General features: G+C 43.4%; 30 protein-coding genes and 1 long non-coding RNA gene across 68 annotated transcripts; 17 read left to right on the top strand and 14 right to left on the bottom strand.

Annotated features, from left to right (window-relative positions):
- The first annotated feature begins 2,653 nt into the window (after positions 1-2,653).
- On the top strand, positions 2,654-5,241 carry LOC131673889 (kelch-like protein 17). Its single transcript, XM_058952252.1, has 4 exons — positions 2,654-2,998; positions 3,104-3,969; positions 4,037-4,293; positions 4,458-5,241. Exons 2-4 carry the CDS (start codon positions 3,116-3,118, stop codon positions 4,838-4,840), a joined length of 1,494 nt encoding a protein of 497 aa, XP_058808235.1. The 5' UTR covers positions 2,654-2,998; positions 3,104-3,115; the 3' UTR covers positions 4,841-5,241.
- Positions 5,242-6,752: 1,511 nt separating this feature from the next.
- Positions 6,753-11,688, top strand: LOC131673882 (transcription elongation factor SPT5). 2 transcript variants are annotated; one of them, XM_058952237.1, is made up of 11 exons: positions 6,753-6,937; positions 7,106-7,372; positions 7,445-7,515; positions 7,588-7,837; positions 7,905-8,137; positions 8,206-9,056; positions 9,259-9,851; positions 9,941-10,299; positions 10,375-10,776; positions 10,855-11,024; positions 11,142-11,688. In XM_058952237.1, exons 2-11 carry the CDS (start codon positions 7,116-7,118, stop codon positions 11,376-11,378), a joined length of 3,423 nt encoding a protein of 1,140 aa, XP_058808220.1. In that variant the 5' UTR covers positions 6,753-6,937; positions 7,106-7,115; the 3' UTR covers positions 11,379-11,688. The 2 variants fall into 2 exon arrangements, with proteins under 2 accessions (XP_058808220.1, XP_058808221.1); XM_058952238.1 differs by having other exon boundaries at positions 6,753-7,033.
- An 18,676-nt stretch (positions 11,689-30,364) lies between these two features.
- LOC131673892 (peroxisomal leader peptide-processing protease-like) lies at positions 30,365-54,315 on the top strand. Of its 4 annotated transcripts, none has more exons than XM_058952254.1 (8): positions 30,365-30,669; positions 35,091-35,328; positions 50,203-50,395; positions 50,449-50,844; positions 50,929-51,205; positions 51,434-51,707; positions 51,887-52,177; positions 52,333-54,315. In XM_058952254.1, exons 3-8 carry the CDS (start codon positions 50,217-50,219, stop codon positions 52,419-52,421), a joined length of 1,506 nt encoding a protein of 501 aa, XP_058808237.1. In that variant the 5' UTR covers positions 30,365-30,669; positions 35,091-35,328; positions 50,203-50,216; the 3' UTR covers positions 52,422-54,315. The 4 variants fall into 4 exon arrangements, with proteins under 4 accessions (XP_058808237.1, XP_058808238.1, XP_058808239.1 ...); XM_058952256.1 differs by having other exon boundaries at positions 30,366-30,669; positions 50,458-50,844; XM_058952257.1 differs by having other exon boundaries at positions 30,367-30,669; positions 51,548-51,707.
- On the bottom strand, positions 31,704-45,110 carry LOC131673894 (ion transport peptide-like). 6 transcript variants are annotated; one of them, XR_009302757.1, is made up of 5 exons: positions 43,163-43,481; positions 35,828-36,126; positions 34,771-35,316; positions 32,845-34,355; positions 31,704-32,733 (listed from the first exon to the last, which is right to left on the bottom strand). XR_009302757.1 is itself a non-coding variant. In XM_058952260.1 (4 exons), the coding sequence occupies exons 1-3, from the start codon at positions 43,253-43,255 to the stop codon at positions 35,196-35,198; spliced, it is 513 nt and encodes a 170-aa protein (XP_058808243.1). In that variant the 5' UTR covers positions 43,256-43,481; the 3' UTR covers positions 31,704-34,355. The 6 variants fall into 6 exon arrangements, 2 of the variants coding, with proteins under 2 accessions (XP_058808243.1, XP_058808244.1); XR_009302758.1 differs by lacking the exon at positions 43,163-43,481 and adding an exon at positions 45,001-45,110 and having other exon boundaries at positions 31,704-34,355; XR_009302756.1 differs by having other exon boundaries at positions 31,704-34,355.
- Positions 54,316-54,337: 22 nt separating the features above from the next.
- Positions 54,338-58,653, bottom strand: LOC131673893 (transmembrane protein adipocyte-associated 1 homolog). 2 transcript variants are annotated; one of them, XM_058952259.1, is made up of 7 exons: positions 57,408-58,653; positions 57,033-57,328; positions 56,760-56,956; positions 56,621-56,681; positions 56,352-56,538; positions 55,801-55,930; positions 54,338-54,545 (listed from the first exon to the last, which is right to left on the bottom strand). In XM_058952259.1, exons 1-7 carry the CDS (start codon positions 57,554-57,556, stop codon positions 54,354-54,356), a joined length of 1,212 nt encoding a protein of 403 aa, XP_058808242.1. In that variant the 5' UTR covers positions 57,557-58,653; the 3' UTR covers positions 54,338-54,353. The 2 variants fall into 2 exon arrangements, with proteins under 2 accessions (XP_058808242.1, XP_058808241.1); XM_058952258.1 differs by lacking the exon at positions 54,338-54,545 and having other exon boundaries at positions 54,579-55,930.
- Positions 58,654-59,368: 715 nt separating this feature from the next.
- Positions 59,369-60,843, top strand: LOC131673904 (WD repeat domain-containing protein 83). The gene has a single exon (XM_058952275.1). The coding sequence runs from the start codon at positions 59,795-59,797 to the stop codon at positions 60,779-60,781; it is 987 nt and encodes a 328-aa protein (XP_058808258.1). The 5' UTR covers positions 59,369-59,794; the 3' UTR covers positions 60,782-60,843.
- Positions 60,799-62,053, bottom strand: LOC131673908 (uncharacterized). Of its 3 annotated transcripts, XM_058952286.1 has the most exons (3): positions 61,998-62,048; positions 61,538-61,912; positions 60,799-61,458 (listed from the first exon to the last, which is right to left on the bottom strand). In XM_058952286.1, exon 3 carries the CDS (start codon positions 61,434-61,436, stop codon positions 60,924-60,926), a length of 513 nt encoding a protein of 170 aa, XP_058808269.1. In that variant the 5' UTR covers positions 61,437-61,458; positions 61,538-61,912; positions 61,998-62,048; the 3' UTR covers positions 60,799-60,923. The 3 variants fall into 3 exon arrangements, with proteins under 3 accessions (XP_058808269.1, XP_058808268.1, XP_058808267.1); XM_058952285.1 differs by having other exon boundaries at positions 60,801-61,673; positions 61,937-62,053; XM_058952284.1 differs by having other exon boundaries at positions 60,801-61,836; positions 61,937-62,027.
- A 115-nt stretch (positions 62,054-62,168) lies between these two features.
- LOC131673902 (persulfide dioxygenase ETHE1, mitochondrial) lies at positions 62,169-66,830 on the top strand. 3 transcript variants are annotated; one of them, XM_058952273.1, is made up of 6 exons: positions 63,975-64,966; positions 65,610-65,754; positions 65,826-66,011; positions 66,254-66,342; positions 66,427-66,637; positions 66,699-66,830. In XM_058952273.1, exons 1-6 carry the CDS (start codon positions 64,862-64,864, stop codon positions 66,755-66,757), a joined length of 795 nt encoding a protein of 264 aa, XP_058808256.1. In that variant the 5' UTR covers positions 63,975-64,861; the 3' UTR covers positions 66,758-66,830. The 3 variants fall into 3 exon arrangements, 1 of the variants encoding a protein (XP_058808256.1); XR_009302761.1 differs by lacking the exons at positions 66,254-66,342; positions 66,427-66,637; positions 66,699-66,830 and adding exons at positions 62,169-62,557; positions 62,638-63,017; positions 63,090-63,808 and having other exon boundaries at positions 63,879-64,830; positions 65,610-65,967; XR_009302760.1 differs by lacking the exons at positions 66,254-66,342; positions 66,427-66,637; positions 66,699-66,830 and adding exons at positions 62,169-62,557; positions 62,638-63,017; positions 63,090-63,808 and having other exon boundaries at positions 63,879-64,966; positions 65,610-65,967.
- A 1,375-nt stretch (positions 66,831-68,205) lies between these two features.
- On the bottom strand, positions 68,206-72,739 carry LOC131673906 (activating transcription factor 3). Of its 6 annotated transcripts, none has more exons than XM_058952282.1 (5): positions 72,566-72,739; positions 69,750-70,088; positions 69,324-69,460; positions 68,617-68,856; positions 68,206-68,459 (listed from the first exon to the last, which is right to left on the bottom strand). In XM_058952282.1, exons 2-5 carry the CDS (start codon positions 70,039-70,041, stop codon positions 68,223-68,225), a joined length of 906 nt encoding a protein of 301 aa, XP_058808265.1. In that variant the 5' UTR covers positions 70,042-70,088; positions 72,566-72,739; the 3' UTR covers positions 68,206-68,222. The 6 variants fall into 6 exon arrangements, with proteins under 6 accessions (XP_058808265.1, XP_058808260.1, XP_058808263.1 ...); XM_058952277.1 differs by having other exon boundaries at positions 68,617-68,859; positions 72,566-72,738; XM_058952280.1 differs by lacking the exon at positions 72,566-72,739 and adding an exon at positions 72,097-72,531 and having other exon boundaries at positions 68,617-68,859.
- Positions 72,740-75,342: 2,603 nt separating this feature from the next.
- LOC131673905 (nucleic acid dioxygenase ALKBH1) lies at positions 75,343-76,568 on the top strand. The gene is made up of 4 exons (XM_058952276.1): positions 75,343-75,438; positions 75,513-75,618; positions 75,699-75,852; positions 75,930-76,568. The coding sequence occupies exons 1-4, from the start codon at positions 75,346-75,348 to the stop codon at positions 76,489-76,491; spliced, it is 915 nt and encodes a 304-aa protein (XP_058808259.1). The 5' UTR covers positions 75,343-75,345; the 3' UTR covers positions 76,492-76,568.
- Positions 76,569-76,683: 115 nt separating this feature from the next.
- On the top strand, positions 76,684-78,756 carry LOC131673907 (V-type proton ATPase subunit D). Its single transcript, XM_058952283.1, has 4 exons — positions 76,684-76,838; positions 77,216-77,333; positions 77,417-77,902; positions 78,075-78,756. The coding sequence occupies exons 1-4, from the start codon at positions 76,798-76,800 to the stop codon at positions 78,168-78,170; spliced, it is 741 nt and encodes a 246-aa protein (XP_058808266.1). The 5' UTR covers positions 76,684-76,797; the 3' UTR covers positions 78,171-78,756.
- Positions 78,757-79,058: 302 nt separating this feature from the next.
- On the top strand, positions 79,059-84,436 carry LOC131673901 (transcription factor Sox-11). 3 transcript variants are annotated; one of them, XM_058952271.1, is made up of 8 exons: positions 79,059-79,350; positions 80,488-80,688; positions 80,908-81,324; positions 81,404-81,561; positions 81,635-81,754; positions 81,832-81,930; positions 82,005-82,300; positions 82,379-84,436. In XM_058952271.1, exons 1-8 carry the CDS (start codon positions 79,324-79,326, stop codon positions 82,459-82,461), a joined length of 1,401 nt encoding a protein of 466 aa, XP_058808254.1. In that variant the 5' UTR covers positions 79,059-79,323; the 3' UTR covers positions 82,462-84,436. The 3 variants fall into 3 exon arrangements, with proteins under 3 accessions (XP_058808254.1, XP_058808253.1, XP_058808255.1); XM_058952270.1 differs by lacking the exon at positions 79,059-79,350 and adding an exon at positions 79,590-79,726; XM_058952272.1 differs by lacking the exon at positions 79,059-79,350 and adding an exon at positions 79,941-80,097.
- A 2,023-nt stretch (positions 84,437-86,459) lies between these two features.
- LOC131673899 (filamin-A) lies at positions 86,460-105,815 on the top strand. The gene is made up of 31 exons (XM_058952266.1): positions 86,460-87,072; positions 87,402-87,526; positions 87,603-87,733; positions 87,992-88,205; positions 88,291-88,408; positions 88,512-88,699; positions 88,780-89,077; positions 89,153-90,244; positions 90,327-90,884; positions 90,950-91,085; positions 91,159-91,238; positions 91,320-91,487; positions 93,208-93,354; positions 93,835-94,062; positions 94,551-95,405; positions 96,570-96,791; positions 97,073-97,260; positions 97,554-97,749; positions 97,829-97,966; positions 98,038-98,519; positions 98,589-98,946; positions 99,025-99,240; positions 99,312-99,488; positions 99,555-99,794; positions 99,864-100,007; positions 100,392-100,886; positions 101,200-101,462; positions 101,598-101,991; positions 104,539-104,735; positions 105,054-105,356; positions 105,611-105,815. Exons 1-31 carry the CDS (start codon positions 86,697-86,699, stop codon positions 105,677-105,679), a joined length of 8,796 nt encoding a protein of 2,931 aa, XP_058808249.1. The 5' UTR covers positions 86,460-86,696; the 3' UTR covers positions 105,680-105,815.
- A 3,786-nt stretch (positions 105,816-109,601) lies between these two features.
- LOC131673903 (hairy/enhancer-of-split related with YRPW motif protein-like) lies at positions 109,602-114,859 on the top strand. Its single transcript, XM_058952274.1, has 3 exons — positions 109,602-110,131; positions 110,563-110,777; positions 113,884-114,859. Exons 1-3 carry the CDS (start codon positions 109,743-109,745, stop codon positions 114,276-114,278), a joined length of 999 nt encoding a protein of 332 aa, XP_058808257.1. The 5' UTR covers positions 109,602-109,742; the 3' UTR covers positions 114,279-114,859.
- A 935-nt stretch (positions 114,860-115,794) lies between these two features.
- LOC131673909 (uncharacterized) lies at positions 115,795-128,771 on the bottom strand. Of its 3 annotated transcripts, none has more exons than XM_058952287.1 (3): positions 128,544-128,771; positions 116,699-117,123; positions 115,795-116,603 (listed from the first exon to the last, which is right to left on the bottom strand). In XM_058952287.1, exons 2-3 carry the CDS (start codon positions 116,744-116,746, stop codon positions 116,352-116,354), a joined length of 300 nt encoding a protein of 99 aa, XP_058808270.1. In that variant the 5' UTR covers positions 116,747-117,123; positions 128,544-128,771; the 3' UTR covers positions 115,795-116,351. The 3 variants fall into 3 exon arrangements, with proteins under 3 accessions (XP_058808270.1, XP_058808272.1, XP_058808271.1); XM_058952289.1 differs by having other exon boundaries at positions 116,699-117,082; XM_058952288.1 differs by having other exon boundaries at positions 116,699-117,043.
- LOC131673900 (uncharacterized) lies at positions 123,010-126,483 on the top strand. Of its 3 annotated transcripts, XM_058952269.1 has the most exons (18): positions 123,012-123,174; positions 123,249-123,337; positions 123,405-123,545; positions 123,619-123,702; positions 123,793-123,971; positions 124,042-124,227; positions 124,295-124,396; positions 124,459-124,597; positions 124,663-124,747; positions 124,803-124,887; positions 124,957-125,139; positions 125,219-125,310; positions 125,373-125,425; positions 125,502-125,553; positions 125,637-125,716; positions 125,780-125,874; positions 125,947-126,108; positions 126,179-126,483. In XM_058952269.1, exons 1-18 carry the CDS (start codon positions 123,122-123,124, stop codon positions 126,314-126,316), a joined length of 1,998 nt encoding a protein of 665 aa, XP_058808252.1. In that variant the 5' UTR covers positions 123,012-123,121; the 3' UTR covers positions 126,317-126,483. The 3 variants fall into 3 exon arrangements, with proteins under 3 accessions (XP_058808250.1, XP_058808251.1, XP_058808252.1); XM_058952268.1 differs by having other exon boundaries at positions 123,011-123,174; positions 123,405-123,549; positions 124,295-124,597; XM_058952267.1 differs by having other exon boundaries at positions 123,010-123,174; positions 123,793-124,227; positions 124,295-124,597.
- Positions 128,772-130,922: 2,151 nt separating the features above from the next.
- On the top strand, positions 130,923-146,441 carry LOC131673896 (intermembrane lipid transfer protein VPS13B). Its single transcript, XM_058952262.1, has 49 exons — positions 130,923-131,073; positions 131,339-131,549; positions 131,622-131,799; positions 131,874-131,955; positions 132,049-132,224; positions 132,304-132,407; positions 132,486-132,738; positions 132,818-133,002; positions 133,084-133,293; positions 133,352-133,608; positions 133,677-133,819; positions 133,887-134,059; positions 134,136-134,312; positions 134,380-134,668; positions 134,727-134,889; positions 134,961-135,315; positions 135,434-135,572; positions 135,630-135,797; positions 135,857-136,080; positions 136,143-136,356; positions 136,426-136,630; positions 136,699-136,876; positions 136,934-137,257; positions 137,326-137,529; positions 137,594-137,709; positions 137,773-138,121; positions 138,197-138,313; positions 138,390-138,506; positions 138,569-138,838; positions 138,897-139,511; positions 139,579-139,674; positions 139,735-140,995; positions 141,052-141,134; positions 141,210-141,388; positions 141,463-141,832; positions 141,903-142,064; positions 142,129-142,328; positions 142,405-142,555; positions 142,634-142,784; positions 142,845-143,033; positions 143,092-143,240; positions 143,306-143,434; positions 143,510-144,023; positions 144,083-144,487; positions 144,551-144,727; positions 144,794-144,964; positions 145,033-145,226; positions 145,290-145,643; positions 146,211-146,441. The coding sequence occupies exons 2-49, from the start codon at positions 131,463-131,465 to the stop codon at positions 146,439-146,441; spliced, it is 11,238 nt and encodes a 3,745-aa protein (XP_058808245.1). The 5' UTR covers positions 130,923-131,073; positions 131,339-131,462.
- Positions 146,442-146,464: 23 nt separating this feature from the next.
- LOC131673898 (aurora kinase C-like) lies at positions 146,465-148,393 on the bottom strand. The gene is made up of 5 exons (XM_058952265.1): positions 148,193-148,393; positions 147,584-148,109; positions 147,376-147,510; positions 146,904-147,294; positions 146,465-146,825 (listed from the first exon to the last, which is right to left on the bottom strand). The coding sequence occupies exons 2-5, from the start codon at positions 148,084-148,086 to the stop codon at positions 146,697-146,699; spliced, it is 1,158 nt and encodes a 385-aa protein (XP_058808248.1). The 5' UTR covers positions 148,087-148,109; positions 148,193-148,393; the 3' UTR covers positions 146,465-146,696.
- A 6,049-nt stretch (positions 148,394-154,442) lies between these two features.
- On the top strand, positions 154,443-161,241 carry LOC131673897 (ATP-binding cassette sub-family C member 4-like). Of its 2 annotated transcripts, XM_058952263.1 has the most exons (14): positions 154,443-154,688; positions 154,782-154,892; positions 154,961-155,092; positions 155,532-155,736; positions 156,498-156,723; positions 156,797-157,203; positions 157,280-157,480; positions 157,557-157,843; positions 157,924-158,107; positions 158,169-158,503; positions 158,580-158,848; positions 158,949-159,179; positions 159,266-159,798; positions 159,874-161,241. In XM_058952263.1, the coding sequence occupies exons 1-14, from the start codon at positions 154,618-154,620 to the stop codon at positions 160,480-160,482; spliced, it is 3,801 nt and encodes a 1,266-aa protein (XP_058808246.1). In that variant the 5' UTR covers positions 154,443-154,617; the 3' UTR covers positions 160,483-161,241. The 2 variants fall into 2 exon arrangements, with proteins under 2 accessions (XP_058808246.1, XP_058808247.1); XM_058952264.1 differs by lacking the exon at positions 155,532-155,736 and having other exon boundaries at positions 154,657-154,688; positions 159,874-161,239.
- Positions 161,242-162,824: 1,583 nt separating this feature from the next.
- Positions 162,825-168,182, bottom strand: LOC131673913 (ras-like protein 1). 2 transcript variants are annotated; one of them, XM_058952296.1, is made up of 5 exons: positions 167,808-168,182; positions 166,519-166,701; positions 166,245-166,388; positions 165,954-166,160; positions 162,825-165,406 (listed from the first exon to the last, which is right to left on the bottom strand). In XM_058952296.1, exons 2-5 carry the CDS (start codon positions 166,645-166,647, stop codon positions 165,302-165,304), a joined length of 585 nt encoding a protein of 194 aa, XP_058808279.1. In that variant the 5' UTR covers positions 166,648-166,701; positions 167,808-168,182; the 3' UTR covers positions 162,825-165,301. The 2 variants fall into 2 exon arrangements, with proteins under 2 accessions (XP_058808279.1, XP_058808280.1); XM_058952297.1 differs by lacking the exon at positions 167,808-168,182 and adding an exon at positions 167,712-167,778.
- Positions 168,183-170,653: 2,471 nt separating this feature from the next.
- On the bottom strand, positions 170,654-172,919 carry LOC131673886 (nucleoside hydrolase-like). 2 transcript variants are annotated; one of them, XM_058952249.1, is made up of 3 exons: positions 172,018-172,919; positions 171,707-171,945; positions 170,654-171,639 (listed from the first exon to the last, which is right to left on the bottom strand). In XM_058952249.1, exons 1-3 carry the CDS (start codon positions 172,610-172,612, stop codon positions 171,316-171,318), a joined length of 1,158 nt encoding a protein of 385 aa, XP_058808232.1. In that variant the 5' UTR covers positions 172,613-172,919; the 3' UTR covers positions 170,654-171,315. The 2 variants fall into 2 exon arrangements, with proteins under 2 accessions (XP_058808232.1, XP_058808231.1); XM_058952248.1 differs by having other exon boundaries at positions 171,707-172,919.
- Positions 172,920-173,097: 178 nt separating this feature from the next.
- Positions 173,098-174,914, bottom strand: LOC131673887 (uncharacterized). Its single transcript, XM_058952250.1, has 5 exons — positions 174,787-174,914; positions 174,495-174,714; positions 174,256-174,427; positions 173,926-174,185; positions 173,098-173,855 (listed from the first exon to the last, which is right to left on the bottom strand). Exons 1-5 carry the CDS (start codon positions 174,882-174,884, stop codon positions 173,556-173,558), a joined length of 1,050 nt encoding a protein of 349 aa, XP_058808233.1. The 5' UTR covers positions 174,885-174,914; the 3' UTR covers positions 173,098-173,555.
- Positions 174,915-175,937: 1,023 nt separating this feature from the next.
- On the bottom strand, positions 175,938-187,431 carry LOC131673884 (integrator complex subunit 6). Its single transcript, XM_058952240.1, has 9 exons — positions 186,362-187,431; positions 185,591-185,668; positions 183,845-184,084; positions 183,083-183,463; positions 182,026-182,577; positions 181,693-181,950; positions 181,279-181,603; positions 180,324-181,196; positions 175,938-179,576 (listed from the first exon to the last, which is right to left on the bottom strand). The coding sequence occupies exons 1-9, from the start codon at positions 186,476-186,478 to the stop codon at positions 179,359-179,361; spliced, it is 3,042 nt and encodes a 1,013-aa protein (XP_058808223.1). The 5' UTR covers positions 186,479-187,431; the 3' UTR covers positions 175,938-179,358.
- Positions 187,432-187,455: 24 nt separating this feature from the next.
- On the top strand, positions 187,456-191,723 carry LOC131673885 (uncharacterized). Of its 7 annotated transcripts, none has more exons than XM_058952245.1 (6): positions 187,458-187,681; positions 188,562-189,534; positions 189,602-189,680; positions 189,747-189,838; positions 189,941-190,040; positions 190,105-190,297. In XM_058952245.1, the coding sequence occupies exons 2-6, from the start codon at positions 189,481-189,483 to the stop codon at positions 190,185-190,187; spliced, it is 408 nt and encodes a 135-aa protein (XP_058808228.1). In that variant the 5' UTR covers positions 187,458-187,681; positions 188,562-189,480; the 3' UTR covers positions 190,188-190,297. The 7 variants fall into 7 exon arrangements, with proteins under 7 accessions (XP_058808229.1, XP_058808230.1, XP_058808228.1 ...); XM_058952244.1 differs by having other exon boundaries at positions 188,453-189,534; XM_058952243.1 differs by having other exon boundaries at positions 188,202-189,534.
- Positions 191,724-195,061: 3,338 nt separating this feature from the next.
- Positions 195,062-195,495, top strand: LOC131673891 (uncharacterized). Its single transcript, XR_009302755.1, has 3 exons — positions 195,062-195,145; positions 195,216-195,315; positions 195,394-195,495. It is a non-coding gene; the product is annotated as an uncharacterized LOC131673891 (long non-coding RNA).
- A 1,255-nt stretch (positions 195,496-196,750) lies between these two features.
- Positions 196,751-200,737, bottom strand: LOC131673883 (G-protein-signaling modulator 2). Its single transcript, XM_058952239.1, has 2 exons — positions 200,543-200,737; positions 196,751-200,195 (listed from the first exon to the last, which is right to left on the bottom strand). The coding sequence occupies exon 2, from the start codon at positions 199,783-199,785 to the stop codon at positions 197,995-197,997; it is 1,791 nt and encodes a 596-aa protein (XP_058808222.1). The 5' UTR covers positions 199,786-200,195; positions 200,543-200,737; the 3' UTR covers positions 196,751-197,994.
- Positions 200,738-201,166: 429 nt separating this feature from the next.
- Positions 201,167-205,315, bottom strand: LOC131673888 (4'-phosphopantetheine phosphatase). The gene is made up of 12 exons (XM_058952251.1): positions 205,063-205,315; positions 204,472-204,766; positions 204,212-204,395; positions 204,048-204,140; positions 203,820-203,982; positions 203,556-203,746; positions 203,209-203,486; positions 202,969-203,121; positions 202,823-202,910; positions 202,548-202,752; positions 202,150-202,477; positions 201,167-202,081 (listed from the first exon to the last, which is right to left on the bottom strand). Exons 1-12 carry the CDS (start codon positions 205,169-205,171, stop codon positions 201,742-201,744), a joined length of 2,427 nt encoding a protein of 808 aa, XP_058808234.1. The 5' UTR covers positions 205,172-205,315; the 3' UTR covers positions 201,167-201,741.
- A 10,427-nt stretch (positions 205,316-215,742) lies between these two features.
- On the bottom strand, positions 215,743-218,225 carry LOC131673911 (pre-mRNA-splicing factor 38B). Of its 2 annotated transcripts, none has more exons than XM_058952292.1 (6): positions 217,933-218,225; positions 217,412-217,695; positions 217,063-217,226; positions 216,616-216,996; positions 216,172-216,405; positions 215,743-216,097 (listed from the first exon to the last, which is right to left on the bottom strand). In XM_058952292.1, exons 1-6 carry the CDS (start codon positions 217,946-217,948, stop codon positions 216,031-216,033), a joined length of 1,146 nt encoding a protein of 381 aa, XP_058808275.1. In that variant the 5' UTR covers positions 217,949-218,225; the 3' UTR covers positions 215,743-216,030. The 2 variants fall into 2 exon arrangements, with proteins under 2 accessions (XP_058808275.1, XP_058808276.1); XM_058952293.1 differs by having other exon boundaries at positions 217,063-217,214.
- Positions 218,226-218,474: 249 nt separating this feature from the next.
- On the bottom strand, positions 218,475-220,572 carry LOC131673912 (E3 ubiquitin-protein ligase RNF146-like). 2 transcript variants are annotated; one of them, XM_058952295.1, is made up of 6 exons: positions 220,277-220,572; positions 220,082-220,180; positions 219,728-220,000; positions 219,351-219,653; positions 219,111-219,270; positions 218,475-219,039 (listed from the first exon to the last, which is right to left on the bottom strand). In XM_058952295.1, the coding sequence occupies exons 2-6, from the start codon at positions 220,170-220,172 to the stop codon at positions 218,976-218,978; spliced, it is 891 nt and encodes a 296-aa protein (XP_058808278.1). In that variant the 5' UTR covers positions 220,173-220,180; positions 220,277-220,572; the 3' UTR covers positions 218,475-218,975. The 2 variants fall into 2 exon arrangements, with proteins under 2 accessions (XP_058808278.1, XP_058808277.1); XM_058952294.1 differs by having other exon boundaries at positions 219,137-219,270; positions 220,277-220,571.
- Positions 220,573-220,670: 98 nt separating this feature from the next.
- Positions 220,671-224,233, top strand: LOC131673910 (alpha-1,2-mannosyltransferase ALG9). 2 transcript variants are annotated; one of them, XM_058952290.1, is made up of 12 exons: positions 220,671-220,919; positions 221,107-221,266; positions 221,339-221,544; positions 221,617-221,730; positions 221,813-221,923; positions 222,207-222,489; positions 222,570-222,686; positions 222,800-223,013; positions 223,090-223,231; positions 223,294-223,423; positions 223,493-223,623; positions 223,704-224,233. In XM_058952290.1, the coding sequence occupies exons 1-12, from the start codon at positions 220,843-220,845 to the stop codon at positions 223,828-223,830; spliced, it is 1,812 nt and encodes a 603-aa protein (XP_058808273.1). In that variant the 5' UTR covers positions 220,671-220,842; the 3' UTR covers positions 223,831-224,233. The 2 variants fall into 2 exon arrangements, with proteins under 2 accessions (XP_058808273.1, XP_058808274.1); XM_058952291.1 differs by having other exon boundaries at positions 221,049-221,266.
- A 1,587-nt stretch (positions 224,234-225,820) lies between these two features.
- Positions 225,821-232,102, top strand: LOC131673890 (nuclear factor related to kappa-B-binding protein; the record flags this gene model as incomplete). Its single annotated transcript, XM_058952253.1, is given in 19 exon segments — positions 225,821-226,002; positions 226,417-226,668; positions 226,707-226,939; positions 227,000-227,265; positions 227,343-227,619; positions 227,680-227,839; positions 227,919-228,571; positions 228,646-228,927; positions 229,014-229,238; positions 229,304-229,519; positions 229,658-230,022; positions 230,104-230,424; positions 230,506-230,680; positions 230,765-231,025; positions 231,076-231,191; positions 231,267-231,295; positions 231,297-231,668; positions 231,670-231,685; positions 231,770-232,102. Coding segments are annotated over 19 exon segments (4,558 nt in total), but the record flags the coding sequence as incomplete, so codon positions are not given.
- Positions 232,103-232,108: the final 6 nt, after the last annotated feature.

Raw genomic sequence — 232,108 nt, 5'->3', positions numbered from 1 at the left:
CGACAAAAAGATGAAAAAAGGGAAAAATATTGAAATTTCGACAAAATCACGAAAAATGTGAAAAATCTAGAAATTTCGTCAAATTTACGAAAAATGTGAAAAATCTTGAAATTTCGTCAAAATTACAAAAAATGGGAAAAACTTGAAATTTCCACAAAATTACGAAAAATGTGAAAAATCGTGAAATTTCGACAAATTCACGAAAAATGTGAAAAAAGTGAAAATGTGAAATATCATGAAATCCGACAAAATAATGAAAAATGTGAAAAATGTGAAAAATCTTGAAATTTCGACAGAATGTTGAAAAATGTGAAAAATCTTGAAATTTCGACAAAAAGATGAAAAATGATGAAAAAAGTAAAAAATGTGAAAAATCTTGAAGATTCGACGAAATGATGAAAAATGATGAAAAATGAGAAAAATGTGAAAATCTTGAAATTTCATCAAATTTACGAAAAATGTAAAAAAATCTTAAAATTTCATCATATTTACGAAAAATGTGAAAAATCTGGAAATTTCGACGAAATGATGAAAAATATGAAAAATCTGAAAATTCCGAATAAATGATGAAAAAAGTGAAAATCTTGAAATTTCATTAAATATACGAAAAATGTGAAAAATCTGGAAATTTCGACGAAATGATGAAAAATATGAAAAATCTTAAAATTCCGAAAAAATGGTGAAAAAAGTGAAAATCTTGAAATTTCATTAAATATACGAAAAATGTGAAAAATCTTGAAATTTCGACAAACAGACGAAAAATGATGAAAAAAGTAAGAAATGTGAAAATTCTTGAAGAGTCGACAAAATGAAGAATGTGAAAAATCTTGACATTTCGTCAAATTTACGAAAAATGTGAAAAATCTGGAAATTTCGACGAAATGATGAAAAATATGAAAAATCTTAAAATTCCGAAAAAATGTAAAAAAAAGTGAAAATCAGGAAATTTCATCAAATATACGAAAAATCTTGAAATTTCGTCAAATTTACGAAAAATGTGAAAATTCTTGAAATTTTGACGAAATTATGAAAAAAGTGAAAATTCATGAAATTTCGACGAAATAATGAAAAAAATGGAAATTCATGAAATTTCGAAAAAAGGAAAAAATCTTGAAATTTCGTGAAATTGCCGAAGATGATCAAAGTCCATGCGCATTGCTTGTGTGAGGTTCAAAAATAATTTTTGTTTTCTTTTCATTCATTTCCCTTGTCTTTTTACGTTCTATCTTAATTTTATATATATATATATACAACTAAATAAAATCAACTTTAATTAGTTGGGTATCGATGCCACCTAAAGCATGATACCCTTGAATCAATTCAGGGGCCTAAAGGTTCTTCGATTCGGCCCAACACAGTGGTCACACTGGTCAAACTTCCAAGCAATAGGTGGACACCAGGTGGACATTGGACGGTCGACGATAGGTAACTGTTGACAATTTTAAAAAGTTTTTTTCTCGCACAGGGTGCGCAAAGTTCGATTTTGCGCACGCTTTTCCGTGTGCAAAACCCTTGATTCCCGCACGCTTATCGTAACACGGAACTGCGCATGCGCAAACCCATTCCCGCACGGGGAAATACTTTGTGCACGCTAACTGCGTGGGGGAAATACTTTGCGCACGGAAATAATGCGTCAATGCCTACAAAGTTTAACGAGGGAATACTGGGGAAGATACATTTTTCCCGATTACTGTAATTGGCGAAGACAAATTTTCGCCAGTTACTGTAATTAAGGAAGATAAATTTTCTTCTATGAAAAAAATCTAGGAAAAATCAATTTTATTTTTTATCTCCAGACATATTTATGATTACATTACAGTTATAAAAATTTAATGTAATTTAAATGTTTTTAAATTTAATGTTTATTCAAATCTATTGTATTTGCCAAATTTATTTCTGTAGCACCTTTTGTTTAGACATTTTTGTTGAATTGAAAGGAACTAGAAAGGACAAACGCGAAAGGACAACTGCCAAATTTGTACTGGCAGAATATTTTCCGTCGGACCTCAAGAACATAGTTTTTGAATTTTCATTTTTAAAAATGAGTTGCGTGGAGTGGGAAAGGACTTCGTTTTCCCAATATTTTTCGCCATCTACATTGTCAATGGGGAAAAAAATGTATTGCGTGTTTTTACACATTTATTCCTTAATTATAAAACCTTCTTTTTCCACCCATCTCACAAATTCAAAGTATAATCGAACTTTTCGCATCTCGTACGAGAAAATAGTATTCGATACGCGTGCGAAAAGTAGGCGATCATGCACGCGCGTTACCGACCTCGCTTCGCTCGGTCGGTAACCCTCGCGCGTGCGGGAATCGCCTACTTTGCGCACTTGTGTCGTAATGTACTATTAAATTTTATTACTTGAGTTTGCATATAGTTGTAAATTTGCTTATTAGATCGCTTTACTTGTCAATTTCACAAATAAACTCCAATCAAATAACAGCCTCGCGCGAAAACATCGCTACAATGTTACAATGTTACCAGTTGCAATGTATGCCGTATAATTCTCTCATGTGATGATACCATAAAGAAAGAAAACATGTGGAGGCATCTAAGCCTCCACGAGTTGACACCACGCGGCAGCACAAACGCAAGCAGCTCCTCGAGCCGCGGAGCTGGCTTCCACACTCTCTCGCTAGCAAGTTGGCCGCAGCGCACTCAAGCCTGCTTTCTTGCACTACCTAAGTTATAAGTTACTTTTAGTTTTGGTCTGTACAGTACGAATAAATACATTATTACTGGACTTCGTGTTAAGCCATAAAACACCTTCATCCACCTCACGTTCCGCAAAAACATAAACCGATTGTCATAACCTTTTCGCAATGTGGTTGCGTTTACAGTGTCGCTTGCGTGAATGTTTGAATAACTTGTTTAGTATTTGATAAATAGTGTGCTTTTTCTTTTGCCAATATTCAATCTTACGAATTTTGATTAATGCAATTTTGTAATGTTACAGAAAGTATCTTTATCGCCGTTAATTTATCTCTACTTAGGCAAGTCGATTACTACTACTGAAAATCACAAATATTAGCAAATATTATTTAAGTTGGCCCCTCCATTGATAGATGAGTTCCTAAAGTACAATTTTTAATCAACAGTTTTGTAAGATAATGGGAACTAGAGCAGTGCCTGTAACATCAGCAGCAAGTGCAGTCGTGGTACCAGGTGAATCTAATTTTGCTGCAGTCATGAGGCTTTTAGAAGACTTAGCTAGGCTCTCGGAAGACAAGGAGTCTGCCGATGTGGTATTTCTTCTTGGCAGAGAAGAAACTCCGGTTTACGCTCACAGAATAATCATGCAAGCCAGGTGTAAGAACTTTTCTGTGGGAAAGCGTACTGGATCAGCTGGTAATCCTACTCCCATAAGAATGCCACACGCACACCCGGAAACTTTCAGACGGTTTATTCATTATATTTACACGGGCAAGATAATACTGGAGGACAGTGGAATATTTGAGATGCTAGGTCTTGCACAGGAAATGGGTGTAGAGGAGTTATGGCAAAGTTGCGAAGAACATGTCTCGATGACTCTGAGTCCTGGCAATGCTTGTACGCTGCTAAGTGCTGCACTCGATGCTCAAGAAAGAGTTCTTGGAGGAACAGGAGCATGCTCGTCTTTTATTGAAAAGTGTTTTGCGTATATTGGAGAGAATGCCATAGATACCGTCAAGACCAATGCATTTTGCAATTTGCCAAAGGATGCAGTAATCAAACTCATCTCGTCGGACTATTTAGGTTTGGAAGAAGAAGATGTATGGAGAGCTGTACTCAACTGGGCAAAATATCAAGCAGGTGTTACTCAACCTACGCAACACTGGACTGAAGAGGAAAGAGCCAGAGTTTGTCAATACTTGGCTGGCGTGATAAATCACGTTAGGCTGTTACTGATAGACAGCCAAGTTTTTGCAGAGGAAGTTGAACCTACCGGAGCTGTGCCCATTGAGTTATCCTTGGAGAGATACAGGTATGTATTAGCTGAGAAAAATTAATTCGTTTCCAACTGTACTGATTATAATAAACACTGGTGGCAGGATTGCAGCGTTGCCTAAGAAACATGCAGACAACTGTTCGGACAAGCGACTCCAGCCACGAGTTGGTCCATTCTTGTTTCCTGGCTCGCAGATTCTCTCGAAAGATAAAATAGGATTCCAAAGACTACTAAACCAGTGGTACGGTGTTCCCAAGCAGTCATGGAGACTGCAGTATCGAGCCTCGAGTCATGGATACACGGCTTCGACTTTTCATAAGTACTGCGATGGGGTGTCACCAACCTATGTTATATGTCTTGGTAAGCGGAGATAAATAAGTTGAATTGGGAATATTTCTCTATCTAAAGTTTATGTTTTTAAGAATATCAAAGTTTGAAATATAAAATGCTGATTCAGAAATAATTTGTAGCTGTAAAGGATAATCGATTAAAAAAAAATTGTTTTTCACTGCAAAATTCTGTAGGACCAAGAGGACAGATCTGCGGTGGCTTCAGTGATATTCCATGGGGCAAAACAAGCACCAAGGTACATCATTATATTCCCTCGGATAGAGCCTTTCTCTTCACGCTCATCAATGATCAAGATGTGGCACCAACGAAATTTGATGTTGTGAAAAAACCATTCGCAATTTGCTACCATCCGGATATAGGGCCTATCTTTGGTGCTGGAGCTGATTTATTAATTTCCAGCAATTGCAATATGAATATGGACAGCTATAGTAACTTGCCTCATAGCTACGAGGGCGAGAATGCTTCGAATGCAATTTTAATGGGTGATTATTATTTTTCCGTCGTTGATTATGAAGTGTTTACTTTGAGTAACGTTTCGGGAAAATCAAGTCATTGATATTTTCTATGTATGTTATACATATTTAATATTTTTTTCTCCTACACCATTTCAAAAAATGGCAGGGAAGATGGGTCTACATACACTCATGACTAATGCGTTCAAGTACCTATAATGTACTTTTGCAGCGTTCTACATGGACGTAATTCTTGAAGTCATAATAACAATAATAATAACAATATTGTTATTCCAAGTAATAAGTCATAGTTTTGTAAGCTATCATTTTCTGTATGGCCATATCAATCGTTGTACTTTTTATTTTATCTACGAGTTTTTAAAATGTTACGTGGGCCTCGGGAACAGTATTATATCGAAACGTCCATCGCACTTATGTTAAAATACTCAATTTTTTAATCAAATGTCACTGAAATTTTTATATACAACTTTTATAATACGATATATAATTTTGATAGTATAATTATAATAATAAAATATTTTATACATTTTTTAACAGTTTTCTGCTATTTATATTTTCTTATTGATAAACCTGCACAGTGATTTTTCAATAACAACACTTTTTTGCATTGCTGATTCGCGCAAATGAAAATGACAGAATAAAATAAATCATTCAGTTGTAGCTTTGTACTGAGATTACATTATTTCGTTGCTCTATCTAGATAATGAAGGCGTACATATTTTTCTGTAATATAAATTTTACGTTCAAACTTCAATGCTCTTCGCTAATAAAAACATTTGATCGGCATTTCATAAACAAAAATGGTCGTCATTGCGCTTAAATAGCGGCCAAGTGACGTTCCATTTGCATTGCCAATTACATTGCCCTAGTTGTACATAAGAATTGACAGTTGGTCTTCTAAACATTTTATTTGATGTACGTTATTTCATTCTGCAAAGATTGCGAAGATTGATTATTCGTAGAATATTGATAAATATAAATAGTAGTATGACTTCAATTTTCTTCTTATTATCGCGTGGAGCGATCGCACTCGAGAAATTGACGCATTTTCACCAAATTAATAAGCTCTATCGAAATATCAATTGATCACCCGTTATTCATCGATGTCGATTGAAATTTGTCATTGCACGCGATGCGTACAGCTTTTGGAAACGAGCGCGACGCTTTAACTCGAATATAGAGGCACTTGGCGAGGTTGGAGCCCGTTCTCCTGGAACACATGTCACGTATGCCATATACGGAAAGGAATTTCACTCTTTCCAATCTCGTTGCGGACAACTTCCACCGATCCCTTCGCATTCGCTTTCAGCAATTGTATAACAGCGGCACTCTTACTTTTATTTTTTTTTAAATCTCGATCGCCTACTGTCCAGGAAGCTCGATATTTTTTCCAGGCGGAGACCTCCTTCATCGATTTCAGTCAACTTGTATGCAGCCCCCACATGCTCGGTGGAATCCTTCGGTGGTTCGAATCCGTCACCGACGCGCGCGTATCCTATTTTATTTTCTTCCTATCGGACGGATCATCGCTGACTCTTCGATTGAAGGAAACACGTAGCAGCGCTGTAACGAACGTAAAGATTGTTCCTGAAACGCGCGCGTTTTAATGAAGATCAGCAGCCAATCATGAGACAGCAGAGCCGCGTGCTCACAGCTGTATCACAAACGAATTCAGCAACCAGTCTGCTTTAATTGAAACTCGCGTAACTTACGCGAACGTACCTCTGACGCAAATAAAAATTTCGTAATTGACGTTGGCCACCGACGGTCAATTTTCTTCTTATTACCAAAATACCCGCAAATCTGCATTTATAAATGACGATTTAGAACGAATGTTCTATTTTCATCTAGCTTCATCCCTCGCTGCGGTGTTTGTAAACAATGTAAACACTGCGCAAGCTCGTATGCATAGCTTATTGGTGGCACTGCGGACGGCGGGAGCAGCAATAGCGCCTACTCCGCAGTCAAAACAAGCGCCACGCCAAAAGTGCTCAGTAATCTGACGGGAGTCACGTGACCTGACGCGACTCCGGGAAGTGATCAGAATTAGAAGTGGTAAAGAGTGTATAGTGGTTCTGGTCTGATTTAAACTCTAACAGTGCACACAGTGAAAAGCAAGGGTATTCCTTGACTTGCCGCGGCCACGCGACGCTGGGACTGCACTGCACGAACTCATCCATGTAAGTTGTTTCCGGTTTTTGACTTTTACGTAAAGGTCGATCCATGCTACGCTTGCGATTCTCTCGTAGTTCTGTTAGCGATAGCAGTATTTTGAGGTTAGGTTCTGCATGATTTCTGCGATATTTTCACTGATAGAATGTATTTTTCTGACGATTCACGACTTGCAGCTAACTAAAAATGTCGGACTCTGAGGAGGGAAGTGTCTATTCGGACAATGAGAGTGAGAGAGGAGGAAGACGAGGTGGTGGCAGTGAAAGTGGCCACTCTGTTAGGTCTGGCAATGTCAGTGAAGCTGGTAGTCCAGCAAGGTCAAGATCCAGGTCGCACAGCATTTCCAGGAGCAGGAGTCGTTCGGTCTCCAGATCCAGAAGTAGATCTGGCTATAGGTCTGGCTCCAGATCCAGATCAAGATCGAGATCTGGTTCACGTTCAGGGTTAATACTCATCGTATGTTATATACAGGAGTCGGAGAATCTATGATCACTCATGAGATCGTAATATTTCAGGTCAGCGAGAGATGATGAGGCAGAGGAAGCTAATTCTGAAGAGGAACCTGAGCCCGAGGAAGAGCCCGAAGGCAAGTACTTCGTTCCGTTTATATCTTGTGTGCCACTAAGTTGACAGTCACTAGTTTGTTAATGTATTATAGGAGAGGACCTGGACGAATATGACGAGGAGGAAGATGAAGAAGACGATGACAAGCCTAGAAAGAAAAAGAGGAAACATGGTGTACAGGATTTCATTCTTGCGGAAGCTGAAGTAGACGACGAGGTTGAAGACGATGAAGAATGGGAAGAGGGTGCCCAAGAAATTGGTATCGTTGGTAATGAAGTTGACGAGAGTGGTCTTACAGCCAGAGAAATTGAAGGTCGTAGAAGAAGAGGAACTAGTCTGTGGGAGTAAGTAATGCGATCAAATTTTTAAATATTTTAAAAAACTGAATTGTATAGGTGATTATTTTTTTAGCTCGCAGAAAGAGGATGAAATTGAAGAGTATCTCAGAAATAAGTATGCGAATGAGTCATCGGCTGCACACCGTTTTGGTGATGGTGGTGAGGAGATGAGCGATGAAATCACACAACAAACTCTGCTTCCTGGTGTAAAAGATCCAAATTTATGGATGGTTAAATGTCGAATCGGGGAGGAAAAGTCTACTGTCTTGTTGCTTATGAGGAAATTTCTTACCTATCAATTTTCTGGTGAGAAAAAGATATATTTATCGCGAATGAAAAACATTTATTTATCAACTTATTTGTTTATAAAACAGGGGAGCCTCTGCAAATAAAATCGGTAGTCGTACCAGAAGGCGTTAAAGGTTACATCTACATTGAGGCATATAAGCAACCGCACGTAAAATCGGCGATTGAGAATGTGGGCAACTTGAAAATGGGAATCTGGAAACAGCAGATGGTGCCGATCAAAGAGATGACAGACGTTCTCCGTGTAGTTAAAGAACAAACCGGATTGAAAGCAAAGCAGTGGGTCCGGCTAAAAAGAGGATTGTACAAAGATGACATAGCCCAGGTGGACTATGTAGATTTAGCTCAGAATCAAGTGCATTTAAAATTATTGCCAAGGATTGACTATACGAGACCTCGAGGTGCATTGAGAACAGCACAAAGTGAATCGGAAGCAGCTAAGAGAAAGAAGAAGAGGAGGCCACCAGCTAAACCTTTCGACCCTGAAGCTATAAGAGCCATTGGTGGCGAGGTAGCAAGTGATGGTGACTTTTTGATTTTCGAGGCTAATAGATATAGCAGAAAAGGATTTTTGTATAAGAACTTTACAACCAACGCTATTATATCTGAAGGCGTAAAGCCTACACTTTCTGAACTTGAAAAATTTGAAGAAGCCCCGGAAGGGGTTGATCTTGAACTCAGTGGTGCACCAGTGACTGGAGTTTCAACCGGCAAAGACGATGCCACTGTAACGCATACTTTCAGTACTGGTGATAATGTAGAGGTTGCTGAGGGTGAATTGATGAATCTTCAGGGTAAAATTGTGTCCATAGATGGTAATATGATTATGGTGATGCCCAAACACGAAGAGTTGAAAGAGGCACTCGAGTTCCAGTCTACTGAATTAAGAAAATATTTTACAATGGGTGACCATGTTAAGGTAATTTTATTTTTCTTCAATTTTCTAAAAGTTATACAAGTTTAAAATAGGCAATGTCTTTTAATCAATTGATATTTGTTAGGTATTTTAAAAATAAATACAATTTTTCTCATCGTATTTATTAGCCCCCCCCCCCTCCCCCCATATCTATCAACCTCTACCAATGACTTTTAGATATTAGAAAACTATTTAACTTTTGCAGGTGGTAGCAGGCAGATACGAAGGCGATACAGGTTTGATCGTGCGAGTCGAGCCAAATCGAGTGGTCCTCTTTTCCGATTTGTCGATGCACGAGTTGGAAGTTCTACCTCGTGACTTGCAACTCTGTTCGGATATGGCCACAGGTGTTGACAGTCTTGGTCAATTTCAGTGGGGTGATCTTGTGCAACTTGATCCGCAGACTGTTGGTGTAATTGTGCGTCTCGAGCGCGAAAACTTCCACGTACTGTCGATGCACGGCAAAGTCGTCGAAGCCAGACCACAGGGTTTGACAAAACGACGGGAGAATAGAAACACAGTGGCGTTGGATTCACAACAAAACACCATACAGAAGAAAGATATAGTAAAAGTCGTTGACGGACCTCATTCCGGACGTGGAGGCGAGATCAAACATTTATATAGGAGTTTTGCATTTTTACACTCGAGGATGTTCATCGATAACGGCGGTATTTTTGTGTGCAAGACGAGGCATTTACAACTCGCTGGAGGTAACAAAGCTAGCACGGGCTCGGCCATTTCGCCAATTGTTAGTGGATTTATGTCGCCGAGAATAGCTTCACCAGCTCATCCCAGCGGGTAAGTCTTGAAAGTTGTTTATCAAAACTAAACGCACTATTCAAAATCATTCGTTGAACAATGTTTTGTTGACTTTCTTCCTACAACAGTGGTGGTTTCGGTCGAGGCGGTGGCGGCGGAGGAGGCGGCAGAGGTCGAGGTCGTGGAGGTGGTGCGCGTCGTGATCGCGATCTAATTGGCACGACGATCAAAATCACAGGAGGACCTTACAAAGGCAATGTTGGTATCGTAAAAGACGCTACGGAAACAACAGCTCGCGTCGAATTGCACTCCACGTGTCAGACGATTTCCGTCGATCGTTCGCATATTGCCAATGTTGGCGTACCGACAAAAGACGGTGGATTCAGCAGCTACAGTCGCACACCTGCCTATGGTGGTGGTAGTCAGACGCCCATGTACTCTGGTGGAAAGACACCCATGCATGGCTCTCAGACACCTATGTATGAAAGTGAGTTCGTTTGATTGCTTTTGAAAAATGAGTCCAAATGGTTCGTTTTTATCTATTCGACAATATCTATTTCAGCTGGTTCACGTACACCTCACTACGGCTCGATGACGCCATCGCACGACGCTGGCTCCAGAACACCCGGACAGTCCGGAGCTTGGGATCCAACGGTAACAAACACACCGGCACGTAACAACGACTTTGGTGATTACAATATCGAGGATGGAGGTTCACCGAGCTACGCTCCAGGTGGCTATCCTCCAGGTCCATTCACGCCGCAAACTCCAGGAACTATGTATGGTTCCGAACAGAGTTTTGGCCCTTATCAAACGAGTCCTAGTCCAGTGGCTAGTGCAACTGCCAGTCCAAGTCCTGCTGCTTATGGCAGCACACCTTCGCCGGCCGGCACTGGTTACACAACGAGTCCACACGGAGCGTTTGCTTCACCTTCGCCAATGGGATACAGTCCTATGACCCCAGGTTAGTATTTTACTTTTTTGATGACATTTAATTCAGTGTTTTGTTATGAATCGAGTGATTATTAATTGTATTGTGCAGGAGGTGCTGGTAGTCCGTATAATCCACAGACTCCGGGTTCTGCCATTGACACGCATTCTTCTGGTATGATGGGCATTGACTGGCATACGACAGATATTGAAGTTAGAATTAAGGATTCTAATCAAGACAGCGATTTAGCTGGACAGCAAGGATACATAACAACTGTTTCGGTTGGTGGTTTTATTACTCACTTGATACGTCGATAAGATTTTTTTTAACATAATTTCCATAAAGTCATCGCCTTAATTACAATTAAAATGCATTAAAAACGTTGCATTTTTTTACAGGGTGGAATGTGCACAGTTTTCTTACCCCGCGAAGATCGTTCAGTCAACATAATATGTGATCAGCTAGAACCTGTCGTTCCATCTCAAAACGATAGAGTAAAAGTGATTATTGGAGAAGATCGTGAATCGGTCGGTACTCTTTTGTCTATTGACAATCAAGAGGGTGTCTTCAAATCTAATGCAGGGGAAGTGAAAATGTTGCAGTTGAGATTTTTATGCAAGATGAGATCATCTTAATCAATTATTGATGACATATAATCTTATTGTTTTTTTTAGTTTTATTCCTTTTATTGTAACATAGTAATAATTGTACATTTAAAAGTTTGAATATCGCAAATTTGCGTGTAAGTCAAATGAAATTCGATTGTTTAGTGATTTCAACCGACGCTCGATTTTTGAGCATCTTTTAACAACTGCGCTATGAAAAATTTTTACTTAGGAATTCCAATTTACTTTACAAGTATGTAAAACAGATTAATTGACTGTCAATTTTAAATTATTTTGTGTCTATTTTTATCAGACTTATTAAAAGCATTTTTAAATGAGAAGAGAAGATTTACGTTGCTTGTTATTTCATACTGTAACTCCATATCCACTTCGCGATTCCTCGGTGGGATAGCGTCAGAGCGCACTGCGCAACTATGACTGGAAATATTTTGCCAACGTGTGAAGTAATAACAAAGTGCTTGACGACGATAATATAACCGTGAAAGTAGTGCATTGGTTGAGTGTCACATGGGACGTATTGGGTTGGGTTATTCTATTATTGCCAATTTCACAAAAAAAGTACGTTGATTAGGCATGGGTCTACCAAACATTCATATTATCGTTAAAAATAATAATAATACGAAACTAAATTACGCCCTCAAGTTTCTGATTTTATCAATAGATGATATTAATATAATGCAAGAATATTTATGGCCATCACCGCGCCATATTGTGACACTCTTACTTTATGTGCTCTTATTTTATAATCGGCCGACCACAAGTACACGAGTTTTTTTCGGGAGTGGATAGAAAACGCGGATTTAAAAAAACAAAGTGCTATAACCTATATAACTTTTGGAGTTGATATGAACAATTTTTAGTAATTTATATAAATGTATGAAAAAATGCGATAGTTTTCATGAAGTTTTAACTTTTGCAAGGAAAACTTTATCATTCAAAATACTCAGTTAATTCTAATTTATATTTCGCTTCTAAGTTAAAAATTTACATGAATTTTTAAAAAATATTTGAAGAACTTTTCAAAAGAATTTTTTATTTTTTTAGAAATGATCATAACATCAAAAAATGTCCCGAATACTTCTTCACAAATTTACACGTAATTAATCCTACTAATACTAAGCATTTCATACAGTATAAATTTTTTATGTAAAGCTGATAACATAAATATCTTTGAATAAAATTTGATTAATATTTATATCACAGTGTGATCAAGAAAACGTCATTTTGTAAAAATGCAGGCAAATTAGTTATTACTTTCTGATTTTTATGTAATTTCAAATACTCCAAGAAACCCATAAAAGCAAACTTTATTTTACGATAAAAGATTTCTCATCCCAATTTCACGCGGTGAGTTATTTTCTGTGTCTCGAAGGAGAAAAATATAATATACATTTCCAGCATTGTCTGTCGAAAATAATAAGAATTATAAAGAATTATAAATTAGTTTCTTTTTATTTGATATTGAAGATATTTTTACGTCATCGTGCACTTTTAGCCCGCATTCAAGAACGTTTTTACAAATCCGCAGCTTTGTGAAAGTCTTGAGCAGAGGCAATCTTTTATTGCATCTTCTTACGTAAGAATTTACCTTTGATAGTGATTGTAAAACCATTGACGATAAGTTCTTACGTAAGAGATATCTTACGTTAGTTTTTACGCAAGTTTTTAGGGTAAGTTCTTCCAAAAGAACTTACTCTCATTTTTTTACGAGGGTAGATTCGTACATTCGAGATCTGTGCTTAACTCAATCGCATGGACGATAACTGAGACAATTTCCACGCTGGCAATTATTGGCGAATTTCACTTTGTCCTGGTGTCAGTCGGATTAGGAAGGTAAAAACGCGTCATAGTTAGCTACATGACCTGATTTCTTCGAGGTGAGATGGGAAAACAATAATGACCTCCGAATTTTTTTATTGCCGCTCCGAACTTACAGATGGTTAGGTACGGAGGAACGTAACTGTCCATCGACCCGAAACGTCTGGGGTTGAGCATGCGTCCCGTCAACTAATCACAGCCCATTGATCGTACGCTAGTTGCTTTGTCTGCCTTTGAAAACCCTCTCCCACTATAATTCTTCAATGATTCTGAATAGAAACGAATAAAGTGATACAATGGTACGAGCAGAATGATTCCTTTACAAAACATTCCGCATAGCAAACGCGATAGGGAAAAGACTCTAAGGATGTAATTAACCAAACTTACATGAATCGAAAATTACTAAACCGTCAAAGCTGCAAAATTAAACGCAACAACTGTTTATTTTATCAACAATATTAACATATTTTAGATCATTTAAATAATTCATTGCCTAGATCAACTTGAACGCGAGTATATTAGTGGGAAAAGTACGTATGCGTTCAGCGATGCAAGTGCTTAAACCGTGAGATACAAGACAAAACCTTTCTTTTCGCGCCAACAGAATTCAGAATTACAACCACGCTTATTTCGAAAAACTGGAGAGAACAATAATTACTGAAACAACCCAACCCCATCCATAAACATATTCAGCTCGTTCTTAGTGGCATAGGGCGATAATTTCTTCTCCGAAAGGTTCTGTTTTCGAGCACCGCTGAAAACTGGACTCCAAAGTTCATTGTGCTGTATGCTAATTTACAATAATAGTAGTGCTAATTGAACAATAATAGAGTAACTCACAAACGAAACCTGGAATAATTGCTGCCGATAGTTTTGGCAAATGCATACTCAGCCTAATAATCTCGCGCTGAATCTATATTTGCGTCATTGAGCTGCAGTTCGAGTTACAGTGAAAATTGGTGTTGGCCGACTATGTTGGAAGTAAAATTATCTGGAACAATTGCTTGTACCGACCATCTGATGTGTACCAGTTGCCGTCGTCCTACAAAACACCTCCAATTGTCATCGATGACATTCCATTCGACCTATCACTTCCTCGCTTAAGCAGCAATAAAACTACTTGTACGTCTGCAGTAAAGTTATAACAATGCTCATGAATTTGAAAGGCGTCGCTGTCAGACTTGATCGTGTTCGCAAGGACTGTTACAACCTGTATCAACAGCCCAAACTTTACAACAAATGCAAGTGCCTTATCGCGTTTGTCTTGAGAATCTTTGATTTATCGATGTAGCGAATCAAATATTACTTTTTCCACAGTTGTAAGCTCAGAGTCGTATTCGGCTTGCCCGTAATTCTATAATCCTATTTTGACGACTGCCTGACCTGGCAGCTTACCAACGATGTCGCAAAAGACCGACGACCTGGATGAACGAAGTTGAATTCGAGGATGCCGATCGCCAGCCTCGATTGTCTTTCGTACTTTTGCTTTTATTCAAATGACACCAACGAGGCCAAAGATTGACTCGTCTTCAAGAGCTTGCCGGGGTAATATCCACGGGAGACCCTGACGCGAGCCGCTTGCCTGCATTCGTAAATCAGTGTCGCACTGCTCATTGTTATCGCTGCATTGGTTTGTGAATTTCGCACGCTCGAATGGACGACCGTGCACGCGCGTGTAACAACTATATCGCCAGACTTTACACAGGTCTACGAAAATCCGCCGACGTCTTATCCAACCTCAAATAAATAAAGGTATGCGCGTTATCGCGTTGCCGGGCGTGACGAGCGCGTCGCGTTTTTTTCCGACGCGCGCACGTGCGATCTTCACTGATCGACGTTCCGCTTGATCGGCGCTCCTTGTCACCGCGACGCGAAGCGTTGCACTGCAATTGTGTACGAGTGCGCTAAGGTGCTCGCAAGTGAAATCGTAATTACTCTTGTTCTCGAATCGCGTGTGATCGTGCGAACCGTTATCGCCGAATCCTGATATTTTGTACGCAGGTAAGCGGCATTTCATTGACATCTTGCATCAAAATTTTATTTAAAATAATAGAGATATTAATTGAAAAGAATGAAAAAAACGCCTTTCGTCTATATCTATTTCAAGAACTGAATACATCTACCTCCATCGGATGAACGAAATAACAACTGATTTTAAGGAGATTTTAGATTCTTACTTTTTACATAGCTCCACTGACCCTACGCTATTTATCTGCCTTTGAAAACCCTCTTTTAGCGTACTTCTCCAACGACTCTTTGGCATATAATAATACTTGTATTAGAGGTGGCGACGGAATTCTACGGTGCATTATCCGCCACGTTCATTTGATGATTTTGGTTACATCACAGCAAATTGCCACTCAAGTCGGCACGTAGTCAGGACGATTTCTGACCGTACGCGGTCAATGTAATCTGGGCGACGACCGATGAGCGGGGCTTTTTGGGTTTGCAGATCACACCCTGATCACTCCCTAAGCGCTCATTTTCGAAATTTAAAACGACAGATACACTAGGTGCGGCAAATTGTTTAAAATATTACAGTTTCAAAAAAATAAAAAGATAAATGTCTTATCAAAAAAATCGACTAAGTATTTACCATGAAACAACAGTTTTCTTGGACAATTTGTAATTATGATCAATTACTCATTGATTTGAAAAACAAAATCAGTTCATACAAACCCTCTAGATACATTCGTTATCATTATTTTTTCAAGTAAGTACCATTAAATTTCAGAAAGAGAGAAAATTACCAAAGGTTCCGGAGGCGAAGAAACAAAAATTCGAATCCAGATTTAAAGACGCATTTTGCGTGTACAGCCTCGAAATACGCGCAACTACATGATATACTTTTAGGATTCACCTATTTTAAATTAAATGAAGTTTCTTCAATAAAAATACCGAAAATTTAAATGCGTATGCGCAATTCCCATCTCGGCTGCGTATGCTGCGCGTCAAAATGTCACGTAATTCAACATGTAAAAGTACAAACTAATTTTATTCTTCTTCGTGGTCACCGTTTCTGATAAAAAGATTCATATTAAATATGCTTTTAATTTTGTTAATGTTCTCATAGAAGATACTAGAAAACAATTGATACTGAGCATTGCTTTTGCTAGCAGTTCTGCGACTGTTACATTATTCTTCATGTAGAGTACCATAAAACTCGAAATATATTCTGCTATTGTAGGATATAAAAAGTGCATTCTTTTGGATTTACTAACATAGTCTAACAGAATCAACGATGTAATCGCTTTAGTTGGGTTGTTAGCGCCGTGATCCCTTCGTCGTTATTAAGTAGCAGCCACGGTATTATTTATTTATTTATTTATTGAACTATTTTCGATATCTCGCATGGTACGTCCTTACAAAAGTTAAACAACGAAATTTTTAAGTTCAGAAAAAGATTTCATCGAACAAAAATATCTTAGAATTGGTAAAAGAACCCAACCCAACAAAACCCAACCCATCAATCCATCAATTGTTCCGGATTTTTTTCGACAAAATTTTATATATTTCAAAAAATCACGTTTCTTTACAATTGTCGCTCTTTAGCTATTGTTATTGATCCTATTTTATTAGTACTGTGATTTACATTCTACCTTTATAATATCTCGCCTTTCACAATTTCCTTTTTGTTATTTTTATACGTACCAACGCACACACGCTTGCGGTTACGCACACTTACACCTTTATTTTTACCTACAAAATCACACTTACAAATACTACATTTATATAATATTTACATAAAATTCAGACTCTGGATCTTCATTTATTTACATGTATTGCTCACTTTTTACCTTTTCTCCTCTTTTACCCAATTTCCATTAGTTTACTTGTCAACAGTTTTCTGATAGATGCTATAATGTATATCCTCTTTTGTTCGCGTATATTTCGTATATTCTTATTTCCTAACAGTAATGAGAAACGTAGGTTTTTGGGACGTTATTTGTATTCAATCAATCATATTAACAGAAAAAAACACGTTTTATATCCGAAAAAAATGAAACAGTTTTCATTATTTTTGTGTACTAAAACCATCACATTAAATTTTACATTCAACAGTTCTCAATTATGAGCACAAGTTTGAATTTGTACACCTATAAACTTTAGAAATGGTACCTTCATTTGAACTACGTTCCGTTATACACATAATTTTGGTCGTCAATGTGTTGAAACAAAGTTTCGTAATTGCTAAATCGATCATAACAATATTAATATAAATAACCTATTCATAATGAGTTAAGAAACATCAGCTTTCAGTGTTGTTTTCTATTTTCAGATCTCTGTACCAGCGGACGGATCACCGGCTCTGACGACAATTAGAACAAGATCACTGATCCATTGTCGAGCGGATGAAATTGCATATCCGCTTGCATCCAATGACACTCAAGATAGAACGATTCGAAGAGTGCCTATGCTAAAAATCTTACAAAGCTGCGGATTTCATAAAAGCATTCTTGAACGGATTCAAGATAGGTTGACTTTTTTGCGCTTAGACGACTATGTTGAATCTTTTGAGATCTGCGACATATCTAGCTTCTGAAAGGTAACCACAAATCGTAACTGTTGGGTGATTATTAGGACAAGATAGAAGGACGAAATGCACCATAGAGGATGCCACGGACACCAAAATCGTCGTACAAGACCACGGAGATTGCCTATACAGTCTGCGTGTACAAGACTCGAAAATTTATATTCTTGATTCATTTAAGTAAATTCAGATGGCGAGAAGGTCGATTTCAGAGTTGATTCTCCGATGAAATCAATCAGCAAAAATTTGTAAAAACGCCAGAAATGCTTCTAACAGGAAAACAAAAAGTACTAATGTGTATTTATTATTTTATATGTATTAAGTATAAGTTTTAGACCCGCTAATATCATGTCCATAAGTCGTATACTATTTTTTTTCCCAACAAAGCTGAAATTAGGATGCTCTCTATCGACCAAAAAAATTGTATACGCACGACAGCGGGAAATAGCAATTAGAATGTCCATCCAGGTGAATTAAGCCAAAAGTTGGTTTCGCCGCGATTGTCAATTCCCGTGTACTATGGAGTTACCAATGTTTTCCTGTACTGGATATGTAATCGACTATTTTTAATCACATTCAAATAACACTTGAAGCAAATGTGGAATTTACGATAGCGCAACTGTCATGTTTATAGCGAACACTTTTGAATTTTGTGTCAAACAGCCGTTCTACGAAGTATTAATATGACTTCCAATCAAAACATCTTTTATTCAATGACTAATTGTTTCATAACTAACATTGTTGTGTGGTTTTTTGAATGCTATAAAGAAAAAAATGTCATTGCGTAATTTGTCTGTTCTTTGTAAATAATATTTCAAAGTTGTGTCCATGCAAATAGCTAATATTCATATTGCAAACATTTTTAATGTTTTATTTTTCTTCCCGTTGAATTTTCGTCAAACAAATTCGATGGATTTTTATAACGAAAATTCCACTTTTAACTTTAAAGGCTTATTATACCGCACTAACATCGCTAGAACCAACGATGAAATGTATTTATTGTAGATTCTAAGTATTCTTTTAATTTGTATGAACTACTGATAAGATTCCGACAAACGTGGAAAAGTTTTTCCGTAACGGGCGATGTTCTCTGAAAATAAATTAAAATAGGTCATTTATCTGTATTTTGAAAACAATTGGTTTCGATATTAATACATCTTTGAACAATGGAAACCATACCCATGATTGCCAATAAAGCATTACTATCGACACCTTGTGATACTTGTAATGAAATTTTTCGCATTTATTGTTAATATTTATTGTAAAAAGATCTGTAATATCAAATAACAAGAAACTGATTTATAATTTTATGTTATTATTTTCAATATACAATATTGTATATTATATTTTTTCACTCGAGATGTATACAAAAGTGATTCACCGCGTGAAATCGGTATGAAATTTATAAAGAAATCATCTCGAATAGAAGTATGAGAAGAGCTTCACCGTAAAACATAAAGTTTACTTTTACAGATTTTTTTTATTGTTTAAAATTACATAAAAATCAAAAATTAATAAATAATTTGTCTGCATTTATACAAAATGACGTTTTCATGATTACAGTGTGATATAAATATTCATCAGTATTTTATTCCAAGATATTTATTTTACCAACTCTATATAAAAAATGTATACTGTAATATTTAGTATTGGTAGGATTGCATGTGAATTTTCATAGTAGTATTCAGGACATTTTGTAATTTTGACGATTTTATCTAAAATATGAAATTCGCTGTAAAAGTTCTGAAAATATTCTATAGAAATGTATGTAAATTTTCTTTTTAATAAATAATATAAATTAAAATTATTTAAGCTTTGGTTATAAAGTTTCTTTTGCAGAAGTTGATATTTATCAAAATATTGCATCTTTTCATACTTTCATATAAATTACTGAAAATAGTTTATCTATCAATTCTAAAAGTTAACCATTATCATTTTTCATTTTTCATAAAAATCCGCCTCCTCCTCGTGATTAATCACAAACAAGAACAAAAAAAACGAAAACTCATGTATTTGTTATCGAGCGATTGCAACATACCTAAGTGCAAAATAGTAGTGTCACGTGGTAATGACCACAAATATCCTAAGGTTATATTATCATCGATTGTTAAAATCGAAAACATGAGGGCACACGCTCATGTTCGAAAATTTGGCAAAATCAACACCGAATTAACGTACTTTTTTCGTGAAACTGACAATAAGCCAATACATTCTATTATATTTCCATATTATACTTAAAAGTTGTAAGATATTATCAGTGTTACTTGCATTAAAAGTTACCTACATTATTACAAAATATTATATGATTTGGTCGATATTTTATAAAGAATTTCATTTCGCTTTGTCTTACGTAAAAAAGTGACGGATCGTACATGCATTTTGAGATTTCTCGTTTGAAGTTTTCATGTTTCAATGGACGATCACGTCGAAATAGTACCTTCATTGTTTTAAATTTCAAGTATAGTTCTTGACACTTAAAAAATACCACCATTGAGATAGATAATTATCTTTTGGAACTGTTCAATGTCTTCGGACTTCGTGAGCGCGTCTATGCAATATCGGAAAACATGGTTAGCGAAGCAGTTGGATCTGCAAAAAGAAACGAGGTGAGTTTCCGCTACGGTTGCTCGAGAAACCGTTGGACACGACCCGGCAAGAGACGAGTGCATACCTGCACCTGGAGTAGACTGCAGTCTCTCTGAAGAGAGATAAGCAGTCCTCGCAGATGCGATCAAGGGTGGCGATAACGCTTAAATTTTTTATCCTGCATTCATCCGGAGCAACAATCGTGGCTTTGCCATTGTCGAACTGACATAACGTCAATAAGACAGTAGACAGGCAAGTGAGCACCGAGATGCTCATGATCTGTAAGCGCGCGTCCCTGGAGAGCATTTAAAAGTGAACGATCGCCCGACTTTATCGACTCGTCTAGAATGAGTGGCGTAGAGACGAATGGCTCAACTGAATGCTATCAATTGGGATTCACGGTATTTTATAAGGCGGCGCTGCGAATCGAAGGCGGCCAAACGAACAATTTTTCCAGGCGATTTCACTATCGCTAATTGTCAACGACCGACCATTTTTTATACAAGACGTTACTTCAAATCGTGAATAATGTCGTATTTACTAGGTAATTATTTGGCAAGCGCGTATTATGATAATTATCAGCGGTAATAGTAACGCCTTTCAGTTGTAAATAATCCTGTTCTATTTTCGACATTGCTATCTGACATTTGAAAACTATGAAAGTATAAAATTATTTGTGCTAGCGGTTACTTTACTCTTCAACATAATTTCAAGCCATCTAAGATTAGCACGAGTGACATCCAATATCAAAACATATCTCGATAAATAGATTTCAAAATTTAGTTTCAATATTTGTACGTCAAATCTGGTAAACGAATATTAAACGTTGAATCGCCAAAATATGTTCTACGGCGTTTTTGTCTTAAAATGTAACGTAAATTCAACATTATTCGACTGTGTACTTTGTGACGTCGGGGTCACTCTCAGGTACGCTTGGAGCAAGCGTAAACTCAGGGTTGCTCTGATTTGGCTATCGTGTAACACACAAGCCGGGACGAGCAATATTGTTGCGTTGAGAAAACTGTATGCTAACGGGGAATGTAATAACCAAATGTTATTACGAACACACCAGACTCACGCTTAATGTGTTCTTAAGGGACTTTAATGGAAATTCACCAGACTCACGCTTAATGAATTTCCAAAAGAAAGGCGGATTACTTAAAGAAAGAAAAGGATAGCCAGGTTTAAGATTTTACTTACTTTTATTTTATCAATTTAGTTATTATTAATGTTGCGTTCTCTCTCTGCTCTTTGGCCTCTTTCTCTCTCTATATGTTCTGAATATAGTTGGGTGATTTGATGCTTGCTCCGGGACTCGCTCACTAGTAAAAACTTCTTATTACGGACTTCCTGGTGCTCACTCCGCACTTACTCTATCTGAACTTGACTTCCTCTAACTTAACTGACTGAACTGAGCTTAACTTCACTTAACTTCCTCTCCAGCCTTGTACAGAGCTTTTTATAAGCCGTGGGTGGTTGGGTGGAAATCCCTTTCCTCAGGCCCATGAAGCGATAACGGCTAAATTTTGTATTGGTCGGAAATTTTCTAATCATATTCAGAATTTCTTTATTGGTCTGTGGGCGTGAATTTTCAGAGAGAGAAAGGGCGGTCCCTTTTTAACTTGGGCCCTTTTCTCCAGAGATGGCTCTCGGAGTGCCACTTTTAAGAGCAAGAGTAACGCTATAGCTTATAATTACTTATACATAATTGTACTAAACTTAATTAATTATGACGATACATAGTGACTATTATGAACATTCAGAAAAATTCAAACCTTTTACGATTTATTATAAAATACATTATTGTTCTATTTATTGGTTATTCGGTGACAAAAAGGTGCGCATTATAATGGCTTACAAAATTGATGAAAATCTATTTAATATTACGGATATTTTCTTAAAAATCGGTGGGAAAAAAAAAGATAGATTGCATTTTTATGGTCCCCTTCCATTATCGGCGTGATAACACTTCACGATGTATACGCGATGATCGTAGGCCCCTGTCAACACATACGTGTGGGACAAAGCAGGATAGAGCGTTGATTGTAAGCTTGAGTACGCAGGCTCGGGCCACTATCAAAGTTTATATTTCGAATGCGTTTTCATCGTGGGAAATCAGGAAGGTTCCCACTCCGTTCGTCATATTTAATAATTAAATATAAAAAAAACTAAGTTATGGCTAGCCGTCACAACTTAATTTACCATAACAATTACGATATTTTTCGATAAATAGTGATATACAGTCATACAAAGCCTATCGAATTCAATTTATTTTTTGATCGCATTATTTCCTACATGTGCTTCTGATGCCCCGCTCGACCACCAAGGGTGCGCTGCTGCAGGTCACAAAAGTTCAGTCGAGTGCGAAGCAGCAACCGACAGCACAATTTTCAGTAAAAGCGTGCATTATTTTACTTAGTTCCGGTTAATTTGCAAGAAAAATAGTATAAGATACTCGGTAGATTGTAGAATACTCCGGCCAGCGTCTGTCAACCCTGCCATCCAAGAGATCCAATCCACTTTCGGCCTTGCTGAATAATAAAAAAATAGTATGCGACTCATGGCCACGCGTTTGGCGCCCTCAGCTTCATCTCAATATACGCAAGCTGTGGACTTTAGCGACCTAGGGCGACCTTGGGTTGTAATTTACTATTTTGTATGCGCTCCTAAACATTCGGCGAACGCCGGCTCGCGAAAAGGAAAATCTTTAAAGAATCAAATTACCACATTTGCGTGCCAAGATCAAGTCACTCATTGAATTCAAATGACTTTTTAACAACAGACCCGTATATAAATAGTTTCCAGCTATTAAAGAAAGAAGATTAATTTTTCTGCTTGCAAAGTTACGTGACGGAGTTCTGTTATTTGCCGTAAATCAACTACAAACACCGAGGTTAAGTCACTTTTTTGGCTTTCTTCGATTTACGTTTTTTCGACACACCCAAGGTTTCAGAAGATTCGTTAAGCTATACGGTGCACCAGTGAATGAGCCAACGCGCCAACGGAGAAGCTTTCTTTCCCTTCTCCAGATCAGAGGAAATATGCATACTTCGTTCATATGTCGCGCTATCTTTTCAATATTCGAACATAATGACTCACTTCTCGGTAAATCGCAGCATTTCTCGGCGTGCACAGTTCGATTATTATCCTATGCTTTTGTGCGCTCAAGAATCGAAGAACACACCTCAGCGGGATCAGCAAAGTACTGCTGACGGGGCGTACCCTTGATCCAATTGAACATTCTTGCAGTTTATCTGTCAATTGCATCCAAAGACACGTGACACTGCAGACTTTTCTTTTTTTTTTTCTTCAATTTTTCAGCGGGTTCGAGTGCATTTCACTTTTCGGGCCAAGGCTTCAAATAATTATGTTCTCGGTATTCAAGAAGGCTGAATGGCTCAGTGCCGTGTCTAATTCACGGTTCCAATATTGATACAAGGTTAACGATTTCGGTTAAAACACTTCGATTTGTCGGAATGATTTTTCTTTGAATGCACAAAATCACTTTTTCAAGCTAAATCAACAATTGAGATATAAATTAGGTACGCCAGCGATAACGCGTTATTCCCCCCCCCCCCCCCTCCTACTGTTTACCGCACTAACAATGCGAACGGACTGTGGCTGTATCAACCTTAATTTCAAATATGCAAAAGACACACGTTAAAGGTTTACCGCTTCAAATGTCGATAACTCATTACTTTCTTCGTCGACCTTGGATTTTTTTTTGTGGTTTTATGCAATTCGAAATTCGGTAGGGATAAGTATAAACGTATCTAATTCTGAAAAAAGTAGAAAATTTTATGAAAAATTATCGAAAAGTATCGTGAGTGACGCTCGCCAAAATTGTTCGGTGGATAAAAAAAGAACATTACGACAATCACAAAGACATTATATTTGAAGAAACTACGAATGTCAAAGAAAGGATGAGACACAGACGTCGTCGACGTGAATGCTTAGTACAACTATTATGAAACCATATTCGAATGATAATTATTAAACAGCGCTACGTGTCTCAAAGGTAATGTGAAGTTCATTGAACAATTATGAACAGCATATGTTCGCAGTCACATAATGTTTTCCATAGAAATACATTATTCCTGACTCAACAGTCGAGTAAGAAATTTGCATCACTGGACATTGATGCACGACGAACGCACCTTAATTTAAAGATTACATACGCCCGCAAACGTCACAGTGTGGTTCTAGATTTGCCGCCGGCGATGTAAATATACACTCGAACGTTTCGAGGATTCACAGAACGAGGCGAAGGTGCAAGGTAGAGACCTCAACCCGTTGTAAAACATTGCTTTAGAATAACTGTAAAGCCAACCAACGAGTCATAGCGAGGAAAACACTGGGTGGTGCTTATCAGCTCTCGAGCTGATTTATTGCACAACTGTATCGCAAGTGTGTCACACTCATCGAGCCTCGATGCATTGCAAATTGAGGAAGTGCGAATGGATGATTGACAGTAGGTACGTGCGCAACAGACTTCTGTCGTTCGCAATAGATAGTCAAACCGACTTACGAGTTCATAGTAGATTTTCAGAATTTTCAAAGCGAAGAATACACCGTCGCTGCATTTTCTGATTAAAAGTTATTTATTTTGCTCGACTTACAGTGTCGAAAGTGTACAGCTCTTGCCCAAGCAAAAATTAAGTTAATATGAAATTAGGATCTGGACCAATTAAGTATCTTCATTATTTAGTTCTGGACTGGGCGAGTAACGTTGCTTTGATCCAATACACTGAATTCGATCTATACTGACCATAGCCTGATCAACACCTGACTATGATATAACCCCTTTCTACGGTATTATTTGTTATTGTTCTTATTACTACAAGAACTACGTTTACGTGGACAACCTTACCACTTTTGGAATGGTGAGAGATAAGTTTTAACATACGTCATCATTCAACCTACGGTTTAAAGTGGGATCTGAACAACAGGGAAACGCAGTAACAACCATGAAACATTTACACTTCTCAAAATTGTCATGTACTCGAAGCTGTTGGACCCGCGACCTCCTTTCGGGGAAGCCTGCAATTCCATTGTAGAAAGCGAGAGTGATAGATTATTAAAATTTTTAAGCAAAATTTAGACATTTTTTTGGGTATTGTTCATCATATTACTGCTTTTCCCCAGGCAATTATGCGGTAAATGACAATGCTTTGAAAGAGGGCACTGTAGAGCGTCATTAAAGTTTTCATATTCAAAAAATATCATTAATTTTACATAAACTTTGCAGACGAAATCTTGAAACGATGATTTTGCATTTTTTACGTTTTTCTACTGTAACTTTGTAGTTTTCATGTTTTTTGCTAATCTTTTTCTTCACACTCGTACATCTCAATGAATTGTGTTTAATAATTATAATCATATTTTTATTGAAGTTTCTTATACTATTTTCAGAGAAGCTTTTCAAAATTAAAAAGTCTGGTGTCCGTTGTCGGTTTTCCCTAGTTTTTCAGATATACTCATTAAAAATCGACTACGCAATGGTTATATTTATTTGATAATGGCAGCTGCGTAGTTGTCAGAGTTGTAAAAAAAGAAAAAAATTTACAGATTTTCTCCGAATGGCAGAATAATATAATTTATTTATATTTTTTCCAACGGCGTTGAATCTAGTAATTTCGAAATTATTTCGATACGCGAATAAAAATTGGTTCATAAAATCGCTAGATTTCTGTGATAGTAGCTATGTAATTACATAGTTGTACGTGTTACAGAAAAAATTATAAAGGTTAAATATTCATCCACATGACGTTGTCATCTATGGCACATTCATATTATTTTTGCTCTTCAAGAAAGTATTCTGTATCCAATGCAGTTGGCAGCATATTTTACGATGTGAATCTAACAATACCCTAAATATTTATAAAATCGTTACTTTACTTAGAGGTTCGTTAGTGATATGTATGTTAAGGTCATTTGGAATATGACTGGCATAATAAGAAATTATAACCATATATTCTGCTTTAAAAATATTATGTGACAAGCAATCAACCAGATTCAGCATTTAACCAGATGGTCTCAATACTAATTATCATCAGATAATGTTTCATTAAATTATATTACCAAAAGTAAGTTTAAATTATGAATCTTTGTCAGTTTGCTAAAATTGACAATTTAAATGTTTTCTCTCAATCTCTGCTGATCCATTAAAAACGTTTAAAATTCGTCTACAGCTGTTACTAAATCAACCAAATTTCATTCACTTATTCACGCTATTTAGTCTCTTTGTCAATAATTTTGTGTTTATTAAAAGACTATGCAAATTTTCATCTATTGAATTATGAACTATAAAAAAAGTTTTCATTAATGGAGATCGATGAATACATGCAGTGTATTATAAATACAAATATGAAAAGCGTAATGAAATCCTTATGAGATATTTGAATGCTCTGGTTAACATTCTTAGTTGTTTTCAGATTTAGATATAAACGAAGATGAATTGTTTCGAGTGGTATCTTTTCTAAACTCACCATTTGTTTATTCGTATATAACGAACTACTCCTTTTAGCATTAGCAAAGAAGTTATTTGCACAGGGGCTGGAAATATCAAAAGTTGCTGGCTATTAATCGTTTAATGTCATCACACAAATGCCACGTAGAATGCAAATTTAAAAATGTAAATTTTAACTCACAAAGATTTTTTTCCGAAGAAAAAAATTTCCAAATACTAACCTACATTTTTGTTGTATAAGCAAATACATTTTTTATTACTTAACAATCCTAACTGCCATATGTAATATTAAACAATGTTTGAGTAACTTTCGCTTAAAACGCTATTTAATATAGATGATCTTAATATATTACTAATCCAACGTTGTAAAAAGCAATCAAAAACTCCTAAGCATCTCAAATAGATTGTCTCCAAAGGTAAGTCTTCAATAATGTCAATATTTGACTGCATAGGAACTAACAGTGAAACATCATTGTAATACTCTACGACGTCAAATTTTGTGAAACCTTCATCGCTGCTTTCTTCTTCTATTTCAGAAAATATTAGTCTATTGCAATAGTATTCTCCTCAAGTTACGCATCGTTTATACTGGTATTTATCAAAAATGACCTCTGATTTGTTTGATAAAAGCTCTATAAAGCATATGCATTTTATTTGAAACACTACAGTTTTCAATAAATTTTTAATCGGGTGCCATTTTTTTGTTTTACCAACTGTCTTTGAGGCATATTTACTCCTAAAATACTCATCGGAGTTCGTTTAGACTTCAGCTAATAATTGATTATTAGATAATAAAGTAAATTACAGTCGACTCGTTTATGAAATCGACAAATATCGTTTATTTCCACAGTAATATTATACGGCGACTGTTTATTTATCTCAGATAAAATTATTGATCCAGTTGTCTTTCAGAAATATAATTTTTATCGATTTCATCAATGAATTGATCGAATGTCGCTTATCTAATAATCAATTATTAGCCGAATGAACGTCCTTCGATGCGCAGTTTAAGGGAGAGTATGCCCTAAAGAAGAAGTCAATAAAACAGAAGTTCGACATCCCCTTAAGTTTTTCAACAAAGTTTTATAAATATTTGATTGACATCTGCTGGTTCGCTTTGTTCAAAGTATGTGGCAACATTGAACGGAGTATAAAGATATACATGTACATAGAATATGCCAAAATGGTCTGATACACTACTATTATTAATGTCACTGTGGAGACCTGTCGATCGGAATTAATTACGACGTTATGGTTGCATCGCAACAGGGGTTCTTGAGATTATTGTGTTTGTGTGTCGCTATGATATTTACGACGGTTTGACTTGCTAAATTATAAATACTTTATGTGAGTAGCGTTTATAAAAGTAGACAAGTATGAGTATAACTAACTTTGTCAACATAGATGAGTTGACAAAGTATTTTGTTTCGACTTTGCTGTAGTTAAATTTAAATTTCTGAGGAAGTTAACGAATTAGTTAAAAGTTAATAAGTAAGTTATACTTTAAATAAATAACATAGAGTACATTTGCATTGTAAGGGATCAATAAAAAGTTTTCTTTCTCCAAAATATTTCTATGATTTTTATTTTGTTGAATATTTATTTGCAAGGTACCACAATCAGAACTATTGTTATCTAACGAAAATGATTTTGTATTTACTGGTATATACTTTCACATGTTCACTTTCATCTGAATCACCAATAGAATTTGCACAACAAAATCTTTGAGATCTTAATCTACTGAAAAATCTCTTTCTACGACAATTTTTATCATTTATACAATAAATGAATGAAGGAAAATTTGGCTCGATCGGTGTAGGTAAAGAAATGATAAAACAATTATTAACGTTTCGTTAAGTCGTTCGTTTGCTTAAAAATGTAAATTCAATTACAGCAAACTATGCTGTTAGTCGGAGCAAACAATTTTGTCAACTAACTTCGTCAACACAGATGAGTTGACAAAATAGTTTGCTCTGATCTTGCTGTAGTTAAGTTTAAATTTCTTGGGAGGTTAACGAATCAGTTAAGTAAACGTAAAAATTGTTTTATCAATGGGAAAGAAACTGCAAGTTTAATAAATAATCCATTGAAATAATACCTGGGATCTTTACTTTATTTTGGAACAACTTTATGTCATCACATAACTGCCATACGGATCATCTCATACAGCATAGCGTTCTATTTAAAATTCAGACCGTTGGTCCAGGCTTGATCAAGCTAGTTTTAGCTTCGTAAGTGTGTAGCCTGGCACAATAATTCCGAGGAAAGGGAGAGAAGAAAAAGAGAAAGGGAGCGTTTAAACACACCGGTGTAGCTCAATAAACGTTATTGTTGAGTTCAATACAGCAAATAATAGGCATAAGCTCGTTTAAAGAAGGCAATAGGACACTTTTTCTTCTGATCGTGCGGGGGTTGTGTCTTTATTATATTCTTTCTAAGAGCTGGTTGCTGTCGCCGTCACTCTCTGTTCGTTAGGCTTATGGAATTCTTGAGGAGCATAACGTAATGAGGGAGGTCAGATGATCTTAGCCCATATCCCTAAGCACTTGCCCATAAGCTCAACGTTTGAGTTGCAGGCGCTGTTTGCGCTTTCGCTCGTTCCTGTTGGTGGCAGCACCTGCTGATTTTCAATCGCCGCCCGCCAAAGTTACGCGCCTAACTCAGGGAGTCAGAAGTCCACGACAAATCAATAAAATTGATCAGGGCCTGTTTTCAAATTAAACCAGTCTAAATTCACTTATGCCTTGATGTAAATATATCGCTCGAACGATCCGAGCGTGTAGTTGGCAAAAGCTGAATCATATCTACCATCGTTTATATTACAAGGATGATTAAGCTCAACCAAGTAATGGCTAATTGGAAAATTTTTTAGCGTGCTACGATGCCAAATGCGAATTAAATTTGAGTAGCATCAATGCTGAGCAATTACAGCAAGAGATTATATGAAAGCGTTAATTTCAACATCTGATGACGTACGCGGATTTTTTGTATTATGTCGTTACGCATCACATCGTGAGTTTGACGAAAAAAAACCGACTTTATGTATTTTGGCAAGCGCTTGGAATACCGATTCTCGCAATTATTTAACATATCGCGTAATCGAAATCGTTCTCGCTCGCATTCTGTGACCAATTCCACTTGACGAGTATGTTGAAGTACCCTGTGTTGAAACGGACAAAGTTCAGTTGATCGCAGTTGCGGGTTTCCCGCATCGTAATTCTATATGAGACATACACTCTCATATGCATGACTCTGCTTTGCTATTTTCAAAGATCGATCACTGCCTGCGTATTTTTATAACACGAAGATGTCATGCAAGTCGCGCCGCAGGTCGCTCTTTGCTTTGCTTGTGAAAATCGTCGATTTGGTATTTTAATTTCTTCGTCACCTTGAAGCTCATTTTTCCCGCCAGATTTATTATTTTTCATTTCGAAATTCCAGCTATTCCACGAGTAGTAAGTTGCAGTTTAATTGCGATGACAAGTCGAGGATATCCATTATATTGGCGCACTCGATTGCGTGATTTGATCCTTAATTCGTAGCTCGGAGACGAGATAGCACCACTCGCGCTGTTGTTTTGATAACCAACCGCGAGCTCGTTGCATCGTGAGTCGCCGTCGCGGCTAGGTGTGTGTGATAAGAACAGCCATCGACGAAAGTGCGGGTGCATCTCGCGCGCGAACATCAATGCGTGTACCGTCGCGCTACTTTCGAACGGTTCCTACTCAAACAGCACCAACTCGTAATGCTATCGGCGGATTACGTCTGGAAATTCTAACCTTGTAAAGTGGATAAAAATGCTTGGCGAAAGTGTCGAAGTCACGCAAGTACGTTGCGACGTGCATGTCGGGTTTTAGCGGCATAGGCAATGACCCGTCACAACTAGGAACGAAAACGTAAGTAAAGACGCGCCAAATTCAAAATTATTCGCCTATAATTGCTAGTCTCGTCGCGTGCATGCACACAGTAATATGAAATATTGATACCTACTTTATCAATGAACGGTAGGAGTGTGCTTCTTCTTTTCACATGTGTGTGTACACATGTGCGACTTTCATTTTTAATATCTCAATTCGTAATCGAGAGTCATGTGACTATACGACTGCAATTTAACAACTTTTGCTTTTCGTCATAATTTTAATCGAAGCTATGTAAACAAATATGGGTTTTTTGGCTCCAAATGGCTTTTGTTATATAATTAATGCCGGTTTTTCTTCCTATTCGTCAATAGTCGAAGATTAATCAGGTGCACTTTGCATCTGGGTCACCGACCAAGCGAAACAGCGACAGCCGGTGTCTGGCAGAAATCGCCCAAACACTTGCGCAAACTTCACCGAAAATAAATGTAACGATTTATAACGCTTGATATTTGTGTACTACTGACTGGCGTTATCGCGTCTTACATAGTGGGATCGTCGTCATCCTCTCACTGACGGAACGTTCGGCAAGGCGAGTTTGTTGTTTTATTATCTTCGCGCATGTAAATATACAGTCACGTCTACAAAAATATACTCACAAAGCGCCAATCGCGTCGGAGCGTTCTTTTCCTTGTTTTTTTTTTATTCTTCGATTAGCTAACTTGTCAGCGCCGCATCCGCGCGCGCGACAAAGTTCACTAAACTTGGTGACAGATTATAATTAACTTTCAAAACGCTTATGCAAGCCTCGTGCGTTTATTTGCGTGGTTTTATCACGCGGCGGTTCGAGTGTGATGCGATCGCTCTCTTTTTTACGTGCGAAACGTCACTCGGTCGAAAAAATAACAGCGAGAGATAATCGCCACGCGGACGTTCCATTTTAAGCTATGATGCGTGTTTGGCGGATCGATTATCGTCGGAACGCCTCCCGATATGCTCGCTTTTTCGAGAAGGCTGCGTGCGCGGAGAAAAGGGTGAAAGATTAATTGAGCAAGATGCAACTGCAACGTCGCTTTATTCTTGAATCATTCGTTTATTTCACGCAAACAATAATAGATTTCACCTTTGCTTTTGTTCTAGATATCCGTGTGACAGTTACGTTACGCGCAATACATAATGTTTATACACGTGAATAGGTATAATTTATTAAATTTAATCGTTATCGAATAAGATTACAATCTTTCCAACATGTCATCGTCGCCGCAAACATTGTCCCTGCGAATCATTCGTTTCGCGTTATCCTCTCCGATTTTGTCTTTACTCCTCAAACGGACGCCAAATATACAGACATTGAGCAATATCCAAGCTGTCGATTTTGCAAAGCAATCGAGGGAGAGCGGGGAGGGACAGGGGGAAATCAAAGGATAGATTACATAAAATCCATTATGTACACGCATCATTCCTACACGGTTTCACTTTCAAGGCGCTCGGATGTGAAGTTCGGAAAACGCAAACATCGTCGTGAAAATAATATAGCGATGCAATCACACTTTGCACGGCAAATCCAACGTTGTTGTTTTTGCGTGTCCGTGTTTTTTTTTTTTTTGTTTTTTTTTAATAAATACAAATAGTAGACTAATAATAATATTAAAAATAATTAAAAAGAAACGAAATACAAATCGTCGATTCTTCGCGACAAGCGAATCGCTCACACTGGCGTTTCTTTTGTTTCTCTTTCGTTCTCCTGCCGATGCTCGTGAATTCGTTTTGCAATAGACGCAGAACGAAAGCAGAAAAGAAAACAAAGTCTTGCGAAGTCAAGAGGACTAACGAAGAAGTCGAGAATGAACAAATGCAAGGCTGCGTTTCGCGGATGGAAACAACTTTTCAATACTGATTTTGGAATGGACCGTTATACTCTGCACTCTCGCACTCACTCTCGCGCGCACGTCCGCGGCCACTCTTGAGAATCTTTTTCACTGTTTCTTCGGCGCACTTTTGCGAAGCGACACACGCGTGTTTCCCTCTATCTCCTCTCATCCGCTCGCCTCCCCTCCGCCCGAGGAGGCAGAAGAACGAAGGAGCGCCGCGCACGCCTGCGACCTACAACGAAAGAGTGCCATAATACTTCGCCGCGGGCTAATTGGAAAACTTAAGCTTAAGCCTTAAGGCAGAGCACGCCAAAGGAATAAATAAATACTACGTGCGAAATACCGAAAGAAATTGGAGGAAAGCCGAGGCGTCGGTTCTTCTTTTTTCTTTCCCTCGCCGCGTCGCGCGTCGTTCGGACCGCCGCGAGTCGCAAGCTCGCGCGGCCCAGCGTCGACCTTCCTCAGCCCGCTCGATTCCTTCGGAGACCCTTGCGCACTCGCCGTGCAGCGCTCCCCCGTGAACGATGCGGAGAGCGCGCCGAAATGAGCGAGCTCGGCCTGGCGCCTTTCGACGCTTCCAACGGTCGAGGAACGCTCACGCGCGGATCGCGTTCCGTCGACGCTGTTACAAAATGCGCCTGGAGCGTGTGCGCTGCGCTCGACAACAATATAGCAATCGTGGTGATTGCAGTGATTGTAACGATGGGCATGACGGATGGGGACAGCAATCGAACCGTGGTTGATTAATTAGCCGAGCGCACGCGTGGTGAACAGCGCCCACGCCTGTGTTCACGGCGATGTGCGCGCGAGACGCTCGCATCAAGCGCGCCTGCGCCAAAAACACGCGGATATATTATTGTCGGTGTTGATTGTTCTTGTATTGTTCTTCAATTTTTCGTTTATTTGCGCGCTCGCGCGCGCGCGCGCGCGCGTCTGTGTGTGTGTGTGTGCGTGCATGTGCGTGTGCGTGTGCGTGTGCGTGCGCGTGCGCGTGCGCTTGTGTGCGTTAGTGTGCGTATGTTGTTGTTCGACTAGAATTTGTATTTGATGGGACGCATGTAACTCTCGAAACTGTATGTCCTTTTCGTCACTTCGTACTCTTTTATTTTTATGTTTTTTTTATTTTCGCTCGTGATAATCCCGTTGCCGCTGCTGCATCTTACGTACGTGCGTCGTACCCTCTCGACTGGCGACTTCCGTGATGGCGCTCACGGCATCGACAAAATGGCCAACGATCACAAAACAAAGGAAAAAAGAAAATTCGAGAAATCGCGTCTCTTACGTGGTTTTGCGAATTCCGAGTGACTGAAAATCCACTGGGGAAAAGAGACATCGTGCGCCATCGCCGACCTCGCCAACGCGGTTTTCGCCCGACGCGCGCGGAATAACGTTACTAGCAGCGGGTAAACGTAAAAAAAATCGAGAGAGCAATCAGCGCGTCGCGAAGGAACGAGCTGTGAGAAACCAGGATATGAGGCGAGCAACGGAAAAAAAGGAAAGAAAGAAATACTAGAAAGCCCGATTTTTTCCCGTCTCTAGGCGCAGAAAAAGAAAGAAAGATCGTTTTCTCTCCACTGGACGATCAAAAGTCTTCCGACTCGCCTTTAGTTCTCTCCCGCGTGTGGTGCATCTCCTCGTCCTTCTTCTTCCTTCTTTTTTTTCTTCTTTTTTTACGTTATTTATGTTTTTTTTTGTTTTGCTGCGTTTTTGATGTCGTAGTGTGCGTCAGTCTCCTAGAGCTTTTACTTCTTGCGGCCGAGGTACTCGGCTATCTCCTGGAACTTTTCCTTCTCGTCCTCAAGCAGCAGCGCCTGAATGCAGCTCGTGAAGTATTCGCTGCCGAAGCAGTTCTGCCTGTATTGCAAAAACAAGCACGCGTTAGATGAAATCGCTCGAGATTCGGAGGCTTCGAGAAAAGACCGGCCAAAAAAATGATCTTTTCTCGAACGCTGCGTCATTTGCGAAATTGATTATATTAGTTGGGTATTTTCGGATCGTTAGTCTTTCGCCGCTCCAGCCAAAAATATTCCACCTTCAAGATTCACACAAAAAACCCTTTCTATCTCTCTCTCTCTCTCTCTCGCATTCGGCGTTATTCCAAAAATATTTTTCCGAAAGACGATGTAAAAGCAAAAAGAAAAAAAAACATACATCGATCGTCTTGCAAAACAAGAAAAATTCAAAAATAGGGAATTCCGTATATACCTTCAAAAAATTCGTAGTATACAGTTTGGTCGATGGTACATAATTACATTGTATACGGAATTACCTAAGCTCATACACAAACGTTTCTGTGTCCTGAAGTAACTTGTCACTATTCTATACATTGCACACACAGTAAATTTAAACTGAAGAAACTAAAGAAAAAACAAGTGCATTATGGTGGAACGGGCAGGAATTAATGAATCGAGAACGCGAAGGAAAAAGCTACGTTATAATTATTTTTCTGAGATAATCGTTAAATATTATATAATGCATATACACTCTAAGGATATTTTAATGGTCGATAGAGTGTCTCAGATAACGTTTAATTAAAGTTTTTCGATAGTGCACGCGAAAGTATAGCTTTTTTCTTTGTCGGGTATGCAGGTTGGAGTAACGACGTGGAGGGAAAGGAGAAGTGGGAATAAAAAAGAAGGAGGAGAAGAAGAAGAAGAAGAGAACAAAATAAACAAACGAAAAAAGGAAAAGCACCTAAACCCCAGGATCAGCACCGTGGAGTGTCTTGATGGACGTCTGTATCCACTCCATCTCGTCCTGCAGCAGCAGCACGTCTAGGCAGCCCTTAAAGTAGTCCGACGTGAAACAGTTTTTTCTGCAAAAGAAGGTTCGCCAGAATCTTACGACTCTTTCTCTCTCTCTCTCTCTCTCTCTTGCTCCCTTTCTGAAAACGTAGCTCGCGAGGAAAGCCGAGATTTTCTTCTCGTCCCCCGAGAGCGGAAAAGAAAAAACGAAGAACAAAATAGAACCAAAGCGAGAAGAATTTTCGCGCGATCTTGGCAGTTCGGCTGCGTAATTTTAGAGCGCGGTCGTTTCTCCACGGCGGCGGCGGCAACGATGAAAAGAGGCTGAATTACGCTCTCGTAAATCCGCGTTCGCGCGCGCCAGAGTTCTCTCTCTCTCTTTCTCTCTCTCTCGGGCTCGTTCGTGCGCTTGCCGGATAATAACGGACACGCGCGTGCACACTTGGTTTCGCGCTCGCCGCTGGATGCTATAAATAGAAGAGAAATCCGCGAGTTTCGATCCGCGAGAGCGGCGGCGGCGGCGGCGACGGCGGTAGCGACGGCGGGCGTCGAGCGGGGCTCTTCCGCGCGTCGCTCGCGTACCTGCAGAGAGTGTGCAGCTGCGGCTCACGGAACAGGTTGTAGCAGTCCTCGCAGATGCGGTCGAGCCGGGCGAAGAGGCTCTTGTCGTAGACGCCCTTGCACTGGATGTCCATGAAGGAGCGCTTGCTGAAGGGATGGCCCATGAGGGCGCCCGCCTCGGCGCTGCCCAGGCACGTGGACACCAGCAGGATGGCCAGCGAGCAGGCCAGCACCGATAGCAGCGCGGCCGTGCTGGCCGGCGTCCTCGGGCCGGCGGCACTGCACCGCGCTGTCTCTCGCTGGTGGCGACGCTGCATCGTCTGCGGAACGGAGGCGCCGATCAGTAAAAGTGAATCGACTGGCGCGGGCTCGCGCGCTCTCGCCTGAGCGCCGTACTTTCTACGCGGCGATCGATTTCACGGCCGCGCCGATCGCGCGGACCCGTAACGGGCGCGCGTGCCGGATTTCGCGGCGGCAGGTGTGCCGACAACTTCATTAGCACTCGTTGTATTTTTAGCTCGGTCTCTCTCCCTCTCTCTCACTGTCTCTCTCTCTCTCTCTCTCTCTCTCTCTCTCTCTCTCTCTCTCTCTCTCTCTCGCTCATTGTCGCTCCAGGCTCTCGCCTGGCGGCCGTCGGCGAGGGAGAGGGCGGCAGACCGGTTCGCCGACCGCGCGCGAAATCTCGCGGACGTTTCTCTCTCCGCCGGCGATCGATTCGCCGCAGCCGTGGGAATCGAGCAGAGAAAGGAAAGCGCCCGCGCGCGCGCGCGGGACATATCGTCGGCGGACGACTCTCCGCTCGCCGAAACACACGCTAAAAATAGAACGCAACTCCTTCGCTCCCTTGCGCGCGCGCGCCAGGTGGTCCGACGATGACTCAATCGCGAGGGAAGCGCTGCCGCGGGAGGCGGCCGGCGGATTGTCCGTAATCGATCCGGTTTCTCCGCCTCCGTGGGCGCAGCGCGGATCTCGCTCGTTCTTTTTCTTTTTTTTTTTTAGGAAAGGCTGAACGTTATCTCCGAAAACACGAGCGCTGCGGAAAAGTGTCGGCCGCGTAGGAGAAAAAGGAGCGCACGAAACGGCAGAATTAAAAGGGTATATCGTCCTCTAATTAGAGTCGCCCGCCGCTCGCCGTCCATATAAATCAGTCAACGAACGAGCCTCGCGCTTTTTTGCGAACTCCAGCGTTACCATTCAATATACCCGCGAACACGTGCCCCCTCTCTCCCCCCTCGTTCTCTGGACAAAAGAACTGCGCGTCTAATTTTAGTGAATCGCGCAATCGGCACCGAATCCGCGAGGTCTTTTATTTTCTTTTTTTTTTCATCAGAACGGAAATGTGTCGGGCCAAGTGTTTTCGTTGTAAATCCTCCTTTTTATCACCGCGAGAGATAAACGCCCCCCGCCATTCCTTCCCCGACCGCAATGGGAAACCGGTTTTTCCACGGACTATCAAATCGCTCTTACTGTTTCCAGCCCGTAACGTAATTAACTGCGCGTAAGAGCAGTCACGCTAAAAAGCTTTTACTGTAAACCCTCGTCGAGAACGCGTGGGATTCGGGATTGAGATGTTTGCCGTCGCACTCGAGTCGGTGCGGGGCGAATATATCGCCGAGCGAGAGAGAGAGAGAGAGAGAGAGAGAGCGCACCAGTCGGACACGGCCGTGGAAAATTCACGCGATATCGCGAATGTCCCCCACCCGCGTGCAAAAGTTGACGTTGCGCGCGAGCTAAGATCAACCGGATTCTCCGACGCCGTCAAAGCGCGCGAGATTAAATACAGCCTAGTGCCACATGGCAGTGACGTCAATGGCGTCGAGAGGATAATTATATAAGATCGTTGGCCTACTGCCGCGGAAGCAACACGCGCTTACTTTTTCTCTCTCTCTCTTTCTCGCTCGGCGATATACTCGCCCCGCGGAACGAGCGCGCGAGTATCCATGCGATTGGGTGGCGTCGACGTCTCGATCGACGCGACCGCTCACGCTGCCCAAATCGACGAGATCCCTTTCCGACTGGCGAGGACACCGCTTGACTTGAGATACACGACCGAGTCGAGCAGCGACCTTCGAGGCTCGCGCTGCCGCGGCAATCGAGAGCAAGGAGCGCGTCCTTATCGGAGATAAGCTCGTCAGCTCTCTCGCGAACGAACGGTCTGCCTTTCCGGCTGCGTACCAACGCCGAGCTCCCATTGATGCTCGCGCTCGCGATCGCTCGGGGCGCAGCTATGTAGCTTTGACGTTGCACGCGGCGGTGACCGATCGAAACTGCACGTCGAAGCCGGCGCGTCTTTGTAAACAGCCGAACTTGCGGTCGCGCGCGGGCTCTCGCAACGATAAGGAGTCAAGGGTGACGACCGCATCGACATTCTCCGTTCTCGGCCGCGGAGCTACGGCGGTCCAATGAGCCCCGGGTAGAGAAGGGGGGTGGCAGTCGTCCACGCCACGGCGGAGCCTGCAGAGCGCACCTGCCCCGTAATTTCCACGTTGATAAGCGGCCAAAGAGCAATTACGTCAGCGCGCGTCAACGTCCCGCGCTGAAGTTTCGATCGCTATGCAAAGATCGCTCAAGGCTGCTCGCCGCCGCCGCCGCCGCCGCCGCTGCACCTGCCGAGGCGTTCCCTCGCTCTTTTTTTTCACGTCGAGACAGCGCGGCTCGCTTCTCGCTCTTTTCACCAGATATGTTTCGCGCGACGATCGACTACTCCGCGTTAAGCAGCCGGCGAGCATCTTGTTAACAAAACCCACAAAAAGAAATTGCAGGCCTCGTCAAAGGGTTCACGGTCTTTCTCTCTCTCTCTCTCTCTCTCTCTCTCTCTCTCTCTCTCTCTCTCTCTCGAGCACAGAAGAAGAGGAAGAGTCGCTTCTAAAAATAAAAAACTGGTCTTCGAGATGGAAGAAAAAGAAAAAGGGCCCCGCGTGCGTGCGTCGCTTGTATGTAGGCCGCTCCTATAAATCGATCGAGGCAACGAGGCGGCGACTCCGAAATTACAGGCTGAGAAGCGAGCAGCCTCGCTGCCTTCGCACGCCGCGCTATGTTTATCCCCGCTGCGGTTGTATATATATATATTTAGATATATACGTGTGTATCTCGTCGAGAGCAGCGGCAGAGAGAGAGAGAGAGAGAGAGAGAGAGAGAGAGAGAGAGAGAGCGAGAGAGAGAGAGAGAGAGGTGAGAAGTAGCGCGCCGCCACCGGCACAGACAGCTTGGCGCGAGCTCGGCTCCGCTCCGCCGCCGCGCGTCGTTTTATCGCCGCCGCGTTTCCCCGTCGACGACGCACCGCGTCGCCCGACTCGTGAGATCGCCCGCCGCATCCTCTACCAAAGGGGAGAGCACCGTCTCGGAGGAGAGAGGGAGAGAGAAAGAGAGAGAGAGAGAGAGAGCGCGAGAGAGCACGTTTACCCGACGTCGAGTTGAGCAAACGCGGATCTCGAAAGAGTCCGGCTGACGCAATTTTCGCGCGCGCGTCGAGATCCCGTTCACTTTTTCAGTTCACGATTTTTTGTCGCGCTATGTTCGGACTTCCCTCCTTCCCCTCCATCGCTCGACGCGCAGATAAGCATTGTCTCAACGCGATAAACGGCTAACCCGAGGTAAAAAGAATAAAAAAAGGAAAAAAAAAACTCTATCGATAACGCGAGGCCTGTCCTTGATAGCTTGGATCGTCGGCATTGCGCAACGCACGCCGGAAAACGCCGAGGGGAAGAAGGCGACGTCGACGACGACGACGCCGCCGATGACTCGAGTCCTCTCGCGGCGCGCCGTTACGTAATGGAGTTTTTCTTCGTGTTTATCGCCCGTCGCAATTGCATAACCTGACTCTTTTTTTCCTCGCGAGAAAGAGAGTATTACGCGGCCGCTTCGCACGGCCAAGAGTAGCTCGCCGGGGATGTCGACGCGGTACTCGTGGACGTCGGGGGCGCAGGTTTTGTTTTCGCGGCATGACACAGTCTCGAAATCGCTGGCAAAGGCGAACAACCCACACGATGACTCGCGCACTGACGAGTGGCGAGGGCAGCGCGTCAATTTGGCGAAGGGCGCGAGCGACGATCGCAGTACGAGCAGCGAGGTGACTTCGAAGGCGCCACAGCTCACCGACTGGCGGAATTCAGCGCCGAAGGGGTGGAGTCCTTACACTCCGCCAGCCCTCTCAAGGGGCGGGAGGGGACAGAAAACCTCGACAGCTCGCCCGCTCGGCGCGCCCATTGGTCGGCTTATCCACCGGAGTGCGCCGACCGAAAATCGGCCGGTCGCGAACGGCTCACATGCCGGATGTGCCTCCTCCAAAAGGGCCCGAGAACGCCGCCGACACTCGCGGGCCACTACGAGCCAGCCGACTTCGGGTTCGCCTGCGCACATCGTTTCCGCGAGTTTTTCCATTGGCACGGAGGAAGATGGCGACGCCGCGACCGACACGATTCACGCTGAAACGCGGACTTTTCTCCGGCGAGTCCTCGGCGCGCTCGCCGACCAACGCCGCTCGACGAAACCACTTGGAAGGTTCCCGTGTGACGTTGCATCACGTGCGACCTGGTCCCCGTCCCGCGCCCATCGTCGCTCAGCACGAACGCAGGCGCGTCTCACCTCGCACCCTTGCGCTGCTCTCGCTGTCTGGCGCTCCCAGGAACAACGAGAAGGAGCGTCGGCGGCGTTGGGTCAGCCCCCTCGGGAACAGCTCGAGCCTGCTTTTGCTTCACCGTCACTCGATCGCACTTTCGGTTCGGTCGGACGCAGCCAGCGCTCGCCGTCGCTTTCGACACGGTTCACTGCACTTTGCGGAGAAAAAACAAGGCAACGTCTCGCGAAGAAGTAAGCGAGAGAAAGATAGAGAGAGAGAGAGAGAGAGAGAGAGAGAACACGAGAGAGCGACGCGATCACACAGCTCGGACTGCTAACATTAACTAGCGCGCGCGAGTGCACTCGCTTATAATATGGCCAAGGCGCCGGCCAATCGCCGCGCTACTCTCCCCCCACTTGCGCGAGCGCACGCGCGTGTGTGTGCGAGAGAGGACTGCGACTTCTCGCGAGAGTGACCGCGGAGCCGCGGCGACCGGAGAGCGCGAGACGGAGAGAGACCCCCCGCGAGATGCGCTTTTCGACTCCGTTTTCTCCGCCGCACGCTGTCCAAGTTCATTGCGACGCGCGAGCTTTTTTGCGTTGCGGCCGCGCCTTCGTCAGGGACCGCGCACTCCGGGACGCGAAGACAGGACTCGCCGACCGACGACGGCGGTGATCTACCGGACCGCCGGCTGCGAAAAGATGCGCGCGTCCGACTCTCTCTCTCTCTTTCTCTCTCTCTCTCTCGCTCTCTCGCATCTCCGAGGTCACGCACACACCCAGCGCCAGTCAAGGCTTCCGACGAGATCAAAGGGCAGACGCGCGCTCCTCCCGAGCATGCCCGTGGCGGCGGCGGTAGTGGTGGCCGAGGCGTTTCGCGGAAAGACGCGTCCCGAAATAGCTCGCCGACGCGTGTACAGCGCGGGAGCGGGCTTCATTCACAAAACTCGGCTCGAGCATTGCATCAACCGGTGACTCGGTGCTCGCTGCAGGTTTGTTTGTACACACGGCGGAGCGCGTCGGCGCATGGCGCTTGTCCTCCGCTCGCGTTTGCGACGCCCGCGGAGGATCGTAAAGCGATCGCGCGCTCAACTCTTACGCGTCGAGTTTAGAAAGCGCGAAATTCGACGCCCGAGACCTACTTTTAACGACGAGAGCCGTCCGACGAACGCGCGCGGAAGGAACAGGAGGGGAGTGCACGGGAGCAGTCCGAAAAACCGTTGCTCGGGAAAGAGCAACGATTTCGAGATACGCCTTAGCGATATCGCCGAGCGCACGTGCGACTTGTTCTCGGATTTTTCCCAGTCAGAATCAGACCGATGACTGGCGATAATCAACGATGGGGGGGGGGCGGAAGTACGTCTTGAGACGAATGGAAAAAGGATGTTCTAACGTGGGAGAAACAGTGCGCGCAATCGCCACTGCGGGCCACGTGGCAGTGCCCAAAGTGCGTGGGCTCTCGGAAATAGACCGATCGATAGGCTTCCGAGAACGAGCGCCGGTTATCTCGCGTGATCAGCGGAACGATCGTCGGGCACTCGGGACGCCCGCGGCAGTAGCGTCTCCTCGTCGCGCGCAACACTCCGAAGAGTCTTGACGGAGACTGACGTCATCGACCGACAGCCGTTCGCGCGTAGCTCTCTGCATTCTCGGCGGCCCCGGGCCGCGGATCTACGGCGGTACGCGCCGATTTTGCGCTTGGGTTCTCTATATCGGCTTTTTCCCTTTCGACGCCGAGCTGCGAGGCGCGCGCTTGGTAAGCGCAGAGTATCGATCGTTGCGCGGGAACGCGAGTGATTAATTTTTGTTCTCTCGGCGAGCCGATCGGCGACGAATTTCTTTGGTTGTCCGGTCGAATGCGAAGTCCGGTGCCACGACCGATTTTCGCGTTGCCCGTCTGCTCTCGATCGGTCGACAGCTTGCCGATAATGTTCCTTGGACGATCGAGCTTCGGCAGCCGTAGTCGGCCGTTGGTCAACTCGCTGAGATCGACGACGCTCTCTTGCTTTCGTCTGCTCCGCATTGTTGAGCGCCAGCGAGACTTCAATGATATTCGAAATAACGCTCTAGTTGCCGAAAAATTGCCCAAGGCGCGCTGCGAAAAAAATGGGGGATGGACGAGGAGAGAAGGAAAGCAGCGCGATCCCTCCGACGCGCCGCGTAATAATGCCCAGGATAATTGCATTGCTGGCGTGCAGCAAGCCGGCGCGAATCGCCATTAAGCGCGTTTTATTCTCGGCAACCGAGTTATACGATACGTTGCGCGTTATCCCACACAGGCCGGCTCGATAATTGCATTTCGCTCGGGTCACGTATGCACCTCGGTTCGCATTGAATCTTAATTCTTCCTCGCGGAAGCCATCAATTCCGAGGCCTTGGTTTCCGAGACGGAGTTATCCTTCGTCGCGAGTCGCAGAGCGCGAGGTCGCGCGCCGCAGCGTCTCTGATCGAAAAGCAATTTTCCCCGGGCAGCGTCGATAACGAGAATAAAAGGGTTGGGGGGAGGGGGAGTATAATAAAAGGGGTGCAAGGACGATCGACGAGCTCTCGGCGGTGGCGCGCCGACGAAAAGCTCGCTGGAGCTTTACCCCAATTCGCCGCGGCGATTGGCATCGCTGCGCCAATTGCCGCGATCAATCGAGGAGGCATGGCCAGGCGATTAGATCGGAGATTTCGGGGGACCACGGGCGCCCGGAAAGCGAAGAGAGCATGCGAGTGCGCGCGCGAGCGAGAGAGAGAGAGAGAGAGAGAGAGAGAGAGAGAGAGAGAGAGAGAGAGAGAGAGAGATAGAGAAGTTACCCGGATGCTCGTAGTGGTCCCCTCTTCCGCTGCGGCGACGTTGATGACGCTGGCGTCGCTCGGCGGCCTGTGTGAAACAATGCGCCGCGGCATTCTCGGGCCGCTACGCGCTGGCGCGGCGGCTCGCGGCGGCGCGCATGCCTCGGCGCGGTCGTCGGGCACCGAGAGTCGTTGCTTCAGCCACGGCCGGGACGGCGGCGGTGGCGGCGAACGCGCTGCGGACCGGCGGCGCGCTCTCGCTCGACTGATGAGTTAATGCCCGTATCCGTGCCAGTCGGCCTGGGCGCACTCGCGCCGCCTGGCACATGCTCGCTCTTTCTCACGGCTTTCAACTGGCCCTCGGTGGCCTCTCTCTCTCTCGCTCTCTCCCTCAGTCGATTATCCCCGGCGCGTGATTCTCTCTCGACGCTTCGCGCGCAGCGCTCGGGTCGCTCGACGCCGACACCGCCGGCGACACACCCACCGAGCGCCGGCTGCGAGCCCGGACCCGGCCGCGGGCCTCCGGGCTGCTCGCCAGAATCAGCGCCTCTAGAGTCGTCGGCCGCCGGATCGCGCTGCCGAGACTCGCGGTGCGCGCCCTTTCTCGACCGTCCGCCACGTAGGTGGAGCGAGGCAGTACGACGTTTCTCGCTCTGCCTCTCGACGGCTAAGAGCCCAGAGGAGACGCTGCTCTCCGAAACTTGTGCCATGCGAAATTCTCGAAGTCAAGGAAACATCTCGTTTGTGAAGAAAATATCGATCACCCGGGAAAAAGAATAAGCTTTTTTCCATTTCTATGAAATACGAAAAGATGGATGGTAGATGAAGTTATTCTCGACCGAGAAGTATGTAACTTTGCTTTTCGTGCCAGTAGTGCATCGCGTAATGTTAAAACACCTCAAAGATCCACGATAAATCCACGCGACGACACATTTCTTTACGGAAAAAAAATGTATTTTCAGTTTCTCGTGCCATCGTACCGTTGTAGTCGCAAGGTATATCCCAAGCTGTTTCCCACAACTCTACGAAAAATACTTTTGAAGGGGTCTTAGAAGCGATAGTTGAGTGAGAAAGGCGAAATTCTGTCGCATGCGAGTATTATTTTTGAAGAAATTCCGCAATTTACTATTGTAAGCCTAGTGATATCGCGGATTTCCATAAATTTCAGAAAGCGACTGATGTACTCAAAACAACGCACTCTGAATGTGAAGCTCGTCAACGTTTCGCTCGACAACTGATAGAAATAAAAAAGGAAAAGCTGTCGTTTTTTTTCGTCGCTCGACACGGTTATTTCGATGAGTTTGTCCTGACGAAGATCCTCGCAAGGGCTCGGATCACCGCGGGGCTCGATTCACTTGCGACAGGCATCGACAATGAGCGCCTGAATTTGTCGCCCGTCGTCGATTTACGGAACAACGCGCCTGGAAACGCGCTCCTGGGGGCGACTTTGATGCAGCGAATGCGGCTCAGCTGATAACGAATTTCGTTGGCCGAAAAGGGAACGGAATCGCTCGCGCGTCGGACTGCGCTTGAAAAATTCGACACCGTGAAACTAAAACTGCGGATATCGATCCCCCGTACTTATAAATAGTCGAGCAAATGCCATAAAGCTCGTCTTGCTCCGTGTAATTCGACTTTGGCTGTGAGACTGGCAAGTAACCGCCGTCGACCGCGGAGCGCGCGTCTCGCATAACGCTGAGAGAGAGTAAGAGGGACGGAGAGAGAGAGAGAGAGAGAGAGAGAGAGAGAGAGAGAGAGAGAGAGAGAGAGAGAGAGAGAGAGAGAGAGAGAGAGAAAGCGAGCGAGCGAGCGCGAGGCGAGTCCCGGTCGACGGCCGGAAGAGTATTAGGCGAACGTACCTCGATAAAACAAAGCTAGAGGCGGAGGGAAAGAGTTGCAGTTGCGCCAGCCACTTGTTGATCCGAGTTGCGAGCTGCTGGGTGTGCGTCGGGGGCGGCGGCTCGCGGACTTGTGCTCGGGGCGTCGCGACGCTCGGCGCCTGATATACTGTCGGGCCAGGTGCCGCGCCCCCTCCTCCTTCCACCTACCCCACGCGCGCAGAGCCGGAATGGGGGGAGGGGAGGGGGAGCGCCGCCCGCCGTCCGACTCTCGCTTCCTTGCCCTTTCGCCGACTGCCCGCGCGCCGCTGCCGTGTGCTCCTGTAGTGGGCAACTGTTGCTTTGCTCTCGTATGCTCGCGCGTGTGCTCGTACCGAGTAAACAACCGTCGTGCTATTTTTTTTCCGAGCGAGGGTGCCTTTTTTTTTTCATTTTTCTTCGCTGTCTCTCTTTGCCGGAAATTGCAGCGACGTCGCACTGTTGATTATATTGTGGAGGCATTTCTACCGAAATCCGCGGATTATTAGCGTTGTTGTTATTTTATTTTTTGCTTCTTCACTGGACCGACGCTGCCTCCAGCGCGGTTTTCAAAATCTCCAACATGTCGCGGCGCATTGGGGGAACGCGTGTCCTCTGTTTCACCGTTCCCGCGGAGTTGCGCGAACACAATCGTCAGCAATTGAGAATAAAGTGAAAAAACATTGTTGCACGCGATGTTAAGTCACGCCGTTGAAAAAAAATACATAAAAATACGCAAAAAGCAGCGCGATGATTACGTCAATGATGTAAAAACTGCAAAATTGTGGGAAAACAAAAATTGAAGAATCGCTTCTCCGTTTTTTCTTTTCCCTCGGGATCTCGAGTGAACCGTACGTGCGTTTTGATTGGCAAAGAACATCGGGGAGAAACCGTCACGCTTCCGCAAGGGAGTGTTCATCCAAAAATAGGGTGGCCGTTGGCGTTCGCATCTTGGACATTTCGGCCGACGCGTGCTCGCGAGATGCGCCGAGCCGCCAAGGTGACGAGTGAGCCGCGCGAACGGCGCGTCGAGGGGGGTGTAAGGGGACAGCATCGTCGCTCCGTAGCGTTATGTTGAGAGCGACAATGTGTATCGCGAGCGCGCGCGCGTGTAGCTCACCCGCTGCGGGGCTTATCCGTTCGAGTCGGCGCGGCCTTAATTGCGCGGATCGAGGCTGCCGCATCGATACGTAACGAGCCGTCTCGTCGCCCTCCAGACCCGTCACCCGCGGCTTTGCACCTCCAAGATGGCGCATCTTCGCGGATGACGTCGACCCTTCCTTTCCAAATCAGGCCTGTCACTGGTCCAAAAATCATCGCCTCGAGGTTGGAATGCTTCGAAACCATAGCCTTCGTCTTTCCCGCTAACTATGCCAAGCGTTTCCAAATTCGCCGATTCCGACGAGTCCTCGCTTCCAGCTCATCACCGTACCCGTTCCGGACAAAAAGGAAAAATAAGACGTCTGACCAAAGCCCGTGAACGCTACTAGTCTGCGAACGCACGCGTCAAACCAGTCTCTTTTTCTCTCTGCGGCGCGCGATGAAACGAAAAAAAAACTGAAGAAGAAAAGAAAAATCAACTTGCTCTCGATCCCGGCGATGATTCACCCTATGCAAATCAGTCTCGAGTGCATTACTCATCATCGAGCGTTGACGTGCGCCCCGAAAATAAGCGCCACGCGCTCGGACACCTGCTGGCTTATTAACGCGCGTCGTTATTGTCAGAACGCGCTGCTTCTCCTTGCCGAGAGGAGGACTCGATCGCGTAATACGTGCCGATATTGCGGTGATGCATGAGTCACGCGCCCGAGGGGGTACGGTCGCGATGCTTCTTTTCCATTCGAGTTCGGGGAGGGGGGAAATATTCCCGAGTGCCGACCGATGACTGATGGCCGATCGTGTTAGTGGCTCCTCGTATTTTTCATCAGTTGCGGTGGAAAACAAACACTTCCCTCTCTTTTTTCTATTTTCCTTTGTTGAATTTATTTATTTATTTTTCGATACCCTTATCCTCGCGCACCGGATTCACTTCGATCTGTTCTTGCGACCGGAGTTCGACGATAGTCTTGCATCGGTGGCTCTGCTACCCGTAGGACGCGCTTGCGAGAGCCACGCGCGCGCGCAAGCTCCTCACGGAGAATGCGACGATGGCCTTCGCGATTTCGCTGTGAGCGCGCAACGATTGCCGAATACGCGAGCGAGCAACGCCATGACGCTCGAGGATTTTTTTTCCGTTTTTTTCCCCCAACGACACGAGTCCGTCCGTCTGTTTGTCGAGCGCCGACACGAGCTAAAAGCAGTCCACAGCGCGAATGGAATAAAAAAAAAAAAATTAAGTGAGCCCGTCGTTATCGCAGCTCAATCGTCATTCGCACTCGAGTGTCATCGCGTCTCTCTCTCTCTCTCTCTCTCTCTCTCTCTCTCTCTCTCTCTCTTTCATCCGCTTAAGCGGGATAATTAGGCTGCGAACAAGTAGACGCGGGCAAGGGTGTGGGTTTCCTCCTACGTGTTTTTCCTGCCTTGGCACGCTATTATTAGCGGATCCTGAATTGGCCTCATCACCATCGTAATTTATGAGCCGGTGAAGCTCCTGATCACAGAAGCTCTCCTCGGCCCTTTTTTTTTATTTATTTATTTATTTTTGGAAGTCAGCATTTTCTTCCGAAAATAGTCCTGACGCAAGCGGCTGACTGTTAGACGCGCGGATGGGGTTGCGAGCGCGCGGTCACGATTCGGAGAGCGGCGCGCGAGGCAACGTCAGAGTCCACGCGAGTGCCAAAAGGGAAGCGAACGCGCGAAACTATCTACGACCGCCGACGGAGCGGCAATCCGTGAGGGAGCAATTATCTCCCTTTCGGCGAGAGAAGCGAAGCTTCATTGTCAAGGCAATGCCGAGTATACATCGATAAGCGAGCGGCTCGCGTCGGGAGCGGAGGAAAGCGCGCACAGCAGTCGCGGCGTATCGCGGGAGTCGAGGCGAGAGCGCGCGCGTAGCCGTCGCGCTAATGCGCGACGCTCGCAGCCGAACCGGTTGCGCTTAATCCCGCACTGGTTTTCCTCATGCATATTACACGAGTCCCGCTCTCTCTCGCTCTGGCGGCGGAATGCCAAAAGGAAGCGCAAGGGGCGGGCTGGCAAAAAGAAGATTCGCGCGAGTAGTAGTAGACAGCGTGGCAGCGACGCTGGCGGCATACTGATACGCATTCGCGATCCGATTCATAATTCATTCGAGGCGAACCGCCTCGAAGGCTAACGCACGCTCGTTAAGCGCGCACGCGCAGCGCGTGGCCCTGACTCGCCCGGCTTTTCGTCCCCTTAATTGACGCGCGCGGGGCAAGGCGCGGGGAGAGGCCGGCGGCTGACCATACGTGATGTCTTACTACTTGCGGCCCCGACCTCGCTCGACCAAGGGAGAGAGAGTCTTCACGCCCTCGGGGGGAGGGGAGGGAAGAGAAAAAGGCAAGCGCATCGGGCTCTCGCGTGGGAATGAGCGACCGGAGACATGCCGCACGGCGGCGAAAGCTCCCGCGCGGCGTCTCAATCGCGGCGAACCTCGTCCGCTTGGAGGCAGGCCGCTCGCTCCACCGAGCGCGTCGCGTTAGGTGCCAGGCGGTCTGCCGTGGTCGCGGCGATGCCGAGCAGAAAAAGAGAACGGAGAGAGAAAAACTCGTCTGCCCGCTCGCTCGGGCCGGTCCACCGGGGCTGGCGCTGCTCTGGGCCTTGGGAATCGGCTAACAATGCGCTCCTCGAGAAGGCCTCGCCCGTCGCTGTTGGTCCACACCTGCGTGCGTCGGCTTATCCCGCGGCGCGCGAGACAGCTAGTCGAGGATTTTTGCGCCGGCCCCGACGGCGGCGCGGCCGCATGCCAATTAAGCCGCGCGCGGCCGCGCCAGCGAGTCTGGCGCGGAACAAGGTCGCGAGGGAGCGTGCTCCGCGACGCCCTTTCGCCCGGCCGCGATTTAATTGATGCCGCGAGCGACTCTGACTCAGCGGCACGCACGCCGGGTAGACTGCCTGGCGAAGGTCTCTCTCTCTCTCTCTCTCTCTGTCTTTCGCGGCGACGACCGCGCTCGCACGATCAATCAGCGCGTGGATGCGCGCGCGGAATCGCGGGACCTTGAGAGCCTCGATGGCGCACTCGCGAGAGACGGACGGGTTTGCGCGCGAGGCAGATATGCTAATCGACCACTCGGTGCGCTCGAGCGGCTGGCTTCTCGCCGGCGCGCGCGAGGTAAACAACCTGTCGTCGTCGCGGGCGAGGCTGCGGGCTGACCGATATCGGGAGCGCGCGGCCCGCTCACGGTCAGCCTCGCGCCGCGACACATTGTTCGCTTGCGCACGTCCACGCCGATCAAAGAGCGCGCCCATTACGTGACTCACTCGAGACGGGCTAATACCGATAGCTCCGTGCTCGGGAAAAACTCGATGTGCAGCAACGGCCGCGCGGACGCTGATACGCTGAAAATGTATCCTGTTTCATTTTTCTTTTTCATCTTTGCATTATTTCTCTTTCTCTTTTCTTTTTAGACTGCCGGCCTTGCTTTTATACGGAATTCGATGTCACGACATAGGAATGTCTATTATTTCCGACATCGAAATTTACGTTGGACTTTTGCGCAGTCGAGCGAGGACGATATTTGTCGCGATGACGTTTGACGATTAACGACCGTTTGAACAGTGTTTCGCGGAAATTTCAACTGCCAACTCGTTTGCAGTCGCCACCGCGACTATGCTCGTTTCTCTGCCGCACATTCGAAGTCAAGACTCAGATCTGATTCCAGACATGGCCGCGTTCAAATTCGAGCGGACGTCGCGTTGAATATTTCGAAAAGTTCACCGACGCGCTCGAGAAGTAACAAATTCGGACTCCAAAATTGACGTTCCGCGAGGCACTTGGAGATAGCCGAGCGTTCATCGAGCCGAAAGCTCGTGACGGAGGCCTCGACCAGGCAGACCACTTTCGGGAGGTCGACGCAGCGTAATCAGCCGAGACGGCTGATGGATATTGAAGTCTTGCGCGACACAATTTGCGCCAATCGAGATCGAACGTTCCGATTATTAGCTGCGCTCCTCTCCAATTGCTGGAGCGGCGACTTTCTCGCTGCGAGCGAAATTTTCCGTAACCAGCCTCTCTCGCGATCGGCCGACGCGCCGCGTCCACGAGGCCGGCAGCTGCGGGCAGTCTCCACCTCTCTGTCATTACAGGCCGAAGAAGCGCGATGGAGGAGGCAAGATGCGCGCTGGTGTCGCTGGACGAGCGGACAGTCTGCTCGGGCATACTGCTGGCCGACGACTGGGTGCTAAGCCACGGCTCGCTGCTGCGTCACAGTGTCGTGGACCTGGCCGCGCTGGACGATGGCCCGACGGCGCTGCAGCTGGAGTTGCGCGTGCGCCACCAGTGAGAGCCCCCGTCGCCGAACGCCACCGCCTCCGCTGACCTAGCGCCTCGAGTTGTCGCAGGTCGGGCCCGGAGCTGCTGGAGCGCGCAGGCTCGCGGAGCTTCGCCTGGCGCTGCCCGCTGCTGCGCCGGGCCTTCGCCGAGCTGCTTTCCGCGTGGAGCTTCGATGACGCACGTGGCCTGTTAACGGTGTTCGTGCTCGTGGCGCCCGACGGGCTGGGCGACGCGGCGGCCGCCGCAGCGAGCCTGGCCCGGCTGCTGGCCGTGCTGCCCGAGGGAGCCGCCCGGGGCGCCGCGCTAGAGTTGGAATCGGCGCCGTTCGCGTGCCCGGATTTCCTCGGCTCGGTGTCGCGCGGCCTCGCCAGCAACTTGCTCGCCGACGGCTGCCTGCTCATGAGCGACGCGCCCGCGCTGCCCGGCTGCGAGGGCGCGCCCGTCTTCGCGCTGAGGTAGCCAGCCCTCCCCCCCCCCCCCCCCCCCCCCCCCGTCGTTTCCCTGTCCGGCGCCTCTCAAGTTGGCCTGTCCGAGCGCAGACGAGGCGGCAGACGGCTGGTGGGCATGCTGCTCACGAGCCGGAGCTGGTGCCGCGGCGAGCTGGTTGGCCACAGCTTCGCGGCGAGTCTGCGGCCCTGCCTGCAGCGCCTGCTGCGAGCCAACGACCCGAGCGCCGCCCCGAGCACCGCCCCGAGCACCGCCCCGGTGGACTCGCTCGACGGGAGCCTGGCGCTGGTCCGGTGCGGCGCCGGCTGGGGCACCGGAGTGCTGCTCGACTACGAGACCGTGCTCACCTGTTCGCACGTCGTCCGCGAGGTGAGCGCGCTGACGGCCCGAGAGCGGGTTTCTCCACGAGCCGGAAAAAACGAGAGAAACGAAAACGATATCTCCCGCTGCGGCCAATAACGGCGGCGAACATCAAAGACAGAGGAGAGGAACAGTCGCCGTCGTTAGTGAGAGTGCGCCAATAACCGGATACACTCAGCCGCGCGATCGCCGCGGGGACTTGCGCGCCAACAACCGAACGCAGCTCGATTTTTCTAGCCAGCCGCTCGTCGGCGCCTCGACAACCGCGGCGCTCGGTCGAGGGATCATTCGCGCGACAGGCGCAGCTCGCGCTCCTCTCCTTGCCTGACGAGCCTCAACTGTCTGTCGCAGTCGGCGTCGAAGAGCGTGCGGGTCGGGACTGAGGAGGCGCAGCTGGTCTACCGGACGCCCGACGAACGACCCTACGACGTGGCCGTGCTAAGGCTGCCGCGCGGCGGCCGCTGCCGGCGGTGGAGGTTCCTGGAGTTGGCCGAGCAATTGCCCCACAAAGGTTCGTCGTTGACTTGGCGCGCTCGCCCACGACGCCAGCCACGAGTGCTTTTCGATTGGCCCGAACGACGCACTATTCGCGCAATCGAATGAAAGCGCCGCGTCGGCGCCGACCCACTTCTTGCCAATTGGAAAGAAAGGGAGATAAATAAAAACAGAAGAAAACGTCGCCCTTCACAGGTACGCCGGTGCTGACAGCTGGATTTCCGTTCTTTGGCGGCGACGCGCCGCCAAGCTACAGTCGCGGTGTCGTGAGTCGAGTGACGCCGCACGTCGTGCAAACCAGCTGCTGCGTGCAGAGCGGCACGAGCGGTGGCCCCGTCGTCGACGCCCTCACCGGAAGGATGCTCGCGCTAGTGGTATCCAACATCAAGAGCGCCGGGCCCTCGCCGGTCCTTTACCCGAGGTTCAACATGGCTGTGCCGTCGAGCGTGCTGCGACGGCCTATCGTCGATTTCATGCGGACTGGAGGTAAAAGAAATAAATAAACACGGAGGCTCAGCGAAGATTGTCATCCGGTTTGGCCATTGAAATTCAATTGATCGTGACGATGAATTGCCGCTCGATAAAACAGCGTGAATGCGACGCGATTTGCTTTTCTAACGACTCGCATCACTCGTTTGCAGATGTCAGCTGCTTGGAGAGCTTGTCCAGCGACGATCCGTCGGTTCACGAGACGTGGAGTTACAACTTGACGCCACGATCGAAGATATAAAAAGCTGCGTTTTTTTCCAATGCGCGCGTAAGTGAGATTAGGAGAGAAAAAACGTACACTATGACGTAAATGAGGTTCAACATGCAACGAGCGTGATTATGATAATACGGTCGTTGCATATTTATTCATTCTTTTTTTGCAAGTTATTTTTTTAAATGGGAATATTGTCTAATAACTTTGGTTGAGGCGGGGTTCAAAAGTAAAAATAAAGGACGAATGTTAGCTTTCAGTTTTATTTTTTTTTCTCCAAAGACAACCATCCTACAAAAATAGAAAATTATATGCTCCACCACACTTTAATATTATAGTCAAGAGTAAATGAATGAAAAAAAAAAACGCATAGCAAGCGAGACGTTTATATACTTACAATTAACACAATGATTTATGTAACTTGGCATTTCTTCGGCTTGCTACGCGAAAAAGTTATGAATACGCAATTTTAATTGGAGTCGATCATGTGTGACGTGTTCGATTATGATTTATTGACATGATTTTTTAATTGAGAGAAGAATTTTATTGAATTGACCGATTTTGACATCTTGTATAAAAATGCGGACATTTATTTTTTTCGCAATCGGTTGGCTGACGTTACGTATTTTAGTTTCAACAAGGGCTCAGATTAGTAGTATTATGTCTGTGTGAGAATTTTTTTATGAAAAAAATTTGATTACGAAACAGCAAGCTAAGCTGTACAATTGTTTTAGTAAAAATTGAACCGCAACAATACAACCTTCTAACACGTCTTATCTTTAAGTATTATTTTTATTACTATTTATAAACCTCAGTACTTCTTTATATACATGCTTGTTTTTTGTTGGAATTCATTAGTTTTTATTACCGTTAACTGGTAAGTAGTTTTATAATCGATATGAAAACAAGGTTGCTTTTCGAAGAACCTTGAATACCTATATCATAAGCTTTTATAGTAATGACGACACTCGTGAACAATCATCACTCTTATACAGGGTATCCAGTAATCTAGAAAATATGAGATTCCAAAGTTTGGTAAAACAACACCATTTCTCTTTTTCGAACAAGTGTAAGTAGAAATGAAAAATTTACAGGACGGAGTTAAATTCAGTATGCGAAACACGAGAGAAAATCTCAACTTTCTTTAATGCACAATTATTCAGAAAAAGAGGGTAAATTGCACCATTTTATTTAGTTATCACCATTCGTATCAAGAAAATTCTAATTTTTGTGAATCAAATTTACAAAGTACTTATTTGTTAATTACAATCTCTCTACCAACCAAAATCCATTTTACATTCTTATTCTACAATAATACAATAATTTAGCAGTTAAAATGATATATTATGATAATAACAAAAATACTATAAAAAATACAATATCTTATTATAAAATCTGCGTACGCTTCATAAATGCAAAGACGCACGACAGCGTACAATATCTATGTTATGCGAGTATTCTTGAAAATCGTTATCATGAATATTAATAAAAAAATCAACTGATGAGTACAAAGAAAGTTGTATAATCTTTGTTCGAGCAAACAAGTTTTAAACACAATTATCAAGCCTATAAAAAATCATACCATAATTTCCTTACAATACTTAGTATACTTTGGAATGCGAATAAAAGTTTTGAGTTTAAAATTAAAAAAGAAAACGTTTTTCAGCCACCTCACGTACGTTAATTGTTTACAAAAATTGAATAACGCACCTCTAAACCTTACAAAAAATATCCTAATCCGATGACTAGATTGGTTTAGAAACTACGAGCATTAGCTAGTTTTTGTTTTGCTTTACCGAGTTATTCGTTTTAAATATCATTGAATTATTGGTTAACAAAGTCCGGTCGATCATTAATTAATCAACTGTTTTTTTGTCAAGAATTCCGACTTGCGCGCACCTCGATAAATCACTTGCAATTACACTCGATCGAGCAGAGGAAAAAAGGAGGACATCAAGGCTATCACTGTTGATAGTTGCCATTGGGTTGCTCCTTCATTTGTTGCTGTTGCTGCTCTTTCATTTCGCGATGCTGAATCTCACTGTCGATGCTGTACCCAGTAATGCTGTCGGGACTCTGCAACGATGCTGCATACAAAGGGTTGACAGGCGTCGAGTTCACATCGAACTGTGTCGAGTCGTACACGCTGTGATTCTGCAAGCAAATGGCTTTGTTTGGAAAGAGAATAAATAAAGAAAATAATGTATCGAGTTACTGTAGTGCGGTCAGGTGGGTGGAATAAAAATAAATATATGATCGGCTAGAGTTTTGTTTTCTACTTGGTGGAAGTGAATGAGGGAGAGAGAGAGAGAGAGAGAGAGAGAGAGAGAGAGAGAGAGAGAGAGAGAGAGAGAGAGAGAGAGAACGGTGGTGGTTGAGGCAGTTTGTTGATGTGCGTCACTCGTTCAGATAATGATACTTTTCAGTGCGTGAAAACAAGTTTCAGGAATGAATTTATAAGTAAGGTTTCTACTTGATAATATTCCTGCTTTGATATCTTTATCGAAAAATATATATATTTCGCGGAATTCACAACTGTTCAATAAATGCCAAAAAGGTATTCGAGGGAAACTTTTCTAGCTGTAATTATCGTGATTATTTGGAATATTTCCATTCATAGAAAGATAAAATAGTTTTCAATTCTCTAAAATTCATAAAAAACGATAGCACCAATATTAATGTAGAATCGAATTAATAATTCACTATAACGACAGTATCCATGAAGTACACCAACAAGCCTCGCGATATAAATAAATAACGACCAACAACGAACATTGAAAACAGAAGCACACGTTTAATCGAGCAAAAATCGATCTATATATATATATATATACACACAAGTCTTATAAGAAGAACGAAAACGGACAAAAAAACAAAAAAACTTTCATTTATCTCACTATAAAAAGGGCAAGAGAAAATTATTATGCTTCAGTGTCGAATCATCGTATCACAGGCACGCGGTACAACTGTCAGTAATAATTAATCCTAGATATAAAACATAATCAGCCTTCTATAAAGTTTTTCACAAAGCTTCGCTCCAAGAGTCGGAGGACGAAGACGATTCCCGATTCGTTGTTGGCAGCATCTTCACGTCAGTCTTGTGGCTCAATTTGTTCTCAAGTATCCTGTGCAAGCTATTCTCAACTTCATTGGACGAAAATACTTTATACGCGCTCGTCGTCGGCTCGTCTTCGCTCATCTCCTCCCGCCTAAATCTTAAATCTGGTGCACTGGTGCGTCCGAAATTTGAACCCGAGCGTGTATTAAGCAATCTACGTTGAGCTGTGTAGTCGTGATAGAGGAGAGTCGCGTGTGACGAGCTGCCAACGAGACGACGACTTTGTGCCATGGGTCGCTGTTGTAAACGTTGCGAGTGGAACAACGGGGCATGAAAAATCGGACTATGGACCTGATATATGTAATCGCTGTCCGTTTTCAGAGAACTAAAGCTCTGTTGATGTGGTAATGACACTGTGTCCTCCTCCATTGCGTCGTCCACTTGTGCTTTGTAGGAGAACATTATTGATGGTTGTGACACCCTATAAAATTTTAATGATCCTTTTAATTTCGTGAATTATATTATATTTACTTGAATTTTTTATCACGTGAATTATTTATTTGCTACTTTCAACAATAACGAAAAATAAATAAATAAAACAACCATTATTTGTGCTACTATACGAAGATGTTGAAATAATGTTACAGGCACAGATTTACAACATATTTAGCATTGAACATTTATGATCGTAATAAAAATTCAATGGTAAGCTGACTTACTAACTTAAACTCGGTTCTCATACAAAATAAAATAAATGTTATGAAAGTAGAAGTTTTCAATTTGAAATTAGGCAAGTAATTTCGTAATTTCGTGATTAAATAAACAATATCACAGGACATTAAACAATCAGAAAAAGACGCACATAATGAAAATTACGTTTTCTTAAATAACGCGTAACGTACCCAAAGAATTCTGAAAGGAAAGTGTGGTAGACCAATGGCGTGAAAAATGTCAAGTACATAGCGGCAGTCAAGTCGACGACACATAATCCCGCAGGATTTTGCGTATAATTGAGTAAGCCAGCTCCTATCGATTGCACCAAATCCAACGTTGCAAGGAGACCGGCGTACACATAAAAACTTTTGCGACCTGCGATATAAACACATAAATTAAATACACACAAAGGTTTCCACATGGAGGGACACACACTTTCACTTGGGTTTAAACTTACTGGGTAAAGCGAGACGCTCGCGTAATCTTGTATAAGGTAAAATAAGTATTAATACGTATATCTGAAAGAAACAAATCAATGTTATTATTACAGTAAAAAATTATTAATATAGATAAATCTACTCATATGATTCAATGACCATTGTAAAAACGATGCTGCTACAAAACCAGAACATCATTCCTCCATGTCCAAACACATAGAAGTCTCTGCTAGGTATGTGAAAAGTGTCATCGGGCAGGATTAATTCTAACGTTCCCTGTGTGATTGTAAAAATCAAAGCTATAAAAGACGTTGCCAAAAGTACTCTTCTTATGCTTGAGCGACTATCCAAGTGTCCTACAAAAAACAACAAAACATTGAATTCATGAGTAATACTTAAACTTGATATTCATAAACAATAAGACTGTTATACCAAATGCAAGACAAAAAATTACAACACTCATCTCAGTGGACAGTAAGAAGAATCTAACTGTGACCCAAAACACTTTGTCCGCTATGCCACCCACAGTTCCAGTGGCATTGACTGTCATGGACACTACACAGCGAATAACCGATATTACAACACTACAGATAACAAGCCCATAGAAGGCTAAATATATAGGACTGCTGGTTGCTCTGAGTTTGAGCCTTGCTCGGTTGCACCTTACTATGATAAACAGCAGGAATAGCAGGTTTGGTATTAGAATTATCACGTCCCATATCCTTACTCTGCAACACAAACAAAATTCACAATCAGCAAACTATAGACGTATAAAAGATCGTCAGCAAGTATACAATGTCACCCTACGTTGATTCTTTGATTTCTTGATAAAGTATTAATTTACAAAAGTGCTCGTCGTCTTGAGCAGTGGAGCTGACATTGGGATCCATGGTCGTGCTGAGATCCCGTACCTGCCTCCATCCTTCGGAGACTTCTAGCTCCCCGTCGCCGTACATCTCGTTGACTCGTGCGAATTAGTACTAATTTTCACCTCATAGTTGTGTTCGTGGGGAAAAGATCGTCGTGAATAATAGCGCGAGAACCATGACTCATAATGCAACGTCGAAGATCGATTAATTTCCCACGACAAGCATCGCAATAGTAACAGCGAAACAAGAGAAAAACAAGCAGTGAGTGTCTTTTATTCAATTCGCGTTGACAACAGAACCACGATTGCTCTTCTCGTTTTGTGAGTGCCAATAGTAGATGCTCCACACGGTGTATTTCACAGCCACTGCCAATAGCCAAATACGCGCACCCCGAGGCATCGCATCCTCATCAAATCGTCGTCGTGTGCGCGAGTAACAAACGAGAGTTTTCTGTTCTGCGACGACGTGTGTATGCGTATGTCCTTCTCTCTCTGACTCTTATTCTGTTATATACTTGACTATCTTTCTTTAGTTTATGGTTTCCCCCCACACCCCCACCTATGTAGTGAGTGGTATTGTGTGTGCGCGAGAGTGAGAAAGCCAATCGTCTCACATCGGCTGATCTTTAATTAAACGCTTCATGGATTTTGGAGCAGCCGAGTTTTTTTTTCTCTTCCATCCAGAGCGATTGACGCTGCGTGTATATTTTATTATCATCAAGTGCGTGTTCTACTTAAGGACGTTTCCTTCTTGATATAAATAATTACAGATCTTCGTGAAACTTTGAATTATGATACTTTAAAGTATTCCGAACTTGCATGCGTTTTTTGGGTAGATGTTATGAGGCAAAATTGCAGAGTGATTAACAAAAATCAGACCGTGTTTTATGTCGTTTTATGGGACAGTATTATAAACGCTTAATCAGAGATGTTACAAATTACACACACAGATTATTTATTTTTTACTAGACATGCCTGGCGTGCTTCGCGCGTTCATGCCACCTTTTTCATTTTTTCATGTCAACTTACGAATTGTTCATAAATCAACGCAGTTTTGCAAACGAACTTAAATACTCCAATACACGATGAAATACATATATGATTATATAATTCAAAAATTTCACAACTGTCATCTTTGAGTATTAAATAAATAATTAACTAGAGTTTGAGAGAAGTAAGAAAATTATGTCATAGTTTTAAATATATAAATATAGAAAAAAAGTCAAATAATATTACTTTCTAAGATATTTATTGATGTATAATTTTATTCATAACTTAATATTATAAACAGCAAACTTTAGTTGACCTTCTATGGTTAAGAAAAAATGAATAAACCTACTTAAAATTGATTGTTTTCTAAGATTTTAAAGTTGAAAATTCAAATTAATTTATCATTTTCGTACAAAATAATTTTTTAATTAATTACTTGATATTTTGCTTAATGTTAATACATATATTTAAGTTAGTTTATTTACAAAACATTTATATTTCGTATATTTGAACTTCACAATTTATCACATTGAAAACTGTTATTTCAACGATCTTTTCAAATACAATTATCCCCGATGATTATTTTGCATTATTGTTAATTACTATTAATATATCGACAATGATTTTGAGATTTTTACAGATGACAAAATCGAATTATTGGTTAATAATGATAAACAATTAGCATAATTCTGAAACGTAATACCTTATTTTATTAAAAAGATATTTCACACGCCTAATCAATCAGTGACACTAGCCATAATGCGTGTATGGTTACGTCATACCATGTGACCATCTTTCAACCAATCACATCACGAATAAACTAGCTTCACTCAACACAAACCATGACTTTTTATTAATAAGAGAGATTAGCAAAAATGTTTTTTTACTCTGTATTTCTCAAAGTTTCGACCTTTTTAGAAAGGCTTTTTGTAAAGATATTAATTAAAATAATAACAAAACATTGCTTGAGCTTGAGAAAAAAACTTGGCAACGTCGTATCGAGGAATGGTTACGAGAGCACTTATGCGCACGCGCGCCAGTCGACAGCATTTTTCAAATGCATCTGGATACATACTCGTTTTATACGGCAGTTATAGATAATTTGACATTGCTCTGTATACGATAAGTAAGTGTGACATAAATAATTAATGAATATGCACCATCACAATACATATACCACTGATTTACATTACGTGTGCACGACGTTGTGGAATTTCAATACATCGTCGGTAATATAGGTTACATCTGCCACACCAACTAAATAAAGAAACGTCCTTAATTAATGATTGACGAAACGAGAACAATGGAAAATTCAATTTGAAAGAGCAAATTGAGTATGAGCGTTGACGCAACATTCTCTTATTTAGACAATCGCGCTAATTTAATTTTTCAGCGTAAATTATCAGGTGTTTACAAACCTATCATGGAGGCAGAGTATAAACTCACAGCTAGAATATATTGCAATCAGGGTGCAATTAGGTCTGTAAGATTCAGTGAGGATGGTGCATACTGCATAACCAGTGGCTCCAATAAAAAGGTCAAACTATGGAATCCCTACAGAAGTGTGTTGTTAAAAACTTATGCTGGGCATGCAAATGAAGTGATGGATGCTTGTTCATCATGTGATCAAAGTCAAATTGCATCCTGTAGTAGTGATAAGTCAGTAATACTATGGGACGTCATTGCTGGAACTCCTGTAAGAAGATTAAGAGCACACACTGGAACTGTAAATACAGTGCGTTTCAATGAAATTTCAACAATAATTGTGTCAGGTTCACAAGATAATTCAGTGATGCTGTGGGACACAAGAGCAAGAACTTTAACACCTATACAAGTTTTACCTGATGCTAAAGATTCTATATCTTCAGTGAGAATATCTGACCATGAAATACTAACTGCATCTTTCGACTCAAAAGTGAGGAGATATGATATACGTGAAGGCAGATTGGTAACTGATTGTATGGGAGAAATTGTTACTTGTGCTAGTTTCACAAGAGATAATAAGTGTGTTGTAGTTAGTTGTGCTGATGGAACAATTAAGTTGATTGATAAGGACACTGGGGAGCTATTGGGAGAATATGAAGGATTGAAAAGAAGTGACTTTTGTATGGAGTCCAGTGTTAGTCATGATGATTCTTTGATTTTATCTGGCTCTGAAAATGGCAAAATTTGGGCTTGGAAACTCATTAGTCGTGAAGTTGTGATGCGTTTAGGGGATGAACAATCTAGTAAATATCCCATTGTTTCTATAGGAGTTCATCCAAGCAAAAATTGTTTATTAGCTGCTAATGGTCAAGACATTTTAGTGTGGGAGAAAGAATAATTTATTGAATCAAGATAAAAATTAATGTATATTTTTAGCAATAAAAAAAATATTTTTACAACAGTAAAAACATGATTTGTTTAGTATAACATCAACAATTTAAATTTTAACAAACTTATCAAAATAAATTAACACTGACCAGTTATTTTTTTACTATAATGCTATCAAAATATTCTTCATCTGCTATACTAAACAATTGATTTAAAATTTCTTCGAATTGACTTGCAGAAGTTTGGAATTTTCCAACAGTCTCCTGCAGCACTAATTCACTTTTTAAGAGTTGTCTATTTGTTTCATTCAACTCCTCAACTGCATGTGTAACAGTTGTACTAATTAATTCTCTAATATCTCTGTCCAATGTTTTGTTACATTCACGTAACTTTTTATGCAGTAAGCTGTTATATTTGACACAGCTCCTTTCAACCTTTGGACCTTTGTGTATCTCAACATATGAACAGTTGGCTGGATCCATCATATAACTAACACTGTTTATACTACTGTTGTCATCGTCAGATTCTTTTGCTTCTCCTTGGATTATTGTACCACAAGGATTTCCTGCTAGCAGGGAAGGAAAAGTTATTCCAGTTTTTACAGTGATTGATTCATCATCTGACTCTGGAGCTTCTCCAGAAACTATCACAGCCTTAGCCTCCATTATTCCAAAATTTCTTAAAAAGCTGCACAATTGTAGCTATATAAAACTTCAGACTTCTTATTTTATTTGAATCTGTGAAATTTATTGTGAAAACTCTGTACCTCACTAGTAATCAATTTCAATTTCTTAGCTTTATTTACTCATACTATTCACTATATGTAAACAAAACCACTTGCTAAATGTCACTGTCAAGATTGCCGATCCAATGATGATTCTCTGACAATTTGAAGAATATAACTGCGGAATAATTAATTTGTCAATTGTTATATTGTTTAATGAACAATTAATCGATGACTTTTCGTCAAATTTGGTATTTAAAAAATTCTTTCATTAGAATGAATGAGCGAATGAATCAAAACTACGTGTTAGTAACAAATCCAAGGTTTGGCTAGGTCCAAAACTGCAAAGTAACGTGACTTGTCAGAAACTTTATGTTCCATTTGGACAAGAACAGAATATATTTATCTGCGCGAATTCTGAAATAACAATTACACACTTACAATTGTGTCGATTATTTAAACTGTGAAAAGTAATTACTATAAAAAAAAAATTGAAAATCACGTTTAATTGAAAACTTTAAAAACCATCTACAGATAACCTCACATGTCACCCAATCAACAACGATAACAGCTGTTCAAGCTTGCGAGAAAAACATCGAATAGATGATTTCACGATAACGTCATTGGAACGGAAGCCAACCTAACCTCTGCGAAGTTACACTGGCATAGTCAATTACAGTATACACATCATCATCATATGGCAATGGCCTCGTGTATGTGGCAACAGCACCAGCTCCAGCTCGACGCCTTTTACTCGCTCACGTAACTGGTATTTCAGCAAACATTCCATTAAACGAGCGACGCATAGACGACTATTTTATCAGTCGTCAGACATGCGTCGTTGGCATGCACTACGTCTAGGAGTCTACATCGACCTTATCATTGCAACGTGACAGTGTTGAGGTGTAAAATTCAAGTAGCATAATGTCGTGGAGGCGTAGGAATGACGGCCTCTTGGCTCGGGTCAATTTCCCGCCGTACAGTTTAGAAATGCTTACCAGCAGGCACGTCCTTGTCGGCGGTGGTGGTGGATCGTCCAGGACTGGAGTAGCAAATGGATTCGTACGTTTCACTTTCCTTGATATACTTCGAAAAAAGATGGAATCTAGATCTTTTGATTTATTAATTTTTCCATGATGCAGGAAATATTTGAACTCTCGCATGATGGAACACAATTTGTAGCAGAAGAAGTAACTCGATACGAGACAGGGCCTAACGTTGTTATGAACACTGCAATGCATAACAATGGTAAGCGAATATGGCTCGTTGCTGGTCAAGAGAGTCATTGCCAGTTGTACAATATACAAGCAAAAGTGGTGGCAGTAGAAAATGGAGAAATTCTAAAAAGAGCTGCTGGTTTTCCTATCAGAGATGAACTTAAACAAAGAAGAAAAAGTATCAGGAAAGACGATGTATCTCAGAAAAGAGATGGTATTGAGGAAATCAAGAACGAGCCAAAGTCTAAGCATAAAAAGTTACAACTTATTATTAAACCTTCTGATAGCATACAAACTGATTTTGGGTAAATTTCATTCAATCTCTTGACCAGCATCTTTTTGCAGTGTATCATTTGAATTTATTTGTTTATCAACAGATCCGCACAACCTGTACAAAGGGTAGTAAGGATTAATCACAATGGTAAACTGATGGCTACAGGTGGCACAGATGGACACGTACGCTTATGGAAATTCCCAGAGATGATAAAGCTACACGATTTAAAGGGTCACAACAAGGAAATTGACGACATAGACTTTAGCCCAAAAAATAAACTCCTTGCCACTGTATCCAAGGATGCCAAATTGCTTATCTGGCATGTTGACAGTGGTTCCAAATTGAAAGATCTCACGTGGTTACGTTCAGATGGTGAAAAATCCGTGTACAAACGTTGCCGTTTCCGTAAAACCGTCGAAGATAGTCCACGAGATAGTCCTCAACATCTCTTCACCATTTCAAATTCTTTGCCCTCGAGGGAACGTAAGAAGGTTCATTATGGTTTCCTACAACTGTGGAATGTCGATACTGGAAGTGTCGAACGACTGGCGACTTACAACGAAAATTTGTCCGAGCTCGCGGTATCCGATGACGGCAAATTCGTTGCCGTTGGCACAATGTCCTCTGGCACCGTCGACTTATTCATAGGATTTAGTCTGCAGAAGATTCTACATGTGCCCAACGCGCACAACATGTTTATTACGAGTCTCGAGTTCCTTCCGATACATCACGACGGACCTGCTATTACGAGTAACGCCGAGACTGCTGTTATTAGTTGCTCCGTTGACAATAAAATCTGCATTCATAGCGTTCCATTCAGACGTAAGCTCTCCGAACTAAGAAAAAATTTATAATCGTTCCTTTTTGACCTATGATTGTTTTTCATTTTCAGACTCGTTGCCGTTTTGGCTGTTCCTGATCTTTATAGTTTTAAGCATTTGCGGTGCATTTATAATTTGCAGTTACTTGGGCATTTGACCAGAGGCTGCTCCAAAAGCAACATTTGTAAATTTCGAATGACACGCGTACAGAGATAGTTTGTATTGTTCTTATTCTTTCCGCTGTACAATAGCGTTTATTGTTGTGGACTCAAATGTGGTGTTTGTTGAATTAAACTAATGATATTGTTTAAGTAGGTGATAAAAAAAATGTCTCAAGTGCATTAAATTATTGTATACTTGTTCGTTCTGTAATTTATATGTGTTTAAACAATTTTTGTTGTATTTTTTCTGTCTATCTTGCTCATCTAGTGTATTGGTAATTGTAAGCACTTTTTCTTTATTTAAGACTAGCTTTTAAGTTTTAATATGGAGAGAGGAAGAGACCGAGAGAGAGAGACAGAGAGAGAGAGAGAGAGAAACAGAGACAGAGAGACAGACAGACAGACAGACAGACAGATAGATACAGAGAAAGAAGAGAAATGCAACAGAACTTTATTAAAAAAAATAGATAATTAATTACACACTGCAAAATCTACAAATCTTGTAATTTTCATGACCTTCACTTTGCATTCCTTCTTATCGAAGCATATAAGCATATATTCGACAACGAGAACATTGTTATGTAATCATCAATTTACATATTCCGTGTGCAATTATTTATATACTGTATCGTCGAATCGATCGTTTAGAAAGGAACGGGCATCAGATAATTTTCGAGAACCTTGCAGATGGCTCTTAACATCATCTTTCAGATAAGAATAGCAAAATCTAGAGAACGTTCGGCCGTCGTCAGCTGGCATGACATTGTGCTCGTGATTATCCTTAGTCATGTTGAATTAATAACACGGAAGAGTAGGACAAGATACGCGCGACCAATTCTTATCATTCGACGAATAATTCCTGGTAAACTCTACAGAACATACATCCTTCCACTATGATTCGCACGTCAGTATTGTCGCGAATGTTGTGTGAGATGGTCAAACACTATGCTACTGAAATTAGAGGCATCAGCCAGTCGTCTAATTTTTTGTTTCGACAGGTGGGTCACTCTTATTGAATGAATACATTTTTTTGTTATTTTTTCCATTTATACTTTTTACCCTTGTTTTGTTTGATTGTTAATTTTCGTTGTGGCTGACTTCAATTTGCTAAAGTTTTACGCTCGTGTCGTAGTCGCGAAAGAAGTGAAACGACTGCGCGTGTGAAACGTAATGATTCGAATTTCAGTACAAAAATTAATTCCTTTCATATATTTATTAACTGAGAGGTTAGGTTATTTTCATTATTTTTTTATCAACAATCGATAATATTTGGTGGCAAATATAAATATTCGAGAAAATCCAGGCATTGCTCGTAACGTGGTTCCAATAGATCACTGCGAAGCACATAATTTATCTTACGAATAATGAGAAAAGCATAATATTCGCTGCATCGTTCGTAATGTAAGAATAAATTAACACAATATAATTGAAATGCAACGCAGAGCTCGATATCGGGTGAGCGTCTAATTGAAGTGCATGACGAAAAGAATCAAGATTCGCGCAACGTTTTTGACACTTTGAAATATTGATTTAGTGACGTTGTATTAGAACCTAATACAACGGACAGCTCTGAGCAGCACTCTTGCCGGCATTGAAACTCGGCACTCTCGAGTGGGAAATGACGAGCTTACGTGCTTTCAGTTTTTCGATCCTGCCTCGAGTACGTACACTTACCTTCTGGCCGACGCGGACAGCAGGGAATCGGTGCTGATCGATCCCGTGATCGAGTGGGCAGAGCGAGACTCCACAGTGATTAAAGAGCTGGGCCTCAGTCTCAAGTACGCCGGTAAGATGCCTTTACGTCGCAATGGCCTCTCCACTATCGGCGCTTGGTGAACTAAAACGATTGCCCGAAAGTGAACACGCACATGCACGCGGACCACGTGACGGGCAGCGGCAAGCTGAAGAGCCTGCTGCCCGGTTGCCAGTCCGTGATATCAAGAGGCAGCGGGGCTCGAGCGGACCTGCTGATAGACGGGCACGACGAGCTGACATTCGGCCGACACTTCCTCAAGGCTCTCCTCACGCCTGGGCACACCGCTGGTAATAATGGCTAGGCCTTCGCGTGCCGTCGTGTCGTACGGGGTATCGGCCGCAGCCGTAATCGAACTCGTCGTTCACAACGACGATGTGATTTCGGATCGCGCGAGAGAAAGCGTCAAAACGGCGCGGGGCTGACGAATATCGCGACCGGTGCATGCCCGACGGGCAGTCGGCAATCGAAGGAAGCCCAGCGTCGATGGTGCGACCGGAGAGTGCGCGCACACGCTCGTCGATTGTTCCAGGCTGCATGACGTACGTGTGCGAGGCGCAAGGCATCGCCTTCACGGGCGACGCGCTGCTGATACGTGGCTGCGGTCGAACGGACTTCCAGGTGAGCCCTGCGCGTGCAACTCTAACAAGACCCCCCCCCCCCCACCCCACCACTAATGCACGTTGCACTGTTGCGCACACGCAGGGCGGATCCGCGGAGGCCCTGTACGAGTCGATACACTCGGTGATTTTCAAGCTGCCGGACGACTTCAAGCTGTATCCGGCGCATGACTACGCCGGCCGAACCGTGACCACGGTGGCCGAGGAGAGGCGCTTCAATCCCAGACTAACCAAGAGCCGGGAAGAGTTCGTCAAGATCATGGACAATCTGAATCTGCCCTATCCGAAGATGATAGGTGCGTATCTTGCACGAGCGCTCCGTCCACGTCGGTCCTCGCTAACTCGCTCGTTTCGCAGATACGGCTGTCCCGGCCAACAGGGCCTGCGGTCTATACGAGGTCGAAGCTGCAAAGTGAGCTTGCTCGCCGCCAGACGCAACGATGGATTTTTCGATGAAAATATATTTTGCTGTGCGATTCTCGTTCTCACGGAGATACCAGTCGCATAATACTCGGGCGGAGGCGTAACAATCATGCATCGTGTCTTTCATAGATTTCATTATTATTTTACAAATGTCGCATGCATCACGGCTGTATAATAGTTTTTTATCTTTCGAAATGTTACATAAAACTATATGTATTGTTTTACGCCTTTACTCGTCAACGATATTTATTTTGATTTGATATATTCTTGAACGTTAAGAAGACACTGGTTTTTCCTTTTCCTCAACTGGTAATACATGAAAACTAACAGAGTGAATCACAATGACGGTAAAAAAAAAGAATCGATCAGTCGCACTTTGCGTAAATCGAGGTAACTTTCTGCCTGTCTTGAGGTATATAATCGTCGATTTACAGCTTTTTTCTGCTATCTCCTTTTATAAATAAGCAACATATGGTGTGTGTATATATATATACACATATATATATATATATATCTTTAAGCACAACTGGTTAAAAAAGAACAGCACTGTGTACATTCGCGAATCAATCTCCCCAGCGGAAAATTGTCTTTCCTCTAAATGTGAAAGACAACCGTGAGAAAAGTTAAGTTTTCGCAAACTTTGGTGTGGTTTTTTTTTCAAGGCACACGCAATTATGTCTCTCGCGTAACGCCCCGAGAGAAGCTGAAACTCACATACCTTCGTGAACACCTCCGAACTCAGAGGTGTCGTGTTTTAGGAGTTACAATATGGCATATAGTGGTTACTTTAAACGTGCGTATATCATCTATAGCATATCGCCCACATAATTAACGCATAAACTCTATTAAACGCATAAAACATATCTTGGAAGCTCGTAATACGGTTAGTGCTCTGTTATAAGTTTGCGATAAAAATAGAAAAAAAAAATAGAAAAAAAAAACAATCCTCTATACGTCGCCCAGCGAAGCAAGTTACGCCCGTCGCTCTGACAATCTTCGTCGTCGAGGTGACTGCGCGGCAGTTTGTATATACGCGGGGAATGTGTGTGAAAAAGAAAAAAAAAAGAAACAAATAATTATGCGTATACACGTAAGTATAAGAATACTGGGAGTCTCGGCGCGCTTTCTTTCCTCGTATATATATTTTTCTCGTTATTCTTCATGGAATGCGAATGTTTTTTCTTTCTTTTGTTTTAGAGAGCTTGCGCAAGCTCGAGTCGCTTACAACCTAGCGGAGTGAAAATACAAGCAACTGTACACAAGCGAGCGAATCTTTCTCGCGAAATTGATAAAAAAAATATATGTATATATTTTGATGTATGTATATGCGTGTGATTAGGAAGCGCGCGCGTACGCGCGAGAAAGTTCGCCAGCTGCCACGATAAATAGTAATAAAAAAAAAGAAATCTTGAGTATTACGCGCGCGTGAAAAGAAGAGGAGAGAGCGCCGGTCGACGGTTAGACGGCGCAGTCGCTGCTGGTCGTGGTCGCGGTGACGGCGTTCGTGTAGGGCGTCGCCTGCTGCCGGAAGAAGTGGTCCTGCGACGGTGGCAGCTGTTGCACGGGGTCGTAGCTCTCGAGTTTGACGGGTCCATAGGCGCAGTCAGCGGTTTGGTTGGGCAGCGCGGGCACGAAGTTCTCTTGGTAGCTCGGCAACGACGGGATGGCCTCGGCGAACTGCTGGTACGGCGTGTCCTGCAAACGTATGAAATTTTGATTTCGCCCTCTTTGCACGGCTCCAGCGGATCTCGCGGTATTGTTACTTTCCACGAAAAGAAAAAAAAAGCCGAAAGGGAGAAAAGGAGAAGTCGAATTAGCTTCCCGTCGCACCTTCGTCACCGCGAGCACTCACCGTCGGCGTCGTTTGCTTGATGCACGTGGGCCCGTGCAAATTGAGCATGTCGACAAGTCGTCGCCTCTGGGTCTCCAGCTCCTGTATCTGCGACTTGAGCACGTGGTTCTGCGTCTCCAGGCTCTCGCTCTCGTGCACCAGATTTACCGTCTTCTCGCGCTTCTTCAGCCGGCACTTGGTCGCCGCGATTTTGTTGCGCTCGCGTCGCCGCCGTCTGCGCTCCTCGTCTTCGGGCGTCAGCTGCTCCTCGCGGCAGAAAAGCAATCGATATGACGTTCGTGGTTTTTCGAAGCGAAGCGTCAGTTTGCGTTACACGGATTCGCCGGGTTATGGCGTGATCATGCGAATCAGCAACTTGGACGTGAGCTCATTTGATTGGCGCGATCCGTGCACGAACGGATTTTCATTTTTTATTTTTTTCTTCTCGACAATAGGAGAGAGGCAACATTCAAATGGAAACAGAAATGACGAGAAAGAGCAGAGCCGATAGGAATTAGTCGTCAAGTTTCTCATTCTTAGATTAGCGTTTAACATTATGTTGGCAGTGTGTACCTTCTGTAAAATCGATCGGATTGGCTGTCATCTTACGGAGGCCTCAACTAAAGTCTCGTCCAACATACAATAAACATGTGCGAATTGGTCCGCCGACGTACTCGACATTCCTCCGAACAACGTGAGAGAGGAAAGATAAAGAAGCAGGCTCTTACCCCTTGACTGCCTATGCTGTTGGCGGACTCATCGTCCTCCTCGTCATCAGCGCTGCCGTCCTCCTTCCGTGTCTTTTTCTTCGCGTCGTCAAGACTGCCGTTCGCCCGCCGCTTCGTCTGCAGCGTCAGCTTCAGTCCTGCCGAAATTTCGCGTTTGCACAAGAGAATGAATATTCATCGGGGACGTGGTAGCCTAGCCGCGGCCTTGCGTTCCTTCGACGCACGCCTCTTTTTCTTTTTTTCTGTTTTTCTTTTTTTTCTTTTTTTCTCGTGTTTTGGTTCGTTTGCATATTTTTCGCGTTCTTCCGCGCTCTGTGCTCGGCCCAATTGCGAGCGGCGTCAAAGTGCCCCGTCGAGTTGCGATCTCGCGTCGAAGAGGAGCGCGCGTGCTGTCTCCGTCTCCTCGAGACCGACGCGCGCACTGACCTTCTTTGATGAGTTGGCTGCAGGTGTGCTGGATGCTGGGTGGACTAGGCTCGCCGCCGCTGCTGGACTCGCTCCTGTTGCGCGGGCGCTCGCCGGCCGAGCCGCGCGCCGACTGCGGCAGGGCGGGCGCCGTGCCGGCGCCGTTGAAGCCGTCGAACGGATTCGTCATGGCGATCAGGCTGTTGACGATCTCCGGGGTCCTGGGCGTCACCTCCGTGGCCACGCTCAGCAGGCCCGCCGACGCTTGGGCCGCCGCCGGGTTCGCGTTCACGTTCATGTTCAAGTTGTACATGGCCTTGTCGCCGCCGCCGCCGCCGCCGCCTCCTTTCCTGCGCACACCTGCGAGCAGCGACGTAGGTACTCGAGTCCCGCGAATTTCGATGAATACGTGGGACGCGAGCGAGGGCAGACCGCGCGCGAACCAGCGAAATAAGACTGTAGCGATTTTTGCAGCGAGATGCTCTTCCTACACGCGCGGCGATAACCGGTTTTCTTTTCTTTTTTCTTTTTTTTCCTTTTTTTCCCTTCTTCCGCCGGCCAATTTACATCCGCCATAAATTCAACTACGCGGAGGAAAAGAAAAAAGAAACGGAGAGAGAAGCTTTCTGGGGAATTTTTCGACTTGCGCACCCGCCTCCGTCCTCCTTATCCTTCGAATACGCGAATCATCGGAATTAGACAAAGGAAGCGTAGCACATGGTGACCCAGTTCCACGCGTGGCCGCGGACTGGTCCCCCACTCGCGCGCCGCGTTTTTCCCTCGGGGTTCGATCAACAGGTGGTTCGCTCGCTTCGACGCCCGTTGCGCAAGGCCGTGTGGCGATGGGCGCTGGGCCTACTTTCGCGTCTATTTTGGCGGCCGAACGCGCGCGCGCGCGAGGATGTGCCGAGCGATTCACGGCGATCCGAAACCCGCCTCGCACCTGGGCGTGGGCGCAGCGACGGGCCGTCGACAACCGCCGCCAGACGCGGACAGCTCGGACGCGACGCACGGTCCGCAGCGGCGCGCACGCCGACGGACAATTCCGCTCTAATGGAGATTGATGGACTACGCGACTCGCCCGCATGGGAGCAGAGGGAGGGCAATGGCGGCTCCGCTGCCTGCGCCAATTGCGCAATTATAGAGAAAAGCCGAGTGGTCGCTTGCTGAGCAGAAGAAGGAGAGAGAGAGAGAGAGAGAGAGAGAGAGAGAGAGAGAGAGAGAGAGAGAGAGAGAGAGAGAAGAGAGAGAGGGAGAAAATACAGGAATGACGGCGGGAGATAGGAAAATCCATCGACGCGGCCTTGGCCGGGCCGAGTTTCGATTAATAATCGGGAAAGGTCGCATCTCGCGTGCGCCGAGAGCTGCGAAGGCCGAGGCAGGAGTGGCCTAAGCCGCTCCTCCGACAGAAGGCGCCGCTCGCCTCGAGAGTCTATTATATTCGGCGCATTACGCGCGATTCTCCGGTCGGCGGATTACATTTTCGCACTCGCACTCTTTGGCATCCTCGGGATGCACTCCGGCACGGCTGATTGCGCCGACGGATGCTCAAAAAAATTACGTATACTAGACGTGGGACAGCCGAGTCGTCTACCGGAAATCGAAAGAGTGGAAAAAAAAAGAAAAAACGACGAACGAGAAAAAAAACAGCGCACGATGTCGCTCGTTTCCCACGCAGTTTGGGCGCGACGGTGTCCCGGACGCGCTTTTAATACACACTGGTCGGGTAGGACGGCAGACCTACTTTTCGGATTTTCTCTCGGGGAGCAAAGCCGTTGTCGTTCGCCGCGACGCGCGCGAGCATCGAAAGTCCATCTTTTCCTTTTTTTCTTCTCTGGTTCGCGTCTCGACCGGCTTTTAAGGTCGCGCGGAGAGGAGCGAAGCGTTGAGCAACGCGTCCGTCTCCCTACGCTTCCTTTACTCCTCGAAGGCCTGCGCTTTCGCGCATTCGAAAGTGGACGCGCACTCGCTCGTTTTCCCGGCTTGCTCGCTCGTTCTTTTCCTTTTTTTCATTTCAACCGCGGTCACGTTTCCTTCCTCCTTTTTAACGACGCAACGTTAAAAAACGTCGTAAAGTTGTTTTCCTCGTCGCGGGCGCTTCGAACGCGTCCGCGGCAGACGCATGGATTCTTCGTTACCACAGATACTTTGGCAGCCTCCGGGAGCCTCGCGATCGAGCAAATCGGCAGTGCACGCGAGAGAGCGACAGAGACACGTCGACGTCGGTGCCTCTAAGTCGTGGGACAAATCGCCGACCACTGGCGTAGACAATCAGCTGACCGCGACGCACAGCACACGTGCGGCATCTCGGCCGAGCCTGTATCTGCCACTCGGCGAATTCGGAATTCTTCTTTCGGCGGACGATCACCTCGGAGCTGAAGTGACACGGGTTACGGCAGCGAGACGAGAGATTGATGATCAGCGCACAAGAGTGGCACAAGGACGAGCCGCGTTACGAGCGACTGCGTATCGAAAATTATTAATTGCGCCGCGGACGGTGCTACGTCGGATTCCACATCGTGCGCGCGTGCGAGGCGCGAAGGCTGCTGTTATTGTTGCCTTTCGCCTGCCGCGAGCGACGCAGCGAGTCCCATCGACTCGCCGGCAAATCCGCGCTTTTCCCACCCTGCGCGAGCGATAAACCGTCAATCGACACGCGCGCGCACTGACTACAAAGAAAACAAAGAAAAAAAACAGCTACAGATCGCTGCGTGTCCCATATAACACGCTCGGTGTGGGGCTCCACCCACGCACGCGCACTCGAAGTCCCGCGGCGGAGCAGCAGCGGCGGCGACAGCGGCGGCGGCGGCGACGAGCCGAGCAGCTTGGCAACGCACCGGTGAGATTCCGCAACAGCAGCAACAGCAGCAGCAGCAGCAGCAGCAGCGATCGGATCAGCGGTGTGCGTGACGCCGAGGGCAGGAGGCAGGGGCCACGCGAGGTCGGGGCGCGCGCGCGCACACACAGGTTTCACACGGCTGCCGGCGGCGTATCGACTGAGCGCCAGTCGCCGAGCGGCGCAACCCAGATCGCGAGCCGAGAAGTCTGCTCGGCGTCCGCGAGGCGAGCGCCGGCTATTTTTAGCGGCTGTCGTCATGCGCTTGTAAGGCCATTGGGCGACGGTGACGACGCGAGCGAGCGCCATTGGCCGGCGCGCGCGCGACTCGCCGATGGGAGTGCGGCGCGCGCGCGCAGGCGACCGCCGCGGCGAAAGCTCGACGCGCGCCGCCTCGTCGCACGTCGCAAGCTTCGCGCGCCGAAATCGGCCGCGTCCGCGAAGCCTCGAGATCGCTTATCGCGAGCGCGCCGCACACTTCGAAAGGCTCCCGCCCGCGGGAGGCTCCGCGCGACCCCGAGCTCGCCGATCTATTTCCGAAACGAGGGCGCGTGCGATCCGTCACGCAGGCCGCTTCGGATGCGCGACCGGCTCACCGGGTCCTCGCCGCGCGCCCGTGCCCATCCAGATCCAAGGTACACGGGGAATCCCGACCGGTAGCGACGCAAGCTGACATTCGCCAGCAACATGGCGCCAGATTGCCAACCCCTTCAGGCCTGATTCACGACGAGCGCGACGGATTTACAATTACATGCCTCTCCCACCGAGGAAAGACGCGCGCGAATCATGCGACTGGCATGCGCCTTAAGGGAATTATGATGAACGTGCGCGCAAGAACAATCGACGCTTTGCATAAATCGGCAACGTCTGCGAATCGAAAGGATGCCTGCAGCCTTGCCTCAGAGGCTCGAGAGCGACCGACTTGTTCTTTTTTCTTCTCCGATGGGAGGTGATTAACAGTTGGCGATTGATTTTGATTGATGCTGGTATATTTTATGCATTGTAATAAACGGCCACTTTAAAAAAAAACCAAACAGGTAACATTATGGAGCGGAAAGAGAGAGGAATAGGCGTCCCGGCCGCCCAAAACTTCAAGTTATTTTTTAGAAATAGTATTTACGTAGTCGTTATCAAAATGTTGTAGACATATATTCGATATGAACTCAGGGACTCTCGAGACAAATGATAAAAAAGCTTAAATAAGAGTGAATCAGAAATAATTATTGATAAATTATCATGGAGATTCATGGTCAAATGTGATACATGGCTATTAAAAAATGCATATACAACTATCATTGTACATAACATTCGATCAGTAAATAATTATGAAGTATTTAGGTTTAACCAACTCCCAATCGTATCATTCCAAATCTAGAACTGACTACTTGTGGATCCATAAAATTAAATTATGGATATTATTTTAAAAAAATTTGACGTTCCATGGATACACGACGAAAATGAACGGTACAGACTGTTGCAATCAAACAAGGAAAGAAAAACTGCTGGCCGCGTTGCACAATTTTCACGATATACAATCGCCTTTACACGTTGAGATAAAAAGCAGTTAAATCCCAACGAAAGTTATTTTACACATTTTTTGTACTTTTTGCATTGGTAACGTACGACTATATGAAATGTTGTGCATATTATTGATCAATGAAAATGAAAAAATATTTATTGATAAATTGTCGACAATACTAGCACAAATCAGATGGAAAAAAGAAAATAACGGTGACACTCGCTTTCACCCAATGAACTCGCGTACAGTTCCTTATCTGAGAGCGATTAGCATCAGCACACACAAACCCACCAGCCTCGAGGCTCTTCGAAAGCTAGCTTTCGGGCGCGGGAGAGATTGCCATCGTGAATAATTGCTGCGCCGCGGCGGCGTGCGTCGCACGCGCTATGCAACGCGCGCGCCTTTCCAATGTGCACCGGCGCTCCTTTAAAATCGGCGCGCGCGTGCGTGTAGAGTTTCAATTTTGACATAAGCGAGGGTATATATTTAGATTTTTATTTGCTTTTTATTTTTCTTTCTTTTTGTTCTTTTGGCCTGGGGCGAGGCAGCTGTCGCGTGGTCGCGGGCGCGGTGCAGAGCAGCCTCGACGGGGTGCGACCAGACACGCTAAAGCTCGCGAGATCGAATCCAATTGAGCGGGCGCAATCCACGCGTACGCACTTAGGCGTCGCGACGAGCAAGCGGCTCTTTGCGAAATTCATCGACGGCTCGCGAGTTCCTCCTCCAGGGGTTAACGAGGGGCAGCTGCACGCAAATCAATTAATTTATAGGCGAAACTCGGGCGGCACTGCTGATGGGTTAATTACGTTCGTGAATCGTCGTTGTGTGCGCGCGCGTTTGATTGCTCGAGCGATACGTATCTACGCCTACGAAGCTCGCGCGTGCAAATTGACAACACGAGCGAACTGCTGCCCCGACTTGACTTTCGCGAAACGCAAAGAGGCGCTCTCGTTCTACTGATTTTGAGAAATCGTAAACATCCGTAAACCACAAATCAAGAGAGCTCGCGAGAGCCCAACCCCATCAATCTTCTCGAGAACTAGATCGTCAAAATAAAGCAGCTCTCGTAAAGCGCGTCGCTCTGTCTCCTGGTATCGCACGGAGTAAGACGGCAGCTGCAGGCGACGGACATTCGTAAATTATCAAAACACTGGCGCTCTGCCATACCCATCCCATATATACCTCACTGCTTGCAGACGACGTGGTTCGCGCGTTTGGCTACTGTGAGGTTAATTTTAGTTTTCAGTCTGCCACTATCTCAAATGTTCCGAGACGCGTTCAAGTACTACAAAGCGAGAAAGCCGCCGCCAGATTTAAGAGATGTGATTGATGTTACGAAGACTGATGATCAATTGGTAAGTGCGAGTGAATGCTATAGATTTAGGAAATTTTAAACGAAGTATGATGTTGTTTTAATTGTTTCTTTTAGGTTAGACGTATTCACGTGGAACGGAAAAGCGGCGATGATTTGAATGAGAGGCTAGGGCTGCGAGATGTTAAGAGTTGGAATATTTATAAAATCGTTGATGTACCCGGTATAAAATTGATAATTTTATGTAGTTTGCAAAGTACTAAGTTAGCAGTTGTTTTAAAAACTTAAATAACTCTGTTCTAGATTTGATTTTTATAGAAAATCCATTTACTCCAAAAGGGCAGCAACATTGGATTATTAAATGTTTGAAAGAATATTCCAAGAAACCTAATATTCTCAATATTGATGCGCATGGTTGCTTGAACGATGGACAGACTTGGTGGGATACTTGTTTTCGGTAAAAGACAGCATAGTACATTTTATTTGCTTCTGTTCAATGTCTGCAATAATTCATTGAGTATGTTATTTTCATAGATCAAACACAAATAATGATTTGCTATCCAAACTAAGATGGGCAACACTAGGATACCATCATAACTGGGACACGAAACATTATACAGAAGATTTCAAATCAGAAATGCCAGCTGATTTGAAGGATTTAACAAATCATTTTGCAAGTATCTTGGAATTTGATGATTTTCATGCAGAAGCTGCTATTGTCAACTATTACAGAATGAATTCTACATTAGCTGGACACACAGATCACTCAGAAGTATTTCTTGAAGCCCCTTTGTTTTCTATTAGTTTTGGTCAAACTGCAATATTTCTGATTGGTGGATTGAAACAAGAAGATCCAGCAAAAGCATTATTTTTGCGCACAGGTGATGTAGTTATAATGTCAGGCACATCAAGACTAAGGTACCATGGAGTACCAAAAATTTTATCAGACAAATTAATGCCATGGGATACAATGGATGAACATTTATTAAATAGTGAAGATTGGCGGATAGCTGAATCTTATATTGCAGAAGCAAGGATTAATTTGAATGTGAGGCAGGTGTTAAAACCGGGACAAAAGACATTGATAAAGTATTAGCTTTGTAGCTAATAAATATAAATAATATCTTTTTAATTAATTTAATTTTTTTTAATGAATTGAAGATATATTTGTTACTTTTTTATAGTTACAATTTATAAAATATTTAAGATATAAAATTATGGATGGTTCAATTTTATACGTCCAAATCGAAGTATATCAATACAACAATAAAAATCACTTCTACTTTTGAAATGCGCGCCTCATCAGTGCGGTTCAACTCATTCCGCGCGTTAAGTCGATATTCCGGTCCGTCAAGAGTCAGCTGATCAATCTTATTCCTGTCTACTTACATTACCAGAAAACATGTCGGGAAAGGATAAACTTCCTATTTTCCCCTCTCGGGGGTAAGTATTTATTGACAATCATTCGAAATAAAAAGTGAGACACTGTAGTAATCTTCTTTTACGTTTCTGAAACATTATCATTCATAAATTCATCATTTTCCGCTGTGTTTCTGCGCCTTAAACAAATGGGTGTAACCCCACTTCGTCTAAATCCATCAATTTGCGCAAAGTTTAACTTGGTCTCGTGACTTTTAGATCGCTGAAATAAAGCTACCTTATTCTCGTGAATTGAATATTTTTACTTTGATTTGATGAAAATGATGATTAAGATACACTACGCAGTGCAGTGAAGAGTTTTTCTGTCGCGATGACCAATTAAAATATTCAAGGCATTTTAATAAGTAAACAATATGACGATTGATGTTTTCTGTTGTCAGAGCTCAAATGCTAATGAAGTCTCGATTGGCTGGTGCACAAAAGGGCCATGGCCTGCTCAAGAAGAAGGCTGATGCTCTGCAAATGCGTTTTAGGATGATTTTGGGAAAGATCATTGAGGTAAGTCACATGACTTTTACACTTATCATGTTGATGGTTTAAGGTGTGCAAATTTATTATTGAATAATAAACTTTTTATCTAGACAAAAACATTGATGGGTGAAGTGATGAAGGAAGCTGCCTTTTCTCTTGCAGAAGCAAAATTTGCCACAGGTGATTTTAACCAAGTGGTACTGCAGAATGTTACAAAGGCACAAATCAAGATACGCTCAAAGAAGGATAATGTTGCTGGTGTCAATCTGCCAGTGTTTGAGTCCTACCAAGATGGTACGGACACTTATGAGCTGGCTGGTTTAGCTCGAGGTGGTCAACAGTTGGCAAAGTTGAAGAAAAATTACCAAAAAGCTGTGACACTGCTAGTGGAACTAGCTTCATTGCAGACCAGCTTCGTCACTCTAGATGAGGTTATTAAAATCACGAATCGCCGTGTCAATGCCATCGAGCACGTCATCATTCCAAGAATTGAGAGGACCCTTGCCTACATTATCTCCGAGCTTGATGAGCTTGAAAGAGAAGAGTTCTACCGCTTAAAGAAGATTCAAGACAAAAAGAAGGCAGCTAAAGCTAAAGTATGCATTAATTCTTTCATGAACGTAGTCCTTTAAATAACAATAATAACAATAACAACAACAACAACAACAACAACAATAATAATAATTATTATTATTATTATTATAATAATAATTTCTTTCATCTATTGAATGCGCGTGATTGTGGTTGCTAATCGTGATTGTATTACAGGTGGAAGCTCTGAGAGCGCAAATGATTGCAGCTGGACGTGACACAAGAGACGTTGCCAATATGTTAGATGAGGGTGATGACGACATACTGTTTTAAATCTGTAATATCGTTCAATGAAGGAATCGCCGTGAATTTTATTTGAAAAATGCTACAAAAACACAAATCTGGCGGAGGTTAATATAAAGCTCCCTAGTCTCGATCACAGACTCGTTCCTTCTATCCCGTTTTTTTTTGTTTTTTTTTAAAGAATATCGTTATTTTCTTCCTTCCTTGTTAATAAAAAATTTTTTTCTGTCTTTGAGGTTTACGCGATGGTATTATTAAAAAACAATTGTTACTTATATATACTATAATTTACAAGAGCAATGCAAGAGCTTGCAAGCTCTGGTGTTCAATGTTTGAGACGAAGGAAACTATTAGGTATCTGTTTTAAGTCTTCTTTCTCAAGCTAACTATAAACTTATGCAAATTAGAATGTACATTTTAAAGAAATGATAAATATATATAATCAATGTTTTACTTTATTGCAAAATTTAGGACGTCTGTATAAAAAATGAATTTGCGTCGGCTAATATCGACCGACACTTGTCATTAATGAATGAGAAATGTTCAGTATTGTATTATTAATGTAAATATGTACTGTGCAAGTTGGACAATTTCAAAATCGTACAATAAAACTTGTGAAAATATTCATATTTTACTTCTTCAATCACACTATTATTAATTAAATACAGAGCAAAAGCTATTTTGAAAAGTCAAGATAAAAATAATCGCTCATTTATAATTAAAAAATAAACAAATCGAGTCTCGATAATAAAAAATCCGACCATACCGACAATTGTCAAAGATCTTATAAGGCGGGAATTTCAAAATGCGCCCAAAACGGAACGTCGATCTCTCCATACCACATCGCAAAAAAAATCAAATCCCCCTCTTTACGGATCATTTGCCTCCACAGTCCGCAGTGTTGAAAAACATCGACGATCTAAAGAGGAATCCGAGCTCGGCGATTATGAAAATAGTCGAGAAAAGAAGTGACGTTCTTGTACGAGAGTGTGCGTCGCAGTTGTAACGAGCGAAACAGCTGGAAAGTCCGTGAAACGCGTTTTCGTTATCTCGTAAAGAGTCGAGAATCTCTGCCTATATCGTGCTTGCTCGCTCGCGCCGAGACTGTCAAAGCATAGCGGCCTTATACACAATACAAGAGAGTCTCTTGGTTGCACACAAAACATAACAGTGCGCACGGAATATGGCTGCCAACGAGCATCAGCAGAAAGTGAGTATCCACTACTTTTTGCGACTTAACTAATAATCATTTGCATCGACGTTCCATTTTTGACATCTTAATGACACGATTAATTCTTTTGTCGTCAATGCGATGTGATTCAAAGCTCGTTTCATCTCAATATTATGAAAGAACTGTCGTTCGATTTCGAGCTGTTATTATTATGGAGAGAGAGAGAGAGAGAGAGAGAGAGAGAGAGAGAGAGTGAGTTCTTTTTCTTGTGAGTGAGTGTGTATGAAGCAAGGTCGCCCGTGAAACGGGCTTTGTTCGGAGACTTTCGCTTTTCACGATGAACAAGAGAGAGATACACAATGAACAACGTCGTGTGTTTACATATGACAACAACCAGCTGTCAAACGTCAAAATGGTCGGTGATACACATACGTGCACAACAAACTCGTACCTCTTTCATATTTCTTTGTCGCAAAAAAAGACGGATATGCACCTTCGTCGGTTGCTCATGCGAAAGCGATAAGTTTTATTGTTTTGCACGAATTGCACACGCGTATCAAATGCAGATAAAAGTGCTCCAACTGACTTTTTGAGAAATCAATAAAGGCCGATTAGACTGTACTCTCATCGGTTTTTCTTTTTTCGATTTGTTTTTGGTTTACCAAACTTTTGCGATGCTAGGTCCATGTTTCTGAACCAGTAACGTCATTGTTGGTTGCTTTTTTATGCAAGTCACTTTTTTCATGAGTTTTCATTTATAGCTGAATCAATTTTCTCTTCAAAATGGTAAACATATGGCTACTTCAGAGTGTTTTTTTAAGCAATTTTCCTCCACAATTTATTAAATGAACATTTAGCAATTTTCATTGAAAGAATAATCATTCTAGATTATTTATTCAAACTCTGCACAAACACACATTTCTTCTCTCTCTTCTTTTTATTTCTACTATCATATAAAATGGGATATTACCAGTGTAGCAATGCATAGATAAATACTGGTATCTAAAAAGCAAATTAGCTTAACTTCATCCATATGTCATCATTTGAGAATCAACAATGAATTAACAATGAAATTTTCTTCAGATACTTTATCAATTGAAATATCCATTATATCATTACAAGGCATATTTTTGTATCAATAATTATCATCTTAATGAGAAAGTTTTGTTTGCACAGGAGGAGGAGGATGGGCATGAACCAGCCCACCATGCCAGAAGACCAATGAATGCCTTTCTGATTTTTTGCAAAAGGCATCGAGCAGCTGTTCGATCTGGTTTTCCACATTTAGAAAATCGTGCTGTCACCAGAGTCCTTGGAGAATGGTGGGCTATGCTATCCAATGATCAAAAGGAAGCTTACACAAATTTGGCTCAGGAGGTAAGATTCTTTTATTCTTTTTTTTTTTTTGTTTTGTCAAAATGTTACTCATGCATACATGGGTGTAGATTATTTTATCTTTGTAGATAATAGCAATCACATTTTTTTCCAACTAATTATATGCTGGTCGAGACCTATTTTAAAGTGTTATGAAATACTGTGTAATATTGAATACATTTTTAGACAGTTCAACGACCAATAATTTTTCTCTGTTTGTAGTACAAAGATGCATTTTTAAATGCCAATCCAGACTTCAAATGGTACAAATTACCAGCTCCCCCACTTCGTACACTTAATACTAGGCCAACAAACAAGAAGACAGATGCTGGTCAATCTGACAGTGGTTCTGAAATGACCAATCTTAAATTGGATGAAGACTCTATCCAACCAGGAAAATTAGCTGATGAATCTCAGATTGGTGGATTGAGTTCCTTGTTCACACCACAAAAAGTCAACCCCAAAATTGACATTTCTGAAGATGAAGACGACGATAACGTAGCTCTTCAGGTACCAAAGCCACCCAAGAAACGTTTTATAGAGTTACCTATATCGGCTGAATTGAAGGAAGATTGTAAAGTTGATCTGTTTGGAGATAAGAAAAGCCGAGCGGAGTCTAACAATAATAATCATCATCTGGTAAGCGTGTTACATAAATATTATCTTTTTCAGTAGAAAATTATTTGGACTGTTATTCAATATGTGTTTTGTTTTATAGAATATGAAGGAGGATAAAGACGAGGACCAGACGTACATCGACGTTGATGCCGCTTATCGAAATGAAAGAACTTGTAAGGGTTTACGTTACCAGAAATTTTTGGCCGAGCAGTTGACTTCTAATCAAGTCAAACAACGACGTATCACTGGATTACCAAAGTCAGTTTTTTTAATTTGAAAATTTTTTTATTTTAAACAAATTTTTATTAAAAAAATACTCATCTTTTAACAGTGTTGATCAACATACTAGAGAAAGAAGAAATTCCATATCGTCTAACGTTAGCGAGAAGACAGATTCTTTGAGTAGCGAAGGTACCAGTTCTCGTGGAGATTTAGAACATCTTGTTGAGGGGTAAGACGGAACGTTTATTTGCAATTGTTAAATAGAAAAATATAGGTTATTGAATTAACTTAATCTAATATATTTAGAGCTGAAGGTAACTTGGAGGCTTCTAAACCTGAGGATACAGAGACTGAAGGATCTGAAGCGCACATGAATTGGATGTCGCGGAAGAGGTTCAAGGCTGAGTGAGTTCAAGTTTACGATTGCTATCATTCAAAGGCCATTGAGAAAAAATGTATCTATAATTTTGTTACTACAGGGATTTTAATTTAGAAAAGAAAATTGAAGCTTTGCCATCACTGAGTCTAGAAGAATTTCAAGCTATGAAAAAACAGCAACGCACGAAAAAGAAAAAAATCCTTCAGAAAGTCGGTGGCATATCAAGGAAAACAAATCATGACGGCTCCCCAAACCGAATATCAAATATACAAACAGAAACAGAGAAGGCTTTACTGGTTGGTAGTCAGAAGAGGAAAGCAAGAAAACAGAGCATCACGAGAAATACCGGGATTGTTGATTCTCCTATGGATGTTGAAAAGGAAGGACCAAATAAAGGTAAAACTCACGAATATTGTTATTTATTCACAGTTGTATGAAGTATTTATGAACTATTTATTTATATTTCATTTACAGCCTGGTGTGCACCATCAGACCTTGATGCACTAGTATGCCTAGCAGCAGTAGCCGCTAACCGCGCTAAGTTGACGAAATCGTAAAAGCATCGACAAGGAAAAGAAAAAGGTTTGGTGCAGCAAGGTGGCCATCGTTTGTTCCGTCTCCCTTGCAATTTATTTTATTTATTCGAATGAACGAAAAAGAATCCTTCTTGCTGCGATTTTTATTCTCAAACTTTTGCTAGCGCTCTGATAGCATTACTTTTATATATTTAATATTTACTCAATGTTTGATGAAAAGTTTGAGCGAGTAACAAGCAGGGACTCTGTTTTTTAATTGCGTGTGTACATAAACAAATCAAGTAATAGGTGCAGTATTATTAATTCTCTTTTTCGTTTTCTCTTTGTTCGTTAATTTTTCTTTTTATTTGTCGACAATTATGAATCAAAATGTACAGATGTGGGCGCGCGCACGCGCGCGCGTATATGAGTGTGTGTGTATGACTATGTGTGCATGCGTGCGTATAGGTTGTTCATGAATTTGCGTACACGATCTTTTTTTGCAAATCGATTTATTTTTTGACTCACAAACTATTTTGTTCGGATTTTGATTATGTTTTAATTGTTTGTATAAAGAGATTTCGTTTGGTACCATAAGCTATGATATAAGTAACTTCCAAAAAATTTTCAGTGAATTTTATTTCGTGTATTTGGAGATATGAACAACTGACAGAACTTTTTTTATGCAGCATGCTGACGTCGAGGTGAAGTAGTCATGAATCTTTTATATGATAGAATCTTTGATCAGAGTTATCTGTGAAACATAATTCAAGTGCTTAAAGATATAGTGTCAACTACTTTTTTCAACGAAATGGACCAAGAAAAGGACTATGACGAATGTGATGTATAACTTTTGCCTCATTGTAAAATTTTCAATTTCCGTCTACGAATCCGAGCAATAATTGTAAACTATGAGTAAGACCCGAATTGACAATGGCAAGTAGAATAGTAACAGAAATTGAAGACAGAATGAGGAACAGGATTTCTCAAATCTCTAACAAAAAAAGCACTCCGATCAATGATTCTATGAGCAGAGAGACGATAGACTCGCGTTGACAAAGCATTAAGGCCACTAATACATAAGTGTAAATGTATATTTATGATAATTATATAGCTGAAATATACCGTACATAAAAGTGGAAACAAACTAATCAAAACAAATTTACTCGTGTAATGAGACAAAGGATTTAATTCTCGTGTCTGTCGTGTATTTTTGGAATGTTGGTGAAAGTAAGAGACTTGTCTGTGATGATTTTGGCTAAAGGAATTTTTAATGTTTTATATTTTTCTATTTGACACTGACTCTTTGTTTTTCGTTGAGCGAAAAGATAAGGATTCGACGCTTCATGTTCTTTCTCAATGTGTCGCTTAATTGTTCATTTTGAATGAATTGGTCAATTCTAATTGTGCGTTGTAGTGTTTCGATTTTCCAATAAAAGATAAATGAATTACACTATCCTGTCTAACAATAGATAAATCGAAGATTGAACAGTTTTTTCTGATAAGATGACCAATTAAGATGAGTTTGAAGTTGACTGTTTGCGATTATAACGTAAACAGAAATGCTATTTAGAAAGAAAAAATAATGTGCCTTTGGAGATGAACACCGGAAAGCGACCACACTGAGAGGAAGACGATAGTCTTTTGCAACTATAATATACATAATACAAAGAAATAGTTCTGCTTCCTTTGTTCGCCCAACGTTGAGGGGGTGACTTCTTTTTGGTGAAAATTTTGTCTCAGAGTTTGTACATGATTGCGAGTTTTTGACATAGAACACTCTCAAATGGAAATTGGGATAAATGTTTAATAGATTAGCCAATTCGACAATGATTCATAAGAGGATTTATCTATTATTTGATAGCTTTTAAAGATTTTACAGCTCAAAGAGTGTATAAGCTTTAACAGAAATGTAATTTACACTGACTATATTATTGAATTATTATCTATAAATATGTATACACAAAAAATGCTTGTATCATATTGTATAATGTTTATATCAATAATAAAGGTATAATATTTTGATGTAACATTCAGCTTGCATCATTCACAAGAGTTTCCTAAATTTCCCCTATACCTATTGAATAAAATGACCGATGTCATTTCTTTTTCCAACTAGAGTTGAACGCTGTCGATTGAAAATAGCCTTTATTATCGTAAAATTTTGCCCCGCCTTGAAGCTCCCAGTGCTCGGTATTAGATTAAGTTTCACGTTACATGGATGAAAACCATACGTCCAAGGCTAAAACGAGCGAAGCATTTCTCTCTCTAAGATCAACTCACTTCGCTAAGAAGAAGTTTTACGTTAACAAAGAGGAGGCTAACTTAAAATCAAGCTTATCTCGTGAGTGTTTTCGGCGACGATTGTCTTCAATAGACCTAAAGTGTCAAGTTGGCCGTGTGATTCAGACGTTGAAATTTGCAGCACTGAGAACCAAAGCCATTTCGGAGCACTTGGCCTTGCCGCATTAATAATAAAAAAATCTGATTCACGCTTGAAAACAACGAGCGCGAATGAAGCCCTGTCGATAAACTGCTTGATTTTAGCACGCTTCTTCTTTTTTTGGGAGACTGCGCCGAGCGTCGTCCATTTAGTCATACTTCAATTAAGTTAAATCTCGATCCACGCAAAATCGCCTTAGAGCCGTCAGCGTTTATAGATCGCTGCGTCAAGTATTGAACTTTTAATTGATACGGTAGTCTACGATCTCTGCTGATTCCCAGCTTCAAAATATTCAACAGAAGAGAAAAATGTAAATATCGATTTACATTTTGGAGCAAAGTAATCTTGTTAGAAACGATAGCTTTTCTCTCTCGATCACTTAAAAGTAATACATTTCGGCTGCATTTTCCGTGTAATGAATAATAAAAACAACTCCAACTTATAATAGATCGTTTCTTTGAGTCTGTGAAGCACTAATGCTTTTACGACCTCATTGTCGGTCATATTAATCGCGTTTGCTGCACAGCAAACGCACGAAAGCACCATTCTTACGAAGAAAAACTGAGAAGTCGAATTTTTTTATACGAGTCTCGGAGTAGTATACCACCATAACTTCACAGGCCTGAAGAATCAATGACTTTTCTGAGATTTATTCTCAGTCGTGCGAAAGTTACGCGAATGTAGGAGACTGTAAGCTTGTGGAGCCATTAGCGTATAGCGAATGACGATAAGACGAGAACGAAATCCACCATGAAAACTAGAGATTTATTTGGCATCGGTGTTATCCATCCGCACTTTTGGAGCTCGAGGGAATAACCGTTGTCTTCAATTCACTTGAGCTTAATCCCGTTTTCGGGGCAAGCAGGCGCTCTCGTTACTCCACGAGCTCGTGCTAAGTATATACGTATAATTGGTCTTCGGGATTGATCGTCCGTCGATGATTTACTATATGATTGCTATAAATTACGGAAGCGTTACTTTGAAACGAGACAAACGGCTGAAAAGCTCCGACTCCCGTTTCAGCGGCGGGTAGGCAATAATTTTCCGGACTTTATCCTCGCGGTCGCGCAGAACCAGCGTAATTCATCGTCGCAGTTCCCTTGGTTCGCGCGCATTCCAACGCGTTCCGGAACACAGTGCGATCTCGCGGAACTCGAAAAGGGGAAAAGAAACGAAAGAAACGGAAGAAACGAACGAGCGCATCGCCACGAAAAACAGGACGACGGAGAGAGCAGCTCGGCATCGGCCGCGCGCCCCTATACTAACCAAGTTTCGTCGGACGTTGTGCAATCGGAGAGTTGGGTCGGAGGGCGCGCGCGGAGAGAGGAGACAGGAGAGAGGAGAGAGAAGAGAGGAGAGAGCGCGAGGCACCTCGCGGGATTGCGCATGGAAAACAATAAAATTACGCCACTCGGTCCGCACTCCGGTCTGACTCCGGCGCGCGTGCATACCAACGAGCCGCGGCGGGCCCACCTCCGCAGTCCGCGCCAACGATAAGGAGCCGCGTAGCGCAAGCTGGGACGGTGGCCGCGGGGGCGCCACAGGACGCGCGAGCGGCGAGGGGCGAGCGGTGAGCGGCGAGCGGAGCGGCCGCCAGTCGCAGTCCCGCAGTCGCGGCGAAAATGTCACCTGGCGGCGAGCTGTCGCTGCCGCTGGCAGCGTCCCGGCGACGCTGGCGCGCGAGCCGCTCGTGACGCAACAGGTAGCACAGCAAGGTTATAGCAGTCGCGTAGGCGATCGCGCGCGCCTACTCGCCGCGGCACGCGCGATATATACTCATATATGGGCCTGCGGCGCGTCCGTGTGCGTGAGAGAGCGCGATAGCCCGCGAGCCATGCAGGAGCGCCGTCCGCAGGAGCAGCTGGAGCCGGCCGAGCTGGTGGGCCTGGTCGCCCGCTCGGCCGAGGGCACCGCCGCCAAGGGCATGCCGATCAAGGGCCACGAGGACCTGTGGGTGGACATACAGACCAACACCTTCCGCAACTGGGTAAACGAGCACCTGAAGCAGTCGCCGAGGAACTGTGCGCCGGTGATCGACCTGGCCGAGGATTTCCGCGACGGCACGCGGCTGTGCGCGCTCGTCGAGCTGCTCACCGGCAGGAGGCTGACCAAGTGGAACCCGAGCCCGGTCAACCAGCACCACTACTTGGAGAACGTGTCGACTGCGCTCAAGGCGGTCGAGGCCGACGGCGTTAAGCTGGTGAACATTGGTGAGTCCGCGGTTGCCGCGGTCGCTCGTAAATTGCCAAAGAGGGTTGTAAATCGTAGCCCGAGGGCAATTCGCGTCGGCGCGTTGCCGCGTTGCCGCGCGCTTTTTTCCCTTTTTGCGTAGAAGCGACAAGTGGCTTCGAGGAAGCGCTTTATGGTGTTTCCGAAGGGAGCTTTTTTATTTTTCAGCCACGCTCGAAATTATCGTCAATTTTCGCGAGCTCCTTTGCAGCGCCGGCACAGGGCTGCCTGCTTGTGTAAATGCGAACGATAACGATCGGTCGGGCTCGCTCGGCGTCTCTGACTCAGCGGCGAACGTTTCTTGGCGCAGGTAACACGGACATCGTGAACGGCAATCTGAAGCTGATCCTTGGCCTGATCTGGTCGCTGATAGTCAGATACCAAATAGGCAAATCCAAATTCCCGCCGAGGAAACTCATGCTCTCCTGGCTCAAGGTCGGTACGCGTGTCTCGTGTCTCGCGTCTCGCACGTTGTGCCACGGAAAATACAATCTCTCTCTCTCTCTCGCAGGCTGTCCTACCCGAGTGCAGAGTCAACAATTTCACGACCGACTGGAACTCCGGTGTATACTTGAGCGCGCTACTCGACTATTGCAGGCCTGGACTTTTTCCACACTGGAGGCAGCTCGATCATACCGACAAGTATGTTTTCATTTGTCCGACGCTATGGGCGCTCGGTGCCGTGCTACGGAAAACTAGCTCGGCGAGCAACGCGATTAAAATTAAGGTTGCGAGATAGCGAAAACCGTCTTTCGAAAATGACTCACGCGACGGCGAAGAAGAATTCCGTAATTGAATGACGCGCGTTTGGTCGTTCGATTGAGCCTTATTGGAGGCAATCGGCTCGGCACGGCTGCCGCGATCCACACACGCGAACGCCAGCCTGTCTGCCTGTTGCAGCGTGTACAACTGCCGGAAGGCGATGGAGATTGCGAAGCGCGAGTTCGACATCCCGATGGTGCTGCAGCCAGAGTACCTTGCCTCCGCCTACTTGGACGAGTTGTCGGGCATGACGTATCTGTCCTACTTCATGAAGGAAAACTCGCCGGGCTTCCACTCCACGCTGCGGTGGGTCAACTCGAAGATACCGTACCATCCGATACGAAACTTCACGGTGAGCTCGTCGTCCGCCTCGCCTCGCCTCGCCTCGCGGGGCTCGGCTCGACGCTGGAGTAACGTGGGCGCGTGGTCTTTTGCAGACGGACTGGAACGACGGCCGCGCACTGTGCAGCCTCGTGCGGAACCTCGGCGGACCGTCGCCGGCGTACGATAAGATCGAGACCAACCAAGCTTCGTGGGAGTACAACTTGCAAACTGGTGAGCGATCGAGCAATTTTCCGGTGTCGCTGTAGCCGGTCCGCGGCAAGGCGTCGCGGCCTCGAGGCCTCGACTCTCCCCGTAATTTTTGACCGACGAGCAGGCATCGACGGCGGCAAGAAGCTGGGCGTCGAGCCGCTGCTCAAAGCGAAGGACATGGCCGACCAGAACGTCGAGCATCTCGGCGTGATGGCATACGCGGCGTTCTTCCAGTGGGTCAGGCCGCGACCGCAGATCAACGAGCAGGTCTCGGTGCACGTGGACAGCACCTCGGCGAGGGTTTACCAGCCGGTGAGCGCGTCGTCGAATCAAATGACCAAACGGCTCGCGCGATCGCGATCGATAATCACTGGCTGTCGTCCGTTCGGCAGGCGCACTTCAAGCTCGAGCTCCTGTCGAAGGAGGTCAACACCCGAGAAGTGCGCAGCGAGGTGATGACGCCAAGCGGTCGAATCGATTGCCGACTGACGTGGAGCGGCCTCCATGGCAAAGGCACCTTCGTGCCCCAGGAACTCGGTATGCACAGGCTGATGGTATATAACGACGGCGAATTGTTGAGCGGCTGCCCTTACTACTTTCGCGTACACCCGCCACTCACCAAAATCAAATCGCCCGGCATGGACCCTTGCGCCATTGGCTCCATAGTCGAGGTTCTAGTCAATAGTTACGGTAAGCTCCCAGCAATGTCACTTCCAAGTGATCTAACAAAGTGATCGCGCGTAGTAATTGCTTGCGGTTTTTCAGGCACTAGTCACGAAGGCATAAGCGTAACGGCGTTGTCGCCGACGGGTCGATCACTCGCCTGTCCAGTACACGAGAACGGCGATGGTCTTCACGTCGCGACATTCCAACCGGATGAAACTGGCGAATGGAGCATCGCCATCACTCACAAGGGACAGCACATTCAAGGCGGTCCGTTCGCTTGCTTTGTGTTCGATCCGCACGGCGTGCAACTGTTGGACTTCGACGGTGCGATGCCCGGCCGGCCGTTTAGCTTCACCGTAGACGCGACGAGCACCGGTGGATTAGGCGAAATCGACATCGACATCGTTCACGACAAGCAATCGCTGCCGCGAACGGTCGCCGAATTGTCGCACATGAAGTACCGAGTTTCGTTCGTACCACGGGATTTCGGCAAGTACAGGGTTTACGTGTACTTCAACGGATCCGACGTTAGGGGCTCGCCATTCTCGTTGAGAGTTGGCTCGCAAAAGAGGCGCTCGCACGTGGACAGCTTCGACCGATCAGCAAGCTCGACTTTGGAAAGGAAAAGCGAGTCACCGTCGTACAAGAGCACCTACAATTTCGGCAGTCACAAGGCCCCCTCGCCTGGATGGCACGAAAAACCATCTTCGCCGATGAGTCCAAAGTCGCCGTTGTGGCACGACAGTCCGAAAGCTTCGTCGCCGTTGAACTCGAAACCACCACCGCCAGCAGCTTGGCACGACAAAGCTTCGTCGCCAATGGCCGCCAAGTCTCCAACCTGGCACGAGCCTAAAGCTTCGTCGCCTATGATAACCCGCTCGCCAACTTGGCACAACGAATCTTTGAACCACAAGGTTTCGAATCATAAAGCTTCGTCGCCTTTGAATTCTAAATCGCCAGCTTGGCACGAGCCTATGAGTAGCCATAAATCTTCGTCACCAGGATGGCACGATACACCAAGAACGGTGTATCAGTCGAAGTCGTCCAGTAGGAGTCCGGTGAATATGACTAGTACCGCGCAAACCTCGTTTAGTAAGAGTTCCAGCTCGAAATATGCCGAGGAATACAATGGCTTTCATCGGAGGGACTCAAAGGATAATGGCATCATCGATACCAGTAGTAATGTCAAAGGTGAATTGTTCGGTTCAATTTTTACGTAGCTCACGTATTTCGATTGCGTCCAAGTAACGAAAAATACAATTTTCTCTTTCAGTATCATCGATGATTGGAGGCGCGGCAAGGCGCGACTCGTGGGACGCCATCGCCAAAACGAAATCCTTATTATCTTACGGTAGCCTTGAATCCTTGGCCAACCTGACCAACAACGCCTCCATAACGGAGAGCTCAAACATCACCGAAACCATCGAAAAAACAACAAACAATTACCGCAGTACGCACAACTCTTCGGACGTCTATTCGTCTCTGAAAAAATTCTCAAGTTCCGAACGAACTTACTCTCCTATTAACGACGTCGTCGACTCGTCCGTGAATTCGCGGGGCATCTTGAAAACGACGAGTAGCAAATCGGCAAATAGCTTCGACTCGAAGAAAACGATGGATATACCGAGCAGTGCAACGACAATGACGACAACGACGATCGAAAAAAAGAAAGAATACGTTAGCAACGAATCCTCGCATTCCAAGAGAAGTCCTTACAATCAGGACGCCACGGTTACCGGTAGTGCTCTGCAAATGTTGCCCGTGCACAAACCTACGTCGTTTACGCTCAGTGCGAATCTGGATGCTAGTAAAATAGCGGTTATTGCGACCGGTACGTAGAAAATTTGTAGGATCGATATGGGTGATCGAAATTGTTAATTTGTCGTTTTTGCGCAGGACCGACTGGCAGGCCTGTCCCCGTACAGAAGTCAACGCTCAGGGGTCAGACTTACACGATAAATGCCGACCAAGTTGGCGAGCACAAGATCCAGATACTCTACAACGGACAGCATATCCAAGGCTCGCCGTTCAGGTACTAAAGAGAATCTCAAAGAATTTGGAATATTTCATAACAGCCTTTTATTAAATGTTGCGTTCGCCATCAGATCGCAAGCCTACGACTCGAAAGCCATTCAAGTAGGCGATATTCCCGACGGTGTTGTGAACGAGCCCGTCGAATTCGAAAGTGAGTTTCATTGCACCGAACCGTTCGTCGCCCGTCGAGTCAGCTGCTTTACTAATAAAGAGAAAAATCTGTTTTGCATAGTCGACGGCTCGAAGGCAGGCTCGGGTAATCTGGAAATCCTCGTGAACGGCGGTCACGTGACGTCGTTCGTGAAAACGCTCGGCAGTCAACGATTTCTCGCCTCGTTCGTACCGCACGAGGCAGTCGCTCACCTCGTCGAGATAACGTTCAACGGCGAGACTGTGCCAGGTAAGGTCACTGCACGCAGGCAACGAGCGAGATCTCTTCGCGGCCACGACCCACTGACCCCAATTCCCGTATCGCCGTTTCGCGCGGAACAAGACGCGCGCGCGCGTCCAATGACCTCGTTCGAGGCGAAAAATTTTGTTCGATTATTACGACGGCGCGCCAATTTGACCGCTCACACGCCTCATAATTAGCCCAGTAACACGCTTCTGTCCGACGAAAACTCGAGCGCTCTTCGTTTTTGCTTTTTTTACTCTTTCGTGTTGTCGCATAGTGCGCACGCGTTGCCCTATATACCTCTACCCTCTCACGAGTGTGCAGTGAGACTCCGATGCGAAAAAGCGTTTCGTTCCGTAATTACGAGAAGATTAATTATTCCCTCGCTGCGAGCATACTTCTCGTTACTTCGGTTACTCAATCGATCCTTAAACGCGCGAATGCCCGGAAAACCGTTTCGACTAATCGCCTCTTACATTACGGTACGCGGAACGTAATGCACAAATCGCTTACGCCTATTTGACCGGTAAGAATGCCTAGAATTCCTGTCGAATGTCTCTTTAATGTCCTCCGCATCGAGCGTTTAACGGGCAGGCCGCGCGGTGTGTGGCAAGCGAGCCGCAAGTATCGTGGAAATTTCGAACAGCACGCCTACCGCGGCGCGACGATCGGGGCCGCGGCGAGAGGGAAGAAGCTTCGCAGAAACGAAAAACTCGTTATCCACGTCGTGCGCGCACGCGGATGTACGCCTAATCTCTTGCGGCACTCTCGAAAAGCCCGATGAAAGTCGCGCGCGCGCGCGCGTGGAGGCACGAAACGCGCCGTAAAAGTATGCATATGTACGCTCTCGCGCGGCGCCCCGTTCCTCCGTTCGAACGTCCCCGCGCGGCCATGGTCTAACGGTTTTTTAAGGAGACAAAAGAATATTTCGCGTGATCCAATCGAGTCCATTGGTGCCTCTGGCGAGATATAAAAGAAAAATAAGAAACAGAACGTCCACGAAAATACACGCGAGACAAAATGGGAAATCTCGCTCGATCGAGCACAGAAGGAACACCAAAAAAATCTCGCGCCATAGGATTTACGAGCTGAGGCCCCGTGGCCCCGTAGCTCAGTGGTAGCGCACCCACACGTATACACGTCGAGGCTCCTCTCGGTAGACGTAATTACGAATAGCAGCGCTGAGGTGGCGCTGCTCGAAGCCAGAGAGAGAGAGAGAGAGAGAGAGAGAGAGAGAGAGAGAGAGAGAGAGAGAGAGAGAGAGGGAGAGAGATCGTGGGCCGCGGCAACGTAGCGGTAGCCCAGTGCTCTCGGGAAAATCGCGATTTGCTGACGTTTCTCCGTGTCTTTTACCCGCGGCTTAGTAATGCGTGAGTTCGATCGTTGAAAATCCGCGCTTGCTTGCTCGTGTGTGTGTGTGTGTGTGTGTGTGTGTCTGTCTTCGTGTTCGTCTCCGTGTTCGTCTCCGTGTTCGTCTCTGTGCTCGTCTCCGTGTTCGTGCCTTCGCTTTTTTTCGCGTTTTTTCAGAGTTGGTATCCGCGTACGGGGGGTTGCGAGATCGTTGCCTTGGAGGTGAGTTTCAGCGTGACACGTAGGTGTTACCATTACGGTGAATACGTTGGAGCGGAGTTTTGTATTCCATTATGGAAATTTGGCTATGGACGATGGTATCGGAATCCGCGAGATGCAATTTCTCATTGGAATTCCGTTGGCGTGTGTTGAGCAGGTTCACCGTGGAAAGTGGGCATAATGCCGAGTCCCAAGATGTCGGTGTTGGGGGACTCGGTGAGGCTCGTACCTGCCGGTAGTCCCGCGGTCTTCGAGCTGTCGGCACTTGGCTTCACCAGCAAAGAAATCCAAGTGCAGATCCTCAGTGAGTATACGATTGACGATGAGCGATTATTATTGTTACTGCGCGCTGCTATTTTTAGCCGCCACGACAAGCGCGAACTCCTCGATCGGTTTAGCTCGACTGGAGAACTTCCTTTTACAAGTTGAGTCGCTCGGAATGTGATCCAGTCGGAGATTTGCTGATAGAACGACTGAAACGACCTCGACGTAAATATTTTCTTGGCAAAAAATAAAAAAAGAAAAAAAGTGCAGATTTGCGCGGAAAAAAAATCGCTCAAGTGCAACAACGACGTCACAAGGTCGTCGAATGGAGCGTACGTCTCTCGCGATGAGTATAGACAACGCCAGCTGCGAAATGAAAAGGCCTCGAGCATAAAGCCGTGATGCATGTAGTTTTCGTGACCGCTCTCGCGCGACATTCCATTGCGCGCGCGAGCGAGGCGAGAAGACATCGCGAAGACGGACGATTTCTCGGCCTGAGCGTTCCCTTTCTCTCCTACAGCGCCATCGAAGCGTCAGATCGGCGCGCGAATCGAGGAAGAGCCGAGCCGCCCGGGCGACTTCCGCGTATCGTTCACGCCGCAAGAGGTCGGCAGTCACCTGGTGGAGGTCAGCATCGCCGGACAGAAGTTGCCAGCCGGTCCGCTCGTCGCCAAAGTCTACAACAGCGGGCTGATCAAAGTCACCGAGGTCCCTAGCGCCGTCGTCGGACACGCGTGCCAGTTCCGAGGTGAGTTTCCGATTTCGGCTGATTTTTTTTTACGTAACGAGCGCCTCCGCAGCCATGCGCTAACCCATCAAGTGTGCTATAAGGATTGCGTGCGCGCGGAGATGCAATAAATTCAACTATTTTTTCTTTTTCGCTACGTTGAAGCTTCCGTTACACATCGACATTTCCGATGTTACGATTTCGCGCGCAGAATAAGTTTCCAGATTGAAATTCACTCGAATGCATTCGATTTTTGTTCGGCCTACGTGATTTCAAATTATAGGGAACAATCTTTCTCGACGCAAGTGAGACTTGCACAATGAAACAATGTGATTTTGCCGACAAAAAAAGGCTAACAATTACATTTCCAGTTTCTATCTTGAAAATGAAGATGCATTATTCACAAGTTTTTACTCGATCCTCGGGACGGGAGAGTTAAAACGTGACGTCGCGTTAATTTTGGTAAGCCGTTCGTTTCCAAAAATTAAATCCTCGCTCATTCTTCGCAGTGGACGCAAGCGCAGCAGGTGACGGTCAGCTGGAAATCTCGATAAACGAGGGCGAAGTGCCAAACCACGTTCAAGTAATCGGTGGCGGAAGATGTTTGGTCTCCTTCACTCCGGAGTCCGCCAAACCGCACTACATCGACATAAAATTCAATGGGAAACCGGTGCCAGGCTGTCCATTCGTCTGCTTGGTGTCGGACACGTCTCGCGTCAGTCTGAACCTCTCTCATCTAGAACTGCTGCCAGTCGGCGAGCCCGCGAGCTTCCACATGTCGGTCGACGGCAGCGGCAGCGCCGAGCTCGCCGTGTCGGTTCGCGGACCGTCTAACGAGTTGCCGGTCAAGGTGACCGGCGACATTCACACCGGCTTCACCGCCGAGTTCACGCCGCGCGAAGTCGGCGTGCACGCGGTGAGCGTCGAGTACAATGGCCATCCTGTGAACGGCACCCCGTTCCTGGCGAAGGCGTTTGACGCCGAGCGCGTGGTCATTGGCTCGGTGGCGCGAGCGAGCGTCGGACAGGCGCAGCACTTCAGCGTCGACGCCTCGCAAGCCGGTGAGGGCAATCTGGAGATCACGATCTCGGCGAGGGGTCAGAACATACCGACCCAGGTGACACCACAAGGCAACGCAAGATTCAGCGTGGGCTTCGTGCCGTTCGAAGCCTGCGATCATCTCATCAACATCGCCTTCAACAAGAGGACTGTGCCCGGCTGTCCGATCGTCGCGAGGGTCGCGCCCGACGCCTCGGTCACCGTCAGTGGGCAGGCGCTTAGCTCTGCTCCGTTGGGCAGACCCAGTGCACTCACTATTAGCAATGTTATGGGGAGCTTGGAGGACCTGGAAGTTAACGTTGAAGGTTTGTTTTTTTGCGAACCTACGCTCGTCAGGATTTGTAACACAAAAGTCGGTGACTTACGAGATACCTTTAATCTCGTGACTGTTCTATTTTTCTTGATATCTACACGTCTGTATCATGTAATGAATTGTTATTACAAAATCACCTAAATCAAAACAGAGCTTTCACCTAAAAAAGCTCACTTTTGCACACTAATGAACAACAGTGTAAAATATGTCAATGTGTACACCTGTGTGTCCTTAACCAACTGTATTTTATTACTATTTCGATCAAATGTGTGTGCTTTTTTATTTTTATCTAGCTCACCAATAATGTACTACTATAACCGACTACTCTTCTACATATATGTGTGTTACTGGTAGAGTAGAGGAGTGATGGCCCCTACAGAGCAGTTTTTTCTCTCTGTCTGTTACAGGTCGGCCAGCTCTCAGACTTCGACACTACTAGACACCTTTTCTTCTTTTCCTCTTCTCACCTTACAATCTGTCCTCTAACTCAAAAGCTTTTTAATGCTGGCTCTTGTAAAATAAACAAAACACGGTGCTTGGGTATCATAACGATCTGCAATATAGCAACTTATTTTTATGCTTGAATTAATCCTGCGAAACTTTTAGTAATGCACTATATTGTCTCTCACACACTCAATACCATATTAACGAAACCTCTGTAGAAGTAAGCTTATATAAAATTAAGTCGACTCACTACCAGACATTAACCAAACGAAAAAAATCCAGGCACGCATCGAAAAATCTTGCAATTCTCATACGTGAAAAAAACTAGGTTTGCACGGGATAATTCCATTTCCTTTCTGTGCTGGTACTTGTGCCTCTCTCTCTCTCTCTCTCTCTCTCTCTGTCTCTCTCTCTTTCTCTGCCTCTCTCTCTTTCTCTGCCTCTCTCTCTTTCTCTGCCTCTCTCTCTTTCTCTGTCTCTCTCTCTCTCTGTCTCTCTTTCTCTGCCTCTCTCTCTTTCTCTGTCTCTCTCTCTCTCTTTCTCTCTCTCTTTCTCTCTCTCTTTCTCTCTCTCTCTCTCTCTCCCTCTCCCTCTCTCTCTCTCCCTCTCTCTCTCTCTCTCTGTATTTTGTTAATAACGTTGAGTGCTCTGAGGGTTAATACGAAAAAAGACACCTTAATCCAAAAAAGACCATTTGACCGAACATGATTAGGGCCCAACGGGCAGCCAGTGCCCGCCCAGGTTACCGACAACAAAGACACGACCTGCACCGTGTCGTTTACTCCGCGACTCGTTGGCGAACATCGAATATCCGTCAGTCATCGAAATCTGCCTGTACTAGGCAGTCCGTTCAACTGCAAGGTCTACGACGTGAACGCCATCAAGGTTAAAGATGCCAAGAAGGGTGTTACCGGTCTACCCGTCACCTTCCTCGGTAAGTTTCACGTGGAATTGGAAATGAGCGATGGCGCGCGACTTTCGATAGTCGGTTGAGTGCGTCGATCGTTTGGAGCGCATTGTTCTGCGAAGACGCTGGTCGATTATGGAATGCTATCGCGGTGATTGGGCATCAATGGAAAGTTCTCGAGGCGCGCGACGGTTTGACGCTTCGTTGACTTGCTTTTCGATCGTCTCCACCAAAAAAGTACTTCGGTCTGCAACAGTCGATCGCAATTAACATTCAAATTACCCATCCTTCACGATTGTTCACCACAGTGGAAACCAGCCAAGCCGGACCAGGTAACCTGGAGGTGACGGTGAATGGCGGTCGCGTGACGACCTCGGCACAAGCGCAAGGGCCACACACCTATGCCATCAGCTTCACACCGCGCGAGCCGATCGTTCACACCGTCGATCTACGCTTCAACGGCGAGAACGTCCCTGGAAGTCCGTTTAGCTGCCAGGTAAGTCTATTACGTGCTTACTAATTGCATATCGAGCGTTCTTCATCCAACGTATAACTGTTTTTCGTCACGGCGGATGTACTAACTGGTGGTCTGAGCTTGAGAATTGAATAATTATGAAATGTCAAGTAGACATTTGACAATTTATTCCTTCTCTTACGATATGCTGTCAATTTTTTTTTTTAATTATCCGGCGACGAAGAGAAAAACTGGACGCCACTCGATAATTAGACTGCTTACAAAGATAAAACCAATCTCATTCGTAATTTTTCTAACATTGAACGTTGTTCCAGGTGAACGACACTGCAAAGGTCCTCGTAAGCGAGGCACTGGAGAAAGTGTCTGTGAACCGAACGGCAAGTTTCAATATCGAGGCGGACGCTCGGCCAACCGTTGATATGCTCGCACCGACTCGTGAAAGCTTACCCGTGGTGATCGAGCAGACTGGACCGTGTTCTTACAGCGCTGAGTTTACTCCTAAGGATGTTGGTGAGTCGATTGACTGAAAATACCGTACGTCCGTTTTTTTCGTATAGTTTCTTATTATAATTATTTACGAAATTTATAGGCGATCACAGCGTTCAAGTGAAGCTGAACGGCTCTCACGTGCAAGGCAGTCCTTTCCTCGTGAAAGCTTACAATGCCAACCAAGTGAAAGTCACCGATATCAACAGCGGAGTCGTCGGCAAACCCGTCTTCTTCAGCAGTAAGTCATTTCACCCTCCGAATCTTCACCACCGTCGTCTTGGAATTTTCATTAAAACTGTTTCTCTACAGTAAACGCAAGTCAAGCAGGCGCCGGAAATTTGGAAATAATCGTCGCAGTCAACGGCAAGAACGTCCCTAACTTCGTTCAGAGCGAAGGCAACGCCAAATTCCGCGTCAACTTCAAACCCCAAGAGGCAGCAATGCACAGTCTAAGCGTACGTTTCAATGGAGAACCAGTTCCAGGATCACCGTTCAGTTGCCAAGTGGTCGGAATAGGCCAAACTCTCATTTCCGGTCATAATTTGAAAATGGCCGCGGTTAAGCAACCCATCAGTTTTGTGGTCGATCCACAGGCGCCATCGTGCAAGTGCGACGTCGTCGTGACACCCCCGTCGAATATTGCCTTACCCATTACCATCGAGCCGATGGATAATAAGTACAAAATTAGTTTCACGCCCACTGAAGTTGGCAGGCATAATATCGGCATACTAATCGATGGCGAACCTATAAAAGGTTCACCGTTTGCTTGTAATGTCTACGATGTTACGAAGGTACGTAAATTCGAATGAAAACTGCGTAATTGCAAAATTCTACGTTAAAAATATAATCGCGAATTGCAGGTTCACGTATCCGGTCTACGAGAAGCTTTGCTCGGTCAAGCGACCACTTTCACAGTCGACGCAGCTCAAGCTGGTGAAGGAACGCTCGAGCTGGTAGTCAGCACGGAGAACAACACAGTGAAGGCCGAAGTAGTTGCTTGCGCTCGTGGCTTATACGACGTGACGTTCGTGCCACAGACGGCGAGTGCACACTACGTTAATATTAGTTTCAACGACGACAACGTTCCTGGTTCGCCGTTCAAGTGTCCGATCATCGAAAGTATTTTAGATGGGCCGTCGATGGTTAGAGTGGGTAATACGGCTTATATGGATTTGGATATGGTGGGCCTGAGTGGATCAGTTACCGCTGAAGTTAAAGGTTTGTATTTTAGTTGCTCAAACTATATGAAATCGCATCGAGGGATGTACAAATAGACGTTAATGGCTTTTTCTGTAGGTCCCGATGGCGTTATAATTCCATCCAATTTAACGAAAATCGACACGAACCTCCACCGCGTTAAAATTCGAGCGAGACAAGTAGGTGTATACAACGTCGTGTTCACGCAAGGTCCAAAAGTCATCAGCTCGCAGTCGCTGCAAGTGTTCGACCCAAGCAAAGTTATCGTTCAGGAGATATCCGACGCGATTTGCCACCGTCCTGGTACTATTTTCGGTGAGTATATTATTATTCTCGAACAAAATCTTGGAAAATATTCCACAATGTTATTGTCGGGTATTTTACAGTGATTGTGCCGAAAGAAGCTGGACCAGGCAAGCTTTCCGTAAACGTGCGTTCCGGTGGCACTGATGTTGATAGTGTCGTTCGCGAGAAAGACAATAGTGTTTACGAAATCATCTTCCATCCTACACGTACAGCTCCTCATCGCGTACATATTAAATACAACGATGTTCATATTCAAGGTATGCATATTCCTCTTGTTTCATTCAATTATTGAACGATACTGATAATATTATCGAACTTTGTAGAAAGTCCCTTAGAAATCGCAGTGCGAGGTCCAACAGGCGGCCGAGAAGTGACAGCTAGTGGTCTTGGACTTTACCAATCGTGTATCGGCAAGATCACATCGTTCTCGATAGAGACACTTGGTCGACCAGGCAAAGAATTTGACGTTGTGATTAGTAGTCCACAAGGCAATGCTGTTCCTGTGCGTTGCTATCAGCATCGCGATGGTAATCTGTTGGCCGAGTTCACAACAAATTCTATCGGTAAGTTTTATAATTCATAAACAGATGTGCATGTGGAATACTTGTAAAATGTTCCTTTTTAATTTTTAGGTATGTACAAAATCGACGTTCTCCATGGCGCGAAACCTGTACTTAGTTCGCCGTTCTTCTGCCAGGCATTCGACCCGAGCAAAATAAAATTGCAAGAGCTGGGACCTGCCACTATTTCCGTCCACGATCATTTTGCTTTGAAAAGTAAGCAATTTATATTAATTGTAATTTTAACCATGGATCTCTTATTCGACGAAAAAAACTATAATTCACTTAGTTAAAATTGAATTTGTAATCAATTCGAAAATACTTGAAGCATTTGCCTGTCTCGCATTAAGCGTCTGTTTTTCGCAATGGCACAAAGAATTCTAGTGTCTCGTCGCGCGCGCACACACACACACACGCACATTCGTTGAAACTCGAGCTTACAACATGGAAATCGCGAAAAAATCGATAGAACTAGAATAGATACAGAATTTCACAGCGCGTGGGTCGACGTGTACAAAGAGAAAGTTCGCTCGGCTGCATAAAAGGGAGGGGCTGAACTCAAGGCTGCAACTTACCTCTCTCTCGCTTGTATCATTCCAGTAATCAAATCAGAAGCAGGCATTGCGGAACTAGACGTAACAGCAACCTCGCCACTCGGCCAAGAGTTACCCTTGCAGGTGACACCGCTGAACGACGGGGCTGAGATGATCGAATTCGCACCGAATATCGCTGGATCGTACGAGATAAGCGTGAGTTACGGCGGACATCCTGTGCCTGGAAGTCCACTAGTTTGCGTTGTCGAAGCTGCTGGACAAGCAAGAGCGAAAGGTCAAGGATTGATTAATGGGCACGTTTCTAAACCGGCGTATTTCATGGTGACTGGGAGTCGAACTCCGCCGGCTGTCAGAGTTGATGGGCCTGATAGCGTGGCTAAACCAAATGTTGAAGCTGGCGCTAATCCCGGCACTTGGAATGTTAGCTACGTGCCGACGGAACCCGGTGTTTTTGACGTAAGGGTTAGTTGTGCTGGACAACAGCTCCCTGGAAGCCCTTGGCACCCGAAGATCATTGATACGCGTAATTTGAGAGTAATTGGTAAGTAAAAAATTTGTATTCGTTTAAATGTTAATTTACGCGAATAATTATAACATTTATTCAGGAAATACACTAAATAAAATATTTTTTATGTTCGCTTAAAAAGCCTAAACGAATCTTAATTAATACTTTGTAACAACGTTTTAGAAATGAAATTTAACGTAACCTTCGATAATAAAAAATTACATTAACGTCTATCACACTGCTCTGAACTATGAATTTCAAAAATTATTTTTATTGTATCTATATAATGTACGCCAATCATAGGATGTCTTTTTAAGCAGTCAGTCTAACATTAACGTCATCTTTCCAGGTGGCTGGAACGCGCTGTGCGACGATCTCGGTCGTTTGAAACTGGGCCCTGGCAGTAAAATTAGCTTCGATACAGCAGAAGCAGGACCGGGCGAATTGAGCGGCAACATTGCCGATCAGCCATTAATATTTGAAGCGACTACCAGCAACAGACTAAAACTCGCGATGCCTCAAGTGCCAGCCGGCGAACACAACATTGAGATTTTGTTCAATGGCATTCTCTTTCCCGGCGCGCCCAAGTTGGCGGTCGTTCCTGAAATCGAGGTAACTGCACCGCGTACATTTGCGTGATGTTGTTGCTACTGGCTTCGCTCCATCGAAAGCAAATTGCTCCTTAGCGGCACTACGATTTCACGACGAATACCTAAACAACAATGTCTCTGGTTGCCTGTCGAACAGTCGTCAGTCGCGCAAGACGCAACCCGAGTGATGCTTCGGGGTCGTGGCTTGTCAGCAGCGAAATGCGGCGAGCAAGTGAGCTTCACAATCGATGGTTCGCAAGCCGGCACCGGGACACCACAAGTACAAATCTTCTCGCCGACCAGCGAAGTCGACGTGGTATTGCAACATCTCGGCAACAGCGTGTACCGCGCGAGCTACACGCCCTTTACGGCCGACCCATTGCTCATGACTGTCTCGTGGAACGGCAGGCAGCTGAAGGGATGTCCCCTACAGATCAGCGTATCCAGTGCTGCTGATGCGACTAGGGTGGTTTGCTCGGGGCAGGGTCTGAAGTACGGGGTGGTCGGACAGGAGATCAAGAGTTTCATCGATACGAGGCGCGCGGGACCAGGTGAGTTATTGGCGAAGCTACTCTTGCAATGAGATTTTTCGGGGATTAGGCAAATGCGCATTATTGATCCTCAACGGGACTGCTTCTCGCCTAATTGAAATGTCATTGAGATGGCTGAATTATTTTATTGCAGGGGACAGTGTTACTGTCATACTTGTTATTGATATATTGCCCGCAACTATTTCGTTACATCATATTTCAATTTTGTATCACATTTGGAATCCACTTTTTAAATAAGTTCGGAGTAGAAAATGATGGTGAAAGTTGTAACGTACGTGTTTACTTAGGCCCCGGTCCCATAGGTACGTACGGATGCGGACGGATACGGACGCGAATCGCAACTCTAGTAACATCACTAAAAATATCTAGTTCGATTATTTAGTACCAACACTACCGGTAGTGAGCAAAAGTGACTGTTGTTTAAAACTGTAGCGCCGAACGTACCACATTTAATGTAACGCCTATCTAACCTTTACATTATTGCAGTCTATAAGATGGCAAATGATAGAGAATTGATAGACTTTCAACTACAATTAGTGGAATTAGGCCTTAACTTTATGGAAGTACTTGAATATATGAGAAGAAGAAGAAAATATATATAAATGATATGTATTAATCATCCCAAAAACTTTTTTTACATTAGCATACTCATCAATAAGCAATATTCATGAAAATTTGAAAAGTAAATTGTAGACCTGACATTTGAACATTAAATGTGGTACGTTCGGCCCTACAGTTTTAAACAACAGTCACTTTTACTCACTACCGGTAGTGTTGGTACTAAATAATCGAACTAGATATTTTTAGTGATGTTACTACAGTTGCGATTCGCGTCCGTATCCGTCCGCATCCGTACGTACCTATGGGACCGGCGTCTTAAACGCAAAGTTTGTAAATCAAAAATAACCAATTTCAATTCAATCGTTGGATTTATATTGACGTTCCATTTATATTGTTGAGTAAAGATTGACTACAAAACTATTATATCACGGCACGGATAAGCACAATACTCTTTGTTCGCTTACATTTATATATCATTCAGTACCATTGCCAACAACTATTCATTGCTGATTGTTGGAGAAAGACTCGTGATCTGATCAAACTGTATACTCGCTGTTCGGGGAATATTTGTAGAACCTATAACAATCCTAATCAACCTAAACAAGGTCCATGGAGAAATTTCGTCTAGGCTTCTCTCCAATTATTTTCCTAAAACATAAATAAGTTGCCCGAAAAAATTATCCTCGACAAATATTCATACCTAGAATACGACAAATCAATCTTGGAATGTTTTGGAAAAAACAAATAGCGTTTCTTAGGGCAGGTTGGTTATAAGGTGCGATACAACTTTGGTATTTCATCGTGAATGTAAACATAAATAATAACTAGAAAATACAGTTAGTTTTTTCATTTTTTTCGCGAAGAAACAACTGCTCAAAACATTCTAAGATTAGTTTGTGGCATTCTCGGTATGAATATTTGTCGAAGATAATCTTTTCGAACCCAACCCCCTTTGATTTATATTTTAGGCAAACGGTTGGTGATAAGTAGCGACGAAATTTCTCCATTGTCTGTATATCTATGGATATCGTTGGGGGGGGGGGGGGGGGTTAAGGAATTTTTTAATTTTTTATTTTCTTATTGATGAACAACATTTTATAGTCCACCTTCGTTTTGTAGTGTTACCGATAATGCTTTTCTATTAAATACGAAAAATAAAATACTTTTTTCTTATAAATAAAATGTTATAAAATATTATAACTTCCTAGAGTAAAATTGACAAACGATTAATTGGCACGAAATATTTCAAACGATATAATGATAAATTTGATCATTTTGGAATAATGGGCAGAATTTTAAGCATATAATTTTTTTAAACACCCATTTGTTCTTGCAATATTACATTACCCAACTAGTGCAGGAAAACAGATTCTTGTCTTGTATGAGGTTTACACTCGAGCGAAGTGAGGGTAAATTAACACGAGACGAGAATCTCTGTCGAACATTTTTCGAAACGACATTGGGGAAACGCGAATTTGAGCACATGTTTATGGCCGAGTCATACTTTCTGCATGTCGTGTAATATTATAAGTATATGAAATTTCTTAAAATATAAAACAAAATTTTTTAAGTCTCCACATTTAGACAAATATTCTAAGTATGGCGAAATTTCTAATTGTTAGAAATGTATTCTTCGCAACAATACGTTTTTATTTTTAAAAAAAACCTCGATTATTTTAATTTTACAATAACAAAAATTCGACTTGATAATTTTGGAAACGCTAAAACATTTTTTACGGCTTAATTATGAAGGAAGCTGTAAAAACTTGTCAAATATTAGGTATTTATTAAATTGATAGTTTTTATTTCTTAAATGGAAAAAAAATATATATTCTACTAAACGTGAGAAATTTATCTTCATAATGACGCTAATTTGGCAACTTTTGCGTCCAGTAAAATCGCTGCTTTTTCCGTCGATAAAATGAAAATGAACCGTGAAAAGCTAGCAACGAATATAAAATAATAATACATTTGCAAATCCTTCAGGCGAGTTGACAGCTCATTGCGTCGGACCGCACAAAGTAGCGTACTGCGAGTTGTACGACCACGGTGACGCGACTTTCACGCTGAACGTCAAACCGCAAGAGGCAGGCAGGCATGCAATGACAATCAAGTATGCAGGCGAGCACGTGCCTGGCTCACCCTTCACTCTCAAAGTATCTGGCGCACCTGATGCTTCCAAGGTAAATTACCATACTCCGCGTTACGTGATTTCAGGAAGCTTCTCGCGTGCATTGTTCGCGAAGAATGGCATGCATTCCGGGCAAGAAAACGAAAGGGCATCAAGGCAGAGAGGCTGACTAATTTAACGTTCTTATTCGTCACTGATTGCCTCAATCATCGCTTTAAGCTTATTTGTAGTTTATTTATTTATTGAAGGTGCCGCGAGGAACGGCCATTCGTCAATGTAAATTAAGTATGTCCGCTCGAGGCAAAAATGTTGAGGGACGATAATGGTGCGAACGGGCTGCCAGTAAGTCACGCCTGAATTTTCCGCGCAGGTGCGAGTCTACGGCCCAGGCATCGAGCACGGCGTGCTAGCGACGTTCCAGTCGCGTTTCATCTGCGACACTCGCGGCGCCGGAGCAGGTCAACTGACCGTGAGGGTGCGCGGACCGAAAGGTGCTTTCCGCGTCGAGATGCAGCGAGAAACGCAGAAGGACAGAATAATACTGTGCCGCTACGATCCCACTGAGCCCGGAGACTATAGGGTCGAGGTCAGGTGGGCAGGTGTGCTGGTACCTGGCTCGCCATTCCCCGTCAAAATCGTCGACACCCAGGATGAACTGCTCATGCTCACACAGGTATACGCGCTTATTCGTCGAGGGAAAGTTTTTGAGGGTCGAAAGGCTTCTTTTGAGGTAAAACGACTGATTTAGAAAAAGAACGGTTTTTTTTTCGCAAGAAAGGGTTGAATCGTAGCGTATTACGGTTTTTACATTGTCGCGTATGAGAATATTACAAGAGCAAAACGGTTTTATGAGTCCGTTATGTTTTCGTAAAATCTCGCGTCTTTAGGTGTATAACGACAAAGGAGATTCTTCTTTTGATGTTACAGGGCGCAGACACTTGCACGACAAGCCATCACACACTTACGTCATGGAGAGGATCCCAGGCTATACTATAAAAATGTTTTTTATGGGATTAACGTTATTATTATTTTTTATGAAGAGATTATTGACTAATAATATATATGAGTTTATTTTTATGTCGTACATTTAACTTGTATAAACATTTTTTAATAAATGAATCTCACTTATTTGTGTTAAAAAAAATTAACATTTGAATTTTATTATTCTTCTATGATTTTACCGGCATTCTTTAAAATATGAAGAAATGGAAGGAAAGAAATCTCTAATCAAGAGAGAAAGTTAAAACTGAATCGATATAAATGTTCACATTTGTACCACGATTCTTTTTTTTCATTTATTTTCTCTTTATTAAAAAAAAGTCCGATCGATTACGCTGTTTCCTACATTCCCGAAATCTTGACAGTCCTGAATGGACAATAGGCGGCGTGAAAATTTGAAAAGCGATTCGTCTTCGAAGTAGCTTTCACGAGTCAAATTCGAATCGTCGAGAGCGAAATCACCACGCGTGCACATACAAAAAGCCAATCCACTAATGAATATCGTGTATAGCCGAGGCTGGGGCGTAATTTCATTAAACTGAAACGTTATTTCACTCTCTCTCTCTCTCTCTCTCTCTCTCTCTCTCTCTCTCTCTCTCTCTCTCTCTCTCTCTCTCTCCACTCTATCACGCCGCAGAACACTTTACAATCCGACGGTAATAGTTGTTTCAGTCCATCAAATTCTCCCCGACACACACAGCTGCTACTCCCGTATGATTTTTTTTTAATTCCACTCAAAACACTTGTCGTGCGTCCGCAATTGAAATGTACGGCGTGCCGCGAAGCGTCACGCCGACGATTACATGGGGTGCGTTTCAGACTCCCTTTAAAATAGGTTTTGACTTTTTTCATCTTCGACTCGTCTGCGTGTTTCCGCGTCCCTATTGTACATGTACGACTCGACGTCCGCGTGGACAATCGCCGGTCACGCTTTAATTTGGTTTTTGGCCATTTTAGACGTACGCGTTGGCCGCGCGGTAAAAGGAAGAATAAAAAAGTGCCCTTTTCCCTCGAGCGACGACCCACCGACGCGCGGATTGATTTTAAAAGGCTGGCTTGAGAGTTTGGAAACTCGAATGCCGCGCTTATCGAATCCAAGGCGGAATGCACGATGAATTCAAATTGATAAGATTTTAAAAGACCGTTAATGGTTCGTTTCTGGATAAATATCAAATAGGAAATTTACGTTTGAATGATATTTGTCTGCGTTTGCTCCTCTTAATTTTTCAATGTGTCATGTTCGTTCAAGGATTTTTATCAAATAAAAATAAACGTAGACGTCGCCACAGTTTTCCGATGAAAGATGCGCAATGTGCGCAACTCACCCGCTTTCTCAAGCATCATCACGTGATGTACCGCCGGTCTTTCGTTGACTCAAGTGTAAAGTTATTAGACTCGGTTTGCGACCTCCTAGCACGAAACGTCATTGTACGAGCCACAAGAATGCCGATGATATCGTAAAACCAATTGTTGCGTGCAGTTGGTTCTGCGATATACGCGATCGATTTCTTCCGTCGAGTTGATTGTAAGTAAAGCCCACCATTAACGGAATCATATATTGCGCGCATTTAAATCGTCGAACAAACACATCGTCGACCTCATGGAAAAAAAGGGGACCCAGACACCAGCCCGCATCCACGGCTTATTGCGCTGACTAACGCGAAAGCGACGACTCCCGAGCACGAGAAAAAAGTGCCGGTCCCCGAGTTGCCAGAAAAAAAAAGAAAAAAAAAGAAAAGAAAGAGAAGAGAGCAGCGCGTTCGTCTCTCGCGTGGCGAGGAAAAAAAGCCTCCGAAGAAAGCAAAAAAACAACAACGAGCGAGCGGAGTGCGCGGCACGCGTGCGAACAAAAGGCCGCCGCGGAGAGCGCGCGACGTCACTTTGTCAAATTTACAAGGGCAAACATTAAGGCCGGGCTGGATAGCCCCACGGCGACGATAACAATAACGCGGTCCACCCGTGTAAAGCGATACGCGCTGACCAACAAATCGTAAAGCACCCAACTGTCGATACTGACCCTCGCGTGTCCGATTGCACGCGCGATGGTCGCGTGTTTGTCTTGCGTGCGCTCGAGCTAATGCCGCGAGTGACCGCGTGTTTACGCGGGGAGCCGAGTGCCTCTCGTTGCGCGCGCAAAAGGGTTGGCGAGGCGCGTGCGAAGCGCTCCACTTGTGCGCGCATACGCTCGATTCGCAGTCCTCGGCTGACCGCTCGCGCCGCCGTTTCGGCGACGAATCTTACGCTCGATACTCTCTCTCTCTCTCTCTCTCTCTGCCACTCACCCGGAAATCTTTGTCTTTGCGCTTCTGGAATCGCGGAGCCGCAAGAGTCGATTCAATTGTCGCGCGCGCGCGATTCAATCGGCGATCGCTCCCGCAGGCCTTGCGCGCCATCCAACTCCCAGAAGAGAGCGCGAGCCGCAATTACAAGCTCTGAAAATTCCAGTGACGCTCGGGTCCGCAATCAAATCAAGCTCGGGCGCACGTTCCCAAGCGGCACACGCGTATGGCCATTCATATATCGATAGGCACCCGACACAATGCGTTTTTGTATGCCACGGCCTGACCCCCCCCCCCCCCCCCCCCCGTCTCCCACGACCGACCGCCGTTGCGCTCCGAGTCAGTTCACACGTCCTGCACGCGTCGCGTGCGCTTTCTCTCTCTTCTACGCGTGATTAGTTGCTGATGTGATTGTTCTGTCGGTCGAAGCCTCGCCACTCTTTGCATGCGACCGTTGCTCGTCGGCGGCTTATATCAATTTCGACGATGAGGGCGCTCGTGAGGACGCACGCGCGACGCTAATTGGAGCAACGCGTTCGACGCTTCTCCACATTTTACAGCTCATTATCGATTTGATGCTCGTTCCAACCGATTGGGCCTCGAGATTAATCGTAATTTTATCGGGAGTGATCATCGTCGGATAACCTTCATCACGAATATTTGTTGAATTTTTATTCCTTCATTTTCGTCAATGTTCCACGCCTCAAGCCGAGTTTTATTACTAATTAATTTATAATCGTTGATAAATAATTTCATTCGATTGATCATTGCGTGGGCGCGGCAATATGTATCGTGCGACCGTAAATAACGCACTAAGCGCAAGGGGAGAACTTTCTTTTCCCGCGTACTATATCTGCTATCAGTCAGACTGTGATATAGTCCCTTTGTTCGTGCGGCTAAGTACATAATAGATTCTGATTCGGGGTTGCGACGCGCAGAGTGCTCGCCTGACGTTTTCGGGTTACAAGGGAATGATTTTTGGCAAGCAATAGTTTACTTTAACGACCGCCAAGCTTAGCTTGGCGCAAATAATCAATTGCGACGATTCGATTCACGCACTCTGGACTACGTGACTTCGCGGTTGGCAACAGGTCGGGTCCTCGGAAATCCTTTCACAATAATAATCCTTTCGCTAATTATTTCTCGAACGGCATCGAAGTAGTGACAATCCTGCGAAAAGACTCGTAGGTGCACAGCGTCTCAGTCGATCGAAGCTTAATCTCCGGCCGACGGAAAGTCTTGGAAAAGTGAGCAGCGGCAAAGTCGCGCGCGCGCAAGCTCCCAGCCGCAACATGGGCTGCACTCGAAGCGTGCAGAGCAAAAATAAAAGTCGAGAGAGAGAGAGAGAGAGAGAGAGAGAGAGTGAGGTCGGGGGGTGAGAGGTTGGGGCGCGAATCGGTTCCCACGATCCGCATATAGGATACGCACGAGCTATCTGGGGTGGTTTTCCATCGGGGCGGCGAGAGGGGGGATGGTTAGTTAGTTAACCGGGTAGCAGTAGCGCGATAGCGACGGTAGTGGGGATGGCGAAACAGTGCGCGCCGTCGGAGCCAGGACGAGCGGGAGGGGGAGTCGTGTGTCTCGGTCGGCTCGGCGTTTGGCGCTGCACACGACATACGTTGGTCGGCACGCGACCGGTGAGCAGGGCCAAAGGAGCGCGCGCTGTGTGTGTCGTGTGCGCGCATCGCGTCCGCTGCACGTGCTGCACGTGCACGGTGGTGATGTCCACCTGAGAGACGCGACCCGCTCTCGCTGGCTGCACCCACGTTGACCCTGGCAAGATGTGGCGAGTCGTCGTGGCGCCGAGGCCGCACGAGGAGAACGGCACCACGCTGCTGTCCTCGGAGCTGATGGGGCCGAGTGGGCCGGCGAACCACCCGAGCGCCGCCGGCAACGTACATCAGCAGCACCACTCACACTGGGCACACTCGCATCATCCGCACTACCCACTGAGCCTGCCGCCGCCGCCGCCGCCTCCGCCACCGCCGCCGCCGGCTATGCAGCAGCACGCCTACCACCACGCACAGACGCACGAGCAGCAGCAGCAGCAGGCCCAAGCGCAGAGCCAGGATGGCGTCGGCGAGCAGGCGCATCAGCAGAGGAGCCTGAAGAGGCCGCTCAGCGACTCGGACTGCGACGATGTATTCTCGGAGGAGAGCGGCAAGGAACCGTGAGTACGACCTTGGGTTCTCATGCGCGCGCGAAAGCTCGAGCGCGCAAGCTCGTCGCAGCCTCGCTCGCGGCTCGCCGCGCGCTACGTAGCTTTTCGTGATGCGCGTCCGAACGTTCGCTTTCGCGCGCTCATCAACGCCACGCGTCGAGTTTGTCGATATTCCAAATGCACGTAACGCGACCGGTCGAACCGTTGAATCACGATTTGGCCTGTCTATTTTTGACAGCTCTTTTCTATTCTTATCAATCTGCGCGATTATCGGTACGTATCGGCAAGTCGGACACGATTGATACACGTATTTTTAAGATCAAAGTTGCCTAGAGCCTCGCTGCATTGTTCTCCCGCGATCCGAATAGAAAAGCTTTGTAGTTGTAAAATTTGAAACTTTTACAAAAATAAGAAGAAACAAATCTGCGTTGCTTGTTTAGATGCAACTCTCCAGGAGACGACTCATGTCAGCACACGTCGCGCAAACGGCGTCGAGGCATGATCGAAAAGAAGCGACGCGACCGTATCAATGCTTCGCTGGGCGAGTTGAGGAGATTGGTACCGGCGGCCGCACGCGATCCTCACAGCGGCAAGCTCGAGAAAGCTGAAATTTTGCAGCTTACCGTCGAGCATCTGAGGACATTGAGGAGTAAAGGTTAGTAGTATTTTGATTTGTTCCCTTATTGTTTATCTAAATGAACTTTAAAGCGAGGTAACTTGGAGTCTACGGCCATTATTGTATTTTGGTTTGTAAGAGCTACGTCTAATTGGGCGAAATTTGCCAGAAGAACTTTCACCAACACTACAAACAATTTTGCAGATACCATGTCGGGAAGTCTAAGAAATATTTTACAATGGACGTTCGAATCGTTACAAGAAATATTATAGCAATGTTTGAAAAGTACTTATAAATATTGTAAAAATTTTAGTAAAAGCTTCTTTGGTGCATTTTCATATCGATTTACCACTAATTTTAGTGTGACAATTTGAAACATACAATCGGAATTTCGCAGTATCGAATCAATGATAGTTTTCGTTCTTTGATTGGTCAGATTTTACATAAACGTAATAAACAGCATTTCCAATTATGATTAATAGTCAAATGTTACTTTTCAAAATGTACCATTACAATAGAGATAACGATACCCTCTAGCGAATCATCGAAATTGGCCAAACAGATTAGTTTTTCCCCGTGGAAAATCCAGCGCAAGGGGACACGGATAGAAAAAAAAGCGCGTCGAGGGATGCTTATTCAAATGAGACTTCGGGTAGCAGCTCGAGAGCACGCTGGGAAATCTGTGTCGGATCCTACGCACCTCGTCAGTCCCTCTAGCACCTGTGCGGAACAGCGGTTTTACCTGTTAGTCGTTCGCCCATTATGCACCAGACCCGCTTTCCAAATTTCAACTCTCAGGCGATCATTGAGTCGCGTAATTATGCTCTCTTTGGGGACCGCTATCTATTAATTTTGTTGTGGACTCCCTTTTTTTATTGGTCAAAACTTCAATAACGATATTTTTTTTGCGTAACTCATTGCAAGCGTAAATTCAAATTGACATACAATATTCGGAAATCGAAATAATTTTCGCAATGTCCACCAATCGCTCGTGAGTCGGATTCGACACGATCACGTGAAATTAAAATGCTCTTTTGATGTTTAATAAACTGTCTTAGTTGTAAACATCTCAAGACTCATCGGTGTTTTGTGATCCCTCGAGACAACCAGTAGCTAGAAATTTTTCCACCTCCGCGCTCGAAAAATCTGAGCGAAGTCATCGATACAATGACGTACGTCAGTGACCGGCCGCTACACAAATTAAGTCTCCGTTTGAACGCGTGGGAGGATTGGGCGAAGGGCTTGTTTACAAACAAACCCGCAACAGCACGAGAGAGAGAGAGAGAGAGAGAGAGAGAGAGAGAGAGAGAGAGAGAGAGAGAGAGAGAGAGCGAGTGAGAACCGCGGGAGGGGAGGCTTCGGAAGACACCTGTTTGCGTGCCAGCACGGGGGGGCGTTCGTGTATCGCCTGCCCCCGCGGTCTTTTTTTTTCGCGTAATTCTTTCGTACGGCACGAGTAAAATTATCGCTCACCGCCTCGATAAGCGCGAGAGGACTCTCAGGCGACACAGATTTCGCAGCATTGTCGAAGAATATTAATATTTTCCGTTCGGCGCGCGCACACACACACGCGCGCACGTGCGGACAATGAGACGCGCGCACGCGCTCGCGGCGCACCGATGCACGCGCGGACACGCGTTGATTCCCACTCTTCTCCTCGTGCGGAGGGAGAGAGAGCAGGTGCGGAGCTGGACCGCGGGAAGAGCGTAGGAAGTCAAACTCTTCCGACGTGCTTGGCGTTCCCACGATTTCAGCCCCCCGCGCACGCTATACGCGAGCACGAACGCCAAGGAGAAGGGAGAGAGAGAGAGAGAGAGAGAGAGGACAGATGTGGCCCAGTGTGGGAAACCGGCGAGGCTCTCCCTTCGCACAAGCTGCGAGCGAGCCTCCTTCATTCATGCCCCCAAGTTTTGTCCAACAGAGGAGCGACAAAGTGAGTGAGAGGAGGGATGCGACGATTTTTCGGGAAAACTATACGTGTAGCCTGCGGGCTGCTTGCTCTTTATTTTTTTCTTTTATTTTATTTCTTTTTTTAAAAAACGGAACTGACGTGTTAATGACTAAGACACACCGTGCTTTCTTCTCTGTTTTTCCTTCTTACTTTTAGAAAATCTATTTTAAAGCTTTGTCGAAGCATCATCGTTTGTTGTGATTGCAACGTTTGTGTCGCTGGTTCCAGTCCCTTAGAAATACGGGATCGATAACAGTGTTATATAAACAAACACCGATTGACATTCGATACAAATTTTCAAAAAGTTTCATGTGATTATGCAAAGCCAACAAATACATTGATCAAAGTTGGCCTTTCACCATCTTCCTGTACAAACTTGACCGTCATCGCGAGTAAAAGACCTATAAAAAAAGCAGTTTTCCAAGCCAAAGACCACGCGCATAATTAATCTTGCGAAGGCATCGACGAATCCATCAATGAATCAGTCGCGCCGAGAAAAAAGGAAGATCGAGGGTGGTGTGGGGTTACGCGGGCTGATTAGCGGGGCCCGTCATATTACCGAAAGTCTCGTGTGTATGCATGTGCGCGCGTTGGAAAGGGAAGGGGGGAGGGGATGTGGAGAAAACGAAGGGAAGGAGTCGTGCGTGAGCAGCGAACGGGTTCCCACGGCTACTACCTGCGCGCGAGAACGGCTGCACCTTGCCTTGCCGAAGCGAGAGCGAGCCGACCATCTGCCGCTGTGGCGAGCATGGGAATTTCTCAAATTGACCGTCCTTCGGCGCTTTTTATCGGGTATTAATCACCACAGATTTCGTTCGCCTTTATTTTTATCGCTTCAGCGCAATATTTTCAAGCTGCAATATCGCGCGCGTACGGTACGCTCGAGTCCAACACTTGGTTTTTGAGTGTCCTGTAAAGAAAGTGGAATTCGGTCGTACGAGATTTGCCCGTGATTTCGAGTTCTCTCGACGTGATCTATTTGAAAGCCTCTGAAAAATGGAAAATGGCTTTTTTCAAGTGATACTCGGCTCAACGTGGCATCGCGAAAGCGAAACATCATTTTCAAGTAAAAAAATGCTCTTGTCCGTAGTAAATTGCATAGAAATGACTGAGCTAAAATCAAAAATCAATGAGAATAGGAGGAGAGCGACATTTAGCTCCGCAAACTGACCAGTGGCATCTGAATCGTTGCAGGAGCCGAAGGCTACGACAGCACAAAGCTGGCAATGGACTATCACGCGGTAGGCTGGGGCGAGTGCGCGGCCGAGGTGGGCCGTTACCTGGTCACGATGGAGGGTCTGGACGAGCGAGACCCCCTGCGCTTGCGCCTGCTGTCCCACCTGCAAAGCTTTCACCGCGACTCGCAGTCTTCCACGACGTCGCAAGCGCCGCCGTCGGGCCAGCCGCCGCCTCCGCCGGCCACCTCCAGCTACGACCAGGCAGCGACGACGTCCACGGCCAACCCGCCTCCGCCGCCGCTGGCCTGGCCGCCCGCGCAGTACCCCGGACAGTATCCCGCGCAGTACGGCCAGCACCAGCAACACGGCAAACCTTATCGGCCCTGGGGCGCCGAGCTCAATGCCTATTGATAATCACAGCAACGTTCTTCAGCTGCCCTTATAAACGTTCGCGCGGCGCTTGTCGCGCGAGTGCTCCATATTCCAGAACAAATACCAAATCAGCGCTACTTCCAATAAATCAAATGTAAAACGAACCAAATACGACGCAACACAAGTTCAAACTCAGCTAAGATTATCGTGCGCGCGTGCGCGCGCGCGTGTGTGTGTGTACCTAAACCAAAAGATTCAAGACGAAACGGAGAGACCGTGGTGGTTTTATTTGTTTGAGACGCGTTCTTTTTAATCGAATGCGCGGAAACTTCGGTTGTGATAGCACAACATAGTCATATTAGTACCTTATAAGAATGATATATGGAAAGCTTATTTATTTGTAAAGTAAAGTGTATATAAAAAAGAGACACCTCTAATGTAAATATAAATATTTTGTACTACGTCATACTTTGTACTTTGCGTGTTCTTAATTTTTTTGTAACTGTCGAATAAAAGAAAATTTTATTGCTTGTTTTCTCCGAGTTTGTGTCTTCGCGCCTTTTTATATATTTATATAAATATTATGTATAAGTTTTGTGCGTGTATGTGTGCCAAGGCGCTGAGGGAGAGAACGGACAATGGTATAATTACTTATTTTTGAGGAGCAAAGTTTTTAATAAAAAAATCCCATGGAAATTTTCACTTGTTTCAACTTCTAAATCCTCACCTACGATCGTTTATTTTTACTTTTCATTAGACATATGAAATTTCGATGTTACATAAATAACGTCAGTTCACATTATCATTTAAAATTTGTTTTAAATTAGTCTATTATTATTAATAGTATGAGGTAACAATCACTCCTTTTGATTTTTACATTTCACAAGTTAAAAAAATGAATGTCAACGACACGTGTAGGACTTGACTGTCTATAACTCTGTCCAATAGGGAACAAACCGAAGTTGCAAAGACCGTGACGCGTAAAAATCAAACAAAAATTGAATGAAAACAAAGGAGTGACAAAGATTTACATGTGAAAGAATTCAAATGAGTTCAAAGACTTAATAACGTAGCTATAATCTTTAGCTTGACCAACGACTAATTGACCAAAGCGGTTAAGTGGAACGGGAGATGCAGTCATCAGACAATCGCAACTTTTTTCTGTGTCCGCATTCTCTTTGTTTTGAAAAGAAAATCGAAGCACCAATTGCCCGAGTTCTCCGTTGTTTTTACAATCTTCTCTATTCTCCTCTTTAATCCCGGCTAATTTAGAAATTTCTGCGTTTTACTTGCAGTTTCAATGAGGCTTTTAATTTTTTTTTAATTTACATATGAAAGGAGCAAGCCGGTCTTTCAAATTTTCTTTCAAAAGTTGAATGAACGAACGGTATTTTAATTACCGCATACACTTTGAAAAAAAAAACGTATGAAAGAACATAATTAACAGAAGAGAGATTTTAATCCGAGAGCTTGATAAGTGGATTTCGTGCATATATGGGAAATGTAGGATTAACGGGATATAAATGCGAAAACGTAAAAATCGTGCGTATGCATTTTAAAATATATCTCGTTTATTATCAATCAATGACAAATGCTGGTGGTTGCATGGCTTATTGCTAGCGTTAAATCTAGAATATCACAGTTGCAGCGCGGCGGCGGCGAGAGGCGCGTGCACTTCTCGTTCGTCGATGGTCGACGTATACAGAAGAAACTGGAAGAAACCAAGAGGAATGCCGTCGCCACGCGAAAGCTTAAGTGCTAAGCGTTTGGCGCGCTGCTACACGCCAAACCGTCTTGCGCGTGTCGCCGCTGGCGACCGAGTTAATTAACTCTACGGAGATCATCACATGCCTCGACGCACTTAAACCGAACGTAATCGCCCGTGCTGTCGGCGTTCTGCACTGCCGCGAGCCAGAGGACAGCTTGGAGGATTGAGCGTCTCGACGCCTTAGACATAATAAAACTAACGGAAGACAATCGATCACGACGGCGAGTCAGGAGGAGGAGTCGGAAGCAACGACTCGCGCGTTCCCGCTGCTCGGAGATCACTGGAGAAACTGCGTCCATATCACAATGCGCTTGTTTTCACAGACACGCCCGGGCACTTGCGTCTCAACACCTGAGCATCTCGTTCTCGATGTTCTCGTTGCGCAGGTTGTCGTTCTCGAGGCCCTCGTCGTCGCCGAACTGGCGGCAGCAGCAGCAGCAGCCGCACTCGGCATAGACCACGAGGCCGTCGTCGGGGCCCTTGGCCTTGTCGAGCGACCACCAGGACACGGACAGCTGCTCGTCCTTGCGTGCCATTCTGGACGCGTACTCGAGCTTCTTGGCCAGGCGGGCGTGTGGCGACAGCTTCTTGATCGCCTGTCATGCGAAAGACAAATTAGTGGTTAGTGAGTCTGTTACTCGGACATTTGCTACATTTGCTGGCGAGATTCACGAAAGACGAGGAGACTTACCTTGATGATTTTCTTGCCGGACTTGGCGATGGCCTTGCTGATCTGCATGTTGTCTCGGCGTAGCTGGCAATCTATCGATCGCGACGACTGAAAGAGCGGCGGCGGCGGCGGCGGCGACGAGCGAGTGCGTAGCGTGGAACGCTCGAAGCGCTTCTGTGCCGGCTCGGCGACGGCGCGGCGGCTTATATGGCGTCGCCCCCACCGCCGCGACGGCGGCGGCGGCAGCTGCAGCTGCTCGCCCACCCCCGATCGCCAGATGCCAAGATGCCCTGGGAACCTCCGCGAGCGAGCGGCACGCACACGCACCTTGGGGTGTCTCGCAGAGTCTTCCTCCTTTGTGTGCGCCTGTGAATAGAGGAGCTCGCTGCCTTCGCCGCGCCCCTCCTGCCCACGCCGCGTGAGCCGCGAGAAAGCCTGCCCCGGACCTGTCTCGCCGCGACGCAAAGTGCAGCCTCGCATTAATTAGCCGCGCGGCAAGTGAATTTACGAGGGTCGCTCGCCTGATTTGTCCGAAAAGCACGCATCCCGGGCGACTCTGCCGGATCGCGTTATCGGGACGGAGGACGATGAAATCACATTATATTTAGAGGGATCAATAATGCTTGGCTGTGCTCGCGAAGGGGGAGGGGTATTCATTGAAAATAGAACGCTCGCAGGTGCAATGACACGTGCGATTGCGGGTGCAGGCAGCGCGCGCTCGATCGTTCTGTGCGGAGATGAGATTTTTTCCCTTATGCCAGGGATCGCTCGGATCTCGCAGTTAACCACTGGATAATACTAATGAGATTATGCTTGTTCAACGCTGCGAATGAATGCGTCCGCGGATGTACCGTCGTACGGCGTTTTGGAGCGAACGCGCGCGCGCGCAGCTCTCGATCCGAAGGGACAGTAGAAATCGTTGTGGCGTCGTTGTAATTTTTCGATGGATTTCACCGTGCGTTCAACGGATTCCGCAGAGAACAGAGGCGTCGCAAGCGCCAATCGAAACGACGTTACTTGCTCCGAAATTGAAAGCGAAGACTGTTTCGATGGTTTAGTAAATAATTTACCGGAACACCGTGGCAAACGTCAATCGCAGTCGAATTATCTGCGGCCCGTAATTTTTCGCTTTCCCTCCGAAATAAATACCGAGCTCATTGCCGAATTCACGGATCTGACAGATTCCTTCCACGAATAAGGATAACGTTGGAGCTGCATCATTCTGCGCAAGATTCGAAAGAAATAAAATAAAATAAGGCGCGCGCGATGTGACACTTGAACGTTTTTATAATAAGTAATAAGCCGCATCGACAAATGACATCGTCCCGAGGAAAATTCTGGACGAGCGAGCCGTGATTAATTCAAAGCAATATTAAAACGTCCTCGCTGCGGCTCCGAATGTCTTGGCGGTCTGCCGCGTGAATGCAAGCCCGCGCGTTCTCCGTCGATTGTACGGCCTCGTAAAATCCGAAAATACTTGTTAACAAGAGAGCGAGGCATCCGAATGACAAGCGGCCTCGGACAATGCGGCCGTCGGCGATTCTCGGGGGCACCGTCGAGAATTTTTCCGAGAGAAGTCCCCGGTAATAGGTCTTTCTCTCTCCCCATTCGTCTCCGATCCGGCAGGTAGACAGGTAGACGAATTCCGAAGAGGCCCTCGCGAGCTCGGCTTTTGTGGACCGCGCGCAAAACAGTTTTCCGGTTGAGGCGTCTCGCCTTTCGTCCCCGCTTCTCTGTATACGTTTTCTCTCGGCGAGGCGAGGCGAGGCGAGCAGGTCTCGACAGGAAAACAAAATACAAAGAAAGAGACGGAGAGAAGATTGGAGGACTGCGCCAGCGGAACGGCCGGGTGCTTCGAACGCGGCTCGTAGGTGGAGAGTTTCGGGGGGATAATTGCGCGCCACTGCGACGCTGGCCGAGGCAAACACGTGCGGACGCGGCTATTTTTAGGAAACGTGGGGGGAGCGTCTCCGCCACCTTTTCCTCGGAACTCCGAGGGACAAGGGGGACGAGCGAGGAGACGCGCCAGCCTCGGGCATGTCCTTCCGCGCGGTTTTCGGCGAGAGCGCAACTTGTTGATATCGGCCGAGATTGACCGGCCCACCTGCCCGTCGCGCGCGCGCGCGCGCGCGGACCTCGGCGGCGACAAAGAAGCATTGCGCGCGCGAGAGGCGCACGAGAAAGCATGACGCGCGCGTGGCTACGCGCGCGGCCAAGCAGACACGTGCGGGCGCGTGTTGCCGGGGCCGTTCTCACGCGCGTATTCCTCGACTTCCCCTCGCGGCCGTCACGTGCCGCAGCTTTCGCTCTTCTCTCCGGTTTTTTTTCCTTTTTAATTGCACGAGCGTTCTTTTTCTCCTGCCCTCGCCGCGCGCGCTGACTCATCGCGCCGCTCGAGAGCTTTTTCTCGGCGACGACGCGGCTCTTTGTCGGTCGGCCAAATTTCGACGGGGGCGCGCGGGACGCCAAGCGTCGACGGCTATAAATCGAAGGGTGGAAAGACGACGATAAGGATCGCTCGGTGTGATTGATGCGCGTTTCTCTTTGTTTGCGAAAAATCGTCTCTGCGTCGTTGATCATTTTCAACGACGGCGGCCGCCGCCTTGTGGCTCTTTGCGCGACTCGTGAGGTCGCGACGACCAACAACCAACAACAGACCACGCGCGTCCAAGCAGTACGCGTCTCTGAAAAAGAGGAAAAAAAGAAGAGGAAAGACGAGTCGCCCGTAGCGCTTCGTTTGGACGTCGATTGGAGCGGGGAGCAGCAACAAGGAGAGAGAAAGGAAGAAAAAACCAGTCCGAACGTGCAGCCGAGAAAGAAGGATAGGCGAGAGCGGCACAGAAGGATCCGCGGGAGAAAAAACGGATGGAGGATTAGAAAAGCGCGGAGTTCGCCGGAAAAAGTTCCTCGCCGCGTGGCGACGAGATCCCTCCGCGAAAGCGCGAGTCGACGCGAACGACGCAGGGCAAGATGCGAATCGGCCGCGGCGCTTACGTATGACGCGTGTGCGCGCAGGTATACACCCAACACGCGCTCGCACGCGAGCAGAGTACACAAAGGGAGGGAGAGAGGCGGTGGCGGCAGCAGCCGGCTAGCGCTGCGTGGGAATCGCCGAAACCCAGGCCTCTCACACGCACGACGAGAGGCGCTTCTTCGCGTGCAGGTCGCAGCTGCCCCCCCCCCCCCCCCCCACCTCCACGCACGCTCACACTCTCTCGCCGTTGTGCGCCAGCGCGCGCGTGCATACAGTGGCGCGCGGGGGCCGACGCTCGGCTCGATTGATTCGTTATCGCTGTGACGTGCGAAACAGAGAGAGAGAGAGAGAGAGAGAGAGAGAGAGAGAGAGAGAGAGAGAGAGAGAGAGAGAGAGAGAGAGAGAGAGAGAGAGAGAGAGAGAGTGGCGGGGCTTTGGGACGATGGTCAAGGGGAGTGATCGAGCGTCGATGTCGCTGTTCGCGCGTGAATTTCGGGAAGATCGCTTGCCTTTCCGAGCTTTTCCGCTGCTCGTCACGCTTTCCAATTTGGCAAGGGCGACGAATCAAGGTCACGTAACAGGGCTCGTATCACCGCAAACTTGGAACAAGTGGGTCATCGATCGTCGCGTCCCGTGTCGTCGTCGGGCACTGGCCTTCTCGATCGGCCGCCTGTCCGCTGTGCGGAGTGACTCCATAACACTCGCCACAATAGCGTCGTCTTGTCGCGACGTTGCTGATGGTGAGTGCGCGAGTGGCGCCCGCCGTCTCGCACTCCTGAATGTGCGCCAACGCGATGACGCGCCTTCTTGCTCGAAGGTGTATTAGGCAATCCACGCTCAACACATGTGTTACAAGTGATCAGTACTTTGATTGACTATCAAGAGAGTTAGCTCAGTTGTCAGCAAAGCTTTGTTAATCAGTCGATTTAAGAACTCGAAAAGTGGAATAGAAATTTTTGATCGATAATCGTGCGTTTCGTATTACTTGTCAACTCCACGAACAAATAATCGATTAATTGGCCGCTACCAATCGTACGGGCTAGAGTCACAATCGCAAGTCGCTCGCTCGAAACTGGCTCGGGTTCGTCGATGTGCCTTTCAAGAGCAAATAAATCCTTATCGTCAGGCGAGCTGCGGGAATCCAGAATCTCAAGCCGATTAGCAAGCGCCACTTCGAGCGGACGGCTCGGATGGCCGATGACTTTATCGGCGCGATGCGTCTCGCGCGCCTCATCAGCGATGATGGCGCGCCGCAATTCGTTGGATCATCGCTTTACACGTGCCGTCGTACTTGACCAACAGCGAGACCATCTCGAAGGCTCCCGTTCGATCGAGTTTTCCGCTCGGTTTCCACTTTTGAAATGCGCCCTGCCTGTAGAATCCCTGATCGACCTATCAGCAATTCGATCAAACCGCGCAGGGACGTTCACTCGTGTGCGCGAGCACGGGAAACGAGAGGTTTTCGGATGAGAAATCTTTGTAGGAGAGACTTTGGGAGATGAGAAAGTATTTCGACGATTCGTCTCACCAGTAGTCTTGATTTATTATCCGGACTTTGATTATTTACGATGAGCAAATGCAGCACAACAAATATTCAGATTTTAAGTCCGAAATGAACCAGTTGAAATCGCTAGAAAATTGAAAGCAAATTGAAAATAGGCTTTAAAAATTGTGACTCGGATTCTCCTTCTTCGATATGAAAGTCACACCACATCCGAAACGAGAATCTAAAAGCAACACCTAACTGAGTTGTACTATTTGAATGTTCGCGTGCAGCTGCAACCGCAATATGTGGAATATCTTAAGAGTCTGACAACGGGACCGCACAGGTCATGCAATGCCTACAGCAGAATCAGGAAAATCAGATTGGCATGCTTTATGATTTCTTGAATGCGATCGTCGGCGAAAAAGTTATGCAGTTCTTCGGAACGCTGAAATAGCTTGACTCAACCGTCCACATCAACTAGCAGAACAATAAGTTTCGAAAATAACATTTGAGTATGGTGTGGCGTGTTTCAGGCGACAATCGTTTGCCTGTCGCCACAGATATACGTTCAGTCGACTTTATTACAATGAAGCACAGCGACTTATTGGATATATATGTGTAAGCGGAGCACCGAAAGTGCCCCAAGTTCTTTAGATAAACCGGCTGAAAATTATTCAACGCGCTCTTCGTGAAGCGAGCATCGAACTCGACACCGACAACGTCGTACTCATAAAGAACCCAACCCGAACCCAACCTAACCCGCAGTACCTTCTACACGTGTGCTCTCAAACGACACGCCGAGCGACATTACGGCGATTGCGATAACAAGTTAATTTGAAAAGTAGAAGGTTGCTATTTAAATTTCAATCTTACGCGCAATGGAAGACCATCAATGTACCGTAGTACGTAGACTAAGCAACGCAGCATCTTTCTACCTTCTCAAAAGTCGTCGTTCTCTCTCCACGCCCGTCGGTTATATTTCGGAGAAGAGTTTTGCTGCAAAGAAATCAATTTATACGGGACCGAATAAAGCTTCTTATCATAGAAAATTATTCCGCACGTTATTGATGATCTTTCAATGTACGTTTGTGAAGTACCTTGCATAATATATATGAAAAGGCAAGTGACTTCTTTCCATACGTAAAAGCGAGAGAACTCGTTAATCTTGTTAGCTAAATGTCTGGTTCTTCTTTATTTCGTCAACTAAGTTGAATTTGTTCTCGCGCACGGCGCGCTGGAAGAATGGATTCGCGAGCACCGAAAATTATTGACAATGACGAATTGCAGCTTTCTGAAAAATATATGCGAGTAGGTGTATGTGAAAAAGACAAATTTGGATGTTATTGTAAGGTGTACCTGTGAAAATATTTTCCGCACAATCAATACAGATGTAGCTGCGCGAGGATGAAAAAACAACGTACGCACTTTTAAAATCGAAAAGTAATTATTCCCGTTGGGATTGCGAGCGGTTGGGCAATAAAATCAAGAGAATTTCATTGAATTTATTATTGCTTTGTTCGATAGCGACGAACGCGCTATAAACCGATAAATATCGTTGAAAAGGTTCTATTATTAATTCTTCGTTATTATTAATTTTGCTGACGATCTCCTCTATCGTAAACGATTTCTTTTCTCTTTTTTTATTATTCGAATAAAAACGCTGCTATTTCGAGTACCGAGCACACACACACACACACACACACAGAGACGCACACGCACATAGCTCGACATTGGAGAGGTTTGAAACAAAGAGAGATTTACAGCGGAGAACGTGGAAGCGTGACCTTTTCCTCCTCTCGTGTCAATTTATTATTAGTCTCCCGCGCTTTCGCCTCGATAACGGAGCGTTGGAATAGGAAATACGTAGGAGAATCTGCGGCTTATAAATTCGCCGGCATAGAGCGATCCGGGAAAACTGATAGCGGGCAGCCAGTGACTGACGCTCGTTTGCGTACGTTGCGTCCAGTCGAGAAGCGGTCGGGCCATGAAGGGGCGCCAAGCGAATGCGAGCAACTACGCGACGGCGCGCGCCCTGCTGTAAGTATACGCACACCCGTGATTCGCCGGTCGTGGTCTGCCGCGTTTGCAAGGGCGTCGCGTTTGTTCTTCAGCTGGCTTATCTCGTGCGCGCTGTGTGCTGCGACGCCATCGGACGACATGGAGGCCAGATGTTTCGAGAACGAGGACTGCTATCAACTGAGTGCGTGCTTATGCGATATTTTTCACGTTCGCTATGATCTCGACGGGCAGCGTCACTTGCGTTTCAGAGAGAACGATGGTCTCGGAGGTGACCGCCTCGGTCGACCCATGCGTGGACGTGCACTCGTACATGTGCTCGAGGCGCGACAGGAGCGACGAGGGAGTGCCGCTGCAGCGGAGACTGTCGGGCATGGCAGCTTATTTAATCAGTTCGTATGCACTCGGTCGCTAGCTTCTTAACGGGCGCGCACTCAAAGAAAAACAACTGTCGCGTTTGCGCAGCCACGTTGGACGGACCGCCGCAAGAGGACGACAACGACTTGCTGAAGGTGGAGAAGCAACTGTACAAGTCGTGCATACAATTAGGCAAGCCACTTCGCGACGTGAGAGGGACTTTGTTTGTAAATTGCTAATGCCTGGTTATTGGGCCATTGCCCGTGGCGCGCGGGCGAGCAGGGAACGCGCGCGGCGAGGCGGCGCGCTCGCAACAGCTCAAGACGCAGATCGAGAATTTGGGCGGGCTGGCGCTGTGGCAAGACGTCGACTACGTCGCGTTCTCGTCGGCGCTGGGATCCTCCTTCTTCGAGGTGAAGGTCGGGCCGCACCCGACGGACGAGGCCAGAAGCGCGATCTTGGTAATGAAACGCGCCGCCCGGCGAAATCGACGCGCAGCGCAGGTGCGTACACGCCGCGGTCTGCTCGCAGCTGCAGCCGCCGTCGCTGGCGAGGACGAGGGCTCTGCACGGCCGGGCGAGGAAGGTCGTGGCCTACAAGCAGCAGCAGCGCAGGAGCCGCTACTCCGAGCAGGCGCGCGCGATCGCGGACCTTTACGGGTTCGTGCGCGAGGGCGTGGAGCACGGCGTGCTTGGGTTCTTCGAGGCGCTGCAGCAGGTACGCGTCGGCCCGCCGCGGCCGGAGCTCGGCTTGCTCACGCGGGCCGCCGCCGCCGGTGTTCCAGGCCAGACTCGCGTCGACGACGGCCGCGACGAGCCTGCCCGGCCCTGCCCGGCACTACGCGACGCTCGGACAACTGCGCGACGGCGCGGACGCCCCGGCGCAGGTAGGCGAGCAGCGCCCAGCCGCGGCTGGCGCGGGACTGACGCGGGGCTGTCTCGCGCGCAGGTGGGCTGGATCGAGCTCGTCCGGCGGCTGCTGCAGAGCAGGAACCTCGACCTCGACACGGACGACGTGGTGCTCCAGAGCCCGGCGTACTTCGCGCGCCTGACCGAGCTCCTGCGTGACACGCCCAACGAAGTCGTAGGTTGTGCCTCGCGCCGACGGCGACGGCGAGCCTGCCCCGACTGACCGTTGTACCTTGTCGCGCAGTTGCGGCGATACAGACGAAGGCGCTCACGGATAACTTGGCCTACGTGGATTGGGAGCGTGCGGCTCTGCTGGACAGGATCGACAGGTAAAGCGGAGTCTGCGCTGTGCGGCTGACGGCCAGGGCTCCCTTTTCTCGACAGGGTCGACTTCTGCCTGAGGGAGACGAGACTGTACGGCGCCTCGCGCAGGCTAGTTCGCGACTGGCTGAGCAAGGACGACGACCGGGTGAGCATCGTTCGCAGGGCCGCGGCTCCTTCGCGCGCGGACTGAACGCGCCTGTCTCGCTACTTTCAGCGCGGCTCCTACAGGATGGGCCAGAGCATTTTCACGAGTGTCGTGAGCGCCGTTCGACGCGAACTGTCGCTCTACGCGCTCAAGTCCCCGTCGGACGTGCATTATTACAAGGCCAAGCTGCTTCGAGCCATCGAGAATCTCGACAAGTACGTCTACGACTCCCCGTACAACTTGTACGAAGCGGTAAGCTCTGAGAATTCCGCGCTCGACTGTCGTTCGACTTGCCGCGCCACTTGGCCAATTCCCGCGGCGGTTATTTCAGTTGAACATCACCGGCAATTACTTCGACGACATCGTTCAATACCGGAAGCTGCTGACGAACGAGGATTTAGAGAGGCTTCGACGAAATTCGGGGTAATTATTTTGAGAACAAGCTCGCGTCATTCAATGAGAAATCGTAAGCGTACTTTGTGCAGATCCTCGGAGCCCTTCAGTTTCATTGACCAAGGTGAAGCTCAAAACCGATTTGGTGAGTACGAAGCTCGCGCGCGCCAGTGAGATTCCGATAAAATGATAACTCGCATCGGTCTGTTTTCGATCGCCAGTGATACAAACGTTGATCAATACCGCTGAAATGTTGTCGCCGCACTTGCCAAAGTAAGTTGACGTATGTCGGTCCGCCTAAGCGGTTCGGCATACCTTTCGTCAAACTAAAGACAAAAAAACAAATTGCCATTCAGAGAGGTTCATTATGGGACGTTTGGCGTCAAGACAGCCGCATTGATTCACTCGCTGCTGCACGAGGATACGTACAATGACGGTGGGTCAGCGCGCGCGAAACCAAGTACGTTACTCGAGTTCTGAAATGCAATTCTACTTGCAGATTTGGCCAGCGAAAGCACCGAAAAGCTAGTCTATCCGAAATACCCGGTGGACGTCAAGTCTTGCGTCAGGCAAAACCTGCGTTTCCACTATTCCGTTAGTATATCGCCTCGTTGGATAGATAATTATTGCTGGGAATCATTGCGTTCGCGATCTCCGTCTTTGCAGGCCGATCGAGCCGACGACGTCGTGACGCAGAACTTAGCGGTAAACACGGCGTACGAAGCCTTGACGCGCGATCAGTACACGATGTTCCATGACGTTTCCAACAGCTACTTGATCTACAACAACATTACTAGAGACAAGCTGTTTTTCATGGCGTACGTCAAGGTAAAAGGAAGAAAATATCCTCTCTGTTCGCGCAAATCTTGCAATTGACCAGCCATAAATTTGCTTCCAGGGCAATTGCGCTCTGGACAGTGCGATCGTCAACGGGATTCTGTCGGATGATCGCGCGTTCGACAGGGCGTTCCACTGCGAGATGAACGTTATTGGTAGCGACAATACCACGTGCGTATTGGGAAAAGTGGATTCTTAACGCGGCAGGCAAGGAAATCCCGCGGGTCGCCAAAGTAGACAGCCTCCTATCGTGAAAATGCGCTTACGCCTTTGTATAATAAAAAGCGTGTGCATCATTGGTGAAATGTATATGCAAGTACGCAGATAAATAAATCTTGTTTCTTTCGAGCTAGGCACTCAAGTTAAAATTCCGATCGTAACATCCGATCGCCTCACTTTTGGAGGCGTCTTTCTCAAACGCACGAAAGTGTTCGCAAAGTAAACCATTCATAATCGAGGCTCAACCAAAGTGAACGCGCCAATTTTGGCTTTTTCCTCGAGCGTATTGTTAATTAAACATTGGAAAAAGTTATAAAAAACAATGGTATTGGCCGGAAAGCAATTCCCCGTGGAATTTTGATACTACAACGATTAGAGATAAATTTGATTAATCCCGTCTCGAGTAGCTTAACCGTTATATCCTCGACACCTCGGTTTACAACGAATGGCATATACATTTGGTCCGTTGCATTTGCGTTACTGCTAAAGGCGCGACCGTTGCTTTGTGAGCGGAATCAACTGAAAACTATCGCTGTTTCACGTAAAGTCCCGTTAAACAAAATTATATATATACATATAGATTTAGGTTTACGTTAGCCACTCTGGGGATTGGCGACCACCAGTCGCTCTATCACAACGACGAAAATGTCGACCAAGTAGTCACGGTTCTTTTGGGTATGTAACTCACAGCTACCGTTTACTCTCAACGCTCTAAATGAAAATACACACTACTGGATTAGGCAACAACATTTTGGCCGTATTAAGCGAGAAACTACGCCAGACCCGTTCACTCGAAGCAGACTTCTCGAAACATACGCAATGATGTAATCGGTGAGCGCGCTGGAAGTCGGCGAGTAATCCGTGGCGATCAACGAAATGACTTCGCTGTCATGAAAATTGTCGGACTTTGACAGGCTCGAAGAGCGACAGGGCGACGAACCATTTCCTCGGGGAGCTCGAGCGCCGTGTGCTGGACGCGAACGACAGTTGGACGCGCGTCGACCGTCGGCACCACTCGCGAGGCTTCGATCTCGCTTTCCTCGACGTGCTTCGAGCGCAACCCGTCGAATCCCCGACGAAATGCGAAATGTCATTGTGGTGAGTATACGGCGGGGGGAGGCACAAGACATGAATTTACGCTGACTGCTCGACCCGAGTAATCCTCCAGACAGAACGCGAGCGCGCGAGCGCCTTGGCGATTTTTCAACACCGCCTGTTGATGCGCTAGTGCCTGTCAGGCGTTTGTTCCGTCAACGTTGTCTTCATTTCAATGGCATTATAGTCGATTGTAGCTAGTTATGCAAACATTAAAGCCAACTCGAAGCCAAAGTAAATGATAAAACTGGTAAGCATTAGTAGCAGGAAACTTCCAACGCTTGGCCATCGAAATTCCAGCAAGTGACGATATCGTCGTCGTTCGCAATGATCAAGTCGCACGCCGTCAGATTTAAGGCTACCAAAGATCTCGCTGATGATTATTATATGAAAACGTAAATAAGAGACGCACGTTTGCTTTTCGGTACAACAAGCACCCGCGAGCTATTTCGCCAGTGTTGTGGAACATCGTCAAATACTGAAGGTCAAAGATCGCTCGATCGAGCATTGATTTTACGACTGGCCGCGCAATCAAGTAAATTTATCATGGTGGCGTTCGTCTCGAAGACGTCCGTTGGAGCTTTTGTTGTCACTCGCGGTGCGGACTGGCACGCGCTTGACCGAGCGGACGACTTGCTTTCGGTACCGCTGCCATCTCGGCCAGAAGGCACCGAGGACGGCACTGCTCGATTCGGACGAATACGGCTTTGCCTTCCACTGCCAATAACAGTTCGAACCGCGGTGCTCCCTGAACGTTTTTCAAATGCAGAGCAAGCGTCGCTTCGTCAATCTACCATTTTGAGAAATCATTATACGTTGTGCGTCAAACAAACCAAAAATTCTTGAGATGTCATTTTAGCGACAATAAAGACACATTTTTGAAAAATAATAATTACCAATGCATTATTCTCTAACGCATTCCCTAAGCTTGCCAAAGTTCAAAGTTGTTATTATCACATAGGTGAATATTTTTTAAAGGAGTGAAAAATAAGATTGTTTCGGTGAATATTTTCCAAAGCGAGGCTACCAAAGTCAATGATAAGTTAACCCATTTTCAATTATCGCTCGAACGCAACTATCAATTAGAACGATTAATTAAAGCTTATACTCACGTAATTAGACGTTCGAACGAGAAAATAATTTCCTGTGAGACTTTGATAAGCGGTAATTATATAGCTAACGTCGGAAAAATAAGCTTTAACTTCGTCTCCATCAATTGTTCCGTGATATCCTTGAAACGCTGATTTCTCGACGCGCAGTTATTGGCAGTCCCGCTGCACTTGGTCCAACGCCATGTCGGCCGCCGCTTTTACGTTTTGCGTCGATAATCGACAAGTGTGGCTCTAGCGTCCGAATGAACGTCGCCTTTCAGGTTTCCGCTGACCGCGTTCGCCGGCGGCGCCCTCGTCGAGCCGACGAAGCGCTCGAGTACCGAAATGCACGCCGCTACCTGATCGGTAAGCAGCAGGCGACATCTGGCTCGCGAATCGCCGAGTGCCCATTAGTATTTTCGTTCTTTTCTCTTGTCAGGTATTCTGCAACAACCCGTGAGCTCGAGTCAGCTCTCTCAGCGACGGACGATGCTGATCGTAGGTTCGAAGAACGCCACCACGAATCACCTCGCGACGCAGAGCTTCTTCGCGGACGTGCTTGAGAAGTTGTTCGACAGACGGCACTCGAACTGGCAGAGCGTCGACTAGCAGCTCGGCGCCTTCCTCGACGTCGCCGTTGAACGCGACCCATTGTATCCCAGGCGCAACGTCATCGTCGCGCGTATACACACCCGAATGAATGAACTTGAGCTATCCGGTCACGCGCTTTACGTTCGACGTACTTCAGATCCGAGCGCCTCCGCTAGCTCGTTTTAGCAATTCCTTGAACAATTTTATTCCAGCCTTTTTTCTTGAATATCATGAAAAATTTGTATAAAATTGGGTTATAGGTTTTCTATGTCGCTCGCAAAAATCTAAGGGATTGTACATAGTTGGTGAGTCGACGAATTTGACACCGAAAGAGAAGAGGTACCCGAAGGCTTGGGTGAAATCGATCATTTCTCGCACGGTCAGGTACAAAAACGCCAGGTAAATTGTCGCCAGAATTTTAAGATATCGCAAAATGCCGAAGGACATGGAACTCGGCTTGCTCACTGCGCACTCGGAGTATGATAAAAATCAATTCGGTACGCCACACCGGTGATCCCGCTCTTGTCCCGGCGATATTGTCTTCCAGGCAGCTGACCGAGTCAACGCCTTTCAGTGTCATCGATTTGGCGAAGCCGCGTAATTGACTCTGTGAGTAGCGCGCCAATTGACTTCCACGGTGAAAAACATCTCCGGCAAAGTCATCTTTTACCCTCTCCAATCGTGAACGTGTTCGCGAGCAGCTTCCTGTTGTCCAAACGGCCCATTCCCTTCGAGCTGCAGAAGTGCGTATAAGGAGACAACGTGGCTCATGCCGCGAATCGCTCGGAAATAATCTTAGAGTGATTGCAGAGAAGTTCACTACGGTATCTACGGCCTGTCGATCGCTAGCTTCCTGTACGGCTTGCTGAACGTGAATCGATTCGACAACGGTAATCCAATTCCGCGAGCGATCTCTCTGTGCTTGATCGACAGCTCGGGCGCGCCTTTTCCTTTCCAGACGAGGTGCCGCCACTGACGAGCAGCCGAGTCGACTGGTTCGATTGTCCAGCTTACCCCTACGATTCGATGCGATGCTTCGTGGACGGAGACGTGAGAGCTTACGGCCTGAGTGTACGCGGACCGACCGAAAGTGGCAATCGGCGTTGCATCCGTGCTTTTTTTGTGCGCAAATCGCCCACAACGCGCTGCTAGAGAATTACGAGGAACTTTTGGTCGTCAATACCAGCCGTAGACACTGATCAGTTGTTCTTCACGGCTTACGATAATGATAGTCCGACTTCTGATGTCGGCAAGCGCGTTTCTTAAATCTCCAATTTTCGCACAGTATCACTGCCATCTCGGCCAAAAATTGCTCGGAACGGCGTTGCTCAATCTGTACAAGTACAGGTGCTGCCTTCCAGTGCGGTTAGTTGCACGAGCAAGTTGTGCCACAATGTCCACTGGATCTTTATCGAATTCAAGGCAAATATCACTTCTTGAATAAGCCATTCTGAAAAAACGAGTGCGCTTGTCGGTGTTTAGTTTTAAGAGCCAGCTGAATTATATATACGAGAAAAATGGAAATGGAATGTTTTAGAAAAAATAAACAAAGATATCGATGCAGACGAGTTTGTAAATGTTTTTGCCGAGAAAACTTGATCGCGCGAGTACGTTCCGATTGCCACCCTCGTCACGACCTCAGCGCCGACAGTTGCGAACTAAAATCCACATCAGCTGATCGTTTCGGCTGCCCACCTTTTGACGTCAACGTCATTTTGATAGATAAACGAGTATTCGGTTCTTTAGTTTTTTTCATGGTTTTTAACGAGATGGCTTATCGACAAACCAAACGTGTTGAACTTACCGTGATGGTGAATCGGATAGTTTAATAGTTTCATTTGACTTAACGTGTTTTAACCGCAAACGTATACTATACGATGTTTAAATTTGAAATTTGAAAAAATATTTGCATTGCTAATCAATCCTTCTAGTCGCAATTATAACGATTTTGTTTATTAAGGTGAGATGCGCATCGAGCAATGACTAACTGCTTATAAATCATTTACTGTATGGTTAAAAGGGATTCTGCAAAGCTTTTAAATTTTTCTAACCAAGACTTTTGTTTTGATTTGCTTCAATTTAATTCATACCTGTTAATTAATTGTTCGTTAACTGGAATGATAAATAAAATTAGCCTAGAATTTGGTTATATTTTGTTCTGCTAAATGAGCCATAGAGATTTGCATTCTATAATTAATTAACAACAAAAAATCCTACTTTTACAGATTTGCTGATGACTGACATATAAATTATTTAATCATATTCCATGTAATACACTAAGTAATCACAAGTAAAATTAAAAGCCATCTGAAGGATAAGAAAGCATGAGACTTCATGTGAACTTCTGCAATGTTCAAATTAGAATCATATATAACTCCTGTTATCTTGAGTTATGTTGAAAAATATGTCAAGAACTTTAAACCAGAGCAGTCACAGGTTAACTATAACATATGTTCATTTTAGATCATTAATTTTACTTAATGATAATTTGAAAATGTTTTAATTTAGGTTTCCTTGTGGGGTGGGGATGCATTATTTCAAAATCTTGATTTACGGCTGGAAGTTCTGGAGGAACAACTAAATCTTCCATTTACTCTTGTCAGTGGCCACATACATGAATTACTGATTCACGTGCCATGGGTTAAAATCACATCAGAACCTATTGTTGTTACCATTAATACCATAGGTGGATAATTTTTTAATGATTTCTAGAGACTACAGAATATCTTTCAAATATTAATTGAAATAATTAAATTACAGAATGTATACTCAAATTGAAGGATCACATGCAATCAGAAAATGTTTTTTCATCGTCTTCTTTCAGAAAATCAGCGGTATCTCAGTGAGTATTGTACTACATTTAACACAATGAAAAAATTGAAAACGGAACTTTTCTGTTAATAACAAATAAATTATTACTTATTTTCCAATCCAGAGAAGAAGCTCCACCAGGCTATATAAAAAGCATTGTCACAAAAGTTATTAATAATATTACTATTAATTGCAATAATTTAATATTAAAGTATGTTGAAGAGGACATTGTTCTTAGTATTAATGTTAGATTTTTATCCATGCAAACTGTTAACGACAAATGGGAACCTGCATTTACAGGTATATTTTTTTAATATTATGTTAGAAATAGTAAATATATATAAATTCAATAGCATATTATATTTTATTTATGTAATAGATATTAGTAACTATGAGATGAAACTACAAAAAATGATCAGTATCCAAGATTTAACGTTATGCCTCGACAAGATGGACACTTCTGGCAAAATAGAAATTTATCAGGTATTCTCCTTGATTTTTCCACTTTAACAGCTCTTAAATATTAGTTTGCTATCCTTAGATTCAAACTTAATTTTGTAGGATCCAGTTTTATATCGATGTTCAATGACAATACGTTTGATTATGAGTTATCACAGCAATACTGCAAAACAAGCATCAAAAGTAAGGCTTGATCTACACTGTCAAAAAATGGAATTTAGTATCACAGAGCAGCAAATACCTATGATATTGCGATTAGTTGCACTGCTTTCATATTTACAATCTGGGCAGTATTCTTCAAATACAAGAGAAAAATCTACCATTTTAGTGGATGAAAGTGAAAGTGGTTCAAATGGTCAATGTTAAAAATATTTCGTTCTAAGTTTCTTACTTGTGCCATTTGTTTTAAATAAAAGATTAATTTATTTTTGTAGAAGATGCAAGTCAAGTGGCTAATTTACCAGCAGACAATAGCTGGGGTATGTGGGCTTGGAATACAATGTCGGCTATCCTACCATTAGAATGGGACGGTGAATGGTCTAATGAAGATCGCTTGGCTTATGCAGATAACGTTATACACTGCGGTTTTTATATTGATGACGCAACAATTACTTTTAAGGTATGCAAGAATACAAATAAAACATGTACCTTGCTACTTATTAACAATGAAATATGTCTTTAATTTCATTTACTATTTCAGACTGTGGAGAGCGTGAAGGAGCAACTGTTTTATAAGTCTAAAAAAATTAAGTATAAGTCATTTTTATCTCTTCGATTTTCCGAAGCTGTTCTCGATGCAGTTTTACAAGGAATTTTTATGACAAATTTCACAATTGGTTTTGGAACTATTCGATTATATCCACGTGGAACGTGTAGTTGTGGATATTTAGAAGTTGTCGACGGGATGCAGGTAAAAATGTAATCTTATCAGAATTTTTCACTTAATACTAACTATTTTATTATTTTAGCCTCCACTGTATTTAATTGCTGGAGAAAGTAATAGTAAATATTTGAAAGATACGTTGTTTGACAGCGACACATTAGAGAATCAAGGGAAAAAGAGAATTTACAAAAAAGACGTGTCTTATAATCTTACAACGTATGCAGTTCCAATGTTGTTAGAAAGATGCCCTGCTTTTTGTATGAATTATATCCACTACATGGAAGCACCTGGAGACTGCACTCCTGAAAACATTGCCGAGTTTGCATCGAATTACGAATATAGGTGAGTTAATAAAGGTCAGTATTAATTATTTTTTTCGCTCAACTACATTTTTATTTTTCAATTTTCAGTAATTTCCACGAAGAGCGATACATTAGATACGGTGTAGGAAATCTTACATTGAGATTATGTTCCGGCCTGCTTCACCGCACAGATGCAATCAAACAAGCTGCTGACAAATACGATTATACTCCTCACGTTGTACCAAAGCCATGTATGATAAAAATATCACAAAAATCCAAACGTGAACTATATCTATTAAATAAATTCAAACATTTCAGTGCCAACATTCGAGGAATTACCACCGGTAACAGTAGAAGAATACGATGCTTTACGAGAAAATACTCCCGTGGTGAAGACGAGTTTCTACATTACAAAGAGCGCAATTCAGTTTCAGTTTGCCGATCATCGTATTACGGGGCTATCTAGGCAACGCAAATTCGCTGAAAGCCGAGTATGATAAGCTACTTACCTAGTTAATTAATACTTAATTATTAGTGTGTTAATTATTTTTCATTTAATATATTTAGATATTGCCATTAGTGCCATCCTTATCCGACGATCCGTTCTTCAGCATCGAATGTGACGTGATTTCGGCAACATTAGAGCAGCCACTCTACGCATTTAGACTAATTGCTTGCGCGTCAAAGCAAACCGACATTCCAGCCGAGATGCTTGCTCAATGTTACCGAAATGTTGAAGTTCAGGTAAGAATCCTAATAAACATTTGGGAAAATAATTATAATGTTCATGACGTACATTATCATTTTGTAGCTACAAGGAATTAGAAGTCAAGTTTACCTCAAAACCAACTCTCGTACGTCTATCATCACACCTTCCAACGCAGAATACAGTTTCCGTTCGCTGCTTTACAGTGATTACTGGAAAAATCTTAACACGATCCACTACTCGCACAATTTGAAGATTGACTCTCTGACTATCACCGGCACCAAGACCAAAATTATGGTTGTAAGCTCCATTATTGACTCGCTTCTACACCCCATGGATTCCAACAATCCACTTTTGTCTTCTTCACTTTTCGCCGATGCCTGCAACGAAAAAAGTGAATACTCAAAAAATATAATGTTTCATAGAGATAATGATTTGAATATTATTTTTAGTTCCAGTTTTTATCGAGCTATGCTTAGAGAACATAACTCACGAGGGCATTTCATCCGCATCGATAACATCCGGTACAATGAGTGTGAATTCCGTCAAAATGTTCGCTCACAACGAAATTCAACAAGTGTTTATACTGTCGGGGCCTGAAGCAGACGATCAAAGGTACTTTCCGTCACCTGCAGCTTTAATTTTGTTTCTAAAATCGACATGATGGCGATAACTTATTTTTACAGTGCAATCGAAAACCAAAAACTAGTTAATTTAGTACTGCAATTCCCAAAAGATCCTGAAAACCAGAGTCATCCCACCTTTTTATCCCTTCAAATTGCCGCGATGAATGGTTGCTTTGACCCTTTGCTTCTTCAATGGCTCGACTATCGTGTAACTTATTACAAGCTCAACACTCCACACTTGATTCGGTTTGACAGCATTCAAACCACTACCGACAACACATCCGTCGAGAATACAGTCAGTCGTAAGAAAACTTTTCCTAGTTTACACGAGAGTGTTCACAGCTCGTCGGACAAGGAAAAGTTTAGAATGAAAACTGACGAGTTAATGCGTGGCGATAGCTTCAACGAGTCAAACGTACGTATAATGAATTCATTTGTGAGATCGTTAAAAAAAAAAAAGAAACGATCGCTTGTGTTATGTTGTCATTTATAGAGCGCGCCGAAGATTAAGTTTGTGTGAATATTACTCGCAGGAGATGACAGAGAAAACGAGGATAGCGGAGAGATTGACTGAGTATCATCCATGGTGGAACAAACTGATTTTAATTGGGACTGTGGGAAATCTCACGGTTTACATTCCAACGAAGAGTATTAGTGGAATTGGAGCTGCAGGTAACAATTTTTGTCAACTTATAAAAGAGAATGTTTAGTAATAATTTATTTGTGTAGGGATTGAACAAGCAAAGGAACAAGCTTTGAAGAACGATACTGCTTTGAAAATTTTAGTGATACGAACGCCGATCTTTAATGTGCATTCCTCGAATATTCAACCAGACGAATCACTCTTTCAATTACACAAACTTCCCGTTATAATTCCCAAAAAATTCAAAATTCAACGTAAGTATCTTACCACTCGATTGATATTTACTACAAATAAATAATTGTTCTTTCTACAGAGACGCACAGTTTCCCGTGGACCATTGAAATCTCTAACTTCGAGTGTTTTACATTGAATAGCAATACGCTGAAGAATTTTATAAAGAAAGTTTATTTCAAAGCTACTTTCGACTTAACTGCCAAAAATTCAACAATTGTCGCAGCGAAAGAAAAGTTTGCAGCATTGAGCCTATGTTTATACGTCGATACTTCACCTATTATCGTTTCTATATCCGAAGAACAAGTAAATATATTGCGGTATTTTGTAATTGAAGGATTGAATAACGGTTTTTTTGTACCTTGTAGGTAACGTTTTTATACAATACTTTTACAAAAATCGCAAGTTTGATACAAATTTCACCAGTGCGCAAGATAAGCGAGCCAAGTAGGTGTTTGAAAGAAGTTAAAGATATATCCTTAACTGTGCCTAGGAGTTCGTCTAGTCCATCACAGTTACCGTATCCCGAAGACGTCACTTCTACATCTAGTATTTCTGCCGCTAAAGATAATTCGACCCAAGGTAAGAAATAATACCAATTATTTTTATTTATGAATCATGTGAAATGAATTAAAAATATTTCATTGTTAGATGAAGATGACTTGCAACTCACAGCCTGCATACAATGGACAATAACGAAAGTAGCTGTGAAATTATACGTGATGGGAGAATCCGATTGTGCCACTTTAAAATTAGTACTGGAACTCGAAGATATCATTACCTCCGTAGATGTGCACTCGGTGTATTTCAAACTCAAGCACAAAATTACTACTGGCACAATTTTACACTATAAAAGGTATTGTAATCATGTTGAATATCTAAAGTTAATGTTCTCGTCACGAGTTTCGAATTTTTGTAAAACAGGAATCCGCAAGCACAAAACTGGGATTTCGGCGATTACGTCGGTATCATACTCTGTGGCAAAGATGATAGCTTCGAGAAAAGCGATGATTCGGGTTTTATGAGCCTAACTCTGACGGTTGCTAAATCTGGAAATGTACACACACGATGGGGTGCTCGCAAGAACTGTAAACCTCAAAAGGTGAAATGAAATAGTCAAGTTTGGTGTTCAAAAATGATTAAAATAATTTTTTTACAGAAAGATGCAAGAACTGAAGCTTTGCAAGCAACAAATTCCTTCATAACGGAGGCCATCGTAAGAATCCAAACGATTGACTTGATCCTTCCTCCCAGCGTTCTCGCAAAATACATGCAGTTCGCAAGACCATTTTTTGATAAAAAAACACATGTTGATACTTCAGCCAAAACTTCTAGAAATGCTTTATCACCCTTTGCCAGTATGACTAATTTAAGAAACGATTATTTACCGTTGGTTTACCTTGAATTCAAAGGAATACGAGTGATGCTACCTGTTACCTCGGAATCACTTAAAGAGTTTCAGCACGATTTATTGATGTTACAGGCAAGTGGTTTGTGTAATCGTATTAAATTATTTGGTAATTTCGATGACATTTATTATTGAAATTATAGTTGGACGGTATTCGAATAACCCCGCAAGCAGAAAATCCAATATGCAGATCACCCTTACGACCTGATATTTACCAGTTGGCTGCGCAAGCGAATATTTTGAATGTACCTGGTTCGGCAGTGGAAGATCGTCAGTATCAAATAAATGTGGATGGTATTTGTGCGCATACAACCACTTGGAAAGATTATCAGCAGAGTGTCACTCAGGTATGCATTCTTCTCATAAGCAAGTTATTTCAGAGTTTTAATGGCGTCTTTTTCGCGTCTGTAGCAAATGTCTCAGTCGTACCTGTATACAATGAACGAAAATCCTGCAGTAGAGTGGAACAAATTGGGAAATGGTAGTAGCTTAGAACCGCATTTCTCAACTTTACCTGTGATAACAAGGTATTCTAACAAAAATCCATAATAGCAAATAACAACAACTAAGTTGATGATTCGTTCTTACAGGTTCGATGTTAGTTTCATATTAGCGCCAGTCGTCGTGTTCAAACCTGAAACTATGGTGTGTGCTAGCGCAGCTGAAATAAATTGCTTAACTGATCTGGAATTCATGGTTAATCTCGATCAAATAAAATTGATGACGATTCTCAGCGCTCAGTTGACCGATTTAACTATTTCCGAGGGGTACGAGCAAATGGAAATATATACGACACCGAGTTTTACTAGGCGAACTTCTGTCGCATTAGATTATCGTAGTAACTTTCCAATTAGACAAGCGATTGCCGAGTCCGAGGTTGATTATGCTAAAGATAGTGGGGTTGATTTTGAGATGTTGAGCATTAACTCTACTAATTTTGTGAGTTAAATTGTTTTTGTGTTAAATGGATGTTTGCTTAAACAGGGTTTCATTACTTTTTTGGTGAGATTGCAGGAGAAACCTCTACAAGAAACATTGGAATTCATGCCATTTGAATTTTTGATAAACTGTGGTAAAATTACAATGATCATATACGATATTAAGAAGCCGGGTGATTTTCACTGTGATATTGTAAGTCAATGCAACATCAATCTTTAAGCATGAAATTTCATAATCATAATTAAATATCTTTGATTTTTTGCCACAGAGTAAAAGTAAATTGGAAAAAGACGATGTAATTAATCTAAAACAACCACTTCTTTACGCGATGGCAAATCAACCAAATTTCTATTTTTCGCAGCAAAATTTCGATAAGAAACTGCAGGTGTGTACATAATGCAATCACTTTTTAATCGCCGTAAAACTAATAACAAAAAAACTTCGTAGGTTTCATGCTTCGACATAGCTTTGCAATTGGGTGACAAATTAGCCGAAAATTCGTCGACAATACCTAATGAGTCGTGTTTCAAAGTCTGTCTCGTTGAGACAAAAAGTGGTGAATCTCATCCAGACACAGGAATACCGCCGTCATTTCTGGTAGTCAAGTGCGATATGGTTGTCGGTAAGAATCTACAGTTTTACGTTGAAATTGGTCGGCCAACGAAACTACACGCTTCATTATCAAGATTGCACGATCTGCTGTACATTAAAGATAAAGTAAGTCATAATAAGCATACAAGCGTATGGACGAATGCTAAAATTCGGAACTTTATAGGTATTTGAATATGTTACAAGTGACACAAGCTCCAAACGCGTCGATCTACCTGCCTCAATGCCATCAACACGACCTCAAATATCGAAAACAAGTATTCCAGACATAACTATCAGTAGCAAGCAACTAGTTTTCTCATTTAAGTCCGAGTCGAATTCTGAATTGTTGTTTAGCCTCGCTTCTTTGTCCGGCAGTTTAACTACTATTCCTCGGCCAGAACGCATTTTCAGCACACTCAGTTGTGACTCGTTGGTCGTTTCCGCTCTGGTAGATTCGAGACTGACGGTGCTGTTGAATCCGTGCAGCTATAATGCAAGCGTGAACTTTGTCAAAGAATCTTGGCTGACCACCGGCAGTGGTCCATTGATTCAAATCCAAGCGGAAAGCGATTGTTTGTATTTAGATATCGGACCGAGACACATACTATCTGTAAAGGATATTTTGGGAGATGTGGGTGAGATTCTCGCGAGATTGAAAGCTGATGATGAAACAATGGAAGTTGACGAAGACGATGCTATTGGAGTTACAATGCACGAGCAACATTACAAGGACGATTTGAAATCTGGAGCTTTTCAATTCGTCGATGGCAATTCCGATGAACTTCCTTTTCCCTATCAAGTGAGTATTCCCATTCGAAAAAATTCATGAAATAACGAATATCTCAACGTTCGACGTATCGTTCAAGGTTGTATTTTCAACATCTCCAAAGCATACCATGGCTTGGCGATATCCTCATCCACGTGCACTCACGAGAATCCACGTCAGTCCAGTTCCCATCGAGGTAAGTACATTATCTTCAACCATGTGTACTGCATCACTTGACATTTCGATACGTTTGCAGAGTCTCGATGATAGTGACGAGTCGGAAGAACGTGTACCTTGCGCCATCGAGTACTGGAGCGACACTCATCAGTCGTATCAGCGCTACGTAGACTTCTACGTCTCGGAAACCGACAGCTACCGTTTAGACTTACCTGACCGTACACCTCTTCAAGCAGTAGCTTGTACTTGGCGGATAACATTGTTACGGTCCAGTCGATTGTCTAGCAAAGCTCTGATAGCTTGTCTCAGAGTAGACTCTTACTTCAACCCACGAATCGTCCCGAGGGTGCAAGTTGCACTTGCCGTTAAAGCTATTCAAGTATTATTTTACAATCACTTAATAGAGAGATTCTACGATAATCTACCGGTACCGTTGGATAAATTCAAATTGAATGGAATGATCCCCGAGACTCAGTGTTTCGGATTGTTAGAGCATCGGAACGCGCATTTCCATTTCAACGGCTGGCTAGAAAATTCTCAGCTGCTCAACGTCGCTGGTGACATTAGACTCCACGTGTTGGATTACGGATTACTTACCATGCAAGAAGTCCTCGACAACGCGAATATCACGGCTCAAGTTTCGTTGATCGACGGTAGCGATATGTCGCTTACGTTTGACGCGTTTTCCATCAAACTCAGTCCGTCGACTTTTCACACTCTCGCACTCTCGGCTCATCTGTGGAATAACATGTTGGGCCAGGACAACGGCAAGATGCTGGTTCTTACCACGATATACGTCATCGCCAACGACACGAACATACCGATTAGGTTCGGGCAAAGCGGCACCGACGACAGTATTTTGCTGGAAAGTCGGCAGTGTCACTTTTACTCGTGGCGATACGCTGGCAATCAAGTTCTCCGTATATCCGTCGAAGAGAACGGATGGTCGTGGAGCAAGTCATTCACAGTGAACGCCGACGATACTTATGACGCCGACTTTCCAAACTCGTCTACTGATATGGTCGTTTCCATCTGCATCACTTCACTCTCGGCGTCTCAAAAGCTCGTTACCTTCTCAGGACAATTGACCATCTCGAATCAAATGACCGATGGCTTTGAGATGCGTCTTGTCAAATACGACACAACGACGAAACAACGTCCTGTCGTCTCCAGGGATAGCTATCACATACCAGCGAAAAGTCGGCCACCGTCGATTGTACTGAGCGACGGAAATAGCATGGCTATGAGGTTGAGATTCTCTGGCATGGCGAACCTTGCTTGGACGGGTGATATACCGCTTGAGTCTAATTCGAGGTGGGGTCAACCTTGGCTCGTTAAAGGTGAGAATTCTTTGATTACTGCTTTACGATATAAATTACACAATATTTGTTTGCAGTGCCTTTACAAGAGAAGGGACAGTTTATTAGTATTTGGGTACGAGTAATCGTGGAGAAAATCAACGGTAGGAATAAAATTCTCGTAAGTCTCGAAAACTCAATTGAACTTTGCTCAATTCTCATTGTATCTTTTCATAAAAACCGATTTATTACTCAGGCGATAATCAGTCCGCTTTACATGATCCGTTCATACCTACCAGTTTCGGCCAAAGTTCAGATAGAAACTCCATCTCTAAAAGTATCCATGAACACCCTGGTCAACGGTTGCGGCGAGCGTCAGCAATTATACTGTCCTGGAACGTTCGAGCATTTTCATCAACTCACATTCCAGATAGAGTACGTACTTCCATCGATCAATCAGCCTTCATTCCTCACTCGATGCCCAAACGAATAAAAATTTTACATTTCAGATCTGGCGTATCCGCGTCGAATCCATATGTACCGCTATCCTACAGCTCGGTTGATCAACGTAAGTTCTTCAAACGCCCAGAGAAGGAAAATATTCAAATGATCCTTTCCGAACTGGAGTCGTTGAAAGATGAGCCAAAGTGGCCATTTCAAACAGATGAGTTTCGTCCATGGATACCTGCAGATCAACCGCAGACTCACGTCCAAGTGAAATATGTGGACGCAGGATTGGCATCAAGCACTTTGCTGTTGGAGCTGCAACCTTGGGCTTTGATGCTGAATTCGTTGGGAACGCAGGTTTCTATTTTGTCGCAGGATGTTGAACTGTGTCGTTTGCCACATTACGGAATCGTTGCACCACCCAAACTCGAGGTATTTGTTATTTTTTGTAGAAATTGCTTTATTGTATGATTTTTTAATTAAATGGTTCATTTCTCTGTAGGGGACTTTTCACGTTGGCGTAAACATAAGCGATACGTTTTATATGTCATCTCCGTTGCAACTAGTCAAGCCAGATTGGAGTCAAAGCTTTTACATGCCTCGCGTGCAAGGTTTGATCCCATTGGAAGGCAACGTCAAATCTTATATCGATTGCTGTTCAAGCGTCAGTATTCTCGATTGTACAACAAGGATTACAACAAAGATCCTCATTTATAATTTTATTTTAGATATGCATGTTGAGCATCAATTCAAGCGTACACAAAGACATGCGCGTCATCCACATATGCAGCAACTATGCGATTGGAAATATGACTAATATAGAGTTGCGTATAGCGACATTAGCAGTACCGGGGTCACTTACTAATTTGAGCTTGTTGAATGATCTTATGCCGCAGAGTATTAATGTTGAACCTTTCACCGACCAAAAGTAAGTTCACGACAAATCTTATTTTTTATGAAATTTAATGCTTACAACTGTTTATTTATTTGTTTGCTTTTTGTAGTCATGCCATTCCAATAATAGAGTGGAACACCGTGTACGGAAAAAGCGAAGAGCCATTTGTATTATACATTTCTCTGCAGATAGAGAATGCATCGTGGTCATGTCCAATTCGAGTGGATCAAAATTTGAGTAGGCGATGCGTTGCTATCCCGGTAAACCTTTAACATTTATTTATTTCATTCCATGAATTTTGTTTTGTAAAAAAAATAAAAAGTGAATTATTATCGCAGAATGATCATAGTACTATTCCCCTCGTGATAACAACTCAAGAAGATAAAAATACTGTCTACATTATGGTCTACGTGGATAAACATCCTCAAATGTACATCGAAAATACATGTTCATTCGAAGTTCTAGTCGGACAAGCCAACGAAGAATCAGGTAAGATAAATCATTTTTTGGTATTAAATTAGCGAATAAAAGATGGCGTTTTTTTTACAGTTGATACACTGCCAGATACGCAACATTTCACTTGGAAATGCCATATTAAGAGTAAATATTCCTGTCACTACTCGATGCCGACTTTGGGTAGCAAAATTCCAGATTTACCCAACAATAATGATAAGCCTGTGTTAATGTTGATATGCGCTCTACCGAATGCTGAAGAGCAGTTTGATAAAGACGATTTAGGTATGTGTGATTGTTATTAATTTTTTTATGAATTAAAAGCTGAACTAGATTTTTATAGGCAAGGATAGTTATAATTGGTCGAGGCCGATTGATCTGTCGTCTTTTCCGTCAGAGCAAGTGGTTCGTCTTCAAAATTTCGGAGACATAAAGATTATCATGCGAACTGTTTGTTATACCATTTTCATACGCATAACTTCAATGTCTTCTGTAAGCATGTATTTCCCTTTGATATATTCACCCATACACTAACTGTGTTTTTTTTATTCAAATAGACGGAAATCACGGCTCAAGAAATCCGAAATAAAATCGAGAAGAAGCAGCTACCGCCTCGAGAAAATGAATCTGTCATGGAGGATTCGTCCTTCACGCAAGAGGAAGAAAGAATACCTACTAACATAAAAGTAATTAAATTGTTAAAATTATTACCTTAACGAAAGCCTACATCTCCAAACTTAATTGTTTCGTGTATTTAACAGAGACCTGGCAGTTCAACATCGACGACAACGTTCTTTTCCGCTCAAGACGAGAGCCTCGAGACCGACTTATCTGTCTCACCACGTGTAAACGCATCGTCCGAAATTCATCGCCATGTTTTCGTCAATCACGAAGACGATAAACAACAAAAATTGCGAAGCTTCTCGGCGAGTGTCTATCTACAAGGCATTTCGATAATAATAATGAAAAATGTTAACGGAAACGCACAAAGAATCGAAGTTGCAAGTCTGAGCATCACCGACACGATACTAATCATGGACTCGAAGAGTGGTATTAGTAATTTGAGTGTTTACGTTGGGGATCTACAGTTGGATAATCAGATGTTCGAGCACGGTGGATTTGATTTTCCTGTAGTAGTGATCAGCCAGAAACCATTTGTCAAGAAGGATGTGTCGATTTATTTGAGTAACAGTTTAAAGAAAAATATCAAAAACATTGTGGAGAATTCTTTGTTAACTATCGATCTTACCTGGGAGAACAACGGCAACGATAGAGGTCAGTATTTAACTTTCTTCCTGTTGTCCGAAGCCGCGAAATTAATGAAGCTTTTCTAGTCTGCAAGGAAGTAGCTGTGAAAGTAGCCCCCATAAGCGTCTACGTCGAGGGCTCCTTCGTAACTCTGCTCATGGATTATGCTACGTCTATCGTTCCACCGTGTTTTGTCTCCATCACACCACTGAAAAATCCCGTCCAATTGCAGACTTTCAATGACATTCGCATTCCTGACCATGTTCTCGTCGATTCAAGAATAATTAGTCACCCACTTCGTCTACAAAGTTTCGTTATCGAGCCGATGTCGATTTTACTCAGTGTGCATACTGCGGTACATCTGTACGTCGCATTCGATCATTCGCCATTGTACTTCGAGGTTTTCGATAGGAAGAATTTGGTCAGCACTCCGTACAGATTGGGCAATGCCCTAGCGATGCACTATCTGTCTGGCGCTATCTTTGGAGTTGGTAAGATGAAGATGAAAAACTGTACACCTTCACGAGATTTTGAATTGTGGTGAATGTTTGTAGGTTGGGTTGTTGGCTCGCTAGAGATTTTAGGTTCGCCGGGAGGCTTAGCACAAGCACTTGGTTCTGGCATCAAAGATTTTGTGTCGATGCCATTCAGAGGACTTTTGCAAGGCCCTTGGGGTTTCATTGTCGGCGTTACTCACGGCTCCGCGAGTCTTGTTAAGCATATCACAGCTGGTCGGTCTACTTTAGATATCGGTCAATTATAAAAGACGTCGCATTTACAATTGTCTCCTTTTTTAGGTACTGTGAATTCAGTAACGAAGCTGGCGTCGAGCGTAGCGCGCAATCTCGACAGGTTGACGCTCGACGAGGAGCATCTGCAACGTCAAGAAGAATTCCGACGTACGAGACCTCAAGGTGTCGCGCAAGGATTATATCAAGGCCTGACTGGTTTAGGCATGAATTTACTTGGTAAGTGAATGAAAATAGTCGCTGTTTCATTTGGTTATGATGATTTTCAATGTTTGTTTTTATGATAGCTGCGGTAGCTGGCCTTGCGCATCATCCTCTTCAGCAAGTGATGTCAGGTCAAACGTCGACCAGAGGTTTAGTCGCTGGAGTCGGCCTTGGATTGGTTGGAGTTGTTACGAAACCCCTTAGTGGTGCTGCTGAACTAGTCGCTCTTACAGGGCAAGGCTTGCTGCAGGGCACTGGATGGAATTCCATGCCATTGGTGTGTAATTTTATTTCAAATATTTAAAATGAAATTACCACTATCGATACTATTCTCTTGTAGCCTCGTAACAGACCTTTGGTGCAATATTCAAATGGCTCTTCGGTCACGTCTCTTCGTTACGCTTGGCGATTAATGCCTTTACTGACAAAGAGTCACGACAGTATTCTTCACGTTGCCAGTGCCGATTACGCACTCCTTCAGAGTGGCAATCGATCAGTTACTTTGGTACTGACGCGACAGGCGCTTCTAATTGTTAATGTGGCAGAGGATAGCGTAGAGAAAATTTACTCATTGAAAGACTTGGTTGCTGCTGATCATTCGTCCGAGACGACGATGTTAAGACTGTATTGTTCTAGTAACTCACCTTCACAAGAGAGGCGGAAGACCGTTACTGTTGAGCAGCTTGAGGTTCATGTGAGCATTTTCTTGTTAATTCAGTTAGCTCATAAGCGTTAATTTGTTTGATGAGACGTTGCAGCCGTAACTTTGAGATTGAAATGCTTAATATTCAACGTTGATAAAAAATAATAATTAAAAAAAACAATTATTTATAATTTCATAATTATCTTAAAAAAGAATATCTCAGAATAATTTCGTTCATATAACTCATTATTTTGCTATTAAGGATTCTGATTTTGAAATGAATATGAGCAAACGCAAACAGTATTTTCTTTGATTTTCGGGAAAAGATGATGAATAAAATTGCAAATTGATGAGGTATTTATTTTATGTAGACTTTTATTTAGGAAATAATATAACCAAAACTTCCATCTGTTTTATTACATAAAAATTATAAACAAGTCATGAAATTCGACAATGTGAAAATTAAATGAAATATTCTATTTGAGTGTTGTTCTGATAAAACGTTATCATTGATTATGAAAATTAATGAAATAAAAATCATGCTTTGAATTTAGATGCTTCACTAAACTCAACATACAAATATAATAATAATTATCTTTCTAAAATCATCAATTTCAGATGGATCAAGTGATGCGAGCGCGCGTAGCCGAGTTTCTGCGCACGAGTAGTACGGGAATAGCAAGTGTATCAACCAACAGCGACACTCAATCCGAAATTCTGGACAGCGTACCAACAGATCCAGAAAACTACTTAACTTTCTATATAAGCTCAGATTCACTAGGCTATTTACTATCGGTGTTCAACGTAGCTAAAAGGCAGAATCAAGACCACGATTTCGCGGTGATCTAAATATCTTACATAAATTTGTATTTTGAAAATTATTGTAAATAAATCGAGAGACATTTTTTTGTTACTTATACGAGTATAAAAAAAGATTATTTTTACTTGATGAATGCCGAAATAAATAATTATATACACTATGATTTTTTTTAATCGACAATTTCTTAATGGGTTCTTTATCTAAGTCATAAAATTTTTTCACTTGAATGAAGTTCGTAATGGATCTATAAACGCCTTATTTGATTTTATATCGTATGAATCAGTTTATTTTGCAGGATTTTTCTTGGCTATTACACCGTCTTTTGTTGGTTCGGTCGTGCGGTTTTTCACGATCCATGGATGTTGCAGGATACCATCAAGGCTAAGTCTACATTCAGGTTTAACAACTAATAACTGAAATTGAAAAATAAAAAGTTTGTTATATTATAATTTTTTTCGATCAGAGAATGTTTGAAATATAATTTATAATACCTTAGAAATAAAATCTTTTGCTCCATCGCTAACATAATCAGGAAACTTGAAACTTGCTTTCCTAATCTTATTGTAGGTTTCATCATAAGTTTTAGCCAGGAATGGCGGCTCTCCAACAACGAATTCATAAGTGAGAACTCCAACTTCCCATAGATCAACTGTATGATCATGAGTTTTACCATTGACCATTTCCGGTGGTAAATAATCCAAAGTTCCACATAAGGTCTCTCGTCGAGATGAGGGAGCATGAACAGACCAGCCAAAGTCTGCCATTTTCAATTCACCATTTACACCTAACAATAAGTTTTCAGGTTTAATGTCTCTGTGAATAACTTTTCTTGTGTGGCAGTATCTCAGAGCATCAGCCAACTGTGATATATATGTTGCAGCTCTAGAATATGAGAACAATAATAATCATTAGACAATACTTCTAAAAATGATCAATCATATGTTATTTTTTCTTGATGATTACCTCACTTCATCGAAACGTTTATTTGGTTGATTCTTTAGTTCCTTGAATAATTCACCATTTGGAGCATATTCTAAGATTAAGTATACTCTGGTATCATCGTGGAAATAACCATACATCCTTAAAATATTTGGATGCCTACGAAAAGGTCATAATTGTTAGTTCATTGTTATCTCTTCACACAAATACTATAAACTTTTAATTATTATACCTCAAGTGAGTTTGTATTTCAATTTCTCTTCGAACTTGATGTTCAATATCTGCCTTAATAATTTGATCTTTAAACAGAACCTTCATTGCCACTATGAACTTTGACCTTTTTTCCCTTGCCAGGTAAACATTACCAAACTTTCCTTGGCCCAGTGGTCGACCAATATCAAAATCTGTTATAGCCCATTGCTTCTTCTTAGTTTTACCATCCTCTGAAATTTTACTCTTCTTATCATGGTTATCAGATTTTTGACTAGTGACTTCAGCACTTGGCTTTGAGCTTCTTGGTGGAGGCATGAGTTCACGAGACTTCTTGGCGTTGCCTGATGGTTCCTTATCTCTGCCACTACTTGGCTTTATGTTATGTTCCACTTGATTTTCTTGAGTCTTGATTGATTGATGCTCCTTGTGCTCCGTTTTATTTTGACTTCCCGTTAGTACACTTGATTTGAAAGTTCTGACTTGACTTTTGACTGTTTGTACATTCTCTTTTCCTCTCAACATTCTGTCGATAGATAAACCAAACACTGAAACACGTTAAGGTCGTTATTTCAACGGAAAATTTATTTAATTACCTTTCGTCTGATATACAGACCATTTGTGCACTCACCTCTTTTGGCTTGAAAAAATTAGACAATTCAGGTTATACTTCTTGATGAGACGCTACAAAGTCAAACACCGTTTGTAAACTAACTTGTACTCCAAATACTCAGTCCAGCAGAGCAAGAGAGAGCTCTTTAAATGCCCTTTGTCATATATACGAAACGACTTGCTTGTACGTGCAATGCGGTGTATGCTTTTTCAAGTTTCAAATATTAACGAACATTTTGTGAAAGCCCACGAAGCCGGCCGATTGGTTAAAGCCGATGATGTATTTCCAAGCAGACAACGTTTGGATTGTTAGCGCGGTATTTTCAAAGTTTATTTCATTTGTTCAATAATATAGCCTTGTTTAAACGATAATTAAATAATCTTAAAAATGATATAACAATGTCTGCAGAGAAAAAATACTGGTGCAGTTGTGCTCTGGATCTATATGTACACATTTTAGGATTCCATCACGTAGATTTCGTTATTCTTATTTCTTTTCAAACCGTTTGTAAATGCCTGACTCGGCTACCCTTCATAATTACTCAAAAAAATATTGACTGTTTACACATGGCTTTTTACGAAATATACAAAATCGACAGAGAAACACGTCCACGAAAAAATGTCGGTAACTATATATTCCTATATCTCTATCTGTATGGCTTCCTATGTTCCTCCGTTAATCGGTATAGAAGTATTTTATCTCGATCCCGCAATAAACAATTATCTCATGCACTTGTTGAATTCACTATTGCAGTTCATTGCTGTTTGAACATGTGCACTGATAATTAAAAACAACGGAATTTCTCTCGTGGCTGGATTACGCTGTCAAGACTATTTGAACACAGGCTGCGGGTAATTTAGTAATTTGACTAAATGCATAAAAACAAATAAAATTTCACGTTTTAAATTCTGTCTGACAATATCTATAGTTTTCTTTTTTATTAAAAACATTTTTCGCGACCATGCCAGCACATGTCAAGAAAATGTACATGAGACCCATATTCCAGTGTACGGATGCATTTCAGCTGATCTGTAAATGGGACACAGTAGTGTTGTGCACCGTTATAGAGAAGGTATTCTGCTTTTTCGTCATTGTTTTGTAACTTTTATGTAATCCCATCTCAGGGTCAGCATATAGTAAGCTGCACGAATCCTAGAAGAAACGCATCAATCTTAGCGCTAGATCCTTGCCCGACGATCGTAAAAAGAAAAACAGTTGCTCGAAATCACTGCTGGAATGAAATAATGGGCTGTCTGTCGGTCGAACAAATTTTAATAGTTATAAAATATCTCTTCTGGACTGCGACGATCTAAAGGGCATAAGAATAATTCAGCAATTGCAGTAAGAATTTCATCGCGCAAAAGTATTCTACGTCACATTTGTATTGGAGACACTGCAGAAACGTGCACGCAAGTAATAGGTATATACAGAAATAAACAAATGGAAGTGTTTCCAATTAAAAAAACGTCACTTGTTCTCAAGTTTGCCGCGCACTCGTCTGACTTTTTTTTATGAGCTGATAAATTGTCATTACAGTCAAAGGCCTGGATAACGACTTGGTTGTCCTCGAGCGTGTTATATCTTCTCCCGGCGTGTGTATAGTTGACAATCATTGCGTTGATAGCTGCGGCCTAAAGGATATCAATATTTGGCATGATCGTTTTTGGCTCGGACACAAAATACGAGCCCCATTGTTACAAGAAATTTCATTATTTTTCATCTGACTGATATTTACACTAGAGAGTTGAACGGAATCGAACAAAGTCACTGTGTTGGGAAGAAATAAAAATAACAATCATAATCTTAGTGCTGATTGACTTATGATCAAGTGACAACGGTGCTACTAGAGTATAAGTTACTGTAAAACGGTTCGGGGAACAACTGTTAGAGGCGATGCCAAGTTTCAAAATGGTATTCGTGCATTTTGAAAAACTATATTGTTTTTATAATAATCACGAAGCGTTAATGTACATTGTATTATTTTACGTAAAAAAGTATCCCGTAGAGCTTGAGATCTGTAAACGAATTGAAATGCACGATGTAGTTTAGCGACGATTGTGATCTTGTTTTCAAAAGGTCGACAATCTTCTTAGAGTTTAGGATATCATCGACATTATCGGTTGATCGAGGTGAAAGTGCGTACCATCTCGAGCTTTTTCTCAGCGGGCGAACACGGAAAACGCGTGAGCAGACCCTCTTTGGTGCCGCCAAAGAAAAAAAAATGACGAATCGGTTGAAAGTTAGGCGCGATGTTAGGCGCGCGCGAGATGATACGCCCCTCTGGGTAGAGCGGGTAGAAGGGCTAGCGATGCGACCATTGGATGGGAACGGACGGTGAGCGACGGTGGGCGGCGCGGCAACGACGAAGAACGCGGGGTCCAGCCGCGTCGAGCTCGATCATCTCGCGTACGCCGCTCCCGCCTGGGAAGTACGCGGACTCTGCCTCGGTAGCGCTTTGAAAGCCCGTCGAAATCAGACAACCGTCGTCAAGGTGACGCGCATTGAACTCACCGTCGACGACAATGTCGCCGTTTGCTGGCACGTACTCCACGCAACTTTCTCGGCCTCGCGACGCCTATTATCATCTTACGATACGCACGAGCAAGCTCGCCGTGCGTAAAGAGAATTGCAGTCGATCGCTTGTCGATGCACGGCATCTGTGTATAAATGACGAGTCAGAGGGGATGGCGTGAAGCTTCCGTAACGCCTCGGGCTTACCGAGGGTGGGCGGACTCGTTTCGCGTGATATATAACCCGTCGCGAGAGAGTCTTTGCATAATTGACGATAATTTAACCAGAAATATGAAGAGAGAGAGAGAGAGAGAGAGAGAGAGAGAGAGGCGAGAGAGACAGAAGCAGTGTGGATATACCGATGTGGCCTCACCGGGGACTGCGAAGCGGTTCGCGTGCGTATTGTTTTGGACGCTATCGCCTGCGTCAACCAACCAACGCACTCGATAGGCCACACGGCAAGCTTTGCCGTTAATGCACATTGTAAAATGTAGGTTCGCAGACGCCTACGTGTCTGCTCGGATATTTCAAACTAGGCGTGCGTTATCGAGGAATGGAGCTCCACGCACATTGACGACAAGAGTTACTTTGGAGAGGCTTTGACATTTCAAATATGCAACTCGAAGGTTCACATCGCTGCGTTCATCTGACTCGAAAAATCAAGCCACGCTTTCGCGCGTTGTTAACTCTTAGCTGAACTGAATACTTGCGATATAAGAAAGCCGTGAATTTTGAATGCCGATTTTATTAGTGTTTATAGCGATGTTCAATTCACGCGAAAGTCGAGGACGATACAATACATCGCGCGATGGGGGCAGGAGCTCGAATTCGGTGGTGACGGCGAGGAGCACGTAGCCGGCCACGATCAATCGTTACAAGCCCGACGGGGAATCGAACCGGGCTAGCATCGCGTAGCTGGAGGCGACGCGCGGTGGAGCAGGTGGTCAGGGTGCGCAGCAGCACGAAGCCCAGGCAGTAGCTGAGCAGGATGACTGCCCACGAGCTGTCCATCGTGTGTCCGTCCTGCGTAAGTGACGACGGATGGGCTTGCCGGTCTTCGTAGCACGCTCATCGCCAACGTCGATCCGATCTCATGGGCACTGTAACGCGACGAGTCGATCGTCAGCGAGCTCGTCGGTGGGTTTTGTGCCCACGGTATCGTTCGTCAAGGCTTGTCATTGGATCTCGCGTCCTTTGAAAAATGATAAATAGTCGTGATCGCAACGAGCACGATAGGCGTTGCCTTTGATCGTTCACTGGAGACATCGCAGCACTCTTGTGAAGTGAAGTCTGCGTGCCATTCAAGAGCGGGGCTCCGTGCCTGTGCTGAGTTTTCGGCGAATCGTTTGCACGCGTTAATGATTTATCTGCCTTGCCAGGCTGCCTTGTGGCGATGGGAATGCAACCCAAGCGCCCATGTTGCCTCACTGTCACGACAGTTATTGGATTCTACTTATATTGACAAAGCGACAATTTTACCTACGTACGTATACTTGTTTCCACGATGGAGGAGATGATTTCCCACGTCAATAGTATAAAAATACATATACCCAGGCTAGCTGTTTCTGTTTCAGTACTGGCGTACTTTTTTCTTTATTTCGATTTGAAAAAAAAAAATCATCGAAATAATGATGTTTGCAAAAGGCACTGGAGAGATTGAAAGAAATATTAAAGGGCTCAAAGAGCTTTTGTCCATATATAGTTGAAAGCAAAGACTGTACTCCATTCCATTATATATACGACGGTAAAATTTGAAAGGCGAAAGTCACGATTGATCAATTGGTTTTATATCTGACAGCTGCTTTATCCACTATAAAAACTGATAAATCAAAAAGCTCTATCACTCGAGATTAACACGCACTTCATAAATTGACTAAATTGAGAATTTAGTTGGGCGCCAGCAAGTCCTCGGGCTTATTGTGTGTGTGCTCGATGATGTCGCCGTCTACGTCATAGCTGGCTTTGATCTCCGTTCGCTCGCCACATCACTTAGGACAAATAGGCGCCGCGATTGTATCCCTTGCCGGAATCTTATCCTTCTGCAACTAAGATATTTTGCAACTATTTTGCACATTGCCTCGTTCGAGTTTGCGCGACATGCAAAAATAACAGCGTCAAATGGTTCGGCAGACATTATGAGAGCAAATAGTCGTGCCAATCTTAAGCGAGCACTCTCTCGAATTTTTATTTGGGATGTCCTTTTTAGATCGATTTGTCCATTCCTCTCGTCAGCGAAAGACTCGATATCCATCTATCCATCTTCTGATGCGCTCCTGCTAGCTTTGCTTCGGAACTACCAGCCGCGATCCGTAACGAGAACACACTCAGAACTGTATAATGAATCTGCATGGAAATATTGTTGTGAAATGAAACTTAGGCACTGCGCCAAGACGAAGCACAAGAGTTGTAACGTGACTCGACAAATGGGCCGTGATCGGTAGCTTGTCGGTGCGAATTTATACACTTTGAAAAACAATGGTCCTTATCAGGAGACGCAGATAAAATGTGAATAAGAAACGAGCATCTTTGCAGTATTCTTGAATTTGATCCAAGATCGTGTCGAGGTGTTTTCGACATCCATTTTTCACAGCCACTCGAAACTAACAGGGAACGACGAACGTTTCCGATAATCGTATCAATTAGCCGTGCTAGTTACTGCTATCCTATCGAAACTTGAATTATTCGCGTTACCAATAGATAATTATCGATAGATAGCTATGGGCTAGCATTGGATAAGTACCTGGCGATACCTTTTTTCCAGAAAATTAATAGTGGCTCTAGAATGAACGTTATTTTTTTCAATAGAATCGAACAATTGCACACGCACTGCCATCTCCGATCTAGTCTTGAGGAATGCGATAAAACCAGCAAATGTATTCCAAAATTCAAATTCAGCATTGTACGTAGGTAATTAAGTCTAATTCATCAATTATTCGTCAATGCCAAATTGCATTGCGTAAAACTTTTTCACGCGATCGCGTTGTCGGCATTACAAAGGGAAAATTGAAGCTTGGTTGTGTCGACAATGCAAAACGAGCGCTACTATTGAAAAAAGGAAAAACGGTAAGACTTATTACAACTAAATAAATAACGGCCACGCGCTCATTAATTGCAAGCCGTTCTCCGATAAGCGAGATGACTGCAGCTGCGATAGTAAAGCCCAGCGCACTGATTATAGTGTCGTACAGCAAATTCATAATCTTATGAAATTTACATCGGAATCGTTGCACGGACAGAGCAGTGACGGGCAAATGTAGTGCCGCCGTTCGCCTCATTTTCAGCAACGAACTGCTAATTGTCAACTGTATATTGCCAAGCGAACCGTTCAATAATTATTCGTTGGAATCGTTGGAACGCAGTGGAGCAGTCTCTTTTTTCCAAAGCGAACGTCATCGATGCTTTCCTTGAGACCAAGATAAACGTCAATGCCAATGCAAATTTACATAATTTTATTAGCGGAAAAAGAAACGGGTTGCCGAGAGATGCGCGATAATCCAGTGTTGGCGCGCGCGTGCGCGCAAATCGTCCGCGAGCTTTCGACGAAGCGAGCGAGCGACGAAACGTGCGCTATCCCGACGCGCTCGGCGAGGCGCAACGGGGGAATCGACGGGGGAATCGACGGGGGAATCGACGGGGGAATCGACGGGGGAAGCCACTCGCCGACGATTCGGACAAAGAGCCGCGATCGTCCTCCTCCGGCCTCGAGGAGAGCGCGTCCTGCGCGATCGCGAGACTGGCGCGCGCGCGCGCGCGCGCGCGCGTACGAGCAAACACTACTGCGCCGAGGCGCGACAATGCCAAGTGCGTCGGTCGGCTTATCAGATAAGGCTACGGCGACGCCGCAGCTGATCGAGGGAGATCGCGCCAGCGGAGAGCCTAATCGTCGCTGAGATGCCGGCGCGCTGAGATACGCGTGAGCTACGGACGAGACGATGACCCAAGCGAAGAGCGCCAATCCGAGTCCTCGATCCACGGCCAACTGCCTCAGCCGGTTGACGTTCTGGTGAGTCGCGCGAGAAGCCCGTCGCCGCGGCAACTCTCGTTTGGTCTCTCACGCAGCTGGTCGTGTCGCGCGATCGCTGCGATTGCTTCGCAGGTGGCTGCTCGGTCTCTTCCGGCTTGGCAAGAGGAACGATTTGCGAGCCGGCGACCTCTACGAGCTCTCGCCGGGGAACGTCAGCGAGGCGCTGGGCGATCAGCTGGAGAGGTGAAACCTCGGCCGAGCGAGCCGGCCAAGCGAACGAGCTGCTAATGAACGCGAGAACGACGTTGCAGGTCGTGGGAGAGGGAGCTGTCGCTGTCGAAGGAAAGGGAGCGCAGGCCGAGCTTGTGGAGGGCGATCCGCAGGACCTTCGGCTGGTCGTTCGTCAAGCACGGAGTCGGCGTCCTCGTTCTGAACATCGTCAAGTGAGTGGCTTATCGGCTTCGCTCCGAGTCCTGTCTCCGAGTGGAGCGAGGCGAAAACCGTCCGTGCTGCGCTCGGCATATCGTATCGGTTTTCCAGAAAAAACAACCACTTTGCTCGCGCGCGATTGCTTCTCGCGCAGCTGCAAGACAACTCGTTGACGAGTTCGCGTGGCTGTTACGCCAAGACGTTATTATTGTCGGTGCACAAAGAACAAGTCCAGTGGCGCGATCCTCCTCGTGCCGCGCCACTGAATCCCATTTCGTTTCGCCAATAAATCGTCCGATCGAGCCTGGCGATTGACAAGGAAGCTATAAATCTTGCGTCACCCAACGCGCAGCTATCCAAACACGCGCTCGTTGACAGCCGAATGGCTCCGTTTTGTTTGCGCAACGCGAAAAAAAGCCGCCGGCGCTGACGCCAATCGTCGTTCGCCCGAAGGATACTGCAGCCTTTGGTCCTGGCCAAGCTGATATGGCACTTCAATCCGACCTCCAACTCGAGCACGGCAGACGCCTACTTGTACGCCTCGGCCCTCGTCCTCGTCACCGTCCTGCAAACGGTCATCGTCAGGCATGCTCACCTGGGCCAGTCGATCATTGGGATGCGAGTGCGAATCGCCTGCTCGTCTCTTATCTACCGCAAGGTATTTATTTTGCCGAAGCTCGCGGCGCCGCTGATCCCGGAATAAAAGGAGAAAGCGCGTGCGGCAGTCGATCGTCGAGGTGTCGACCGCGCGCTCGGGGTCCAGAGGGACGTCGCCAAGCGCGACGCGCGCTTGTTTACCGCAAGCCGAGCTCGGCGAGTCGCGCGTTTGAACTTTGCCCTTGTCGTTGCGCTTTATCGGGAAAGCAATGGCACTCGAGAGAGGAAAAATGAAATGTAATCTCCGAGCGAGATAATCGCCGATGGATGCGTCCGCCAGCGCTGGCTTCCAGCCTGCTTCGCGTTACGGCAGCGCTCGCGCTCGTAGCCGCGAGCTGAGCACTTGTAGATTCGGTATGACGATGGATGACGACGGAAGGCAGCAGGTTCGCGCATCGATTGTCTTCCGAAAGACGATTGCTCTGCTCGACGCGAATCTTTATTGCCGAGCTCGTTGACAGCGTCGTGTCAGATTAACGATAATTAGAGTTGGATGTGCGCCATCGCGCCAATTGGCGCGCGTTATCGCGAGTGCGCACTGCACAAGATATTTGTGGACGAGAAAGATATAACGAGCGATCGGCGAGCCGCAGCTTTTTTGGAAAGTCAACAAAACAAAAATTGCCTTCGACGATTGCGTGAGACTGCCTTGGAAGCGACCACGTCGCGCGCATCAATCCCAATCTTCGGCGATTGCTTAGGGCCAACTGAATTCGCTGTTTCTTCTTGCAGGCTACTAAAATCTTGTGCACGAATATTTAGGTGCTGCGGCTGTCCTGCGCGTGCGCCGGCCCCGAGGCCAACGGCCTCGTCATCAATCTGCTCTCCAACGACCTGGCCAAGTTCGAAAAGTTCTTCTTGCACCTGCACTACACGTGGATCATGCCGATAGTGCTGGCCGTGATAACGTTCCTGATCTACCGTCAGCTCGGCGTGGCCGCCTTCGCCGGGATTCTGTTCATGAGCGCGCAGATCATTCCGACGCAAGGTATGGTCGGTTGCATGACGCGAGCCCGACGATCGATTTCGCGAGCGCTGCTGTAAGCCGAATGCTGCCGCAGTGTGCTGGTACAGGATGACGTCGACGCTGCGCGCGAAGAGCGCCGCGAGAACGGACAAGCGGGTGCTGCTGATAGGCGAGATCGTCGGCGGGATCCGCTCGATCAAGATGTACGCCTGGGAGAGGTCGTTCGAGCGGCTGGTCCGCCTGGCCAGGAGGCGCGAGATCGACGCTATCGTCAAGCAGTTCTACGTGAAGAGCGTCAGCCTGGCCTTCGCCGTGTTCACCCACCGAGCAGCCCTGTTCTGCACAATTTTCGTCTACGTGCAGCTGGACCACGCTATGACGGCCGACAAGATCTTCTCGACCGTCAACTACTTCATGCTGGTGCGTATGGTGATGGCTCGGTTTTTCCCGGAGGCCGTGTTCCTCGGCGCCGAGGTCAACGTGTCCATCAAGAGGATCGAGGTAGGTAAACCGCGACACGACCGGTCGCTTCGCGGTCGAGGCATGTAATAATTTGCGGTCGGGGCGCCGCTCGTAGGAGTTCCTGCTCCGCGACGAAATCGACGCGAGACAAGCGCTGCCGACGAAGCTGATCGGCGACAGCGCGGTGTCCGTCAAGGAGGTGAACGCATCCTGGGGCGGCGGCAGCACGTCCAGCGTGAAGCACGTTGGCAACGTCAATTTGCGCATAGCCCCCAGAAAGCTGTACGCGGTGGTGGGACCCGTCGGCTCGGGAAAGGTCGGACGACAGGCCGTTGAATTTCTTTTCCGCGGCAGCGTCCACGTCGAATCCACGATCGTTGCTTTTGCTGCAGAGCTCCCTCTTGAAGCTGATCCTCGGCGAGCTGCAGCCTACTACCGGTCGAGTTGTGGTTTCCGGCGAGGTGTCGTACGCCAGTCAGGAGCCCTGGCTGTTCGCGGGCTCCGTCAAGGACAATATACTGTTTGGCGAGGCGTACGACGAGGAGAGGTACGACAGAGTCGCAACCGTTTGCGCGCTCCTCGAGGACTTGGATCAACTCCCGTTCGGCGACAAAACTCTGGTTGGCGAGAGAGGCATGTCCCTGAGCGGTGGCCAGTGTGCCAGAGTTCATTTGGCTAGGTATCCGAAAACTCGTCGTCGTCGTCGTCGTCGTCGTCGTCGATCATTCCGAATCGATTCGTCCAACGTCGCTGTTTCAGGGCTGTTTACAGGGATACCGATATCTATTTGCTCGACGATCCGCTGTCGGCCGTGGACACGCGAGTCTCGAAAAATCTGTTCGACAACTGCATCAACGGATTGCTGAAAAATAAAACGCGTATTTTGGTGACTCACCAGATGCAGTATCTACGGCAAGCCGACGGGATAATTGTGCTGAACAACGTAAGCGTCTCGTTTGCGTTTGCTGCGTTCGCGTTCGCGTTAACGTGTCTTCGCATTCCAGGGCGCAATAGAATTTCAAGGTACGTACCAAACGCTTGTCTCCAACAAGCAGTACCTCGAGCATTTGCCACTGAACGACCAAGTCGAGAAATCGTCCGTCGAAGATAAGAATGGCCGAGACGCGGTGAATTTGATCCCCGTGGTCAAGAGGAAAGAGATCACCGACAAAGAGCCCAAAGAAACCGAGGAACTTTTAGCAAAGGGACGAATTTCCAAGTATTTGTACTTGAAGTATTTCAAAGCCGGTGGCTCTTATTTCACCTTCGCAGTCATGATGCTCCTTTTCGTACTTACTCAAGTGTCGATCAGTGGTTTCGATTATTGGCTGTCGTTCTGGTGAGTACAACTGATAAGCCGAGCAGCCATCAAGGGGACGCTTTATAGCATCTTTGTCAATTTTCTTCATTTTCAGGACGAACCAGGAAGAGAGGCGTCTCAAAGGCTTGAACTCGCTTAACAATACCGACGATAATCGATCCGCGACTAAAGTCGATGAATATCTGGACAACGAGACCGCCTTATACGTGTGCGGTGGGCTGGTTATAGCGATCGTCATATTTTCGAATATCAGAAATCTCCTGTTCTACAGGAGAGCTTTAAAGTCCAGCAGGAATATTCATAATAGAATGTTTTCGCAATTGGTGAGGACGCCAATGCAATTCTTCAACTTGAATCCTTCTGGTACGGTTTACTGTCTGACTTCTTATCTGGCCATAGTTTCCTTCCATAGTCAACCGATTTCTCGAACCACCGATCAATATTTTTTTCTTCTTTCTTTTAGGAAGGATCGTGAACCGATTTTCAAAGGATACCGGAGAAGTAGATACCGCTTTACCCAATTCCATGATGGAAGTGATCGAAAGAATTCTGTTTACTCTGGGTGTAATAACTCAAATACTGATAATAAATTGGTGGACAATCGGTCCCATAGTGATCGTCGGTTTACTTTTCGTCAAGATCAATGATTTTTACTTGTCGACTGCTCAAGTCATCAAGAGACTGGAGAGCAACGGTATTAATACTTTTAAAAATGGTCCGCGGTTACTGGGTTTCATCGTAGAAACGTACACGCTTTCTCATTTTCTCGTCTGATTTCAGCCAAAAGCCCTGTCTTTTCTCTCGTCACCTCGACTCTCTTGGGCTTACCTACAATCCGATCCTGCCAAGCGCAAACGATCGTTCGACGCGATTTCGACAAACGTCAGGATGCTCACACGGCAGCTCACTATTTGTACTTAGTAACTTCGGCTGCCTACGGTTTCTGGTTGGATTTCTTATCGATCGCTCTCCTCGTTTTTCTCGCGTACAGCTTCATTTTGCTCAATGACAGAGACACCTTCGCCGGCGACGTAGGACTCGCGCTCACTCAGGTTCTAACCATCTGCGGTATGCTGCAGTTCGTCATGAAGCAAATCGCCGAACTCATGGGCCAAATGACTAGCGTAGAGAGGATGTTCCAGTTCACCGAATTGGAGCGGGAAGGATTATCGGACGGCCAGCCTGTGACTGGCCTCGATAAAGATTGGCCCTGTCTGGGTGAAATCAAGTTCGAGAAGGTATATCTGAGATACTCCGAGGACGAGCAACCGATACTGAAGAATCTCAACTTTACCATAACTCCGAATATGAAGGTCAGTGTCCAGGTGTTATCGGCTACCGGTGAAAGTTAACGTCAGGCGTCCGAAATTCCCATGATCGATCCGCAGGTCGGCATTGTCGGGCGCACAGGCGCTGGAAAATCATCGCTGGTGCTGGCCCTTTTCCGCCTAGCCAATTACGACGGCTCACTGCTGATCGACAACGTAGACACGAGGCGCATCGATCTTCTCGAGCTGCGCACGAAAATCTCGATAATACCTCAAGAGCCGACGCTGTTCACGGCCTCGCTGCGCGACAACTTGGATCCTCTTCACCAGCACGACGACGTCTCGCTGTGGTCCGCTCTGGAAGAGGTAGAGATGAACAAGGCCTTCGAGAGCTTGGAGGAGCCGGTGGACGGCAACCTCAGCGCAGGCCAGCGACAGCTGCTGTGCCTGGCTCGTGCGATCCTCAAGAGAAACAAAATTTTGGTGCTCGACGAGGCGACGGCCAACGTCGATCCTGCCACGGACGAGCTTATTCAGAGGACGATCAGGGCGAAATTCGGCGACTGCACCGTGCTCACCATAGCGCACAGGCTGACAACAATCATGGACAGCGACAGGATCCTGGTCATGGACGCCGGCGAAGTGGTCGAGTTCGACCGTCCCGAAATTCTATTGGCAAAGAACAATGGCTACTTTGCGAACATGGTGCGAGAAACCGGCAGTGCGTAGCTTCCTAGTTTCAATCATTGACCATTCGTCATTTTTACCGATTGACAAAGATAATATATCCGATACTCGTGCGCTTAGATGGCTATCGAGTGAAAATAGACTCGATAGCTGTCTGTATGAGTGAGCGTGTAAATATGATAATAAGATATTTGTATACATATGTAAATAATTTTTCGTTTGTGCAATAAAAATCATACTTGTCTGACAGCTATTTCGATAAAGCTTTATTAGTACGGATTCTCGGATCGTCGCAGTAGCACCCTAAACACAATTCTTTTTCAAATCATCTTATTCGTATTGTTAATCTCCCAGTCTAACTGCTGTTTAGTCACCTCATTTCTAATGTCGACTTGTTTATTTGTAACGAAACAGCAAGATTATCGATAGTCAAAAATGGCATTTACAGTTCGACAACGCTTTCACGCTTCTTTTTTCTAAAAAAGGCAAGTTGAAAAAAACTTAATCGTAATTGCGTGAAATTGCAGCGCATATGGGATCAGATCAAGGAACCATTGTACAGATTATCGTTAAACATTCAAAGTTTTTCAATGCTAATGTGAAACTTAAATACAAAGCAAACGTACGTATCCATCAGTTAATTAGCCTTAGCAGATTGACTTATTACGCGCACATATCGAATTTTTTACTCGCCAATACTACGTTCGATAAAATTCTGCGATACAGAGAAAATCATTGATTGCACATGTATGCAAATGTATGTATGCACATATTCCATTTTAATAAAAATAACAATCTATAAAGTTTTACTATACCAGAAATTGCCAGCGGAGTCCTCGGTGATCTACTCGAAAAGTAGCTCTCATTTCGTAAATTATTAACACATTATCCGTTCGTAGCATAACACTGTTTGAACCTTCATAGTCAAGGCCTTCATCCCGCTCAAGCGCGCGAAAATTATGAAGAGAGGGCACGAGGCTCGACCTCACACAGTTCCACCACGTCTGCACGACTGCATACATTACGTGACGAGGCGATTCGCCGACCTCGTATTCCATACAAGTACCATTGAGAGGACGTTCTAGTACAGTTAGCTGAATCAAGAGGTATCCCACGAGATGCAGTCCGACGAACCAAACAGTTCAACAACTTAAGCTTGGGCTATTCGCAGATGGAATACGCGATGAACGGTCAATAGGTTGTTTGGTGGTCAGAGTACTTTCAACTGATGCCAAGTTCATTCACAAGTTGGACTTGCGGTAATTTCCCAGGAGTCGACGTTGTTCGTCACCTCGCTTCGCGGATCCTCTGCATCGTTACGACGACGCGTTCTTCCAGTCGGTTTTCGAGAGATGGAGATGAGCCATGCTGTTCGGTAGTCCGGAGCAATTTAAGCGACATCATTATTTCTGCGGAGGCTGACCAAGTCGCAGAATTTGATCAGCCTTATGCTCTGTTGGAGAAAGAACGAGGATACTCGAAAAAGATGGTTAACAACTCAGCCCAGTCGAGTGTGACGAGAACAGCTGAGAAGGTAAATCATCGACAGCATCGCGAAGCTTACAGCATTTTACACAATTGATTCAATAATTTCATCAATCGTATTATTATTGTGGGCTTATCACGAAAACTCGAATATAATGGGATCATGCAAATCTGACAATGACAATCAACGACTTTGAAAAAACGGTATTCACACGTGATGATTATCTTATCAAGTTTTGCCTGGACAGTTTTGTTGATTCCATTTCCGCGTAAACGAAAATAATATGTCAAAAGTATGTAAAAGAAAAATCTCTTGGTCACGTTTTATCCTCTTTCGAACATTAAGCAGGTATAGCTAAAATTCACTTCACATCATTAATTGGTGTAGCATCAGTTCGTTTGTGTCATATAACAATACAATCAATAAAAAAATTGTCTTTCTGAAAGCACGTGAAAACATTCAGTAATCAAAAGTACTAGTAAATCTTATATACGTTACATTTATGGACTTTTCAAATAACGTACTTATATATTCTATGTGAAAAGCAAATACCCAGACTGATGTACTTGCTTTTTATTTTATAAATATATCGAGTTATTTTTAGGCTATTGAGCCGAGACTCTTAAAAATTGATGAATATGTAAGTTGCTTCGTGATTAAGAGCAATAATTAGAATATTCCTTGACGTAAGAGACCACATATATATTTATCACACTGTATCAGTTGGTGGCAATCAAGCGAATTAATTAACAAGATTGTAGCAGAACGTTTCATTAAAATAATTTCTCAAAAGAAAAAAATACTTTCTTATCTCATATATATCGTAAAAATTAAAAAGAACAGCATGAATAGAAATAGGTAATTTCTGAAAAAAGCAAAAACGAGTCTTTTAGTTTTAGTAAAATTTTATTTGTTGTCATATGTATATGCAGTAAATGATATCAGTACTTATGATTAAGAACTCCGGCATTCGTTCGAACATAAGACAGATTATACAGGTATAAGAGTAGTCGAAGGGAGAGAGAAAAAAAATAAAAAGAATTTATCGACGTTATTCTCACGATATCCTCCTGAGCAATCTTCCCTCTCGCGATCAAAACGAAAAGAAACTGGGGGGGGGGGCAACACTGGCACTGTATCTATGTACAGAATTATTGTCAAAGTATAATCGTAACGAATTGGCATGTTCGTACCTAAATTGGTACACCTCGCTGCAAGATCAAAACAAAATAAACCTTTGCCGCTCGATCTATAATAAATCAAACGTCAGCGATGTTATCGTCTCACTATTGACGTTTGTGGATATCAATAATCTACTGTCATCTATCGACGAACTAGGAAAAAGTGATCCAAGAGTATTTTCGTAAAATACGGCGCGTTTGTTGAAGTTTGCTGAGAAAGTGCCCTAGAAAAATTGAAAACTTGACGAATTCGTTCGCCATCGCGTGGGATATGTATTTTCGTGGCAAGCTGCATGTGTCGTTTGAATCATTATTGTCGATCAGTCAGCAATTCGACAACTTCGAAATCGGAGGCACGCGAATTGCAATCGACTATTCTGCAATGGTCAACTTCCACGAGAGAAAGGTAGCATCGATCGAAACTTGCACGGACAGCAGCAGAGTTCTGTAAGCTCGATGTCGCGCGAAGACGAACAAATAATGTGAGCGCGTACACGGTATTGTTGCTTTTTTTCGGTGAAAAAGAGAAATCGTATAACTGTTGGATACAACGACGGCATTAGCACGGCAGCGGCGCTGGCGCGAACTTAAAAATAGGTATGACCCGATCGCTGCGCAACGAAACACGCACATACACATTTACAATAATATGAAAGAATTCCACTGAGTCAGCGGCGCACATACTCTCTCGCTCACTCTCTCGCGTTCGCGCTACTCGCTCTCTCTTTCTTTCCCTACATCTCAGAGCGCGAATTTTCTCTTTTCGCGAGTAAGAACACAAGTCGAGGCTACAATTGCAGTTTGTATACGCTGTTTTTTGTTTCCTTTTTTTCGTTATCTATACGTGTGTATCGTAAATGACAATAATTATGGATACGCTTGGAAGATCGAAGAAATCATGTACGCGAAGTTGATATACAAAAAGTTCGTATAAAAATATAGTAACTAATACAAAAATAAAAGAAAGAAGAAAAGGAAAACAACAACAGAATCGTACACGGGGAAACCAAGTGCAGAGTTTTAATGTTATTGCTAGTTTCGCTGTGAGACCCTAAGTACCGTCTCTTCATTCCAATATTTTTTTTAACTTTTTTGTTTTTTGCTTATTTGTTTTTGCGAGATTACACTGATGAAAAGTACAATGTAGAAATATTGATGTATTAAAAAAGTTTTGATTGAAGCACACACACGACAAAATTCTTTGCGAGCAATGTCTCGAATGATTTTATTGTTTTTTATTTTTGTCGGCTAAAGAGTAGATCGAGAGAGTGCTTCAGAAAATTTTACATACGTTATATACAATTACATAAAATCATAAGAACGAACGTGTTATTGCAATTATTATACACAGCTATAATACAGCGTAGCAAAATAATCATTCAATAATCAGTTACAAAAGCATTTCTCGTCGAAAACTTGGGGGCGCTTTCAGGCGTCGACAAAAAAAAACTTATACTGCACACAAAATTTTACTTCCAAATATTTGGTCACTCATTATTCCGTAACTATTCCATCTGCTGAGAAGTGACTGTTTGACGAATAATATTGACAAAATTTATGTTTATACTGCATACGGATATGATTTACACAATTCATATATAATTTACACAAAAATTTCATTTTGCTATCGACTGATGCTAATGTTAGAGGCCTGATGATCACAGTAAAAGATTTATTGCCCTTGATTATTATGTTTTTGTTAGTTTTCAATCTTTTTGTTAATGTGTACCTAACTTAGGAGTGTTTGAGCTTTCAATGTTTGTGCTTTCATCATCGACAAAAATTAATATCCTATGCTTATTTATGAATACTTAAAAATACTTGATCAAGTATTACAACACATGAAAAAAGTAACATCACTTCATACTGGGCGAAATCACTCCCAGGTATAGATTATACAATGGTTGCAAAAATAAATTTAAAAAGATTTCTGATTTCTCTATGATTGTGGCAAATGGAAAATCGAGTTTTTGTTTTGTTCTTGTATGATTTATAGTTGATTTGTTTGATCAACTCTCATAGTTTTTTTCATTATTCACAGAAAAGAACAATGAAATTGTGCTGTTTCTTGCACTTGTCTCAATATCATTTATGATTTACTTGAGAATTGTGCAAATATAAATAACTCGACGTATACGAGGCAAATATACTAATGCTTCCTCACAGTTTAAAATAACAGAAATTATCGATTAACTTAAAGAATACAACACCGATGTTTTCTGCGACTTGAGTTGCCAGCTTTCATTTTTTTTCGTTTCTCTTTTCCTCTTTGCTCCTTATCTTTCCGGATTTCTCGAACCTGGGAAAATAATCCAATGAATTAAGTACGCACGATTATCAACGATACTTAAATTCAGGTATTTTTTCAATAAAACCTGATTCACTTAAAAATAAGTAATTTGATTATTTCATATTTTTTTGTTTTGTACAGCAGTGACGGTATGCGGAAGTTAATGCACTCAATACTTCCATTGTGATCTCATGCTTCAACATGATTTAACTGTGTGACATCATGCTTTAGCAGACTCCAAATTGCTAGATTTTTATTGAACACTCAACAAGTGCTACTGCAATAATTTTATTACTACTTATGGGAACGGAAGAAATTGACTTTGATTTATGAAAGTATTTGTAACAAAAGATGTACAAATAATGTCGAAAAAGTTTATCACACTTGAACTTGTAAAATAATATTCTAGCTCTTTCTAATAAAATGTTTGGTATAAAATTATTATATGACAGATATTTAAATAAAAATGAAATTTCTTAATAAAAAAGATTGTAAACTAATTCATTTCCAATGAAGAATTAAAAATTTATCAGTAGAATATAGCAATGATGCTCACCAAAGTGTAGAACGCATCGTCGACACCCATCCTAGTTTTAGCGGAGGTTTCGACGAAAGGTACGCCGTATTGACGCGCAACTTCCCTCGCTTGTGTCATATTCACAGCCCAGGACTGTTGGAGATCACACTTATTGCCGACCAACACCATCGGTACCTCTTCCGCATCCTTGACCCTTTTTATTTGTTCGCGATATGTACCGATGTCCTGCAACGCATACGTGCTTTTTCAGATCTCTGGTAGAAATTAATTAAGAGGCATCGAGTTGATTATATTGACGACGCTCCTTACTTCAAAACTCTTTGCAGAATTCACGGCGAATACCAATAAGAATCCTTCGCCTGTCCTCATATATTGATCTCTCATTGCACTGTACTCCTCTTGGCCAGCTGTGTCTAAAATATCTAACAAACACGTCTCTCCATCTATAACGACCTATGGAACAGATCAATATCTAGTGACAGTGTTCATTTACATTTCAAATTTTTGTGAATTTTTCATTTATTCGCTGTTGAAATAGCGAAAATGTATGCTTAAAATAATCAATATCGATAAGTACACTCACCTGCTTTCTGTATGAGTCTTCTATTGTAGGATCATATTCATCAACAAAATGATTTTGGATCAGTTGGATAGTTAATGCAGATTTACCTACACCTCCTGCTCCAACCACAACCAGCTTGTATTCAGTCATTTTGGTAGTGAGAGTTAAAATCTACTAAATGTATAAAACTAACAGTCCATAAACCTGAAACAGAAAAAAAAAAAACTTGATGACAAAATTTATACGTTGAGTAATAGTTCATGAAACTATTATTTAAAAAAGAGAAATGTCCAACTAAATTTCCAGTTAAAAATTTTCCCGATTGATGATGATCATAAAATGTATTTTGGTATTTTTGAATGGCCAAAATATGACTCACAGACATCAAATTACTTTAAACTGAAATCGTTGAACGATAAGTTTCATAGATTACTTATGATACACCATAAGTAAGCTAACAGTCAAATGATTTTCTGTAATCAGACATGTCAAAATTAAGTTAATTAATAATAAAATTGTGTCTACAACATAATTTATAAAGGCAAGAATTAATATTTGAAATTTTTATTAAAATATAAGTATTCTTCACCCTTAACATAAGAGTTCAAAATATACAATGGCTATCAACATATTTATAGGTAATTGATTCAAATATCAGATTTATCAGATTTGCTGAAATATTTTTGTGACAATCAGAGATATTTAGCAGGTTCAATACAAACTTGTAATAAACATTTTATTTTGTAATACCATCAATATTTTAAAGATAATCAATACACTGATTGTGCTGTATTGGCTCCACTATTTCTATTAGTCATTTAATTTTGCAAGCAACAAGTCACAAGCGTTTCTTGGTACAAAGTCCTGGTAAACGAGATAGTCAGATTTCATAGATCTCCAAAGAGAAACACCATAATTCATATCAACATATCAAATGCATCTCTTGATGAGATATCGAATAAAGTGCGAGCTTGGATTTTGGAGCACAAACAAGTGAGCTTGGCTATCACGGAAAAAGAAAAGAAACCGGAGAAATCAGCTCGAGCCTTGTACAGCACAATCAAGCGAAGGAACTTCTGAAATTATAAATCAACAGGTTAGCGGAAAAAGTCGACAGGTATAGGCCCGAAAATTGCGTGCTTAAGCGGCAAACAAAGCGACTTTTCCACCAACTAAACTGTTGCACAAGTCGCAGGCGAGAGAGCGTATTTAACCTCTTAGTGGTGCTTTTGTACGCGAGCTTCGCTGTCGATTCGGCAACGAGTTGAGTCGTGAAGAGATCGCGCAATTGGACTACAATGAGTACTTACGCACGATGACGAAGACCAGGATCCTCTCTGGAGCTGCAGTCCTGAACGAGAGGAAAACCGATAGGTACCTTACGCGCACACTCCACCTCTTCGACGACGAGACGAGCGACTTACTACTATACTACTGTGGTAGTGTATGTGTTCTCGTGTGCTCATGTGCTGTGTGTGTGCGTCGTGGGGAGAGAGAGAGAGAGACGCTGCCAACGCCGCGGTGCGGTTGGCTTGATAGGCTCAAGTGACGTTTTCATTTTTCCAATAAACGTCGAGATGAGTCACTACGAGAGCGACAGTCGCGCTCGGATGACGATGATGATCTATTAACGACGCGAGGATGCTGTATTGTCGAACGAATCAATATTTCTCCTCTCTTGAATTCGATTTAGTCGATGAGATGACCGCGCTGTGATGTGTATTTTTCACAATTTACCAAAACTTTTTAAGCGAACGAGCCTTCAATCGAAAACGCTCGTGATTTTTTTTCACAAAAGGTAATAAGGGTTGACGTTGCTGCGGCCTGCACTTCGAGCCGAGCGGTCCTCGACCTTCCCCTCTCTCATTTGTTATACCTCTAAATAAAGTTCCTACACAAAAATCTCTATCAAGCCCTCGGTTTACAGCGAACTTGGCTCACTGTACAAAAGTATTTGACAAGCTTATCACTACTAAATTCATAGATTACACAGATCAGCATGGTTTTGTTATAGACTAGGTAATAGCCATTTCTAAAGTACTTTTCGGCATAGAACTCAAATCCGGGCTCAGAATTACTCCATTACATCAGGTTTTTGGGTAATCCTAACCTAAAAGTGCGAAAAACACGATTATTCGCCATATTTGAGCATCCATTTTTTTTAACATTGCCATTTTTCATTATTTTTCAAATCTGCAATAACAATCAGAAAGGGCTAGTCTTCATCTTTCCACATCACTATTTATATGTATGATTATAATTTTTTAAACCGAAGACCATGACCAATATATGAACGGCAAAAATGACAGCATACTTGGGTTTAAAACAGTAGAGCCCTACCTGTCTTAATGTTATTGTCTTTTGGAGTTACAACTTAATCGGTTTACAATAGCGGAGCCCTACCTGTCATGGGCTTGATGTTATTGTGTTTGAGGTTATGGGATTATAGCTTATTAAGGTTTTATAAACCGAGTGCTACTAGCTATTTAAGATTTTTTGTTAATATAATGTCTCGGTCAACAAAGATTCATCAAAGGAATTTACACGTCCTGTCATTTTTCCGTTCATATATCGGTCATTGCAAAACCTGCAATTTAGTTCTTTTCAATCGACGATATCTCCAATTAAAAAAATGATAATCATATATATATATATATATATATATATATAGTGATTTGGAAAGCTAGAGAGTGGCCCTTTCTGGTGGTTATTTCAAATTTGAAAAAGAATAAAAAATGGCGATGTTATGTATGTTCAAATATGGCGTATAATCGTTTTTCGCACTTTTAGGTTAGGATTACTCAAAAAACCTGACGCGATGGAGTAATTCTGAGCTTGGATTTGAGTTCTACGCCAAAAATTACTTCGAAAATGACTATCAGCTACTCCATAACAATCACAACCTCATATTTTGCAGATCTGTGTTATATCTTAATTCTAACAAAATGTATATTATCAAAGCAGTCCGATTTTAGATAATATCGTAGTATGCAACCTACTTTGCTTTTGACTCCATTAAAATATTCAATCCTACTCTATTTTTATGTAAATTAAATTGCTCTGGCAAGCTTATTAAATGGTTTTCATTCTATCTACCTGGTCTATCTCAATGCGATTGTAGACCTATCGTATGGATTTCTGACTAATTTTATCTATCCATGTCTCGGTATTCCGTAGGGATCTAATATATTCCTATACCAATTATTTTTCTTATTTTCAGTAATATAACATATAGTAAATTGTCTTTTATTTTACTCTGTGCTCTCTTTGCAGATAATTTCCAAATGTATTGTGATGTAAAAAAGAAGAATTATCTGTTTCTATTGGAAGGCTTCATACGCTTTCGATGCTTCCGATATGGCAAAATAATCCCTTGAATATGACCTTCCTCTAAGTTTCTCTAAAATCGTGGCCATTATTGTTGGATAGAATCAAAATTTGAAACATATCGGCTACCCCTCTCTATCATTAATTACCATAAATGGTCTCGTTATTGAATTATTAAATTCTGTCAAGAACTTGGAAGTTATTATGAATTATAGTACACTGAGGTAGATTACGAAAGAATATCCCAACCTCGAATCATTTTATTCTAAATTACTCTGATTTACTGCAGTTAAGAGATGGCAATATACTTTATGACTGTTATGAGTTATATAATGTTCTCACTCTTGAACTTCTTTAATATTTATAATTGATGGGTTTCTATAATAATACTGATGTATGTGTAGATCAGCATGCACCTCTATAATGTTGTGACATCATCATTTGATATTCCCCGAACGTATACCACTATTTTCGATAAAATCATTGAGTGTTTCAGTTATGAGACTACAGGATTCCTTATTACACACCATAAAAATTAAGCCTTCTCTTGAATCTATTAAGTATTATTTTCTGTTTATACTTGCTTGATAGTGTCCTTAATTATAACGTAGTGTAGTCTAATTTTTGGTTTATTATGCTATATTATAATAAGCCAAAAAACTAGACTACGTTTACTAGGCTTATACATGGATTACTTCTAGCGATATTAAGGATTAGGATTAGATAAGATATAAAGCAGGTTTTAATATTAGTATACTAGATCTTTTTCATTATTATGATAGTATAACTTTATTTTGTTAATTATTTTATATGCCACTTTTCTTGTTAACAAACTTAAATTTGATCACACTCTTGTACTTCTTCATTTTTTATGGTTATTTTTGTGTTATTTTATGATAATAATCGTACACGATAGTACAGTGAGTGCTGTCCGGTTCTACCAAAAATTGGACTTTACAACAGTAAAATAAAGTTGTTCAATTAACCCATCTCTCTCTCTCTCTCTCTCTCTCTCTCTCTCTCTCTCTCTCTCTCTCTCTCTCTCTCTCGTTCCCTCTTGTTAAATTCACGGCTTTGCTGAAAACGTCTGCTCGCGCCGGTTGCTCTGAATGATTTCACGCAGAGTCTGTCTACCCTGCAACGAGTTTGGGTACCGCCCAAGCTATATATCGTCGTCACCATCCGCATCCGTGGTATGGACGATAAGATTCGTTTTCACAGAAGCAGACGAGCGTTTCACGCGTGTTATTCAGAAAATAGGCGACTAAAACTAGCAAACAGTGAAACAAAGTAACGCTTCCGTTCTGCTGATTCGTGTGATTCTATAGACCTCAAATGAACCTCATACCACGTAAACTTGGCGTACGTATTTGCGACTTTTCGACAATGTCGACAACCGTTTCGACCAAGTAAATAACGATCAGACTGGTGTCCGAGGCGCAGCGCGTTCTTGCCGGTACAAATACAACTCGCCGTCCGGCCGACAAGAGGTCAGCGCGAGGGTAGCGATCGGGCCAGGTGTCGCAGCAGCTTGTCGGTGAAGCCGGAGACGTCGAAGCCGGTGACGAGTTCGACGTTGCCGTCGGCCCGAGCTACGCTCTCGAGCCCGATGGAGCCGGAGCTGAGGTCGCAGGCGTCGGAGGTGACGCGCGCCACGACGGAGTCGGTGACGAGCTCCGGCCAGAGGACCGTCGCTACGGCGATGGAGTCGGCCGCCGCCCAGTAGTCCAGTCGCCTCAGCGCCACCGACTGCGCGTCGTTGATGAACCCGACGAGCTCGGAGTCAAGCTTGCCCAGGACGTTGATCCGCCAGTGCTGGAATGTCGAGCGCAGTCTGAGCCGGCGCTCGGTCAGGGGGTCGCGAACCCGACGGGCGCCTTACCTTCGACAGCATCTGCCTCGGCGGCACCGCGCTGCTGCTCGTCACGAGCTTGGTGTTCGTCGTGGCCGCGTTCAGCAGCATCGTCGCGCTGTGCGGATCTAGGGCGAAGTTGAAGCCGATCCTCGAGGGGCCCGAGCCCATCACGTTGAAGCGCTTGACGTTCCTCGAGAAGCTGGGGTCCACCGAGGCGGCCAGCGCCACGTTCGTCGCCGGTCCCAGAGTTACGATGTCCACGGCGCCTGACCTCGGACACATCAGCGAGTAGCTCAGCGCCCGTCGAAGCGCTCGAGACTGACCGTTTAGTATCTCACCTGGATATCGCTTCACCAGATCCACCATGACCAAGGCAGCGTGCTTGGCTCTGTCGAGGCTTGCCAATATCGCTCGGTCAAAGACGAAATCGCCCATGCCGCCTTTGCCGAAGTAGTCGCTGGCCGTGTAATCGCGAATCAGCGGCATGTCGGCGCCACCGTAAACTGGAATCTGCAAGCGAGAGCCGCAGCTGCGCCGTCTGACTCGGCAACACTCACGTCGTGCTGACTTGCGACAGTCAAAATCTTCGGTATACTCGACATAAGTCGCGAGACGGACGCGCGGAAGACGCCACCGATCGCACGCAAATTGCAAATCACTGCTGCTCTTTATCTCACTGTCGATGCAGTCGGTCGGACTCGCTAAATCGATCGCGATATTTGCGTTGCAGCTGGACGACATTGAGTTCTGCATCTTGAGAAAAGAGTCGCGCAAAAGTCCATTCGTGCGCTCGTTATGAAGGTACCTACACCGTAGACACTGGCGAGGATTTTCGGAACGACCGACGTTCGATCTTCGAGTGAAATTTGCGCCTCCAACAACTTCTGATACAACGAATTCGCGGCTCGAAGTTTGCTTTTCTTTCCTCGGCATTCTCGTCAATTCAGGTCTCGCGTTCGATCAGCCGAAAGTGTGAATAGCTAGATCGGAGTCGCAAAGCACATAAACTGATCGGGTGCGCGTTGATTTCGCGTGCTGTTGACCTATCTCGCCACTTGGGACTCGCGTCTGCTTGGAGCATCCCATCGGCAGTCCTGAACGCGCGATACGACTGTGTACGCGATCTCGAGGGACACGTAAAGTGTCTCCAAGTAGGCCTGGTGAATCTGCGTACAATCCGATGCTCGAAAATTAGACATCCATCGATGTTCATTGAACGAGATCCCGATGAGATGCTTGCGTGGGACTGATCGGGCCGATCGCCAGTGTTTCCAGTGCATTCAGATACACGCTCTCGCATTAGGTACGACGCAAGGTGATAAGAGCGAAGAAGACTTCTTTTTAGTTAAGCCATTGCTCTCTCGCTGGCTTCAAAAAAATAAAAATCATCCAAGCCCTATGGTGATGTTTTTCCATTTTATTAGTGCAACTTTACACCGTACAACAAGCTCGACTCCCACGACGACAAGCTGGCGAACTACAGTATCATTTCGGACGACGTCAACCGAGCCACGCGGAGTGGCTCACGCGTATGAATGGACATCAGGTAATGCGTGCTATGTCAATCACAGCACGTCGTACAGCAGCCGAGGAGTGGAAACATTTTGCGCCGGAAATTTTTTGTCCAGGAAGATTACAAGATACGCGTACCGGTGGTTCGCCATGTATACAGGACCATCGTTCGTGGTTCGCTTTTGCTCGGCGCGCCGTTGAGCTGCTGCTGCTGCTGCTGCTGCGGTGAGTGCACGCACGTGGACACGCAACGCACTATTTTTTGAAACATTCGGAATCGCGTATCGCTGTGGATGTGGATCGTCTCGTTGACGAGGGCTGGCCGCGCGGAGTCGTCGTTCGCAGCGGAGCGCAGGCCGGACGCTCACGCCAAGTGGTCCAGGAGCCGGCGCTTGAAGCCCTCCACGTCGAACGCCCTGACGATCTCGACGTTGCTCGCGCCCTTGTGGTCGACTCGCACGGCCCCGTCGCGCGGGCCGCAGGTGGCGGCGGTCATGCGCGCCTCGAGCGACGAACGCACGAGCTCCGGCCAGAGCGCCGCCGCCAGCGCCATCGAGTCGGCGGCGTGCCAGGCGCCCACGCGCTCCAGCACCGCGTACTCGGCTCGGTTGAGGAAGGCCACGCGCTCGCCGCCGAGCTTGCCCAGCACCTCTGTACGCCACTCCTGCGGACGGCAACGCGGCCTCGGCCGGTCATCAACGCTGCTCGGCCGCCGCTCGCGAGGCGCCGCTCACCTTGGCGATGGCGTTCTCGTGGATGACGTCCCACGGGACCACCAGCCCGCTTGCGTTCCTCATCGCGCTCAGCGCGATCGCGTTCGCCTCCGGATCGAGGCTGAAGTTGAACTCCACCTGCGGCTGCTCCGGGGTCTCGCCTTCGTCGATCAGCGAGCCCATCACGTAGAAGCGCTTCACCGCCTTGGCGAAGTCCTTGTCGAGGGTGATCGCCAGCGCCAGGTTGGTCAGCGGTCCGAGGGTCAGCACGCTCACTTCACCTGCGCTGCAAGCAGCCGCGGCCGTCAGCGCGCGCCTCGTTCGAAGGCTCGGAGTCGTCGCGTTGCGTACCTGGGTGCTGCTTCGCGAGGTCGATCATCGCCACGGCCGCGTGTTTCGTTCTGTTGACGCCGGCGGCGAGCGGTCGGCCGAACTCGAAGTCGCCCAATCCGTCCTTGCCGAAGTAGTCGCCGGCGCTGTAGTTGCGCAGCAGCGGCCCCTTGGCTCCCGCGTACACTGGAATCTTTGGCAGCGGCGCGTCAGTCGCATCGGGCGTGGCGCCTGATCGGAACTCGCGTGCGCGGACTCACGTCGGGGCGAGCGGCCACGGTCAGCAGCTTCAGCACGTTGGTCTCCACGTTGGTCTCGCGCGTGTTGCCGTAGCTACAGGTCACGGCGAGCACGTCCACCTGGGCGGGCAGCGCCAGCGCCAGCAGGATGGCGACGGCGTCGTCGCTGCCGGCGTCCGTGTCGATGATCAGCTTCGTCGCGTGGCCGCCGACGCCACGGCTCAGCGCCGGGCCGATCAAGCTGCGCCGCGAATATCGACTCGTCGAGCCAAACACTCCTTTACGTAATCTCCTCGAACGCAACTTTACTTACCTGAGGTGGACGACCAGTACGGAGACGGTCATCAGCAGGATTTTCCAAATTTGAGCCATTGTCGCGAGCGACGCCGCCGTTGAATACCGAGTTTTCATTATGATCCCGAGAATATATATATATATATATATATATATATATATATATGTACTCCCACTAGACTGCGCCTGTTATGTAACGAGAAAGACCTTATCTTCCTCTACGACTTGTGTATCGTTATACATCCATAAATCAACGCGCGCGACACTCGGACTAGAATTCGCGCTAGCTACGCTTGACTATAAATCTATCGCCGATTTTCAAAGGCCATCTACCTTACAGACGAGTTTCGAGGCGGGGGAAGGGGGGCTAATGCTTTTTTAACTGTCGACCGACAATTCAATTGGGGCTCGTGGCTCGTTTCCGAGCAGCGCGTCATTAAGGAACGCGATTCATTACGATCGCGCGTGGACAATCGTCAATAATATATTAAACGAGCTCCGATCAGTTCCTCTGCTTTACCGGTCGATATCAATTCGTTCTCGATATGCAGACATCGCGTAAAGCTTGACGCAGCGAAGCTCATCGACCGATCAAAGATTTCAACGTAGGCCAGATTTACAAGTCAAAGTCAACTAGAATATTCCGTAACGCGTCTTACGAGAATAACGTAAGCTCAGAAGGATTCTTGCGAGTCGCGCGTTCTGGAAATATACGTAGTCCAATTTTCAAAACGACATTGCAGAGAAATCGCATGGCCTGCTCGATCTTTTCCAGCGCATTTATTCAATTCGTATAATTCCAAAACGACAGATGATTTTCCATGCTAACCAGCTCTTTGCTACAAAAGCCGTCGTATCAATGTGACGCAATGCTCATTTCGTCGCTTATTGTGTTGTCACATCTGAATTGCATAGTTGATCACTCTTAGGATTAATTTACAAGGGCTTTGAACAATTACAATTGTAATTATGATGATAAATATAATTACAAGTGGCACTGCCGATCTATCAAATTATTTGCGCTTAGAATTAAAAATCAGTGTTGGGCAATGGAACAATTCAAAATGAGCATGCTTTTTCATGCTTTTCAGAGTATTGTTAAATAGGATTAACGGTCGAGGAAAGAACAACACAATCATTTTTTCAAAGGAATTCTCATTCATATTTTAAATCACTTTGTTCGCTCATCCACTCGCATGTTTTTTGCGACAGTTCTGCAAAAATATAAACATGAAAATTAAATTTTCGCGCTACATCGACAATTATAAATCATACATATCGCGCTGCGTAATGAATCGAATAGGTATGTTTCATTTTTCGCTGTCGAATCATTCGTTTCGCGATGCATTTACAAAGAAGCGGAGTTTCCGTTGAATAAGACTGAGCAACTGTTTGATAAGTGAAATTTGAGTTTTTACCTATTCGTTCCATCCGTCGAAACATCATGAAGTTCTTATTTACAATTGTCGTATACTTCAACGTTTATGTACAATCATTTATATACATCGAGCACATTATTCATCATTGCTCAAGGATTCCCATTTGGGCTCCAATCAATGAGTCGCAATGAATCTGAGTCGAAGCCCGATTTGGTTAGATAATGCGATGATAGTCGTTGGCCGTTCAACTGTTTTAAAATAACGTTGACGTAAATCATCTTTTGTTCAATAATAATTCTAGATATCACCTTTTTAAAAGATTTTTCTGTCAATTTATCAACGATTTTATCACATTTCCGTATGATGATAATCATATTTATTTACATCTACTTCATATCAACGAACAACGACTAGCCCAACTTTCTATTTCCGTTTGTGAATACGTGATTCAAGTTTTTCTTTGCGGCTTCAAAATGACGATTTTGATTATGAAACTATGCAGCAGCGCTTATCTATTTTAATGAACTTGACTCTTTACGATACTCATCTCTATTCAGTGAAACTCTGAGTTTACAACAGTTACTTCATTTTTCACTTTTATTATTCATGAATACTATGACTCTTCCATTACTGAAAGGATATTTGTAAATCGGTTGTATATCAAAATAAAAATAAGATAAAGTAAAAGAAATTTCAAAAATAAAAAAAAAATAAATAAAGGTTTCAAAACAATGCTAAATAAACATACAAGTGATGCTACCGAGTAGAAAACTTTTGATATACTGTGGTAAGATGACGATGATGTTTAAGAAAATTAACCAGTCAAGATAAATATACATCGGTGTTATCACGTTGCTCCGCAAAATATTTCAAATTATAATATGTTTATTTACACTTTTCACAATAAACTACATTACTGTTTGTGTGATTTCATTACAAAACATTACAGTATCTTACAATAGTTTATCATACAATGTCCAAAAAATGTCTAACTCGTTATTTATTTTTCATAAATGTACAAGTATATATTTTTTCAGCAATTGGGCACTTGCATAAATTCATCGTAAAAGTTAATACCTAATTTATTCGAGTTATTCTGATAACTCGTTCATCTCGATAAAAAATATCTAAACTTTGATTCGTCGACAAATGCTTTAGTAGTGATGAATCTTAAATGCAAATTCCCAAGTATTTGCCTTACTTATACCTAATAGTACTGTGCAACGATCATTAATCAATTAACTTTCAAATACGATTCATCTATCGCGAATAATGCCTTACTTTTAACATCATTCTCATTACGTGCCCTAGGCTGACGAAATTTTCGTTATTACACGAAATCGCACTTAGTGTAAAAAAATACTCGGCTGAATATTTTCTAGCCGATAAGCGTATTTAGCTTGTCATTGTCCATATTTGGTTAACGTTCTCTCCTGTATTTTGAATACCAATATTCTCTTACAAGGTCATTATTTTTGAGAAAACATTTTTTAACGCTCAGAGCCATGTATTTTTCCTTATACTTTGACGACGTAACGCCTGCAAAACATTGTAAAGCATGAAAGAAGTTATAGCTTTGCTTTCGACAATCAATAGCAAAATAGTTTTTCGGCAATGACAGTTAAAATTTTTATCAATGAGTTTAGTTGTTCATCGTATGCAATTGGAATGAAAAATAATTTTTCTGACGAGTTTAGAAAATTAACAGCCGTTTTCATCATGATCAAGATAACGACTACTTCACTCAGAATTAACTAACACAAAAATTTATAAAACTTTGATAAGAATAGTATAAATTTAGATAAGATAATTTTCGAGGCAATATTTTCACAAAATGTAATCAGATATACCATTATTAACTCATATGTGTGAAGCAAAAACAAACTAAATACCAAGAATACCCGCTTTTTAAGACGAAAAATGTAAACCATTTGTTCACAAGAATATACCATTTACGATTGAGCAATAGTAACTGATAAATTTAATCAAATACTGCGTACAAACAAAATATAAAACTACGTATTTTTATAGATCAAAATTGAGTTTGATATGTAACTTTCGAAAGTTCTTTGATTGGTACAAAATTAACGAATTATGAAAATTAATTTGAGAATATTACAATGAATAACTTTTTTCATGTTACTATTAACTTATAACTAAAACTTTTGCGTAAACAAAAAAAATTAAAAAAAATGCGATAAATACTTCCTCAAAACGTACGTAAAATCCATAACTATACGTGACAACTTAAATTTTTTCGTGTTTATAGACATTCTTCGGTAAAAAAAAAATGATTTTTATATACACAAGTATATCATAAAAAATAATGACACTTTTAATCTCGATTAAAAGTAAAATAATTTAGTATAAATAGATAAACATTGCACATTCTAAAAATACAAAAATGTTGAATAAAAATGTCATAATCGTCAAACGTTCATAAACACGAATAAATTAGGAGCATGATGAAAAGAAGTTCATCGTTGATAAATCAAGTTGTCAAGATTTTCATTTCGGTTATAATTCGCTGTGCATTATAAACCAACCTCCAGTCGAATCTCAGCTCTTGTCTAATACTTACAAAAAAATAACATCAACACTTGCAAGTGGGTAATCGATCGATAGCTCTCGCGAGAGAGGCCTCGTGTTCTTTTTAAAAGAGTAATCAAAGTATGCAACGTTGTATTATTTTTCCCAAATATTTTAATTTAATAAAATACATTGTAAAATACGTAATAGTTATTGTTTCCTTATTTCATTTACAAATACACGGCTCTTGAATCATTGCCTTGCATATTCGAATCTACATATCTTTTTTTTATAAACAATAGACGCGTAATGTCGTGTCATGTAGCTAATAATGTCCTGGTCAAATGAAAAAAATAATAATCCTCTCTTTCTCTCACTCTCTTAACAAACTCGTATATATAATAATCTAGGCGTGTGTATCGTAACAAAATTTACACAGAGATTAACGATCCGTTGACACAATGATAAAAATTTGCCGCGTGGATACTACTACTAGACTATACGGGGCGCGAACTTTGCAAAAACGTCCTCGTTTTCTTTTTTTAAAAACATATCTTCGTCTTAGTGATACAAAAAAAAGAAGAAGAGTAAGAACAAAATGTGTAAAAAAAAAGAAAAAAAATTAGAGAAACGACCGCGTCTATATATCTACATATATATCATCTGTACACCGCTGACGTCAATTACGCGATTCTGTTGGCGCCATTCGGCAGCATTTTGTGATTTAACAGAAGGCCCTTGTTGCCCTCCTTTTGCAGCTTCTTCAAATACTCCTCGAGCTGGTCGGCGAGCTTGCGACGCTTGAAGCGCAATGTCTCGCGAATAACGTCGCGTACGAAGCTCAGCCGGATGTCTAGCGGGCCTTGAATCATCTCCAGGTGCGTCAGAAAGATGCCGAAACCTAGAAAGAAGGCCAAATCAATGGTTTCTCGTGATGATTCGATTCGAGATTAAAGTGTCAATTATTAGCCCAAGCTCAACAAGCGTTAATGACGACTTGCGTCGATCGAACGTTAAACGGAGCAAATTATTTTTCTTTTCAAGTAACGCGACTGAAAAAAAATGCAAAATCACATTCCAAGAAACTTTCGCCATGCGCTAGTGATCGCGTAAGTTCAAACCTTCCAGTCGCTCGAAACTTTTAACTCGAAGAAAAATTATCGCGCCAGAGAATTTTTATCACGACTCATTGCTGAGTGAACAGCGTGACGGCGTGTTTGAAATAGAGTAACACGCGCGAAATTTCACGCGTAAACGCGTCTGCTGTGCGCACGGCGCGTTGCGTCGACAGCGATCAGTCAATAGCTACAAATGCCGAGCGAGTATAAAGCTCTCCCTTATTTCGATACTATCGGCTATAATTTCTGCGCTTTTTGCGCTTGTTTCGCTTGCTAGTCGCATGGATGTGACGAGTGCGCGTGCTTGCGTGCGTGTGTGCTCGTTTGTTTTCCGTCGAGCTCATAAATACGTAACAATACCGGGTGAGAAGTTTAATAAAGCTCTTGGAATGGCAAACATCCGCATTAATAATTGATGAGCATTCGTGGACCTATCGTGTCCCGGACGAATTGGCTGGAGCGTTTTAAATTAGCCACGACGCAAGGTCGAATGAATAATTGCGCCTCGCTCGGCTGGTTTCGAAACTCACTTGTGTTTTTCCTTCTGATCTCCTTGTAGAGCTCGTTCCTGATAGGCAGATTGTGTCTCTTGACGTCCTCGAGCTCCTTATGCGTGAGCGGCTTGTCTGGCAGCGCCAGATCCGTCTTCGCCTCGAGCTTTTCCTTCTCGGCCGCGTGATTTCCGATCGGCTGTTGCGCCTGTGGCTGTGGTGTGGCGCACCTGCTGCTACCGGGACTGACGCAGGCCGAGCTCTCGGGCAGTTGTTGCAGTTCGCTACACTTAAGCTTAACCGCACTATTGTTCGACGCGAGCGTCGTCGTCGACGGCTGCTGCGCCGGTAGCGGCAACGGCTCAGCCGGCGCTTTTGTCGGTTGATTGCTTTTCGCCGTCTGTTCGGTCCTCGCGATTGCACTCGCACTTATAGCACTACTGGAGTTCGTCGTCGCCTTTGCTGTCGTCATCTCACTAACACCGTTACTCGCGTGCTGCTGATGGTGTTGCTGCTTCTGTTGTTTTTGCTCCTCCTCCATCATCGTCACGTCACCGTTGACGAGTTTTGCTTGCACGGGCGTTGCTGACTCGGCTTTCAGCTCGCTCTTAAACACTGTCATCGACGGTGACAATGGCGACTTCACGTCCTCTGACCATGGTATTGGCGAGGCTGGCGGTGTGTTTGGCGGTGTGTTTGGCGGTGAGTAGGTTGGCCGTCGTATTATCACATCCTTCGGAATCGGGCCAGGTTTCCGTTTGCTTGGCGGCCGAGAAGAATTCAGGTTACCCACCCCCGAGTCCACCACGGCGATAGAACGTTTCAAACCCTTGGAAGCCGACGATGTCGCACCCACCATGTCGATATCAGCCTCATCGACCATCATTCGCTTGTCGATTTTAAATGGGTTACCTAGAAAAGAGTACGTATAATTAGCATCTTGATTTTGATTCAACAACATTGCTTCACATTGTGTCTTTCTGAAAGAACTTACCAAACATATGCTGTCGTACTGGTGTACTCTCGATCTCCCTAAGTGGTGGCGTCATGCGTTTGAGGTACTCTTGGTAATTGCCCATTTGCGAAACCGGCATCGAGTGTACGAAATCATCGTCCAGTAGTTTCGTATGCAGCAAGCCAGGTTGCAAGAAGTTCGCTCGCATTCTTACAACCTGGTCCAACAAAGACTTGCGCGGTATATCGAAAGCATTACGATAACTCTGCGCCCCTCGCTGTGGAGAGTGATTTTTTACAAGACCAACCATAAAACCTTGGAACTTATTAAACTCATCCCTCATATCGTTCAGCGAATTTGATAACTGAAAATACGACAAATCAAGTTATTTGAAATGACCTTTGCAATTGCGCATGGAATGATATGAAAAAAATGAATAAATAAAATCATTACATCTTTTTTCAGATTCGTCCGCGAAGTAACTCGCAATCCTTCGACGAGGGTATTGCTATTGTTTGCAAGGCTCTTGTTTGCCTGTTGCTTGGATATAACCTCATTACAAAGCCGATCGAACTCCATCTTGGCTGTGTTTTTCAAGCGTTTGAGATAATTTAGTACGCTGTACGATAACGTATTGTCCATATTGTCGGGTATAAGGGTCTGGGCTAACGCCGCCGGAGCGCCCATCCGCGTCAGTGCTCGTCTTAACGACTGGAAGGAAAAAATGTTTTTTTATTAAAATTACATTTGCACTTTATTAAAAACACTCATCTCAAAAGTACTTACAGCAGCGTAATAAGCAGGCATAGTCCTCATATAATTCTGAAACTGTGTTCTCCACTCGTTGCTAGGTTTCAATCTGTGATTCTTAAATAGATCGTCTAAAAGTGGCAGTAGTACAGGATAATTATACGGCATAACGAACAGATTAACACAGGTGAGATTTGTACTAGCTTTCAAGTAACCAAATGGATGCCCAACTTCGGTGCTCTTGTATGAATTAGCGATGAAAACCTGCCAGCAAATAGTCGGCTGTTTTCTCGCGAGAATATACTGCGTAAGAGGACTAGGTTCAAGCTCGTATTTATCGAACGGCAAATTCTCGATCACTAATGGCTCCTGACTCATGCACGTGAACTTGACGTTTGGATGCGCGGAACGTGGTGGTAGAGATGAAGCTGCAATATCGGGCCAGAAGCTTTCGGGAATCGGCCAAAATCCTACTGCAAAACCTTTCTGAGCGGAGCGCGGCACATAGATCAGTCGGCGACACGAGTGCCAAGCTGTGCTGTTATTTAAATTGCTCGGGATCGAGGTAGAGTTCGGATGTCCTCGGCCCTGCGGATGGGAAACCAATGACTATGTAAAAGAGATGATAACAAAGTATGGTAGACAATGGAGCGTGAAAAACAGAGCGCGACCTCAAAACTATAAGTCAATACTTTTACTCGACAAATTGGTTTCCTCTAAAAATATTTAACTAATACTGTTATGAGAAAGAATTGACATCGTTTCATAATGATAATATTAGTAGCTAAAACTCATTAATTCGAATTTTAAAGATAAAATTACTAATTACTCACTTATGTAACAATATATTCTATAATGTATCGAACCTAGACGTACAATATTGTTCACAATGTATCGTGGCGTTTGACCTTATCAACAAATAATTGAACTTGCAAAATTATGACATATTAGTTGAAATAATGTACAAGTATAAACAAAGAATATCAGAAAGATCCGCGACAAGTTTGCAAGATGCCACACGATTAAATTCTATCTCTACGTGTTACTCAACTCGCCATGTCATAACAATTGGAATAGAAAAGAATAAACTCACGTTGCTTTGAAAGCCATTCTCCTCCTCGTGATGCTCCTCTCCGTTCTCCAAGTTGATGATAGTAGTAGGCTCGTTGGGTAGCGGTGTAGGATCTGGGCCGATCTTCTCGAAATTAATAACGACGCCAGACTGGACTTTCTGCACTAGCGAGTCGATGCACTGCATCATCATGCGATGAGAGGTAATACAATAAGATCGTCCACCGGTAACTTCGCACATGGCGTCGATCGGCGAGGCATCGCTCGGTACCAAACCTGTGTCACGTTCGACTGCCGGTGTACCGGATAAACGAAGGACGAGGGAGAATAATCGCTGATCCCACCTGAACGGCTCCTTCGTCAGTTCGGAACCGGGAATGGGCGAGTGCATCGGCAATGTGAACTGCAAATAAGAAATCATCGATGAGTCAAAACCTTCCTGATGCGATGCGCATATTGATTGAATAACCGTCGTCGATTTCAGCGACAATCTACACATTACACCGACTCATTTGCAGCTTATTTTAATAACTATTACGAAGTGCTGGAAATGAATAGCAAGTATCAAGTCGACTAAAAATACTATTCTCATAGATTTCACAGTTAGATTATAATAACCACATTTTTAGCCTGAACACTAACTACATCGTGATGAATCAATACACATTCACACGTCATGAAATGTTGATCGACGGTACGCTGGAGAAGCTATAGCCTTGTAGTCAATGGTATTGTGCAATTAGAAGTAGTCACGGGTACTTTCTTGCGATAGAAAACTACTCACATCCGGGTGGACGCCGTTAGCAGTGGTGTACTTGCCACCGTCGGTGATGACAACGATGACCGACGGCTCGAGATAGAACGGACATCTGCCCTGGCCATAGGTATCGATACCCGTCTGCATGCGATTCAGGTTGAGGACGTCGAATGCATTTTTCAAGGCCGCGCCCAGGGTCGTCAGACCCACGCACTGTAGGTTCTTCAGCTCGTTCATAAACGTCGCCAGGTTCTCTTTCCAGCCAGCCTGTTTTAAAGCACAAGACGATCGTCATTCTCTTTCTCTTGTTTCGCGCTTTCGCCGAACAACACGGGACCCGTTTAACGAGGAATGGGCTCGAACGCGCGATTCGTAAATCAGATTTAACGTGGAGACAGTCCACAGATACGACATTGTTTTGCTTTCACTTTTTACTTTTCGCGAATCGCGCGCTCGTTGCCATATCGTTCTTTTTTTTTCTTTTAATTGTCCATGAATGGTTTGGCTTTTTAAGTAACGTTCAATAACTAATCGTTGCTAAGTTTCATAAACGAGTTTCACTTTCGTTGTGACATCATTGAGGTATCAGCTTTACAGCGACGCCGTAGCAGGCTCGTAAAAATCGCAAAAAAAGTCCGACAGCTGTCGCTAACTTGTTTGTTTTTTTCCTCTTTCCGAAACCGTACGAGTGGCCTCTCTCGAAAGATTATCATCATGCCGCGACGCTTGACGAATATTTCGATAAATTTATTAGCTATTTTTATTCGCGAAAAATCTTTAGAGAGAAGCGAGATTAAACCGATTGTTCACGGTTTCAATGGAATTATCTGTAGAAAGAGTTGGTGTAGAAAATTACTGATAAAATTTATTATTCAGCAACATACCGTTAAAAGACAAGCATATATTTTGGTTCAGCATTGTCTAAAAAGTTATGTACTTTGCTATCTAATTTCATGCTACTGTTGTATATGTCTTTTTTTTTGTTTTTTTATAATACTTTATGAAATTCGATAGTAATAAACTTTTCAATAACTAATCCCCTCCATTAAAAAATGCCATTTGCTCAAGTCCCTCTATTTAATTTTTAATCAATTTTAAGGCTCATTTGTATGAACAACCTAATTAACTGTAGAATGACTGACATTCTGTTTTCCACAATGGAGGACAAGAAATGTACAAACTACAACTATCAAGTTTCAAGTTAAATTGATTTGAGTATTTTTTTTCATGAAAAGGAACAAATTCTAAACTAATGTATCCAAAATTGTATCAATAATCTAAAATCAATGGAAGTAAACTATCAGTAAATTGTTTCAGATCAGTGTGCTCATAACAATAAAAGTCAAATAAAATTTATTTAACTAACAAATACAAATACAAATATGTATTTGTTAGTTAGGAGTAGCAAGATAATCCCCATACTTTCTGTACGTCCCTCTATGGATAAAAGGAAGGATTAAAATGAATATCATTTGTTGAAGAATGAATTATCATAAGTTCAGACACGCATATTTTTTAAGCTTCTAAAAATAAATTGTTTTGATCTAAAAACTACAAATTTTTTTGATATTGACATCAAAATATGTGGGTTGATGAGTCAGAGATTTTTTAGTGCAATAGCATTAAAATAGTACAAGATCATCTGACTGAGAGGGAGAAGAAAGTGTATATGTTTATTCAGGAATCTTGAGATCTTCCAATTTTCAGATCATCTCAAGCTCTGAAAACAAAAAGAGAATAGGTGAAAGAACTATGCTCAAACACTTGCATTACCTTTATATTGTGTGGTGTTTCCTCAAAAGTTAATAACATGTATCTGTCTCCTCTACTTTCTGGTGACCTTTGCCGGACCTAAAAGAAAACACAGATTAGAGCATGTTTTTTTCTATCAACCAATGCAAATGTAGGTGGTTTTTTTTATTAAAATATGTTTTTGCTGACTAAACCGGTGATTCTTTACTTCAATATCTGAGCAACTTGATGAAACATTGTTCCATTCAAGGTCACATTTATGCTCCCAGATAAGAAATTCTCTCTGAGATCCTCATACTATGCTTCTGCTGTAAAGATCTAAAAAAATCATACACATGACAAACAAGGTACATTGAATTGAACAAAATATTACAATATTCATAGAACAGTGCTTGGCTGTGCGAGAAATTTATGGACACCACTCCAAAAGTATTTCAGCTTCAAAGCTTGCAAGTGGCAAAAAAAATTGAATAATGCACAATTAGAGGCATTGATTCAATCTAAATGAAGCCAATTGTTTACTCAAATGTCAATATTATCAGCAGTACTTTGAGTAGTGCATCTCTGGCTGTGGTGGCAGCCAGCAAAGCACAATAGATTTCTCTCAACAACCGTACAACCATCATATTACATTGTAGACTAATCTTAACAACAATTGATATAGATAGAATATATAAATGTGTAATGTCTTGTTATCATAATGCAGATTTGGAGTGAATAAGGATGATGGGATCCGAAGAACAGCAGAAGCACAGAGAGCAGCAGCGGTTCCAGGGGTGATTGTTGGCTCACCTTGACAAAGGTCTCGACAGCACTTTTGGCCACATCGAGCAGGGTGGGCCTGCCTCCTAGGTAGGCCCTCTGGTTCATGGAGGCGGAGGTGTCGATGAGAAAGACTATGATGGTCATGGCTGCTAACTTGTGCCACGGTCAGTCGGACTCCAAATAGTAAACGAGCGCTCCAGGAGTCGGTGTCAGCCGGCGTGGCTCATGATCATCATCATCGTTCGCAACGCCTCCTAGTGCGAAGCAGCAGCGCGTCCACGTTTATCGTACACTTACACAGTCTCACGCGCGATAGTCGTATATACAGTACACACGCTCGGTGGAGAGCAGCGCAGGAGGTGGGGGGAGACGACGGCCAGGATGGTTCCGTCTCTATCTCTCTCTTTTTCCGTCGCTCTCGCTCCCTCTGCTGTACGAGTCAGAGCGAGCGCGCGCGGCTATCTTAACCTCAACGTGCTCTCCGCGCCGAGTCTGCGGCTCAAATGCCGCCGCGACGGCCTCGCGGCGCTACTGCCGAGCAGCGGGCGCTCTGTCTTTTTCTCTCGCTATTTCCGTCTCTTTCTCTCTCCCTTGACCTAACCTAACTGATTTGATTTGGCACTCTATGCGAGCGAACGTATTTCTGCGTTAAGCCGCTCGTCCACTACTGCTTGCCGTTGGCGTACCACCGCACGACTACCACTATTCCACCGCGAAACTACCGAACTTCTGACACACTGGTAAGTCGGCGACCCACGAATTAGACGACCCCACGAGTCTAGGAGTCGATACCTTCTCAATGAACCTCATGATCGTCGGCTCACGACTGTGAAACAGCTCGCGGACGGACACACCTACGACGCAGTTGTTAACGCGGCTTTGCCACCGAATTGCAGCCTACGATTCATATGTGTGTGTGTGTGTGTGTGTGTGCGCGCGCGCGTGTGGTATACAGTTACGCTCTTGCTCGTCCGCGCGCACACCACGCCGCAAGTTCTTGTGCTGCTCCGACTGCCTCCCCGCCGCGCGTTCGAAAGCGCGCCGAGCGGGAGAAAGGTGTATAAATGCACTGGGCCCGCGCTTAGTCGCTCCTCTTTCGCCCGAGAGCAGTAGCAGCAGCATCAGTAGTAGCTCAACGGTCGTGGGCTAAATTTACGCGTTCTTTACGTAATTACCGTACAGCAACGTCTTTCAGAGAGCGAGACAATCGATCGAAGGCTTCATCGGATCAGATACGCGAATAACAAAGCGATTAAGTTCAACGTCGTGTGGATTTATTTACTTTTGTCGAAGTACGAGAGAGAGAGAAAAAAAGAGAGCGATCTAAAGTCGCCGTGAGCACACGAGGTCAATTAAACGCACAATGCTTTCACTTTGTACATCGTAACGCGTGGTGTGTACTTATTACGAGGAAAATGAGAGAGAGAGAGAGAGAGAGAGAGAGAGAGAGAGAGAGAGAGAGAGAGAGAGAGAGAGAGAGAGAGAGAGAGCTATTTCACTGCAGGTTGAACGTTCTTTGATTGGACATTATTTTTATCGTGTATATTCATGCAACTCGCGCGCGAGAGTGGCTTTCTTTTGATGTTTACCGGATAAAAGAAGAGAAGGGGGAAGCTTTATGCGGTTTTTCGTCGATTCTTATGAATTTATATACATACGTGCAGTGTATGAGCGTGTGTGTGTCTCCACAACGTTGCGTTGTAACCGTATGTGTACTTTTATGACCGTTGAGAACATTTTTTTCTTTTTATTATCGTTTACAGAGGAGTTGTTGCTGCATGACAGTATGAGGTGCAGTGCAGCAAAGAAAAAAAATTGTCGTGTAACTGTTTCCGCAAATTCTAATGTTGTAACCTTTCACTTCTAGCTTCCGAGTACGATGTAATTGACTTTTCTAAGTCATCGTAATGACATGATTTTCATCAGGTTCCATCTATGAATGTTCTTTCGTCTTGGTGCGGATGACGCAATTTAATAATCTGAAAGATATGAATAAGTTGTCCATTTTTTGTGCAGTACTTGAAAATAAGATACATCTGTCAGATTTGTCTCGACGGGGTAGCTTATAATGGCTTCGGTAATTAGGGACAAATATAAACGCATTATAGTTGTATACAGCAAATCCGGCTTCAATTAGAATAACCAGTCATTTAATCAGTTGTCCACGTATCGAGAACAGACACACGAGTAATTGGAATATTAACGGAGCATATTATTTTAATTAAAGTAATTAGACTGTCAATTAAGCTACTGAAAATTGAGTCAACCGGCAGACGTTAACACTTTTCCGGTGAAAACCTCATTGGGTACATTATTGATCGATAACTATGTCGGTAATTTAACCGCATATGATACGGAAGAAAGTGTTGTGCTTTTTCATCGCATGTTTACACTATTATGTAAGTATTTGATAAACGTTTTTTAAAAGCAATTAATATTCATCATTGTACTTTGGTCTAATAATAAAACACTTGTCGGCTAATTGAAAGCCCCGCGAAATTTGGCTTGGACTGCGTTTCTCGACTCCAAGCACTTAGCATGCCTATGGGTAAAACAAATATTAAGACACTTGAACTCTAGTTTACACTTATTATCGACAATTTATATGCGTGATAATTAACCTACACGCCGAATTCGCGCAGAGCGACAGACATAGCTGTTTGCAATTAGTCGTGGCAAATGTTTTATTATCGGGTGGAAGTTTAACACTGGCTCTAGATATGTTCGCGTGACACGTGTCTTTTTGTCTCTTTGAGAGAAAAAGACGCGTGGCTTATCGGTTAAGAAAACAAATTCTTTTTGCCAGAGATTTGCACTGCATTTATACGTAAAACATATCACTGTGCACGAACAATTAGTTCGAGCTTGAATGCAGTAAAAGCAATAATAAAGCAAGCAACGTATATATAATACAGCGTGTATATACATATAGTATAGAGATAAGTCCGTGTACGAGTGGAGGGTTGTATGACAATCGCCGTCTTGGAAGGCGGTGTATCCCCACTATATGCACGGATGCAGTTTTGAATGACAAAAAAGCAAGAGCTCGTCGCCTCGCTTCCTTATAAGAGCACACAGTTTTGATTCATGGTCCGGGTGGTGATCATTCGACGACGTAACGCAGGCTCGCTGATCTTCGCGACGAAATGACATTCTTCAGCTGTTTGCTTTTGACGGCGCTCTACTTTTCGCCGATCCTCGTGAGATGATTGTTTACGCTTGGCGACCGACAGCGAGAAAGCTCACGGTTTTCGTTGAATTTTTCAGAGTATAATAACGAGACAGGCCATGGACGACCTGAGACAGCAGCAGAGCCATTGCCTTCGACTGAGTGGCGTGACTAAGGGTGAGATTGAAGCAGCTTCTGAATGCGAAAGGACTCGGGTAATCGTAGTAATTTTCGCTTTTGCAGATCAATTGGAAATGGCTCGGATCGATCGTCGAATCCACGAGGAAGAGAACCTGGAAAAGTTTGCCGGCTGCTTGCTAAACAAATTTAGGATCGTAAGTTCTGTGTCGATCCACGCGTGATAACCTACAATAATGTCGAGTTATTGTAGGTTATCGCGCAACACGTGAGACAAGGGCGCATGACTGTTGTTTCAGATGAACGCGGACGGTACGATCAACCATGACAGTGGGTCTTACGTGTTGATCACCGATGACCCGGGATCTTTCCTAGCCGCTCGCAAATGCGCGACTCTCGGTAAGCAACTGTCTAAGCAAGATTATCTTTGACAGATCCAACTCACATCGATTTTTCTCGATAGTCGGCGCGAATGTTCGCGACACCGCGAGGCAGATCGTGAATTGCCTCTTGCGAACGGACATAATCGTCATGGATCCACAATAACAACTAGAAAAGTCGTCACTTTTGAACGAGATTGTATTTTTGTACTGAGTTAACACTAAGGATTAATAAATCGATTGTTTTTATTACAATTAACGTAGTTTTTATCGTGTCGACAATTTCCTCGTAGACTGCACAATGTATTTTTCTTGAGAGCTCGCGAGGAGATTCGAAGGATGCGACCACCTGAAATTGAGCATTGTTCCATCGAAATGTCATTTGCTTTTGAGAGTAATTGGAATTATTGGATTGATTTGTCGTTCAATCGTCGCCCTGTTACATTAAAATCAGCACTGATTTGAATATAATTCGGTTTTATTTTATCATCCGAATAACAGCATCGTGTTTCGCAATATTTCTTGTCTGCAGTAGTAAAATACATCGCATGCGTGAAAGTCACATTAAAATCAGTATTCGAAAACAAGAAAAAAAAAGTAGCAAGCGTCTGATCAATCTTATCAATTACAAAGTTTTCCTTATATTTCAAATTTTCTTCGTTGCGTAAAAGGCGACTGTTACAAAGGTTATCGATTAACCAAACAAACATTACCAGTCATTTTTCAATCCTGAAAGCTTCCAGTGTACGTGTCTACAATAGTTAATGCCTCGTTTCAAAAGTATAAAGGCGACCTGCTCGAGCGATCAATTACCAGTTTCCACTAAACATTGGTTCAGCGCATTCGCCCAAGTACTTTTCGAAGATGAGGACTGCTGTAGCTCTACTTCTGTGCGTGGCTCTGCCAGCTACTTTCGTGAGTATGTGCGTTGTGCGATGGAAGCGCGTATATTTATTGTTCATACTTTTAGGCGATGTTCGCGGCGAATATCAATGATGACCTGCTTAAAATGGAAGAAGATTGTGCTAATGAGAATGGAGTTAATTTCGGTAAGTGGTAAAAAGTCATTGCATTCAAATAAAAATGTTCCGAGATGAGATTTTAAGTGAAAGATTGAATGTTTGTAGCTGAGATTGAATTGGTCAGAAAACATAAATTTGTTCCTAAGAACGACAAAATGAGCAGCTGGGCTTTCTGTATGATGGTGAAACACAATGTCGTAAGTATCAATTGTTACGAGCTAAGCACTTCGTCATTCGTCTGTACATTAAATGGGTATTCTTCACAGATCAAGGAAGATGGTACGGTCAATATGGACAAAATGTCCATAAAAATTCCCACTGACACCGACTCAGTGCTAAAGGCATTCGAAGTATGCAAATCAAAGAGTAAGTATTCCATTCGCTTTTCAGGCACATCGTTCGTTCCGATATTCTAAAATGAAATTTCGTTATAGCTGGCAAAGATAAGAAAAAAGTTGCGAGAAGAATGATGAACTGCTACTTGAGAGAGTACCAAATAGTTCTGTCACTGATTCCACGAAAGTCTTATTAATAAAATTTTTATTTTAAATACAAATCTTCCCATACTTATTCTTAATTTGTAATTTTTGTACAAGACTAATGCTAAACAGTTTTCGCCTTGTTTTACTCGAAAGAATCTGCTTGTAAAATGAAAGATGAAATAAAAATTTCGATTTTTTACATGACCCATGCAATATTTATATAAAATCCCTCATTTTTGTTGACACGTAATGGAAACAAAAAGTATATTTTTGAGACGAACCTGTTGAATCGAATCAAAATAATGTGAAACTAGTTCACGATGGTTTGCCTTAATGGAAAAATATTATGAGAGGAGTCTGTCAGATAATCAAAGCAATTGACTATTTTTCTAATTAATTTTCAAATATTTCACGCGCTAGAATCCTGTAAATAGAATTAATGATCGTATAAATAATTAAATGATAGACATGAATCAATAGAAAAGCTTATGTATCTTAGAAAAATTGAAAAAACAAAAGAAACATCACTGCGTGATATCTATTATGAAAGGATTTGCGACACAGCCTTTTGACTATTATACACTTTAAAGATCGAATCAAATGTCAAGTTATTGGACTTTCCAATAAATGAATTTGACAGGTGACCTATCGATCAAAATGCTTTTTGAGAAAATGAATGAAATCTTCCGATTCTTCTTTCTTTCTCACGTACGTATTGAACATAGTAATCTAATGATTTTTTCAAGCGATTTTTTCAAGACGAGCGTACGAATATCGACGCGCAAGATAAGCTTAGTAAGGCGAAACGTATTGATTTGGCGTTGGCGATTTTTCGGCCGACACAGTTGCGAGAACGCGATTCGGATGTGAGCGGAACGCGAGGCTAGGTGTGGCCTTAATTCTGGTCTAGCGCTTGCAGTCCAACGCTGCAGTGGTCAGTGGATCCGAGGCGATATGGAGCAGGCTGCGAAATCGAAGACTGCGCGCGACACAGTGAGTGATGCGACAATGTAGACGGGGCTACGCGTATATATATACGAGTATAGGCGTCGCGCTGGCCGGAGATCAGGCCGCGCCCCTCCATCGTTAGGCGCGCTCCGCGGGGGTTTGTGCGCGTATATAAGTGGACCCTCGGCATACCTCGATAATCTCGACGTTAGAGCTGGCTTTTGCGACGATGGACAGCGGCAAAGGTGTACAGGAGGACGCGAGGGAGGCCGACAATTATAGACTGTCTCGGCTTATCACTGAACGATCGCTGCGAGTGTCCGGCATTTGCATTATTGATTTTGCAACCTGGCCAAGGGGCCACGGTTCGATTGTTCGCGAGAGCAGCGAAGGAGCAGCGCTGCTCTAATTTTTACCGCGGGACCCCGTGCTATGCTGTTATTGGCCTGAGAGCTAACGAGGGGGATTTCGTGGGCAACGGGGCTGACTGGCTCCACCCAAGTGCACTTTATCGTAGTTACTTGCAGCTGCTAGACGTCGAGCTCGATGATGACTTGTTCACAAATGAGCGGATCTGGAATCGTCTCACAAACTGCTTCGGATCTGGAAAATCTTGAATAGAACTTGAGATATTGCAACCTTAGTCGAACGGTTCCGTTTATCGACCGCCTTTAGCGTGCTTTATCATTTCAATCTCAACATCTCAAATTCTATCCAACGCTATTCAATTCTGAAAGCAGCCGTGCGCATTCGTTATCTAATGGCAAATGCGTGGCATCCGAATTTCACCGAGATCATTCATACGTTTCTTCACGTTCATTTTATTTGTTTACTATCGAAATTCGCGTGCAGCACGTCGAAATACCTAAGTGCGTCGTCCAACTATGAGATAATTTCTCATGGATTTTCGGCATTGACCACTAAAAATCGCGACATCTGGATATGCGCGAAACTCAATGGTACACCATGACTCACTGAATGTGATTCCGTTTGTGTTTGTATATCGCGAATATATGTATTTCCACGTTGAAAGTGCGCGCGACAAGAGTTCTGCGAGCTTTGGAGCTTTCGAATAGACGGCGTTAAGACGCGGAAAGATGCATTACTTGGCGCCCACGCGACGATACTATGCATAATCTCAGTCAGCAATAATCGATACTTGGCGACCATTCTCTCTGTAATCTCGCGGAAACACAATTGCGGAAATGTACAATCGTACAGCAAGAGCGTGCACGATTGTTCGCGAAGGGGATTCGGGTGTCGGGGCGAAGGAGATTCACCTCGCGAAGATCCCGAGTATCACGCTCGAAATCTTTTCTCAGTCCTTGCGCGTGTTGTTATTGTTAAAAAAATCGACCTAATTCACACGCGCTGATTCATTGGAATTACCTGAGAAAATGAGCCTGAAAATACACAAGACAGCGCGGTTTCGCGGAATTATATATCACGCGATGTGTGGGTTATCAAAGCGAAAAGAAGAAAAGAAACCAGGTGTCTGCTTGGGGAGTCGCATTGGTATGATGTAATATTTTATCAGACAATTTTTTTGATGTAATACATCCAAGCGTAAAAAACTGAGGTGTGGCTCCAATTTTTGTGTTCCGCTTTGTCGCAGCTTACGTAAGTCGATTGATCCAACTCGCTGGTACCTTACAAGCATTAAAAGCGGAAGGACACGCGAGAATATTCGGAACGATGTTGCAGTGGCGAAGTCGGGAGCCAGATTATATTACGAAAAATGCACGGCGTTTGATCGACGCGTTTAAAGGCTCGCGTATCGCGGCAATTTTCAGATCGGATCGGGCTCCTTGGTCGTTGGACGACTTGGTCGTCCGGGACACGCGCACGCCCTTTTGCACGCAACGAAGCACGCGATAAAGCGAAACTCGCGGGCAAAGCCGATGACGAGGAATGGCGGCGTTGAATGGACAAACGGGTTGACGCACGAGAGAGTTCAGACCGGTTTTCGTCGACGAGACTCGTCGTGGCTATTCGTCATCATCGCCGACACACAAGCCGCTCGGATTCGCTGGATCTCGCGACGCACGGTCAGCGCTTCTATGAGCCCGTCTCGATAAAGATCTGCGTGCGGCTGTCCCCACGGCGCGGAATCTCCGCTCGGAAGAGCGAGTCGACAGAAGTTCGGTTTTTAATTGCATCGCGAGCGAGCAAAACAGCTATGTTTTCGCTGCACTCATTGCAATTATGCGTTTCGTAACGATCGGCGCTTATAAATACGGCCCGAGTCTCGTCGTTTGGCGATTGCTCCACAGCCGTTCAAGGGCTTGTTAGACGATACGCGCACTGCTGATCACCAGGATGAAGCTCGTGGTGGCTCTGCCGGCGATCCTGGTAAGTGAACTCGTCGCGCGCGCTCGCCCGGTGCGCCGATCGATTGTCCGGAGCGTCGACCTGTTGCAGGCCAGTTTCGCGCCCAGCATTGAGGATCCTCTGCACCGGTACGAGGCCAACTGCGGCGCGGAAAGCGGACTCGATGCCGGTGAGCTACCATCCCGATTCGCGCTTTCAAAGCTCGCCCGCGAGTTCGTACGGTCAAATTCGTTCGTTCGTTCGTTCACAGCTGGTATCGAGGTGATACGGCGAGCTCGCGCGGTGCCGGACAACGAGCCAGCCACAAGTGGGCCAACTGCATGATGCGCAAGCATAACGTCGTGAGTATGCTGATCTCGCGGAATCGACATGCGCACCTCGGTGTAACTTGCGCGGATTACCGTTTTCCAGATAAAAAGCGACAGGACGATCAACGCGGACGTGAGCACGATCGGCATACCCGCCGACACTAACACCGTGGCAAGGGTATTCCCGATTTGCAGCAAACCGAGTGAGCGACTTTTCGCCAATTGCACGTGGTCGTCGATTGCAGGCGACGAACCATTCTCATCCAATTATATTTCCGCAGGCGGAAGGGACATGAACGATACGGGAAGGTTGATGATGAACTGCTACCTATCCAACTCTGGAGGACTCGTGATGGGATTTACACCACGCGCGTAAACGTTTGCTACAGCAGAATATGAGAAAGACATGTTAGCTATTTTGTTTGTTAAGTACATGGAAACAAACGCAACTCCGAGAGATAACAGGTGTCGATCTTTCGTCTACCGGATGAGAATGAGTGTAATTTGCGATTTGTCCAGTCGAACCTGCCACTGAAGCGAACACGGTCCGCTAAAATTTGTAAGCGATGCTCCGCCGTTGGTCCTACGCAATGATCGACGTATATCTCGCGGCGTCGCTCCACCCGGTCGCCCGTGGCTATCGGAACGCGTAGACATTCAAAGTCGCTAGCTATCGATCGCGAAGAGACGCGCCTGAGCCGAATGTAGCAAGTGCCACGGACGGACCCCTTGTCACCGCTGTTAACGTTCGATAATAAGAAAAATCTAATCGCAGCGTTGTTATTGATGGAATTGTCGGTTAGCCGACCACCTGCCTCGTTGCGAGCCAAATCGAGCACTCGACCTCGCACAACGCGAAGAGCAAAAGCCGCATCGCGCTTCGCAACTGCGTTTTCTTGGTCGCGCCTCGGCTCGTTAGTTGCGTACGATTCGTCGACCATGCCAGCGCAACTTCGACTTGAACGCAAATCACTCGAGAGCTCACGAATATTACGCAGATTCGGTTTTGCGCCTGTCTACGCGGGCACGAAAGATATGAAATAACTGAACATTGCGAATATTGCGTCTCACTAGTTTTTCGATGCTCGAACGGACGGCCATTATTTCTAGTCGACATTTTTTTTTTCATCGATCCAAGCTCATACGAGCGATCAAAAAAAAAATGAATCGCACGCTGTCCCAGATAGCGAGAAGAGTGGTGCTATGGTTAACATGAACGTATAAACGATTACCGCCTCCAGCTGACACGGATACAGCGATGTGAGCATTCTAGATTGAAAAAATAGAAGCTAAAAAAATTTTTCGCATACGTCGAGACGGTCTATGATGCCTGAAAAGTTCTGTTTTAATCATCACTACTATCGTTATTCGCAGCTGGTAAATTCAGCGAGACTCTGACGTATCTATAGAACTGCTATCTACGTCTATTATTATAAGTACATTGTATGAAAAAGCGTTTTTATTTGTTTCCAAGTTAATATCAAATATACAGCAAATGAATAGAGAAATAAAATAAGTTCAGTTATTTCATATCGTTCAATGAATTAATTATTTCAGAATTACGTGCGTACATTAGAAGGTAAATCAAGTTATTTCAAGCAAATAGGATATCAATAATTAAACAAAATCAATCTTGTAGATTAAAAAAAAAGTCAAGACTTTAATAGATTTTGAATCTTGGTACAAATACAATAAATGTTCTGCCTGGGTAATACTAAAACGTATACATAAGAGCCCCGCTTACAAGGAAGTAGCATTAATACTTAATGGAGAAAAAAACAGGATCGAAGAGTAAACGTCATGTTTCTCATATAATACTATAACGAATAAGTTTGTTTATGCCGAAATTCGCCTCCAAAGGCAATGATATATTTTTGCTACAATTGCCATTGCTTTGCTCAGATTAATTTCAAAAGCTTAATTAGTGACACATTCGAATTTTTTTTCCTAGGCCAGATAATATACATTTGTTTGCATATGTGTGTACGTGTGCACGCACGTTTGTATGATGCAAAAACAACGCGATAAGCAACGTCACACAAGTACATAACGTACTGGTACATATATAGTTGTTTCGAGAGGGAGAGAAAAAGCTACTACATGACGCTTTCGATTTTTCTTAATTCTATTTACAAGTGTTTATTTGTTGTTTGTAGAAGATTATATTTACAGCGAGAGATTTTTCCAAACTTGGGAAATTTATCATGACGCTTTTGAGTGTTACAGCTTCTAGGCTTTTCATCTACCAATCTAAGCAAATTTTTCTAAAATCTGCATTATCTATATTAACTTTGCCAGTACTTTCGGAAAGAACGTTTTGTTTTTTATTACACTGTTTTCTTGTACTTGTTCTTATTTTCTTACAAAAGAAAAAAAACTATGAACTCCTATCAATTAAATATATTCGATAAAAAAATAAATACCATATCATAATGAATACAGAATAATCTAGTATTAAAATAATTATAATGTAAATAACTTCTCTAGTACAAAAAAAGAATAAAAACAATCATTTATTCGGTTGTACTCCGATAAGATTCTTATATCACAATCCGAATTTTCGCTAGCACTTGCAGTTTAATTATCGTAATATATAATTCAGGGTGTCTACTGCAAAATATACAATTATATTATCAAAATTTTATTGCAAAACAAGAACAACAGTTAATCAATCGCATTCGTGTCAAGATTCAATACTGATTCGTTACTTAATAATCCACTACTGCAATATAACTTGTCAATGAGAAAGTCGTGCATGGACTTGACGATAGTCGAATACATATTCAAAATCTTTATGCTGAAACGATTCGTAGACACCCCGAGACTTTTGCACCCTACGTTCTTATATACAAATATACATGGTCTCAAGCTAAGCAACTGATTTATGTATTAATGGGTCCCTTAGCTCTCTGATCTTCCATGCGTCCAGCTTGAAGCCTCTGAATCAATGCGAACAAGTCCTCCTCGGGTACAGTGGCACTAGAAGACACGTCGTCGTTACTCTGCGACTCCTGCTCGTCAATGTCCTTGAGCACCGGGCAATTTGGCAGTGGGCTACGTTGGTCCTCCAATCTGGAGCTTTGGCACCTGGCCAACATCTCCAAAAACGAATCGTCCTCCTGCTTAATCGCTGCGTTCTCCTTGGTATTCAAACCTGGCAGGTAGGGCAAAGTCACACGTTGTTCATCCATACGTTTGCTCTGCATGCCAGCGATCAATTGTAACAAATCGTCCTCGTCCTTGTCTTTTTCCTTGTTCTCGCTCTTCTTGATTTGATTAGTGCGCAGAACGCAGCGCTGATCGTCCATACGGCCGGATTGAAAACGAGACAGCAAATCGAAAAAGTTGTCTTCTTCATCATCGTCGTTGTCTTTCTTCTGCTTGCGTTTCTCAGTTTCCTTTGACTTACCATCCGGCGTCAATTTTATCAAATCCAAATTGTCCATGGACTTACGACGAAGACGGTATCTTCCCGGGGATGACGCTGTGATGTTCATTGGCGTCATATTCAGCAGATTTTTCTTGTCATCGTCGCTCTTCTCAATGCCGAGCATTTTCATGAGGTCGGCGACGTTCATTTGCGCCGTCGCTTGACCCATCGTATCGCCCAATTCCTTGGAAATCTGTAGATGCAGTTTGGCGTAGTAAAGAGCTTGCTCGTGATTACCCATGGCGGAATAAGCATTTCCCAAGGACCAGCATGCTCGGCCCTCTCCCACTCTGTCTTTCAATTGTTGAGCAATCAACAGATGACGCAAATGGTATTCGATGGCCGCAGGGTAATCACGCAAAAGGGTATAAGTGTTCCCGAGAGAATAGCAGGCTTGTGCTTCGAACGCCTGATCTCCCAATTCCTGAGCTAGAACCAGGGTGCGTCTGTAGTGCTGGGCTGCCTTCTCAAATTCACCCAAGAAAATATGCGAGTTGCCAAGGTTACTGTTGGCCCTTCTCTCTGCTGCCTTTTCACCAAATTCTCTGGCTATCTTGAGTCTCTCATTGTGATAGTAGATAGCCTTTTGGAAATCTCCCAGCAGATAGTACGTGTTTCCCAGATTTCCACATGCTCTACCTTGGGCTGCAGAGTCACCAAGTTCTTTCATCAGCTCCAAATTAGCTTGGTAATACATAACAGCCTGCTGCAAGCACTCTTTCACCTCTTCAGAGTACTCTCCTGGCCCTTGATGGCCTATTCTACCATGCTGTTTACCTTTGGCATGATAAACATTACCTAGATTATACAAAGCTCTTCCTTCGCTGAGTTTGTCACCAATCTCTCTCGAAATTTCTAAGTGTCGTTTACAGCAAATCATGGCCTCATCAAACTTTCCCATGACCTTCAGTGTATTTCCAAGATTACCACTAGATTTTGCCTCGCCAAGCTTGTCTCCCATAGATCTTGCCAATGTCAGGTCATGTTTATGATATTGCATGGCCATAACATAATCTCCAAGGTAAAAGTATGCATTTCCTAGTTGGCTGTATATAGCACTAAGTGTGCGTAAGTCATCAGTACCGGCTTGGATAGCTGCTTGAAAAAATGCTACTCCTGCTCTACAGTCTCCAGCCTTACAAAGGCGTTCACCCTCTAAAGCTAACTCCAAACACATATTAGTGTCGCTACCACTCATCTGGGGCTCTGAGCTTAAGTTTTCAGCACTAGCACTCAAAGACATAATTTATTTTGGTTTTTCTTTTTTAATAAGCAACTTACTTTAACCAAATAGAAGCACAGTAATTACAAAATTTGTAATATTTAATCAAAGTACTATTTTTAGAATAATAATTGGCTGCTTTTTGAATTCATCAGAACACTTTAAGCATTCAAATATCTCAATGTACTATATATCAAATTCCTAAGTAGATTCAGTAATTGTTTGATTCAGCAAAATTACAGGAAGAAAGTACTTTGTTGGCACATGCAATTGCACTGTATGGCTTTAATATCTTTCAACAAATAATTGTTTATATAAAAGAGCACCTGACATTTTTGCAGCTCTCTTCTGCAGATAAATTCTGAAGATCTTGAATTTTGCCTTTTTGTATAGTATCCAGTCTTGGTAGGAATATATAAGTATTGATCAATCTACAAATAATTATAATTTAAATTAGTTTATTTATACATTAGTTGCTATATAAAGATTGAAGATTATTAATGAGGGAGAATTTACTAATGAAAATAAAAGAAATCTTTAAAAAGAGTGACAAATAGTTATTATTTTCTATACCTACAACTTTAGAGTGGAACAAGTTACCGCACGATCTAACACTTTCTCACTAAGCTGTGTTAAGTGAGTCAAAAAATCTTGAAATAATAATGTCTTTAAAAAACCACTGTGCTTCAAAATCACTGAATTTTTGAAAGACTACTCGAAAATGTCTTTTTAGAGCAAGCTAACGTCAAACCAACACCCAGACCACCACTCTACTTACATCTCAGCCATCGACGATTCTGGTGGTTTAGGTTGGCGTCCGTTGAGATAGAGAAACTCTCGAAAATCCAGCATCTACGTCTATGATGAAATGAAATAAAAAACGAATTCTCTCGTCGCACCAAGGAGAAAATGTGTAACGGCTAGATCGTCTCCACCTCCGCACTCGCCGCCGTGGGACTCCTCCCTCGTTAGTAATGAGTCATTAGCCCTTACCGTTGCCTTAACGCTGATTGGTCAATTCGGCTCGCGCGCGCTCGTTTATAGGTATTAGTATTAGCCCGAATATATGTAACGTACGGTCAATATTCGTCCCTTCTGCAAACACTGAACGTTTTGGCGGTTTCTGCAGTTTCTTCCAAATCTTTGTTTGCTTACATTAACACCAGTGTTTCATTTGTGGACATATATGCTTGTTTTTTATGTTAAAAACTTTTGGTAGATAAAAATCATATGCAAATTTCATCTTTATCTTAATTGTTGACACATAGAAAACAATTTCTTTGTTTGAAGACATAATTGAGAAGTTTTCACTGAATTTATACGAGTAATAAATAATTAGATTAGATTTGTAATAATAATTTTATTTTCATTAGTTTTATTACTTTACATATGTTTTATTTTTTTGTATCAATAGTAAATACAATAGTTTATATACAAAATTATATTTATCAAGTTGAAAACATGGGTATTATAAATTCACTAAGACATTTGGTTGAATGACTTAAAATTAATTTAAAAATTTCATCGCGTCGTTTTATCAACAACTACTTGAAAGTTAATTATAGTCCATTTCATTACTTTACTTATACACTGACTGAACTTTATGCAATTAGAATTTTCTACATAGTACGGCAAAGAAGGCTTGATATATCACAACGTAACTGTACATTTTTAATTTAAATAGTACAATGCGTGACATTTCATTTCATTCTATTTTTATTTTATTTTGATTAAACAGTTATTGTCTTGAAATTTAGCTCAATAGTTTCATTTTAAAAAATTATGAAAATGTCAACAAAGTAAACAAAGATATGTATCAACACTCAGTGTCAATGTAAGTCAAGCAAATGTAACTAGAAAAATAATAATAATTTCACCAAAACGTATAACATTAGAAAATAAGTATAAAATTATCATCCGAGTATAAAGTCAAGTAAATAAAAAAAAAAATGCAAACTATAATTCTATAAAAACGAGTTAACTGGTGTCATTTCTAGCGATACTATTTTCATCAGTTGAAATGGAAAATTCGTTCTTTGCACTGCTCTTCCTCAGGTACTCACAAGTGCACTGTCCAGTAGACGATCGGTTCTGTGTGTCTGCCTTGGCGACTTCTTTTTCGTATTTACATATCACAGCGTACATATCGCCACCGAGGCGGTTGGCAAGCCAACGATTTTTCACTACCGCGAGTTTCAGGCACTCGCACTTCATTTTAGCGTACAAATTTGTATGTAAAGTCCTACCCATACCCTCGATCACTATAAGATCAACTTCGTGTTTTATCATTGCCATACATAGATCTAAATTCAATCGGCTACAAAGGAAAACGATTTTCAGAAGTCAATACATTAAGTTAGTTTTAAACTGTACATCGAAAATTACCTTAAATCCAAACATGGACCAGCTTGCGCCGTTTCCATAGCCATTAGTCGATTATCGTCAAAAGCACTTTTAATAATTTTGCATAATTTTGATGCGTCTCTCAGTATAGTCACTAATTCTGGATACGTAACGTCATTGAGAGCTGGTAACGAGTTGGCGCACAAAATAACTTTTGTTCCTCTCTGTAGCAGATCTCGTACAAAAGGCAAGATTCCTAAAATCACGTCAACACCGCTATTATCTATAAACACTGCAGCACATTTGTGTGACGGTTTTTTGAGCAACCTCTTCGCCCAATCGTCAAGATCATCCTGCAGCCAAGGCCGCTCTACAATAAAAAATATTTATAAAAAAATTAAGTCATTAGGAAATAAAGGATAATTAAATATGTGATTTACCAGGTATTTTACTTTGAGCATCTTCAAAAGAAAATGACGATGTTTCCAGTAGCGATGCAACTTCTTTTGCACCCCAATCAAATATATTACCGGTAAGTACACCTTTGATCAGTTCTTCAATTTTGGCAGCACCTTCTAATTGATCAACTGCATTCAGTCTTTGCTCGAAGAACTTAAAAGCTTGTTCGTTTTCACCTTTTTTTTGCTAAAAAACAAGTAATAGATTTCATGAATCAATTCAATGCTTTCCACGATGAAATTTTATAGATATTTACTTGTAAGTATGGATCTGGAAAGTCAAACTCTTTCATGCAATGTTCAATAGTATCCAGAAGTGTTCTCACTGTTAAAGTACCGTAAGCACTGAAAATAAATGACGTGAGATTTTCACCAATTTCAAAGTAAGAAACGTATTACTCACAATGGATGTCTGTGAAGGCAGTGCAAACGATTAATGTACTTTTCTTTCAGTTTATTCGCTCGATCTTTTGCAGTCGGACTTTGTGGCTGGCTGTTAATAGCTCTAGTGATAAACGTATCTATAGATTCCTCAAAACAAGCTAGCCAGTAATCTCTGAAATGCAAAATAAAAAATTTGTTACAGCCAAATAAGTAATGGATATTTTCAGTTTAAAATTAACTTCAATTTTATTTATTTTACCTAGCTTCTTTATCCTGAACAAGGTCAGTTGTGTCAGGATTATATGTAGTAGGATCAACTAATAATGGGCAGAATGCGACCGTATTTTCCGCTTGATCAATTTCTAATTGATCAACTTCAATACCAAAATTTGCAGTTATTGTATCGGTTTTAAAACCAGATGACCCAGCATAATTTTCCAACCAACTTTTATTTGATTCTCCTTCACCTCCACACAAAAACGCACCTATCGCACCCAAGTAGCCTTCATGTCGAAGAAAAAGAGGTTTCACTTTATTCTGAAAGTAATATTAAAATGAAATAAGTGACATAAAATTATAAAAAGTAAAAATTGCCCAAGTGCTTACTTGTGTCCAAAAATTTATAGCATAAGAAATGGTATACATGGAGAGAGGATGATTATGTAAAAAATAGCCACCAAAATAAATTTTATTCATATTATGTAAAGAGGCATAAAGACTAGCTATTTGTCCAATGTCATTACTAATGAGATAAAGCAAGCTTCTTGCTATATCTGCCTCTGAAAACTTTTTTTCACCTGAAATAAAATTGATTTTAGCAAACATTGCTTCAAGTACAGTAGACGAATACCTTGAAATAAGTTTATTTACCTGACTTAGCTCTATTGCAACCCATTGCCTTTCCAAAAGATGAAGCAATAATTTCTCCTCCAAGACCTTGCAAAGAGTAGTCCCCACCATATATGTCTCTGACTAACATATCTATATTGCGATGATCTCCCGTTTCTGCTAATTGCAGTAGTTCTTCAAAACTCTATAAAACCATCATATTATAATACATAACATACTTTATATTATTTAATGATTAAAAATACTTACTTTCACTCTAGTGAGTAGAGATCCTAGTCCCCAAAATGTGCCACCTCCTGTAGCTGTACCTCCTATCCTTTCATATTTTTTATCTGATTTCACCTAATAAATATAACAGTATCTATTGGTTTTGATCCATTGCTTAATTTTATCTTGTAAATTAACTAGTTTACCTTCAGTATACTAACTCCACTTCCAATGTTAACCAATAAATAAGGAAAAATATTTGGACCTGCTTTTTGAAATTTATACTCAGGGTTGGCATTTCGTTCAAATTCAAAGGCTTCTCCAGGTATATTTTTTAATAAAAAATTACAGCCTTTAATAAGACAGCATATTTCATCCTTCTTATCAACTCTGCAAACAATACATTTTAGTCCAACAGATAAGAAATATCATACAAATGTGTGGTATATACCAAGTTAAGACTTACGATGTTCCCAGCTTTTCTTGTATGAGATTTGCATATTTGTAAGCTCCACCACCTGTCACTGGAATACTAGTACCTTGAAATCTTTCAATGTCAACCAAATTGGATTTAACGAAATCCAAACAACTTTCAATATAACGAGTCTCAAATTTAACAAAATGTAGTCTATTTCCTTCAAATACTTGGTACAAATTTTCATAATTACTTTCGTCCATTGTTGAACCTTCCTCTAAAAGTTGATACAAAGCCTTGCGATATTTCACAGTTGAGTAATAGGCAATTTTAGTCAAAGACAAACCTATAGACAAGCAATTTCATGATAATATAAGCTTCTGTTATTAGATTGAAAAATAAAAATTTATCATTAATGACAAACATATAACTCAAATGTTACTTTGATGATTATTAAAATGATCTATTCAAAATTTTTTTTATTTTATTGAAAATTAAAAAAAACTATTTATTTAATGAAATGTAAAAAAATTGAATAAAAATTTTACGGTAACCTTAAAAATAAAAATAAAACAGTTTTTCGTGGGTTACTGTAGTTGCAAAATCAGATAAATTCATAAAATACACAAAAATAAAACATACCGATATCAATAGCAAATTTCTGTGCATTCTTGAGATTAGCGAAAATCTCGACTGCAGCAGGTAATTTAATACTTTGCGGATGAAAGGTCTCATCGGTTGATTCTGCCATTTCTGATGACTACATGCACTCTACACTTCGTAATCTCTTTCTGTCTTTCACTTTGTTATATATTTATTTATGTAGCGTGTACGTTTTTTTTACTTATTTATCGTAGTTCTATTATTATTCTTATACGATCAGCTGCGCGGCACAGCTGTGACTAAATACTATATTCGAAATGTCACCGGATAAACCCTGAGATGAAAATAATTAATATTCCTAAAAAATGATACGTAATTAGCATCGATATAATTTGTATCAATTAAAAATAAATTTACAATTTGTGTTCTTCGGTAAATCGAAAAAAAAACAAAAAAACGAGATCTCAGAAAATCTATACTCCTCTAAGACAAAAATGTTAGATTTTCAAAACAAAAAACCAATGCAAATATTTTTGCTAATATAAGATTTCTTTTAATTTATATTAATTAAAAATATGAAAATTATAGTTTGTTTCCTCTTGAAAAAAATATAAGTCAAGTTTTTTAGAGTAGCCTTGATAATATTTTTTGCGCATATTCTGGTGGAAAATTATTATTATGGAGTTAGACTAAAGTTTCATGTGTGCGCTGCGCAGATACTCAATACTGCAATTGCGCAATGTGCAGTTGCTACTACGCACCAACCTCAATAGAACTCATAACAAAAGTATTTGAAAATCATGATTCTGGCGCAAAAATATTTGATTTTGATGAAATAAAGAAAGATTATCATTTTAATTGAATTTGTACTATCTAAAGATAGCAATTTTACAATTTTAATCCCTTGTAAAACCGAAAAAAAAATAAAAGAACTTTACTCCTGGAAAAAAAATGGATTTATGAAAAAAATAATGCTAATAGATTTCCTTTAATTTGTACCAATTAAAAATAATAAAATTATAATTTATACCCTTCTGTAAAAAAGAGAAATCAAGTTTTTTAAAGTAGCATTGATCTATCTTTATCTTAACTGGATAGCAGTGACTCTCCAACTAAGATCCAATATTAGTTTTTAACTGGCCGTGGATCTTTAACTAAAAGCTGATATGACAATACGCAAGCGTGATTTTTGTTCTAACGTATATGTGAGGGAGAAAGAACTTCTCAAGAACTGTTTGGGACTACTTAGACCCCGGTCCCATAGACCCCGGTCCCATAGCTACGTATGAATACGGACGGATACGGACACGAATCGCAACTCTAGTAACATCACTAAAAATATCTAGTTCGATTATTTAGTACCAACACTACCGGTAGTGAGCAAAAGTAACTGTTGTTTAAAACTGTAGCGCCGAACGTACCACATTTAATGTCAGGTCTACAATTTACTTTTTAAATTCTCATGAATATTGCTTATTGATGAGTATGCTAATGTAAAAAAAGCTTTTGGGATGATTAATACATATTATTTATATATTTTTTTTTCTTCTCATATATTCAAGTACTTCCATAAAATTAAGGCCTAATTCCACTAATTGTAGTTGAAAGTCTATCAATTCTCTATCATTTGCCATCTTATAGACTGCAATAATGTAAAGGTTAGATAGGCGTTACATTAAATGTGGTACACCCAACGTGGATTGAATCGCGACCCCCCCCAGTTAGGTTGGTATGAGAATTCCGTCGTTGCATCGGAACGAAGAAACCGCGGGAATATTCAAAAATGAAAATTCGTTTTAAGATACGATAAAAAGCTAAAACGTTACTAATTTGTTTTTAGGTTTAAAATTAATTGTTTGCCGAACAATGAATTTAGATGCATGATTATTTGATTTTAGGTTTTAATTATATAATTTAAATTGTATCGCGTGAATTGACTCGCAACCCCCCAAGTTAGGTTAGTAGAGTGCTACTTTTAGTCGGTAACGGTGGTTTTCAGATCGGCCATAGTATAACGCTCGTTCTTAAATTATATAATTAAAACCTAAAATCAAATAATCATGCATCTAAATTCATTGTTCGGCAAACAATTAATTTTAAACCTAAAAACAAATTAGTAACGTTTTAGCTTTTTATCGTATCTTAAAACGAATTTTCATTTTTGAATTTTCCCGCGGTTTCTTCGTTCAATGCAAAGACGGAATTCTCATACCAACCTAACTGGGGGGGTCGCGATTCAATCCACGTTGGCTGTACGTTCGGCGCTACAGTTTTAAACAACAGTCACTTTTGCTCACTACCGGTAGTGTTGGTACTAAATAATCGAACTAGATATTTTTAGTGATGTTACTAGAGTTGCGCGATTCGCGTCGGTATCCGTCCGCATCCGTACGTACAGTATACCTTGAATACATGTTTAGCTATCCAAGTATTGAGGCTGAAATGCGGACTCAGAAGGATGAAAAGAATCTTGAACTGCCAATTCACAAGGTTTATTTCCTTTATTCTAAATTTGAGATTTCGACAAGACGGAAGGGAACTACAAAAATTGATCGGGAAAAGCGGAACTACGAACTTGCCGCGTGGCAATCGTAATAAATCAATTTTATAGCGGCGCGAGAGAACTTGCCTCGTGGCAATCGTAATCAATTTTAAGCGACGCGAGAGACTTGACTGCTCGGTGTCCAGGAAGAGAAGAAGGAGCAATTGCTCCGTTCGGTAATGAGCTTGGTTTCCCCTCCAGCGCCTAAGTGCCCCCCACAGCTACTTCCCCGCTGCTTGGCTGTCAGCGCTGCGGGCGGCGCAGGCGACCAAGTGGTGGTGAGTAGCGGCCTCGTGCGAGACACCACAGCTACTCCCCCCTTAGAACCGACCGCGGTGAGCGGGTGGAAGTTGACCCTTCGAAGGATGTTGGGCTTATGCCGTTGCCGGGCGGCGTCGTTATTGCTGAGGCAGGATCGACGGGTGGTAGCCGCTGGAGGTGGTGGAGGGTTGATGATTGGCTCCGTGACAAGCGCTTGCGAGCTTACGCTCGTCGATGGTGTCGCCTGTGGTTGCGCCATCGGCGTGGCGGGTGGCGAAGCTTCTGCTGGCGCTTGTAGTAAGCTCGATGAAGGCACCTCGTCTGGAGGTACCGCTGGAGACTGCGGAGGCCCTGGGCGTGCATCAGAGGTTGGACGTGGCTCTGGCGCGTCAGCAGTGGCCTTGCTGAAGTACGCCGGTTTGAGAGCGTCGGTGGAGATCGCCCTTTCGGTGCCGTTGACGTCAATGATGTAAACCTTTTCATTGACGCGCCGAACGACCTTGTGTGGCCCAGTGTAAGGCGGATCGAGCGGCTTCCGCAGGGCGTCGACTCGCTGGAACACGTGCGAGCAGGTGGCAAGATCCTTAAAGATGAACGGTCGGTGAAGCGAGTGGTCCGTGGCAGGCGCAGGAGCTAGCGCTCTCATGGTTGCGCGCAGTCGACCGACGAAAGAGCAGGGGTCTGCAGGCGGGTTGCTGCAGATGAAGAAGTCTCCAGGAAGACGAAGCGTGGTGCCGAAGGTCATCTCCGCTGGAAAAGCTTGCAGGTCCTCTTTAAGGGAATTGCGCAGACCAAGAAGCACTAATGGCAATGCTTCAGGCCAAGGAGTCGGAGAGCACCTTAATGCTGACTTAAGCGTACGATGAAACCTTTCCACCATGCCATTCGCCTGGGGGTGATATGGTGTGGTGTGAATCCTGGAAGTTCCGGAGACCTGAGTCAGCGCCGCGAAGAGAGCGGACTCAAACTGGGTCCCTTGATCTGAGGTAATCGTGGCAGGGCAGCCCTTGCTAGCGATCCAGGTGGACAGGAAGGCTTTGGCGACGGTTGGCGCAGTCATGTCCTCGAGTGGGACTGCTTCGGGCCATCTGGTAAACCGGTCAATCATGGTCAGGCAGTACCGGTACTTCCCCACCAATGGTAGCGTGATCAGGTCCACGTGAACATGCTCGAACCTGTTGCTGGGCTCCTGGAAAGAGGCAAGCTGCGCGCGATTGTGTCGAGAGACCTTGGCGCACTGGCATAGAAGGCAACTGCGAGCCCAGTATGTGACATCGCGTCGTATGCCTGGCCACACAAAGCGCTCTGCGGCGGCGCGGACTGTGGCGCGAACTCCAGGGTGGCTGAGACCGTGCACGGCGTTGAAGGCGGCAGTGCGGAGCGAGCGTGGCAGGAACGGTCGGACCCGTCCTTCGTGAACATTACATAGCAGCTCCACTTCGTTGAGGTGCAGGCGTTGGAGGTTCAAAGAACTGTTGTGAGCGATGCCCGGCAGCTCGTCGTCGCAAGCTTGCGCCTTGGCTATGTTCTCTGGGCTGAGTGCAGTCGGCATGTCGACCGTAGCGCAGGCGGCGTCTTGTACGCCTGAGGGCGAGGGGAAGGTGCGCGGCTCGGTAGGAGCATCGAGCGGCGTGGCGTCCTCGAGCGTTCGGGACAAGGCGTCGGCCACGACGTTGTCCGAGCCGTTGACGTGCTGAAGCTGGATGTCGAACTGCAACAGGAAGTCCAGCTGTCGTTGTTGACGCGGGGACGCCTTTGCAGACGGTTGACTGGCAGCGAAGGTCAGCGGGCGATGATCCGTCAGCACGATGAAGGAACGGCCTTCCAAGATGCGCCGAAAATGCTGCACGGCTCGGAAGATGGCAAGGAGCTCTCGGTCGTAGGTGCTGTATCGGGTCTCAGCAGGCGTCAGCTTCTGTGAGAAGAAACCAATAGGTTGCCACTCTCCGTGGGGGCACTGTTCAAGGACAGCACCGACGGCGGAGTTCGATGCGTCCGTGGCGAGACGAAGAGGCGCAGTCGGTGACAAGAAAGTAGTCTCGACAGCCTTCGTTAGACTGCTTCGGGCGTCTTCAAAGGCCTGGTCAGCTTCTGGACTCCAGGCCAGGGATCGTCGGCTTCCCTTAGGTAAGCCCCGTAGGAGCTCGTTGAGTGGCGCTTGAATGTGCGCAGCGTGAGGCAGACTTCGTCGATAGAAATTGATGATGCCCAAGAACCGGCGCAAGGCTCTGGGCGACTTGGGCTTGGCGTAGTCCCGAATTGCCTCAATCTTCCTTTCCGGCGGCTTGATACCGCCGGCAGAGACTTCGTATCCGAGGACCGTGACGCGTGGAAGTCCCAACTGGCATTTTTCCAGATTGTAGGAGAGTCCGGCTTCCCGTAGTCGGTCGAAAAGGAGTCGTAAGTGCCGTTGGTGCTCCTCGTGAGAAGAGGATCGTACGAACAAGTCGTCGAGGTAGCTTCGCACGAAGGGCAGGTCCCTCAGCAGCGAGTCCATAAACCGCTGGAAGGTTTGTGATGCATTCCTCAAGCCGGGAGGCATGCGCAGAAACTCGTACAGGCCGTACGGAGTCGTGATTGCAGTTTTTGCAATGTCCTCATCAGCCATTGGTACCTGAAAATAAGCTTCTTGCAGGTCGACGACTGAGAAGATGGAGCACCCGTCGCATTCCTCCAGAAGGTCCTCAATGACCGGCAGTGGGTACCGGTCCGGCAGTGTGACGGCATTGAGGCGTCGAAAGTCGCCCGTGACTCTAAAGCCCCCAGTGGCCTTCGCCACGAGGTGCAAGGGGCTTGCCCAAGGACTCGAGGACGGCCGGATGACACGTTGTCGCAGAAGGCGCTCGATGGTGTCCTTGGCAGCCGTCAGGCGTTCGCCCGCCAGCCGGCGTGGGCGTTCAAAAACTGGGGGTCCGGTTGTGACGATGCGGTGCACTACAGTAGTGCCTTGAAGAGAGGCGCCCTTCTCCGAGGGCTTGACGAGATCGGCGTATTCGACGATCAGGGCATCGTAGGCGGCTCGGTGCGGTAGGTCCGTAGTATCGGCAATGGCGGCTACTCCGTGAATGATGGCCTTCCGCAACTGTGCAGTGGACTCCTGGGCGGTGTTCGGGTCGAACAAGCACCGACGGCGCACATCCACCAGCAGTCCGGAGTGGCTAAGAAAATCCGCACCCAGGATAGGCACTGGCACGTCCGCGATTGTGAATGGCCACCGGAATTCACGCTGAAGGCCCAGCGTGATGGTGAGCAGTCGCCTACCATAGGTGGCGATTGGAGTCCCGTTCGCCGAGATGAGCTGCAAGCTGCCGCGTGTCAAGGGGCCAACGGCAAGGTGCCGTGGCAGTAAGGTCATAACGGACCCGGAGTCGACAAGTATGGCACAGCCGAGCGAGCTCTCGTGGACGTGCAGGCGAACGTCGGAAGGCGGTAGAGATGCGCTACCGTATACCGCCAAAACGTGCGGCAGCGCCTCTAGTTTGTCGACTGGTTGGCTGGGTAGCTGCATGGCGGTCGGCAGCGCTCAGCATTTGCCTGGTACTGCCGATGGTAATAGCACCACGACGAGTTGGCCGACGATGTTGCAGCTCCTCCGGTAGCTCTCGCGCCAGTCGAGCGGGCACGAGTGCGGGATCTCGCTCGTCCACCAGAGGCCGGGAGGCGGTCCAAGATGCGACCAGTTGTGATGACAAGCTGTGACACAGTGGCTCGCAAGGCCGCTAATTCGGCCGTTATGCTGTCGGGCGTAGACCGCACCGCCTCTGGCGCTGGAGGCACCGGCGGCGTTGGAGTGAGCCGTTGGACGGCACATATGTCCAGACTCGTCTCGGCTAGCTCATCAGCGGTCAAGGCCAGGTCGTCCAGCGTCGTGTTGCGCATAATCCGAAGCATTCGAGAAAGGGTAGTCGGCATCAGGTCCAGCCAACGCACGCGGATAGCATCATCGTTGATGGTCCCTCCAGCAAGGGTGCGCATGCGCCGGAGTAGCTGCGACGGCGTTCGATCCCCCATGGTAAGCCCGGAGAAGAGCTTGTGCAAGCGCTGGGTTGCTGTGTCGCCGTAACGCCGAATTATCTGCTCCTTTAAGTTATCGTACGCACCTGTGCTCGGCGGGTTTCGGAGCACATCAAGTGAGTCCTGTATCGTCTCGCTGTCGAGCCCGGCGACGGCGGCATGGTAACGCTGAAGGTCAGAGCGGATGTTGTGGCATTGGAACACCGACTCCAGTTGGGTAAACCACGCCTCAGGATTGCCCTTCAAGAACGGCGGAGTGCGTACCGCCACGTGGCGAACGAGCTCAACCCCGGCCGGGGAAGGCGGGTTCGGTATTTCGCTCATATTGCCAGGCTCTGCGGTCGCACCGCTGGAGAGGTTGAGCGGGGGAGAGTCCGGCATCGGTGGGCTCTCCTCTAGGCGCAATTGGCGCACGTCACGTGACGCTGCCCTTGGATCACCGAGAGATCCCCGTCTCCCGGAGACCGGCGTTCTCTCCGTTTTTAGCGGCTTCGCACTCACAGGGAAGGCACAACTTCTCAGGTCACGCACTCACGAGAGTACTTACGTGTCCCTGAACGAAAGCGATTCTCTTTGGTTTTTGTAGTCTTGCCAAAATCACGTCGGGGTCACCAATTTAGCTATCCAAGTATTGAGGCTGAAATGCGGACTCAGAAGGATGAAAAGAATCTTGAACTGCCAATTCACAAGGTTTATTTCCTTTATTCTAAATTTGAGATTTCGACAAGACGGAAGGGAACTACAAAAATTGATCGGGAAAAGCGGAACTACGAACTTGCCGCGTGGCAATCGTAATAAATCAATTTTATAGCGGCGCGAGAGAACTTGCCTCGTGGCAATCGTAATCAATTTTAAGCGACGCGAGAGACTTGACTGCTCGGTGTCCAGGAAGAGAAGAAGGAGCAATTGCTCCGTTCGGTAATGAGCTTGGTTTCCCCTCCAGCGCCTAAGTGCCCCCCACAGCTACTTCGCCGCTGCTTGGCTGTCAGCGCTGCGGGCGGCGCAGGCGACCAAGTGGTGGTGAGTAGCGGCCTCGTGCGAGACACCACACATGTAACCTTGTGTTTCATTTCCTAACATAAACTTAAAAAGGGGAAAAAAATGGGAAAAGAATGGGAAAAATATTTTGGGTTTTCCGCAAATATGAGAGCCAAGTGGAGTAAATTTCTTTTTCAGTAATATTAGTATAACATTTCTATTTCACGTCATCCTGCTGAAATAAAAACTCCTGCAAAAAAAAAGAACATTCACAAAGTAACATGTTTTTATTTTCTATTGTAGATAGTAAATAAATAAATAAATAATAACTTATCTAAATGCCAGCATAACGATAAATCCTTGCTGAAGCAAAAGCAGGTAAAAGCACAAGAAACTCGGAAGAAACATTTAAAATAGACACGTGTAAACAGACTTTTTCAGGTCTGCTATTCGAGCTTTGATTTTGATTGCTACTTTAAGTCCGTAACGGTGGTTTTCAGATCGGCCATAGTATAACGCTCGTTCTTAAATTATATAATTAAAACCTAAAATCAAATAATCATGCATCTAAATTCATTGTTCGCAAACAATTAATTTTAAACCTAAAAACAAATTAGTAACGTTTTAGCTTTTTATCGTATCTTAAAACGAATTTTCATTTTTGAATATTTCCGCGGTTTTTTCGTTCCGATGCAACGACGGAATTCTCATACCAACCTAACTGGGGGGGGGGGGGGGGGGGGGGTCGCGATTCAATCCACGTTGGGTGTACCTATGGGACCGGGGCCTGAGCTAGGTAGCCAAGGCTCACACTCGAGAGAGATTGGTAAGGTAGGAAAGCGTTTCGTCCCGTGCTACCGGCTGGACTCATCAGTGAAGGCTCGACGGCCGGTAACATCTGCCTCATACGCTCGAAGTGCTGATCAATGAAGCCAAAAATGAGGTGATTTGTGACATTAATACTAACAGCAAACCGATTATGCAAAGTTGTTTATTACTATGCATAGATGAAAACGTATATGTTTCCAACTCACAACTTTCATTTAATAACTTTTTACAGCCGTTTGAAATTTGCAAAAACATGTTTTTCGCGTATAAAACCAAAACTATTGAAGTTAGGTATGTACCTTAATGGAATAAGTTATAGATAATAGAATTATCTACAAAATGAGCTATCGCTCATCTCAATCGAGTAATTAATAATCAATATAATTACAAAAAACATCAAAATTGATGAAAAAAGGTAACATTTCAAAAATTCATATCTCCACATAGAGTGATGTTGAAAGAATTAGCTTATGATATTTTGTAGATTGCATTGTCTTCTTCATGTATGCTAAATCTGAGCTATATATAATTATTACTTTCGGCAGTACAGTAATGACAATTAAACCTTTTTTTTTTAGTACATCTTGCATAATGCCCTGTGGCTCAGCCGTTAGAGTTATTCATTATTTGAAAAAAGTTTTTTAAATCTCAATAATCAAACTACAACTTTGTCATTTAAACTTTTGCTCTAAAATCAGTTTAAAAGGGTGAAATTTGTCGTTGAATATCGGGCAAAATGCGCCCGAGCGTTAAAGAAAGCGAGCGGTGGGAGATACAGATCTCGCGGAGGGGAAGTATATATAGTAATAGAAAAGCCAGGCGCTCGGCGTTTGACTTTAATATTACTTATTTTTATATATATATATATATATATATATAATTACGCTATTTTACTGAAATTTAATTAACAGTTTGAGATATTATTTATAATAATTATATTTATAATGTTATTTACAATAAATTTTAATTTGTTTCATTATACTTAAATGATAAATGTATTATAAATAAATATAAATTACTATTTGCCTACATTATAATAAAATATACACATATATTTATATGTTTCGTATTATTTATTTAACAAATATCAAATGCGTACTTAATTAACTTGAAAAATAAAAAAAATTTCAGTAAAATAGCGTAAATATCATACGCATAGTATTAAACAACTTTGCATAGTCGGTTTGCTGATAGTATTAATGTCACGAAAAAATCTTCATTGATTGGCCTACTCGTATCGCTATGCAGACTTATATATTCAGTGAGCGTATTTCTTGCCGCTCGTGGCTGGCCGGTACCATCTAGATGTGGATGGTCAAATCATGAGACCGACACAAATATTTGGTCGTCAACATGTATACGATTAATGCAATATCAAGCATGCGCATTATGGGCATGTTGAATCTTTTGGACACTGCCATCCAGTAAAGATAAAGATAGATCAATACTACTCTAACAAACTTGATTTATCACTTTTACAGGAAGAATCAAATTATAATTTTCATATTTATAGTTAATACTAATTGAAAGGAATCTATTAATATTGTTTTTTTTTTCGAAAATCTAATATTTTTATGTTAGGACTATAAATTTTCCGAGAATTCGTCCTTTGGTTTTTTTCGATTTCCCTAGGGATACATATTGTTATTTTTAGATGTAACAAATTAGATCGAAGCTAATTATGTGTCATTTTTTATGAAAATCGATATTTTTATGCTAGGTTCTACTCGATGTCAAACGTGCCGCTGCTGCGGCCACTTTTTCTCAAGATAGATACCACTGTGTTCATAACAGGATTGATATGTCAATTTACGATATGCGCAAAAGAAACTTGACTCTTATCTTGCTTCGAGTGTAAAAAATGTAAAACCAATTTGAACAGATAATTAAAAGACAATAACTTATTTTCCTTTGTGGTTTTCATATTCTTGTTCCTGTATTAAGCTGTAATTAATTAAAACAAAATTACATTAAAAATTTACACATTAGTAATTTGATTATAAAACTCAAAAAGAAATTTTTAGGGTATAGTCGTGATAAGTAAATGAAACGTAAGTTTGATAATATAAGTAATAATAGAATTACTTTATTAGAATTACTTTTAAAATTTGGACAATTCTGTGTTGTAGACTGATTTACGTTAGGATCTCTCCGTGTGTTACGAAGAGAAGAAGATAGAGTAAAATTGAAAACGGCAAAAATGGATTGGTCAATCTATATGTGGTCTCATTGATGAAAACTCAATGCTCATATTTATACAATTACTTCGTTATTACAATTTACACTTCATATAAATATGTTGTACTGAGTAATGTCTTTAAAGTAGAGTCGGCAATTATTTATATAGCGAATAAAAAAGTATATTCATCCTTTGCTTTTTCTTTTTACATTCTCCGTTGTCGTTCTTTCTCTCGAGCGAGTTCAGCAGCATAGTCTATTGGTGATGACCGCCTGCAATAATGAGAAACAATCGAATAAATATTAACAAAGACTATTATAATATTATCTTTTTCTTTGAAATTTACCTCTCTCTATATCTGTCCTTATCACCCTTATCACGATATCGGTCCCTACTACGGTCTCTGTGCGACCTTTCGCGACTGCGGCTCCTGTGTCGACGGCTCTTCTCGTACTTGTCTCGATCACGATCGCGTGATCTGTCTCTGCTCCTGTGTCTTTCTCTATCTCGACCTCGATCATCTCCTCTATCTCGTCCTCTCGACCTGTCCCTCGATCTGTCTCCGCGGTCTTCACTTGACCTATAAAGCACCAAGAAACAAAAAACAAATAAATAGCCGTAGTATAGTACATCGACATAAAAATGCAAAAAATTAAAGAAACGATAATAATGGCGTGTAAAAGGTGTCAGAGTGAGCAACTTAATAAAGGTGAAAGTGCTGAAATGCATTAGAATCTGAAAAATTGAGAGAATCATTAACGTGATTTTCAGCCATACCACGCAGACGCACCTGGCACGCCACTGGCTCGATTTCTCAGCTTCGCCCCACTGGCATTCGCTGTCGGGAATGTGCCTCGGTCGTGGGCCCTCGTCCCTTCTTCCACCACCACCATACTTCCCTTGGTTATTTAAAGTGATCACAGGTTTCGAGTTTCGTGAATTGGCTGTGTTTTGTGGAAATCTTTCACCTAGTCGTTGCTCAAGTTCCTTTTGTATAGGCACTGGTATTCTGGGGAAAAGTGTTGAGAACCATTCCAGCTTTGTAAGCCACTGCTTCAGAATATCCCCGATTTTCATCACTTGACCTCCACCTGCTTTCACATCCATAGACTCCTCATCCTCGAGATAATCTTCATACCAACTGAATAGATCAGCTGGTGGTTGCGTATATCTATAATCAAATTATACATTTTTAGAATTGATAGTCAAGAGTACATGAGTCTATTGAATTCATTACCTGATATACATGAAACCTAAGGCTCGTATGTATGGAGAGTCAGGATGGTTGATAAGCCCATTTAGCTGTTTCCTAGTTAATCGTAGTGTGAAGAGTTTGTATAGCAAGCAATATGCCGTTGAAACGATACCTCCGGCACCAACACCCCTGACCTGCATAAACCGCTAAATTTACACCCCCTAAGAGTCAGTGAATCTCATTCACATTGCAGTCAGCGCTATTAACAAGTTTATGCTTCTCTGCAATTGATCTAAGCCCCCCTTACTCAGGAAAAAGAAAATCTCAAGGCTCTGTTAACCTTGAAATTACTAGTAGAATAAATAAAAATAGTGTTTTCAACGTTACTTACACCTCCACACATTCCAGTTTGTCCAGCTGTTTTTCTACTTCCTTTCTCCCACGGTTCTAAGTGTGCTACTTTGTAATATATTTCATCTATGACTTCATGATAAGTTTTGAGCTCATATAAATTGACTTTGAAGTAATGCGAGGACTGAATATTTGTTAGAATTAAAGGATTGAGGTTCATAGTACGCTCATTTCCCCACAGTGGCAAAGTATTTGACTTTTTTCCCTCCTTCTGGACTGGTTTGCGGTCCTCTTCGCAACCACTTGAATTGTTCCATGGAGAACCTGATAAAAAAACAATAATAGATCAATCTAAATACACGAATTAATTATCGAAAATTATCCTTAACTTTAATTATTTTTAGTAGCTGACAAGTAAACATATTTATAACAGTCTTGAATTTGCAACGTATCCAAATTCTATAGGTTAAGTGAAAAGCGTTTTAAAATTTGCACAACACATTTGCACTTAAAATGACTTAGCAAGATATTATGAATATCAAATATATAACAATAACGTACCATCTGCATTATCCATGATTAAATAAGAAAATATTAACTTTCTTTAGGTTAAATTAAACAGCACAAAATACACCAATAATGCACAGATATACTAAAGACATCATTATTCATCAGTCGTTGTCAAGGCCTGAATTTCGGAACTCCGTTTTTAAGAACTTGCAGTAGAGTGACTTTTTTATATCGACGTACGTGTTTAACTATGAAAAACAATCAAATTCAATTAAAAATTAACAACATCATTTCTGAATTTGTAACCAAACAATGCGTTCATGCAGCCACAGTCGAAGTACTCATGTAAAATGGTGTCGCTTTTCAAGATGTATATGTGCATGTGCGTACGAATTCGCTATAGCAGCTATCGAGCTGATCGTTGATTGGTCGCTTGGTGTAATGGATGAACTTCGAATATAAACATGTTTGTAATTCTTTTTTTCAAATAATAAAAATGGTTGTTTCATTTTCGTAAAAGTTTTTATTTGAAAAAATAATGCAGAAAATACTTTACATATTACGAAAAAAATATAATCGAAATGAATCCCATTTTTTATAAATTTCATGCATTCAACGAATTTATACGATTCTATTTGAATAACCGAGAATAAAAATATAGTAACTAGATAAAATAGTAATTTTAGATCATAAAATGCATTAATACAATAATGACAAATTTTAACCCGCAATATCTAATTTCGATTAATTACTTTGTTAATTTAGAAAGCAATAGATAATTTTTTGATTTATAATATTGTTTAGACTTAATTTATAATATTAGACTGCTTATTAATTATTTGTACTAGTACTAGTTTGCTTAAATTATAAGTGTTGATATTTTTTTCACTCAATATTGTATCAAAACTGTTTTCAAGAACATCTCTTTTACAATATACAGTCTTTAGAAGAAAAACCTAACACAGATAATTGTAGGTTCAACTTGAATCTTACAATAATTTAAAGGTTTCTTGCGTCAGCTGAGGTCATCTAATACTGTGAATTTCTGTTTTTATTAAACTTGAAGCAAATAACAAGATTGTTATGTCTGTTCCTTACGGTGTGCAGCCATCGTATTGGATTATCTCTGATTGGGCCTGGGTAGTCATGATCAATGATCTGGAAATGAGCCATTGTCGATGGTATCTTGTAAATTTGACTGATAAACAGATGAATAATTTTCTCTTAACATTAATGAGCGCATTTGTTCCAAAACCTGATGTAAAGAGTCCGAACGGTGATCCATTAATCTAGTGGCAGTTGAAGGTGTGACATCTCCACTGGTCGTTCCTCCTGCTGGTGTTTGAGGTGTGTTACTTGGTGGAATTGGAGTGTTGGTACCGTCTCTTACTTAAAATAGGAATATTAATAATTATTACTTGATATTTTTTTAAGATTTAAATATTTTGAAAAAGATTATAGAAGTATACCTATATTGTCATTAGTAGGACTAGATTGCCTTTCTGCTCCTCTGATTTCTCTTATAATCTGAAATTCATCTTGCTCTCGAGAAGTGTTGTTCAATCTTAATCCTGCTACTCCTTTTTTCGGTGCATTGTATAAGTCACGTTTTATTCGTCTTTTTCTCGAGTGATCATTCCGTCGATATTGGAACATGGAACTAAAGTCAGCTACATACAAGAAACCAGCGATAAGAACTTCACACGACCTTTTGCCATCTTTATATGCAGTTTCAAGCTCTGCACTTGTTCTTTGGTCATACTGCCACCACCCTGTGCAAAAAGAAAAAGTTGATAAACACATTTATATCATTTAAATTATTAATAAGAGTATGATAATAACTCACCATTTCTTCCTTCATAAAACCACTGATAGTCTTCATGTAAAACTTCTTCTGTGACTTCTTCTGTTTCTTTTTGTTGTAGCGAATCTAATTCAACTAACTGTGGCCTTTCTAGAAAATCAGGTGGAATTTCTTGTCTGCACATTGGACATCTTTTGCTCTGATTAGCGACACCTTTAATGCACAGGTAGCAGAACACATGGTTACATGGAAGACGAGCTGGGTGAATGCAGATTTGTAAACATACGGCGCATTCCGGCACATTGGTTGTTGTAACTAAAACACCAGAATAATTAATAATTTATATGAAATATTATAGCAGTCAGGAGAATTAAATCTAATGTTTTGAAAAAATACCTTCTTTGTTCTCCACATTTTTCTCGCTGTCTTCAGTTGTGTTGCTGCTTCGAGTTACAGCTTTGCAACAGTCGACTTGTGCCTCAGCCATTATAAGTTCTATGATCAATAACGTTTGACAATTCGATTGGCGTTACAATAATTATATACAAAAATAAACACCTAAATAACTATTGACAAAAACTGATATACAACCTTACGCTTGTTCGTCCTTCACTTTATACTTGTCAGCACTTGATCGACAAAAAAAAAATTTATTCACTCATAATCACTACAAATGCATGGTTTTTAATTATGATGTTGGTAGTATTCAAACACTACGTCATTTATTTATGAATATAAATTGCATTAATAAACGAATAGAAACAAGTCTCGACTCGACTCTCGACTCTCGCCAGGACAGACTTTTTTTTCAGTTCGCACTTTTACCAAAACAAAACAGCGTTGCCGCTGTTGCCGAGTTGGGCGTTGAAACTTGAAACGAAACAATGATTCGCGTAATCTCATTTATTTTGTTGGCCCTAGTGACGACAGCTGATAACTCACTCGTTGCCAACGTCGCGGCTTTAATGTATATGTAAGTAGTGAAGAAATTATTTGTCAAATGCTATAATCGGCGTTATGTTTTTGAATTAAATAGTCGGCAGTAACTCAATAAGATTGGTAGGTGTGCAAATAGGTGTGCAAATCAGTTTCAATGATTCGGCGTCGTGGCGAAGGTATATTATAAACTATCTGACACCGGGTAAATTGAATATCACATGGCGCCTAAACTGCGTCCACGTAGTATCGCAAATTCACGGAAAGAAACAAAAAAGAGCAGCAAGAAGAATCATGTGTAAGTTGTATAATTATTAATCGATATTTATAAAAAAATTTAACTATTTATTACGTAATGACAATTTTAACACATGTTTTTCCAATTGATTGTGTCAAATTAAATTTTTCGATTCAAAAACAAATGAAGTTTCGATGACGTGATAATTGCAGTTATTATCAAAGTTAATCGTATAATTGCTGTACAGACCGCAAGAGAAGTTTGATGATGCTACAGCATCTAACAGTATGGGTCTTATATACCCGGGAGGAGACACTGCCTTGAAGCTTCTTTTATTAGCCAGGTTCTGCTCGGCCATTTGGAGTCATATAACGGACTGTGATGAAATTTACAATTACTGGGAACCTGTACGTTTTGATATCTTGTATTGTAAATATTTTCCGTTAAATAGTTATGTATATATTTACTATTATTTTCAGAGTCATTTTTTGCTCTATCAAAATGGTCATCAAACCTGGGAGTATAGTCCACAATATGCTCTTAGATCTTATGTTTACTTATTGATACATATGGTACCTGCTAAGTTATACTGCTATTTATTTGAACCAAATCCCATCCATGTATTTTACTTTGTAAGGTGCTTACTTTCTGTTGGCTGTGCTCTTTCTGAGGTTTATTTCTACAAGTGAGTTGAATTTTATTCCTTATTTTATTGTATAAATGCAAATAATATTCCTCTAATGAATTGTATTTTTAGGAATGTCTGTCGTGAGTTTGGCGTACATATTGCAAGAGTAACACTTGCATTCATGGTACTTAGCTCAGGAATGTTTATTTCTAGTGCTGCATTTTTGCCGTCATCGTTTTCAATGTAAGTTTTATTATAAGTTATATAGCTCAATAATTGTTTAGTTTGTAAAACTGCATTGTATTAATTTACAAAACATTTTCAGGTGCCTGAGTACACTTGCCATAGCTGCTTGGTTCGGGCGAAAATATGAATTAGCAATATTTTCTACTGCAATTTCAGCATTAATTGGCTGGCCTTTTGCAGCATTACTTGGGTATTTTTTCCACTTAGTAATATAATCATTATTTTTTGCTGATTGCGCGTAAAGTGCGTCTTGAAATCCAGACGTCAGGTTTCACTACACACACTTTACACGCTGCAGGCAAACAAATAGTATATTAACCACAGCATTGAAAATGCCAAGCCCTTAGCACGTATTTAGCACCTTCGGCTTCGCCTCGGGTGTCAATTTACACGTGCTATGGATTTACCAATACTTTTACTTTCTTGGTTAATACTATTCCAAAATGTGTGTTTTATTTATCAAAACATTTTAGGCTACCAATTGCAGCAGATATGTTGTATCGTAAAAAAGATTGGTTCAGATTTATTCAATGGACAGTGATTTCAGCATGTGTGATATTGATTCCAATGGTTTGGATTGATTCAATATATTATGGAAAACTGGTTATTGCACCATTAAATATTCTCCTTTATAACGTGTTTTCATCACATGGACCAAACATTTATGGAACTGAACCATTTAGCTTCTATTTTTTCAATGCATTTCTCAACTTTAACTTTGTCTTTATTGCATCACTGTTCTGTCCTTTATATCTCGTAAGTGAACTTTTTCAAAATATAACTAATAATCGATTTTATTATTAAAATTATTATTAAATAGTAATTTTTATTTGTAGTTCTTATGTTGGAATACCATTCCTGCTAGACCTAGACATCGTTCATGCTTGCCATATTGGTATTCTCTGGCTCCATTGTACTTATGGTACTTAGTCTTCTTTCTTCTGCAGCATAAGGTTTGTAGTTTCATTATCATTCGACGTTTTTTGTTATTTTGCTAAAGGTAAATCACTTAGATATTTTTCAATATCGACGTAAATAATAAAAAGTAATTGGACTGCTTTTTTAGGAAGAACGATTTTTATTCCCGGTGTACCCGTTGATCTGTTTACATGGCGCAATCACAATTGACGTTATACAGAAGTTGTACTTCTTCACTCTAACAAAAATTCAAAACCATACGAATTTTAGTCATTATCTGCAGTGTTCAACTCTATGCATGATTGCTGCAATTACTCTTAGTGGACTCATGGGAATATCTAGATCGTTTGCTCTATACAAAGGTAGTATAAAATCTAATAACTGTAAAAATATGCATTAAATGTCATAGTTGTATTAAAGTTCAGTTAACTTTATCAGGTTATAGTGCTCCTATGGAGTTAATGACCGAAGTTAACAAATTAGGAATTAATGGTCTTGTGCCAAATGACGCTCCAGTTAACTTTTGTGTCGGTAAAGAGTGGCATCGATTTCCTAGCAGTTTCTTTTTCCCATCTAACAAGTAAGCTGTTTTCGACTCAAATTCTTAATCGATATTTTATTAATATAATTGTTTCATTGCAGCTGGAAATTGAGATTTTTAAAATCGGACTTCAAGGGACAGTTACCTCAACCGTTTGCAGATGATGTGAATGCCACAAGCATTATACAATCCAACTTTAATGATATTAATGAAGAAGAACCCTCTAGATATGTAAGTTGTTATTTTTCAAAATGAAACTGAGTTATTTTGTTATTTGAAACATTACAATTATAATTTCAGTTTGATGTTGAAAAGTGTCATTTTATTCTCGATTTGGATCTTAATAAAGAAACAATAGGCGAGCCAAATTATTCTCGTCAAACAAACCGTTGGATCATTATAAAATCTTCAAAATTTTTAAATGCGGCAAAGTATATAACGTTTCGTTGTTTTAGTTAATTTTCATCTTTAGTTAACTCCAAAAAATTCTTATTTTTCTTATATTTTACAGCTCTCATATGTTGTTCCGAGCATTCTACGTACCATTTGTTTCGGACAATTATTGCACATATGGATCGTACAATCTCTTGCAAAGTACAAAGTTCAAGCTGTCGTCGACCAAGCATAAAACGTCCTAAATGCCGATTCGATGAGTCGGTTATTTCTAATGCCTTTTTTACTGGGCCTAGAACTTATAAGATCTTAAGTTTTCCATTTCCGCAGCAATAATTCGAAAAAAAATGAACTTGATCAAGTGTATATTTTGCATCTCCTAATTAAATGTAATTTCCTAGTCTGAATTCAATAGAATATTTTTACATTCGTATTTTTTGTATATTTTTTGTGACTACAGTTTTTTATACATTTTGATAGAATTTCATAAGAAAATTTTTTTTAATAATCTACTGCCATATTATAATTTAGTATTGAATTTTACATCTTATCCATATTATGATGGTAGACTAATATTATTAATTTATGTGATCTGCTATCTCTTTAAAAAATCTCATTTGTATGTTTAATGCACTAATGAATAAAGTTCGCGTGAAAAATAAAATGAATCAGTGATTTCAATTTTTAATATCTTGCATACAATTATTAACTTGTTTAAAGTAAAATCAGGAAAATAAAGTTTACCATTTACTATTTATATTGTGATCATTTTATTATTAAAAAAAATAAACTTGAAAAAATGAAGCTAATTTATTTCTATGTTGATATGCAATTGGTTCAAGCAAGAATAAGGTGCGAGAAAAATAATTATTTTATTTTCATTAAACATTAAGATCTTGAACTTTTCATTTTTAAAAATAAGAAAAATATTAAATACATTTTTCCAATTTGAATACTCACAATCAGAAATCTGTCCTCGACATATATCTCGCTTTTTCACAAAACTTGACTAATTCCGTGTGCACACACACGCGCGCGCGCGCGCGTGCACACACGCACCACTTTTATATTATTTATATGCAAATTTTTCAATTTTTCTTGTTATGGATTTTTCTTTGTTAACGACAAAAATAATTCATGAGTAAAAATTACTTTATGTTCAAATTATGATTTATATTTATAATTGAAGACTAAATGTATTGAATTTTTTCCTAAAGGTTTCTCAAATTTGTTTTTCAAGTTCACATGAAAGAAACATGCTCTAACATTATCATGTAAAAGATTCCAGAAACTAACGTCATGTAACGAACCAGTTAAGTTTTTGCTAGAAGTAGTAATCGAACCTGTGTTATATCAAGTATTAGTATGTGTATAAGAACTATTACAATGATAGAAGAGTTCTTTTCAATAATTACAAAATACTGATAGATAATGGAATGGTTACATGAAAAAATTGATAGAATTTGGTCCTTCATAGACAATCTCCTTTAGCTTGGCTTGGTCAAGGTTGTAAGTATATAAGTATAAGATCAGCTGGAACTAATTCAAGACTGTAAGTGGGTCACTTCAGGATAATACAATCTTACCCCATTCAAAAAAATAAAATCAAGATAAGTATATGAGTTCGATCAAAATGAAAAAAGTGTTCAAAAGTTGTTTCAAACCTTACAAAAGAATCAAATTATAAAGATAATATTAGAAGCAGAGATTCTTAAAAGCATAATCATACAAATTTTTAATTGATAGATGATTGTTAATTTTGTTGTAATAATGTTCTTATATAATTTTGTATTGAGTACTTGTGCTCTTAAGCAATGAATATTATGATTTTCTTGCAATTTATTTATAATATTGTTTATATATTTATATAAATTGTAAATATATATAAATAAATGTGTGTGTACATATAAATCGTAAAATAATATTGTATTATATAATTTTTCATAATAGAATTATTTTGATTTCCTTATTAATTTGCGATTCTAGTATGTGATGAAAATAGTAAAATAATTACTATAATTTTTGTGTGTGGATATATATACATATTATTAACAATAATTGATTGCGAATAGTTTTAAAATTGATTTTTGCAAGAAAAAAGTTTATTTTTGTTCGCAAATAAAAACAAAGAAAAACAAAAATTGCGCGCGCCGTGCTTATTACTTAATTCGCAACTGCAGATAGACGCAGACGCCAGCATAGATATCTCAGTCCCTTAGCTTAGCAGAAGAAAAGGCATGCATATATAAGCGTTCATCGCGAACTTGTATTTTTTCTGCGGTGTGTTCATTATAACAATTCCACAATAAAAGTAGGACGGGTAATTTGGAAGAGCTTTGCGTGGCTGAATGTGCATCTGAATCAAGAAATTAGCTGGTATTCCGGCGAACGGCAGTTCAAAGTGATCCATCATGGAGGTTAAGATCGCACGCTTTATTTTGACGATTCTGAAACTTTTCGCGAGAATTCTCGAGTTTTTCGCGTTTCTCATGTTTCTTTGGCGTTTTAAATTTATTTACAACGATCGTTTGAAGTTTCTTATTTTTAACGATGAACATTTGTCTCTCTGTTGAAGAGGTTCTGTAACTTGGCATCGATTGCTGTTTATACAGGGTTTTAACGGATATTGTCGTTTGTTTTAGCATTTACGTATAAAATTGAGCGCATTTTGTAAAATAATATTCACTCATAGAGTTGACTACTACTTTGTACTGGATAAACTGATAAATTTTTAGTGGCTATTAGATTGCAAGCTTGTGTTGTGTAGCTTGTTTGATTGTCTCATTGATGAAATCGAAAGTGTTCATTATTTTCATTAATGCTGTTTGTAGATTGATGAATGTTTTGTAAATGGTGATTCCGGAGCTGAAGAAGATGAAGATGACGAACTATCGCAGAACTCTGCGACAGAAAGTAGTACAAACAGTACCGCAAGCAGTACAACCACTGATAGCGGTGAAGAGAGTGCAGAAGAGCAGGCCACTACAACCTCAGATAGTCAAAGTTCAGTTGATGAAGTTGATGAAGAAATTGAAACTGTTGAACATCCTGAAGAGGCAAGTTTGCTATCTTTAATTAATTATGTAATCTCTGAGTATTCATTGAAATATTTCTTGCTTAGAGATGGGAAACATGTGTGGCAGGAGGAACGAAAGTTAAACTTCCCCAGGACTTATGCGAGGACCCTTTCATTTTCAAAGAGATGCTTGACTATCCAAGATTCTGGGAAGAATGTTTGACAGAGAGTCAACGAGAGTCATTGTACAGTTACTTGCCGACCTTTTCAAAAGATTGTAATATAGAAGCTGAGTTAGACAAAACTTTAGATATGTTATTTTCTAAGGAACTTCATAGGTAAATTTATCTATAAATCATGGTATTGTTCATTTTTTAATAAGCAATTCGTCATAGCAGGTTTGGAGTAAACCCCCTAGAGGATTTTCATAAGCACCTTTCAGCAGGGCATTTTAGGCCTGATATCAAAAGGATGCGAACACTAGTTAAAAAAGCACAAAGAAGAAAATACATATTTGAAGAGCGTAAACGGACCTATGAATTAGCTAATGATCTCCTCAAGTCAAGAGAAACCCTGCTATCTAACGCTTATAAGCAAGGATTTAGTCAGTCGTCACATCGGACGATTCCTAAGCTACAGTGGAAAAAGCCTAAGCCTGATCAGTGTAATAATTTTAGGACAGTGGCAAAATGTTAATATTATTTTAGAAGATAAATCATTTTTTAATGATGTTATTTTTAGTGGAGGAACGAGCGCATCAACGTTACTTGGAGGAAATAGCCGCAATAAACGCCGAGGTAGGCACGTCGTCGCGATTAGATTGCACAGATTCTGATACCGATGATGACGATGGCAGTAGTTGTCTTATGACACCTGCACAAGCTAGTACAGGTGGTAAGTTGCAGCAGCAACTGCAATTACTCCAACAGCAGCGTAGGAAAAAACGGGCTGCACTGGCAGCTCAACAACAGCAACAACAACAGCAACAGGTTATTGCTGACAGAATGTTGCTACAGAGGTACGTGTATTCATTTTATCATTCGAATGACACTTATACCTAATGTTTCATGAATTCTAGTCCTGATGGTGAAATAATAAGGCCAGTGCACTCGACATTGTCGAGGCTTGGATCAGAATATACATCCATTGGTACATCAATGCCTATCAAAGCGGAGTTGAGCGACGAGAGGTATAAATCGATGCTAATCGAGCATAAGAAACGAAGAGCAAGGCGAGATGTAAGTGATCAATTCAGTAAAACATCAATTATAAAATCTGAACAAAGAGTGCTTATAATTTTTTCATATTTCTATTTAGAACCATCCAGAGATGAACACACAAGGTATAACGTTGGCAGATGTTATGCAAAGAGCACAGTTCAGTCAAAAACATAAACTGACGATATCATCACGCGTCCCTAGTACAAAGAAACGTATAAAGATTGAACCGACGCAACAGCAGCAGCAGCAGCAACAGCAGCAGCAACAACAGCAGCAACAGCAGCAACAACAACAGCAACAACAACAACAATTATCACCACTACCGCCGCCACAGCCACAACCGCCCCCAATACAGTCATCTATATTACAACAACATCAATTACAGCAACAATTAAAACAGCAACAACAGCAATTGCAACACTATCAGCAGCAAATGCAGCACCAAATGTATCTATCTCAACAACAGCAACAGATACAGCAGCCACCATCACCTATAAAAATGAGCGTATCGCCGGTAAAACTTGAGAGCGATACAAATAGTTTAACAAGTACCGAGTACTCGATACACAGTGTGGACGATTTGAAACACAGTATGATAGAACAGCCAGATCATAAATTACCCGACTGTTTGCTGGCTGCCGAGGAGGAAATGGATGTTAAGGAAGAACCTATAGAAACTATCGAACCTGCCGAGAACAAGTACGAGATCGAACCGCCGTCTGCTCAGCTTCCACCCGATATTATGGATGAGTCAGTATTTATGCTGTATATAAAATTTTTTTTTATAATTTATGATTTTTATTTTTATAAAAATATTTTTATAGGGGCCCTGACGTTGATTTCGAAGACGAAACAGAATTCTCTCCTTACCCGCAGCAAGAAATTAAGGAGGAAATCGAAGACATGGAAGTGGAAATCAAAACTGAAGAAATTGTACCTGATATTACTCAGAGCATTACTGTTAATCAAGTAATTCCCGTGCCAGTCTCCATTCCAGAAACGGATGAGGATTTAGACAAAAAAGACGAGTTAGATTTGGATAGTATCGATATGATGCAATTGCCTATTCAGTTGGATGACGGCATTGATATTCTTGCCGATGTGAAGTGAGCAAAACTTATTAGTTTGTCGAAACTTTGAATAAATTTGAAAAACACACTGCTTATATATGTTACAGTTTGATGCCATTCAGGACTGACGACAATGTGATAACGATACCAGAGAAAGACGTTGCCGATTCCATCGTAGAAGACATCGTGATAAACGGTGATGAGCTCATGCAAGAGACTTACATGTGTTTCTTTTCGCTGTTGAGAGATGCATTCTTGTCGAAAGGCGAGTATAGAATGAACCAGTCAGAAATGAAGGACGCTGTCGTGGTATGGCAAGATAATCCGATTTCGCCACTGAACGATTGGTACTGCATTAAATTGATGAATTGTACTTTAAAATTCCACCCTAACGCTTGTACTTTATGCACAGGTATGCATTGGTTCCTTCGTGGCCTGCATTAGTTCCTCTTGCTCTGGGTTTCCTAGCTGGTGAGCTAGTCTACCCACAAGATCAGTTGTTGGATGGCGATCAAGAGCTTGTACCCTACCTTGAGAATAAAGGTCACGGTGTGTATGCTTGGATCGGTGCCGGACGAGACTCTGACTCCCGGTTATCTATGCTATGCACCAAATTTTTACTTTACAAGTAAGTTACAAATATAGAGTTGCATAGCAAAAATAGTGTGAACTGTAAAACTTTATTTCATTACCATTGCAATCGATTACTAAAATTTTATAAATATTTATTGAAATGCATTAATAATTTACACGCTCGTGTTCGCAGAGACTCACTGGTCGCACCAAAACCGCCGCAACCAGCAATAACACCTTCCCACAAACAACTAACTCAGCAAGTTCAGCAGTCAAGTCTATTGACAGTAAATAACTTGGAGAACACCAACGCAGCCACGGATATTCTTAATGTGACAGATGGTCTTTCAGCCGATCCAAGTTCGCCTGAGTGGGAACCACCGAAAGCACTGTGTCCTACTACGTGGAAGGTGCAACCTTCGACACCAGAGGAACGCGAAGAGTTTCGGAGACAAGAACGAATGCGCTATGCTGCTCCGCATAAAGCATTTACATACAGGATGCACGGATACTCATCAGTCGTGGGACCTGTCAAAGGCATTTATCAGCACAATGCTGGTGAGCTGTTTTTGCATCAATCATTATTGAAGAACAAAGCAAAGAAACGGTTGATAATTATATGAGTTGTTTCTCTATAAGGTTCTGGCTTGACGAAAGCTAGAGGTCATTCGTTATTAGTGCCCGACAGGCCTAATTTCGTCACGATCTTAGCTCTCGTGAGAGATGCAACAGCGAGGTTACCAAATGGCGAAGGAACACGCTCTGATATCTGCCAGTTACTGAAAGATTCGCAGTACATTCAGGAGGACATTTTCAACAGCGACAAAGAAGCCAATCTTAACTCTGTCGTTTCTGGTGCTCTCGATAGGTTGCATTATGAGAATGATCCTTGTGTCAGGTATTATCCAAAACGAAAAGAGTGGCTTTATTTGCATCGAGCTCGATCAGAGTCAGAGTTTGGTAAGAATATGGAAATATTTTGTTGAACTTACTTCCATGACATATCGCAGATTGTTATTATTATTCATTTTCTTTTTCAAGAAATGTACCATCAACAACTGCAAGGAGTGCCAAAGAATAAAAAGAGCTCGAGCGGCTCATCAAGGAGTAAAGGACAATCTGCTCTAAAAACTATCAATGCAAAAGATACCATGACTACAAGTGTGAAGGAGCCAACGCCAAAGAAGGAAAAGAAAACCGCTACGCCGGTCTTAAAGTACATAAATACATATTTTATCATCCTTTAAGTTACGCAAAAAAACCATTATGTTATTTACAGCTGCTATTTTTTTTTCTTTAGAAAAGAGCAAACCAAAAAAGATCGAAGCGGAAAAAATAATGTCTGTCGAGCCGAACATTACAGCCGCCGAGCAACTTTCTACGTCCGTTCAACAACAATTACAACAGCAACAGACGCAACACAAATCTCAAAAAATTCAGCAGCAATCAGTTACTCTCCCACAAATCTCGCAAATAGTAGCTATTACAACTGCTTCAACACCTATCAACATAACCGCACCAACTATGGTAAGCGTCGTAACTACAACTATGGTAACGACCAGTAGCGTCAGTTCACAGACAATGAGTACCCGCGACTTTACCCGTTGCAAGTACCCTCGACACCACTGCCTTCACTAGCCACAACGTACCAGTAATCGAAAAGGAGTGTCCGATTATTTCCTCTGTAATTGAGTCGAAGAATCAAATTACCATGACTGCACCAAGAGGTATTTTTATAATATGCTGAAACTTAACTTTCTTATTATACATCGTTGGCTGAATATTTAAATTATCATTTACAGAGCTGAGTAGTATGACGAGTCTTAGCAACAGCTCTCTCGTCGCCGACAACCGTGAAAAAGTTAACTGCGAATGTCAAGCCCGTAGGAGTAGTAAAATCTAGCAACACCCAAAGCCTCCTGCAATCGAATCAGCAACACTACCCACATCATCAAATTCAAGTTTCAACCTCGGCAGGCCTACAAACAATCAGACTATCGGGTCACTCAGTATTACAATCGGCGCAGCCTGTATCAACGGCTACAGCAACAAGTGTCGCGACTATTTTCCCAACGACGTCGACGAAGGTGCAGCAGCAGCAGACGGTGCTTAGCACACAGGCTGGCAAGAGCGTACTGCAGACATCGAATTTGAAGCAGCAACAGCAGCAAACGCACGTCATGCCTGGCAAAACTTTGTTGGCCTTCACAAATTAAATTAGGTACATTTTTTCGTCGATCTCTTAATATTAATTTCTCAAAAAGTAGAGCCATGTAATGAATCTCTATCTTCTCATGTGAAACAGTGAGTTCTGGGCAGATAAAGTCGCTGCTTACGGGTCACGGCTTACAAGGTCAAACGATATTCATCAAGCAATCTCCCACGGCCTCAACTTCACAAACTTCAAACCAACAAACTCAGCAAGTTCAGTCGCAGGTACAGCAACGGGTCGTGGCGGCAGCACAGCAACAGCCAACGGTTCAAAACACCGGAATGCAGAGAATAATTGCGCAAATAGGCGGTAAACCAGTAGCTGTACAGATTCAACAATCGCCGCAGCAGCAACAGCAGCAGCAACAACAAAAAGTACTAGCTAAGGTTCTAACGAGTGCAGGAACGGGACAATTGATTTCGGTAGAGAGTT

This window comes from Phymastichus coffea, unplaced genomic scaffold, assembly GCF_024137745.1.
Source record: "Phymastichus coffea isolate CEN01 unplaced genomic scaffold, Cenicafe_Pcof_1.1 PCOF00203, whole genome shotgun sequence".
Classification (NCBI taxonomy): domain Eukaryota; kingdom Metazoa; phylum Arthropoda; class Insecta; order Hymenoptera; family Eulophidae; genus Phymastichus; species Phymastichus coffea.
Note: the sequence above shows the minus strand (reverse complement) of the source record. Positions and strands in the feature narration are given on the sequence as shown.

Coding starts and splice junctions, on each gene's coding strand:
- LOC131673889 (XM_058952252.1), top strand. CDS start 3,116: ATGGGAACTAGAGCAGTGCCTGTAACATCAGCAGCAAGTGCAGTCGTG. Junction 3,970..4,036: donor TTATCCTTGGAGAGATACAG/GTATGTATTAGC, acceptor CACTGGTGGCAG/GATTGCAGCGTTGCCTAAGA. Junction 4,294..4,457: donor AACCTATGTTATATGTCTTG/GTAAGCGGAGAT, acceptor AAAATTCTGTAG/GACCAAGAGGACAGATCTGC.
- LOC131673882 (XM_058952237.1), top strand. CDS start 7,116: ATGTCGGACTCTGAGGAGGGAAGTGTCTATTCGGACAATGAGAGTGAG. Junction 9,057..9,258: donor CAATGGGTGACCATGTTAAG/GTAATTTTATTT, acceptor TAACTTTTGCAG/GTGGTAGCAGGCAGATACGA. Junction 10,300..10,374: donor TCAGACACCTATGTATGAAA/GTGAGTTCGTTT, acceptor TATCTATTTCAG/CTGGTTCACGTACACCTCAC.
- LOC131673894 (XM_058952260.1), bottom strand. CDS start 43,255: ATGCCGCGGCGCATTGTTTCACACAGGCCGCCGAGCGACGCCAGCGTC. Junction 36,127..43,162: donor GGACCACTACGAGCATCCGG/GTAACTTCTCTA, acceptor TCCGTTCCGCAG/ACGATGCAGCGTCGCCACCA. Junction 35,317..35,827: donor CAGCTGCACACTCTCTGCAG/GTACGCGAGCGA, acceptor CTTCTTTTGCAG/AAAAAACTGTTTCACGTCGG.
- LOC131673892 (XM_058952255.1), top strand. CDS start 50,217: ATGGAGGAGGCAAGATGCGCGCTGGTGTCGCTGGACGAGCGGACAGTC. Junction 50,845..50,928: donor GCGCCCGTCTTCGCGCTGAG/GTAGCCAGCCCT, acceptor GTCCGAGCGCAG/ACGAGGCGGCAGACGGCTGG. Junction 51,708..51,886: donor CGAGCAATTGCCCCACAAAG/GTTCGTCGTTGA, acceptor CGCCCTTCACAG/GTACGCCGGTGCTGACAGCT.
- LOC131673893 (XM_058952258.1), bottom strand. CDS start 57,556: ATGTACGGCGACGGGGAGCTAGAAGTCTCCGAAGGATGGAGGCAGGTA. Junction 56,957..57,032: donor AATTTTTTGTCTTGCATTTG/GTATAACAGTCT, acceptor TGTTTTTTGTAG/GACACTTGGATAGTCGCTCA. Junction 56,539..56,620: donor CGAGCGTCTCGCTTTACCCA/GTAAGTTTAAAC, acceptor TTTATATCGCAG/GTCGCAAAAGTTTTTATGTG.
- LOC131673904 (XM_058952275.1), top strand. CDS start 59,795: ATGAGCGTTGACGCAACATTCTCTTATTTAGACAATCGCGCTAATTTA.
- LOC131673908 (XM_058952285.1), bottom strand. CDS start 61,436: ATGGAGGCTAAGGCTGTGATAGTTTCTGGAGAAGCTCCAGAGTCAGAT.
- LOC131673902 (XM_058952273.1), top strand. CDS start 64,862: ATGATTCGCACGTCAGTATTGTCGCGAATGTTGTGTGAGATGGTCAAA. Junction 66,012..66,253: donor CACGCCTGGGCACACCGCTG/GTAATAATGGCT, acceptor CGATTGTTCCAG/GCTGCATGACGTACGTGTGC. Junction 66,638..66,698: donor GCCCTATCCGAAGATGATAG/GTGCGTATCTTG, acceptor CTCGTTTCGCAG/ATACGGCTGTCCCGGCCAAC.
- LOC131673906 (XM_058952277.1), bottom strand. CDS start 70,041: ATGTACAACTTGAACATGAACGTGAACGCGAACCCGGCGGCGGCCCAA. Junction 69,461..69,749: donor CAGCCAACTCATCAAAGAAG/GTCAGTGCGCGC, acceptor AAATTTCGGCAG/GACTGAAGCTGACGCTGCAG. Junction 68,460..68,616: donor TCAAGCAAACGACGCCGACG/GTGAGTGCTCGC, acceptor ATACGTTTGCAG/GACACGCCGTACCAGCAGTT.
- LOC131673905 (XM_058952276.1), top strand. CDS start 75,346: ATGTTCCGAGACGCGTTCAAGTACTACAAAGCGAGAAAGCCGCCGCCA. Junction 75,619..75,698: donor TAAAATCGTTGATGTACCCG/GTATAAAATTGA, acceptor ACTCTGTTCTAG/ATTTGATTTTTATAGAAAAT. Junction 75,853..75,929: donor TGGTGGGATACTTGTTTTCG/GTAAAAGACAGC, acceptor TTATTTTCATAG/ATCAAACACAAATAATGATT.
- LOC131673907 (XM_058952283.1), top strand. CDS start 76,798: ATGTCGGGAAAGGATAAACTTCCTATTTTCCCCTCTCGGGG. Junction 76,839..77,215: donor CCTATTTTCCCCTCTCGGGG/GTAAGTATTTAT, acceptor TTCTGTTGTCAG/AGCTCAAATGCTAATGAAGT. Junction 77,334..77,416: donor TTTTGGGAAAGATCATTGAG/GTAAGTCACATG, acceptor CTTTTTATCTAG/ACAAAAACATTGATGGGTGA.
- LOC131673901 (XM_058952270.1), top strand. CDS start 79,649: ATGAACAAGAGAGAGATACACAATGAACAACGTCGTGTGTTTACATAT. Junction 80,689..80,907: donor ACACAAATTTGGCTCAGGAG/GTAAGATTCTTT, acceptor CTCTGTTTGTAG/TACAAAGATGCATTTTTAAA. Junction 81,325..81,403: donor ACAATAATAATCATCATCTG/GTAAGCGTGTTA, acceptor TTTGTTTTATAG/AATATGAAGGAGGATAAAGA.
- LOC131673899 (XM_058952266.1), top strand. CDS start 86,697: ATGCAGGAGCGCCGTCCGCAGGAGCAGCTGGAGCCGGCCGAGCTGGTG. Junction 90,885..90,949: donor AATAGCGGTTATTGCGACCG/GTACGTAGAAAA, acceptor GTTTTTGCGCAG/GACCGACTGGCAGGCCTGTC. Junction 91,239..91,319: donor CGAGCCCGTCGAATTCGAAA/GTGAGTTTCATT, acceptor TGTTTTGCATAG/TCGACGGCTCGAAGGCAGGC.
- LOC131673903 (XM_058952274.1), top strand. CDS start 109,743: ATGTGGCGAGTCGTCGTGGCGCCGAGGCCGCACGAGGAGAACGGCACC. Junction 110,132..110,562: donor GAGGAGAGCGGCAAGGAACC/GTGAGTACGACC, acceptor TTGCTTGTTTAG/ATGCAACTCTCCAGGAGACG. Junction 110,778..113,883: donor GAGGACATTGAGGAGTAAAG/GTTAGTAGTATT, acceptor GAATCGTTGCAG/GAGCCGAAGGCTACGACAGC.
- LOC131673909 (XM_058952287.1), bottom strand. CDS start 116,746: ATGCAGATCAGCAAGGCCATCGCCAAGTCCGGCAAGAAAATCATCAAG. Junction 116,604..116,698: donor CCGGCAAGAAAATCATCAAG/GTAAGTCTCCTC, acceptor TTCGCATGACAG/GCGATCAAGAAGCTGTCGCC.
- LOC131673900 (XM_058952267.1), top strand. CDS start 123,122: ATGAAGGGGCGCCAAGCGAATGCGAGCAACTACGCGACGGCGCGCGCC. Junction 123,703..123,792: donor CAAGTCGTGCATACAATTAG/GCAAGCCACTTC, acceptor GCGGGCGAGCAG/GGAACGCGCGCGGCGAGGCG. Junction 125,140..125,218: donor CGTACAACTTGTACGAAGCG/GTAAGCTCTGAG, acceptor CGGTTATTTCAG/TTGAACATCACCGGCAATTA.
- LOC131673896 (XM_058952262.1), top strand. CDS start 131,463: ATGTTCAAATTAGAATCATATATAACTCCTGTTATCTTGAGTTATGTT. Junction 134,313..134,379: donor ACCGAAATGTTGAAGTTCAG/GTAAGAATCCTA, acceptor ATCATTTTGTAG/CTACAAGGAATTAGAAGTCA. Junction 142,065..142,128: donor ATATCGATTGCTGTTCAAGC/GTCAGTATTCTC, acceptor ATTTTATTTTAG/ATATGCATGTTGAGCATCAA.
- LOC131673898 (XM_058952265.1), bottom strand. CDS start 148,086: ATGTTGAGAGGAAAAGAGAATGTACAAACAGTCAAAAGTCAAGTCAGA. Junction 147,295..147,375: donor AAACGTTTCGATGAAGTGAG/GTAATCATCAAG, acceptor CTCATATTCTAG/AGCTGCAACATATATATCAC. Junction 146,826..146,903: donor CAAAAGATTTTATTTCTAAG/GTATTATAAATT, acceptor TTTCAATTTCAG/TTATTAGTTGTTAAACCTGA.
- LOC131673897 (XM_058952263.1), top strand. CDS start 154,618: ATGACCCAAGCGAAGAGCGCCAATCCGAGTCCTCGATCCACGGCCAAC. Junction 157,481..157,556: donor GACCCGTCGGCTCGGGAAAG/GTCGGACGACAG, acceptor CTTTTGCTGCAG/AGCTCCCTCTTGAAGCTGAT. Junction 159,799..159,873: donor CCATAACTCCGAATATGAAG/GTCAGTGTCCAG, acceptor ATCGATCCGCAG/GTCGGCATTGTCGGGCGCAC.
- LOC131673913 (XM_058952296.1), bottom strand. CDS start 166,647: ATGACTGAATACAAGCTGGTTGTGGTTGGAGCAGGAGGTGTAGGTAAA. Junction 166,389..166,518: donor AAGACTCATACAGAAAGCAG/GTGAGTGTACTT, acceptor TCTGTTCCATAG/GTCGTTATAGATGGAGAGAC. Junction 165,407..165,953: donor ACGATGCGTTCTACACTTTG/GTGAGCATCATT, acceptor TTATTTTCCCAG/GTTCGAGAAATCCGGAAAGA.
- LOC131673886 (XM_058952248.1), bottom strand. CDS start 172,612: ATGCCGAGGAAAGAAAAGCAAACTTCGAGCCGCGAATTCGTTGTATCA. Junction 171,640..171,706: donor CGAGGCAGATGCTGTCGAAG/GTAAGGCGCCCG, acceptor TCGACATTCCAG/CACTGGCGGATCAACGTCCT.
- LOC131673887 (XM_058952250.1), bottom strand. CDS start 174,884: ATGAAAACTCGGTATTCAACGGCGGCGTCGCTCGCGACAATGGCTCAA. Junction 174,715..174,786: donor GTACTGGTCGTCCACCTCAG/GTAAGTAAAGTT, acceptor TTCGCGGCGCAG/CTTGATCGGCCCGGCGCTGA. Junction 173,856..173,925: donor ACGAGAACGCCATCGCCAAG/GTGAGCGGCGCC, acceptor TGCCGTCCGCAG/GAGTGGCGTACAGAGGTGCT.
- LOC131673884 (XM_058952240.1), bottom strand. CDS start 186,478: ATGACCATCATAGTCTTTCTCATCGACACCTCCGCCTCCATGAACCAG. Junction 184,085..185,590: donor AAACACCACACAATATAAAG/GTAATGCAAGTG, acceptor GCTTTAAAACAG/GCTGGCTGGAAAGAGAACCT. Junction 179,577..180,323: donor GATCAGAAGGAAAAACACAA/GTGAGTTTCGAA, acceptor CCTTCTTTCTAG/GTTTCGGCATCTTTCTGACG.
- LOC131673885 (XM_058952241.1), top strand. CDS start 190,886: ATGAGGACTGCTGTAGCTCTACTTCTGTGCGTGGCTCTGCCAGCTACT. Junction 191,071..191,148: donor TGAGAATGGAGTTAATTTCG/GTAAGTGGTAAA, acceptor GAATGTTTGTAG/CTGAGATTGAATTGGTCAGA. Junction 191,241..191,309: donor TGATGGTGAAACACAATGTC/GTAAGTATCAAT, acceptor TATTCTTCACAG/ATCAAGGAAGATGGTACGGT.
- LOC131673883 (XM_058952239.1), bottom strand. CDS start 199,785: ATGTCTTTGAGTGCTAGTGCTGAAAACTTAAGCTCAGAGCCCCAGATG.
- LOC131673888 (XM_058952251.1), bottom strand. CDS start 205,171: ATGGCAGAATCAACCGATGAGACCTTTCATCCGCAAAGTATTAAATTA. Junction 203,122..203,208: donor GTTCAGGATAAAGAAGCTAG/GTAAAATAAATA, acceptor TTTGCATTTCAG/AGATTACTGGCTAGCTTGTT. Junction 202,911..202,968: donor TGCCTTCACAGACATCCATT/GTGAGTAATACG, acceptor ATTTATTTTCAG/TGCTTACGGTACTTTAACAG.
- LOC131673911 (XM_058952292.1), bottom strand. Junction 217,227..217,411: donor AAACTGGAATGTGTGGAGGT/GTAAGTAACGTT, acceptor GTGTAAATTTAG/CGGTTTATGCAGGTCAGGGG. Junction 216,997..217,062: donor TTAGGTTTCATGTATATCAG/GTAATGAATTCA, acceptor ATTTGATTATAG/ATATACGCAACCACCAGCTG.
- LOC131673912 (XM_058952294.1), bottom strand. CDS start 220,172: ATGGCTGAGGCACAAGTCGACTGTTGCAAAGCTGTAACTCGAAGCAGC. Junction 220,001..220,081: donor AAATGTGGAGAACAAAGAAG/GTATTTTTTCAA, acceptor CTGGTGTTTTAG/TTACAACAACCAATGTGCCG. Junction 219,040..219,136: donor GTTCGGACTCTTTACATCAG/GTTTTGGAACAA, acceptor GCTCATTTCCAG/ATCATTGATCATGACTACCC.
- LOC131673910 (XM_058952290.1), top strand. CDS start 220,843: ATGGCGCCTAAACTGCGTCCACGTAGTATCGCAAATTCACGGAAAGAA. Junction 221,924..222,206: donor CCTTTTGCAGCATTACTTGG/GTATTTTTTCCA, acceptor AAAACATTTTAG/GCTACCAATTGCAGCAGATA. Junction 223,232..223,293: donor TTCTTTTTCCCATCTAACAA/GTAAGCTGTTTT, acceptor GTTTCATTGCAG/CTGGAAATTGAGATTTTTAA.